The sequence below is a fragment of the Thalassophryne amazonica genome, chromosome 6 (genome assembly GCF_902500255.1).
Source record: "Thalassophryne amazonica chromosome 6, fThaAma1.1, whole genome shotgun sequence".
In the NCBI taxonomy this organism is placed as follows: Eukaryota; Metazoa; Chordata; class Actinopteri; order Batrachoidiformes; family Batrachoididae; genus Thalassophryne; species Thalassophryne amazonica.
In genome coordinates this window covers 60,801,771-61,090,128 of record NC_047108.1, presented here as the reverse complement: position 1 = coordinate 61,090,128, position 288,358 = coordinate 60,801,771, and the positions used below count along the sequence as shown (strand labels likewise).

Genomic DNA, 288,358 nt, shown 5'->3' with positions numbered 1-288,358 from the left:
TTGAGACATTGACTGGCTTCTTCCTTGTACCTGATAGCAAATAATAAAAAGCAAAGCAGTTAGTGGAGGTAACTGGTGATTATAAACACCTTTTCACTGTTTTATTGCCATTTCAAACAACTCTTTTCAACAGTTTAAATGTTCTTATTTTGAGGGTGACATACTTGGAGCAACAAATCCCGTTTTTATGAAAATTATTGGGAGTATAAAGCTCTGAACGTGTTTCCTTAGAGGAGGCGATGCACACAAAATTGTAGGATTATGTGATTTTGCTGAAGGTCTCTAACAGTCATAATCCCTGAACAATTCCACATGCCAAAGAATGTGGCTTTTTAATTTTAGAAACAGGGTTTCTCTTGTTAAAATAAACACGAGCTAGAAGGAGACTTTCGGGCCTGTGATAGTAATCAATGCATATGAAATTATAAAATAGTTTCAAAAAACAGACCTGATAATTGGTGAACATGTGTGCTATTACAGTTTTATTGCGCTGAAATCTACTGAGACTAGGAGCCAGAAACCCGCTAATGACAGTTCATGCTCCTCACATGACTCAAGTCTGGAATAATGGGCCAGTCTGTTAAATAAATTGTATTACAGTTTTTCAATTATACCACTGGAATGGAGTGGAATATTGATATACTTCACTCACTGAAATGCTACATGCTTGGTTTTCATTCTTCAAATATTTTTTTTGCATCCTTGCAAGTATTTTTGCTAGTCTCACCTGCCAACACCTTTGTGTTGTATATTTGACTGCAATTTATTCCAAAAGGTTGAATGGTAAATATACTAAGAGCATTTCCTCATCCAAACCCTGTTACTTTTTGAGATAAATTACTTAAAGTAATGACCTAATTACAGAGCAAACCTCAACAGACAAGAGGAGTACTAGTAAAGCTTTTCTGATTATGTTACAATGAACAAATTGTTTTCTGACTTTCTCTGTAAATTTAATTCAAAGTTATTTTGAGTGATCCGATTTTCCTAAAATAAAATATTTCTCTTCGGATGATTGTGGGCTCCTCCACGATGATGACGCATCCTCCACAGGGCATGAAAGGTTCTGAAGGGCTTGAGGGCAGGGCCGCTGATAAGGTTTTGGAGGCCCTAAGCATAACTGGTCCAGGGAGGCCCCCCCCACCCCCAACAGAGAACTCCCCCCCCACACACACACACACACACACACACACACAAAAGTTTCTACTCAAAACCGTTACTATTTATTAAAGCGTTAAGTTTATGGTTTAAAGCTACATCAAATCAGCAAAGCCAACGCAACCTAGCTTAAGGCAGCACCACTGAACATAAGTAATCAAAAACAATTTAAACCTTTAACTACGTACTTACCAGCAAGGGATGCACGGGGCATCATCTTTTTGTTCTTTTTCCCTCCGTTTTTCAGCTCCAGACTCCTGCTGTCGCTTCATTGTTTAATTGTGGCAATAGTGGCAACTTGTCGTCTCGTGTCAGAATCAAATGTGGGCTAGCAGTGCTACTTCAGTTAGGCGCAGGGTTGCCAGATTGGGTGTTTTTCCCATCCAATTGGTTTGTTAGGGTAAAAATATGGCACTGGACAAGTTTTTTGTATAGAATTGCCACACACACATTTTAAAAATCAGTTCAAATTGTGCAGGATTTAGTGCCTCCATGCATTTTTGAGTATTTATTGGACTGGAAATTGTCACATCTGGCAACCCTGGTTAGGCGACACAGCGAACAGAGAAAGACGCAAACAGGGCTGTATCATTTCAGGGAATCGGGGCGGGGGTGGATGGGGGCTTATATTAGGCAAAAAAAACTGTTAATTTGCCCCAATTAAAGTAATGGGGTAGGGGCCTACACAATGTTAAAGACAAAACGATAGGCCTATTCATAAATAATTCATATTGATTTTGAAATGTAATAATCAGTGATGCCACAGTTACTTTGATAAAGTAATCCAATTACTGATTACTGATTACTCCTTAAAAAGTAACTTAGTTACTTTACTGATTACTCAATTGGTAAAAGTAACATAAGTTAGATTCCTAGTTACTTTTTTAGTTACTTTCCCCAGCTGCCGACAACAACCCTCGTGCCACTCAGACATGGACAATAACCTGTTTTGCCAAAACTCACTTTATAGTCACCCTTTCTTGACTTCAATGAAAATAATACTTGTTTTATAAAAAGTAAATAATTAATCTTCTTGACCTCATATTTAACTGTTGACAGCACTGTAACAGTAAAACTTGCAATTTCATAACCTACATTGTTTATAAATGTAACTATTAAATTCTAACATTTTTCTAACTTTAAATTCTCTATAAACATTTTACTTGTCAAAATGATTATTATTTTAAGTAGTATTAGTAGTTGTGTAAAAAAAAACAGCTTCAAAACTGGACCTTTAATGTAGAGGTGTTGTGGGGGAGGGTGGGCACATCCCTGCCCATGCCCCCCATTCCATCTGGTTTCGCCCCTGCTTTGGCGTTTTGAGCACAAAGAATGGATAACATTTATTTATGCAGAAAACAGGACCAGATTTACAGGTAGAAAGGTTTGATTGCGTTTTCCACATCATGTGGTCCTCAGAAAGAGAGTTTTAGGGTGCATTTGAGTGGAAAATAGTGTTTAGTTGTTGATGCGGTCGCGGAGGATCAGCCTGTTTTTAACTTGAGGATACGGAGCTGCTCAGCTCAGAATTCTAAATAAAGGAGAAAAATAAAGCATAAAATGACTTTGTAAAGCTCAGTGCAGGTGTGCTGTTTTCACCCTCGCTTTAAGAGGTGAGGACGAGTCGTAGCTGATGAAAAGCTCACAGCTCGCTTAAAGTGGGCAGTTCAGTCGAGCCCCGACCCCCTGCCACGACCAAGTTTAATGCTGGCTGTTGACCCACAATGCAAAAATAATAGTAACGCACAGTGACATGGAGAAGTAACTTTAATCTGATTACTCATTTGGAAAGATTAACAGCGTTGAGATTACTCGTTACAAAAAAAGTGGTTAATTAGAGGAACGCGTATACCGGGGCATCACTGGTAATGTCATAATTTCAACACATTTTCAGTCAATTGGAGGCCCTGCAAACTAGTGCAACATGGTTGGTTCCCCACGCAGGCTGCGTAGTCTGCTTATGCCGAACTGCGGCGCTGACTGAGGGGTGTGGCTCGTTCCTTTACAATACGTCTACAGTGATATACGAGGTCTGTCCAAAGTATCAGACCTTTTAATTTTTTTCAAAAACCCTTATGGATTGAATAACTTGTGCTTGCATGAGCCAACCTTGAACCTTCATTGTGCATGCGTGAGTTTTTTCACAGCCTGTCGGTTGCGTCATTCGCCTGTGAGTAGGCTTTGATGTGAGCACTGGTCCTCCCCCCTCGTTGGATTTCATTGCGAGGAAAATGTCTGAACATTGGAGCAGCGCTGAATCAAATTTTCCAGAAACTGTGAGAGACAGCAGGTAGAAACCATTCGGAAGATTCAAACGGCTTTCGGTGGCTTTTCAGTCGAGTGAGTATCTGAGGAATGTGTAGAGCTGGACATGTCACAACATGTCCTGTGAGACTTCCACCTTCCGCACGTCTTTCATTACAAAATCTCCTGTAACAGTGGAATGTGCCAAAAAGTGCTGATGTCCACCTCTTCTGCAATTTCTCTGGTAGTCAGAAGACGTCCTGGATCAACACAGCGTTCACTTTGGAAAGATCTGGTCGTTTCAGCCTGTCGATGGCCGCTCGGAGCACGGCGCAACCCTCCGCCATTGTGCGCCGTCTTTAAACCGGGTTGTAACACTCCTTAATCTGTGTGAGTGCCCATAGGATCGTGCACCGAAAGCCGTCTGAATCTTCCGAATGTTTCCACCTGGCTGTCTCTCACAGTTTCTGGAAAAATTTGCTGCAGCAAAGCTCCAAATCGTTCCACCTCGCAATGAAAATCCAACGAGAGGGGAGGACCAGTGCTCACAAAAGCCTGCTCACAGGCGAATGATGCAACCGAGCGGGCGTGAAAAAAATCACGCATGGCGCATGAAGGTTCAAGGTTGGCTCATGCAAGCACACATGATTCAAATCCATATTGTTTTTGAAAAAAATAAAAAGGTCTGATACTTTTTGGACAGACCTCGTACACAGTATGATACAGGCATGAATGCATTTATTATGGAATGATTTAGTGTGATACCATGCAATGCAGCTTGAATATTTTTTGTTATTTATAGCAAGAAAAACATGGAAGGTCCTAATATATCATGTTCAGAATTACTATGTCTGTCAATTAAATGAGCGACAGGCCTACAGACTGCTTTTAGCCTGGGCAGGCTTCATCGTGCTCTATAGAACTGCAGTTTCATGAGGTGAACTGCTATTTGGCAGAGCTTACAAACTTTTGATTTTAGGGCCGTCCCACTGGCGTTTAGGAAGATTTGCGCATGAATTGCACACAAAATTGGTGTGTATATTGCGCTAAACATCCGCAATATTCAGTCGGCCCGACAATCCCGCACGGTCCGCAATTATGAATTATCCGCAGGAGATATGTTTTTGCCATTTGCCAGGATTTTTGAGCTGCACAAAAATTTTGGTTGCAGATGACATCCGCCTTACATATGCATACAAACTCAATACATACTCAATCTATGCACTGTATATCCGCCATTATCCTCTGATATCCGAAACTGACGGGGTATTGCGGCGTGGCAGCGGACTGGACAGTGTGTAAAACGGATATATAGCGTGCCTTTCACATCCACATCACAAACTAAAATATTTTTAGCGAATTGCATACAGAGTGGCCACGAAAAAACTCGTTTGTATTACATCTGATTTGCGGACAATTTGCGAATGATAACAACACTTCACGCAATCCCAAAATGAATGAATGAAATGAATGAATGAATGAAGGAACTGTTTATTTCGAACATTTGATACAACAACAATACAAGATAGATCAGTAAAGACAACAACAAAAAAGTTTCCTACTGTGTACCCAACATGTCCGAAAAGGGGTAGGGTGAAGCATAAGCTTATTTTATCCCTACCCCTTCTTCCCCACAACCAGTAATACCCTTTGCACATATACCATAGATTCCTACACACCTAAACCGATATCAATATATATATATATATATATATATATATATATATATATATATATATATATATATATATATATATATATATATATATATATATATACACACACACACATATACACACATATATACATATATATATACACAAACATAAATATTCACCTACACATACCTACTTACATACAAAATACTATATATTTACAAGCCGAAGCAAAAAACAAAAACACCCTAACCCTCATTAACCCTTCCTCCTCCCTATACCTAGAAAAATAAACATATTTTTGTACCACTGTTTGAACTGGTTCATGCTTGGACATTGCTTGAGCCCCACTCCCAATCTGTTCCACATCGCTCACCCACAGACAGAAATACAGAAACCTTTTAATGTTTGTTCGTGCCCACTGATGCTTAAATTAAATTTCCCCCTCAGACTGGCAATCCCCCTGATCTGTTAAAAACATATTTTAATATTTGCTGGAAAGTAAATTGTTTATTGCTTTATACACGATTTGTACGGTTTTAAAATGAACCAAGTCTGTGAATTTTAAGAATTTGGATTGTAAAAATAGTGGATTTGTATGATCTCTATAGCCAGTATTATGAATAATTTCTTATAGCTCTTTTCTGCATTACTGATAGTGATTGTGTTGTACCTTTATAAGTATTACCCCATATACCTCTGCACAGTACTGTAAATATGGTAAAACCAGTGAGCAGTAAAGAATGCGGAGTGAGTTGTGGTCCAGAATATGGTTTCGCTTTGTTTAGAACTGAAATGCTTCTTGACAGTTTACTTTGTATATGTTTTATATGAGTCTTCCAGTTTATCTTATCAACTATTATCACCCCCAGAAACTTATTTCATGTACCCTTTCAATATCTACCCCCGTCGACTTGTAACTGAACCTGTATGTCTGTATTACAATAGCCAAATAACATATATTTTGTTTTACTTATAAATATAATTATAAATATATACTTATAAAATACTATTAAATGTGGCAGAAATTGACATACTTGCCAGTCATTGCCAGTCCAGCTGTGGTGAAGTACAGATGTAGTTATGGATCGCCAAAGACATTGTGTGAGAGTTGCTGCCATCCAACAACATACCAATCACTTGTCCAAGTCCAGGAACAACGTCCAGGACCTCATCGACAACAGCAACATCAGGGGGTGGGGTGGGAGACCTGGCCCTATCTGTTGCTGGAGGAGGTGGGGTGGGAGATGGAGCCCTCTCTTCTGCATCAGCAGCAGCCTTCTGCCTCTTCCTCCCCTGCTTCTTAGACGTCGGTCGTGTAGACATGTCTCTGTGGTGTTGGTATGAATGGTGGCCCGAGTGCACTTCTTTTATGACCGCAATGCAGATGCCGCGCATGCAACTGCTGTTCCCGCAGCACGTGCGCAATACATTCTAATACTTAGCAATGCATCCGTAACACAGTTCGTCACTACATCTACAAGTGCAAGTTAAAAGTTGTACTTGTAGATGTAGCACTTGGTCCTCCCGACACATGCACGCATTGACAGCAAATCAAATCAAATCAAATTTATTAATTTATATAGCACCAATTCACGATGAAATTGTCTCAAGGCGCTTCACACAACATAAAAAAAAACAATTAAAAATTTAAAACACAATAAAAAAATGACCATAAAAGAAAGACAACCATAAAAAATAAGAAGAATAAAAACACATCATAACACTAATGATAAAACAGGGAAAACAAATGAGTCTTGAAACGTGACTTAAAAGTCTCCACAGTATCCGACTGCCGAATGTGTGCCGGGAGATCGTTCCACAGAGCTGGGGTGTGGTAGGAGAAAGCTCTGTGACCGGCAGACTTTTTATTCACCCTGGGAACACACAGAAGTCCTGCACCCTGAGAACGCAGGGCCCGAGCCGGTACATAGGGGCTTACCAGGTCAGCCAGATAGGGAGGTGCAAGTCCATGAACAATTTTATAAACTAATAACAGTACTTTAAAATCCGATCTTGCAGGAACAGGAAGCCAGTGCAGGGACACCAAAACGGGCATAATGTGGTCAAACTTTCTGTTTTGTGTCAAAAGTCTGGTAGCAGTGTTTTGAACCAGTTGAAGACCCCTAATCCTGGACTACAGTAAGCCAGAAAATAGAGCATTACAATCTAGAAGAGACAAATACATGAATCAAAGTCTCAGCATCAGCCAAAGACAGGATGGGACGAATCTTCGCTATATTTCGCAAATGGAAGAAAGCAGTCCTCGTAATGTCTCTAATGTGGAGATCAAGGGACAACGTAGGATCAAAAATTACTCCAAGGTTCCTCACTTTATCCATATGATGTATAACACACGAACCTAAGCTAAGTGCTAGCTGATCAAATTGATGCCAATACCTCGCTGGACCAAGAACCATAACTTCAGTCTTATCAGAATTTAAAAGTAGGAAGTTACTAGACATCCAACTTCTTACTGATGCAAGGCAATCTTCCAAAGATTTATGTGAATGACATTACCAGCAGTTATTGGCATGTACAATTGAGTGTCATCAGCATAGCAATGAAAGGGAATCCCAAAGCACGCAGTAGATTCCATACATAAAGGGAAAAAAGCAGGGGGCCTAAAACAGATCCCTGCGGAACCCCAAACTTCATGTCCCTATGATCAGAGGTGGTGCCATTACACAATACACAGTAAGAACGACTGGACAGGTATGACGTCAACCATGCAAGAGCAATTCCAGTAATCCCAAAGTGATTCTCCAGCCTATTGAGTAAAATATGATGATCCACAGTATCAAACGCAGCACTAAGATCCAGCAGCACCAAGATCCAGCAAAGCGAAAGCCATACATCAACAACATCCTGAGCTCATTTGAAATGGACAGATGCAAAGTGAAAAAGTGTGCTGTGGTCTGATGAGTCCACATGTCAAATTGTTTTTGGAAATCATGGACGTCATGTCCTCTGGACAAAAGAGGAAAATGACCATCCAGATTGTTACCAGCGCAAAGTTCAAAAGCCAGCATCTGTGATAGTATGGGGGTGTGTTAGTGCCCATGGCATGGGCAACTTACACATCTGTGATGGCACCATCAATGCTGAAAGGTACATCCAGGTTTTGGAGCAACACATGCTGCCATCCAAGCAATGTCTTTTTCAGGGACGTCCCTGCTTATTTCAGCAAGACAATGCCAAGTCACATTCTGCACGTGTTACAACAGCGTGGCTTCATAGTAAAAGAGTGCGGGTACTAGACTGGCCTGCCTGCAGTCCAGACCTGTCGCCCAGTGAAAATGTGTGGCGCATTATGAAGCCCAAAATACAACAACAGAGACCCCGGACTGTTGAACAACTGAAGTCATACATCAAGCAAGAATGGGAACAAATTCCACCTACAAAGCTTCAACAATTAGTGTCCTCAGTTCCCAAACGCTTATTGAGTGTTGTTAGAAGGAAAGGTCATGTAACACAGTGGTAAACATACCACTGTCCCAGCTTTTTTGAAACGTGTTGCAGGCATCCATTTCAAAATAAGCAAATTTGCACAAAAACAATGTTTATCAGTTTGAACATTAAATATCTTGTCTTTGTGGTGTATTCAGTTGAATATAGGTTGAAGAGGATTTTCAAATCATTGTATTCTGTTTTTATTTACATTTTACACAACATCCCAACTTCATTGGAATTGGGGTTGTTTTTGGTTTTTCATTTTAATGGTATTTTCCCCCTCTCTGAAAAATGTCTGAGGGTATTTGTAAGGTCGAGTGTCCTTTGGATGTGATCTATTCCAGTATTGATTCCAGTTCTCAACAAGTCTCAAAATAAAGTGTTTGAGTAATCCAGCAAACAAACCATCAGATACGGAATGTAAAAATATTAAGCACTGGATTAAAATTTTAGTGACGTGTCTATTTCTTTCTGTCTTGAACATTTGTTTTCTCAGGCTGAAGAAAAAGCACAGCGTGATTACTGTGGTCCATCTCTAAGCCTCCTTTGGATCTCCCACCTACTCCTGTCCTCTTTGTTTCCATCACGTTCGCCTCTCTGTGGAGCTCCTCTCTCACAGCCATGCCAAAGAACACCAAGGTGACCCAGCGGGAGCACAGCAGCGAGCCCGTCACCGAGTCGGTGGCTGACCTGCTGTCTCTGGAGCATCCCATGGACTATAAGAGCAGTCAGATGAGCATGGGTTGAGTCCTGGATCTACTGCTCCAGGAAAGGCTCTGCTACCTTCCCCCGAGCCAGGCGCAGAGGATGGACGGCCTGCCTGGAACAACAAGCTGGAGTACATTCTGGCCCAGGTGGGCTTCTCTGTGGGTCTGGGTAACGTCTGGAGGTTCCCTTACCTGTGCCAGAAGAATGGAGGAGGTCAGTGTCATGTGTGGATGACTGTGACACATTTAACATCTCAGCATGTTTCTGTGTGATTCCTACAGCACAGTGTCACAGTAACATGTTTGCGTTTAAAAGATGATTTGTAATTTGGCCACCCAAAAAGGAACATGCACCCTCAGGGTGCTCAGTAATTGGAATGTCAAGCTGAGTCAAGCCTGTTAATGGGACTTTTTTCTTATTAGCTTGGTAAAATTTTCAGTGAAATACGTGTCCAGATGGATTGAGTTAATGTACCAGCATAGACACATCTATGTGCATTTACGCCATAGTTTGGGCGCAGGATTTTCCTTTTCCATTACGGAATAATACTTTGTGCCTGCAGATATTTGCTGGAATTGAAAATACCCAGTGGTGTTAATGATTGGCATAAAATATGATGCTGAACTGCTCAATATCACAACATCTTCAATTACATCGCATTACAGAAAGATATACTTCAGCAATTTCAAATAATCTGGCTCTCATTTCCTCAGTGCAAGACAAAGTCAGTATGCACCGATGTGTGTTTTGTGTCTGGAGTTACTCATGAAACAAAGGACACAAATCCTTACACATTTTCTCAGTGTGCAAACGTTTTGCTGAAGGACAAACCAGGGTGACACCTAAAATTTCACACCCATCAATATATTCACAACATCTCTGCACAGCTTAATTTCTCCATTATCTCAAACATTATTATAGAATCAGAGCATTAAATGTCATGAAAGAAAATTCTTAGATGCTGCATAATAGCTTTGACACAACTGGAAAAGCACTCATTAGAGGCTAAAAACCCCCAAACACCACCACCACCACACAACACTCCACGACAGTCAAATCTGGGAGCATGCACTGGGGCCATGCTTTGGCATACCCACAACAAAGTAACCACATTGGGTCCTGGATGCCAACCACCAAGGTAAACAACCAGACCATCATCACATTTCTAAAATAACCATCTATGTGCTGCAGTCAGGTGAATCGTGGGTGTCCTCTTGGGTGTCTCCAGCTACTGGGGTCCTCAGCACTCAGATGCCTGTGTGCTGGATCATGCACAGAGGAATGTGCCACATGGCCAACATATTGAGGCTGATGCTCCTTCACAATGCAAGTGATGGTCCTCATCTTATGCTGCGTTTGCACATAATGACGACAAGTCACGAATGCCATGAAGTATACATTCTTGGCTGCTGATCACGAATGTGATGATTTGAGGCAGAGTTGTCATGTGTCCTCAGGAACTGCTGCAACCTGTTACCACGTGTTACGATTAATGGCACGTGTTGCTGGAGAATTAACAGGAACCATTACGCAAGGTGAAGAATAAGTTTCCGCATTGTTGCGCACTGTTGCGCGCTATCGTGTGTAACAGCGCATTAAGTTCTGTCACATTGTGAATGAGGCGAATTGTCTTCACACACACACACACACACACACACATATTTATCCAACCGTCAGTTGCTGAACAATCCAGATCACTCCAGTTTGTTCCTCAAAATCCACAGCAGAAGAACTTTGTGACTGCATGCTTCATTGGGCTCTGTGGAATGAAGTGGCGCAGAAAGGAGGAGGAGACGGAGAGAGTCAGATGTGTGGCTCCATGCAGGTCTCACCTCTCTCGTTTTCCCAAACATCAGGCACAGCAGCAGCAGCAGGTGGAACACTTGCAGGAGCGCGCTGATAATCACTGGAATGAAACTTTTAGCCGACTTGGCATCATTGTCCTCCTTCAGCATACTGCAGCAATGAAACTGAATGCGGTGCAGCATGGTTTAATTGTGCCCACGTCAGAGAACGCTGTCATGCTCTATTAAGGATCACCACTAATCAAGACAGATCAACACGCTCAGTTGCGACCTCCACGACAGGAGACGAAATGAGGGTGGTGTGTGACATTTGTGGAAGATTTTTTGACAGCCAAAAACATGCTCCATGAAAGTCACAAATATCACGCACCAACACACACTATTAAACCTATTCAGATGCGTTAAATCACATTAAGAATGTCAGGAATGTGCCAAGAATGATGCAAATATGACATTCATAACACATCTTGCCTATGTGTAAACAGAGCATTAGTCTCCTGAAGTAACCACTCATTTGATACAGTCATTCCAGCAGTACCCCCAGTGGCTTCTCCAAAAAGCCAGCGTACCAAGGACACCCAGTCACCCCTTGAGGTTGCTGCTTAGGCTAGTATCTTACTGATGTGCGACTGATGGAGAGGAAGCGAAGACACAAAGTCGCACGAAAACAGGTGAAAAGGCAATAACGTCTCATGTGGAATCTCACTGAAGTGGTCCTCCCGACACGTGCACACATTGACAGCTGACTGTCATCTGAATGCCTATCAAGCTGAGTGGATAAGGGGGCACAGACAGAAGCTGGACACAAAATGCAGACTCACAAGCAGGACGTATGAGCAAAGGTACCAGGCATGGGCGAGACAGAGGACGTGGTCGTAACAAGCAGGGTTCAGTACACGAGCAAACAAGGTCATCAGAGCTGAGGCTAAAGGCGGGATCCGGTAAACAGAGCAGAGTCAAAACCCGGCTTGGCAAAAACACGACGGAGATGGAGTGCTGGTAAGTGATAACAATCAACAAACGAGCAACGAGGGAGTGAATAGACACAGTTTAAATAAGGAAGGCGGTGACAGGAAAACAAGACGCACGTGAGGATCAAGGATCTGGAAAGGGGGCGTGGCTGACAGATGAGGAACAGGTGCAAGGGAGGGAAGGAAAACGCAATGCAGACAGAACCAAGATAACTAAGTGAATGGAAAAACTAATGGTGGAAAATGTGACGTGTTAAAAGCAAACAATAACTAATGTGACCAAAACAAAAGAGGCCAAAAAAATTCAAAAAGAAAAAAATAATATAGCACCTTCTACTGCACCACAGACTAAAACAGTTAATGTGGTCTATTAACATTAGGTCTCTCTCTTCTAAGTCCCTGTTGGTAAATGAATAATAATGATCAACATATTGATTATTCTGCCTTACAGAAACCTGGTTACAGCAGGATGAATAGTTTTAAATGAGTCAACACCCCCGAGTCACACTACTGTCAGAATGCTCGTAGCACGGGCCGGGGCGGTGGATTAGCAGCAATCTTCCATTCCAGCTTATTAATTAATCAAAAACCCAGACAGAGCTTTAATATTTGAAAGCTTGATCTTAGTCTTGTCCATCCAAATTGGAAGTCCCAAAAAACCAGTTTTATTTGTTATTATCTATCGTCCACCTGGTCGTTACTGTGAGTTTCTCTGTGAATTTTCAGACCTTTTGTCTGACTTAGTGCTTAGCTCAGATAAGATAATATAGTGGGCGATTTTAACATCCACACAGATGCTGAGAATGACAGCCTCAACACTGCATTTAATCTATATTAGACTCTATTGGCTTTGCTCAAAAAGTAAATGAGTCCACCACCACTTAATCATATCTTAGATCTTGTTCTGACTTATGGTATGGAAATAGAAGACTTAACAGTATTCCCTGAAAACTCCCTTCTGTCTGATCATTTTTTAATAACATTTACATTTACTCTGATGGACTACCCAGCAGTAGGAATAAGTTTCATTACACTAGAAGTCTTTCAGAAAGCGCTGTAACTAGGTTTAAGGATATGATTCCTTCTTTATGTTCTCTAATGCCATATAACAACACAGTGCAGAGTAGCTACCTAAACTCTGTAAGGGAGATAGAGTATCTCGTCAATAGTTTTACATCCTCATTGAAGACAACTTTGGATGCTGTAGCTCCCTGAAAAAGAGAGCTTTAAATCAGAAGTGTCTGACTCCATGGTATAACTCTCAAACTCGTAGCTTAAAGCAGATAACCCTAAGTTGGAGAGGAATGGCGTCTCACTATTTAGAAGATCTTCACTTAGCCTGGAAAAAGAGTCTGTTGCTCTATAAAAAAGCCCTCCGTAAAGCTAGGACATCTTTCTACTCATCACTAATTGAAGAAAATAACAACCCCAGGTTTCTTTCAGCACTGTAGCCAGGCTGACAAAGAGTCAGAGCTCTATTGAGCTGAGTATTCCATTATCTTTAACTAGTAATGAGTCATGACTTTCTTTGCTAACAAAATTTTAACTATTAGAGAAAAAATTACTCATAACCATCCCAAAGACGTATCGTTATCTTTGGCTGCTTTCAGTGATGCCGGTATTTGGTTAGACTCTTTCTCCCAATTGTTCTGTCTGAGTTATTTTCATAGTTACTTCATCCAAACCATCAACATGTTTATTAGACCCCATTCCTACCAGGCTGCTCAAGGAAGCCCTACCATTATTTAATGCTTCGATCTTAAATATGATCAATCTATCTTTGTTAGTTGGCTATGTACCACAGGCTTTTAAGGTGGCAGTAATTAAACCATTACTTAAAAAGCCATCACTTGACCCAGCTATCTTAGCTAATTATAGGCCAATCTCCAACCTTCCTTTTCTCTCAAAAATTCTTGAAAGGGTAGTTGTAAAACAGCTAACTGATCATCTGCAGAGGAATGGTCTATTTGAAGAGTTTCAGTCAGGTTTTAGAATTCATCATAGAAACAGCATTAGTGAAGGTTACAAATGATCTTCTTATGGCCTCGGACAGTGGACTCATCTCGTGCTTGTTCTGTTAGACCTCAGTGCTGCTTTTGATACTGTTGACCATAAAATTTTATTACAGAGATTAGCATGCCATAGGTATTAAAGGCACTGCGCTGCGGTGGTTTGAATCATTTGTCTAATAGATTACAATTTGTTCATGTAAATGGGGAATCTTCTTCACAGACTAAAGTTAATTATGGAGTTCCACAAGGTTCTGTGCTAGGACCAATTTTATTCACTTTATATATGCTTCCCTTAGGCAGTATTATTAGACGGTATTGCTTAAATTTTCATTGTTACGCAGATGATACCCAGCTTTATCTATCCATGAAGCCAGAGGACACACACACAATTAGCTAAACTGCAGGATTGTCTTACAGACATAAAGACATGGATGACCTCTAATTTCCTGCTTTTAAACTCAGATAAAACTGAAGTTATTGTTCTTGGCCCCACAAATCTTAGAAACATGGTGTCTAACCAGATCCTTACTCTGGATGGCATTACCCTGACCTCTAGTAATACTGTGAGAAATCTTGGAGTCATTTTTGATCAGGATATGTCATTCAACGCATATTAAACATATGTAGGACTGCTTTTTGCATTTACGCAATATCTCTAAAATCAGAAAGATCTTGTCTCAGAGTGATGCTGAAAACTAATTCATGCATTTATTCCTCTAGGCTGGACTATTGTAATTCATTATTATCAGGTTGTCCTAAAAGTTCCCTAAAAAGCCTTCAGTTAATTCAAAATGCTGCAGCTAGAGTGCTGACGGGGACTAGAAGGAGAGAGCATATCTCACCCATATGGCCTCTCTTCATTGGCTTCCTGTTTTCTAGAATAGAATTTAAAATTCTTCTTCTTACTTATAAGGTTTTGAATAATCAGGTCCCATCTTATCTTAGGGACCTCGTAGTACCATATCACCCCAATAGAGCGCTTCGCTCTCAGACTGCAGGCTTACTTGTAGTTCCTAGGGTTTGTAAGAGTAGAATGGGAGGCAGAGCCTTCCATTCTGGCTCCTCTCCTGTGGAACCAGCTCCCAATTCAGATCAGGAGACACACCCTCTACTTTTAAGATTAGGCTTAAACTTTCCTTTTTGCTAAAGCTTATAGTTAGGGCTGGATCAGGTGACCCTGAACCATCCCTTAGTTATGCTGCTATAGACGTAGACTGCTGGGGGGTTCCCATGATGCACTGTTTCTTTCTCTTTTTGCTCTGTATGCACCACTCTGCATTTAATCATTAGTGATCGATCTCTGCTCCCCTCCACAGCATGTCTTTTTTTCTCTCCCTCCTCCTCAGCCCCAACCAGTCCCAGCAGAAGACTGCCCCTCCCTGAGCCTGGTTCTGCTGGAGGTTTCTTCCTGTTAAAAGGGAGTTTTTCCTTCCCACTGTAGCCAAGTGCTTGCTCACAGGGGGTCGTTTTGACCGTTGGGGTTTTACATCATTATTGTATGGCCTTGCCTTACAATATAAGCGCCTTGGGGCAACTGTTTGTTGTGATTTGGCGCTATATAAAAAAAAATTGATTGAATTGATTGAAAACACTGATTTTAGGGTGCTACAGTGCATAGCTACACATCAGGAGCAATGGACCTTGTTCAAGGGCCCTTAGTGATTTTACAACTGACGGGGATTTGAACTGAACATCCTCTTGTCACAAGCCCACCACTACTGGTTTTGGTTCATACGGGTGCTTTTGAGGCATATCATGAAATCAACCAGCCAAAGTGTCTCCTGTCAAACAGGAGTGCAAGGCACACACAACACAACTAAACAGTGCTGTGGTATTGAATGGATGCAGGTGAAAGGTGTGGAGAGTCAGATGGGGTAAACATGACATAACCCTGTCAAAACATGGCACACACCTCTCTACATATAAGGTCCCACAGTTGACAGTGCTTGTCAGAGGACAAACCAAGCATGAAGTCAAAGGAATTGTCTGTAGACCTCTGAGACAGTATTGTCTCAAGGCGCAAATCTGGGGAAGGGTACAGAAACATTTCTGCTGCTTTGTAGGTCCTAATGAGCACAGTGGCCTCCATCATCCATAATAAAAAGTTTGGATTCGCCACCTGGACTCTTCCTAGAGCTGGCCACCTGTCTAAACTTAGCAATTGGGGGAGGGCCTTAGTCAAGGAGGGGACCAAGAACCAAATGGTTACTCTGTCAGAGCTGCTTCACTCTAAGAAATAAAGCATTGGATTTAATTGATAAAGTTAAGGTAACGTTTTCCACATAACATTGTCAATTAAGTGCAAAACAATATTGTAGTTGAAATTAATTAAATCAAATGAAGCATTATTACTTAAATCCCTAAAATTACCAATTACAAGTATATTGAAAATAATAGTATTAATTACATTTTAGTCAAAGTTCTAGCAGCAGCATTTTGAACCTACTGGATAGAGCTTAATGTGCCCTATAGCAGGATGATGGTGACATTTAGGGGACAGTGACCCCACCCATGACCTTTCTTAGAAGAGACTCTGTTTGAGACTATTTTGGCCAAGTTTGCTTGACAATCCTCAACTTTGTTTTTTGGCATCTTTAGTAAAACCATCATTATGCACCAAAAACAAACATAAATCTGCACCTAATTTTACCTTGAAATACTGACCCTTTCTGTCAGTAGTTGTGTTTGACGTTTTGATTCTATGTGTTTTGCATTGTGTCACTGCCTTATGTAAGACAGAGGAACAAGGTTTTATTAATGAGACCTTCGTCACGTGAATAGTGAAAAGAAAAAGGTACAGGGCAAACTTACATGGATTATTAACTTTATGTGAACAAATCTGGAGTAGAAGTGTTTCAGTTATAGCACCATTAGTATTTCCGAACCACCACGTCTCAATAGAGGATCATTTGCATTGTGTCTGAACGGACAGGGTTCCATTTGCTTTATTCTCTTCTTGGACTGAAAAGCAGCATTTTGTCAGGGGGCTGGCTGAATTACCCCGCCTTCCTCCTTTGTTGATCTCTTTCCTACAGCTGCATCACACCCAGAAGGGAGCAAGCTAAGGTGTCAGCGTGCTGACGAAGGTGGGACTGCTCCACTTTAGCCAGCAAGAGGGGGACCACAGTGAGAAAGACGACTCATCAGCAGCAGTAGGGCTCAGCTGTGCACAACCACCCCCTGAGACACTGACAAGGTTTTACCTGCTCCAGTTCACCAGCATGCTCAGACTGTGACCTGGCAACTATCTGTGCTGAGGGTAAAGATCAGGCGTGGAGGCACTGCTGGTGGTAAATGGCAGTTGTCACAGTACTTCCCAATATAAGCACGTCAGCACCATTTATAAACTGCTCTGAACCTCCCTTTTCAGCAAAGTGTGAAATCTCACCTGTTTTAGTACAATTTTCAATTTTAGAATAACCTGGGGCATAACAGCGGAACAGGAGTATAGAAATTTATGCTTATATTTATATAAATGTGTTTATTCGTGGTAGAAAAATTGGATTACCAACATGCAGGCTGGGGGTTAATTCCAGGTGTATGCCTCAGGCTACCTGTCCTGTGTCCTTGGACAAAACACTTCATTTGCGTCCACCAGCTGTAATTGGGTATGCTTGGATGGGGGCTCAGGAAATGGTTGCAGTGGGCTGTTGTCCTGTCCCAAGGGGAGTTGTAGACCAGTGGTGGCTGCTGGTCTTTCAAAGATGGGAAGCTCATTGTCGGTTTACATCATAAAACTTGTCAAATATATGTAAATTCAAATATGTAAAATTATAACAGTGCCTAGTTACACAAGCATTTCACAGTTTATATCTCTATTACATCCAGTATTTTATGATGCACAATCACATTAGATCGGTTTAGATAGAACCTTATTTAGAACTTTATTAATTCCTTGGGAAGACTCCTTCAGAGATTATAACACAAGTTAATGTTTTATATCAAATCAAATCAAATCAACTTTATTTATAAAGCACTTAAAAAAAAAACAGCTGCAGCTGAAACAAAGTGCTGTACACAAGGGACATATAAAAGGTAACAAACCACAAAGTACAAATAAAAAACAAGCCCCCCCCCAAAAAAAAAATTAACTAAAACAAGTAAAATCAGTTAAAACAACCAAAACAGATCAAGATCTCATTCGGGTTAAAAGCCAGTGCATAAAAGTGGGTTTTAAGATTAGTTTTAAAAACAAAAAGTGAAGAGACCTGCCTGATGTGGAAAGGTAACTCGTTCCACATCTTTGGAGCCACAACAGAAAAGCTTGGTCCCCTCTGAGCATACGCTTGAACCTCGGCACCTCCAGGAGGAGCTGATCAGCTGACCGGAGTGGCGAGCACGGGCGTAACAATGAAGCAGCTCAGAGAGGTAGGGCGGGGCAAGGCCATTTAAAGATTTAAAAATAAATAAATCTTAAAATGAATTCTAAAATGCACAGGCAGCCAGTGGAGGGAGGCCAGGATAGGTGTAATGTGCTCCCTCTTACGTGCACCAATTAGCAGACGGGCAGCAGCATTCTGAACTAGCTGGAGCTGGCTAATTCCATAATAAAGTGCATTACAGTAATACAGCCGGGAGGTAATAAAAGCATGGATTGCTGTTTCAAAGTGCTGATGTGCAAGAAAAGGCTTAACCTTAGCAAGCTGCCTTAAGTGAAAGAAACTTGATCTCAGACTACTGCACTGATTTGGTGGTCCAGTTTAAAATCGTTGTCCATCTTAAAACCCAAGTTTGTGACAGTAGATTTCGAAAAGGCTGACCAAAGGGCCCAGATCAACAATTGAGGAAGAACAGGAGCTGCTAGGGCCAAAAAATACCCTGCCTTAATATAAATATATTATATGAAATACCATCAAAAATTTCAAGAAACACATAGAAACTTTTATTATTAAACATACATAAGACAGCCTGGACTGTTTGATGACATCTTGCCCTTTATTGTTTATTGATTTCAGTGTTCAAAAATGCTTCGGCTTGTCCATCACTAATTTCTATCAGTAAAGTATATCAGCGACCACAATTATTCAATTCAATTGATTTCATTTATATACTAATCAAACAAGTTGCCTCAAGGTGCTTCACACAAGTAAGGTCTAACCTACCAACGGATGGAGCCCGGATAGACTTACAATCATGATAGTTTGATGTTGTTCTGCGGAACACTTACTGAAGAACAAAGCAGTGAGTAACTCACCTGGATCTCACATAACATCTAATCCTGTATCTGATGTCTATGATCTGTGAATGTTCCTGCATCAAAATTAGCGTTTCGTCCAATTCTATTGTCTTTCATTTTAACTCATTTTGTTTGGGCTGCAATACAAAGTTTTTTTTTGTTGTTTTTTTTTTGTTGTTGTTTGTTTTTTTTAGTTTGGTAGCACTGTATAAACATGATATCTCACGTGCACCTTTAAAACAGACTAATTTATAGCTCATGCAAAACACTTTGGAATAAATTTTAAAATATATAAAAATGCAAAAATGTGACATGGGACAATTTGGGACATGCCTATCTCGGCTTTCAATGCTTACCAGACCATTAAGTATCAGAGAAATGTGGGAGCTGGGCTTGTCATAACTTGTCCTCTGACATGCCGAAACGGAGGTGTTCCTTTGTCTCGCTCAAACAGCGAATCGGTCGTTACGCACGAAGCCTCCGCGCGGCTTTCCATGACAAAATCTCTTGTTAAAAGTGAAATTCTGCCGGAAAATGGTTGATGTCCTGCTCTTGTGATAACGAGAGAAGTGCACACGACGGTCTCGTATCCACAGAGCCATCAGCTTAGAAATGATCTGGCGTTTTCTGCCTCATCATCGCAGCTCAGAGCGCAGCGCGCCGAGCGTGCCTAAAGCCGTCCTTACAGCTGTAGTAACACTCCTTATTCTCTGTGAAGCCTGTAAAAGTTTCACCGAAGCCAGATACATTTTTCAAATGGTTTCCAGGTGCCAGTCTCTAACAGGTTTCTGAAAAAATTCTGACGGAAAAAAAGTCCAAATCATTCCGCCATTTCCAGACAATGAAAATCCGAGTGGGCGGGACCACTCCTTCCACAAGGTGTGCTCACAGGCGAATGACGTCACCGACAGGCGTGGAAAAACTCATGCATCGCACGAGGTTCAAGCTTGTCTGACTTAAAAAAATGAATCAAATCCATATAGTTTAAAAAAAAAATAAAAAGGTCCGTTACTTTATTGACCCTCGTATTTCTCAAGAAATTACTGTAATCATAAAAAGTAAGATGCATGCAAAAAATAAGAACAACCCAGGTTTCTTTTCAGCACTGTAGCCAGGCTGACAAAGTCAGAGCTCTATTGAGCCGAGTATTCCTTTAACTTTAACTAGTAATGACTTCATGACTTTCTTTGCTAATAAAATTTTAACTATTAGAGAAAAATTACTCATAACCATCCCAAAGAAATATCGTTATCTTTGGCTGCTTTCAGTGATGCCGGTATTTGGTTAGACTCTTTCTCCCGATTGTTCTGTCTGAGTTATTTTCATTAGTTACTTCCTCCAAACCATCAACATGTCTATTAGACCCCATTCCTACCAGGCTGCTCAAGGAAGCCCTACCATTAATTAATGCTTCGATCTTAAATATGATCAGTCTTTCTTTATTAGTTGGCTATGTACCACAGGGCTTTTAAGGTGGCAGTAATTAAACCATTACTTAAAAAGCCATCACTTGACCCAGCTATCTTAGCTAATTATAATGCAATCTCCAACCTTCCTTTTCTCTCAAAATTCTTGAAAGGGTAGTTGTAAAACAGCTAATTGATCATCTGCAGAGGAATGGTCTATTTGAAGAGTTTTCAGTCAGGTTTTAGAATTCATCATAGTACAGAAACAGCATTAGTGAAGGTTACAAATGATCTTCTTATGGCCTCAGACAGGGACTCATCTCTGTGCTTGTTCTGTTAGACCTCAGTGCTGCTTTTGATACTGTTGGACCATAAAAATTTTATTACAGAGATTAGAGCATGCCATAGGTATTAAAGGCACTACGCTGCGGTGGTTTGAATCATATTTATCTAATAGATTACAATTGTTCATGTAAATGGGGAATCTTCTTCACAGCATAAGGTTAATTATGGAGGTTCCACAAGGTTCTGTGCTAGGACCAATTTTATTCACTTTATACATGTTTCCCTTAGGCAGTATTATACAGCATTGCTTAATTTTCATTGTTACGCAGATGAATACCCAGCTTTATCTATCCATGAAGCCAGAGGACACACACCAATTAGCTAAACTGCAGGATTGTCTTACAGACATAAAGACATGGATGACCTCTAATTTCCTGCTTTAAACTCAGATAAAACTGAAGTTATTGTACTTGGCCCGACAAATCTTAGAAACATGGTGTCTAACCAGATCCTTACTCTGGATGGCATTACCCTGACCTCTAGTAATACTGTGAGAAATCTGGAGTCATTTTTGATCAGGATATGTCATTCAATGCGCATATTAAACAAATATGTAGGACTGCTTTTTTGCATTTGCGCAATATCTCTAAAATTAGAACGGTCTTGTCTCAGAGTGATGCTGAAAAACTAATTCATCGCATTTATTTCCTCTAGGCTGGACTATTGTAATTCATTATTATCAGGTTGTCCTAAAAGTTCCCTGAAAAGCCTTCAGTTAATTCAAAATGCTGCAGCTAGAGTACTGACAGGGACTAGAAGGAGAGAGCATATCTCACGCATATTGGCCTCTCTTCATTGGCTTCCTGTTAATTCTAGAATAGAATTTAAAATTCTTCTTCTTACTTATAAGGTTTTGAATAATCAGGTCCCATCTTATCTTAGGGACCTCATAGTACCATATCACCCCAATAGAGCGCTTCACTCTCAGACTGCAGGCTTACTTGTAGTTCCTAGGGTTTGTAAGAGTAGAATGGGAGACAGAGCCTTCAGCTTTCAGGCTCCTCTCCTGTGGAACCAGCTCACAGTTCAGATCAGGGAGACAGACACCCTCTCTACTTTTAAGATTAGGCTTAAAACTTTCCTTTTTGCTAAGCTTATAGTTATGGCTGGATCAGGTGACCCTGAACCATCCCTTAGTTATGCTGCTATAGACTTAGACTGCTGGGGGGTTCCCATGATGCACTGAGTGTTTCTTTCTCTTTTGCTCTATATGCACCACTCTGCATTTAATCATTAGTGATTGATCTCTGCTCCCCTCCACAGCATGTCTTTTTCCTGGTTCTCTCCCTCAGCCCCAATCAGTCCCAGCAGAAGACTGCCCCTCCCTGAGCCTGGTTCTGCTGGAGGTTTTCTTCCTGTTAAAAGGGAGTTTTTCCTTCCCACTGTCACCAAGTGCTTGCTCACAGGGGGTCGTTTGACCGTGGGGTTTTTTCCGTAATTATTGTATGGCCTTGCCTTACAATATAAAGTGCCTTGGGGCAACTGTTTATTATGATTTGGCGCTATATAAATAAAATTGATTTGATTTGAAAAGTAAGAGCTTGACATTTTGAGCAAGATCTGAAATATTATGGATGCAGGCAGGGTTGAGTGCTGTCTCGCGGTCCGTGACTCACTCGAGAGCAGAGTTCCGGTGTCAGGAGCTCAGCACTCACAGTGTAAACAAATGTTGTGAAGTGTGGACAACAAGACAGCAGAAGTCCATCACAGGTGCTACACCTCTTCTAGATAACCCTCTCAACTTGGGAGACGTGTCATCATCATGACTGACCGTGAACTCTCTGAATCGGCGCCAGCGCTGTGAGACGGCGGAACTCTGCTGGCACTGCAGTGCATTCTAGGAAGAGGAGGGGGCCGCCAGGGGGATTATGGGAATGTTACAGTACCGAATGTTATACAGGTTAGAGACGGTGGCACTAACAAAGACAGGAGGCAGAGCTGGAGATGGCACAGCTGAAGAGTTGTGATTCTCTTTGGGAGGATGGACACGGTTAGGAATGAATATATCAGAGGGACAACTCAGGTGGGACAGTTTGGAGACAAAGTAGAGAGGTGAGAGATGGTTTGGACATGTATCAGAGGAGGGATCCAGGGTATATAGGGAGAAGGATGCTGAGGATGAATCCACCAGGCTAACAAGGAAGTTTATGGATGTGCTGAGGGAGGAGATGCAGGTGGTTGGTGTGACAAAGGAAGTTACAGATGGAAACGACTGATCTGCTGTGGCGACCCCTGACAGGAGCAGCTGAAAGTCATTTGCATATTTTACAGACACTTTAGTGCCTGTAAAATATGCAAAAAAAAAAAAAGATTTGATAAAAATAAAATTCGTCACCTCAAGGTCAACATGGCTCAGGTCAGAGCTGTGACACTGATTCTCAGTACTGTTCTGTAAACCCAATAAACAGTATGCAAAATAATATTGTGGCACCAATTACCACCCAATAGCATGTAAAATTTGATTTTTTTTAAAAGCTATTTCAATCTTTGAGTGACTGATTAAGTCTGTTGTTTCGGGAATTACTGTAAAACCCATGCTTTCTAGCTTTATGGTGAATAATAGTGCAGCAGATATCCTCTGACAGAAGGCAGGGGACATTACATCCACTGTTACATAATTTAGGAGTGTGATAAGCTGTGGATTTAGAAGTGGAAATTTACATTGGGGAAAAAAGCAGGCCGTGACAAGCTGCACTGCAGGAGAGGATGTCGTACTACTTCTGTACAGCTCATTCACAGTAGCTCTGCAGAACGCTAGTAGGTGCAAGAATGAGAAGGGGGGAAAAAAATCTCACAGGCTGAGTAACCATCATATGATCTGTGGATTACCATGGCAACTGATCCCAGCAGACAGCCCTTAAAAAGTGAGTCACTTGAGCCAATGGAAGGAGACAGGATGCACACTGTGTGCATGCATGCCATGTATGTGTGTGTACGTGCAGATGCAGTTTGGAGAGCTTGATTTTTGGAAGATTTTTTTTTTTTTTTTGGCGGGGGGGGGGGGGGGTGCAGAGTTATCACTTACATCAGGGTTTTAAAGTTTCCAATATATGTGCACATATTACACCTATCATACATATACTACTGTCATATACAGTGGAGAAAGATTTGTAGAAAAGCATGTTATGAGAAGTTCATCAGTTAAAGTGATTTGACATCAGTTATTTTTAGTTTTGACCACAAATTATAAACGCATCATGTCTGTTATGTTACAAGCAGCAATTTTCTACAGCATAACACAGAGAAGGAGAATTTAAAAAACCTTCTCACTGCTTTTTCTGGCTTTAGTTTGTACAGCATTACAATCAACTTGCTGATAACCGACTTGATCTTGAAATCTAGCAAATGATAGATGTATCTTATTTTTACCCTATGTTTTGTTTGTTTGTTTTAACCAAGCACACCAAAGACTTGCTATGCAGCTGCACAGTAAAAGAGAAAGCAAGACGATGTCCCCCTGCCTTCCAGAAGGGGGACATTAAAAAGGACTGTATCTTTCCATGTGTCCTTTGCACTCCCTATTGCCCGCAGTAACTCATCAGGTACTAATTTCATATTTGATACACATACTCTGTGAACCAAAATCTTGGAAGAGTTTGCACTGGAGCATTGTGTGACCCTTGAGACCTCTATGACCCTTGAAGCCCAGTTGAAAGTCGGTCAGGATCAATACCAACATGCAATTAATTGAGAAACATTATATATATATATATATATATATTATATATATATATATATATATATATATATATATATATATATATATATATATACACACACACACGAGGGTAGGCTGAAAAGTTCTAAGGCTCACCAAGAAGGAGAAATGCCATTTCAATAAAACTTGGCATGCATTAAGGTCAACTCTTCTGATGACTAACTGTTATTTTCCTTCCAGGTTGTGAGGTAGTTTGTGGTTCATAGCCAAGTTTGAAAGTTCGTGGTAGAGGGAAACGGCAAAAATGGACAAAATCTGGCATTGCGGTATGATTAAGTACCTGCATAAGAAGGGGTTAAAGCCCAAGGACATTCATGTGGATATGGTTGCTACATTAGGGGATGAAGCTCCCTCCATATCTACAGTGCAGAAGTGGGCAGCTGAATTTAAGAGGGGCAGAGAGAGGCCTTGAAGACGACCCAAGGTCTGGGCAGCCTGCAACAGCCACAACCCAGAAAAACATTGACCTTGTTCATGAAATGGTGATGGACGACAGACGATCGATACTGTGGGAATATCCCGTGAGAGAATTGAACACATTCTGCATGAAGAACATGGAATGTCAAAGGTGTCAGCTCGGTAGGTGCCACATCTTCTGACACCTGTTAAAGGACAAGTTGGGACATGTCTATCTCGGCTTTCAGTGCTTACCAGTCGAGTGAGTATAAGAGAAATTGTGGAGAGCTGGGCATGTCCTCTGGCACTCTGAAATGGAGGTGTTCCTTTGTCTCGCTTCATCAGCGAATCGTTCGTGACGCGTGAAGCCTCTGTGCGGCTTTCCATGACAAAATCTCTTGTTAAAAGTGAAATCTGACGGAAAATGGCTGATGTCCAGCTCTTGTGATAAGCAGAGAAATTGCACACGATGGTCCCAGCTCCACACAGCCATCCGTTTAGAAATGATGTGGTGGTTTTTTGACTCTCGATGGCAGCTCGGAGCGCGCCATTGTGGCCGTCCTTAAAGCTGTAGTAACACTCCTTATTTTCTGTGAAGCCCGTAAAATTTTCAACCGAAAGCCAGATAAATTTTTCGAATGGTTTCCAGCTGCCAGTCTCTAACAGTTTCTGAAAAAATTCTGATGGAAAAAAAGCCCAAATCATTCCGCCATTTCCTCGCAATGAAACAACGACGAGAGGGGTGGAGCAGTGCTCACTCAAAGCCTGCCCATAGGCGAATGACGCAACCGACAGGCGTGGAAAAACTCACGCATGCGCACGAAGGTTCAAGCTTGGCTGACGTAAAAACATATGAATCAAATCCATATATTTTTTTGCATAAAATAAAAAGGTCGGATACTTTTCTCATAGACTTTGTATATATATATATATATATATATATACATATATATATATATATATATATATATATATATATATATATATATATATATATATATATATATATACACACAACAAAAATGTAAATGCAACACTTTTGGTTTTGCTCCCATTTTGTATGAGATGAACTCAAAGATCTAAGACTTTTTCCACATACACAATATCACCATTTCCCTCAAATAATCTTCACAAACCAGTCTAAATCTGTGATAGTGAGCACTTCTCCTTTGCTGAGATAATCCATCCCACCTCACAGGTGTGCCATATCAAGATGCTGATTAGACACCATGATTAGTGCACAGGTGTGCCTTAGACTGCCCACAATAAAAGGCCACTCTGAAAGGTGCAGTTTTATCACACAGCACAATGCCACAGATGTCGCAAGATTTGAGGGAGCGTGCAATTGGCATGCTGACAGCAGGAATGTCAACCAGAGCTGTTGCTCGTGTATTGAATGTTCATTTCTCTACCATAAGCCATCTCCAAAGGCGTTTCAGAGAATTTGGCAGTACATCCAACCAGCCTCACAACCGCAGACCATGTGTAACCACACCAGCCCAGGACCTCCACATCCTCACTCTTCTCCTTCTTGCACAGTTACTCAGTTTTTGAGAACTGTCTGTTCTCAAAAGACAGTTCTCAAAAAACTGGAAGGAGCCTGAGCTTGTGCAGGAGGTTGAGGGATACCGACTAGAGATAGTCGGGCTCACCTTCGCGCACAGCTTGGGCTCTGGTACCCAACTCCTGGAGAGGGGCTGGACTCTTCATTTTTCTGGCATTGCCCACGGGGAGCGGCGGAAAGCTGGGGTTGCATTGCTTATTGCTCCCCAGCTCAGTCGCCATGTGTTGGAGTTCACTCCGGTGACGAGAGGGTCGCGTCCCTACACCTTCGGGTCGGGGACAGGTCTCTCACCGTTGTCTCAGCCTATGGGCCAAGCGGCAGTGTAGAGTACCCGACCTTCTTGGAGTCCCTGGGAGGGGTACTAGATAGCGCTCCGACTGGGACTCCATTGTTCTCCTGGGGGATTTCAACGCCCACGTGGGCGGCGACAGTGAGACCTGGAGGGTGGTGATCGGGAAGCATGGCCTCCCTGATCTGAACCGGAGTGGTGTTCAGTTGTTGGACTTCTGTGCTAGTCACAGTTTGTCCATCACGAACACCATGTTCGAGCACAAGGGGGTCCATAAGTGCACGTGGCACCAAGGACACCCTGAGCCGGAGGTCGATGATCGACTTTGTAGTCGTATGATCTGACCTTCGGCCAGTGTCTTGGACTCTCGAGTGAAGAGAGGGGCAGAGCTGTCGACCGATCACCACCTGGTGGTGAGTTGGAGCCGCTGGGAGGGGAGGAAGCCGGTCAGACCTGGCAGGCCTAAACGTATCGTGAGGGTCTGCTGGGAATGACTGTGGAACCCTCTGTCAGCAAGGTCTTCAACTCCCATCTCCGGGAGAGCTTCTCCCAGATCCAGGGGGAGGTTGGAGACATGGAGTCCGAGTGGACCATGTTCTCCACCTCCACTGTCGATGCGGCTGCTCGTAGCTGTGGTCGCAAGGTCTCTGGTGCCTGTTGCGGCGGGCAATCCCCGAACCCGGTGGTGGACACCGGACTAAGGGATGCCGTCAAGCTGAAGAAGGAGTCCTACTTATCTTTGTTGGTAGGTGGGACCCCAGAGGCAGGTGACAGGTACGGCAGGCCAAGCGTGCCGCAGCCCATGCAGTTGCAGAGGCAAAAACTCGGGTCTGGGAGGAGTTCGGGGAGACCATGGAGGAGGACTATTGGTCGGCCTCGAAGAGATTCTGGAAAACCGTCCGACGCCTCAGGATGCGGAAACAGCTCTCCACCAGCACTGTTACGGTGGGGGGGGGAGCTGTTGACCCTGACTGCGGATGTTGTTGGACGGTGGAAGGAGTACTTCGAGGATCTCCTCAAATCCCATCGTCACGTCTTCCGAAGAGGAAGCAGAGACTGGGGACTCAGAGGCGGACTCATCGGGCTGAAGTCACCAAGGTGGTTCGAAAGCTCCTCTGTGGCAAGGCTCCTGTGGTGGATGAAATCCATCCTTAGTACCTTAAGTCTCTGGATGTTGTGGGACTGTCTTGGCTGACACGCCTCTGCAACATTGCGTGGCGATCAGGGACAGTGCCTCTGGATTGGCAGACTGGGTGGTGGTCCCTCTGTTTAAGAAGGGGGACCGGAGGGTGTGTTCCAACTATAGGGGGATCACACTCCTCAGCCTCCCCGGTAAGGTCTATTCCAGAGTACTGGAGAGGAGAATTTGACCGATGGTTGAACCTCGGATTCAGGAGGAGCAGTGTGGTTTTCGTCCTGGTCGCGGCACACTGGAGCAGCTCTACACGCTCCATCGGTGTGCTCGAGGGTTCATGGGAGTTCGCCAACCAGTCCACATGTGTTTTGTGGATCTGGAGAAGGCGTTCGACCGTGTCCCTTGGGGCACCCTGTGGGGGTGCTCTGGGAGTACAGGGTCCGGGGTCCTTTGCTAAGGGCTATCCGGTCCCTGTACGACCACAGCAGGAGCTTGGTTCGCATTGCCGGTAGTAAGTCAAACCTGTTTCCAGTGCACGTTGGCCTCCGCCAGGGCTGCCCTTTATCACCGGTTCTGTTCATTATTTTTATGGACAGAATTTCTAGGTGCAGCCAGGGTGTAGAGGGGGGTCTGGTTTGGGAACCACAGAATCTTGTCTCTGCTGTTTGCGGACGATGTGGTTCTGTTGGCTTCATCAAATCAGGACCTTCAAGCGTGCACTGGGGCGGTTTGCAGCCGAGTGGTGAAGCATCCGGGATGAAAATCAGCACCTCCAAATCCGAGGCCATGGTTCTCGACCGGAAAAAGGTGCTTTGCCCTCTTCAGGTCGATGGAGTGTCCTTGCCTCAAGTGGAGGAGTTTAAGTATCTCGGGGTCTTGTTCACGAGTGAGGGGACGGATGGAGCGTGAGATCGATAGACGGATCGGTGCAGCATCTGCAGTGAAGCGGTCACTGTATCGGACCGTCGTGGTGAAGAGAGAGCTGAGTAGGGGGGCAAAGCTCTCGATTTACTGATCGATCTATGTGCCGATCCTCACCTATGGTAATGAGATTTGGCTCATGACTGAAAGAACGAGATCGCGAGTACAAGCGGCCGAGATGACTTTCCTCCGCAGGGTGGCTGGGCGCTCCCTTAGAGATAGGGTGAGGAGCTCGGTCACTCGGGAGGAGCTCGGAGTCGAGCCGCTACTCCTCCACATCGAAAGGAGTCAGTTGAGGTGGCTCGGGCATCTTTTCCGGATGCCCCCTGGACGCCTTGCTGGAGAGGTGTTCCGGGCACGTCCCATTGGGAGGAGGACCTGGGGAAGACCCAGGACACGCTGGAGGGACTACATCTCTCGGCTGGCTTGGGAACGCCTTGGGGTTCCCCCGGAGGAGCTGGGGGAGGGGTGTGTGGATGGGCAGGTCTGGGCAGCTTTGCTTGAGCTGCTGCCCCCGTGACCCGACTCCGGATAAAGCGGAAGAAAATGGATGGATGGATGGATGGATGGGTCTGTTCCATGCAGATTTGCCATAGAGTGTCATACTGTTTGTATTTCTTCATAATTGATGTAAATAAAGTCCAAGACATATTCAGTGGCAGCTTTACCATCAGAGAGCCTTGACCACAAACTACCACAAAAGACTCCAAGCTGTCAGTGATGTTAAAGGGGGCATAATTAAGAATAGGGGTATGTAAACTATTGATCAGGGTCATTTGGGTAGTTTCTGTTGTCACTATGATTTAAAAAGAGTAAACACAATTGTTTGACAATAAATGGCTTCACCCAACCACTAACTATGAAAAGAAACTGTGAGAGAAAATGGGCAAACAACAACAATTCTGCCAGGGTATGTAAACTTTTGAACACAACTGTAGCACTTTCAGGATAAAGCTGCTTTGCAGTGATGTCTCACAGGGTGCTGACACGCACGTTGCTCAACCGAACCCAGGGAGCAACTTGGAGATGAAGTCCACTTCCTGACTTTCTGATCTGGACTGAGCCAACTGCTTCAACCACATGACCGTCACCTTTTTACTGCTGTGAATAACAATTCTGTTTTGGCTCAAAGATTAATACTGTCCTTTACAATCGGTGGTGCTGTTTTGCTTTGAAAGAATGTCACTTTTAATTCTCATGTTTCACCTCAAATGTTAAGTGAAAAAGCAAACTGTGTGACATGTTATCCACTTCTGAGTACTCTTGGCATTGTTATACAACCTTGTCATCACTTGAGCAGACAATTACAATAAAAATGACAAAAATAACAGTAAAAGACTCATAAACCTATTATTATTATTATTATTATTATTATTATTATTATTATTATTATTATTATTACTACTACTACTACTACTATTATTATTAATTTGTTTGACTGTTCAAGCAGAAAAGAAAAAACACCTAATATTCTAGAAAAGGATGTCCAGCACTGGCAGGCAAGAGATAAGAGCAGAATGATGCTGTCATACAGAAAACTGAATCTGACACAGTAGGAAAAACACTTCACTCTGCGCAAAAAGCCGCAGTTTGACGTGTATCTATTGGATAATAGGACGAAAAAAACTATACTAAAATGCAAGAACTACACTAAAATAGGTTAAATTCGGTTTGGGACACGCCAGTCCAAATATTTAAAGTTTATTTTTAGGCTCTTCGTCCTTATCATAACCTAAACAGGGCACTGAATGGACTTGTTTGATGTACCTGCGTGAATCCATAATTATTGCGAACACTGCAGATGTTCTCTGGAGCGGTGCCTGACGTGGGCGCACGCAGGTTGAGTCAAACCTGCGTCAGGCGTCGTCGTGACTCGCCATAGTTAATTTCTCCATCCTATAGGGAGCTGATTATCCACCACAAGCGCCACAACCACGTGGAAATAGGAGGTTGCGCGCAGCGTGCACAGAGCTGCACACATCACAGACAGACGACACAACAAGTTACAGAGGAAAAAAAAACCCACATATATTTCGCGGACACCGAAATTGTGGCAGGCGTCGGGTTCCTGCGTCAGACTTTACGCGCCATCGTGCTCTGCGCGGCTGGAAGAAGCGCACTGAATGAAGATTCCGCTTACAGGCGTTGGATTCACAGTGCACGTTAGGATCCGATCCGCACATATTAAGGTAAGATTAAGATTTTCTTTTATCATCGCGGCAGTTATTTTGCGCAAGGCCCACTGTTTGCCACGGGGGGTTTTTTTCTTTGATATATATTTTTTCGCCTAAACCTGTCAGACATCAGCAGAAATAAAAGTCAGCTTCACCTCATCACCTGACAAACGGTGAATATTTATCACGTTTGCTGCTGCGCCTTGCTGTAAACGGATGATTGACCTTGAGGAGTGTGGAAGGTCGTGCTCCTGTGGGGAGGCCTGGACACACATACACTTGTCTCCCAGTGGGGACACTTCATTCCTGGTTGGACTTTATGCGGTCGTGGTGCCATTTTCCAAAGTGGATTTGATTTGCAGGGTAAAATAAGAAATGTGGCAGGCAACTGACTGATGTCATTCAGATTTTTTTTCACCCCACACAGTCTATGTGCTAACCTTCCTCGCTTCCTGTCCACAGCAGCTCCTTACTATTTGCAGAGCCTCTCTTTCAGGGAATATGGTGTTTGTGCAGCTGAGATGTTGAGTGGAGATGCTGCAAGGATGAGATTTCAGTTTTGCAGGAAGAGCCATTGCTTAGCAACCAGACGAGATAAAAGTGGAGCGTGCATGAGAACCTGTGTGATGTTACATCATCAGCACACAGTGAAGAATTTAAAAATAAATAAACAATAATAAATGCCAGCCTACAGGACACATCTGCCTCCCCGGAGGATTAGCCACATGTTGGTCACGTGGGTCAGTCAGAACCGCTCCTATTTCATTGAGAAGTAACACACAGTTAAAGCACTGCGAGTGATTCTGAGAGTTCAGATCTATATCATTTCTGCTTTAATTATAAGGGAAACTTCATCCAAATGGAGTGAACAAGGACCGTTTGTGCGTCATCCCCATTTTTAAGGGATTGCAAAAGTAATTGATGGCTGTTGAACTGGTCTGTGTTCATGGATGTTTGGGTTGATGTTAAAGGTCAGTGGTTGATTTCAAGTGTTACATATCGTTTGATATTCTTTTAAATCAATAATGAACAAAAAAATTAGAAATACGTCCAAAGTTGGAAGCTGTCCACAAAACTGAGTGATCTTGCACAAAGCAGACAAGTGAGGGAAGTCACAAGATTCTGAAAATGTTACAAGTTTCAGTGGCAGCGATTGGAGAGACTATATAACAACTTTGAGCTTCAACCAGTCACAGCTTCATGATAGAGCAACACAGAGGACAAAACAAAATTAAAACAAGTGCATGTGAAAAATGATACTGAATTTCATGCTCCCGTGACGAAATGAGTCAAATTTTCGTGATGGGGTTTTTGTTAACTCACTATTCCAAACCTTACTCCTACCCCGACCCTAACCTTAACCATAACCTAATCTTACTCTTTCCCCCACCCTAACCATAACCACACACCCCCCACTTCACTTTGATTCGTGCAGCATCACGGAATGATTGTAATGAATTAGAATGAATTTGTTCTGCTGTATCGAAAATGAGGCGCTTTTGTGACATTATCACGAACCAGTAGATTAATGTATATTTCGTGCTGCTGAATCACAACTTGCCGTGAGACCAGGTTGGATTATTCTTCTCGTTTTAATGGAACGAGAATTAAAAATTCAACCACCGCTGTATGTTAGAAAGAGAGAGTCTGAGTCTCTTGAGCACCAAACTGAAAACACACATCTTTTTTGATTGATGATTATTAGCTTTATTTATGACATTTTGTGCTGCCGTAGTTCAGGCTGGTGATGGTATATATATTTTTAAAAATATTCATTTGCTTTGGAAAAGCCTATGTATGCTGTAAAATTCAGTGAGTGAATGAATAGATGGCTTACATTTCTATGGCCAGGCCTGGTATTTTTTCGGCCTGAGCTGGATTTCCAGCTTTTGGATCTGGATATATGCAGCGGAGGCAACAGGTTGCCATGTAATCCCTATGGAAGGACGCTTGTGGATATGTAGTGATGTGGAGATGTCTGTCTGGAGTTTATACTTGACGTGGACATGTCCTGTCCTGTCCCTGGCAATCAGCCTGTGAGCAGGACTTATGTCCCTTTTGTCTTTTATTTAACACAATTATGACAGAGTTTGAGGGGAGAAAGCGAGGAAGTGCAGCAGCAGCCGATGTTTTTTTTTCAAAGTGCTTTACAATAACCTCACATTAACCCATTCACAAGTTGCATGCATCTTGAAATGAGCTTGTTTGCCAGGTTTAATCCAAACCCTACAATGTCTTGAGACCATCATGGCCACCTTGGATTGTTTGTAATTCTATAAACTTTGGATTGTTTTAAATTTGCTGAAACTTTGTTTGTGTTCTATGGTATTATTGTATTACTATTGTGGAATACTTTGTGACAGTTTTGAAGACACTAAACAAATAAAGTTAATTAACAACAACAACAATAAAAGAAGAAGAACAACCACCACCTTGAAATTTGCCCTCTGCATTTAACCCATTCTAATTACAGTTAGACACAATCCAGCCACCAGAAGCAGGGTGAAGCCTGGGGACCAAGTCCAGATGTGGAGACACTCTTGGTCAGAGCCAGAGAAAGGAACATTACTTGAATGTGCATGTTTTATGTTTTAGATAGTCAGATCAAACCAGAGTGCCCGGAGTACCCCCTGTGGAGAACATGCAAACTCCACACAGAAAGGACCTGGACACGGTTGGAATCCAACCCCAGACTTTCTTGCCGTGAGGCAAGATTGCAAACCACTGATCCACCATGCTGAAAATGAACATATTCTTAACACTGAAACATCATTCAGTCATCATCATTCTGATTAAGTCAATTAATGAGATAAAAAAAGCTGTTGGCTTCATTTTTTTTTTATAAATAATGAATACAAACATTATGTATGCTGAATTGAAGGTGTTTTTGTTCTTTTCTTGATGCAGGACAGAGTTGGTAAAGTGACAAGCATACAGTACAATCGATTGACATTAATGTGCTTCCATTTTGCTCTGTGCAAATGTTATCAAGGAAAATGCAGGTACTGAATCAGGAATCGGATTGGCTCAAGGGCTAAAAAACCTTATCGGCACAACCCTAGACTTGAAAAAAGAAAGGTTCTTGTGAATGGCAAGTTCAGCTTCAAAGCCAGATTGGTTTCTCAATAACAGTGAAGTTCTTTGCATGTACTGTCAGTGTGAACTGAGTTACTACCAGAGTTCATTGAGTGTCAAACAACACTTGCTGACCAAACTGATGCAGACCAGCCCTCATCCACCTCACCAAAGGTGGACCATGCTAGAGAGTTTAAAACTGAGACACATGGACAACACGACAAACAGCTAACTTTCATCAAGTCAAGTCTGGGAGCATGCACTGGTGCAGTGCGCCGCTGGAAGCAGGACACCACAGAACCGCCTTGGGTCCTGGATGGCTACCGCCCAGGCAGACAACCAGTCCATTCCCACATGTCTGTCAAATAAACATCTGTCTGTCACAGGCAGGTGAAACATGAGTATTCCCTTGGTCTTGTCCAGCTACTGGGATCCTCAATACTTAAGCACCTGTGTGTACAGAGTAACACACTACATGACCAAAATCTTGAAGCTGGTGTTCCTTCACAATGCAGCTGATGATACTCCTTATCTTAGTCTCTCTTACTGCTCATTTGATACAAACTCATTCCAGCAGTACCCTAGGATCCTCAGAAGACACCAAGTACCAAAGTCATCCCGTCATCCCCTTATGTCACTGGTTAGCATCCAAATCTCATAACAATACAGTAAGTCAGATAGCACCAGGACCCTGAACATTTGGACCTTTGTTCTCCTGCAAAGATATCAACATCATTAAACATCTCTGCTCAGTGACCTCGTGACTCCATAATCTCTTCCCAGGCACCTCTTGATCTCAAAGGCAGAGGACCAAGAGATATAAATGTCACTGCCGAGATAAGTGACTGTCTCTCCAAATGTAACACAGTGCATCAGTTTCCTGCTGAGAACCATGTCCTCAGATTTAGAGGTGCTGATCCTCATCCCAGTCACTCCACACTTGGTTCCAAACTGACCCAGTGAGTGCTGGAGGTTACAGGCTGATGAAGCCAACAGGAGCACATCACTTGCAAAATGAGACCCTGAGCCCAACAAACTGAAGACCCTCCTCTGACTACGCCTCAATATCCTGTCCATGAATATCACAAACAGGACTGGTGACAAGGTGCAGCCCTGGCGGAGGCCAACTCCCACCGCAAAGGATTCCAACTTAATGCCAAGCAGCTGTACACAGCTCTCACTTTGAGTACAGAGATTGGATGGCTCTGAGACAGGACCCCCTCACTCCATACTCCTGCAGCACCTCCCACATTATCTCTTGGGGTACCCGATCATATGCCTTCTCCAAGTCCACAAAACACATGTAGACTGGATGGGCATACTCCCAGGCACCTTCCAGGATCCTTGTGAGAGTGAAGAGCTGGTCGGATGTTTCATGGCCAGGACAGAACCCACAGTGTTCCTCATCAATCTGAGGATCAACTGTCAGCCAAACCCTCCTTTCCAACAACCTGGAGTAGGCTTTACCAGGGAGGCTGAATAGTGTGATGCCCCTGTAGTTGGCACATACTCTTGGGTCACCCTCTTTAAATACCGGGACCACCACCCCAGTTTGCCACTCCTTAGGCACTGTCCCAGACCTCAACACAGTGTTGAAGAGACCTCTCATCCAAGACAGTTCCTCCACACCCAGAGCCTTCAGCACATCTGGGCGGATCTCATCAAACCCCCGGACCTTGCCACGGCGGAGTTGTTTGACTACCTCAGTGACTTCCACCAGGGAAATTGATGATGATTGCCCATTAACTTCTAGCTCTGTCTGAACTACAGAGGGTGCTCCAGTCAGATGCAGGAGTTCCTCAAAGTGTTCCTTCAAGTGCCTGATTACCTTCTCAGTTGAGGTCAACACAGTAAGAGATTAAGTAAGAGAAAAAGCTGCATTCAATCCAGGCTACTCCTTAATGGTTTTAGTTGTTTTCACAAAATAACGGTAAACAAAGATTTTTTTTTTCCAGATTTTATCAAATCCACTTAGTGAAGCAATATATTAGTTCAACTAGAACATTCAGAGTAATATTGACTGAATGACTTTGATGAAAGTCTGATGACTGTTTTAACTATTAAAAATTCATCCTCAAATGTGCGCCTTTTGTAGGTGCAGTGTGTGTGTGGGCAGTGTGTGTGTGGTGGGGGGGGGGCTTTTGACCCCATACCCTTCTGGCTGCAGTTCTGTACTGTGCCTGTTAGCACAAAGAAAATACAGAGAAGATGATGGTAAAACATGTATTCATTTGGAAAGTGACACAAGACCTGAACGGAGACCCCATGGGTCAGCATGGTCTCACGTGCACCCCCCCCCCCCCAACCACACACACACGTATATATATATATATATATATATATATATATATATATATATATATATATATATATATATATATATATATATATATATATGCCTAAGCGCACGTGTGATGACATCACAGCTCTATCCGGTTAGGGAGACTTTCAATAGGTTTCTTTCAATAACAAGAACTGTCAAAAAACTTTCTCGTGTGTGGTTGGAATTGAGTGGCGATAGGAATCGCCTTTTGAATGCTTGAATAACAATGTCAGTTGCACAAAGAAATCAAATAATAGTGAAAACTGGAGAGCTGGTTTCTTCTAGAACCAGCTCTCCTCTGTTTGTAGAGAATAAACTGTGCATCTACTACAAAAAGCTACGTCTGCAAAAATGTTAGCGGTCTAAAATTATTGGAGCAAAACTTCTCGGAAAATAATTGGTCAGATGATGGTTTCAACATTATCTGAAAAGCCAATCTGATAATGAAAACATTATCTTCGATGATTAGCGGAACTGTGCCCACTACTGGTAATGACATACTCTTGACCTACTTCATGTGTGACCTTTTCTGCTACTCACAGGCTAATGGCAGCGTAGTAATCAAATGTTGTCATATGACATAGTGAGTCCCAGTATTTTTAATACCAGTTATTTTTGTAATCCTAAGATTTGTAACGATACCAAATTTATGGGGTTGTGGCGCGCGGGGGGGTGCACACGAAACCATGCTGGCCCAAGGCCTGTAAATGAGAGAAATCAACACTTTAGTCGTTCTCAAAAATGCAAAATTTATTTACAGTGACACTCGGGGTGCTAAAAGTAGGTCAAATCCAAAAATGAGAGACAAAAACCCATAATCCTAGATACAAAAGCAAGGCTCAGATACACTAAAGCACACTAAAACTGCTGTTTAAACAACTCAGATTAAAGGGCTGGGAAGGAAAGTAAGATTACCACCTGTTACAGGGAAGCCGGATTGGATAACTGAAATAGGGAGGGTGTGATGAGGAACAGGTGCAGAGAATGAGAGTACACAAGCATGGCTAATTACTGAGACAAGACAATGTGTGACTGTTTAACCCCAAAGCACAAGACGGTGAGAACAGAAACCACAAGGATGAACCAAAAACCACAACATTATCATTGTGGCAATTCCTTGGTGGTGAGAAAGACAGTTTCGTGATCAGTTCCTGGGCGGGGTGGTGGATGTGTAGAAAATCTACATCCAGGGTCAATCTAGAGATGCCTGTGCGTGGGTTTGATTAAGGTGGGAATGTCATTGCATGCGGACAAACACATGGCCCTTGACAGATCATCAGCCTGGCCCAGTGGCTGGGAAATGCCAGATTATCGGGATCTGAGGACCTGCTGCCACCTTCATCCACCTTCACATCTGTTGGGTCACAAGCCACCACCTCCTCTGCTTGATCTGCCATGGAGGATGTCTTGGGTCACTAGAGCCCCATTAGCCATCTTGTGTTCAGGGTTCCTGTTGGACCTTCATGGTTACCATAGCGGCCACAGGTACACGAGGGCCTTACCGTTATTTACCTCAACAGGAAATCCCCTACTTGATCTGTTACCCAGTTGTCACAACACTGACAAGGGGTTGGATTTTGAAGGCATACTGACTTAACAGACTAAAAGCAAAATGAGTTACTAAGTAAAGTGCATGCAAACATGATAATGAAAAAGGAGGAACAAACAAGTGAAGCAAGAAATACACTGTGCACTAAAGGAGAGGAAACCCTGGGACACCCCAATAGACTTAAAAGACACTCAGGCATGTAACTGGAAGTGCAGGTACTGTGTCATGTAACAGAAACTGCTATTGGTAAGAAACATATCACATGCACCATTCATCAGAAACAGACTTGCTTATATTTGAAGCCAGTTATATTTGAAATGAAGCAGAGCTTAAATATGGTTTTAAGTCATGTATCGTCAAGAGTTGTGTTTAATATATCTGATACTGATCAGTTTGTAAAAAATGCCGCTATCAAGCCTGATTCTGATCACAGCAGTTGGACTGGGACATCTCTCTTTTTTTTTTTACCCGAGGCCAAAATATGGCCATCAGGTATTGCACAGACTTTGCATCCGTCCGTCTGTGCTTAGTATAAGTCCAGTCCTATTACAGCCAGGGGCTTCTAATTTACAGAGAAAATTCTTGGGACACAGACCTTGGACAAGTTCAAAGATGACTAACCTTGACCTATTCTAAGGGGTCAAAAGGTCACATTTTCCTGCACACTCTTTCACTGATTACATGCTCACACGGCTGAGGTATTTTAGCATTGTGTTACATTTGCTTCTGTCAGCATGTGAATTCTTATCATTTAAAGTATGCTGAAGATCCCACTGTCTTTATTGGGTCATTTTGCCGCTGCATTCCTGCTGCACTTATGCTTGAGTGAGAATCACATGATCTACAGTATTTGTATCTACCAGGTCACTGTACACAGTAATCAGTTGATTTGTTACTAACTATAGCAGAGATTATATCCTTTAAAATGTAGGGCAACAAAATTCTGGTTCTTTCTGCAAAGGTTTTAACAAGAAATTGTAACTTGACAGCAAATCCTTGTTTGCCTCACAGGTCATTCAGAGAGCTTTGGCAGTGACTTTGTGTAGTTGTAGGCTGCTGTTTGAGAATCTCGGTGCTGCTGTTTGAGGAGCGTGGCACTGCTGTTTCAGCTGTTCATCTGTGCCAATTTTGAGGAGCTCATTGCCATAGCAGAGGTCTGACTGATCTGATAATCAAACACAGCATGCTGCTGTTCTCTGCAGCTCCCTCAGAGAGAAATCACAAGACGCTCCTCCTCTGCCATGGAATCTGTCTGTTTTTTCAAACAATGTTTAACTAAAATTATCCACATTAGTCAACATTATTCTGACTTTTAGTCAAGCAGCACAGTTTAAACTTCTGCTAAAGAGACTTATTGAATAACTATCAAAGTACAGTTTCTGTGTAGGCTCTCAGTTGTCCAGGTGGTTTCCATAGTAGAGAAGCTTGAATCTTCGACTGACTTGACGACTCTTGTAGAGAAGAATAAACAGTTTATTCTTCTCTTCAAGAGTCAAGACTGAAGTCAGACTACTACACATCAAGCAACCCAGTCCAGTTGAAGATTCAGGCTTCTCTACTATCAAAGTACACCTCAGTCCAAAGAGCATTGTACAAATACAGTAGTGTTCAGAATAATAGTAGTGCCATGTGACTAAAAAGATTAATCCAGGTTTTGAGTATATTTCTTATTGTTCCATGGGAAACAAGGTACCAGTAGATTCAGTAGATTCTCACAAATCCAACAAGACCAAGCATTCATGATATGCACACTCTTAAGGCTATGAAATTGGGCTATTAGTTAAAAAAAAAAAAAAAAAAAGTAGAAAAGGGGGTGTTCACAATAATAGTAGTGTGGCATTCAGTCAGTGAGTTCATCAATTTTGTGGAACAAACAGGTGTAAATCAGGTGTCCCCTATTTAAGGATGAAGCCAGCACCTGTTGAACATGCTTTTCTCTTTGAAAGCCTGAGGAAAATGGGACGTTCAAGACATTGTTCAGAAGAACAGCGTAGTTTGATTAAAATGTTGATTGGAGAGGGGGAAACGTATACGCAGGTGCAAAAAATTATAGGCTGTTCATCTACAGTGATCTCCAATGCTTTAAAATGGACAAAAAAAAAAGACGCGTGGAAGAAAACGGAAAACAACCATCAAAATGGATAGAAGAATAACCAGAATGGCAAAGGCTCACCCTTGATCAGCTCCAGATGATCAAAGACAGTCTGGAGTTACCTGTAAGTGCTGTGACAGTTAGAAGACACCTGTGTGAAGCTAATTTATTTGCAAGAATCCCCCGTAAAGTCCCTCTGTTAAATAAAAGACATGTGCAGAAGAGGTTACAATTTGCCAAAGAACACATCAACTGGCCTAAGAGAAATGGAGGAATATTTTGTGGACTGATGAGAGTAAAATTGTTCTTTTTGGGTCCAAGGGCCGCAGACAGTTTGTGAGATGACCCCCAAACTCTGAATTCAAGCCACAGTTGACAGTGAAGACAGTGAAGCATGGTGGTGCAAGCATCATGATATGGGCATGTTTCTCCTACTATGGTGTTGTGCCTATATATCGCATACCAGGTATCATGGATTAGTTTGGATATGTCAGAATACTTGAAGAGGTTCATGTTGCATTTTGTTGTTCCAAACCAACAAAATTAATGTCTCGCAGATGTGAAGAAATCATGAAAAACTGTGGCTATACAACTAAATACTAACTTAGTGATTCACAGGATTGCTAAAAAAGCAGTTAAACATAATAGTTTTGAGTTTGTAGCATCAACAGCAGATGCTACTATATTGTGAACACCCCCTTTTCTACTTTTTTTTTTTTACTAATAGCCCAATTTCATAGCCTTAAGAGTGTGCATATCATGAATGCTTGGTCTTGTTGGATTTGTGAGAATCTACTGAATCTACTGGTACCTTGTTTCCCATGTAACAATAAGAAATATACTCAAAACCTGGATTAATCTTTTAGTCACATAGCACTACTATTATTCTGAACACTACTGTATAATGTGATGAAGAAGCTCCTAAATATCTAATACACATAAACTAGAGGGTACTCACAGCATGCATACTGCAACAATCAAGAGGACTGTGGGAGCAGTATGCAAGCTGAGAGCATTCCAGAGGCTCCTCGGTTCAAACCCCAGTCTGCCCGGAAAATCACTAAGGTTCTTAATCCCCAAGTTGCTCCTCGTGTGTAGTGAGTACTTTGTATGGCAGCACCCTGACATCGGTGTGTGAGTGTCAATAGGTGAATGTGAAGCATCACTGTAAAGCCCTTTCAGCTTCTGATTCAGATGGAAAACACGCTACATAAATGCAGCCATTTACCATATTGAGACATTGACTGGCTTCTTCCTTGTACATGATAGCAAATAATAAAAGCAAAAGCAGTTAGTGGAGGTAACTGGTGATTATAAACACCTTTTCACTGTTTTATTGCCATTTCAAACAACTCTTTTCAACAGTTAAATGTCTTATTTTGAGGGTGACATACTTGGAGCAACAAATCCCTGTTTTTATGAAAATTATTGGGAGTATAAAGCTCTGAACGTGTTTCCTTAGAGGAGGCGATGCACACAAAATTGTAGGATTATGTGATTTTTGCTGAAGGTCTCTAACAGTCATAATCCTGAACAATTCCACATGCCAACGAATGTGGCTTTTAATTTTAGAAACAGGGTTTCTCTTGTTAAATAAACACGAGCTAGAAGGAGACTTCGGGCCTGTGATAGTAATCAATGCATATGAAATTATAAATATGTTTCAAAAAACAGACTGATAATTGGTGAATGTGTGCTTATTACAGTTTTATTGCGCTGAAATCTACTGAGACCTAGGAGCCAGAAAACCCGCTTAATGCAGTTCATGCTCCTCACATGACTCAAGTCTGGAATAATGGGCCAGTCTGTTAAATAAATTGTATTACAGTTTTTCAATTATACCACTGGAATGGAGTGGAATATTGATATACTTCACTCACTGAAAATGCTACATCTTGGTTTTCATTCTTCAAATATTTTTTTTGCATCCTTGCAAGTATTTTTGCCTAGTCTACCCTGCCAACACCTTTGTGTTGTATATTTGACTGCAATTTATTCCAAAAGGTGAATGGTAAATATTACTAAGAGCATTTCCTCATCCAAACCCTGTTACTTTTTGAGATAAATTACTTAAAGTAATGACTAATTACAGAGCAAACCTCAACAGACAAGAGGAGTAACTAGTAAAGCTTTTCTGATTATGTTACAATGAACAAATTGTTTTCTGACTTTCTCTGTAAATTTAATTCAAGTTATTTTGAGTGATCCTATTTTTCCTAAAAATAAATATTTCTCTTCGGATGATTGTGGGCTCCTCCACGATGATGACGCATCCCTCCACAGGGCATGAAAGGTTCTGAAGGGCTTGAGGGCAGGGCCGCTGCTAAGGTTTTGGAGGCCCTAAGCATAACTGGTCAGGGAGGCCCCCCCACCCCCATACAAGAGAACTCCCCCCCCACACACACACACACACACACACACACACAAAAGTTCTACTCAAACCGTTACTATTTATTAAAGCGTTTTAAGTTTATGTTTAAAGCTACATCAAATCAGCAAAGCCAACGCAACCTAGCTTAAGCAGCACCACTGAACATTAAGTAATCAAAACAATTTAAACCTTTAACACGTACTTACCAGCAAGGGATGCACGGGCATCATCTTTTTGTTTCTTTTTCCTCCGTTTTTCAGCTCCAGACTCCTGCTGTCGCTTCATTGTTTAATTGTGGCATAGTGGCAACTTGTCGTCTCGTGTCAGAATCAAATGTGGGCTAGCAGTGCTACTTCAGTTAGGCGCAGGGTTGCCAGATTGGGTGTTTTCCCATCCAATTGGTTTGTTTAGGGTAAAATATGGCACTGGACAAGTTTTTTGTATAGAATTGCCACACACATTTTAAAAATCAGTTCAAATTGTGCAGGATTTAGTGCCTCCATGCATTTTTGAGTATTTATTGGACTGGAAATTGTCACATCTGGCAACCCTGGTTAGGCGACACAGCGAACAGAGAAAGACGCAAACAGGGCTGTATCATTTCAGGGAATCGGGGCGGGGGTGGATGGGGGCTTTATATTAGGCAAAAAAACTGTTAATTTGCCCCAATTAAGTAATGGGGTAGGGGCCTACACAATGTTTAAAGACAAAAACGATAGGCCTATTCATAAATAATTCATATTGATTTTGAAATGTAATAATCAGTGATGCCACAGTTACTTTGATAAAGTAATCCAATTACTGATTACTGATTACTCCTTTAAAAAGTAACTTAGTTACTTTACTGATTACTCAATTGTAAAAGTAACTAAGTTAGATTCCTAGTTACTTTTTTAGTTACTTTCCCCAGCTGCCGACAACAACCCTCTGCCACCTCAACATGACAATACCTGTTTTGCCAAAACTCACTTTATAGTCACCCTTTCTTGACTTCAATGAAAATAAATACTTGTTTTATAAAAAGTAAAATAATCTTTCTTGACCTCATATTTAACTGTTGACAGCACTGTAACAGTAAAACTTGCAATTTCTAACCTACATTGTTTATAAATGTAACTATTAAATTCTAACATTTTTCTAACATTTAAATTCTCTATAAACATTTTACTTGTCAAAATGATTATTATTTTAAGTAGTATTAGTAGTTGTAGTAAAAAAAAAACAGCTTCAAAACTGGACCTTTAATGTAGAGGTGTTGTGGGGGAGGGGGGCACATCCCTGCCCCATGCCCCCATTCCATCTGGTTTCGCCCCTGCTTTGGCGTTTGAGCACAAAGAATGGATAACATTTATTTATGCAGAAAACAGGACCAGATTTACAGGTAAGAAAGTTTTATTGCGTTTTCACATCATGTGGTCCTCAGAAAGAGAGTTTAGGTGCATTTGAGTGGAAAATAGTGTTAGTTGTTGATGCGTCGCGGAGGATCAGCTGTTTTTAACTTGAGGATACGGAGCTGCTCAGCTCAGAATTCTAAATAAAGGAGAAAAATAAAGCATAAAAATGACTTTGTAAAGCTCAGTGCAGGTGTGCTGTTTTCACCTCGCTTTAAGAGGTGAGGACGAGTCGTAGCTGATGAAAAGCTCACAGCTCGCTTAAAGTGGGCAGTTCAGTCGAGCCCCGACCCCCTGCCCACGGACCAAGTTTAATGCTGCTGTTGACCCCACAATGCAAAAATAATAGTACGCACAGTGACATGGAGAAGTAACTTTAATCTGATTACTCATTTGGAAAGATTAACGCGTTAGATTACTCGTTACAAAAAAAGTGGTTAAATTAGAGTAACGCGTTACCGGCATCACTGGTAATGTCATAATTTCAACACATTTTTCAGTCAATTGGAGGCCCTGCAAACTAGTGCAACATGGTTGGTGCCCCACGCAGGCTGCGTAGTCTGCTTATGCCGAACGGCGGCGCTGACTGAGGGGTGTGGCTCGTTCCCTTTACAATACGTCTACAGTGTATATACGAGGTCTGTCCAAAAAGTATCAGACCTTTTAATTTTTTTCAAAAACCTTATGGATTTGAATAACTTGTGCTTGCATGAGCCAACCTTGAACCTTCATGTGCATGCGTGAGTTTTTTCACGCCTGTCGGTTGCGTCATTCGCCTGTGAGTAGGCTTTGAGTGAGCACTGGTCCTCCCCCCCTCGTTGGATTTTCATTGCGAGGAAAATGTCTGAACGATTGGAGCAGCGCTGAATCAAATTTTTCCAGAAACTGTGAGAGACAGCCAGGTAGAAACCATTCGGAAGATTCAAACGGCTTTCGGTGGCTTTTCAGTCGAGTGAGTATCTGAGGAATTGTGTAAGAGCTGGACATGTCACAACATGTCCTGTGAGACTTCCACCTTCCGCACGTCTTTCATTACAAAATCTCCTGTAACAGTGGAATGTGCCAAAAAGTGCTGATGTCCACCTCTTCTGCAATTTCTCTGGTAGTCAGAAGACGTCCTGGATCAACACAGCGTTCACTTTGGAAATGATCTGGTCGTTTCAGCCTGTCGATGGCCGCTCGGAGCACGGCGCACCCTCCGCCATTGTGCGCCGTCTTTAAACCGGTTGTAACACTCCTTAATCTGTGTGATGCCCATAGGATCGTCACCGAAAGCCGTCTGAATCTTCCGAATGGTTTCCACCTGGCTGTCTCTCACAGTTTCTGGAAAAATTTGCTGCAGCAAAGCTCCAAATCGTTCCACCTCGCAATGAAAATCCAACGAGAGGGGAGGACCAGTGCTCACAAAAAGCCTGCTCACAGGCGAATGATGCAACCGACGGGCGTGAAAAAAATCACGCATGCGCATGAAGGTTCAAGGTTGGCTCATGCAAGCACACATGATTCAAATCCATATGGTTTTTGAAAAAAATAAAAAGGTCTGATACTTTTTGGACAGACCTCGTACACAGTATGATACAGGCATGATCATTTTATTATGGAATGATTTAGTGTGATACCATGCAATGCAGCTGAATATTTTTTGTTATTTATAGCAAGAAAAACATGGAAGGTCCTAATATATCATTTCAGAATTACATGTCTGTCATATTAAATGAGCGACAGGGCCTACAGACTGCTTTTAGCCTGGGCAGGCTTCATCGTGCTCTATAGAACTGCAGTTCATGAGGTGAACTGCTATTTGGCAGAGCTTACAAACTTTTGATTTTAGGGCCCGGTCCCACTGGCGTTTAGGAAGATTTGCGCATGAATTGCACACAAAATTGGTGTATATTCGCTAAACATCCGCAATATTCAGTCGGCCGACATCCGCACGTCCGCAATTATGAATTATCCGCAGAGATATGTTTTTCCATTTGCCAGGATTTTTGAGCTGCACAAAATTTTGGTTGCAGATGACATCCGCCTTACATATGCAATACAAACTCAATACATACTCAATCTATGCACTGTATATCCGCCATTATCCTCTGATATCCGAAACTGACGGGGTATTGCGGCTTGGCAGCGGACTGGACAGTGTGTAAAACGGATATATAGCGTGCCTTTCACATCCACATCACAAACTAAAATAATTTTTAGCGAATGCATACAGAGTGGCCACGAAAAAATCGTTTGTATTACATCTGATTTGCGGACAATTTGCGAATGCATAACAAACACTTCACGCAATCCCAAAATGAATGAATGAATGAATGAATGAATGAATGAAAACTGTTTATTTCGAACATTTGATACAACAACAATTACAAGATAGATCAGTAAAGACAACAACAAAAAAGTTCCTACTGTGTACCCAACATGTCCGAAAAGGGGTAGGGTGAAGCATCAGCTTATTTATCCCTACCCCTTCTTCCCCACAACCAGTAATACCCTTTGCCACATATACACATAGATTCCTACACACCTAAACCGATATCAATATATATATATATATATATATATATATATATATATATATATATATATATATATATATATATATATATATATATATATACACACACACACATATACACACATATATACATATATATATACACAAACATAAATATTCACCTACACATACCTACTTACATACAAAATACTATATATTTACAAGCCGAAGCAAAAAACAAAAACACCCTAACCCTCATTACCCTTCCTCCTCCCTATACCTAGAAAAATAACATATTTTTGTACCACTGTTTGAACTGGTTCATGCTTGGACATTGCTTGAGCCCCACTCCCAATCTGTTCCACATCCTCACCCCACAGACAGAAATACAGAAACCTTTTAATGTTGTTCGTGCCCACTGATGCTTTAAATTAAATTTCCCCCTCAGACTGCAATCCCCTGATCTGTTAAAAAACATATTTTTAATATTTGCTGGAAGTAAATTGTTTATTGCTTTATACACGATTTGTACGGTTTTAAAATGAACCAAGTCTGTGAATTTTAAGAATTTGGATTGTAAAAATAGTGGATTTGTATGATCTCTATAGCCAGTATTATGAATAATTCTTATAGCTCTTTTCTGCATTACTGATAGTGATTGTGTTGTACCTTTATAAGTATTACCCCATACCTCTGCACAGTACTGTAAATATGGTAAAACCAGTGAGCAGTAAAGAATGCGGAGTGAGTTGTGGTCCAGAATATGTTTCGCTTTGTTTAGAACTGAAATGCTTCTTGACAGTTTACTTTGTATATGTTTTATATGAGTCTTCCAGTTTATCTTATCAACTATTATCACCCCCAGAAACTTATTTTCATGTACCCTTTCAATATCTACCCCCTCGACTTGTAACTGAACCTGTATGTCTGTATTACAATAGCCAAATAACATATATTTTGTTTTACTTATAAATATAATTATAAATATATACTTATAAAATACTATATAAATGTGGCAGAAATTGACATACTTGCCAGTCATTGCCAGTCCAGCTGTGGTGAAGTACAGATGTAGTTATGGATCGCCAAAGACATTGTGTGAGAGTTGCTGCCATCCAACAACATACCAATCAACTTGTCCAAGTCCAGGAACAACGTCCAGGACCTCATCGACAACAGCAACATCAGGGGGTGGGGTGGGAGACCTGGCCCTATCTGTTGCTGGAGGAGGTGGGGTGGGAGATGGAGCCCTCTCTTCTGCATCAGCAGCAGCCTTCTGCCTCTTCCTCCCCTGCTTCTTAGACGTCGGTCGTGTAGACATGTCTCTGTGGTGTTGGTATGAATGGTGGCCCGAGTGCACTTCTTTTATGACCGCAATGCAGATGCCGCGCATGCAACTGCTGTTCCCGCAGCACGTGCGCAATACATTCTAATACTTAGCAATGCATCCGTAACACAGTTCGTCACTACATCTACAAGTGCACGTTAAAAGTTGTACTTGTAGATGTAGCACTTGGTCCTCCCGACACATGCACGCATTGACAGCAAATCAAATCAAATCAAATTTATTAATTTATATAGCACCAATTCACGATGAAATTGTCTCAAGGCGCTTCACACAACATAAAAAAAAACAATTAAAAATTTAAAACACAATAAAAAAAATGACCATAAAAGAAAGACAACCATAAAAAATAAGAAGAATAAAAACACATCATAACACTAATGATAAAACAGGGAAAACAAATGAGTCTTGAAACGTGACTTAAAAGTCTCCACAGTATCCGACTGCCGAATGTGTGCCGGGAGATCGTTCCACAGAGCTGGGGTGTGGTAGGAGAAAGCTCTGTGACCGGCAGACTTTTTATTCACCCTGGGAACACACAGAAGTCCTGCACCCTGAGAACGCAGGGCCCGAGCCGGTACATAGGGGCTTACCAGGTCAGCCAGATAGGGAGGTGCAAGTCCATGAACAATTTTATAAACTAATAACAGTACTTTAAAATCCGATCTTGCAGGAACAGGAAGCCAGTGCAGGGACACCAAAACGGGCATAATGTGGTCAAACTTTCTGTTTTGTGTCAAAAGTCTGGTAGCAGTGTTTTGAACCAGTTGAAGACCCCTAATCCTGGACTACAGTAAGCCAGAAAATAGAGCATTACAATCTAGAAGAGACAAATACATGAATCAAAGTCTCAGCATCAGCCAAAGACAGGATGGGACGAATCTTCGCTATATTTCGCAAATGGAAGAAAGCAGTCCTCGTAATGTCTCTAATGTGGAGATCAAGGGACAACGTAGGATCAAAAATTACTCCAAGGTTCCTCACTTTATCCATATGATGTATAACACACGAACCTAAGCTAAGTGCTAGCTGATCAAATTGATGCCAATACCTCGCTGGACCAAGAACCATAACTTCAGTCTTATCAGAATTTAAAAGTAGGAAGTTACTAGACATCCAACTTCTTACTGATGCAAGGCAATCTTCCAAAGATTTTATGTGAATGACATTACCAGCAGTTATTGGCATGTACAATTGAGTGTCATCAGCATAGCAATGAAAGGGAATCCCAAAGCACCGCAGTATATTCCATACATAAAGGGAAAAAAGCAGGGGGCCTAAAACAGATCCCTGCGGAACCCCAAACTTCATGTCCCTATGATCAGAGGTGGTGCCATTACACAATACACAGTAAGAACGACTGGACAGGTATGACGTCAACCATGCAAGAGCAATTCCAGTAATCCCAAAGTGATTCTCCAGCCTATTGAGTAAAATATGATGATCCACAGTATCAAACGCAGCACTAAGATCCAGCAGCACCAAGATCCAGCAAAGCGAAAGCCATACATCAACAACATCCTGAGCTCATTTGAAATGGACAGATGCAAAGTGAAAAAGTGTGCTGTGGTCTGATGAGTCCACATGTCAAATTGTTTTTGGAAATCATGGACGTCATGTCCTCTGGACAAAAGAGGAAAATGACCATCCAGATTGTTACCAGCGCAAAGTTCAAAAGCCAGCATCTGTGATAGTATGGGGGTGTGTTAGTGCCCATGGCATGGGCAACTTACACATCTGTGATGGCACCATCAATGCTGAAAGGTACATCCAGGTTTTGGAGCAACACATGCTGCCATCCAAGCAATGTCTTTTTCAGGGACGTCCCTGCTTATTTCAGCAAGACAATGCCAAGTCACATTCTGCACGTGTTACAACAGCGTGGCTTCATAGTAAAAGAGTGCGGGTACTAGACTGGCCTGCCTGCAGTCCAGACCTGTCGCCCAGTGAAAATGTGTGGCGCATTATGAAGCCCAAAATACAACAACAGAGACCCCGGACTGTTGAACAACTGAAGTCATACATCAAGCAAGAATGGGAACAAATTCCACCTACAAAGCTTCAACAATTAGTGTCCTCAGTTCCCAAACGCTTATTGAGTGTTGTTAGAAGGAAAGGTCATGTAACACAGTGGTAAACATACCACTGTCCCAGCTTTTTTGAAACGTGTTGCAGGCATCCATTTCAAAATAAGCAAATATTTGCACAAAAACAATGTTTATCAGTTTGAACATTAAATATCTTGTCTTTGTGGTGTATTCAGTTGAATATAGGTTGAAGAGGATTTTCAAATCATTGTATTCTGTTTTTATTTACATTTTACACAACATCCCAACTTCATTGGAATTGGGGTTGTTTTTGGTTTTTCATTTTAATGGTATTTTCCCCCTCTCTGAAAAATGTCTGAGGGTATTTGTAAGGTCGAGTGTCCTTTGGATGTGATCTATTCCAGTATTGATTCCAGTTCTCAACAAGTCTCAAAATAAAGTGTTTGAGTAATCCAGCAAACAAACCATCAGATACGGAATGTAAAAATATTAAGCACTGGATTAAAATTTTAGTGACGTGTCTATTTCTTTCTGTCTTGAACATTTGTTTTCTCAGGCTGAAGAAAAAGCACAGCGTGATTACTGTGGTCCATCTCTAAGCCTCCTTTGGATCTCCCACCTACTCCTGTCCTCTTTGTTTCCATCACGTTCGCCTCTCTGTGGAGCTCCTCTCTCACAGCCATGCCAAAGAACACCAAGGTGACCCAGCGGGAGCACAGCAGCGAGCCCGTCACCGAGTCGGTGGCTGACCTGCTGTCTCTGGAGCATCCCATGGACTATAAGAGCAGTCAGATGAGCATGGGGTTGAGTCCTGGATCTACTGCTCCAGGAAAGGCTCTGCTACCTTCCCCCGAGCCAGGCGCAGAGGATGGACGGCCTGCCTGGAACAACAAGCTGGAGTACATTCTGGCCCAGGTGGGCTTCTCTGTGGGTCTGGGTAACGTCTGGAGGTTCCCTTACCTGTGCCAGAAGAATGGAGGAGGTCAGTGTCATGTGTGGATGACTGTGACACATTTAACATCTCAGCATGTTTCTGTGTGATTCCTACAGCACAGTGTCACAGTAACATGTTTGCGTTTAAAAGATGATTTGTAATTTGGCCACCCAAAAAGGAACATGCACCCTCAGGGTGCTCAGTAATTGGAATGTCAAGCTGAGTCAAGCCTGTTAATGGGACTTTTTTCTTATTAGCTTGGTAAAATTTTCAGTGAAATACGTGTCCAGATGGATTGAGTTAATGTACCAGCATAGACACATCTATGTGCATTTACGCCATAGTTTGGGCGCAGGATTTTCCTTTTCCATTACGGAATAATACTTTGTGCCTGCAGATATTTGCTGGAATTGAAAATACCCAGTGGTGTTAATGATTGGCATAAAATATGATGCTGAACTGCTCAATATCACAACATCTTCAATTACATCGCATTACAGAAAGATATACTTCAGCAATTTCAAATAATCTGGCTCTCATTTCCTCAGTGCAAGACAAAGTCAGTATGCACCGATGTGTGTTTTGTGTCTGGAGTTACTCATGAAACAAAGGACACAAATCCTTACACATTTTCTCAGTGTGCAAACGTTTTGCTGAAGGACAAACCAGGGTGACACCTAAAATTTCACACCCATCAATATATTCACAACATCTCTGCACAGCTTAATTTCTCCATTATCTCAAACATTATTATAGAATCAGAGCATTAAATGTCATGAAAGAAAATTCTTAGATGCTGCATAATAGCTTTGACACAACTGGAAAAGCACTCATTAGAGGCTAAAAACCCCCAAACACCACCACCACCACCACAACACTCCACGACAGTCAAATCTGGGAGCATGCACTGGGGCCATGCTTTGGCATACCCACAACAAGAGTAACCACATTGGGTCCTGGATGCCAACCACCAAGGTAAACAACCAGACCATCATCACATTTCTAAAATAACCATCTATGTGCTGCAGTCAGGTGAATCGTGGGTGTCCTCTTGGGTGTCTCCAGCTACTGGGGTCCTCAGCACTCAGATGCCTGTGTGCTGGATCATGCACAGAGGAATGTGCCACATGGCCAACATATTGAGGCTGATGCTCCTTCACAATGCAAGTGATGGTCCTCATCTTATGCTGCGTTTGCACATAATGACGACAAGTCACGAATGCCATGAAGTATACATTCTTGGCTGCTGATCACGAATGTGATGATTTGAGGCAGAGTTGTCATGTGTCCTCAGGAACTGCTGCAACCTGTTACCACGTGTTACGATTAATGGCACGTGTTGCTGGAGAATTAACAGGAACCATTACGCAAGGTGAAGAATAAGTTTCCGCATTGTTGCGCACTGTTGCGCGCTATCGTGTGTAACAGCGCATTAAGTTCTGTCACATTGTGAATGAGGCGAATTGTCTTCACACACACACACACACACACACACATATTTATCCAACCGTCAGTTGCTGAACAATCCAGATCACTCCAGTTTGTTCCTCAAAATCCACAGCAGAAGAACTTTGTGACTGCATGCTTCATTGGGCTCTGTGGAATGAAGTGGCGCAGAAAGGAGGAGGAGACGGAGAGAGTCAGATGTGTGGCTCCATGCAGGTCTCACCTCTCTCGTTTTCCCAAACATCAGGCACAGCAGCAGCAGCAGGTGGAACACTTGCAGGAGCGCGCTGATAATCACTGGAATGAAACTTTTAGCCGACTTGGCATCATTGTCCTCCTTCAGCATACTGCAGCAATGAAACTGAATGCGGTGCAGCATGGTTTAATTGTGCCCACGTCAGAGAACGCTGTCATGCTCTATTAAGGATCACCACTAATCAAGACAGATCAACACGCTCAGTTGCGACCTCCACGACAGGAGACGAAATGAGGGTGGTGTGTGACATTTGTGGAAGATTTTTTGACAGCCAAAAACATGCTCCATGAAAGTCACAAATATCACGCACCAACACACACTATTAAACCTATTCAGATGCGTTAAATCACATTAAGAATGTCAGGAATGTGCCAAGAATGATGCAAATATGACATTCATAACACATCTTGCCTATGTGTAAACAGAGCATTAGTCTCCTGAAGTAACCACTCATTTGATACAGTCATTCCAGCAGTACCCCCAGTGGCTTCTCCAAAAAGCCAGCGTACCAAGGACACCCAGTCACCCCTTGAGGTTGCTGCTTAGGCTAGTATCTTACTGATGTGCGACTGATGGAGAGGAAGCGAAGACACAAAGTCGCACGAAAACAGGTGAAAAGGCAATAACGTCTCATGTGGAATCTCACTGAAGTGGTCCTCCCGACACGTGCACACATTGACAGCTGACTGTCATCTGAATGCCTATCAAGCTGAGTGGATAAGGGGGCACAGACAGAAGCTGGACACAAAATGCAGACTCACAAGCAGGACGTATGAGCAAAGGTACCAGGCATGGGCGAGACAGAGGACGTGGTCGTAACAAGCAGGGTTCAGTACACGAGCAAACAAGGTCATCAGAGCTGAGGCTAAAGGCGGGATCCGGTAAACAGAGCAGAGTCAAAACCCGGCTTGGCAAAAACACGACGGAGATGGAGTGCTGGTAAGTGATAACAATCAACAAACGAGCAACGAGGGAGTGAATAGACACAGTTTAAATAAGGAAGGCGGTGACAGGAAAACAAGACGCACGTGAGGATCAAGGATCTGGAAAGGGGGCGTGGCTGACAGATGAGGAACAGGTGCAAGGGAGGGAAGGAAAACGCAATGCAGACAGAACCAAGATAACTAAGTGAATGGAAAAACTAATGGTGGAAAATGTGACGTGTTAAAAGCAAACAATAACTAATGTGACCAAAACAAAAGAGGCCAAACTAAGAAATAACCTGACTTGACTAAAAAGTGGAAAACAAGAAATCTACTGATCATAACCAAACCATAACGGAATAGATATTAAGTGACACATAACATGAATACAATAAACATGGCAAACAACCTATTAGTTGAACACAGGATAAATGATGCACCGAAACAAATCCGGAGACTACAGAATAATGCAATGAATAACTAAACATAACCAAAAATGCAATACATGAATGAACCAAGAATACAATAAAGAACCAAAACCAGGAACCAAAGAATAATACATAAATGGGAATAATCAAAACCAAACTAGCATGAGAATAATCAAGTGACAAAAATAAAAACAACTATAAAGTCAAGACCGGGGTAAACGGAAGGAAAAGAAAAGGGGACAAATACAAGTGGAACCCAAACAGGACCAAAACATGACAATGCTGTCCAGAGTGGCAGCAAAAATTATGGTGACAAATCTCGAGCAGTCCACACACACACCACGCAAGAGCCACTGACATGGCACACAGTGCACATGCAAAAGTTGAGCAACACTCCCGCGGTCTTTGCAGGCACAAGGATTTGCACGTGAATACCACACTGCACTCTCACGGATGTCGAGCGCCACTGGCGTGGCTGAAATGACCACGTGTTTGCGTACACAAGTTCCATCAACATCCTCACAGAAAATAAAAACAATAAATCCTGATCGCCTCGTCCACATTCTCCACACAGTGAAGTCCACTCTCCTGGCCGGCAGCATTAGACTGCAATCCTCAGTAAAACAAATAAATAAGAAGAGAAAATCCGGTTTGTACACTCCTCTGTGGCCGGGCATGAAACGTCCAGTGTGCGTGCACAGCAAGACTGTGCATTCACAGCCAGGCTATGAATAAAACTGAGTTCCATCAGATGGCATGGCTCCTCGTTGGCCGGGCACGATGCAAGGGCATCATGATCCTTTGGAAGCACACGATAAAAATAAAATAAAACAATGAGTGGTGATATTGTCCATCCAGCACACCATGCACGTGCACAGCGGGTGGCCGCTGGCCAGCAGCATTAAACTTAATTTCCACTACTGTCCTCAGAAAAAATGACAACTGAGGCGAGGGGACGGTGAACAGCTGTGAGCCTCGTGCCGAACTGCACGAATTTCCTTGCAGATGCCGTTCACAGGCTGTCACAGCCTAGTGAGATACTAACCTTAGCGTCCAAGTCTCACAACCATACAGTAAGACAGGTAGCACCAGGACCCTATAGATTATTAATTAATTATTAATTAATTAATTAATTCTCAAAGTATCTATTGATTCTACAATGATCACATCTTCTTCCTGAAGTAAAAGTCAGTAAACCTTTCTTTGTCAACAAAAGCACCTGTCGCTGATCTCCACAAAACTGCTCAATGCTCTGTCCATGCAAGCACTGAACAAGGCTTAGAACCAGTTCGTGGAACGAAAACAAAAACCAGAAACTTTTAGTATTTTACTAGGAATGAAAATCAATCAATCAATCAATCAACTTTTTTCTTGTATAGCGCCAAATCACAACAAACAGTTGCCCCAAGGCGCTCCACATTGCAAGGCAAGGCCATACAATAATTATGAAACACAGTCTACGTCTAAAGCAACATAACCAAGGGATGGTCCAGGGTCACCCGATCCAGCCCTAACTATAAGCCTTAGCGAAAAGGAAAGTTTTAAGCCTAATCTTAAAAGTAGAGAGGGTATCTGTCTCCCTGATCTGAATTGGGAGCTGGTTCCACAGGAGAGGAGCCTGAAAGCTGAAGGCTCTGCCTCCCATTCTACTCTTACAAACCCTAGGAACTACAAGTAAGCAAAAATGAAACTAGAAATTTTTTTTATATTCAGGAACAGAACCGTTTATTTAAAGTAATGGTAGGGTCTCATCACTGCTTTTTGCAGATAATGTGGTCCTGTTGGCATCATCGGCCTGTGACCTCCAGCACTCACTGGGTTGGTCTGCAATCGAGTGTGAAGCGGCTGGGCTGAGGATCAGCACCTGTAAATCTGAGGCCATGGTTCTCAGGAGGAAACCAATGGATTGCCTACTCCGGGTAGCAAATGAGGTCTTGCCTCAAGTGAAAGAGTTTAAGTACCTTGGCGTCTTGTTCACAAGTGAGGGGACAATGGGGCATAAGATTGGCCAAAGAATTGGCGTAGCAGGGGCAGCATTGCATTCGCTCTACTGTACTGTTGTGACAAAAAGGGAGCTGAGCCAAAAGGTGAAGCTCTCGATCTACTGGTCAATCTTCATTCCTACTCTCACCTATGGTCATGGGGGTTGGATCATGACTGAAAGAACTAGATTGTGGGTACAAGTGGCCAAAATGATTCCTCCGGAGGGTGGCTGATTTCTCCCTTAGAGATAAGGTGAGAAGCTCAGTCATTCATGAGGAGCTCGGAGTCGTTGCTCCTTCACGTTGAGAGGAGCCAGCTGAGGTGGTTCAGGCATTTGGTCAGGATGCCTCCTGGTCACCTCCCAAGGGAGATGTTCCAGGCATGTCCAGCTGGAAGGAGACCCCGGGGAAGACCAAGGACTAGGTGGAGAGATTATATCTCCACACTGGCCTGGGAATGGCGCAAGATACACCATTCAGAGGTGGTTAATGTGGCCCAGAAAGGGAAGTTTAGGGTCCTCTGCTGGAGCTGCTGCCCTCGCAAACTGATCCCGGATAAACAGCTGAAGATGTATGAGGTCTGTTAGAAAAGTATCCGACCTTTTTATTTTTTTCAAAAACCTGATGGATTTGAATCACATGTGCTTGCATGAGCCAACCTTGAACCTTCGTGCGCATGCGTGAATTTTTTCACGCCTCTTGATTGCGTCATTTGCTTGTAAGCAGCCTTTGTGTGAGGATGGGTGTAGTCTCTTGTCGGATTTTCTTTGCAAGGAAAATGGCAGAACAACTGGAGCAGTGTGACTGCATCAGATTTTGCCAGAAACTGGGTGACAGCCAGGTGGAAACCATTCGGATTATTCAGATGGCTTTCAGTGACGATGCTATGGGCATCACACAGATTAAGGAGCGGTAAAACCGGTTTAAAGACGTCCGCACAATGGTGGAGAGCGAGCCGCGTTCTGGTTGGCCATCAACATGCTGAAATGACCAGATTATTTCCAAAGTGACCGCTGTGGTGATGTGGGACCATCGTGTGACTATCCCAAAAATTGCAGAAGAGGTGGACATCAGCACTTTTTCGGCACATTCCACTGTGACAGAAGATTTGGCCATGAAAAGAGTTGCAGCAAAATTCATGCCGATGGCTTCGGCACGAAGCTGCTGATGGAGCAAAAGCGCCACCGTGTTGAATTCTCTCAGGACATGCTGGACTCCGAAAAATGATGCCCACCTCTTCCACCATTCGGAAGATTCAGACGGCTTTCGGTGGCTTTTCAGTCGTGTGACTATCCGAGAAATTGTGGAAGAGGTGAGCATGTCACAGCATGTCCTGTGAGGCTTCAACACGGTGGCGCTTTTGCTCCGTCAGCTTCGTGCCGAAGCCATCGGCATGAATTTCGCTGCAACTCTTTTCATGGCCAAATCTTCTGTCACAGTGGAATGTGCCGAAAAAGTGCTGATGTCCACCTCTTCCGCAATTTTTCAGATAGTCACACGACGGTCCCACATCACCACAGCATTCACTTTGGACCATTGTGCAAACGTCTTTAAACCGGTTGTACCGTTCCTTAATCTGTGTGATGCCCATAGCATCATCACCGAAAGCCGTCTGAATAATCCAAATGGTTTCCACCTGGCTGTCGCCCAGTTTCTGGCAAAATTTGATGCAGTCGCACTGCTCCAGTCGTTCTGTCTTTTTCCTTGGAATGAAAAAATGCCAAGCGCACAGCACACGTCTCACACAAAGGCTGCTTACCAGGAAATGATGCAATCGACAGGCGTGAAAAAATTCACACATGCGCACGAAGGTTCAAGGTTGGCTCATGCAAGCACACGTGATTCAATCCATCAGGTTTTTGCAAAAAATAAAAAAGGTCCGATACTTTTCTAACAGACCTCATATGTATGTATATGAAGAGTTCAGATGCAAAATGCAGTAAGTGTTCTTCTCTTTAAATGGAGAAAAATGCAGTTGAAAATGGAGATTTAAAGGAAACCCTATTCGGAAATGCACAGACTTTCATCAATAAAATGAAAACAATTTGTTCAAATTCCTTCATATTTTGCACACTGATGGTCCCCTTGACAGCCAAGTACAATGTTGGCCTCAACTAAAAATTTATGGTTTTGGAGATACTGGGTTTTGCATCTGAACTCTTCATATGTAACCAGTTCATTCTGTTATTTATTTTGTTACTGAAAATGATAATGCATCATGTCGGTTTGCAAACCGCCAATAAACTCAATAGAAGAAGACCCAATGAGGTTCACTTCCAGCGCCGCATCCTGTGTTTCATGCTGAGAAACGCACCCGGAGCAGACAAACATCAAGTAACTTTTTAAAAAAAAACACTGCCTTTATTCTGGTCATTATTATGTTTTTTTTTTTGTTTGTTTTGTCTTGGTGGATCAAATGGGATTTGTTTTCATCACAAGTAGAACACTGAAGATACGTCAGATGGCTGAATGTTGGCTGGAATATATTCAGCTGTTTTAAAATAACTTATTTTTCTTGTTGATGACGGGACAAAGCACTGGAGTTCGCTGGTTCAGGCTGAGAAAGCATCCAGAGCAGACAAACACTAAGGGCCCCTTCACACATAGTGCGAAGTTTGGACAAAGTGCACACTGACGCAGGAATCGTATGCAAACTGTGTAATGTCATCCCTGCCTCCAACGCCTCGTGCACCTGTTCCTACAACTATTTGCGCACACAAGCACCCGAAAGACAAAGTGTGCTCTGTGCGAACCCATTGCACACTCTCGTGGCAGGTGCCGGCCAAATTCCAGGTGACATGCACGAACACCTAAGACAGCTCGCATGGCACTTAAAAAATGTGTGGCCAGTCGCACTCTTGGCACGACAACAGACTGCAGACAATCACTGTCATACTGCTGTGAAATTTGTTTACGTTCCCCACAAGTGTGACTTTGCAAACACACACACTGACACGTGGGTGTGTGCGCTCCACTCACGAGAGGCGTGGCTTCCGACAGAAGCAGCTGTGGTGATCTATCATTCTGGACATTCCAGCTACACAACACCTACTGTGTTTGGACAGTCATGGACTAACAACTGTCCACTGTGAGGCGCGTTTGTCTGATTGCTGTATTTAAGTGGACATAAATAAAAGCATATATCACCGTGGTGGTGACAAGCTGCAGCAAGCGAGCATGCACACGGAGCAGACACTGACAGCCCCCCAGATTAAAACAGACCGTCAGATCAGAACACACTGCGGGCGATCTGTATGTCACATCACCCACATGAGCTCTGTTCCACATGACGCGGTGTCTGTGCTGAGGCACACCATCCACAAAACACGTATGTCGGGCAGAACACACGCGCGGCTGACTGGACGCACCTGACCAGGAGATGTGAACATCAGAGCACACTGCTTCTCATTCATGTCATTTCATGACTGTATGTCTGTGACCATGGGTCATCACCAGAGGAACAGCCGGATCATATTTTTTTTGCTCGCTTGATAAATGCTGTGTTTTTATATGGTGTGTGATTTAATTTTTTTTGTAATACTTCCATGTCCTTCCTGATATGAGGCAGCTTCCCGCACGGAGCAGACACTAACAGCTCCCCAGGTTGAAACGGACCGTCAGAACACGCAGCGGGGGATCTGATCATCATGTCACCCACGTGAGCTCTGTTCCACATGACGTGTTGTCTGTGCTGTGGCACGCCGGCCACAAGACGTGTGGAAACATGGTGCATGTTCTGCAGCTCTGATGTCCAGGACCAGCTATGTCAATAACTGCCACGCTCCCATCCGTTCAGAGCACAGACCAAAGTGTCACTCTCTTATCAGACGAGATGCGTCTCGTCTGCGGGGGGCGTGAACCACACATGCACACGTGTTGGTGAGGGCGGGTGGTGGGGGAGCGTGCGACACACACACACGTTGTGGGAGGGAGCCAACGGCACACCACATCTTGGCAACTCCACAGTCATGGGCAACTTAAAGGCCCTGCGCCAGAAAAGAAACATTAAGGGGGCGATGAGTTTATCACAGGGGGCAGGGTCGCCCCCCCCCAAAAAAAAGTGCGCACCGGAGGGGACGTGCCTCTGAGCGTGCGTAATGAATTGGGTGCGCTCCTGGAAAGCTTGTGTATTTAGGCTACACCGTTGTATGAGACTGACTAAGAGTAAAGAGTGATGACAGTATTTTTTTAATTATTACGTATTTGAACGTATAGACCCTCGGTCAAGTGATCTCCTGCATACCACAAAACCAAACCAACAACTGATCTGAGAAACGACACGAGACAGTAGACTAACCCCACATACAGCCCTCCATCACAAGCGCAAACACAGCGCAACTGGGCATGACAGTCACACAACGGGTCAAAGCTAAACCTTTCATATAGATATATTTACAACAATACATAACTTTTATCTTACCATAAAAGTCCATATCTTAACATAAAATTCTGTGTGGAAACTGGATGCTAGCCTACCTCAGAAGAGTTGAAGCCTTCGGTTGGATGCCGCGTTGAATCTTCTGAGAAGGACATCTCGCCACTCTCCGTTGAATTTCCTGGTTAGGTCATTCTCAGATGCCAGCCTTATTAACGGCCGTCGTGGCTCGTGAGGGTTCCGCACTGCTGAAGCAGCTACAAGCGTCTACGCGCTGATTACTTCGTGCACTGTCGATGAGCAAACACCAGAGAGAGCAAACAGTGATCTCATGTAAAGTCTTATGTTTTTTTGTGTGTGTTCCCTCGCAATAACCTAATATCATATTAAAGTTCATGCCAATCAGCGCACACAGTGAGTGGAATCAGGCGAGACTGAATGTATATGCGCGCGCAAACACACAGCAGACAACAGCAGGATTTATGACAGATGAGGGAGTAAGTTGCTGCACCTTGCACAGCTGTATGACTCCGTATGAAATATAGTTTATTATTTATACAACAGTGTACGTAGCAACACCTGTTATGAATGTTTATGTTTTCTTTTTTTTACCGTCCTCTCATGGATCATGTTGCTGTCTGCTGTGTGCGCGCGCGCACATATACGTTCAGTCTCCCACACCTGATTTCACTCACTGTGCGCGCTGATAGACATGAAATAAATTTTTTAAAGAAAAACAAGCTTCCGACGTGTGGTTTTTGAACGTACAATGTGAGCAGTCAGATCGCATCAGAGCATCGGGCCTTACAGTGTGAGAACATGAATCGTGCGCTCTGAACTTTTAAACCCTGCGGTTTTGTCGCATAGTTTGAGCTGGAACCAAGTACAATGATTGAAAATATCGTACAGTGTATGCCCAGCCTAAGTTCGTCTTCGTTCATGCAGCATGCTGCGTCTGTGATCACTGAGCACTCTTTTTAATGTTGAGAAAGAGTTCTTGCACTAACTGGACTTGACGAATCCCAGGAACTCCAGCTCTGACACTGCTTGAATAAATCGAGCATGCTTTAATTCGTCCACCTTGCCATAACTGCTGGACTCAGGATCCTTGCCCTCTGCCGCACTGACGAGCGCAACCCTCAACCTATCAAATCACTTGAACACAGACACACGCCATATCCGTTTGTTTTAAAATTAATTACTTTAGTTAATTAATTTGGTTTATTTGTTAAATACGTGATATTATTGAATAACTAATATTTTGCTATATTTTCCAGTATTTCTTTTTCTTTCTTTTTTATTTTTATTTTTTGATAACTCTCACATCCGAGGGGGTGGGGTTGATGACATGAGAGGGCGTCGCCCCAAACGCCCCCTCGTGGCGCAGGGTCCGGGAACTTAGATGAATTTCACAGTGAGTACGACAGTGATTGTCTGCATTCTGTTGTCGTGCCAACAGTGCGACTGGCCACACATTTTCTATGTGCCGTGCGAGCGGTGTTAGATGTTTGTGCGTGACACCTGTAATTTGGCTGACACCTGCTGCGAGAGGGTGCGATGGGTTCATACAGCGCACACTCTGTCATTGAGTTGCTGGTGTGCGTAAATTGTTGTAGCAACAGGTGTACCAGGAATATGAGGCAGGGACGATTTCACAAGGTTTGCTCATGATTACACACGATTCCTGCATCATGTGCACTAAGTGTGCACTTTTTCCAAACTTCACACTATGTATATATTATATTATAAACCTCCAGGGAAGGTTTCTGGGAATACTGACAGTTAAGTTTTAAAATTTCTTTCGTAAGGTTTTTTGTCTCGCTCTCCTGGACCTGAAATAATTTGGCTTCCAAGATAAAACTTTAGAGTTTCCCATAATAAAGTATTCAAGATGGCATCAGATTTATTAGTAATTAAAAAGTAGAAGATGAAATATACTCTAAGAAGGTAGAGTCAGTGAATAGTAAGGGGTTTAACCTTCAAGGAGGTCGAGCTGTATGGTGAGGTGACAAGGCAATATCAAGAGCCAAAGGAGCATGATTTAGCAGGAATTAATCTTTTTTTTTTATTAAAGATCCATTAATAATAATAATAATAATAATAATAAAATCTATATGAGAATATGTGCAGTGAACACGTGGCTTGTAGATTATGAAATCTCCAAGGATTATTTTGGGTCATAAAATCTGAAAAAGATTTGGACATAGCAGAGGGGTTTTTTATGCTGGAGGCAGAGCTATCAAGTACAGGATTAATAACACAATTTAGATCACCACCAAAAATTAAAAGGCATGTATTTGAGTCAGGGATCAACTCCAAAAGGTTATCAGCAAACTGGGCATTATCAACATTTGGAGCATAGACATTCACCAGAACAAAGGGGTTGTTCAGGATCATCCCTAAAATAATTAAATAGCTTCCATTTGTTTCAGTCATTATTTTAGAAAATGAGAAATGGCCTATCCACAGCATTTTAAGCCTGTTGTAATCTTTAATATGTAAATGAGTTTCCAGGAGAAAAATCACATCTGTTGTAAGATGTTTCAAATGGGTGAAAACTCTAGAGTTTACAGGACCATTTATGCACTTCACATTCCAGGATAAAGTTTTTTTTTTTTTTTTTGTATCATCCCCCTTGCAGTTGTCCTGAATGGGGGGAAATTAGCTGCTGAGACCAGCACTGTTTTTTGTACCAGGCTGTAAACATGTTTGTTTCTCCTCTGAAGTTGGGCATTTTAACATGGCTGTCTATGGGTAATGACTTGTTTTGGAGCCAGCCTCAAGCAGCCACTTAAGGAACTGCAAGATCTGTCACTTCCACATTGGCTTCATTTTTAGGACAGGAGGCTGGGGTGTGCATTTGACTCTTTGTCTAGTTTATTTGTGTGGTATCACATTTGTGTTATGATGACTTCTCATGTAGGAAGTGGTAGATTAAACAATGATATCCTGGGTTTTCAGACACTTGTGAGTCTTATTTTGTATGGGAGGTGTGTGTATCTTGAGATTATTAAACAATAAAATAAAAGTGAGTGTGTCTGTGTGTATGTTTGTCGTACTGAGTGTGTATGTGTGTTGCCTCAGTGCTCTGTGCTGCATTCTCGTCTGGCCTTGCCTCATTGATGGAGACGAACTGCTCTCTGTCAGGGTGAAACAATTTCGTTTTGCGCTGAAGAAGAATCAGACTTGCTTGTTTTAGCAGCAGTTTAATGAATCATAAATTAATCTATCTGACGATTCAAACTGTTCAATTTAAAGCTTCCAAAAAGTAGATTTATTACAGATATATTCACCAATAATAACTAAAATTATATGACCTGAAGGGAATCTAATACGGAACAGAATGCCACTTGTTTTCCTGGCGTATAAAATGAGCACAGTCTCTGATTGGACAGTATCTTCAAAGTTGTAGCTGGTCCTGTTGCACTGCAGAACAGACATCAAATACGCCTGCTGCATATTTCAGCAGTGCATTACTTTACACCTTCAGATGAACAGAACATATTTTCCTCTCTAATCCTGCAGCAATGCTGCAGTTATACTTAGGAGCTTTAATGCTTTGGAGCAGGCTGGCAACGTCTCATTCCTCTTTGTGTTCTGTGTCAGTATAATGCCGCCTGCTACCTTCATGTTTGTTGTGTTCCTACAAGTATAACTGAATTCTACTGTATATATCATATTTTCCACAGTGTATATATTACTAGTTTTGGGAGGTCCTGCAGCTTGTTCTCTGGTGCAACTTACATACTGACAAAATCTTGTACTCATAAATAATTCTGATAATTATAATAATTATTATAATAATTATTTATATAGGGCTTTCCCAGAAATCAAAGCACTAAACAAAACAAACTCAAATAAGAAAGAATAAATGTCAATAATAAAAGTACACTACAACCATGGGCGCAATTTGGTGGGGGATAGGAGGGACATGCCCCCCCCCACCTTTTCAACAAAGGGGGGACAGAATATGGTATGTCCCCCCACCTTCTAACATATATGTGTGTACTTGAAACATGCTATGTCAGTCTCATGTGCAAACCATGTCAGAATAGTATCTTTGTTTCTGTAAGTTTGTATTTTTAGCAGCATTGACTTGTTTACAACACCTGTTTCTTGTTTGTCACATTCGGAATTTTCTGGGACTGCATTTGCCCAGATTTGAAACCAAAAATAGTTGCCTCTAGGGACTAGTGTCTACACATAAGTATCAATGGATCATATGCTAATTTACTAAATTCTGAAAGTTAGAAAAGGAAATTAGAAAAGCTCTCTGGGACCTCAGAAAGCCCATCTGCAATTATTGCTTGAGCCCCAAAATCAGTCTATGCAAGCGAAATTATGTTCAGTATGAGTGTTGTCATTAGTGCCACTTCGAAAATTAAATTTATGATAACTAGTTTATCCTAAACTTATGATCTGTTGTTTTTTCAAACTTATGCAAAAACAAATCTTGGGGAAAAAAAAATACAGTATGCGATAGTTAATAATTATTAAGAGCCTGTTCTTTCATATTTATGAATACATTTTACCACATTGCAGTTGTTTTTTTTAATGAAAACTCAACCTATCATTCTTTTTGAGTTCTACACATGTGGTGATACGTTATTTACACCAGAATGTTAATAAAATCAATGCTGGCTATTCTCAGAATAAAGTACTTATATCCACAGTTTCAAATTGTATAAGTCAAATGGTGTCTACTTTATGGTCTTCTCAAAACATTAAAATTACTGTTCTGGATGCTCAGAATGCATCTGAGCCTATCTAGAAACCTGCGGGCCTCACACTTTGTCCCCCCCAATTTCTAGTTCTAAATTGCGCCCTTGACTACAACAGTGCTCAAAAATCCTAAATTGAAAAAATGACAATACAGAAAAAGGTACACATTCCACTCAGGTGCAACTTATATGTTTTTATATCTTTAACTGGCATTTTTTCAAGAGATGCTATATTTATGCTGTGGCAGGACTCATACTCTAGAAAATAGTTTTTGGAATATGCAGCAAGCAATAAAGGGATGTTTATAATACTGACACCCTAAACTGTTTCTGCACACTAAAGTGTATACTTTCTCAGATGGCAATGTTGTTAGTTTCAGGATTTTGAGTTTTCATCTTTGTTATCACTGTAATTTTCAGCCTTGATTGCTTGATTTAGATAGGTAGTTAGAGCTTGCTGGTACTGTTGTAGAGACAAACCCACTCACTGACCCACTCATCTAGTCATCCACATTTTTGCTGTACAAGTATTACACCATGAATGGTTGCCACACTGCAGTGAATGACAGTTGCGTCACTTTTAAATTATATAGACACTATCATGAAAACCGGTATGATATGTCAAAAAAAAAAAAAATGAGACTGCGTCCAACACCTGTGTTTTTCCACTGTGCTTGTATCTGGTGTGTGCAACTCAGAAGAGACATCAGGTCTGTGGGAGTGAACCACAACGCAGGAGTCAGTAATAACAGTGCAGATGATAAAGCCACTGTGTGTTCTGTTCTCTTTCCTTTGTCTATTCTAATAGCACTCACAATTTTATGGCAACTTTGATCCAACAAAACATTACAATCATTTATTTATTTTTTCAGATGCAGGCTGCTTTTTTCAGCCTGCCCCTCCAGCTTTGGCTGATCTTGCCACTGGTGTGACTTGTTACTGACTTCCTGCTGCTCTCTGTTCTTCCCTCTAAACAGTCATGAATAAAAGCTCGATGTGGCAGAGGGAAGAGCTGAGACTCGAGCCCAAAAACAGAAACTGACAAAGACAATCTGAATGCTTCCTTTCTGCATTGATTGTATCTTTCACCCATATCACTATCGATAGATCATTATATCAGTATGGATGTCTCAATTTACAGCAAACAAGCATGTAATCATTCAGAAAAACACAGTTTGTATTTTTGCATTCTGCAGTCCCGTGTAGCAAATCAGGGCCCCCATGGGTGGTACAGGGCTGCTGAAGTTGGTGCGTGAGCTGAGATGATACTATTCTGGGTCCCACTGTACTGCAGGGTGTACTGGAAGATTATAATGATTCTTTGTTTTCTCCCACCTGCAGGTGCATATTTAGTGCCGTACTTCATTCTGCTCCTCATCATTGGCATCCCGTTGTTCTTCTTGGAGCTGGCGGTGGGCCAACGGATCAGGCGTGGCAGCATTGGCGTGTGGAACTATGTATATCCACAGCTGGGAGGCATCGGAGTATCAAGTCTGATGGTGAGCACATTAAGTCTTTTCAATCATTTGGCACAAAGCAACACAAAGTAGTTGTGATTTTTGCACCTAGCATATTGATATTGTCACCAGAAGGCATCCGAATCTTTGACCAACGAAAACCTCATCTGAAGTTTACCACCGTGAAAGAGTGCAATCATCAGAAGTGCCTTATATAGGTGCCTTCACAATGTGTGTACAATCTGCCTACCTGCATGTCATCACCGGTCACCTGCAGGGGTGTGATATTAACATGATGGCATATTATGCTCACTGCTGGGAATGTGAAGGAAAGAGGGGAAGGAGGGAGTAAATAAACTCATATTTTATGAGAGAGCTGCCCCCCCCAGCTCAGACAGGGGAAGTGTAAAATACATGAAAGTGAACTGAAAACAACCATTAAGAAAATAAGAGTAAACACACATATCAAGAAAACCTTCACTTTGCTGCTGCAATGTTTCACCTCAGCTAGCTTAGGTGGCTACTGTGTGCTTTGACAGTTTGTGCTAATCCTTTAACAAGCCACCCATTTATAGTCTGCTTATAATACTGTCAAGCATGGCTGGGACCCCATCACCCTTTGGTCGCATTAGCTACAAGAAACAGAAGCAAAGGGACTCGCTGCTATTCATTTTCAATCAGAGTGGGTATTTTACAGTGACAAAAGACAAGTGATTGCAGTTTTGCCAGCTAGGCAGCGCCAAAACAGATGAGGTGCCTATGACATGTAAATGATGAGTGATGCAACACAGTGGCTTGTCAGTCCAACTGTGACATACATTGGTTAGTTGTTGGTTATATTTGTAGTTATTACAATAAAGTTCATGTTTAAACTCTAAAATAATATGTATGTGTCACAGACATGAACGAGCAAAGCTCTTCAGCATCTCACCATGTCATTGAGGTCCTTCAGACTGTTTTTGAGCAAATGCTTCAGGGGAGCATTAGCATGGCTAAAACCAAAGACCCCACATTTTTAAACTTTTTTCTTTTTTTGCCTTTTAGCTTCTGTGACACCCCCCCCCCCCCCCCCCCCAGACCCCTTGCATTTTTCTTTTTTGCCTTTCAGCTTCTGGGGGGGCTCCACCCTACAGACGCCCCTAATTACAGCCCTGTTAATCCCCTTCCACTTTAAGCATTTTTTTTAATGTAGATGTAAATTAATATTCAAAGTTTTCAGCTAGTTGACAACAGGGCTGTACAATATGACTAAATTGCCATATCTCAATATTGTCATATCAATATAATATACGATATGACTATGATTTGACACAAAGTGCAGCAACAGTGAAAATTAAACATTCTTTAACAAAACAGGAATAATACCACACTCATTTTACACTCATCATAAGGTTAGGATACTGTGCCCTCCAAAAGTATTGGAACACTTGGAATTTCACACATTTTAATTTGTTTATGCCATTTCAAATACAAGAAATACAAAAAAATATAAAGAATAAAATGTTCTAAAATTATCTTCCTCAAACTCAAACTGAAAGCAAATCTCTAAAACTTGATAAAACCTGTAAAAAATAATCAGTTGTATTGCCAGTTTTCTTCAGATGTCAGGGGATGGAAACATGAACATTTCCAAGTCACGGAATATGTCTTGGACTTTATTTACATCAATTATGAAGAAATACAAAAGTTTCTTTCACCAAAACATCAAGTCGAGGCTTTCATCTCAAATCTACTTTCTGGCAAATTGTAGCTGAACTATCAGGTCTTCTTTGTAAGAAAATTCTCCTCTACACCACTTCATCAGGAAGCTGGATTTTATATTTTTAATTTATATCAAGTTGTAGAGATTTGTTTTCAGTTTGAGTTTAAGGAAGATAACTTTAGATTTATTTATCTAAACTTGTGCCACTCAGACAGTAAAATTAAGAGGTTATTTAATCAACAGTTGCCTGCTCGTTTAAAAATCACTGAAAAAATTTGTATATATAAAACAACCCGAATTAAAGGAGAAATGCCACTTTTCTCCCACTGGGGAGAAGATTAATTGTGCATGAATTGAGTATACACATTACGGGCATTCATTGTCATCCGCAACAAAATTGGCCAAAAATATATGACGAACAATCACGGATATATAACGCATGTAATTGAGAATGCATGGTGCACTGGGGCAGCAACAGCGCTTTTAATGCGCGTGTGCAGCATCTGCATTGCAGTCATAACAGAAGCGCACTTGGGCCTGTCGGCATCACTGTTCACACCAACACCACAGCCTCTGGACCAATTGCTGGACTTGGACACGTTGATTGATATGTTGTTGGATGGCAGCATCTATCACACTACGTCTTTGGGGATCCATAGCTACATCTGTACGTCCCCACAGCTGGACTGGCAATGAATGGCAAGTATGTCGATTTCTGTTTGTTATGCATTTGCAAATTGTCCGCAAATCAGATGCAAAGCAGACGTAATACAAACACTATATTCGTGGCCAGTCTGTATGCATTCACCACAACTTATTTTAGTTCATGATGTGGATGTGATAGGCACGCTATATATCCATTTTACACACTGTCCCAGTCCGCTGCCAAGCCGCAATACCCAATCAGTTGCGGATATCAGCGGATAACAACGGCTATACAGCATATAGATTGTGTATGTATTGAGTATGTAAGGCGGATGTCATCCACAATCAAAACTTTGTGCAGGTTAAAAATCCTGGCAACGGATAAACATGTCTCTGCGAATACTTGCGGACGTGTGTGGATGTCAGTCAACTCATACAAGCATGTTTCACGGATATTGTGGATGTTTAGCGAATATGAACCAATTCTTTGCGCAATTCATACGCAAATCTTCCTAAAACCCAGCGGGACCGGGCCCTAAGGTGGATTAGAACGTTTTGTGGTACACAGCACAAACTACTGGACAGGAGGAACCTAGCAGTCAAATACGACTCACTGATTTCAAAAACCAGTTCTTTTCAACCAAACGTGAGGTGCCACGACATGTCAATCATCTGTGTCCAATCAGATTTCAGGGGAGTCCAGTGTAACCCTGGCCTCTGCTCTAGCTCCACCCATGCCAGGAAGTGTTCAACATTTGACATTTCCTGTTTCACTGTGGACTCAAAATTTGGCACTTCCTGTTTCAGTGTGAACTTGTCAGTGAGTTCCCGCGAGATTCCGTGAGATCTTGTCTGTCAATCCAGGAAGTGTTTGACATTTCCTGTTTCACTGTAGACTCAAAATTTGGCACTTCCTGTTTGGGACTCCCTGTACCACGAGCGAGTTTTGTGCCGCTGCACATCACTTCGCTCGTATCAAGCCACAATTACATTTCTTTGTCATGAGGAGTTGGTAGTGAAATGTGAGAAGTCATTGCCATTTTTTATGTACATGATCAGATATATCAGTATTGTATTTTTTTTGCTGCCTAATCTCGGCATTCTATCAGTCCCTCAAAAATCCATATCAGTCAGCCTTTACTGAAAGCCACACCTGCTCCTAATCCATCATTAAGTCATCGTCCACTCACCATCTGGCAGCTGGTTGACATGTCTATGGGACATTACATATGCAAAAAAAAAAGAAAAAAGTTGCCTTTTCGATTCAACAGATGCTTCAAAGGGGGTTTCCTCATTAAATGCCTGTTTAATTTGGTGAGGTACAAAATGATAATGTTTAGTATTTTTGAGTTATCGTGTCAACAATCCGACAGGAATGAACTTGTTTATTTGTATATCTATCTGACTTCAGCTTTCCGTGAGACTTAAAGATGACACTATTTTGCAGACACATGGACACAATTGGTGGTCCGAATGGAATATGAGCTCCTGAAAGTTGCTGGTACTCTGGATATCATCCAGCGGAGTTAGAGAGCACGGCTTGATGTAAATTCCAGGCTGCGGTTAAGGAGCTTAGAAAGCTGGCTGTGATGCCCTGTAAGAGGGCAAGGACACATTTATTACAGGAATCTATGGTCTAGCAACCCTTGGCCTGCTTACACCTCATCCCACCACAGTCATGCCAGGTGAAGACTGTCTTAACAGATGTCTTGACTGTACAGTCATTGGACTGCCTACTTTGAGACCCATTATAAGGCTGATCCTCCTGCTGGTATGCTAGACATCTTCAGTGCCAGACTTCTGGCGACCCAACCTAAGGTGAGAACTGGATGTCTTTAGGACTAAGTCCATCTTCTGTACCGCAGGGATGAGTTTGTGTCAAAAGCCTCAGGTGAGGCATTATTACTTGTGCAGTGAGGGAACATCAGCAACAATATTTTGGCCATGTGGCAGACTTTTCAGTATATCATCCAGCAAGAGGTTTCCTCACTTTTGAGGACCTCAGCAACTTGAACAGCCAAGGGGGCACCCGTGTTTCACCGGGCTGCAGAAGATAGATGGTTACTTTCGAGAGGTGGAGATGGACCTGTTGTCTGCCTAGGTAGTTGGCAACCAGGACGCAAGCATCTATCTATCTATCTATCTATCTATCTATCTATCTATCTATCTATCTATCTATCTATCTATCTATCTATCTATCTATCTATCTATCTATCTATCTAGTCACTCAATGCATTGAGAATACTTTTAAGGGTAAGGTTACTTAAGGGTGCTTTTCCAAAGGCTATGAATAAACCAACGCAGAAGACTTACAGCAATCAAAGGGACATTTTTAGATAACACAAAGTCTTTGCCTCATTGTCTATTACATCCGCCAAGGATGTAATACAATCATTGGCGTTTATTTAGGTATTTGTTACCAGGATTGCGTCAAAACTACTGCACTGATTTTGACATTTTCACCACAGATAGACATTAGACCAAGGAAGGCTCCACTAAATTTTGGAGGTGATCCAGATCCAGATTCTGGATCAAGATTTCACTTTATATAGGCTTTGAAGGATCATGTCAAAACTACTTCCCGGATTCTCACCAAATTTGCACGACAGACAGATATTAGGGCATGGGAGACTCCACTGTATTTTGGAGGTGATCTGGATCTGGACTGGTGGACATCAGAAATCTCGGATTGCTCTTGTTGATGTTAAATTGTAAAATAGTTATTTATGGAAAAAACAATCATAAAGATTTTAATTATACAACCTTTACAAGATCTAGAATGTCACACTGCATTATCAGAACTACTTTATCCTGATTAGTTTGGAAGAAGTTCAGTTTTACATGACTGGTGCTGGTGCAGTGACGCCTGCTCGTACTGTATTTTTCTTGGTTTTATAGAGAGCGACATGCAGCTACCAGCTGTCACTCTCCTAATGTGTCTCTATGATCTGCAACAGAGGTGACCTACTGTGGCCCCATCCCATCAGCATCATTGGCCTAAAATCTTGTCAGGCAGTGGCCGAGTTAGGCAATCAGTGATCTCCCATCAGTCATTCTGTTAGTGATTTCATCAATCTGCCATAAAAAGAGATGCTGTTAGAGGCCTGGCCTGTATGTGGTATTGGGAAATTCAGGAACTATAAATATCACCTCCTCAATTGAGGAGCCAGCCTCTCCTGCTGAGAGGAAACAACTCAATAATTCATATGCACTCAGACGTAAGCTGTGTGCTCAGTGCCTGCACCCTGATGAGAAATTCATCTTAACAAATTTAACACCGCTTCTGTGCTGCTTTGTGTTTGTATATCAATTTGTGTGGTGCGATGGGGACTGTTTTCCGCAGCACTAATAATATTGATGTCTCCCTGCAGGTGTGCGGATTCGTGGGCCTCTATTATAATGTGATTATCGGTTGGAGCATCTTTTATTTCTTCCAGTCTTTTCAGTATCCACTGCCTTGGGCTGAATGTCCCATCTTGAGAAATGGAAGCCAAGCCAGTAAGTTCACAATGAAATACTCTGCAATGTGACAGAAAGGTTAAAAATTAAAATCAAATCTTCCATTTTCTTTAATGCTGGTATAACAAAGGCAAGCCCATGTTTCCATCAATTAGCTATACAGCTGCATACTTACATAGAGCAGGTAGCTGAGTGGATAAGGAGCTGGCCTGGCAATAGACGTGGCTTTAATTCCTGCCCATGCCACCTGTCTGTGTCCTTGGACAAGACACTTAATCTATATTGTCTCAGTCCACCCAGCTGTCAATTAGCCTCGGCTGGGTAAGTAACCTGAGCCAGATTGGTATCCTGTCCAGGGGGAGCTGTAGACTCTTGTCACCTTGATGCTACGGAATCTTGAGATGACCATCGGACCTGAGGGCCAATATAGTAGTTACTGCTTGTATTGCAGAGGTGGGAGTAAGTCACTGTCAAGTCATTCTCAAGTCATCAATCTGCAAGTCCCAAGTCAAGTCTCAAGTCAGCGGCCAAACACTTGGTTGTCATGACTTGAGACTTGCTGATTCATGACTTGAAAGTGACTTGATGGTGACTTATGGCCAGATTTTGGGGAATGGAGTAACTCGCTGTTTACTCCAATTGTTGTCACACTACATCAACATGGCGACTTTGTCTACTAAAGGCCATATTTAAGAAATGCTAACCATGCTTGATATATGCAGCTACGTTAATGCTAATAGTAAGCATTAACCAGGGTTAGCCTCAAACATGGAAATCTAGTCATTTCTGGATAGTTTTCTTCATTATTTGCAACTCTTCAGTAATTCCTTTTTTAACATGTTCCTCTGACTTTTTGGTGTATGTGTTATTTGATGGGTATCCCCATTTGATCATTCTTCTAGTGTTTTGGTGTAAAGCTTGCTCTTTCTCACCATGCCCTCAAACTCTTCAGTGAAACTTAGGCTAAACCCAAATTCTAAACATTACACCAGTAAACACACTTCTACTTTTTCATTGCAGTTTCTCCAGATTCTGAGTGGCTCTATATTGTCAGGTCGTTGCTTCTCCACACTGAAGTCGAAAAATGCATGCCCTCTCTCGGTGCCCACCTTATTTTCAGAAGGCCCATTAGTCAGAAGGCCGGTTTCGCTGACCGAACGCTCCCCTCTAAAAATCGGTCTGCCCTGCCTTCACTGCGCATGCGTCTGAGAATGAGAGTCTGAGTCCGAGTCTCTACACCCAAAGCGATCAAAGGGAATAATGTGATTATTAACCATCAGATGACAAAGTAAAACCTCTTTAATCATTCTAAAGTCAGTTAAGCAGAAACGAGGTGAGAATCAGTGACTACGTTTACATGCAGCCAATAACCCTTTCATAACCCTTTCATAACCGGAATATTAGCAATAACCCGGTTGTGCACGGCCATGTAAACACCCGCAAAAACCCGAATATGCTCATATTCCGGTTTTTAAAAATCCAAATAAGACTCCTGGGTTACTCCTTTTCTAACCAGAATATCAGGTCATATGAGGTCTATTAGAAAAGTATCCGACCTTATTATTTTTTTTCAAAAACCATATGGATTTGAATCATGTGTGATTACATCAGACATGCTTGAACCCTCGTGGGCATGCAAGAGTTTTTTCACGCCTCTCGGTTACGTCATTCGCCTGTGGACAGTCTTTGAGTGAGGAGTCGCCCACCCTCTCGTCGATTTTTTTCATGGTTTAGGAATGGCTCAGAGACTGCTGCTTTGTTTGATCAAACTTTTTTCAAAACTGTAAGGCACAACTGAGTGGACACCATTCGATAAATTCAGTTGGTTTTCGGTAAAAATTTTAACGGCTGATGAGAGATTTTGGTCTGGTAGTGTCACCGTAAGGACGGCCCACGGTGCCTGACGGCGATCTGCGCTTCGAGGCGGCAGCGTCTCGCCATTTCAAGTTGAAAACTTTCACATTTCAGGCTCTGTTGACCCAGTAAGTCGTCAGAGAACAGAGAACTTTCAGAAGAAGTCGGCATGAGGAGTTTATTCGGACATTCCATTGTTAACGGACATTTTGTAATGAAAGAACGTGCGGGCAGAGTCGCATGTCGGGCCGGACCCGACCGCTGGGGGTCGCGACAGGAAAAACACCTCCATTGGAAACCTTAATGGGCAAGTTGGAACATGCCCAAGCTGTTAAACAATTTCTCAGTTACTCACTTGTTGAAAGCCATCAAAAGTCGCACAACCCACCGGACACCACAGAAGCAGATGTAAACAGCGCATTGTGTTCTGCGTCCTTATCAGGCGGGCCAGTCGCTGGCACCGGTCGGCATATCACCGCGATTGCTCTCACTGCCTCCAATGCGCTTACCGTGTCTGCGGGCTCGGTAAACGCCGCAGCGGGCCACTCACACCGCCCCCCTCTCTGCTGTGCGGACCTGTGCCAAATCTGGCAACAGGTCCAGAAACTGCACTCGCTGCTTTGATGCGGCGGCAGCCCGCAGGAGAGAAAAGTGAGAAAAATGTTAATGCCTGTTTGAGAAAAGTGTGTAGTGAGGGGTTTTACATGAAGCAGGATTTGCACGACCGCCAGACCAAATCAAGCACCGGTGGAAGACGTGCGTCGCTGTTTAGATGGGGATATTCCAAATGATACCAATGACCATGTATACAGGAGTAACTCTGTCTGCTTAAGCATGTAAACAGGTTATTCCTAATGATTCAGAAACCGGAATATTGACCTTAACCCGAATATTAACGGCATGTAAACGTAGTCAGTGAATCGCTACTGACTCTCTGAAATGACGTATGTGCATCAGCACGTCAGAGTCAGACGTGCTGCCGTGGTGGTCTGATCGCTTCCCCATCTTTTATTATGAAATAATGCTGAATTTATGTGGAAAATGTTGTACAAAAGCTTCAGATATCTGTCGCTGAGACAGATGGCAGGAGTAAAGTTTTAAGCAGAAACAAGGTGATAATCAGTGAATTGCTGGTGACGCTCAGAAATTATGCTGCTGTGGTCCAAAATGATGCTTGCGCAGTGAAGGCAGGGCGGACCGATTTCTAGGGGGGACTATTCAGTCGGGATCACCGGTAGTTAGAAAATCATTTAGGTTTCAGTAGAAAAACCTTTGAACAATAACAGTGAATAGCAGAAAATGTCTTCAGCTTTATTTAAAATATAATTCAAAAATAAAATAAAAGCCAGCGCAAAAGAATACTATGCATATGAACATTTTTAAAGATTTTCAACCTACCATCCCTGGTTCTCATGACCAGGCACCTAAGTGGCTCTACTCTACTCTTTTCTACTCTCCTATTTTACTCTTCCTTTTTAGATATTTAGATATACCTTTATATACTAGCATAGTTCCACCTTAGAATTTGAATATAATATATAAGATATACCTTACTGGGCAGCACGGTGGCTTAGTGGTTAGCACTGTTGCCTCACAGCGAGAAGGTCGTGGGTTCAATTCCTGTGGCCTTTCTGTGTGGAGTTTGCATGTTCTCCCCGTGTTTGCGTGGGTTTCCTCCGGGTGCTCTGGTTTTCTTCCACATTCAAAAGACATGCAGGTTAGGTGGACTGGACTCTATAAATTGTCCGTCTGTGTGTGTGTGGGTGTGCCTGTGTTTGTTTGTCTGTTTGTGGCCCTGCGACAGACTGGCGTCCTGTCCTGGGTGTACCCCGCCTCGCGCTCTGTGGCTGCTGGGATAGGCTCCAGCCCCCCGCAACCCTTAATTGGACTAAGCGGTAGAAGATGAATGAATGAATGAATATACCTTACTGAATTTTTAGGTAATTATCTCAACATTGCAAGCAGAGGAACTGTACAGAAGTCTGCAAACAAACCATGCACAACAGCTACAGAGTTTTAGGATTTTGGAACAAAACACATTTTCTAAGTACCGGGCCTTCTGAAAACAGGACAGACCCCCCCCCCCCCCCCCCCCCATTTTTATTTTTGTCAAAACTGTGCAAAGCAGGTTAAAATTGCTGAAGGATGTTTGTGCTTTGGTGGAAATGCCCAAACAGAGATTGTGCCGTAAGAGCCTTAAAGAAGGGCTTTGTATTATGGGAAGACTATGTTCTTCCACATTCCAGCAGAAGGAGAAACACTCAGAGTAAAGCTGCAGAATACGCCTTTGCATTGAAGGATCTTGCTAGCTGTGACTGTGGAGTCTAGCAGCAGTGCATTTCCAGTCTTAAAATGAATGCTTGTGCTGCCATCATAACTGGGACAACCCTCATTTAGTTCATTTCCCTCATAGAACTAGGCATATTCATTGGGGGAGAAAAATATGCACAACATGCGGCAAAGATTTTATATTTCCCCACAAGATGTTACCTTGTAGGATTTTTGTATTAGGGCAGCACACTGGCTTAGTGGTTTGCACTGTTGCCTCACAGCGAGGCAGCCCCAGATTCACTCACCACCTGGTCATTTCTGTGTGTAGTTTGAATGTTCTTACTGTGTTTATACAGTTGTATGTAAATGTTTGGGCACCCCTTTATAAATCATTGGTTGTTTGGATCAGCAATTTCAGTTAAATATATCATATAGCAGACAAACATACTGATATTTGAGAAGTTAAATGAAGTTTATAGGATTTACAGAAAGTGTGCAATAATTCTTTAAACAAAATTAGGCAGGTGGATAAATTTGGGCACCCCAACAGAAAAAATACATTAGTATTTAGTAGATCCTCCTTTTGCAGCAATAACGGCCTCTAAACACTTCCTAAAGCTTCCAGTGAGAGTCTGGATTCTGGTTGAAGGTATTTTGGACCATTCTTCTTTACAAAACATCCCCAGGTCAGTCAGGTTTGTTGGTTTCTGAGCATGGACAGCCCACTTAAAATCACACCACAGATTCTCAATAATATTCAGGTCTGGGAACTGAGATGGTCATTCCAGAACATTGTACTTGTTCCTCTGCATGAATGCCTTAGCAGATTTTGAGCAGTGTTTAGGGTCGTTGTCTTGTTGAAAGATCCAGCCCCGGCGCAATTTCAACTTTGTCACTGATCCCTGAACATTGTTCTCAAGAATCTGCTGATATTGGCTGGAATCCATGTGACCCTCAGCTTTAACAAGATTCCTAGTACCTGCACTGGCCACACAGCCATACAGCATGATGGAACCACTTCCAAATTTTACTGTAGGTAGCAAGAGTTTTTCTTGGAATCCTGTGTTCTTTTTCAGCCATGCATACCGCCCCTTATTATGTCCAAATAACTCAGTTTTAGTTTCATCAGTCCACAGCACCTTATTCCAAAATTAAGCTGGCTTGTCCAAATGTGCTTTAACATACCTCAAGCAACTCTGTTTGTGGCGTGTATGCAGAAAATGCTTCCTTTGCATTACAGCATCACTGTTCCAGTCCTTAATTTCTCTAGTGGAGACCTTCTCCCTCTTAAGCAGAGACTTATAGTAGGGCAGCAGGTGCACAAAATAGTGATCCCCAGATCCAAGAGGAGGCAAGGACACAGACTTATAAGCCTCCTTAACAGACCTGTAACAAAGATCGATAGTTTTATCCCGCCTGGTAGGGCAGGTAACATACTGGTACATATTGGGGAGAGTCTTATCCAAGGACACATGATTGAAGTCACCAAGCAAGAAGATTGGAGTGTCAGGTGAGTGAGACATTAGTTTCTGCACCACATCAAAGATGGCAGAACAGGCAGAGTTGGCATTAGCTCTCGGATGTATGTAAACCACAGTGATGAAGAGCTGTGGAAATTCACGGGGCAGATAATAGGGGCGAAGTGACACTGAAAGAAGTTCTATGTCTAGCGTGCAGACGCGCTCTCTAACAGTTACAGACTTAGGGTTACAGTATCGCTCATTGATGTACAGACACACGCAACCCCCCTGAGATTTCCCCGTCACCTCTGCATCTCGGTCCAACCGGAGAGGAGCTCCAAAGCCGTCAATCCTCAGGTCAGCATTCCTGTCCCGATCCGTAAGCCACGTCTCAGTCAGTGCGATGATGCCACAGTTGCTGTAATCCTTTATATAGCGAGCACTGCTCTGTAATTCGTTCACTTTGTTCCGTATAGACTGCGAATTACCCAAAATAATAGGAGGCAGCGGAACTCGGCCAAGCCCTCATTTCTTCAGACACACGCCTCCTCTTTTTCCTCGCTTTTGTTTCCCAGCTTTGCTTCCCACCGCACCAGGTTTTACAGAGCCAGGTCGTAGTACCATCCTGGGAGTGTGCTCATTTCAAAATGAGCAAATATTTGCACAAAAACAATAAAGTTTATCAGTTTGAACATTAAATATCTTTTCTTTGTGGTGTATTCAATTGAATATAGGTTGAAGAGGATTTGCAAATCATTGTGTTCTGTTTTTATTTACATTTTACACAATGTCCCAACTTCACTGGAATTGGGGTTGTATATATATATATATATATATATATATATATATATGTGTGTGTGTGTGTGTGTGTGTATGTGTGTTTATGCCCCATAACTGTTTATGCCCCAAAATGCACTGCTTTCAGTGCAAATGCAAATGAGGCTTTACACAGAGCCGTCCTATCAGTGAGGTTGAGTAGATGTATGACTCTGTCAATAGCATCAGTACACTGAATGCCTGGCTGCTGTTGTGACAAGTGGCAGACATTCACACGTTTGAGGCAGCGTGAAGGGCATGAGCTCTCATTTTCATTACAAATCAGGAGGTCGTGTTATAATTAGCAGCTCTCAAGGAATGAGATAAACCCCAGAAATCCAGGTCAGCCAGACTCAAAGGTAAGTTCCAAAAATATGCATAAGTTTAATGTCCAAACGTGAACCAAAAATACTAGTACAGGGAGAATAACAAAGATACAATTACAAACCCGAATGAGGTGTTATGTGACAACGCAGGTTGAGGAGCGGACCTGCGTCTGACTGAACCCAGCGCTAAATAACCAGAAAGCGGTTCCAAAAACAAAACATTTATTTCTCTTTCTGTGCAATAATTGTGTACAACATAAGATATGGTTTGTCTGGCGGAGTGAAGGACGGCGCGCTCTCCAGCGCCCAAAGGGATCGAAGCCCGGCGCTTCTGGACTCAAATTCACCGCCAAACACCCCCCAGGTGGACACGACAAACTGACTCTGTGAAGGATAGAAGAGGTGAGGTAAGTCAGCAGCTACAACTAATATCCTTCAAAGGCACACACTATCAGCAACACATTCAGGTCTGAATTTAAGCTTTATGTAAATGAGCAGCTTCTCACAACAGGTGGAGGATCATCAGTCCGCACGCCACGGCCGTGAGAAGCGAGCTGCACAATTCTCATCAATGTTCAAATATACTGCGTAACAAAATACCAAATTACTATTAACACTTATTCAGAAAATCAATCACCTCTGATGTGTGCTGACAGCATGTGTCCCTCACCCGTCCTCCTTCACAGGCACGATGTGTCAAACCCAGGCGCGGTCCTCAGCGTCTCACAAAAAAACGTCACAAGGTCGAGTTCCCGGCAATTCTGCTTGAACCACTCATGGCTTAAATGCAGAACGCCATCTAATTATCTGCTTCAGCTGAAAGTCCTTAAGTCCGCACGTGAGCATCATCCACAGGTGCTGCGAGTCATTAGGCCTGCACGTGGACATCCTCCACAAGTGCAGCCAATAATGTTGATGAGGGTGAAGGATTCTTCTGCCAGCACCGTGTCCACAGACAAAAACCAGTTTGCATACCACCTGGAGAGCAAAGAAAAGAAAACAACACAAAAACATCCAGCCAAACCCCCCAACACACAACATGAGGGAGTGGGGAAATAAAGTTCTAACAAAATATAAGAAATCAATGTCCAAGTGTACTCCAAAAACCAGAGAGGCTTGTATGGGGATAAAGAACAAAATACAATTTCAAACCCTACAAAGGGAGTGGGGAATTAAGTACCAAGAAATACAGAAACTAATGTCAAAGCGTAAAACCAACATTCAGAGAGGCTAGTGCAGGATAAAGAACAAAAATACACTTTCAACCCTTCACAAGGGATGGGGAAAAATCAGTAAGGTCGAAGATACAAAGTCCAACAAAATCCAAACTGAGATACTCAACGGCATAGCACCAAATTTTGGGCTCTAGGTACTAGCCATATTGAAGACACTTCCCCCCACACACACACACATACACACACACACACTGTTATGTTCTTTTTTATTAATGCAAACACCAAATTTCTAATGCGTAGTCAAACCAGGTCTAAATCATGTATACCTTAGATCACACCTGGGAGTCAGAACCCTTTTTAAAGTTGGGGGAGCAATATTGAGTTGGGGGGTCTGGGGGACCAAATGGTGCAATTTGGTGCATTCCCATCTGTTAAAATGCACAGGAATGCACCAAATTGCACCATTTTGTGTTTATTACATGGAAAACAATAAAAAAAACTTTGGGGACTTTTTTTGTCTGATGACTGCGAATATCCAGTTTATATGATGACGGTTTTGGTGCATTTTATTGTACATGGGACTGAGCAATAAATTTACCTCTCAAAGCTTTGATGATGAAGTCGCTTCCATCCCACACAGCTGACTTTATTTTCCCAAATTTTTCTTTTGTTCAGATCTGAAGGGAATCTGTACATCTTGAAGCCCTTGTTGTGTCTAATTTGTGCATCCAAATGCACAAAAACCTGTAATTTTCAGCAAATAAATAAATAAAATAGCTGGATTTACATACAGATAGATTAACAGCAAACGCTGTTTTGGAACCGAGATGGCACCATGAGTCACGTTTCCAATTTTTTTTTTTTTTCGGCTCTTCATGCCGCCACTCTCTCAATTTAGGCACACTACCTGAGAGCTCCATTTCCTAATAAAATTAATTTAAAAGTGTAAAAAGCATAGTAACATACTATGTCAGGGAAAATAAGTGCATCTTAAGTCTGGACTTGAAAGTCTCCACAGAATCTGACTGTTTTATTGATGCAGGGAGATCATTCCACAGAACAGGGGCACGATAAGAGAAAGCTCTGTGACCCACAGACTTTTTATTCACCCTAGGGACACAAAATAGTCCTGCACCCTGAGAACACAAAGCCCGGGTCAGTTCGTAGGGTTTAATTAGGTCAGCTAAGTAGGAAGGTGCCAGTCTGTGAACAGTTTTATAGGTTAGTAGCAGAACCTTAAAATCTGGTCTCACTGGGACAGGAAGCCAGTGAAGAGACGCCAAAATGGGTGTAATGTGGTCAAACTTTCTGCTTCCTGTCAAAAGTCTGGCTGCAGCATTTTGAACCAATTCAACACCTAATGCTGGACTGTGGTAAACCAGAAAATAGAACTTTGCAGATGTCCAATCTAGAAGAACCAAACACATGAATCAGGGTATCAGGCATAGGCAGGATGGGACGAATCTTCGCTACATTTCGCAGTTGGAAGAAAACAGTCCTTGTAATATCTCTAATGTGGAGGTCAAAGGACAATGTAGGAACAAAAATTACCCCAAGGTTCCTCACTTTGTCAGTGAGGAACCTTGGGTGAATCACACAGATCAGTCTGACCTTCACATAAACACCATGCTGACTGAGATATCAGCCACCACCCAGTCTGTGCTTGCTGCTAGTTCATGAGCAGCTCCATGATGCATGCTTTAAAAGCGCTTCACTTCAAACACACACCACGTCTGTTTTTACCAGATGGTGCAGTCTACTTTTGACATTTGAAAGGCATGTAATAGTAATAATAATAATAAGAGGAGGATAAATGTGTTTTACACAAGTGAAACAACCACCATGCTTTCATCAATGTCATTCAATCAATATTTAATCAATCAATCAATTTTTTTATATAGCGCCAAATCACAACAAACAGTTGCCCCAAGGCACTTTATATTGTAAGGCAAGGCCATACAATAATTATGTAAAACCCCAACGGTCAAAACGACCCCCTGTGAGCAAGCACTTGGCTACAGTGGGAAGGAAAAACTCCCTTTTAACAGGAAGAAACCTCCAGCAGAACCAGGCTCAGGGAGGGGCAGTCTTCTGCTGGGACTGGTTGGGGCTGAGGGAGAGAACCAGGAAAAAGACATGCTGTGGAGGGGAGCAGAGATCGATCACTAATGATTAAATGCAGAGTGGTGCATACAGAGCAAAAAGAGAAAGAAACAGTGCATCATGGGAACCCCCCAGCAGTCTACGTCTATAGCAGCATAACTAAGGGATGGTTCAGGGTCACCTGATCCAGCCCTAACTATAAGCTTTAGCAAAAAGGAAAGTTTTAAGCCTAATCTTAAAAGTAGAGAGGGTGTCTGTCTCCCTGATCTGAATTGGGAGCTGGTTCCACAGGAGAGGAGCCTGAAAGCTGAAGGCTCTGCCTCCCATTCTACTCTTACAAACCCTAGGAACTACAAGTAAGCCTGCAGTCTGAGAGCGAAGCGCTCTATTGGGGTGATATGGTACTACGAGGTCCCTAAGATAAGATGGGACCTGATTATTCAAAACCTTATAAGTAAGAAGAAGAATTTTAAATTCTATTCTAGAATTAACAGGAAGCCAATGAAGAGAGGCCAATATGGGTGAGATATGCTCTCCTAGTCCCCGTCAGTACTCTAGCTGCAGCATTTTGAATTAACTGAAGGCTTTTTAGGGAACTTTTAGGACAACCTGATAATAATGAATTACAATAGTCCAGCCTAGAGGAAATAAATGCATGAATTAGTTTTTCAGCATCACTCTGAGACAAGACCTTTCTGATTTTAGAGATATTGCGTAAATGCAAAAAAGCAGTCCTACATATTTGTTTAATATGCGCTTTGAATGACATATCCTGATCAAAAATGACTCCAAGATTTCTCACAGTATTACTAGAGGTCAGGGTAATGCCATCCAGAGTAAGGATCTGGTTAGACACCATGTTTCTAAGATTTGTGGGGCCAAGTACAATAACTTCAGTTTTATCTGAGTTTAAAAGCAGGAAATTAGAGGTCATCCATGTCTTTATGTCTGTAAGACAATCCTGCAGTTTAGCTAATTGGTGTGTGTCCTCTGGCTTCATGGATAGATAAAGCTGGGTATCATCTGCGTAACAATGAAAATTTAAGCAATACCGTCTAATAATACTGCCTAAGGGAAGCATGTATAAAGTGAATAAAATTGGTCCTAGCACAGAACCTTGTGGAACTCCATAATTAACTTTAGTCTGTGAAGAAGATTCCCCATTTACATGAACAAATTGTAATCTATTAGACAAATATGATTCAAACCACCGCAGCGCAGTGCCTTTAATACCTATGGCATGCTCTAATCTCTGTAATAAAATTTTATGGTCAACAGTATCAAAAGCAGCACTGAGGTCTAACAGAACAAGCACAGAGATGAGTCCACTGTCCGAGGCCATAAGAAGATCATTTGTAACCTTCACTAATGCTGTTTCTGTACTATGATGAATTCTAAAACCTGACTGAAACTCTTCAAATAGACCATTCCTCTGCAGATGATCAGTTAGCTGTTTTACAACTACCCTTTCAAGAATTTTTGAGAGAAAAGGAAGGTTGGAGATTGGCCTATAATTAGCTAAGATAGCTGGGTCAAGTGATGGCTTTTTAAGTAATGGTTTAATTACTGCCACCTTAAAAGCCTGTGGTACATAGCCAACTAATAAAGATAGACTGATCATATTTAAGATCGAAGCATTAAATAATGGTAGGGCTTCCTTGAGCAGCCTGGTAGGAATGGGGTCTAATATTCTTCTGACTGACCTAGTTTTGTGCCTACGATCATCTTATTTTATTACTTAAATGAATGACTGAATGAATGAATTAATACATGAATGGGCACTTTGGTTTAAAGTTTTTTTTTTCTTAATGCATTCCAGAGTTGTTTGTTACTCATCCAATAGATTGACTTTAATTTGCTTGTAACGTGAAGAGCTGATTAGGAGTTCTACTAATGTTCAATTAATTTGTGCAACAATAGAAAATTATTTTATGCACCACACACTCTTAAGATTGCCAATAAAATCTATGAGACATCATTTGTTTGTGATCAGATCCCGCTGTTGCTGCGCCCTTCACACTACTTCTCTGTTTTTTGTTGTTGTAGTCGTGGAGCCGGAATGTGAGAAGAGCTCAGCCACCACTTATTTCTGGTACCGACAGGCTCTCAACATCACCAGTAGCATTGATGACACCGGCGGTCTGAACTGGAAGATGACCCTGTCCCTGCTGGTGGCTTGGATCATGGTCTGTCTGGCTGTCATCAAGGGCATCCAGTCCTCTGGGAAGGTACAGGTTCTGCTTGGTTCCAAAACAGCGATTGGGCCTGCACACTTTCTCCTTTTCATATGTTTTAAATTAAGCTTTACTTTTGATAATTGTGTTTTATTCACTTTGCAAAGCTTTTCAGTCAACGGTATGACGCTAAAGCTCTCATCAGCACTCCAGTCTATTTTTGGATCTCATCTATGTTATGGAAGAGAGAAACATGAAATATTAATAAGCTTAAACTGAACCAAGCACAGACCGCTTCATAATGTTCACAGAGAAATCTCTCTTTGGCAACAACATCCTCTAATCTCCGTCCAGAGAGTGAATCATATGCCACAGAACAACATCCAGCAGCCATTTTCAAACAGAAAATACACAACCGAGACAGGATGGACAAGATCTGAAACAGCTGAAACTCTAAGAGCCCCTTCACACATAGTGTGAAGTTTGGACAAAGTGCACACTTAGTGCACATAACGCAGGAATTGTGTGCAGACTGTGTCATGTCGTCCCTGTCGCCAATGCCTCGTACATCTGTTGCTACAACTATTTGCGCACACAAGCACCTGAAAGACAAAGTGTTCGCTGTGCAAACCCATCGCACCCTCTCGCGGCAGGTGCCAGCCAAATTCCAGGTGACATGCACGAACACTTAACACTGCTCACATGGCACTTAGAAAATGTGTGGCCAGTTGCACTCTTGGCACGACAACAGACTGCAGACAACCACTGTCGTACTGCTGTGAAATTTGTCTAAGTTCCTCATGAGTGTGACTTTGCAATCACACACACTGACACGTGGGTGTGTGCGCTCCAGTCACAGGAGGTGTGGCTTCCGACAGAAGCAGCTGTGGTGATCTGTCATTCTGGACATTCCAGCTACACAACACCTACTGTGTTTGGACAGTCATGGACTAACAACTGTCCACTGTGAGGCGCATGTGTCTGATTGCTGTATTTCCGTGGATATAAATAAAAGCACATCACCTACTGACTGTCACATCACCTACATGAGCTCTGTTCCACATGACGCGGTGTCTGTGCTGTGGCACACCGTCCACAAGACACATATGTCGGGCAGAACACATGCACGGCTGACTGGACGCACCTGACCAGGAGATGTGGACATCAGAGCACACTGCTTCTCATTCATGTCATTTCATGACTGTATGTCTGTGACCATGGGTCATCACCAGAGGAACAGCCGGATCATATTTTTTTGCTCGCTTTATAAATGCTGTGTTTTTATATGGTGTGTGATTTCAATTTTTTTTTTTTGTAATACTTCCATGTCCTTCCTGATATGAGGCAGCTTCCCGCAGCTCTCAAAGAACAGCTCTGTAGCTCAGTGGTAAAGTCTGACTGGGGGTTTTGAAAGGTGTGAGTTCACGTCCCAGGTGGTGTGTTTTTTCTTTTTTATTTCCTCCACATAAGTGGTGCCATGTGGTGAACCTGGCACTGTTCCTGCTCAACGGACACCGGCACGTGCACGAGCTCTTGCACCAGGTTCGCGCACACCTGCCCGACGGCGCGATGTTTCGTGCACAAAGTTTTGTGCTGTTTTGCCGTTTTTGTCCAAACTTCGCACTATGTGTGAAGGGGCCATAAAGTTGGTCATTTAATTATCAGAACCAACGGGGCAGCAATTCCCTAAAACAACGCAGGAAGGATTCTTCACTTCTTCTCGATAATGCCTCAAAAATTCTCATTCATTTATTGTGTGTTTGTAGTGTCACTGTGTAAGCATCAGGAAGGTGTGTCCATGGCAACAACACAGTGTAACATCTCTCTCTCTCTCTCTCGTAGGTGATGTACTTCAGCTCTTTGTTCCCGTACGTGGTGCTCTTCTGTTTTCTGGTTCGAGGGTTGCTGTTGAAAGGAGCAATTGACGGCATTGCGCACATGTTCACCCCAAAGGTGAGAGGAAGCAGCTTTTGATTTTGACAAGCTAAAATGAAAGGCAAATCTTCCATAACAAAGGATTGTGTTTGCAGCCTGGACCAGGTTGGATTTTTTTTTTTTTTTTTTTTAATAAAACAGCTGCACTTTAGTTCTCCAAATTCAAATTGGGAGCATTGAAGGTGTATGAGAGCATGTGTACCGTAATTCTCTACAGACCAAATTTGTGTGTCTGTTAGTATGTATGTCAGTCAGTTCATTAGTAGGTCTGTCTGGCAAAACACTCAAAAACAACAAATTCACACACACACACACACACACACACACACACACACACACACACACACACACACACACACACACACACACACTCATCTTCCACCTCTTAAGGGTCACAGGGGGCTGGAGCATATGTTTTTTTCTGGCAACATGTAAAACCACCTGAAGATGTGCAGGTGTGTGTGTGTGTGTGTGTGTGTGTGTGTGTGTGTGTGTGTGTGTGTGTGTGTGTGTGTGTGTGTGTGTGTGTGTGTGTGTGTGTGTGTGTGCGGCACGCCACATTACGCAACTCTACATTGTCCCAGTGTGAAAGGGGCTTTTGGAGATTCATTAAATTCATTTAATAAATTACTAAAATCTTGAAGTGGAACCGCTTCTTTTCTACATTAGAAAGAATGAGTTGAGGTGGTTCCGATATGTGGTGATGATGCCCCCTGTTCGTCTCCCTAGAGAGGTCTTCCAGGCACATAGAACTGGGCAGAAGCCCCAGGGAACATCCATGACAAAATGAAGGGATTACATATCCCAAGTGGCTTGGGAACATCTCAGAATTCACCCAGGAAGAGTTAGAGGACTTGACTGAGGATGGGGAAGTAAGGGATGAGCTGCTTGGTCTACTGTCACCGCAAGCCGGGTGCAGATAAGTGGCAGAAAATGAATGAATGGATGAAAAATTAATAAAAGAAATTACTAAAATATATATTTTGGGGAATTTCTACTACATTCAAATGGATTTATCCATAGGGATTATGCTAGTAGTAGTAGAACTGTAGTTGTAATAGTCATAATAATAATGATAATTCCTTGTGTTAAAATGTCTCTTTCTGCTGGTGTGACTCAACCGTAGATTTGGATATGGACTCAACACATATTTAACCTGAGTGTCATTTTGCTCACAGAACTCATTCCTGAGGGATTGATGGTTTTTGCTGCTTTACCACAAACTCTATTCACATTATCAGTCACAGAAAAATTCCATCAACAGCCATACTGCCAGTGTCGGACTGATGCCTCCCTCTTGTGTTTATTCTATGTAATTACATGAAAAAAATGAAACGTTATGAGATTTTCAGCCACTTGCTTATTTGCTGTTCGAATTATTTTTTATGCTAGCATATCTATAGATATAAATTTTGCAGAAGAAGAATGTTACACAATGCAGAAGGATGTCTTTATCGCACATTGCAAGAGTGTAGGTTTTAATCTCAGATGAGCTGAGGTCAGGTGACAGCAACTGAGTTCAATGATGAACTCTTTCTTCTCATTCGGTGTTTCGCAGTTGTGAATCTCGCACCGTCTTTGGTCCGTAGCTCACGTGAGAGTTCGGTTTCAGCAGAGTTCCAGTGTCAGGAGCTCAGCACTCACAGTGTAACCACATCTCGTGAAGTATGGACAATAAGACAACATCAGGGCACAGCAGAAGTCCATCACAGGTGCTACACCTCCTCTAGATAACCCTCTCAATTTGGGAGAGTGTATAATCATCATAACTGCCCGTGAGCTCACTAAATTAAAGCCATCCTCACATGCGCTGTGAGACAGCGGAACTCTGCTGGCACCGCGATGCATTCTGAGAAGCGCAGGCGGCCACCAGGGGCATTATGGGAAACACTGAAACACTGAATTTAGTCACTCTGGAGCTAATCAGTAAAAATCGGCTGATACAGTAAACATCACCAAGCTTCTGGTGAAATTTTGGTTGAATATTTGACCAGTCTTCTATTTGACCAGTCTTCTTGTCAGAATTTGTAAAATTCAATTAAATTAGCTGTGTTCCTGGGACAGGTTTTGCATTTCACCATAGTCCACATATTTTTCTGTAAGGTTGAGATCAGGACTTTGGGAAGGCCTTTCCAAAAGAATGTCAGCCTGCTGTATTTATTCCACAACCAGTCCTGCTGGAATACCCAGTTGTCTCCAAGTTTCAACCAGCTGGCTTGAGGTTTTTCTGAAGAATTCTGATGTGGTCTTTCTTCAATATTCTATCCACTGGTCCAAAAACTGCCCCGTGTTCACAATGAGTGTAGATAAACATCTGACCACAACTGTAGCACCCATGGGTTATAGGTCCGAGGTCAACCCATACAGCATGTTTGGTGACCTCTAAGCTTTCAGTTGCTGTTAACAGATGCTCTCATAATTGTGACAATTAAGATTAAGATTTTGACTGACTCTGTTCCTAGCTTCAGAGAGAGCATTCTGGTCTAGACTGGAGCTGGAGTGGTTCTTTGTAATGGGGGCTCCTGGACAAGTTCCAAAAATAATCAGGCTGAGATGACTGTTTATGGGTTTGAAAAGATGAAGACACTTAATCCAGCTTTGACTGAAGAAGAACAAAGCCAATATCTATCTATCTATCTATCTATCTATCTATCTATCTATCTATCTATCTATCTGTAGCTATATCCATGACGCCACACAAAATTAAAAAAAAAAATGTGTGGGAAAACAAGTCTAACTTCAGAACCCAATTACCAAAGATTTTAACAGGCTTGACTCCTGGAATCTTTTGTGGAAAACTTAAAATGGAAATAGAGCTTTTTCTTCTGTGATCATGAACGCAAACCAAATCAGAGCCTCTCTCATGCAAATACACGGGAAATAATGAAGAGCTCCAGGTGTTTGAAGGCTGTTCTTGTGCTGACTGTTGCTAGTGATGATTGGCAAATTAGGGATTTGATTGGAGCCTACTGTTGACTTTACAGGTTGACTTTCAACGGTTGAGGGAAAGTGGGCGGACAGGATGCTGCGCCAGACTGGAAACATCATGAAGGATAATTCTATGCACCACCATGTGGCTGCTGAAGGAAGTGAACAGCCCTCAGACTTTGTGGTTGTGGCAAATGTCACCAGAAATGAAAAATTCTGAGCACATGTCCTTTGTGAATCTCCCAGTAGGCTAGACAGGGACAGAACTTGAAACCTTTTACCATTTAACCCAATGGCAATGTTGTATGGCTGGGGGGCCTGGCTGCCTTTTTGTTTCTGTCTTTTGTTTTTCCTTCCAGGTGGCTTGCATTTGGGACTGAGTGGCTGTGTTGCTGAGGTTATCAGGACCTCACCCTGATCACCTGCGGCTCGTCAGGACTCACAGCTGAGGTGCATCTATATGGATTGGAACATGGTGGCATTTAAGACTGGAGTATACAGTGTGTATTTGCCAGAGACTCGACCTTGTGACCAGACGGGTGAGATCGTCGTCTCGGGAGCCATCTCATCATCAGTGGATACAGAGAACGTCCAGGGTTTGATGCACGGTCTGTGAAAGAGGAGGGGGTGAGGTCTCACGCTCGTCAGCACACTTCCTGAGGTACGTTAGATTTTGTGACTAACATTTATACAGTCAGTAAATGTGGTGTCCCTCACACCTTTCTTATATTGAGCTGTATGTTAGTCATGTATCGGCTTCCACTGCAGTGGAGTTTTGTGAACTGGATGTTCCATGCCTGCAGGTTGGGAAGCTGATTAGTAATCAAGCCAGGAAGTGTTTGCTGTTTGTACACCTTTAAGTGTTCTCTCTGTGTGTAGAGTGTGGACTCACATAATGGTTCCTTCTTTCACAGACTCGGTTTGTTGCGGCCACCTGGGGGGTGTCGGCGGGGTCCTTGGGTCCGAACAGCTTCTGGCTCCGGACCGTTAGCGCTGCTGGGAGCGCACCACGCCAGACCGCACTTTCTTTTGTTGTATTTTGTATCACTGTTATGTATTAAATTCAGTTAGCCTTTGTACCGTGCTCTGCTTATTTCATACTGGGTCCTTCAAACGCTGGTCGGTTCTCCGAGCTGCGTCCGACACATAACAGGCAATGCTTCTGTAGACACTGTCTAGTACTTTACCTGTGATATGTTTGGTGGTTAAACTTATAGGTGCTTTTACTTCTTTGTGCAAACAAACATCCAAAAACACCCTGAAAAGTCCAACTCACATTTTATCTTCTGAATTACAGAGGAATATGTATCAATAATTAAGAAATTAATTTTTGCTGCTTTAAGTATTCTATATGTGGAACCCTTGCCCTACAAGCCACTTGACCAAAACAAATCTGGCATGTAGCATCATAAATGCACACTTCTCTTCAATTTCTGTCAGTGTAATTCATTTCAACGAGGTGGAAACTGGTATTTATTGTGTTTTCACTGGGGTTCAGACACTTCTATATCAACCAATCCTGCACTTGTCTTTATTTTTCTAAACGACTTTCTGTTTTTCTCTTCAGCTAGAAAAGATGTTGGAACCACAGGTGTGGAGAGAAGCTGCCACCCAGGTCTTCTTTGCACTCGGTTTAGGCTTTGGAGGCGTCATTGCGTTCTCCAGCTACAACAAGCGAGACAACAACTGCCACTTTGATGCTGCACTGGTCTCCATCATCAACTTTGTTACCTCCATCTTGGCCACTTTAGTCGTGTTCGCTGTGTTGGGGTTCAAGGCAAATGTCATGAATGAGAAGTGTATTGTCGAGTAAGTGTGCCACACCATACAGGCTGACCGGTCAGTCCTTTCACTGAATGAAATCACAGATATTTAAGCTCATTCTCTAATCTTCTGAGTGCAGGAATGCAGAGAAGATTCTGGGCTACCTGAACACAGGTGTACTGAGCAGAGAGCTCATCCCTCCTCACATCAACTTTTCCCACCTGAGTGCTCAGAACTACGCAGAGATGTACGGTGTCATCAAGACTGTGAAAGAGGACAACTTCAACCAGCTGGGCCTGGACGCCTGCATCTTGGAAGACGAACTCAACAAGGTCAGTGGGACAGACTTCATTTAATGAAAGTCTGATTCTTGAGAATGACTATATGTTTAGAAAAATGTGAATAATTGCATAATTGGCAGAACCGGAATGATAATACAATTGATGAAATGATTGACAGAACAGCACCTTACTATGCCCTCTACACTCAAGATATTGATAACCAATCTCAAGATAATGCTCCCCACCCCCATCATGTTGAATGCACAAACTTATCTCTCTTCTGTCCCAATTAGCACAAATCGCCGGAATAGCAGATTGCCATATTGGAAAATTTACCCTCACTAACACTAGATGTCACTGCACAAGCTCCCGTTCTGCCATTCCATCGCTGTTCTGTCAAGAGTTTGGGCTTCTAATGCTGACCTATAGCTTTATATAGTGGCTAAATAACTTGATTATTTTAATGGAGTGACCTGATCATCTCATCAGTACGTGTTTTGGGTGTAATATACGCAAAATGACCCATTCTGACAATTACCAGTTGTTCGGTTCCATTCCGCCTATAGTTCCAGCGATTAGTAGTTCCCCGAATGCCGGTCAGTTTAATGGCCCAGTGAAAAACAATGAAAACCAGGACATCGTCATCACTGTCTAAAAAACCCAGGATGGGCAGGACAGGATGTGAAAACAGGACATGTCCTGGGAAAACAGGACGTTTGGTCCCCCTAAGCTAGCAAACATTAACAATGTGGCTAGCAGCATGGTGGTTCAGTGGATAGTATAGACTACTTGCCAGACCTTCTTACTGTAAGGCTAACAGTAAGAAGATCCAGGGTTTGATTCCACTCAAACCCAGGTCCTTTCTGTGTGGAGATTGCGTGCCGACCCTGTGTCTGCATAGCTTTTTCCAGGGACTCTGATTTAGTCCCATCATCAATAAAACGGCCATTTGGGTCATACTCCTTTCTCTACTGACAGAGGCTGCCTGTTGCTCCAAGTTGTTGGATTGTGTTTAACTGTAACTTGGATGGGTAAAAATGCAGAAGACAAATTTTGATGTATGTGCAATAACAATAAAGGTCCTTTTTCTTCTGTAAGTTAGGGCACGCACTATGAGGGAACTCACAAATTGAGACATTTTAAACACAATCTATTTCCTTTGTTTGTTGTCATATGAACTTCAACTGGAAAACCCATTTCTGGATCTTCACCTATCATTTATCCCAATACACCTTCCTCAGTTATTAAACAAAAAAATGTGTGTATCTCTTTAGTGTTGGTGACGGTTCATTTTGCCTTCATATAAGAATTCATTATCCACCCACATTTGTTGGTCCTCCAGGCAGTTCAGGGCACCGGACTGGCATTCATTGCCTTCACAGAAGCTATGACCCATTTCCCTGCTAGTCCCTTCTGGTCAGTCATGTTCTTCTTCATGCTGATCAACTTGGGTCTGGGAAGCATGATCGGCACCATGACGGGGATCACCACACCCATACTGGATGCATTCAAGATACGCAAGGAGATCCTGTGTGGTGAGTGGCTTTTTACACAACTCAGGCTCAGAAAATGGCTTGATATTGTTGCAAATATTGCAGATTCTGAAGATTCATAATAAAAATGCAGTCAATTAACATAAATAAGCAGCAGTGGCCACTAGACCTAGACAGTTTGGAAATGAAAGAAACTGACAACTAAGTGTAGTGGCTGGTACTCTCTCTCTCTGCGTTGTGTTGTGTATTTGACTTCTCATTGCTCATTAAAAGCCTGCTAACGAGTCTTTCATTGGATTCAGGTGTATTGGAGCAGGGAGACAACTAAGAGTATCAGGAAGGTGGCTCTCAAGGACCGAACTTGAGCACCCCTGGTCTACTCAATGCAGATTTACCATAAAGTGCCATACTGTTTGTATTTCTTTGGAATTAATGTAAATAAAGTCCAAGACATATTCAGAGCCTCGTCCACAACTACCACAAAAGACTCCAAGCTGTCGTTGATGTTAAAGGGGCAATGCACAGTATTAAGAACAGGGGTATGTAAACTTTTGATCAGGGTCATTTGGGTAGTTCTCTTGTCATTTTGATTTAAAAAGAGAAAACACAGTTGTTTGACAATAAATGGCTTCACCCAACCACTAACCATGAGTGAAAAAAAAGTTTTTGTGTTGTCATTCATATTAAAAATGGCTAAAAAAGCAAAAATTCAGCCAGGGTATGTAAACCTTTGAGCACAACTGTACACAAAGTCTTTTTTTTTTTTTTTTTTTTTGGAAATACGTGAAGTCGGTGCACAGCATCACAGACTACATCGTCAGAATTATTTTTGAACTATCTTACTGTTTTTCCAAGTTGACTGAGAACAATTTTGGACTCCTATTTAAAGTTTACATTGGACTGTTTGGAACCTCTTGAGCTCAAAGGACCAGTGACACACACTAAAAATTAAGTCCCTTTTCTGTTGTTTATAAATTAATATCAAATGACAAGGATCTATTTTAGCCATCATATAAAACAAATAATGAATGTGTTTACATTCTTTCAATGGAACAAACATTTAACTTGGTGAAAAAATTGTACGTACCATTTTTCACCTCATGAAATATTCGTACCATTGAACTCATAAACATTCAATATTTGTATATTATATAATGGCTGAGTGGATCCTTGTCATTTGATTGGTGCTTTGTATGTCACGTGACATGGATTATTCATCCCATTTGTGTTGCATTTAGAGTGCAAATTTGGTTTCATACATTTGGTACCATTGCACTCTGCACACACATGCACCTACACACACACGCACACAGGGCCGGCCCAAGCCTTTATGGGGCCTTAAGCAGAATTTCATTTGGGGGCCCCCCTACCATCACCTCAGCACCAGATGCCTCATTATTCCATAGGCTACACTGTTATGTGTGTAACGTACCCACAATCATTAGCATTATTTGTAATTATCTTACATCATACAGGTGTCATTCTTGTTTTTAACCTTAAAGGGGTAGCAAACTCATAAATATGTTTTAATTAACTTCTACATACAGAGTGATGTATAAGTATGGCTCATTAATTTAACTATTTGAAAATAACATCAGCAGGCAGGAGACTTTCAGATGTGCAATGGTGTGCAAAATGTTCAATATCCAAATACAAAATAGAATCAAATGACATTCACATTATCTTACAGAAAAATTAAGTTGTAATCAAAATTAAATACTTAAATAATAAATACAATACTTAATCTCCAAAATGAAATCCACAACATAACAACGTGTGTGCATAGCAATGTACAAACATTGCACTGGGGGCTATTGCTTTAACTTTGGCCTGCAAACCATTGAGAGCTGAGCTACTTTTCCCCACCTTTTGCACCAAATTAATCTGAGGAGTTGATCGGTCCTGCTGTTTAACTGTTTTTCTTCGTAAGGAAGACTATCAAATGGCTTCGCCAAAATCCAGTCCACAACATTCAAATTGTCTGCCATTATGTGCAGCTTGCTAGCTGGGACTGGCGCGAGGCTAGTGTGAAGTTTGTCCGCCTGTGAGTGCTTTGTGATGTTGGAGGAGCTCAGCAGCACCCGCTGCTCGGTAGGGACAAAAACTACGATAGAAGTCAGAAAGAGTGATAGAAGTCAGTCTCCAAACACAAGCAGCTACAAAAAAAAAAACACCAGAAATAGAAGCCCGATTTGTCGCTAGTCGTTTTTAACAAAGAAAATGCTGCTAAGAGGATTAGGAAAGTCTCCGGTTCAACTCAGAACAGAAAAAATGCTCCCATGTTTACACCAAAAGATCGCTGATTCGCTCATTTCGCTGTCAATCAAAAAGGGATTCAGCCTCAGACAGATCATCCAATCATCATGCAGAAGCTGAGCGTCCGGGCCAGCCGAGGCCAGCCCACTGCCCCATAGACCCCCAGACACGCTGAGCGTCCGATGGGCGGGACAAAGCCCAGCATTTATCCAATGACTCGTCTCGTTTCGCAGCATGCTTTGTGTCGCTCAGCGTCCACACTGTTTAAAGCACTGTGAAGCTGCGGGTTTGAGTGAGAGGAAAGCTGCGTCGTTACTAGTGATAAGAAGCTGATTCTGAACAAAAGTTGAGCGCGTTGTAGCGCATATTTAGTCAATGACATGTACACACAACAGTATATATTTGATCACTTATTTTTTGACATTTTAGGGGAAGCTGAGCTTCCCTTGCAGTCTTAGAGCAATCGCCTCTGGCTTTAAGACACCTAAAGCACTTTACACTAAACGAACGGAGCATTTAGCAAATAATGACAACAAAAATTGTAATATTGGACATGCAAACCTACCTTTGTCTTGTTGTTTTTTCTCGTCTTCCAACTTCTTTTTTCTTTTCTCCGCTCCAGAGGGATAATTTATTTTCTGAGACATGACTTGCACTCACTTTGTTCCTCACGATTAGTCATCGACCACCTGATCCAAGCGGTGCATCTAAATTTGCCCAACGGTGGCAGCAGCCAACAGGAGGCATCAATTAACGTAGTATTGGTATTTTGTCAAAATGAATTAATTTTTTTCGGGTGTAATACCATTTCGTTTAAATTATTCAATATTATTTTAATTTCATGTATACATTTACTTTTTTATCACAACGTGTCGGTGCTCTCGGGGCCCCCTGGTGGCGTGGAGGCCCTAAGCGACCACGTAGTTGGCGTATGCCTTGGGCCGGCTCTGCACGCACACACCTACACACGCATACACGTGCACGCACACAACACACATACACAAGCACACACACATGCATACACACACACACACACACACAAAACAAATCCACTGCGCTGTAAGCTGCATGGCGTCTTTTTTTTTTTTTTTTTTTTTGCTGTACTGAGGAAATGCACAGCTTTTTTTTTTTTTCTTGGTAATACACACGCCACAAGCGCCTTCCCACTTGTGTGAGCACGCACCACTTACATTCTTTCAATGGAACATATATTTAATTTGGTGACAGCTGGAACATACCATTCAACGAGGCAAAGCCTCGTTGAATGGTATGTTCACATGGGATGAATTTTTTATTTTGGGTGAGAGGATTTTAACCACAGGCTGCGGTCCTGGCTCCACGTCCACACTGCGCTCCTGGACTGCCGTTGGAGGTGAGATTCATGTTTATTAATGATGTCACAGCCTGGCACAACAGTTCCACATCATATCTCCTACAGAGTTAGAAGTTGATCATATATTACAGTGGTGAGATCCATTCAGCTCTGAGTCTGACACGTGCAATGATGTGTTACTGCGCACCCCTGAGAAGTGCAGCTGCCCATGGTATATACAGTTATGATGGAGACATTAGTTCACATTATTTACGTCACCCATGTGAAGGAATGGATAAATATCTGTACTGTAAAGTCTGTTTTGGATATAACAGCTTGTTCAGATTTGCGGTGGTGTGCGCACAGTCGCGCACAGTGCTTTCGGTTTGCTGTTCACATTCACTGTACATTACAATAATTCAGAATTATTGCCATGAGGAAGCATGCCACATACACAGTGGTGGGCACAGCTAACCAAAAAGTTAGCTTAGATAACTGGTAATCAGCTAACTGAAAAGTTAACTTTTTTTAATGCTAAACCGATAAACTGCCTAAAAACTTATCGGGAAATGCAGATAACCGATAACTTTAAATTTTGCCTCAAATACACTCTCAGCTACTAAGAAGCTGATTCTGAGTTTAAACGCTTCCAAAGCTTCTAACAAAACCAATGGCGATCACAAACCCAAACAGCCAATGAGCCAGCGCTTCTGTCTTTGTGCGCTCTGCCCCATGCTATAGAAAAGTATCATTTACCCTTACCCTGACAGGATACAGTGGTCCAGCGATGAGGCAGAGGTTTGAATTATGGTTTTGCTTTATAAATAAAATTATTCCAGATAGAATAACTACATTAATGTAAACGCTTAAAATGTACAAAGTGATATATAACACATATCTGTTCATTTTAAAATAATGCACTAATTCTGAAGATTTGAACATTAACACACAGGTGCCCAGAGGGAATTATGGGTAAACTAAGCCTCCGCTAATACTGAATGGTTGATTGATTCATTCTCTGATTCTATGTAAAAACCAACACAAGTGAATCAGTGTAACGTGTTGGTGTTTACAAATAAATGTACTATCAAAAAACTTTCTCGTGTGTGGTTCGAATTGTGTGGCGGTAGGAATCACCTTTTGAATGCTTGAATAATGATGTCAGTCACACAAAGAAATCAAATAATAGTGAAAACATGTTCGGTGCGGTGTCATAAAGCATCAATCAGTCGCTCCGTGAGGAGTAATAACATCCAATCAGTTAGCTGCTTGGTGCAGTGTTATAACAGATCAATCAGTCGCTCCGTGAGACTTCATAACATCAAGCCGGGTTCACATGGCAAGATAATTAGGCCGATATCAGACCCGATCTTCCCCTTCCAACAATCTTAAGGAGGCCCAGACAATCGTGATGATGGTAAATATAATCTTATCAGCTATTCCTGCCCTGTGTGGTGTGTTAAGAAGGATGCAAGGAGTTAAATGTGACATGCAGCCAATCAGAAAGCGAGATGTTTGACCTGGGAATGTTCGTGTGTGAAATCTGTTCATGTGCATTGTTTTTACCGTGTGGCTGACACCACACACTGCACAACTAAACCTGTCAGATCTATGATTTTTTTATCTCCACGTATGTGGTCTCTCAGGTTTTGGAAACCTACAGATAATTTTTAAATCCTGCGGTCGACAGATAATAACCGGTCGCCAGTAGATGGCAGTGTTCTATGCATTTTGATGCCGGTTATATCACACGGCCTGAATCACAACAAACTTTTCGGCTTTTGGAGAAGCAACCTGGGCTTCTTCTGGCATTTTTACATCAACAAATACAATAACAACGTCTATAAACCCAGAGAATATATTCACGAGAGTTTTAGGCACAATATACAAAGAGTTTAATGCTTAATCCTTGTGGAGCCTGATCAGAGCGTCTCAAATGCATTTCTCCTGTCGTGAACTTTTACCCAGAATGCACTGCGCACACACCATGTCCACACTAAAACCTTTAAAACTGGTTCAGTACTTTAAAACTAAAACATATATCTGATATTTTCACTTTATAAAACTTCAGACGTGACGTTAATTTAAATAACTTGTCCGAAATTAGTTTGGTTAAAATTCTAACCATAAGTTAAAACCGTATGCCTTTGGCTGACTTAGATTATATTGCCATTGTATCATTATGGGTCAAAAGAAGTGAGCTTTTTTTCTTTTCTATGACTAGTTCTCCTAGTTCTCAGTTTCTTCTAGAACTAGCTCTTCTCTTCTCTAGAGGACAGAACTATGCATCTGCTACAAAAAGCTACGTCTGCAAAAAATGTTAGCGGACTAAAAATGATCAGACCAAAGCTTATCGGAAGATAATTGATCTGATGATGGTTTTCAAAGTTATCTGAAAAGCTAATGAAAACATGATGATGATAATGATAATGAAAACATTATCTTCGATAATTAGCGGTTAGCGAATTAGCAGAACTGTGCCCACCACTGCACATACATATAGACAGTCCCTTTGCACTCCGGGGGGGAATTACTATATGTGGCATGTGCAGGTCATACCAGCAGGTTTTGCCATGCTAGATCCATCTCGAGGTTCCCTCGTATGCACTCAAATCATTTCAGATCCTGTTTTTCTGCCATCAGAATATGTAAATTGCAGTCAGATGGTCCTCAGATTGCACATGGACCACTGTCGGATAGGTGTCCTATCTCGATGGTGCCCGGAGGGTTTTGAAAATGTGCATCACACTCGGGGCCGCCGGCCAATTTTGACCAACTATGTGGACTCTCGCAGATGGCTGTCAAAGTGTTTTGGAACTGAAATCTGACACATTTTGGATGTGCACCGATTCATCATTTTGACGCCATTCGGCTATGTGTGACGGGGGTATAATGCTTGACTGGTTCTGACTGGCTGCCTATTTGTCTTCTTTCCAACAGTTGTTTGCTGTATCATAGCGTTCTTATTGGGCCTGCTGTTTGTGCAGCGCTCAGGGAACTACTTTGTTACCATGTTTGATGACTACTCCGCTGGTTTGCCTCTGACCATCGTGGTGATCTTGGAGAACATCAGCGTAGCCTGGATCTACGGTGCTAAAAGGTAACAAAGCAGAGTGGACTTGGCAGGGGTCACTGACCATGCTATTTCAAAATGTCATTAGTCGATTTCAAAACATGTAATTTTTGGATGAAGCTGACCTTCTGACATTCATGATGCTGAATCTGTGGTCTGTCAAAAAGACAGCATTCTGCACCCGGTGTTCAGCTGTATGAATATAAGGTGGGAGGCAAACAATGGATGTGCCAACAAAAATACATAATTTGTGTCACGTGACCGCTGAAGGTTGCTGAAGGCCTCCACAGGCAGTGTCTCAATGTGACTGCAGTCTGCCATCCAGCACTTAGTCAGTGTGGTGAAAACAAGCATCTCATAACCTACACAGCAAAATCACCAGTGTTAAATTAACACTAGAAAGATTTGTGTCCAATGATTCCAGTGTGAAATTTACAGTTTAGAAAGTATTGATTCAACTCAATCAGTATTAAATCAGCAGTGTCCATGTCAAATTAATACCAACAGTGTTAAAGTTAACACTAGAAAAGCATTCATTTAACACAAAATAGCGCGGACACACATAGGACACACATGATTTAACAATTTCTAGTGTTAATTTTTTTTTCAATATTTATTTCATTTATTTAAAAGAAAAACAGAAAAGCAGAAATGAATATATTACAAGACATTGAATGAAAAGGAGCAGAGGGAAGAACAAGTCTTATATTTTCTGCCCCTTTTTACAATACAATCTTTCAATTTTAAGCATCATTATTCAACATTATTTAACAGATTACATTTTTTTTACTTTGTCACATACCACTGACTTATTTCATAATTTTAGCCATTATTTAAAAGATTACATTTTTAACAGGTTACATTTTAGACTTAAACATTTTAGACATTATTAACAGATTACATTTTAGACTTTGTCACAACCCACTGACTTAATTCATAGTTTCATACTTACTTAATACATCTAGTTTAATACGTTTTTTAAATAATTTAAGCGACCTTGATTCTTTGATTTCTTTGTTGAGGTTGTTCCATAATTTTACACCATTAACTGCAATACTCCGTTTGTTTACTTTGGTTCTGAATCTTGGTTTTTTAAAGACTTCTATTCCTTTCAAATTATAACTACTTACTCTTTTTTTCAAACATATTTTGAATGTTTACTGGTAAGGTATTTTTATTAGCTTGGTGCATTGTTTGTAATATTTTCAAATCAACTAAATCATGAAATTTAAGTACCCTATACTTAATGAATAATGGATAAGATGGATCTCTAAAACGACTATTGCTAATCATTTTTAAAGCTCTTTTCTGCAGAATAAATAATGGTTGTGTACGAATAAGTTTTACATGTTGATCCCCAGATTTCTACACAATAAGTTAAATATGGGACAATCAATGAATTGTACAATGTTAATAAACCATAACTATTCAACGAAAATTTTACTTTATGCAAAACAGCAATGGCTTTCGCTATTTTTCCTTTTGTGTAATTTATGTGTGACTTCCATGTAAGATCTTCATCAATCATGACTCCTAGAAATTTCATTTCTTTTACCCTTTGTATGTCCATTCCATCTATTTTTAATGACACATCATTTTTTTTCCACTCTGTCATTAAACAATATGAAATTTGTCTTATTAAGATTTAGTGACAATCTGTTTATATCAAACCAATGTTTAACTTTTTCCAACTCTGTATTTATCACTTGTACTACTTCCTGTATATCTGATCCAGAGTAAAATAATGTTGTATCATCAGCAAATAATATGCTGCCAAGTACTTTAGATACATTCACAAGTCACTGATATACAAAATAAACAGTTTGGGTCCAAGTACCAACCCTTGTGGTACTCCATAAATAATGTTACACAATTCTGATTTAGTATTATTTATCTGAACAAAATGTTTTCTATTTTCTAAGTAGCTTTTTACCCACTGATGTGCAATACCTCTAATTCCATATTGTTGTAACTTGTGAAGCAATCTTGAGTGGTCGATAACATCAAAAGCTTTTTTCAGGTTGATAAAAATACTTACAAAATAATCCTTATTATCTATTGTTGTTGATATTTTCTCTGTTAATTCCATAATTGCCATAGCTGTCAAATGTTTTGTTCTGAATCTATACTGAGCATTATTTAAAATATGATGTTTCTCAATGAATTTGTCCAACCTTGTCACAAAAACTTTTTCCATAATTTTAGAAAACTGTGGAAGCAATGACACTGGCCTGTAATTTGAAAAATTATGTTTGTCTCCATTTTTATATAATGGGACTACCTTGGCAATTTTAATTTCGTCTGGAAAAATTCCTGTTGACAGATTACAAATGTAAGTGAATGGTTCAGTAACAGTTTCTATTATACTTTTTACAGTCATCATGTCTAAATCTTCATAGTCAGTTGATCTTTTGCTTACACAGTTTTTTTACAATATTTCTTATTTCATCTTTTTCCACATTGTCAAGGAAAATACTATTGACCGTATTTACAAGTGTATTTAATTTATCTTCTACTATTAGTTTATTTCCCACCACACTTGATCCAACATTTGAAAAATAATAATTAAACTCATTTGCAACTTCTTTTATGTCATATATCTCTTTATTTTCCTTGACAAAGTAATTTGGAAAAGTTGATTTCGCTCCATCACTTTTAATCACACTATTTATAATTCCCCATGTTGCCTTTATATTATCTTTACTCTTATTTAATTGTTCACTATATTTTTTTTGTTTCCTAATTATTGTCAATAGTTTATTTTTATTTTTGTTTTGTATCTGTGTTCTGTTTACTTTGTTTGCATTTTTAAAAAGCACCTATATAAATAGTTTTTCTTTACACAAGCATTTTTTATTCCCTTAGTCAGCCATGGTTTATTTACTCTTTTCTTACTAATTTTTTTTATTAATTTACAGTTTTTATTATATGATTTCATCAGTATTTTCATAAATGAATTATATGCTACATTAACGTCGCCGACATAAACTTCTTCCCAATTTTGATTTTTAAGGTCATAATTTAATGCCTCTAAGGCTTTTACTGACTTATCTCTTTTAAAATTTATAACAGTTTTTTTCTTGTACCAATTTTTGTATTTAAATATTGAAAAAAATCTGGTAAATGATCACTAAGATCTGTCATCAAGATCCCATTCTTAATAATTTCATCTGTTCTATTTGTGAATATATTGTCAATTACAGTTGCACTTTGCGATGTAATTCTGGTTGGTTTTGTTATCAAGGGGAATAAACCCAAACTATACATTGAATTCACAAAATCACTTGTTCTTTGGCAACTGGACCTTTCTATATTAATGTTAAAGTCTCCACACATAAAAAGTGTTTTGTTTTTGATTTGATGGAATAATTCTATTATTTTATCTGTAAATTTCACAACGCAAGAGTCTGGTGCTCTGTATACACAACTGATTAGAATATTCTTAGATGTTTCATGTACAATTTCCACTGTTACAATTTCTATGACATCATCTATAATTGTCATTTCTTCTACAATTGTACATGTCAGATCTGTTTTTGTGTACAAAGCAATACCTCCGCCTTTTTATCTCTTCTGTTTACAAAATACAGCTCATATCCCTCCATTTGAACATCAGCCATGAGGTCATTTTTAAGCCAAGATTCTGTGATTGCAACAATGCTGAATCTATTTTTAAACTGATTTAAATAATCTTTTATTTTTTACATTTTACAATACAAGCTTCGGCTGTTTATATGTATGAGTGACAGGGTATCTTCTGTAATTTCTTCTTTAATTTTTTCACTATTTAGCTGTTCTTCCATATAATACTCACAACCAATTGTTTTTAAGTCAGATATACTTTCATCAATGTTGGTGTCTATATCATATATTTTATCATCTGTTTCCATGTTTGATCTGATTTTTGTTGGTCAAATTACCAACTGACGTCATACTTACATAATTGTCTATTCAGGTCTGTATTTTGTAAGGTCATCCTTGTTTTTTATTTGTATGACATTTGTTCCTTCTTTCACTCTAATCCACACCCTACAGTTCCAGACCCATGTAGCAACAATGTGTTTCTGTTTTTTTAGTAGTCTTGCTTCCCTAGCAATATCTGCATTTTTTTTTCATTAGATGCTCATTTATATAGACACTTGTTCCTTTCAGATTCTTTGCCTGTCTTAATAAGTCATTTTTGTATTTTCTGCTTATAAATCGTATAATAATGGTAGATAGTTTATTTTTACTATCTTTGGATGGAATAGTATGACAGTCTGATATAATGTCTTGATGGATGACAACACCTTTTTGATAGAAAAAATTTGTAACTTGTTCCAATGTTTGAAGTTCTTCAGGTGGTGCATCCTCCCCATTGGCTCCACTTGAATCCACTACCCTTGCATAAGACCGATGTTTTTTTTTCTAAACCAGATATTATAACATCATCTTTTCTAGAGTATTGTTCAAGTTCATCCACACGTTGTTCAAGCTTCTTAATAATCTTGTCCTTCTCTTTAACAAGATTTTTGAGCTCTTTAATCTCCTCCGTCAACTTGTCTAGATTAGACATGTCTTTTGATATACAATTTAATGAGGTCTTTATCTCCTCTATGTCTTCCTCAAGTTTATCCGTTTTCTTAGGTGGTGCCATGTTGACTATTGTGATTTAGTACTGGCCACTATTAATTGTGAAACAATTCTCACTTATAGTCTCCACCACCACAGGTCCGGTCGCAGCACACCGACCCGCCCCGATGTTAACCTCGGATATAGCCGCCACCAGCCTCAGTCGTAGCCTCCGTTAGCCTCGGATGTAGCCGCCGGTAGCCTCAGATGTAGCCGCCGCCAGCCTCGGATGTAGCCGTCGCCAGCCTCGGATGTAGCTGCCGCCAGCCTCGGTTGTAGCAGCCATTAGCCTCGGATGTAGCCGCCGCTAACCTCGGTTGTAGCGGCCGTTAGCCTCGGCTGTAGCCGCTGCCAGCCTCGGCTGTAGCCGCTGCCAGCCTCGGATGTAGCCGCCGCCAGCCTCGGATGTAGCCGCCGCAAGCCTCGGATGTAGCCGCCGCTAGCCTCGGATGTAGCCGCCGCCAGCCTCAGATGTAGCCGCTGTTAACCTCGGTTGTAGCGGCCGTCGCTAGCCTCGGATGTAGCCGCTGTTAACCTCGGTTGTAGCGGCCGTTAGCCTCGGATGTAGCCGCCGCCAGCCTCGGATGTAGCCGCTGTTAACCTCGGTTGTAGCGGCCGTCGCTAGCCTCGGATGTAGCCGCTGTTAACCTCGGTTGTAGCGGCCGTCACTAGCCTCGGATGTAGCCGCCGTTAGCCTCTGTCAGCTCCTCTTTTGCCTCTCCGCCTGGGCACCGGGTCCGCCACACCAGTTTGTCGTAGAGATTGACACTGTCAATTTTGCTGTGTGCCTTCCTCTATCTGGATATATGTTTAGCACAGTTTAATTTTTCTCTCACGATATGTTACACACAGATTTATGCTAAAAGTGAATTTTGGAACATCATCAATTACATCTGGCAGTTCAGATGACAAAGTGGAGCACTGAGTGCAATTGAGGTTTACTATGATGCAAATTCAAATCCAGCTCAGAAATAGACTTTGTTGAAATTGAAATTTCATTTTTGTATTTTTAAAATGATCTGTTTGACACATAGAAAAGCGGTAGAGAATGGACAGTCTTGCATTTCATCATGAGATAAAATTGACATCTAAGTATCATAGTTGTTGCTCAAAAACATTATTACTATTAGTTCATCAACAAGGGTAAAATGTTTCATGTTTGTGGTGTGCAGGCCCTGCTCCAAAATGATCCATAAACGACATATACATGGCAGAGCCTCCATCATGACTCTCTCCACTGTATGGTGATACGTTAGCCTCTGATTTACACATGACAAGCCAAAATTGTTAAGAATGGTTGAAAATAACAGTTTGTCACCAGTTATGTATGATAGTATAAAAGTCATCTGCGCCTTCATCTCACAGCACACTCCTAACACAGGAGTCAAGCTAATCGTTAACACACACCACACAACATAATAACGGTTGCTCAGCAGGGATTGCTTGGTCACCGTGTCACTTCAGGCTTTGCAAAACAGTCAAATATTTTCAGTATTGTCTGAGCAGTTCTTGAACACATCACTGTCATCTGTGACTTGTTTACTCTTCATATGTGTTGTGCTTTTCTACATTCATACATCATTATACAAATAACAAGAGCAATCAGAGGTTTGTGATGTCTCCCAATCCGGATCACCTCCAAAATTCAGTGGAGTCTTCCATGCCCTAATATCTATGTGTGGTTCAAATTTGGTAATCGCAGTGAAACAGTTTTGAAGTAATCCTGCAAAGCGTTTATAAAGGGAAAACTCGATCCAGAATCTGGATGCAGATCCGGATCACTTCCCAAATTTAATGGAGTCTTCCATGGCCTAATATGTATCCGTGGAGAAAATTTGGTGAGAATCCGTGGAGTACTTTCAAGATTAGGCTTAAAACTTTCCTTTTTGCTAAAGCTTATAGTTAGGGCTGGATCAGGTGACCCTGAACCATCCCTTAGTTATGCTGCTATAGACGTAGACTGCTGGGGGGTTCCCATGATGCACTGTTTCTTTCTCTTTTTGCTCTGTATGCACCACTCTGCATTTAATCATTAGTGATCGATCTCTGCTCCCCTCCACAGCATGTCTTTTTCCTGGTTCTCTCCCTCAGCCCCAACCAGTCCCAGCAGAAGACTGCCCTTCCCTGAGCCTGGTTCTGCTGGAGGTTTCTTCCTGTTAAAAGGGAGTTTTTCCTTCCCACTGTAGCCAAGTGCTTGCTCACAGGGGGTCGTTTTGACCGTTGGGGTTTTACATAATTATTGTATGGCCTTGCCTTACAATATAAAGCGCCTTGGGGCAACTGTTTGTTGTGATTTGGCGCTATATAAAAAAAAATTGATTGATTGATTGATAGTTTTGACGTACTCCTTCAAAGTCTATATTAAGTGAAACATGATTCAGAATCCAGATCTGCATCCAGATCACTTCCAAAATTTAATGGAGTCTTCCTTCGCTTGAGCAAGAAACATCTCCTGGATGCACTGGGACACTTCATCAGTGATGTATCCTGGGGTCATTGAGTGTTTCAGGTCTCACAACATCAGACACCATCACCCAGGTGACCCAGCCAGGGTTGATCAGGTCTTGGCTAGTGTCACAGCAGCAGCCCATGGATCAGCCCTCTTCAATCATAGCCACCTGGTGGCTTTCTCTGCAGCCTCGCTTGTGGCCTTCTTCTTGGCTGCTCCTGTGATGCCCAGCCAACTGAGAACCTTGCAGAGCAAGCATTCTGCAATCCCTCCACAGCCAACTTCTACGGGTTCGTAGTAAGTCCTCCAGCCTTGGTTCCTGCACTGGTCCACCAGCTCTTGATACTTGGCCCGTTTCCTCTCGTTTGCTTCTTCTATGCGCTCCTCCCACGGCACTGTGAGTTCCAGATATTTTGAAGCTTTGGAGGTGACGATCAAGTCTGGTCGTAGCGATGTTATGGCAATGTGCTGTGGGAACTTCAACTGCTTTCCAAGATCAGCTGGAATCGGACGCAGAAGAAGTCTGCCTGCATGATGCTTGCCCAGGTGATCCTGCGCTGCAGTGAACTCTCCCACTTTGTCCATGCTCCTTGCTGCCGGAGTCCTACCGTTCCTCCTTCACCCATGCATGGACCTCCTCCTGGAGGAGGTCTAATATCTACAGTGAGGCAAAAAAGTATTTAGTCAGTCCCTGATTGTGCATGTTCTCCTCCTTAGAAAGATGAGAGAGGTCTGTAATTTTCATCATAGGTACACATCAATTATGAGAGACAAAATGAGAAAAAGAATCCAGAAAATCACATTGTAGGATTTTTAAATCCTACAATGGTGGAAAATAAGTATTTGGTCACCCACAAACAAGCAAGATTTCTGGCTCTCACAGACCTGTAACTTCTTCTTTAAGAAGCTCTTCTGTTCTCCACCTGTTATCTGTATTAATGGCACCTGTTGGAACTCATTATCTGTATAAAAGACACCTGCCCACAGCCTCAAACAGTCAGACTCCAAACTCAACCATGGCCAAGACCAAAGAGTTGTTGAAGGACACCAGGAAGAAAATTGTAGATGTGCACCAGGCTGGGAAGAGTGAATCTACAATAGTCAAGCAGGTTGGTGTGAATAAATCAACTGTGGGAGCAATTGTAAGAAAATGGAAGACATAAAAGACCATCCCTTGATCTGGGGCTCCACGCAAGATGTCATCCCGCGGGGTCAAAATGATCATGAGAACGGTGAACTACATGGAGGGACATGAAGAATCACCTGCAGAGAGCTGGGACCATAGTAACAAAGGCTACACACTACGCAGAGAGGGACTCAAATCCTGCAGTGCCAGGCATGTCCCCCTGCTTAAGACAGTACATGTCAGGCCCATCTGAAGTTTGCCAGAGAGTATATGAATGATCCAGAAGAGGATTGGGAGAATATCATGTGGTCAGATGAAACCAAAATAGAACATTTTGGTAAAAACTCAACTTGTCGTGTTTGGATGAAGACGAATGCTGAGTTGCATTCCAGGAACACCATACCTACTGTGAAGCATGGGGGTGGAAACATCATGCTTTGGGGCTTTTTTCCTGCAAAGGGGACAAGCCGACTGATCTGTGTTAAGGGAAGAATAAACGGGGCCATGTATTGTGAGATTTTAAGCCAAAACCTCCTTCCATCAGTGAGAGCACTGAAGATGCAACGTGGCTGGGTTTTCCACAATGACAATGATCCCAAACACACCGCTCAGGCAACAAAGTGGTGGCTCCGCAAAAAGCATTTCAAGTCTCCAGACATCAACCCCATAGAAAATTTGTTGAGGGAGTTGAAAATCCATGTTGCCCAGCGTCAGCCCCAAAACATTACTGCTCTAGAGGAGATCTGCATGGAGGAATGGGCCAAAATACCAGCTACAGTGTCTGCAAACCTGGTGAAGACTTACAGAAAACATTTGACCTCTGTCATTGCCAAGAAAGATTATGTTACAAAGTATTGAGTTTAACTTTTGTTATTGACCAAATACTTATTTTCCACTATAATTTACAAATAAATTCTAAAAATCCTACAATGTGATTTCCTAGATTTTTTTTTCTCATTTTGTCTCTCATATTTGAAGTGTACCTATGATGAAAATTACAGACCTCTCTCATCTTTCTAAGTAGGAGAACTTGCACAATCAGGGACTGACTAAATATTTTTTTGCCCCACTGTATCTGTGGTGAAAATTTGGTAAGAATCCGTGCAGTAGTTTTTGTTTTAGTGCAGTAGTTTTTGACGTAAACAGACTGACAGACAAATAAATAACCACTGATGATATTATTATGTCCTTGGCAGACGTAATGAATGTTTATTCAACGAGGCCTCATTGAATGTACATTCCATCTTTCATCTCATAAAATATTCTTACCATGGCATGAATGAAAACACATTCATTATTTGTTTAATGTAACACCTAAAATAGATCCTTGTCATTTGATATTTTATTAATTTATAAACAATAGAAGAGGGACTTACGTTTTGGTGTGCGTCACTGGTCCTTTGAGGTCAAGTGGTTCCAAACAGTCCAACATGAACTTTAAATAGCAGTCCAATCCAAAATTGTTCTCAGTATATATTTGTATAGAGTGACTATTATGAAACGCCTAAATAGATCTTTGTCATTTGATTGGTGGTTTGTATGTCACGTGATATGGATTATTCGTCCCATTTGCCATTTTGTTCCATTTACCATGCAATTTTGGTTCCATACGTTTTGCACCATTGCATGCCGCGAACACCTTGACAATGGGAACGACGCTTAGTTGAAAAACAAACATGGCGGGGTTTGTTTTTGTGACAGACGATGATTTGTATTGCTATTAAAAGTTCATGTTGGACTGTTTGGAACCTCCACACACCAAATTGTAAGTCCCTTTTCTCTTGTATATAAATTAAAAAATATCAAATGACAAGGATTTATTTTAGGTGTTATATAAAACAAATAATGAATGGTTTTTCATTTGTGCAATGCAAAGAACGTTCTTACCATTGCACTCACAAACATTCATTATTTGTATATTAACATGTAGTGCACTCTGTTTTTATTTATGTGTTGTATGCATATGTTTGTTTCCTCACAGACTGCATATCTGATCAAACAGATTTTTTTCTTCTCCCAGGTTCATGCAGGACCTGGAGGACATGCTTGGTTTTAGGCCATACACATTCTATTTCTACATGTGGAAGTACGTGTCGCCAGCTGTCCTGGTGGTGCTCATCTCTGCCACCATCATTGAGATGGTCGTCGTTCCAGCAGGATATAACGTCTGGGTGGAGGAGGAGGTCAGTGCTTCCATCTGATTGTTTATAAGATACAGAAACAAAAAAAAGGCAAAGAAAGAAGGACAATAATGTTAATAACTGGCTGTTCTTGATTATTCCATAAATGATTCCTGCAAAGCATCTTGTCAGTATTTATTCAGAAATAAGGTTGGGTATTGATAAGATTTTATTGATATCGATGCCATTATCGATTCCGCTTATCAATCCGATTCCTTATTGATTCCCTTATCAATACTTCTTGTGAATTTTCTGTGTACTAAAAGCAGGCTTTACAGGTTTTCTGTGTCAACAACATTTTATTAAGTCTTAAACTAAATAAATATGAAATTGGTCACTGGCTCCTTGATCTCTGGACATAAGTAGAAATACAAGCCCAGTTCCAATGAAGTTGGGACCTTGTGTAAAATGTAAATAAAAGCAGAATGCAATGATTTGCAAATCCTCTTCAACTTATATTCAGTTGAATACACCACAAAGACAAGATATTTAATGTTCAAACTGATAAACTTTATTGTTTTTGTGCAAATATTTGCTCATTTTGAAATGGATGCCTGGAACACGTTTCAAAAAAGCTGGGACAGTGGTATGTTTACCACTGTGTTAACTCACCTTTCCTTCTAACAACACTCAATAAGCGTGTGGCAACTGAGGACACTAGTTGTTGAAGCTTTGTAGGTGGAATTCTTTCCCATTCTTGCTTGATGTACGACTTCAGTTGTTCAACAGTCCGGAGTCTCCGTTGTCATATTTTGCGCTTCATAATGCGTCACATTTTCAATGGGCAAAAGGTCTGGACTGCAGGCAGGCCAGTCTAGTACCCGCACTCTTTTACTACGAAGCCACGCTGTTGTAACACATGCAGATTGTGGCTTGGCATTGTCTGGCTGAAATAAGCAGGGACGTCCCTGAAAAAGACGTTGCTTGGATGGCACCATGTGTTGCTCCAAAACCTGGATGTACCTTTCAGCATTGATGGTGCCATCACAGATGTATAAGTTGCCCATGCTATGGGCACTAACACACCCCCATACCATCACAGATGCTGGCTTTTGAACTTTGCACTGGTAACAATCTGGATGGTCTTTTTCCTCTTTTGTCCAGAGGACACAAAAACAATTTGAAATGTGGACTCATCAGACCACAGCACACTTTTCCACTTTGTCTGTCCATTTCAAATGAGCTCGGGCCCAGAGAAGGTGGCAGCGTTTCTGGATGTTGTTGATGTATGGCTTTTGTTTTGCATGGTAGAGTTTTAATTTGCACTTGTAGATGTAGCTACGAACTGTGTTAACTGACAATGGTTTTCTGAAGTGTTCCTGAGCCCATGTGGTAAGATCCTTTACACAATGATGTTGGTTTTTAATGCAGTGCCGCCTGAGGGATCAAAAGTCACGGGAATTCAATGTTGGTTTTCGACCTTGCCGCTTAAATGTAGAAAGTTCTCCAGATTCTCTGAATCTTCTGATTACATTATGGACTGTCGATGATAGAATCCCTAAATTCCTTGCAATTGAGCTTTGAGAAATATTGTTCTTAAACTGTTGGACTATTTTTTTTCACGCAATTGTTCACAAAGTGGTGATCCTCGCCCCATCTTTGCTTATGAACGTCTGAGCCTTTTGGGGATGCGCCTTTTATACCCAATCATGACACTCACAGTTAGTGTCCTCAGTTCCCAAACGCTTATTGAGTGTTGTTAGAAGGAAAGGTGATGTAACACAGTGGAAAACATATCACTGTCCCACCTTTTCTGAAACGTGTTGCAGGCATCCATTTCAAAATGAGCAAATATTTGCATAAAAACAATAAAGTTTATCAGTTTGAACATTAAATATCTTGTCATTGTGGTGTATTCAATTGATTATAGGTTGAAGAGGATTTACAAATCATTGTATTCTGTTTTTATTTATATTTTACACAATGTCCCAACTTCTTTGGAATTGCGGTTGTAAACAAAATCTGTAGTTTTTGTCAAAAGTATTTCCTTTCAGACATTATTGGCACAAATTTAACTCCATACCTCTGAGCTCAGCCGGCTGTGCTGCACGTCAGGATGTAATTCATAAAGAATGCAGGACGTCTCATTTGGGGAGGGAAAAAACTTTTCTATTACAACATTTGAAAAGAGGTGTCATTTGATTTAAAACGGCGATTCGCTTTGAAGTTATTAATTCCGACTAGACTCTAACTTGACTCAGTAGAGAGCGGCGCAGCGTTTGGAGCTGTACAAACGGAATGGAGGATGATTCTCGTTTCTTGCCTGCAATTGCTACTGGTGGTTGGCTCTCACTGCGGTATTGTATCACTTCCTGTTCCGGAGCACAGCGGTGTTTTGCTGTATCTGTTAGCTGTTTAATCTGCGCAGTTAGATTGATCTAGTTACCTAGATAACGATTTGTTTCACAGTGTAATCTTCACGTGCCTTAACTAAAGCACTCCCTCTGCTGAATCACCTCTAAATTATTTACACATTATTCACTTTGTGTGTTTTTAGGAATCCGCTAGCTTAGCGCAGCTACTAGCTCTTAGCCGGTTTAGCATGGCGGCTTCTCCTGTCTCTCCTGCACTTTTTTGCTCTGGGTGTGAAATGTTTAGTTATTCCTCGGCCTCCTTTAGCAGTAATGGTACTTGTAATAAGTGTAGCTTATTCGTAGCTTTGGAGGCCAGGCTGGGCGAATTGGAGACTCGGCTCCGCACTGTGGAAAATTCTACAGCTAGCCAGGCCCCTGTAGTCGGTGCGGACCAAGGTAGCTTAGCCGCCGTTAGTTTCCCTCTGGCAGATCCCGAGCAGCCAGGAAAGAAAAAACTGGGTGACTGTGAGGAGGAAGCGTAGTCCTAAACAGAAGCCCCGTGTACACCGCCAACCCGTTCACATTTCTAACCGTTTTTCCCCACTCGACGACACACCCGCCAAGGATCAAACTCTGGTTATTGGCGACTCTGTTTTGCGAAATGTGAAGTTAGCGACACCAGCAACCATAGTCAATTGTCTTTCGGGGGCCAGAGCAGGCGACATTGAAGGAAATTTGAAACTGCTGGCTAAGGCTAAGCGTAAATTTGGTAAGATTGTAATTCACGTCGGCAGTAATGACACCCGGTTACGCCAATCGGAGGTCACTAAAATTAACATTGAATCGGTGTGTAACTTTGCAAAAACAATGTCGGACTCTGTAGTTTTCTCTGGGCCCCTCACCAATCGGACCGGGAGTGACATGTTTAGCCGCATGTTCTCCTTGAATTGCTGGCTGTCTGAGTGGTGTCCAAAAAATGAGGTGGGCTTTATAGATAATTGGCAAAGCTTCTGGGGAAAACCTGGTCTTGTTAGGAGAGACGGCATCCATCCCACTTTGGATGGAGCAGCTCTCATTTCTAGAAATCTGGCCAATTTTCTTAAATCCTCCAAACCGTGACTATCCAGGGTTGGGACCAGGAAGCAGAGTTGTAGTCTTACACACCTCTCTGCAGCTTCTCTCCCCCTGACATCCCCTCATTACCCCATCCCCATAGAGACGGTGCCTGCTCCCAGACAACCAATAACCAGCAAAAATCTATTTAAGCATAAAAATTCAAAAAGAAAAAATAATATAGCACCTTCAACTGCACCACAGACTAAAACAGTTAAATGTGGTCTATTAAACATTAGGTCTCTCTGTTCTAAGTCCCTGTTAGTAAATGATATAATAATTGATCAACATGTTGATTTATTCTGCCTTACAGAAACCTGGTTACAGCAGGATGAATATGTTAGTTTAAATGAGTCAACACCCCCGAGTCACACTAACTGCCAAAATGCTTGTAGCATGGGCCGAGGCGGAGAATTAGCAGCAATCTTCCATTCCAGCTTATTAATTAATCAAAAACCCAGACAGAGCTTTAATTCATTTGAAAGCTTGACTCTTAGTCTTGTCCATCCAAATTGGAAGTCCCAAAAAATAGTTTTATTTGTTATTATCTATCGTCCTCCTGGTCGTTACTGTGAGTTTATCTGTGAATTTTCAGACCTTTTGTCTGACTTAGTGCTTAGCTCAGATAAGATAATTATAGTGGGTGATTTTAACATCCACACAGATGCTGAGAATGACAGCCTCAACACTGCATTTAATCTATTATTAGACTCAATTGGCTTTGCTCAAAATGTAAATGAGTCCACCCACCACTTTAATCATATCTTAGATCTTGTTCTGACTTATGGTATGGAAATTGAAGACTTAACAGTATTCCCTGCAAACTCCCTTCTGTCTGATCATTTCTTAATAACATTTACATTTACTCTGATGGACTACCCAGCAGTGGGGAATACGTTTCATTACACTAGAAGTCTTTCAGAAAGCGCTGTAACTAGGTTTACGGATATGATTCCTTCTTTATGTTCTCTAATGCCATATATCAACACAGTGCAGAGTAGCTGCCTAAACTCTGTAAGTGAGATAGAGTATCTCGTCAATAGTTTTACATCCTCATTGAAGACAACTTTGGATGCTGTAGCTCCTCTGAAAAAGAGAGCTTTAAATCAGAAGTGCCTGACTCCGTGGTATAACTCACAAACTCGCAGCTTAAAGCAGATAACCCGTAAGTTGGAGAGGAAATGGCGTCTCACTAATTTAGAAGATCTTCACTTAGCCTGGAAAAAGAGTCTGTTGCTGTATAAAAAAAGCCCTCTGTAAAGCTAGAACATCTTACTACTCATCACTAATTGAAGAAAATAAGAACAACCCCAGGTTTCTTTTCAGCACTGTAACCAGGCTGACAAAGAGTCAGAGCTCTATTGAGCCGAGTATTCCTTTAACTTTAACTAGTAATGACTTCATGACTTTCTTTGCTAATAAAATTTTAACTATTAGAGAAAAAATTACTCATAACCATCCCAAAGACGTATCATTATCTTTGCTGCTTTCAGTGATGCCGGTATTTGGTTAGACTCTTTCTCTCAGATTGTTCTGTCTGAGTTATTTTCATTAGTTACTTCATCCAAACCATCAACATGTCTATTAGACCCCATTCCTACCAGGCTGCTCAAGGAAGCCCTACCATTATTAATGCTTTGATCTTAAATATATCAATCTATCGTTATTAGTTGGCTATGTACCACAGGCTTTAAGGCGGCAGTAATTAAACCATTACTTAAAAAGCCATCACTTGACCCAGCTATCTTAGCTAATTATAGGCCAATCTCCAACCTTTCTTTTCTCTACAAAATTCTTGAAAGGGTAGTTGTAAAACAGCTACCTGATCATCTGCAGAGGAATGGTCTATTTGAAGAGTTTCAGTCAGGTTTTAGAATTCATCATAGTACAGAAACAGCATTAGTGAAGGTTACAAATGATCTTCTTATGGCCTCAGACAGTGGACTCATCTCTGTGCTTGTTCTGTTAGACCTCAGTGCTGCTTTGATACTGTTGACCATAAAATTTTATTACAGAGATTAGAGCATGCCATAGGTATTAAAGGCACTGCGCTGCGGTGGTTTGAATCATATTTATCTAATAGATTACAATTTGTTCATGTAAATGGGGAATCTTCTTCACAGACTAAGGTTAATTATGGAGTTCCACAAGGTTCTGTGCTAGGACCAATTTTATTCACTTTATACATGCTTCCCTTAGGCAGTATTATTAGACGGCATTGCTTAAATTTTCATTGTTACGCAGATGATACCCAGCTTTATCTATCCATGAAGCCAGAGGACACACACCAATTAGCTAAACTGCAGGATTGTCTTACCGACATAAAGACATGGATGACCTCTAATTTCCTGCTTTTAAAGTCAGATAAAACTGAAGTTATTGTACTTGGCCCCACAAATCTTAGAAACATGGTGTCTAACCAGATCCTTACTCTGGATGGCATTACCCTGACCTCTAGTAATACTGTGAGAAATCTTGGAGTCATTTTTGATCAGGATATGTCATTCCAAGCGCATATTAAACAAATATGTAGGACTGCTTTTTTGCATTTACGCAATATCTCTAAAATTAGAAAGGTCTTGTCTCAGAGTAATGCTGAAAAACTAATTCATGCATTTATTTCCTCTAGGCTGGACTATTGTAATTCATTATTATCAGGTTGTCCTAAAAGTTCCCTGAAAAGCCTTCAGTTAATTCAAAATGCTGCAGCTAGAGTACTAGCGGGGACTAGAAGGAGAGAGCATATCTCACCCATATTGGCCTCTCTTCATTGGCTTCCTGTTAATTCTAGAATAGAATTTAAAATTCTTCTTCTTACTTATAAGGTTTTGAATAATCAGGTCCCATCTTATCTTAGGGGCCTCATAGTACCATATCACCCCAATAGAGCGCTTCGCTCTCAGACTGCAGGCTTACTTGTAGTTCCTAGGGTTTGTAAGAGTAGAATGGGAGGCAGAGCCTTCAGCTTTCAGGCTCCTCTCCTGTGGAACCAGCTCCCAATTCAGATCAGGGAGACAGACACCCTCTCTACTTTTAAGATTAGGCTTAAAACTTTCCTTTTTGCTAAAGCTTATAGTTAGGGCTGGATCAGGTGACCCTGAACCATCCCTTAGTTATGCTGCTATAGACTTAGACTGCTGGGGGGGGTTCCCATGATGCACTGAGTGTTTCTTTCTCTTTTTGCTCTGTATGCACCACTCTGCATTTAATCATTAGTGATTGATCTCTGCTCCCCTCCACAGCATGTCTTTTTCCCGGTTCTCTCCCTCAGCCCCAACCAGTCCCAGCAGAAAACTGCCCCTCCCTGAGCCTGGTTCTGCTGGAGGTTTCTTCCTGTTAAAAGGGAGTTTTTCCTTCCCACTGTCGCCAAGTGCTTGCTCACAGGGGGTCGTTTGACCGTTGGGTTTTTACGTAATTATTGTATGGCCTTGCCTTACAATATAAAGCACGTTGGGGCAACTGTTTGTTGTGATTTGGCACTATACTATAAATAAAATTGATTGATTGATTGAACAAGACAAGAGTCCCAGTTCGTGACTTTAATCTGTCAAAAAGTAACTCACGATTGACCTATTTTAATGGCTTTGAGAAGGGATAAGAAGCGGACTTGCCGCTTCTGAAAAGCAGTGAAGCAGAGAACCAACAAAGCAGCGGGTTGGAGCACTGCTTTGGTGATTCAAGCTTCAAGCAAAGCCACGCTGCAGAAGCAGTTGATTAGAGACCCGCTGCAGGGTCTGCAATCAACATAAAGAAATGATCATTTTTCTGATAAATCGTCAAAAACAGCAGCCACTCTGGAGGACCGATAAAGGACTCGTTAAGCAAAAAGGCTATTGATGTCAGTGGATCGAATCATTTCTTAATGATTCTCAAAAAGAATTGGCTCTCGATACCCATTCCTATTCAGGAATCTGCTTGACTTTCCAAACGTAGCTCTGCTCCAACTCACTTCCTCTTCCCTGTTCTTGTCTTCCTTCCAACCACTTCTGCCAATTTGTTTTCCCATTTCTTCAGGGCTCTGAGTGCTTCCAGAGCTACCCACCCTGGGCTTTGGCCATGGCCTACGGTCTTGTCATCGTGGCAATGCTGCCTTTACCTATCATCTTCATTGCACGTCAATTTAACCTGATCTCAGACGGCTCCAACAAGCTGTCTGTCTCCTACCGTAAAGGCATGATGAAGGACATCTCCAACCTTGAAGAGCATGATGAGCAGCGCTTCATCCTCAGCAAAAATGCAAGTGAGGCTCCTTCTCCCATGCCTGCCCACCGTGCTTACTTGGGGCCTGGCGGCACCCACGAGATGACTAACACCAACTATGGCACCAGCACCAAGACTGGCTACCAGAACATCGGTTCACCTGAGTCTGAGCTATGATCCACTGAGGTTGCCAATCTTGTCATTTACAAATCCCCAACTCTGCTTAGAGAGAACGCGTGTTGACTGCCAGCCGTTACAGCGTTCGTCACACCTTAACCCACAAAGCTAAATCTCTCATTTGGCTTGATTTCTCATTGTCTTCTTGCTCGTTGGGGGATTGATGCTGCTTAACCCTTGCCAATCCCAGCAGGAATGAAGAGATCACAACCAATTCTGATGACCTTCATCATGTTGAAATTACAACACGATGACAAATCAAGGAACACAGCTCTCTGCACAGATCCTTCATTTGTACAAAGCTCCGGCTCAGGTTAAGGTGTGTGGAACGCAACAATGCTGCATCTTTTACAGATCCCTAAGTACCAGGGTTATTTCTGAGACAGTGGGATGTTTCTAGTCGTCAGTCTTTATCTTATCTTGGTTCAGTTGTTGAGGTTTTAGTTTTTAGTGCAGTGTAAAACCTAAGAAATGAGTTCAATTCAAGCATTTGGAGGAAACAGATTACCTCAAACCATTTCATTTTAGTTAACTCACAGGATTCAACCATCACAACCTAGCTTCATGAAGTAAAATAATCCTATTTAATAACTTAAATGTAAAGTGATTTCTTTTGGCTTCTCCCTTTTTCACCACAGCAGATCCATTAGGAATCTGCATGTTGATTTGGCACAAATTTTACACCAGGAAAACTTGAACCAGGAAACTTCTGCTCTGAAAAACAAGCACATTAACTGCTTGGCCACTACACTTAATCAAGATTAAATCTTTGTGTTTTATACTCTGACACACAGTAGCAGTGGGGACTCAATCCAGTGATCCTCTGATTTGTGGACAACCTGCATTAGCTCTGTGTGATAGGAGTTGGACTACCAACATGTAGACTTTGGTTTGATTCCAGATGTGTATTTCAGACTGTGTTCTTGGACAAGAGACTTCATCTATATTGTTTTAGTCCACCCAGCTGCACATGGGTACCATCCTTGGCCGGGGAAGTAACCTGTGATGGACTCACATCCATCACGCTCAGATACTCAGTTGGTGTATGCACTGAAATTAAAAACAACAACAACAAAAAGAACATGGCATGGGTTAGAAGCATCCATGTTTGGGAATAATGGTGGTTTAATTCTTCTGTACTCATGGATGTTAAAATGTGCTTAAAAATTATTCAAGTCCCCAAAATATTAAAAGGACATTAGTGTGTAGAATGGGCACTTCAACATCAGCCCACATTCTGTATTAGATGCAGAATTTTATGAATGAGTGCAGTGTAGCTGAAACTATTGTTTCACAAAATAACCATCCTTACAATCAATTTTTATTTATTCACTTAAATAATTATTGATGTTTGAATGATTTTTACTGGTTTGGTTTAATCAGTTTCCTCAAAATGTTTGAGTTCCAATAAACTGGGCTTAAAGGTATGGGGATGGAACGGTGGCCAGTAAGGGTCACAAGACTTAAAAGTTTAGAAAGCACTAGCAAATGCAGAAAGCAGTTACAAATGCAAACAAAAAACATCTGCATCAATTCAATAACATTTAACTACATCAAACATCTTGCAAATTTTAAGAAAAGAACTGATACCATGTCTGCTGCAAATGTCTGCTGCAACACACACAAACACAGAAATGCTTTGCAATGGAGATTTCTGCCTGGTGGAGTTGAACTAACTGCTACTTTTTAATGCATTGCAAATAAAATCATAAAATGTGAAAATATCAGTAACATAAGAGTAAAATCATGAAATAAATCAATTGGGCAGCGCAGTCTCATTTGAGGGCTGAAGGGGTAAAATATGATACATATTTCTCTACTTCCGGGGACAGACACACGGCACTTTCTCTGAGTTTTTGGGCAAATTACACGCAAACAAAGTGAAAATGCAAAGAAGAAGTGACGATTCGGTGGAAAGTGGACATGTGTTGTGGTTTGTTTATGACCCAGAGCTCAAAATATCAAGGCAATTTTGCAGGCGAGAGAACAGAGCTACTCTGGTTTGCTGTGTAGGCTAACACTTTGCTAACACCTCTGCCATTTGCCTCATCTTCCCTTCTCCACTGGGAACCGAAAAAAAAACTGCACTTTTCGCGACTGCTTCAGTGACTGCAGCCGAAAACAAAACAGTACACCATTTTCCCGTTAAAATTGATGCTGTTTGTGGGAAGAGACTAATCCCCAGGTGGAGTGTGGGACTGTCAGCACAAACCATTCGGAGGATGGGGGTTTCAGCGGAAACCATTTTAAACCGGCAATGTCCGCTAGGTGACAGTGAGTATGCTTTTAAGTTTACCGAGCCGGGCTGAATGGTTTGCGCTGTAACTCCCACACTCCACCCGGGGATTCTCTGCCATGTTCATGCCTGCTGTCCCCAGATGTGGTCAAATCCCGTGATATCACGTGTTCAAACGAAACTGTACTGCCCTATACATTTATGCAGTTGTGCCAACAAAGCCCAAATAAAGAGTGTAGGGTTGCAGTTCACTGAAGTCCATCAGCTGAAGTCCTCCAGACACTGTTTGTGTTGTTCGCAATTCTGTTTTGTTGTTACTTTTTTGTTGTGTTGTGAAGCTTTGCAGAGCATTTCTGTGTTGGCTGTGTTGTCTGAATTTGCAGCAGGCGCGTTATCAAATTAAATTGTTGCATTTGCTGCAGGTTATATTTATTTGTGTCCTCTGGATCTTTCAAGATATCTTATTTTTCAATTTGGAGGATTTTTCTTGATGCAGTCACCTGTTGCTGAAGTGATGCTGTTGTTGTTTTTGCATTTGCCTTTCTACTTTTGCTGGTGTTGTGGCCCATAACGGCCACCATAGAAAGATAGGGTTGAAAAGCATTGCATTCTTTTTTGGTAAAAAATAATAATTTAAAAAGTCTGTATCTAATAGTGACAATGTCTGTATCATCATAAGGGCACATTTCTCACGTAGTAAATGCGACATCTATGACAGTATAATGTAATCGATACTGATAGTGTTTATGTGCACGCTATAGCCTAAGGTTTAGGTATCAGACATCAGCAATAATAACCAGACATAGTAGGGTCCTCTTTCTATCCTGACCTCCCCACATGTGTAGAATATTTTACATATGTGTGTTGTGCAGTAATCTGAGATATCTACTAATTTCTTCACACCCCAGCAGTATGAAATGGAGGCACAACTTTGCCTTCTCATGCAGTCACAACACTGAAGCACAACACCGTCACGAGAGCATTTCTGAGCCTTAACACAGAGCACCACGATTCATTTCACCATTACCCTTCTCCACAAATGAGGCCCTGCAACAGCACTGCAACCAGTGTTTTTTCTCTCTGTGTGCGGTTCCAGCAGCAGCTGGCAGAGATGAAGCTTTTCTGTTTGAATGGAGCGTTTCCATTTTAATCAACACCTCAGATGCCAAAGGCAGTCATGCACTTGTAAAGATAGGCAGAGAAACCAGTGTTTGAGCGGCAGGAATCTTCGCATTTGTCTGTCTGTGGGAGGGAGGAGTGTGTGTTCCAGAAAGACAGAATCGCATCTTTGTGTCTGCGGCTGAGTGAGAGGTCCCTGTGACACAGCCTGTTTTAAAAATAGAGCCATCTTGCCCAAGGGAAGCCGTGGCAACGTGCCATGGATACAGATCCTTTTGTGAGCTTTGTCTGATCCACCTGCACAGCTGCTCTTTCAGTAGCACCAGGCGCTGGTTAACATACAGAAAAAACCCTCATATTGTTTCAGTGCACTGAGGAAATGATTCACTGCCGATTAATCATTCCTCATCCCTCATCCCTCAGAGGAAATCCAAGTTTAATTACTGTACATTTGTAAAGTTACAACCACTTTCATTTACACTTTGACCCTGCCGTCTACATTTTGTGTTTTTGTGAACTAAAGTATGAAAACTAAAGGTTTATGTTTTGTTTTGTTTTGTTTTTTGTTTTTAAGTGTATGATCATTTTGGACAATATATGTTTTGGGGTTTTAATGTACCATGATCTAAATGTTTCAAATAAGTGATAATACACAGTCTTCACCACTTGGTGTCTCTGCTGGCCAGCGGAGGAGTCGAACAGGCTCCTAGTGTGTTTTGTCACTTTGTCGAGACAACACTAATACTTGAGATTAAACAGATGTAGTGTGAAGCACAGTCACGCACATTGTTTGGTGCCTGAACAGCATCTCTGTCGTCTGTTTGCCTTATGCTTTTGTCTTCTTGTTTGACCTTGTCAATCACAGGGCTCTCGTTATTGGCCCTCAGGCCTCCCGACAGTGTATTTTCCATCCCTGTTTGCTCTATATGGATTCCTTGAATTTGGCACTTTCAGCCAAACCTTGATGAGTTGAACCTTGGGTGGGTAGAGCATGTGGAGGTGGAACGTATGCAGGGGAGGGATGCCCAAGTTTGGAAAGCTTTTGAGTAACATTATGGTAAGACCAATGGTGAACCCTGTTAATTTCGCGTATGTGTAATTCGCGTTTCGGTTTTACTCACGGTCGATTTGTGGATCCCGAAAATTTAGACTACCGTACTCTGTGTTTTTGGTCAACCTCATTAACTTGCGGTTTCAGATAACTAGCGGTTCGATTTTGTGGACCCCAACTTTCTTGAGTTAATGAGGTTCACCTGTATTTTGTCTCATTCACTTGAGCACTTTAATTAGTTAGACACTAAGGGTGTAACAGTACGTCACAGCACAAAGCTGAAAAATGTAACACAATACAAAGTAAATTCAATTAAAACATCTCTATAATGACTGCATTATATAGACTGCATAACCCAGGGGTGGGCAATTAATTTTTACAAGGGGCCACATAGGGAACCTGAATTATGTCCGAAGGCCACACCATCGATAACTCAGCTGTCTCCCATTACAAACTTTACAAATTTACCTATTTAATAGCTTTTATATGTAATTTTTATTATTGTAATAATATGTAAATATACCTAAATAAACCTCTCTAATGATTTGCAACACACAAGCTTGACATTTTTAATATATGTAATAATAATCACAGACCTCATGAGGGCCGGCCAGAGACATGCAAAGGGCCGCATGTGGCCCCTGGGCCACAGTTTACCCAGGTCTGGCATAACCTAAAAGCTAGCTTATAACTGCTAACTGAAAACTGTGGTAAAACAATGAACCATTAAAACCTTTCAGCTGAAGCTAGGGCCTAGATGTTCAAGATGTACAAAATAATTAAATGAACAAATTAAATTTTACCATACATAAAGTATTACATGAAAAACAAATATTAACACATAAAATATACATGGAACATAATTTTCACAATCTAAATGCATTTAGTCTAGCTTGACCTCAAGATGATGCTTGTTGCCTTCACACTTTATGTCAATTTTGCTTATTGAATTAGTGGATAAGCCCCAAGAGGAATAAAACTATGATTTTAGGGTTTATAAATGTATTTGACTGTTAAACATTATTTTGTTTTATTTTATTTGTTTGCTAACTAGCACTACCAAATTTAGTAATTGGGCTGCTAATGGTTTTCAAAATTAGCTGAAAACTTAATCTGCTCATGAAAACGATAGCTGCGCTAGCTGGTTAGCTTAACTGTGCCCACCACACGACTCTGTCCTTCCCTACAGACAATAACCTGGAGGATTAACAACACTTTAGCAGAAACTGCTACAACACCGGATGTCAGAATACAAATGAAGAACCCCCACGTCCAAATCTGAACTATCATATGTGCATCCAAACCATGAGTCATGTTACTGTGTTTTGAACTGTAGCAGGTGCTGACCGTATCGTTACACCCTTAGCAGAGGCCCTGGAGTTTGACAAATTTGATAAAAGCTTCATAAACACTGTATTCGTAGTAATTTGTTTTAACTCAGGTGAAAGCACTCAGCTGTGTAAAGTTTGTTTTAGATTTTAAGTACATTTAGGAGAAGCACAGAAAAATGAGCTCAAAGGAATTGCACGTCTCAGTGAGTGAGGGTCTTATTAGCCAGCAAGCTAAAAATACAGCAGGTCTGCTTTGATTAAATGGATGATAAAACTCATAGCTCATGTTAGCAATGGTCTGATTTGTGCATTTTTGCAGGGTTCAGTGAAGGAAAAAAGCCACACAGTGGCATGCACTGCCATCTTCACAGAAAGCCAAATTACTCAAACCTGCACAAAAAATAAGATTTAAAAATTATAATTCTGAACTAGATTGCCACTCTCATAGAGCACAAACTTCCACCAACACTATTTTCCAATTCTACAAAATTTTATCTTGGAAAACATTTTCAAGATCAAAGTCCTGTTAGAAATGGCTCTTCATAAGCTAAATTAGATGTGATCAAATGTCAGGAGTATGTATTTAGTTCTGTGGTATTGTCAGGTTTATTTTTGTTTATTGTTTTTTTTGTTTTTCATCTTTTTCAGTTTCTGAATTCTTTTTCAGATCATTTCTGCTATGCACAATTTGTCGTTGCTTTTTGGCACTTGGTTACTGACTTATAACTGGAAGATAGACAAACAGGCATAAAATTGGAACATCCATCCAATTTTGGTGCTGTAGTTAAATCCATAACAGAACCATGACAGTGATTGAGGCACTTTTGATTGAGATATAATGCAAAATGTACACCAAATTGGCTTTTCAATATTCAAATGTCCACAAAATCAACAATCTGGATAGAATCCGGGTCAACCTTTGTCAGTCGATATGGAATACTATCTGACATAACACTCAAATATGAAAAAAAATTGATCTTTTTTGAAGGTTAGGGTTAGTTAGTTAGTTAGTTTGACAGTTAGGGTTTTGAAAATTCATCCAGTGTTAAAGATAGGGATTTTTCCAAGATTTTTCCCGACTTTGATGTTTGACCTTGAAAATTTAATCAGTCCTTCCCTATCAGGATATGAATCTTGAGAAGAAAAAAAAATTCATAACGATTTATGAAAAATTGTGTACTCCAGGCTGTTCACAAACAGACAAACAAACGGGCTAAAACACAACCTCCAGCTTTGTTGGCGGAAGTAACTATTGAACAAGCAATAGACTCTGCACAAAGAACACACAGCCACAATATTGCAGTGAACATTGCTAGTTTATTTTGATGCACATCCAATGGAAGCACATCTTTTCAAGGGCAAATTATTCCCAATAATTTGCAAATAACAATCAATATTGATATACATATGTATTATTAAAAACAAAGACTCCAACTCCAGGGCCTCTTACTTTTTCCCCACGTGTGTCAGCCATGTTGCATTTTATTGCAAAGCAGCTTCTTATTGAGATGAACGTAATTCAAAGTGTATTTATTTAACTGTGCAAAAAAAAAAAAAGCCTTTGTGTGACCAAACCATAGTTATATTTATAGTATTTAAGGTTGTGTATTTAATCTGTATATATTGATGTACATTCTAAATTCACAATGAGTAACCATAGTAAGCGTGACAGGGTGTATAGTTGAGATGTAAATAGTAATTATATATTTTGAAATATCTTTTTGATTTTTGTACTGTAGGTAATGTCACTTTAGTGTCTGTTGATTTCTGGTGTTAGTGAGTGGTTGTCAAATGCAATATCTGAGTGACTGTGTGTGTGTGTGTGTGTGTGTGTGTGTGTGTGTGTGTGTGTGTGTGTGTGTGTGTGTGTGTGTGTGTGTGTGTGTGTGTGTGTGTGTAAAGTAACTGTACTTGTATTTTTGGTGTTTAAAGTTGTGGGATCTTTTTTCCTCCTCTCGGTGTTGTGTGCTGCTGATTTGATCCTGTATATAAAATCCTGTTACAGTGAATCTGGACCACTAATGTAAACAATCTCGCCTCTGTGTTTTTCACTGAAACTAAAGTAGCCTCCATCATCAACCTGGCAACACCATCAAACAGACTTATGGACAGAAAGTTTTTTTTGTTGTTGAGGAGCATCATGCACTGTACAAACACAAATGGAAATTAAAATATCCACTTTTAATAAACAACCCTGTGTCATTTGCATCTTTTATTCAGATGAAGGTTCTGTATGATGAAATATGAGGACCACATTGAGGAAAACATTCTGAGATATCAAGAATAAAATCATTTTAATGCAAGTCTTGTCTGAAGACCCACTTTTATTCTCTGGTTTTTAACACCAGGTGAGTTGTGTGGTCTTCTGTTTTATTGTTTGGTTTTTACTGTTTTTTATCCAGGTTGATTTTATTGGTTTTATCTTTTGTATGGTGTATTTATTTACGTATTTCTGTTGATTTTATTATTTTTTAAACTTTGTATGTTTTATTTATTTTTGTGGCAGGAGTGTTGGCCAAGTGATTAATGCGCTTGGTTTCAGTGCAGAAGGTTCCGGGTTCAAATCCCACCCCTGCCACATTTCTCCATGTAATGTGGAGTTGCGTCAGGAAGGACATCCAGCGTAAAACCTGTGCCAATTCAACATGCAGATCCACCTTGGATTTGCTGTGGCGACCCCAAGTGCAAAACACGGGAGCAGCCGAAGGGACTTACTTACTATGTTTTATTTATTTTTATTGTTATTTTACTTATTTTTAATTTATTTCATGAGGGGTTTTTATCTATGTTGATTCTATGTGCAGCACTGTCTTCGTTGTTAAATGTGCTATATAAATAAAGTGGATTGGATTGGATAATATTAGAACAATAAAGTCACAATTTTATGTTTTATGTTTATACAATTGTTTTGAAATAATTGTAATTGTATGACTTTGTTCTGGAAACCTTTTTAAAAAATTCACTCAGTGTGGCCCTCATACTCCATTGTGAGTATGACATACCTAAATGCACTGCGTGATGTGTGGAAGAAAAAAAAATCCTGATTGTTAAACTGTAGAAACAAACAGACATCTAAGTTAAGACCGTTCATATTTGCCTTTGAGAAAATCTCATAATGTTCGAAGCTGTTTGACAAGTTTGTTTTAGTGCTGATTCCACTTTTTCAAACTCTCATAGAAATTTAAAGGTCTGAGTGTCAGGCTTGGCGGAGGCATGGCTCAAACAGGGTAGGACAAAAATGTCAGTTCTCACATGCAGATGGAGTAAGAAAAAAGGTTTAATTTGGCACAACAAGCAGAGATTCGGTACACGGGTAGTCAAACAGCGAGACAGAGGTAGCAGACAGATGAGAGGCTGAGGCGTGGTCCAAGAAACAGGCAGAGGTCAAAAGTACATGGCGTGGTGGAGTTCAGTGGTAAAGACAAAATCATAGATGAAACCAAAGCAGGGTCAAAATACAGGCAGGCGGTAAACAAGGCAAAACAGGACTGAGGTAATCAGCTGGAATGTGACTGAAATTCAACAAACTGGCAGTGAGGAGATGAACATAAAGGGCTTAAATAGAACCAGAAGTAAGGAAGCCAGACAGGTGGGAGACAACAATCTGGGAGGGGGGTGTGGCAAACAGAAGGGACAGGACACACCCACACCAAACCCAGACACCAGACAAGAGCGTGCAGTAAGACAAAAACAAAGTGGCCATGACCCAACTCAAAAATGTACCAAAAACCACAGTGGAAAAAAAAAACCCAAGCTCTAATGAACCAGAAATAAATTAAAGGAGACCCAACATAAAATAACTAAGAATTAACCAGAAAATAAATGTAAGTACTGAAAGAGAACAACAAAAATAATGGCTAATACTAAACTATAATGGAACTCACAAGTGGCAACAGTAAAATAAACCAATAATACAGCATGAGACAAAACAAAAACAAACAGATAATACAGCTAATAATTACACGATGGAGAAAAAAAAGGCTGGACAGAAACTAGGATGGAACTAGGTACATGGCCAAAGTATGATACACAGAAGAAAAATGATAAAACCAGAGACTACAAAATCACAAACAGAAAATCAAAGACAGAAGACCACAGATGGAGGGCATGGAGGCAAAACCATAACAAGGACCCCACCACTGCTGCATTTCTCCATGTAATGTGCAGCTGCATCAGGAAGGTCATCCAGTGTAAAACTTGTGCCATGTCACCATAGCACACCCACGGTGAATTAAAACAAGAGTCATAGAGAGATGACATACAGTTGTATGCAAACGTTTGGGCACCCCTGATAATTTTCATGATTTTCCTTTATAAATTATTGGTTGTCTGGATCAGAAATTTCAGTGAAATACAGTGAGGAAAATAAATATTTGAACACCCTGCGATTTTGCAAGTTCTCCCACTTAGAAATCATGGAGGGGTCTGAAATTTTCATCTTAGGTGCATGTCCACTGTGAGAGACATAATCTAAAAAAAAAATCTAGAAATCACAATGTATGATTTTTTTAGTAATTTATTTGTACATTACTGCTGCAAATGAGTATTTGAACACCTGTGAAAATCACTGTTAATATTTGGTACAGTACTGAGAAAGCTCAGAAAGCTCAGAACTACACGGGAGGACCTGGTCAATGACCTGAAGAGAGCTGGGACCACAGTCACAAAGATTACATTAGTAACACATGATGCTGTCATGGTTTAAAATCCTGCAGGGCAGCAAGGTGCCCCTGCTCAAGCCAGCACATGTCCAGGCCCGTTTGAAGTTCACCAGTGACCATCTAGATGATCCAGAGGAGGCATGGGAGAAGGTCATGTGGTCAGATGAGACCAGAATAGAGCTTTTTGGAAGCAATTCCACTTACCATGTTTAGAGGATGAGAACAATCCCAAGAAAACCATCCCAACCATGAAGCATGGGAGTGGAAACATCATACTCTGGGGGTGCTCTTCTGCAAAGGGGACAGGACGACTGCACCGTATTGAAGGAAGGATGGATGGGGTCATGTATTGCGAGATTTTGGCAAACGACCTCCTTCCCTCAGTAAGAGCATTGAAGATGGGTCATGGCTGGGTCTTCCAGCATGACAATGACCCCAAACACACAGCCAGGGCAACTAAGGAGGGGCTCCGTAAGAAGCATTTCAAGGTCTTGGAGTGGCCTGGCCAGTCTCCAGACCTGAACTCAATAGAAAATCCTTGGAGGGAGCTGAAACTCCAAACCTGAAAGATTTGGAGAAGATCTGTATGGAGGAGTGGACCAAAATCCCTGCTGCAGTGTGTGCAAACCTGGTGAAAAACTACAGGAAACGTTTGACCTCTGTAATTGCAAACAAAGACTACTGTACCAAATATTAACATTGATTTTCACAGATGTTCAAATACTTATTTGCAGCAGTAACATACAAAGTGTAAGTGTTGTACTGTCTGCCAAAGGTTTTGATTTGATCAGCCACTTGACAAATGGGACATGCAAACATAAATACATTTGGTTGACAGATTATGGAATCAAACTGGTTTTTCACACAGTTGATGGTTATTACCAACCACAGCTAAAAAAAACAAAGAATTGTCATATATTGGTCAATTTAAGGAGTAAGGTTTGGATGGTCCAGAGCAGAAGGTTCCTGGTTCAAGACCACCTCTGCCCATTCTCCAAGTAATGTGGAGTTGCATCAGGAAGGGCATCCAGTGTAAAACCTGCTAAATCAACATGCAGGGATCCCAAGTAGGATAAAGGTGCTTATCACCCTTAATGTGCAACTTTACGTTTCGGTATCAACATGTGACTGTAGTCCCTTACTTTCATTGAGTGAGTGTATTTATCAAATGCAGAACCAAACAAAGTGAAGCAGCATTTCCTTAATAAGCTCCTCATCAGTGGAGAAAACGTCCTAAACACCTCAGGTCTGCTCAAAGTGTCAACTCATTTACATCAAGCCTGGAAACATTACTGTTTACTGTATTAATTTTTTAATGATTTCAGTGAACTATAGCATCATCATTCTACTCAAACTGCCCTCACAAAAGTGAACGATCTATTGATGACTGTGAATGCAGATTCTGCATCACAGTTGCTGTTGCTGGACTTGAGCACAGCGTTTGATACAGCTGACCATAATATTATGTTGGAGAGAATTAAAAAATTATTTTGGTATTTCTGGAAGGGTGCTTGCGTAGCTGAGATCTTATTTGTCATGTAGAATGCAATGAGTTCATTATAATGGCACATTTGATTTCTCACCTATGAAATTTGGGGTACCTCAGGGTTATGTTTTTGTTCCACTGTAGTTTTCCCTGTATGTTGCACCTCTGGGTGAGGTTATTCAGCATCACTGAATCAATTTCCACTGTTATGCTTATGACCTCCAGATGTATACATTGGCCTTTGTAGACAAAGTCTCTCAGATTGTAAGTCTTGCATGATTGCAGTGAAAAACTAAATGTCTGCAAATTTCCTGCATTTGAATGCAGAGAAAAGTGAAATAATTGTTGTTGGCACTTCCAGACTAAGACATTGTTCTGACCAATTAACATTGTCACATTGTCATCAAAGTGAAAAATTTTTAAACCTCTGTGTGTCTTGATCCATCATTGTCTTTTGATTTGCACATTAGGGAGGTTTTTAGGATGGGCCATTTTCATTTCCATAATATTGCAATGATCAGACCTATCCCTTCTCTGGCAAATGTGGAAACTTTGATGCATATCTTTGTTCACCTAGAACTGATTATTGTACAGTTTTATTTTCTGGATTGCCACATAAGAGTATGAGATGTCTACAGATGGCACAGAATACTGCTGCTGCTAGAATTTTGATTTGACCAGTCACACTAGTTCTGGCTTCGCTTCATTGGCTCCCTGTGACTGTAAGAGTGGATTTCAAGGTTTTGTTACTAACATATAACACCCTAAATGGTCATGCTCCCATCTATCTTGCTGAACTTATTAAGCCTGTGCCTCCTCGTGCCCTGCAGTTGCTGGACGCTGACTTGCTCTGTGTCCCAAGGATTTAAAAAAAAGTTAGCAGGCTTTAGAGCCTTTTCTGCCAGGCTTCTACCTTACCTTACCTTTCTACCTTCTACCTTACCTTCTACCTACCTTACCTTACCTTTCACCTTCTACCGTGAATTAGCCTGCCTGTTGAAATTCAAAAGGCAACTTGCACTGACTCTTTTAAGACTAGCCATAAAACCTCTTTATCATTAGTTCTATGGTTTTATCTTCTTTTGATTATTTTGCTTGTACAAAATTCTTTTATTGTTTTAAATGTTTTTAACTCTGTGACCTGTGATCTTTGTTTGTTCTGTATTTATGTTTAGCACTTTATGTTTAGCAATTTTGTTCATCATTTATATTGATTTATTCTGCCTAACAGAAACCTGGTTACAGCAGGATGAATATGTTAGTTTAAATGAGTCAACACCCCCGAGTCACACTAACTGTCAGAACGCTCGTAGCACGGGCCGGGGCGATGGATTAGCAGCAATCTTCCATTCCAGCTTATTAATTAATCAAAAACCCAGACAGAGCTTTAATTAATTTGAAAGCTTGTCTCTTAGTCTTGTCCATCCAAATTGGAAGTCCCAAAAACCAGTTTTATTTGTTATTATCTATCGTCCACCTGGTCGTTACTGTGAGTTTCTCTGTGAATTTTCAGACCTTTTGTCTGACTTAGTGCTTAGCTCAGATAAGATAATTATAGTGGGCGATTTTAGTATCCACACAGATGCTGAGAATGACAGCCTCAACACTGCATTTAATCTATTATTAGACTCTATTGGCTTTGCTCAAAAAGTAAATGAGTCCACCCACCACTTTAATCATATCTTAGATCTTGTTCTGACTTATGGTATGGAAATAGAAGACTTAACAGTATTCCCTGAAAACTCCCTTCTGTCTGATCATTTCTTAATAACATTTACATTTACTCTGATGGACTACCCAGCAGTAGGGAATAAGTTTCATTACACTAGAAGTCTTTCAGAAAGCGCTGTAACTAGGTTTAAGGATATGATTCCTTCTTTATGTTCTCTAATGCCATATAACAACACAGTGCAGAGTAGCTACCTAAACTCTGTAAGGGAGATAGAGTATCTCGTCAATAGTTTTACATCCTCATTGAAGACAACTTTGGATGCTGTAGCTCCTCTGAAAAAGAGAGCTTTAAATCAGAAGTGTCTGACTCCGTGGTATAACTCACAAACTCGTAGCTTAAAGCAGATAACCCGTAAGTTGGAGAGGAAATGGCGTCTCACTAATTTAGAAGATCTTCACTTAGCCTGGAAAAAGAGTCTGTTGCTCTATAAAAAAAGCCCTCCGTAAAGCTAGGACATCTTTCTACTCATCACTAATTGAAGAAAATAAGAACAACACCAGGTTTCTTTTCAGCACTGTAGCCAGGCTGACAAAGAGTCAGAGCTCTATTGAGCTGAGTATTCCATTAACTTTAACTAGTAATGACTTCATGACTTTCTTTGCTAACAAAATTTTAACTATTAGAGAAAAAATTACTCATAACCATCCCAAAGACGTATCGTTATCTTTGGCTGCTTTCAGTGATGCCGGTATTTGGTTAGACTCTTTCTCTCCGATTGTTCTGTCTGAGTTATTTTCATTAGTTACTTCATCCAAACCATCAACATGTTTATTAGACCCCATTCCTACCAGGCTGCTCAAGGAAGCCCTACCATTATTTAATGCTTCGATCTTAAATATGATCAATCTATCTTTGTTAGTTGGCTATGTACCACAGGCTTTTAAGGTGGCAGTAATTAAACCATTACTTAAAAAGCCATCACTTGACCCAGCTATCTTAGCTAATTATAGGCCAATCTCCAACCTTCCTTTTCTCTCAAAAATTCTTGAAAGGGTAGTTGTAAAACAGCTAACTGATCATCTGCAGAGGAATGGTCTATTTGAAGAGTTTCAGTCAGGTTTTAGAATTCATCATAGTACAGAAACAGCATTAGTGAAGGTTACAAATGATCTTCTTATGGCCTCGGACAGTGGACTCATCTCTGTGCTTGTTCTGTTAGACCTCAGTGCTGCTTTTGATACTGTTGACCATAAAATTTTATTACAGACATTAGAGCATGCCATAGGTATTAAAGGCACTGCGCTGCGGTGGTTTGAATCATATTTGTCTAATAGATTACAATTTGTTCATGTAAATGGGGAATCTTCTTCACAGACTAAAGTTAATTATGGAGTTCCACAAGGTTCTGTGCTAGGACCAATTTTATTCACTTTATATATGCTTCCCTTAGGCAGTATTATTAGACGGTATTGCTTAAATTTTCATTGTTACGCAGATGATACCCAGCTTTATCTATCCATGAAGCCAGAGGACACACACCAATTAGCTAAACTGCAGGATTGTCTTACAGACATAAAGACATGGATGACCTCTAATTTCCTGCTTTTAAACTCAGATAAAACTGAAGTTATTGTACTTGGCCCCACAAATCTTAGAAACATGGTGTCTAACCAGATCCTTACTCTGGATGGCATTACCCTGACCTCTAGTAATACTGTGAGAAATCTTGGAGTCATTTTTGATCAGGATATGTCATTCAAAGCGCATATTAAACAAATATGTATGACTGCTTTTTTGCATTTACGCAATATCTCTAAAATCAGAAAGGTCTTGTCTCAGAGTGATGCTGAAAAACTAACTCATGCATTTATTTCCTCTAGGCTGGACTATTGTAATTCATTATTATCAGGTTGTCCTAAAAGTTCCCTAAAAAGTCTTCAGTTAATTCAAAATGCTGCAGCTAGAGTGCTGACGGGGACTAGAAGGAGAGAGCATATCTCACCCATATTGGCCTCTCTTCATTGGCTTCCTGTTAATTCTAGAATAGAATTTAAAATTCTTCTTCTTACTTATAAGGTTTTGAATAATCAGGTCCCATCTTATCTTAGGGACCTCGTAGTACCATATCACCCCAATAGAGCGCTTCGCTCTCAAACTGCAGGCTTGCTTGTAGTTCCTAGGGTTTGTAAGAGTAGAATGGGAGGCAGAGCCTTCAGCTTTCAGGCTCCTCTCCTGTGGAACCAGCTCCCAATTCAGATCAGGGAGACAGACACCCTCTCTACTTTTAAGATTAGGCTTAAAACTTTCCTTTTTGCTAAAGCTTATAGTTAGGGCTGGATCAGGTGACCCTGAACCATCCCTTAGTTATGCTGCTATAGACGTAGACTGCTGGGGGGTTCCCATGATGCACTGTTTCTTTCTCTTTTTGCTCTGTATGCACCACTCTGCATTTAATCATTAGTGATCGATCTCTGCTCCCCTCCACAGCATGTCTTTTTCCTGGTTCTCTCCCTCAGCCCCAACCAGTCCCAGCAGAAGATTGCCCCTCCCTGAGCCTGGTTCTGCTGGAGGTTTCTTCCTGTTAAAAGGGAGTTTTTCCTTCCCACTGTAGCCAAGTGCTTGCTCACAGGGGGTCGTTTTGACCGTTGGGGTTTTATATCATTATTGTATGGCCTTGCCTTACAATATAAAGCGCCTTGGGGCAACTGTTTGTTGTGATTTGGCGCTATATAAAAAAAAATTGATTGATTGATTGATTGATTTAAAGTGCTTCATCAATAAATGTACCATTATTATTATTATTATTATTATTATTATTATTAGTTGATTTATTTTATCCTTATAGCTTGTGCCCCACATATAAATGTTGCTATATAAATAAATTTGACTTGCCTTACAGGTCCATGGTGAATTCTTGTGGCTGTTTTAATGATAGTAGCGGAAACATCATTTCCAAATTGTCCATAGGGGCTGAGATCTGGTCATTCCAGAGCCCACAGATTCACATATTTTTTATACTCAACCCATTCAGCGATACCTCGTGTCCTATGGACAGAGGTCATTTGTTTGCCCACTCATTTGTTCCAGTTTTTCCCTTAAAATTTTGACCCATTTGTATATTAGCGAACTAATCTTATCTTGAAGATGATGGTAACACCACCACGGGTCATAATTAAAAATCAGTGATTAGAGCACCAGCCTTCTACGCAGAAGGTCACCAGTTCAAGTCCCAGCTGTGACTGGCACTCTATGCTCCCCTGCTGCCCACCCAGCAGTAAAAGGGGTACCTGACTGGTAGTTGGGGAAGATATAAGGTGGTGGGGAAATGAAATGACCACCCTACCTCATTATGCTCTGGCCCCACACATATGCAACTCAAACTACCACATTCTTAAAGTTCAATAAAAAAAAATATGAATAATAACAATAATGTTAAAAAAAAAAAACAGAGTATGGGACTCACCTTTTACCTTTTCACAGATGGCAACACTAAACTGTTTGTCTAAAAATATTAGGCCCCATAAACATAAACACACACATTAGTTTATCACCCTTGACATCAGAAAAAAAGTGATTAAGGTGGGCAATTTTTTTTTTTCTATTAGACAGGTACATACAACATAATTTCAAACCAGAAAAACGAAACCAACAGCACCTGCATACCAAGTGAGGAACTGAAATTATCAGATATTTTTAAAATAAATCTTGTTTCCATGTTGAATATAGTCAGTGTGCTGCACGCTAGTTGCATGGTAAACATGCATACTGTGTGTGAGTGAGACAGACTGTGGTTGTCAATGACCGTCTTCGGCCAACACACACATCACCGAGCGGACGTGCCAATTCTTGCACCAGCTGTACCGCCGTCAATGAAATTCACCAAAATAAAAAATAAACTGATGCAGGCCGAATTCGGCATGTGGGCAGGGATGATAAACTAATGTTTTTTTGTTTAGTTTTTTTATGGGGCCTTGCTTATACATCTAAAAACTCACCTCATTACTGTTGCCATGTATTTGACCTTGAAAAACAATTAGCATGAGTACTCCGGTTAAAGCGTTTGTTAATGCTAAGCAGTAAATATGGGGAGGAAAAGATGCTGCCCCCCTTTACAGATAAACTGGGAATCTGTGGAATAATGTAATTTTAAGTGATACTGGATTACATTAGTGTCACAAAAGTGGAGTTGGCTGCTGTTGTGTTGCTTTTGGGCAGACAGGTTGTGTGTGTAAATGTTATCCTATTTTTCCTCCCAGGCTGCATCACACGTCCTCTGTTCCCTTGGCTGTACAGTGTATTTTGAAGATCATCTCACTATTCAGTATCCTGTAAACAGTTTTATTTTCTATCATAGTGTAACACACAAGATACACAAATACACTGCATGTGCAAGCATGTTAATGGGAATCCCACCTGCACAAAATCCGGTCCTCTTGTAGATGTTTATCTAAAAACAGCGCATGCGACCAAGAGGTCACTTTGCATTTTCACACTGTTTCACCACCTAAACTAGGAAAAGGCTTAAAGTGAGTGCACATTTTCCACACTTTGAACAGCCCTTTCCTGGTAGAAGTGACTGCGTAGGAGTTGTTTCCAGTGCCATGTTTTTCAACTACTGTCAGCGTGCACACCAGCAACCGAATGTTCCTCTATGATGTAACCGCAGAAGACAGACCAGACCAGGTCACTAATCTTCAACCAGATCATCTTAAAGCTGAGTTTTAGGAGTGATCTGAAGTGCAGACGGGGCTTGGTCAGAAGACAGATGCTTGAGCTCTAATTTCAGGCATTTACTCTCACTGGGCCAACATGTAAATCAAGTAGAGCTGTTAGTGAGTGCTGAAGCTGAATTTGCCTGCAGATTGTAAGGTTGTGTTCTGGAAAAGTTGCTTTTTTGAATCCATGGAATTATCAGGTTCGGTGGTCAGAGACATATGGACACAAATGCAGGATTCAAAAATGCAGCTCTTGTTTTTAAGATTGTTTACTGAGTGACTCAGCAGGGTTCAGTACACAAAAAGGCAGTCCAGTAACAGCAAACAAATCAGAAACATCAGGTGATAAGGCATGGTCGAAAAAAAACAGGTAGGTGGTCAAAAAACACATAGCAAACAGGACTAGAAAAACACATGAACCGAGCTGGAAACGAAGGCACAAGGTGGAACAATCTGGCGAAGAACCAGTGCAACCAGTGAAGCTTATATACCCCCTGGTGATGAGCTACAGATTAGAAACAGGTGGGTGGAGCTCCAGAATAGGGTGTGGCCCAAACAGTGTGCACCACCTACCACCAAGCACAAAGAGAGACAGACAAGAGAAATAGGGAAAGACAAAGCCCAAGCAGGAAAAACCCAGCAAGAGAAATCACACACTGCAAAACAACCAAACCTAAGCTAAACAGAACAATACAAACAAAACATGATACAAAAGTATAGATTCTGACAGGAATGTCTTTGAAAATGACAAAAAGTTGATGTTGTTATTGCACTGACAGCTCCACACTATGAATGTGCAACACGTAGATGTGAAGGAAAAAGTTTCTGAAAAAGAGCATAAAGACACCGTACAGTGGAAAGTCTATGTTTACGTATGGTTAGGGTTTGATGTTAAACACACCTAAAGTTCTACAGTTTAATTCTTCTGTAGTCATACTAGAAGAAACATTTAGCCCTGAAAACCTTTACTTTCTGTGACACATAACAAACGTCTACAGCAGGGGTGCCCAACTTTTTTTGAGCTGAGATCTACTTTTAAAGTTGACAGTGTATCGAGATCTACTAAGCCAGATGGAATGCCATATCATAGCCACAATTGACTGTGCACCAATATAATAACACAATTTTCTAGCACTAAGATAAAGTTGTAATAATAATAATGCATTATTGAAGTAAATGTGCATGGTGAAAAGAATAAGTATAGGTATAGGACTGGCCTCAAGGTAGAAAAGTTGTTCCCTACCTTAGTGGGACTTCTGTCATTGAGAGGAGGAAGCTAGTCTCTCATAGTCCGGACAGTAGGAGCTGAGTACCAGCTGTAAGCAGGCACTCAGGCACTATCTTTCTGCATTAGCTGAGTACCAGCTGTAAGCAGGCACTCAGGCACTATCTTTCTGCATTAGATTCCAGAATTGGACATTCATGTCAGGTGTTGCTCTGGATTTGAGCCCAATGTCTTTTTTCAGTGTGAGGATCTCATTCTCAATAGCACAGCTATCCAGGCTGAAGAGTGATGCCACGTTGGGTGTTATGCAATCCACATCTATGTTTCCCCAAAATGGAAAACAGAAAATTGACAACAGGCTAAATAGTTGTAAAGTCAGTAAAGTGCCTGTCAAATTCTGACAAGATGCTCTGCACATGATCATTATAACATGCACTCTCAAGCTCCACAGTCTTTGTCCTGGTGCTTAAGTTCTGTGTCCATGTGTGGAAAGTTCTGCAGGTCACACTGTTGTAACCTGCTTGGTAGGTGTAACTTGATTTTAAACTTGCTTTATAATCCAAAAGCTGAGCATATTCATCATGGATTGAACATTTCAGAATTTCTTTAATTTTGGGCAACAATTTAGAAAACTGTTCCACAAATTTATCTCTGCAGAGCCACCTAACGCCTGAGTGTAGCAGATGTGCGTGTTCTGCACATCTCCTCCAGCTGTGCACAAAATAAATGCATCCTCAGACTTTTTTTTTTTCATGTGATTGACGGGAACTCAGCCTGCAATCGACTGGTTGGGCACGCCAGGTCTAGGGTATATCTGGAATTACAACCCCAATTCCAGTGAAGTTGGGACAATAAAAACAGAATACAATGATTTGCAAATCCTCTTTAACCTATATTCAGTTGAATACACCACAAAGACAAGATATTTAATGTTCAAACTGATAAACTTTATTGTTTTTGTGCAAATATTTCCTCATTTTGAAATGGATGCCTGCAACAGGTTTCAAAAAAGCTGGGACAGTGGTATGTTTACCACTGTGTTACATCACCTTTCCTTCTAACAACACTCAGTAAGCATTTGGGGACTGAGGACACTATTTGTTCAAGCTTTGCAGGTGGAATTCTTTCCCATTCTTGCTTGATGTACAACTTCAGTTTTTCAGCAGTCTGGGGTCTCCGTTGTATTTTGTGCTTCATAATGCGCCACACATTTTCAATGGGCAACAGGTCTGGACTGCAGGCAGGCCAGTCTAGTACCCGCACTCTTTTACTATGAAGCCATGCTATTGTAACACGTGCAGAATGTGACTTGGCATTGTCTTGCTGAAATAAGCAGGGACATCCCTGATAAAGACGTTGCTTGGATGGCAGCATGTGTTTCTCCAAAACCTGGATGTACTTTTCAGCATTGATGTTGCCATCACAGATGTGCAAGTTGCCCATGCTATGGGCACCAACATAGCATACCATACTATCACAGATGCTGGCTTTTGAACTTTGCGCAGGTAACAATCTGGATGGTCTTTTTCCTCTTTTGTCTGAAGGACACGACGTCCATAATTTCCAAAAACATCATCAGACCACAGCACACTTTTCCACTTTGTTTCTGTCCATTTCAAATGAGCTCAGGCCCAGAGAAAGCGGCGGCGTTTCTGGATGTTGTTGATGTATGGCTTTCGCTTTGCATGGTAGAGTTTTAACTTGCACTTGTAGATGGATTGATGAACTGTGTTAACTGACAATGGTTTTCTGAAGTGTTCCTGAGTCCACGCGATAAGATCCTTTACACAATGATGTTGGTTTTTAATGCAGTGCCGCCTGAGGGATCAAAGGTCACGGGCATTCAATGTTGGCTTTCAGCCTTGCCACTTACGTGTAGAAAGTTCTCCAGATTCTCTGAATCTGATTATATTATGGACTGTAGATGATGGAATCCCTAAATTCCTTGCAATTACTTGAACACTGAGAAACATTGTTCTTAAACTGTTGGACTATTTTTTTTCATGTTGTTCACAAAGTGGTGATCCTCGCCTCATCTTTTCTTGTGAATGGCTGATCCTTTTGGGGATGCTCCTTTTTTACCCAGTCATGGCACTCACCTGTTTCCAGTTAACCTGTTCACCTGTGGAATGTTCCAAACAGGTGTTCTTTGCGCATTCATCAACGTTCCCAGTCTTTTGTTGCCCCTGTCCCAGCTTTTTTGAAATGTGTTGCAGGCATCCATTTCAAAATGAGCAAATATTTGCACAAAAAAAGTCTATCTGTTTGAACATTAAATATCTTGTCTTTGTGGTGTATTCAATTGAATACAGGTTGAAGACGATTTGCAAATCATTGTATTCTGTTTGTATTTACATTTCACACAACGTCCCAACTTCATTGGAATTGGGGTTGTATGCTTGTTTTATATTTCTCTCAACTAAACAGTCGTGAGCAATGTTGTGTGACTTAGAGGCCATGATACTGACAATAAGAAAGAATTGGAAGTGGTAGAGTTGAAGATGTGATTATTCTTGGAGTAATAAGGATGGAGAGGATGAGCAAATCAGAGAGACAGTACGTGTGGTACAGATAATGTGTGAGAGGCAAGATTAAGCACTTGCAGATGGGGTAAGTACAGTATACTGATGATTTAACCCTCTGGGGCCGATGCCATCGTATACGACGGCTAAGACCAAGCTTTGCTAAATTATAAATAACTTTTTAATGATATGAGATAGAAACTTACTTTTTTTTTTTTTGCTGAAAAGTTAACTCCGCTGACTTTTGAGCCAGCCATCGGCCATCTTTGTACTCCTCATAGAAGCTGTGTGATGACGTGTGCAATGTGAGTGTCCAATCGTAATTAGTTCACTGTCACACGGTTTTCCAAAATCCAATCGTAGGACAGATTTACCTCACGTGAAAAGCCAAAGATCATTTTCAGGAGTGATATGTTACTAGTTGGCCCATTTGAATAGCCCCCTGGGTGCTCCAATGAGTACATACTGTTAGTACATACTGAGTGCGCCCTGCGCCATTACGCACAGCAAAACTGAAAGCAGACTTTGCAGATGGAGAGCCTCTGATGACAATCTCACATGCTCAAACAAAGACTGTGTAACCATCAGGATTGCATGTGAATGTTACTGGATAACTCTGTTGCTTTCTCTGCATAAAGCACTGTTTACCATATCAATGGACAACAAAACGCATAGACCACTTTGTATATATTGTTCAAAATGTGCATTTGTGTTTATTGTTTGAACCTTTTTGTTGTACAGTCTTTCACATAAGACCTCAAATTACCTTTATAAAGTGTCAAAACAGTTGTTTATTATAGTTTACTGTGTGTTTTGAATAAATGTGTGTGGAAAATTATTTTTCACTTTATTTTTTCCTTGCCTATTTTTGATTGTAAACCTTTATTACACTTATAAAACACAACAAAAACATATATATTCTGAAAGCACAGGTTGCCCTGAAAAAAGAGACATAAAACTTGATTGTGGGATGCAGGGAGAGCTGTTAACAGCAATAATAAAACATTTATGCCAGGCGAGTGAACTGCCCAAAAAATGCCCTCAGACCCCAGAGGGTTACTGGGATATTAAATCAGAGGATAATAGGTAGGACAAAGAGGTGGCTTATGCATGTCATGTGGGAGAACATGAAAAGGATTGGTATGAAAGAAAAATCTGACGATGACAGAGTGAGATGGTGACGGATGACTTCATGACACATGACAGGAACAACCGAAAGAAGAAGTACTCATGTCAGCCATCAAGAGCATGCCAATGAACTTAATCCTCAACTACACTCACTGAAAATGTTCAGAAGAGGCACACAGAGAGCAGTTTTTATGCACCTAGTGCGTCGGGATACCATTTAGACGGTGGTGACTGCAGTGCCGGACACCCACGACACTGTTGCTGTAAACAAGAAAGAGCAGAACTTTTAGTGTTTTCCTTTCACTGGCGCCATTAAAGTAGGGCCAGAAATATGTGTGTGCAGCCAGCCTCATGCTTTCAGCAGCAGCATTTGCTGTGTACATAACCGGACTCCTCATTTGCCCTGTAAAAGCAATTTGATGGACAGACGAAAAATGATTTGCTTTTTGAAGGAAGTTAAAAACAGCACTCCAGTGAAGATAAAATACTTTCTTTACTAAGCGAATATGTGTGTGTATACACAGACACACACACACACACACACACACACAGTCAGCCATACGAAGTACTTCTGTTCATCCTTACGTTAAATCAATTAGTATTTGACAGATTGAGGGGTTCCGGGTAAACAGGAAGAAGCTGCATTGCACCAGGAAAAGATGAACGAGAAAGAGGTGGGGTTATAAGGTCATAAGATCCATTCACAGTAAACAACCCCACTAACAGTGTATTCTCACAATAGTATTTTAGTATAGTATCTGCAAGTATTTAGTAGACTTCAAGAGTAGTGTTGTTGTGAGTAGAATTTTGAGAGGAAAAACTAATTTACGCCATTTTGGAATAAGGCTGTAAAATAACAAAATGTGCAAAAAGTGAAGTGCTGTGAATACTTTCTGGATGCACTGTACATCCTATCAGATCATCTAAGACATCTCTGTTGCAATATACACACTGGCTTCTCATCTTATTTAATGTTGAATGCTAACAGCATTAGTAATTTTAGCAGCTGTCGGTAGCCTGATCCATTTGGTGCCTTTAATGCAGGATTACTGAGAAAATACGTGGCTCATAACTTTTACTGTCAAAATCTGAATCTGATCCAGAATCAAATTTATTGGCAAGTAAGTTCACACATACAAGGAATTCGATCTGGTGTTATTGGTGCATAAAAACAAACAAGAAAAACACTTATATAAGAAGTCAAATAGAGTCATACATGAATAGTAAGTGCAAAAATAGAGATACAAAAGTGGGCTATGTATTTACAAAGTCATATAAAATAGTCGTACAAAGTAAAATCAAAATACAAGAATACAAGTACAAGGTTATATTTGCTGTTAAATAAACCGTAATGGAATGGGACAGTGTGCAAAAACAGGTGATTGGAGTATACAGATGTACAGTACAGTTCAGTGCGGGGATGACCAAATCTCTGTTTTATGGTAGTGGGGGAGGGAGGCAGAGTAAGTGGGGGTCTCTGGGATTATTTATGAGACCAACTGCAGATGGAAAGAAGCTGTTTTTGTGTCTTGAGTTTTTGGTCTTGATGGACCTCAGCCTCCTGCCAGAGGGAAGGGCGACAAAAAGTTTGCTTCCTGGGTGTAAGGGATCAGCAACAATCTTCCCTGCTTGCCTCAGTGCTCTGGAGGCATACGGGTCCTGTAGGGATGGCAGACTGTAGTCAATCACCTTTTACTCTGCATGGATGATATGCTGCATTCTGCTCCTGTTCTTGGCGGTGGCAGCAGCATACTAGACAGTGATGGAAGCGGTGATGATGGACTCAACAATGGCACTGTGGAAGTTCACCATCATTGTTATTTCCTCAGCTGCTACAGAAAGTACATCACATGTTGTGCTCAGTGGTCTAGTCTATGTGATACGCAGGTATACACCGCATAACCACTAAGAAAGCCTTGGAATTTCCGTATAACCACTACAAATTGCCCTGTGATACGTAACAGACCGGTGTAAATAAAATGAGCGCTCAGCAGTCCAGCCTTCCAGATCAGATTGAACCTGTTTTGATTGGGTCACAGTAGAAAGTGAGAGGGGGCAAGACAGCAAGCAACCTCCAAGCTGCATACAGGAGAGAGTGACGAGAAGCATGCCTCAGGACAAGACTGTGATTTATAGTTCTGAAAATGAAAAGAAAACAAACCGCACTTTTGACTGTTTTCAAAAGTGTCCTTCTCCTTCGAAGGCCACCGATGAAGTTTCTATATCAAGCGAAGAAGTTGAGTCTGACGCTGCCAATGTTTCTGGTAAGAAACACCTATCACTGCTCACTTGGCATTTGAAAATGTGTGGCTGTTCGCGCTGTTGGCACGAAAACCTGCAGCAGACGATCACTTTCGAGCTGGCGGTGAAATGTGTCTAAGTCCCCCCACGAGTGTGAAGTTTCAAAGTATACATGTGGCGTGCCAAAGTGTCGGCTCCACCCACAACACGTGTGTGTGGTTCGGTTTCATTCAGGATCCAGTCACCAGGCTCCAATCAAAACTGGGACACTGCCTTGGCCTCCCTTGAGAAACAACATCAGGAGACATGAGACATGCAGGGCTCATGAAATTGCTCGAGCTCAGCGCAAAGGGTGGGAGAGATGTGAACGGCAGCCTTACAAGAACTGCATCACAACTGAGTGACAAGTGAAGTGAAGCACCTTTGCCAGGGATTCAACATTTGTGAAGCTCAAGCTATAATTGGTATGAGAGATGTTCTTGAGAACCCTAAAGCTGGACAGACACTGTACGATATTTTCAATCGTTGTACTCGACTCCAGCTCAAACTGTGTGACAAAACCACAGGGTGTAAAAGTTCAGAGTGCACAATTTATGTTCTCACACTATACGACGGACTATATACGGAATTGGAACATGTTGTCTTTATAATATACAGATTGAGAAGTCTTTAAAACCACCAAATATTTTCCCTCTTACTTGAATAAATGTGTGCTACCTTTTAAGTCGACTATAATCAGCTACACTGCAGTGTTGAGCATCCACTTGGCATTAAATGTCTGTTTGCTATAAATTGTAATAAATACAATGCTTTAGAATCTCTGTACGTATGAGGTCTGTTAGAAAAGTATCCGACCTTTTTATTTTTTTCAAAAACCTGATGGATTTGAATCACGTGTGCTTGCATGAGCCAACCTTGAACCTTCGTGCGCATGCATGATTTTTTTCATGCCTGTCGGTTGCGTCATTTGCTTGTAAGCAGCCTTTGTGTGAGGATGGGTGTAGTCTCTCGTCGTTTTTTTCTTGCAGGACCGTCGTGTGATTATCCGAGAAATTGCGGAAGAGGTGGACATCAGCACTTTTTCGGCACATTCCACTGTGAAAGAAGATTTTGCCATGAAAAGAGTGGCGGCGAAATTCATCGGCACGAAACTGATGGTGCAGCAACAGCGCCTCCATGTTGAAGTCTCACAGGACATGTTGTGACATGCACAGCTCGTCAACCATTCAGAAGATTCAGATGGCTTTCGGTGGCTTTTCAGTCGTGTGACTATCTGAGAAATTGTGGACAAGCTGGACATGTCAGGACATGTCCTGTGAGGCTTCATCACGGAGGTGCTGTTGATGCGCCATCAGCTTCGTGCCGATGAATTTTGCCGCCACTCTTTTCATGGCAAAATCTTCTTTCACAGTGGAATGTGCCGAAAAAGTGCTGATGTCCACCTCTTCCGCAATTTCTCGGATAATCACATGACGGTCCCGCATCACCACAGAGTTCACTTTGGAAATGATCCGGTCATTTCAGCGTGTTGATGCCAATCGGAGCATGGCTCACTCTCCACCGTTGTGCGGACGTCTTTAAACCGGTTGTACCGCTCCTTAATCTGTGTGATGCCCAGAGGATCATCACCAAAAGCCATCTGAATAATCCGAATGGTTTCCACCTGGCTATTGCCCAGTTTGTGGCAAAATTTGATGCAGTCGCGCTGCTCCAGTCGTTCCGCCATTTCCTTGCAAAGAAAAAACGGCGAGAGACTACACCCATCCTCACACAAAGGCTGCTTACAAGCAAATAACGCAACCGACAGGCATGAAAAAAATCACGCATACGCACGAAGGTTCAAGGTTGGCTCATGCAAGCACACGTGATTCAAATCCATCAGGTTTTTGAAAAAAATAAAAAGGTCGGATACTTTTCTAACAGACCTCGTATATTTATGTTGTCAGGGGTGGACAGTAACAAAGTGCATTTACTTGAGTAGTGTACTTAAGTACAATTCTGGCACATTTGTACTTCACTTGAGTTGATTTTTTAAAGGATACTTATGACTTTCACTTCACTACATCTGAATGGCAAGTATCATACTTTTCACTTCACTACATTTCTGTTAAGGCGCTTGTTACTCGTTACTTTCAATATCTGATGCCAATATTGAAAGTCTGTCCCCTCTCCCCTCCCCATGATGTCACCACGGTTTCCAGGTGCAGCTTAATGAGATTCAGGGTTGCGTCACATTTGTGCACTGGGGGCTGAAAACCAAGTGAACTAACATAATTTGTTGTTTTTTGAAATCAGCAGCAAAGATGGACGAAGACAGCAAGGGCGTAGGTTTCGTCTCAGCTTTGGTAGGGACAATACCACCCACCCCCCACCCCCACCCGGCCCCCCTGCTCACCACCATCACCCCCTAACCCACTCATACCATTAGACGCACAAGTACAGCATAATACATAACATATGACGACATAATGCTGAATAATTTAACACTTTATTTACAATATTAAGTGTGTAGGCAAACAAACAAATAGCTTAAATAACAAAATTGCACCCAAAATCACGAATCTATTCTATAGGCCTACACCCGAGAGAACAAGACAACAAAAAAAAATACTTGTGGAGCTAACAAAAAAAAAAAAAAGTTTTTGCAAACAAGATGTATAATCTATTCTCTTCATCAATAATGCAGTTGTAGGTATCTGGCAACCTAATTTGCCAAAAAAAAAAAGGGATTTCCAATGATATATATGGTGTATTACGGTAAACGTAAGCCTGTGATGTCATAACGCAGAGGAAAAACACGGAAGTTTCACACTAGTGCGCCGCTGATTCTCATTACCGTAAGTTCTCATGTAAGCCCTCACTCTGAAAAATGTCAACACTGACAGCAAGCCAAGAACCCATGCTTTCCAACAGTATGCTATATGTTGCATATATTACAGTAAAGTGCGTTCGGTGACTTTTGAAATGAGGGAAAAGTATGAAAAAGAGCGCAAAAGTGACAGAAAAGTACATAGACAGCAAACATAAATGTATTTTTTAAGGAAAAGGCAGGATGTTAGTGTCATTTGTGAAGGTGTGTGTGCGTGTTTGTGTGGGTGTGCAGTTTATTTTAAGTGTGGCGCACAGTATTGTTCGCAACGCCTCCCCCCCGCCCTTCTTGTTTTTCTGCACCGGAGCAGTGTTGCCAGATATGAAATATGAAACTATCGTACCAAAACCTCAAAATTATCGTATTTTGGGAGAAATTATCGTACACAAACAAAATGCATACAACGTAGCTATTTTAGCGTTTTTTTTAAATTTACAAAGAATTTTATGTCACATTTTTAAACAGTAATTATATTAATGGGGAAACTATGGCACAAAAAGAACGCAAATGCACAAGCAAATGCACTACCAGACTGTGAAGTAACACAAACATGTGTTAATTACCAGACTAGAAAGAGTCGAATTCAACCTCGAGGTCGCTGTCGTCATCCGATGCCATGGCCACTTGTGCAGATTTTGTTGAACACAGAAAAATGTTAACACCTCCATAAGGAACTTGAACTTTTTTTTATTTTTCTTGTATATCTCTTTGCTCTTGTGTTTTGTTCATTTGTTATTGCATTTGTTGAAATACAGTTTCGAAAAAAAAAAGATGTTTGTTGGGGAATCTTCCTGTCCTGTCCTGCAGAGATTGGATGGGAACTCATTACTTTGTATGGGGAGGGGGCGGGCTTTCAAATGACTGTCCCGGCAGCCCAAAGCCAGCAGCAGCCCTGTGTGTGGTGTGTCTTTGATGCCGCCTGAGTGCAACGCCTGCAAAATGATTCTTGGGTGTCAGAGAGAGATGCGTGTTTGGGCAACCAACTGAAATTATCGTACATATTTGGGTTTTTTCCCATTATAGATCGTACATCGTACAGATGGCAAAACTATCGTACAAATACGATAATTATCGTACATCTGGCAACACTGCACCGGAGCCACCCATCCTCTGTGCTCCGGGACCTCCCACTTTACAAATTAAGCACTGCCTGCCACGAGATGCACTTTGTTTACATCCATGTGAGAAGAACGTGAGCCAATGAAATTGCAACATGGGTAACCCTGTCATTCTGGCACATCGAAAACACAAAACGTGACGACTAAAATTATAGTATCGAGTTCGCAAAAAAATAGTGAATGATTTTGTTATATAAACAAAAATGCTAAATATTGGTAGGGACTATTTTGCCATCCCAAAATATTGGTTGTGACTTGTCCCTATGGTCCATATGCAAACCTACGCCCCTGGAAGACAGAGAGGAAGGAGCAATGTCAGGATCCCACGTCGAGCAGTCGTCGCACCCATGGCCATACCTCGAACAGATGTTTCAGTTTTCCCAACGTGTTACTGATTAATTTTGTTTTAAATGCGTACTTTGTCTACCTAAAGAAAATTTCATAACTGCATACAAAAATTCGCTGTCCAATCTGCGGAAGCATATTCAGGTATGTAACCCATCATACTCTTTTTGGTTAATATAAGTGAAAGTTTGCAGTGTAGGCTGGTGGTCAAGAGATTAGCATATGGCTAGTGAAATTAGCTACTTGTTATGCCTGGGCTCTACTATCTTTAAACGGTTATACCGGCAGACAAACCTAAAATTTCAGCAACATGAATAGGGTAACTGAAGTATTTCTATTTCAACATGTCTTAATTGAATCATGCCAAATTTCCAACGTAACATCATTTATAGGTGTTAAGATTTTGCTAGCATGTTGGGTGTTGCTGCGGTGTAGGCTAGGTCCTATTTGGCGGGCAGTCATTTAGCCAGTCCTTTAGGTTCGACTGCCAAGATGACTAGGCTTATTGCGGAGTTAATGAATTCATATGTGTTTGCTAATTGTAGTAATTCAGTGTGATATTGCATGAGTCACATCTGACAACTTTTCACACTTATGCCGCGTTCACACCGGGCGCGATGAGACGCTACAAATTCACGGGGGTCGCATGGCGACCGACGCGTCTCCTTCGCCCAGTGTGTCGCTCTGCTTGATGGACTTTCGCTGCGAAAATTCGCCCCGGTGCGTCATCAAATAGGGGGAGCTTCCATTCTGCTCGGCGTCAAGTCATCATGACAGACCTTGATCACATGGAGCGAGCTGTTGTGAAAAACTCCCAATACAGAGAGTATCATTATTTGCTGCAGGAGCTGCGTCTGGATGACAGCCGCTTTCAGCGGTCCTTCCGCCTCTGCAGGACTCAGTTTGAGGACCAACTGTCCCGTTCACGCGCGCACATGTAAACAATTAAAAAAAAGAAACTCCGCTGCTTGCTGCAGCCTGCTCTTCCCCCAAAAAACTCTGTCATAATTGTGTTTAGAAAACAGTCACCATTTGCTTTATTATACATCTGTGTAGTTTATTAATAAAATATTCTCCATGGACGATTCCCTCGCGCACGCGTAAAATAAAAAGAAAAAGAAACTCCACTCCCCCTGCTGTGGTGCTGCTGCTCGCTCCAAAAACTCTCTCATAATTGTGAAATAAAGGACAAAAGAGACATAAGTCCTGCTCACAGGCTGCTACCACATACAGGGCATGTTCACATCTTCAGTCAACCTCCAGACATCTCCATGTCACTACATATTCAGTCCCTGATTGGTCATCGCGGAGCGAAGAGAAGAAAAAGTTCAGATTTTTCAACTAGGGGAGGAGGGCAGCAGGATGTGACGTGACGCAATATCGCGCTACAAACAAGCAAACGCTCAAAATCGTTTCACTCGCGTCCATCACGTCGCGCTGCGCGGTTTGGCGCCAAAACGCGTCATTACATAGGAATTACATGGCAACCTGTGGCTGCAGTCGCTCGTGGCGCGCCCGGTGTGAACGAAGAGTTTTTCTGTATGATTTCAGTATTGATGGGGAAACAAAATAACATTTTCCTTAAGTTGGGTTGCTTCATTCTGTAACATGTCCTTATTCTGCAGCCTTTACAAGCCAGAGGTATTCATGTTCTTAGAAATAGTATAAGAAATGCAAATTGAAATTGTACTTTAATACTTAAGTATTTTTGAAAGCAAGTACTTCAGTACTTTCACTCAAGTATAAATTTAAACATACAACTTTCACTTGTATCGGAGTAACATTTGACCAGTAGTATCTGTACTTTCGCTTAAGTACTGAAGTTGAGTGCTTCATCCACCCCTGTATGTTGTGAGTATATAGGGGTGTAGGCACATGCGCGGGGAGGGGCGATGGCAGGCAAAAAACACAGTATACCCACTAGAAAAATGAAGACTACACCACTGGTTGTGCTCTCTTGATGAGACAGCAGACATTCAGCTCCCATTTGAGGTCTTGGGTGATGGTGATCCCCAGGTAGCAGAAGGACTCCAAAATGGAGACTAAGGTGTTACACAAGGTGATGGGGCAGGCAGGGCTGGGTTCTTTCTGAAGTCAACAACCATCTCCACTGTCTTGAGGGCGTTGAGCTCCAGATTGTTCTGTCTGCACCAGCACACCAGCTGGTCAATATCCCACCTGTAGGCAGACTCGTCCCCATCAGAGATTAGTCCAGTGAGGGTCATACAGCCCGTGAACTTCAGGAGCTCCACAGACTGGTGACTGGAGGTGCAGCTGTTGGAATACAGAGAGAAGAGTAGAGGAGAAAGAACGCAGCCTTGGGGGGATCCTGTGCTGATGGACTGTGTGTCAGAGACGTGTCCTCCCACCTTCATATGCTTGATCCTGTTGGACATGAAGTCAGTGATCCACCTACAGGTTGGAGTCAGGCACACCAAGCTGAACGAGCTTGTCACATAGCAGGGCCGGGATAATGGTATTGAAAGCAGAGCTGAAGTCCAGAAACAGAATCCTGGTGTATGTTACTGGGGAGTTCAGATGCTGGAGGATGAAGTACAGGGCCATGTTGACAGCATCATCTACAGACCTTTTGGCTCTGAAGGCAAACTGCAGGAGTTCCAAAAGTGGGTCAGAGATGGCCTTGAGGTGTAACAAGACAAGGCACTCGAAGGTCTTCATCACCATTTACGTCAGGGAGACGGGTCTGTAGTCATTAAGTCCTGTAGTTCTTTGTCTTTTGAGGATGGGAATGTGGAAACTAAAATGATAAATATTGCTTTTTTATTAAAGTAAATGTTCCTTCTGCTATTAAATGTTTGACCAAATGTGTGTTTGACCGACTGTAACCCTTCTGTTACTTAAATGCTAAAGACTCGCTTGGTGTGAAACTTACTGATCAACAGCCTTTTGTGACACACTTGATAAAAACCATTCCTTAGGCTTCCTCCTCAGCCAAATGGCTCCGTGTTACCCTGCTAAAACCCTGATCAATCACAATGCAAGAAGAAGCACTGTAGACAGTCTCACAGTGGGACATGGCTTTGGGACCCCCAAGAACTCCTGATCCACATAGACAGTCTCACAGTGGGACGTGACTCCGAGACCACCAAGGACTTGTAAATGAAAAGGACGCTTTGATCATCTTTTTCATCATCACAGCCCTGTCATAGATAGGAGAACAACCACTTCTTCCTTTTCCTCTAACTCTGTGTTTATGTGTGAACAAATGTATTGTGTTAACACTGTATGCATAATTTCTTCCTGCCCTGATGTGGATAAAAGCTGTGCTCAGAAATCCACACTTTACACTGTTCCAATCAGAGCACACTCTCTGGTTGAAATAGCGTCCAAAGCTTTGTATTAAAGCCTGTTATTTGACAAACAGTCAATTTCCTGACTCTTCCTTCTTCCACAGACAAGCCTGAAAATCCTTCGGCCTCAACAGGGATGATGGTGGAGGTCTTGAAGCATGCTGCTACCTGTCTCCAGTGAGGTGTTGAAGATGTCTATGAACACTGGAGACAGTTGGTCTACACAATTCTTCAGTATGGCTGGGGAGATAGAGTCAGATCTGCTTTGCGTTTGGTACTGTCTCTTGACGAGCCTGTTGACATCCCTCTCATGAATGGAGAGAGATCCTTGTTGTGGCAATTGTAGGGGGGAAGGGGAGCAGACCCCAGTTGTGGTGGGGGAGGAGGAACTGATGGGTTGGAGCTGATGATCATGCGGGACGGTATTAGGATTGTTTCAATGACTTATAAATCTGCAGTAAAACTCTTTCAGCTTGTTGGCCAGATGAGGGTCATTGCAGCTCTTTCCTGTCATTTAGTAAATTCATGTTTGAAGGGGTAAGAGCCTTGACCATTATGTCTAAAGACAGGGGGAAATAACAGCCATTAGTGTGTTCATTTGCCTTTTCACTGAACCCTCTCAAGCGTCTGACATGCTGGGCCCATTTAGATACATTCCCATGCAGTCACTTCCTGACACTGTGAAGGAAATCATTAATAAAGACGGGGATAATGAGTGGTTGAAGTGAAAAGTAAGAGCTTGTGAATATTAATCTCTTCCCTCAATGCGTACTGTAATGGCATTTTTAGTGCATAACCAACCATATCTACTGTTTACAGTAAAGCTGTGCAAAGCTGAGTTTCGATCAGCATGTCATTACTAATGCACGTCTTTACATCCATCAGAAATCAGTGAGGTGTTATGCTGCGTTTACACATAACGACGACAAATCACGAATGCCACGAAGTACACATTCTTGGCCGCTGATCACGAATGTGATTATTCGGGGCAGAGGCATCAGGTGTCCTCAGGAACTGCCGCAACCTGTTACCACACATTACAATTAATGGCACGTGTTGCTGGAGAATTATCAGGAACCATTACGCACCGTCAAGAATAGTGTTCTGTGTTGTTGCGCGCTGTTGCGCGTAACAGCGCATCGTTAAGTTCTGTCACGTTGTGAATGAGGTGAATTGTGTCCACACACACACCCATATTCATCCAACCGAATTCAGATCGCTCCAGTTTTTCAGAAGAACTTTGTGACTGCATGCGTAGTTGGGCTCTGTGCCATCAAGTGGTGCAGAGAGGAGGAGGAGGACAGAGCCAGGTGTGTGGCTTCATGTGGCTCTCGTCTCGTGCATTTTCCCAAACATCAGGCACATGCAGCAGGTGGAACACCTGCAGGAGCGCGCTGAAGAGCACTGAAATTAGACTTTTAGCCAACTTGGTGTCAGCAATCAAACTGAATGCGATGCAGCAGGGTTTAATTGTGCGCGCGCTTCTTCCTCCGCCGGACTGGAGGAGGTGCAGAGATGTCTGGTTGCACGTGAGTCTCCTCTCGCTCCTCTGGTTGCTCAGACTCGTTCTCCCGCTCATCAGTTACAACATCAGGTGGAACACCCGCAGGAGCGTCCTGAGGAGCTTCAGCAGGAACTGTGGAACGACATTTGGAGCCGAGTTTAATTGTGCGCACGTGACAGAAAACTGATTCGTCATGGCGCGCAGTGAAATGTGACGCCGCGTTACAAGTCGTGTCAAAACTTGACAGTGTCCGTGTCACTTCGTAATAACGCATGACAGTTTGGGCTCCAAGAACCATCACAGGAACCACTACGAACGTTGTCACGTTCTATTAAGGATCAATACTCATCAAGACGGATCAATACGCTCAGTTGGGACCTCCACGACGTGAGACGAAATGAGGGTGGTGTGTGACATTCGTGGAAGATTTTTTGACAGGCAAAAACATGCTACACAAATATCAAGAATATCACGCACCAACACGCACTATTAAGAATTGAGATGCGTTAAGTCACATTAAGAATGTTAGGAATGTGTCACGAATGACAGAAAAATAACATTCGTAACGCGTCTTGGTTATGTGTAAACGCACCTTTAGATGCTGAGAACACTGGTTCTTTCTGTGCAATCAGTGACCACTGCTCCTCAGATGTCATTACAATGGGTCTGTGCACGCTAAATGCCTAATGCATTAATGATGATGGATGGCTCCCCCAGTGTAGGTGGGGAAACACTAAAGCCCCTTTCACACCAGGCCCACTTCGAGTTGCATTGTGTGGTGTCATAACAACGCCACGTGGATGCAACCCAGTGCCAAGATGATATAGCTCAATGCCACAACACCATGAGGGAGACAAAGGATGAAGCGAATCGGACGCCAAAAATTAAATGTTCAATTTTTTCTGCGTCAAGCACAGGACGCAGAAAGGAAGTAGTTTCAACGCAGGTCAGGGCAAAGCAACGATACTCAGCGTGACTGGAAGCCACACGCTCATAATACAACGTTACGCAATGCCAGTTTATGATTCCTGTTGTGTCCTATTGTTCTCAAGCTATAAATCACGCAGGATTCTTGGCACAAACCTTTTATACATGTACACAATGCAGTAAAACTACACCGCACATGTGAACAATTAAAAGAAAAATGCTCAGATTGCAGCCTGACTGCAGCTCATTGCGCTCACCTTGTCAAATTCTCTCTGATTGTATTAATGTCCATAAATAAGTCCTGCTCACAGACTGACTGCCAGAGACAGGACATGTCCACATGCAGTATAAACTCCAGACTTCTCCATGTCCACTCATGGACGATTCGCGGGCACACGCGCGCAAACACACGAAAGCTGGCTGCAGCTCCTGGTCCCAGGACGGAAGATAACAGAACTCAAGAGCGCAGACCTGCAGCTCAGCACACGACATAGAAACTAGAAGAGAAATCAGAGCGCACACAGACTGGCTGCAGCAGAGTCTTTGTGCCCTCACCTCATCTCTGCCCCCCATGCTGCGCGCACCTGACACAGACATTCCTGCATCGTCACGACGCCACACGAAGCAACTCGAAGCGGGTCCGGTGTGAAAGGGGCTTAAAGGTGCCCTGACACTTGAACTTGTACGCACTTCGTTGTGACAATCCCACCACTGTGTTCCCAGCTGGATGTCATGCTTTGTTCCACTGGACGCTGCATATATGAAATAATTATTTCGTAGCAGTGTAAATATATTATGTTTTCCTACTCCAATTTATATTATATGTTTTGGTGTTCCATCTTATATTTCTTTACAAAATAAATGCCAGCTTGCTGTTCATCATAACCTGAAATGACATTGTGCCTGTGTGTGTGCTAAAAAGTGCTGACAACCCATTATTGAAACGGATGTGAAATCATGTTTTTTTATATTTTGATTCATGTAACTAACTGCTGTGAGTAGATGCAGGAAGGCAGGAATTTACAAAGCCAAGTTTGTGTTGTGAAGGTGTAGGAACACAGACCCACAACAGGGGGCGTTAAATGAACGGGCAATGGATAAGCCAAACAGTAACAATTTAATGTTGTAGTGCACAACGAAATACAGACAATCACAGTTTAGGTACCACCGAATTACAGATTTGAGTGACGTGTGGGCAGGCTTGAGGATAGGAGACATCCGTCCTGAGCCGAGCCGGATCCCACACGGCCTTCACTGCCAACGGATCTGAAGAACACCGGAGCCGCCAAGTCCTGGGTCCCCAGGTGGTCACCGTCTCCAGCTGTCAGACCTGGTACTGCTGGCAGAGAACAGAAAAACTATTGATGAGTGTGAGTTCGCACACTCAGTAATTCCACAGTCTGTATTCTTTTGGGAGGGAGCACCTCCACCTCCAGTCACACACTCGTGCAGCTCCTGTCTAATCACTTATCTGGTTGGGGTGTGAAGCGAAGCCGTCGCTGTTCACACCAAACGCCAATCCCACGGATAAGGCAACACCACAGGAAAATGGCTGCAAAAAGGTATCAGACTATAAGTCAGAGTTAAGTACAGCAGAGAAAATACCTCTTCTGATAGCTGATTTCTCGACGGGGAGGTGGAGTTGCAGTCTGGCCTTTATGGTGGTGGTGATGTGGATGAGTGACAGCTGGTGCTGATAACGAGTGACAGCTGTCACTCCCGGTTGCTATGACGCCCTCTCATGCTTGAAGCCCGCACTTCAAGCAGGGCGCCATCTGGTGGTGGTGGGCCAGCAGTACCTCCTGGTCCTCCTGGAGGTAGATGAGGTTCCTGCTCAGGGCCTGATTGCTGGGGAAAACTAAGCGTGAACCCAGACAGACTCTGTTATTGTTACTTTGGCTCATTCTCTGTATTAGAGGCGAGGTCAATCTGAGAACTGGACGGAGTCCTGGTCATCTTTCCCTCTCTCTTTAATGGATGCGTGGGGTGTGACTGAGGTAAATTGTTAAACAATTTCATGTTGATGTTTTGTTTACAGTTCTGTGATACTGTTGTAAAAGGTCCATTCCAACAGCGGATTAATCATTTTCTCTCAGATGAATCATCATCTGCAGCTTTTCTTTTCTCTCTCTCTCTCGTGCGCTTAATGAGTTGGAGAACACAATTGGAACAGTCTGAAAGGGGATTAAGGACCTTGCCCAAGGGCCCTTAGTGATTTTTTGGTCAGGCTGGGATTTGAACCAAGGATCCTCTGGTCTCAAGCCCAGTGCTTAACCACTAGACCATCACCTTCCCTTTAACCAATAATAAGGAAAGGCGATGGATTTCAAATCATCCAAGCAAAGGAACAAGATTGTTTTCCTTATTTTAGACAGAGGCTAATCTTAAAATAAGAATTCTGGCTAGTTTTAGGCACATTTTGGTTGTTCAGTGCCTAGACATTTTGTTAGAGAGAATTCTAACCAAGCAAATTTTTCTTACCCCATTGTCAGATTTTTTTTTTTTTTTTTGCTTAATGCAAGATAATTTCAGATTATTTGTCTTATTTTGAGAGGGGCAGTTCTTGCACTGCTGTTGTTCAGCCGCATCAACAGACAGATCTGGTGTTGAACATAAGCCTGGCAACCACTTAGTAACTCAATCAATGTGGCTTCAATCAATGCATTGATCAATGAAACAAATCACCCACCTCGACCTGCTGAAGACTTGCAAATAGAAACAGCAAACCCACCAATCCTCACTCCCACCGTGAATCACCATCTAGCCCTGATTATTACATAAGGACATAAGAGTGATGAAGAGGAGAATTAATCCCACTGCCTGGTTTGACGCAAGACACATTCGAATGTCTAACTCAACAACAGGATGCGTCATAGAATGAGAATAAGAAAGTCCGGTTTGAATATGCCCAAAGCACCTCATTATTCACCTGCAGTGTTTATCTCTGTGTATTTCAATGCACATTTGATTATGCAAACATAAACCCATTTCATACCGTAAAAGGCAAGTTCCTGTATTTTTGGAGAGCTCAGTCCAGTGGGAAATGGACTTCTCTTGAAAATTGTTACGAGTCGTATCAGTCAAATCATTTGGCAGAATGCTCTTCCTACTTGATTAAGTCAGATCAATATCTGAAAGTTGACCTGCAGTATTGCTGACAAACACGACTGAGGTAGAATCTGAAAGAATGAACTGATTTCCAGACACTGTTGCCAATTCTGTCTGTGCGTGCATCCTGAGGAGCTGCGTCAATATTTCCATCTGTCCAATATTTCCATCGAGAGTCTGGATTTGCTTTGCTTTGGATGAGTAATGTTTTGTTTTAGGTGGCACTCTTTTATACTTTCTGTCCCAACAATATTCACATTTGTGATCATTTCTGATTAAACATTAATGATACACTGGTTATTATTGGCAACAAGAGTGGGCAGTCCCTTGGAGTTTTCCTGCTGGTTGGTCATAGGAAACAATTTTCTATATGTTAATCTACTGAAGATTGTGTGTTGTACCTCTGTTCCTCATCCCGAGCAGACAGCAGATATTACTGTTGACAGAAAAATACATCAATCTGCTTGAGCAAGGAAGTACAGTAGTGTTCAGAATAATAGTAGTGCTATGTGACTAAAAAAGTTAATCCAGGTTTTGAGTATATTTCTTATGTTACATTGGAAACAAGGTACCAGTAGAATCCAACAAGACCAAGCATTCATGATATGCACACTCTTAAGGCTATGAAATTGGCTATTAGTTAAAAAAAAGTAGAAAAGGGGGGTTCACAATAATAGTAGTGTAGCATTCAGTCAGTGAGTTCGTCAATTTTGTGGAACAAACAGGTGTGAATCAGGTGTCCCAGATTTAAGGATGAAGCCAGCACACTGTTGAACATGCTTTTCTCTTTGAAAGCCTGAGGAAAATGGGACGTTCAAGACATTGTTCAGAAGAACAGTGTAGTATGATTAAAAAGTTGATTGGAGAGGAGAAAACTTATACGCAGGTGCAAAAATTATAGGCTGTTCATCTACAATGATTTCCAGTGCTTTAAAATGGACAAAAAAAAAACAGAGACGCGTGGAAGAAAACAGAAAACACCATCAAAATGGACAGAAGAATAACCAGAATGCAAAGGCTCACCCCACTGATCAGCTCCAGGATGATCAAAGACAGTCTGGGAGTTACCTGTAAGTGCTGTGACAGTTAGAAGACGCCTGTGTGAAGCTAATTATTGGCAAGAATCCCCCGCAAAGTCCCTCTTTTAATAAAAGACGTGCAGAACGGTTACAATTTGCCAAAGAACACATCAGCTGGCCTAAAGAAATGGAGGAATATTTTGTGGGACTGATGAGAGTAAATTGTTCTTTTTGGGTCCAAGGGCCGCAGACAGTTTGTGAGACGACCCCCAAACTCTGAATTCAAGCCACAGTTCACAGTGAAGACAGTGAAGCATGGTGGTGCAAGCATCATGATATGGGCATGTTTCTCATACTATGGTGTTGGGCCTATATATCACATACCAGGTATCATGGATCAGTTTGGATATGTCAAAATACTTGAAGAGGTCATGTTGCCTTATGCTGAAGAGGACATGCCCTTGAAATGGGTGTTTCAACAAGACAATGACCCCAAGCACACTAGTAAACGAGCAAAATCTTGGTTCCAAACCAACAAAATTAATGCCTCGCAGATGTGAAGAAATCATGAAAAACTGCAGTTATACAACTAAATACTACTTTAGTGATTCACAGGATTGCTAAAAAAGCAGTTTGAACATAATAGTTTTGAGTTTGTAGCGTCAACAGCAGATGCTATTATTTTTGTGAACACCCCCTTTTCTACTTTTTTCTACTAATAGCCCAATTTCATAGCCTTAAGAGTGTGCATATCATGAATGCTTGGTCTTGTTGGATTTGTGAGAATCTACTGAATCTACTGGTACCTTGTTTCCCATGTAACAATAAGAAATATACTCAAAACCTGGATTAATCTTTTTAGTCACATAGCACTACTATTATTCTGAACACTACCGTAAATATTGCAGATAACACTGCAAATAAGTAAGTTACCCATAAGGGCAAGACTCATTTTTGGCTGTCAGCCCATATTATTTTCATCACAATTTAACTTCTCACATAAATAAACAGTGGAGACCTTGCCGCACATTTGAACAGCTTTTGTCGCCATCTAGTGGGCGATGCGAGTATTTCAGGGCTTCTGGTACATTTCTTACTTGAAAATTCAGTAAAAATTAAAAAAGATAAAGAGGCCTTTATAAATGTCAGAAATGCATGATTTTTATTATTATTTATTTATTTTTGCTGGCAAAGCTCTGACCTCCCAGTATCAATATCTAAAAATTTCGATTTTGAGTGTTTTATATGGTTCTTGAGTTTTAAGTCTTGAACGTTTGCCAGAAGGATGTACAGAAGAACAGAATTTCCTCTGACAAGCACAACTTCCATCCATCCATCCATCCCGATCCACACACACCTCCCCCAGCTCCTCCGGGGGAACCCCAAGGCGTTCCCAAGCCAGCTGAGAGATGTCGTCCCTCCAGTGTGTTCTGGGTCTTCCCCGGGGCCTCCTCCCAGTGGGACGTGCCCGGAACACCTCTCCAGCGAGACGTCCAGCGGGCATCCAGAAAAGATGCCCGAGCCACCTCAACTGACTCCTTTCAACGTGGAGGAGCAGCGGCTTGACTCCGAGCTCCTCCCAAGTGACCAAGCTCCTCACCCTATCTCTAAGGGAGCGCCCAGCCACCCTGCGGAGGAAACTCATCTCGGCTGCTTGTACTCGCAATCTCGTTCTTTCGGTCATGAGCCAAATCTCATGAGCATAGGTGAGGATCGGAACGTAGATCGATCGGTAAATCGAGAGCTTTGCCCCCCTACTCAGCTCTCTCTTCACCACGACGGTCTGATACAGCGACCGTATCACTGCAGATGCTGCACCAATCCGTCTGTCGATCTCACGCTCCATCTGTCCCTCACTTGTGAACAAGACCCTGAGATACTTAATCTCCTCCACTTGAGGCAAGGACACTCCACCGACCTGAAGAGGGCAAAGCACCTTTTTCCGGTCGAGAACCATGGCCTCGGATATGGAGGTGCTGATTTTCATCCCGGACGCTTCACATTCAGCTGCAAACCGCCCCAGTGCACGCTGAAGGTCCTGATTTGACAAAGCAAACAGAACCACATCGACCGCAAACAGCAGAGATGAGATTCTGTGGTTCCCAAACCAGACCCCCTCTACACCCTAGCTGCGCCTAGAAATTCTGTCCATAAAAATAATGAACAGAACCGGTGACAAAGGGCAGCCCTGGCAGAGGCCAACGTGCACTGGAAACAGGTTTGACTTACTACCGGCAATGCGAACCAAGCTCCTGCTGCGGTTGTACAGGGACCGGATAGCCCTTAGCAAAGGACCCCATACTCCCGGAGCACTCCCCACAGGGTGCCCCGAGGGACACGGTCGAATGCCTTCTCCAGATCCACAAAACACATGTGGACTGGTTGGGCAAACTCCCATGAACCCTCGAGCACCCAGTGGAGTGTGTAGAGCTGGTCCAGTGTGCCGCGACCAGGACGAAAACCACGCTGCTCCTCCTGAATCCGAGGTTCGACCATCGGTCGAATTCTCCTCTCCAGTACTCTGGAATAGACCTTACTGGGGAGGCTGAGTAAGCACAACTTACAATTGTGAAAAATTATCAGAATACATTGGAAGACCTGAGTTTAGGGCTGCAGCTATCAAATATTTTTGGAATTGAGCATTCTATCGATTATTTTATCGATTAATTGGATAAAAAGTACTTTTGTGTTTTTAAACAGCATCAATAGTGGCAGGGCTCTCCTTAAGCAGTGGCACAATGTTGCTGTGTCATCATGCAGATTTTTAAGTTTAGGGTGTTCCCTCTCTATCTGTTTTCCCAGATAATTATTTTTTCAAATTGTTAAGACTTTTGGAGCTTTGTTGAACCATAAGCCCAGGCAGTCTGTGAAATCTTCAGTCTGTGGACAGGACATTCTTTTCTCTCTCTCTCTCTTATTGCACATTTCATTTGCACTTTTTATTACTGTGATTTATTCAGTGATTAGTGTATATTTCTACATGCCGTACAGCGTGCAGCTCAAACTGAAGTCAAATTCCTTGTTTTCTGTGGATGCCTGGCGAATAACACAGCCTTTGAAAAATGGCTGTGGAGTGCAGAGTTTCCTTTTTTCTTTCGGAGTGGCTATACGTCCAATCGTTGGTTCAATAAAGTAAATACGCGAGCATATACGCCCAACCATAACTGACCAATGAGCGCGCTTCTAAGTTCACTTCCAGTTTTAACGCAAGGAAAAAGTGCGGCTATTTTATTGCATGAGCCAACCTTGAACCTTCGTGCGCATGCGTGAATTTTTTCACGCCTGTTGATTGCATCATTTTCTGGTAAGCAGCCTTTGTGTGAGGACATGTGTAGTGCGCTCGGCGGATTTTCATTACAAGGAAAAAGATGGAACGACTGGAGCAGCGCCTAATCAAATTTAGCCAGAAACTGGGCGACAACCAGGTGGAAACCATTCGGATGATTCAGACGGCTTTCGGTGACTTTTTAGTCGTGTGACAATCCGAGAAATTGTGGAAGAGGTGGGCATGTCACAGCATGTCCTGTGAGGCTTCAACACGGAGGCGCTTTTGCTCCACCGTCAGCAGCAGCATGAATTTCGCTGCAACTCTTTTCATGGCCAAATCTTCTGTCACAGTGGAATGTACCGAAAAAGTGCTGATGTCCACCTCTTCCACAATTTCTTGGATAGTCACCCGACGGTCCCGCATCACCACAGCGTTCACTTTGGAAATGATCTGGTCGTTTCAGCATGTTGATGGCTGACGGGAGCGTGGCTCGCTCTCCACCATTGTGCGGCCGTCTTTAAACCGGTTGTACCGCTCCTTAATCTGTGTGATGCCCAGAGGATCATCACCGAAAGCCGTCTGACTCTTCCGAATGGTTTCTACCTGGCTGTCGCCCAGTTTCTGGCAAAATTTGATGCAGTAGCGCTGCTCCAGTCATTCCGTCTTTTTCCTTGAAATGAAAATCCGCCGAGCGCGCTGCACATGTCCTCACACAAAGGCTGCTTCCCAGAAAATGACGCAATCGACAGGCGTGAAAAAATTCATGCATGCGCACGAAGGTTCAAGGTTTGCTCATGCAAGCACATGTGATTCAAATCCATCAGGTTTTGCAAAAAATAAAAAGGTCCGATACTTTTCTAACAGACCTCGTATAATCATTATGCTATCAAATGGTCTGTCAAGGACGTAATAAAATCACATGCGTTTATTTGTCTGTCTGTCTGTTAGCAGGATTACATCAAAACTACTGCACAAATTTTGATGAAAGTTTCTCCACAGACAGATATTAGGCCATGGAAGAATCCATTAAATTTTGGAGTTGAACTGGATCCGAATCCGGATTCTGGATCAGGATTTCACTTTATATACACTTCAAAGGATTATGTCAAAACTGCTTCACATATTCTCATCAAATTTGCACCACAGATAGATATTAGGACATGGAAGATTCCACTGAATTTTGGAGGTGATCTGGATCTGGATTCTGGATGAAGATTCACTTTATATAGGCCTTGAAGGATTACGTCAAATGGTAAATAGACTGCATTTATATAGCGCTTTTCCATCTGCATCAGACGCTCAAAGCACTTTACAATTATGCCTCACATTCACCCATTCACACACTCACACACCGATGTCAGGTCAGGGTGCTGCCATGCAAGGTGCTCACGACACATGGGGAACAACTGGAGATTAAGAACCTTGCCCAAGGGCCCTTAGTGATTTTCCGGTCAGGGTTGGGTTTGAACCAAGGATTCTCTCGTCTCACACACATGCTGTCTGCCATCTGCACTGGACAGTGTGAACCGGGATTCATCCGTGAAGAGAACATCTCTCCAACGTGCCAAACACCAGCGAATGTGAGCATTTGCCCACTCAAGTTGGTTACGACGACGAACTGGAGTCAGGTCGAGACCCCGATGAGGATGACGAGCATGCAGATGAGCTTCCCTAAGACGGTTTCTGACAGTTTGTGCAGAAATTCTTTGGTTATGCAAACCGATTGTTTCAGCAGCTGTCCGAGTGGCTGGTCTCAGACGATCTTGGAGGTGAACATGCTGGATGTGGAGGTCCTGGGCTGGTGTGGTACACATGATCTGCAGTTGTGAGGCTGGTTGGATGTACTGCCAAATTCTCTGAAACGCCTTTGGAGACGGCTTATGGTAGAGAAATGAACATTCAATACACGAGCAACAGCTCTGGTTGACATTCCTGCTGTCAGCATGCCAATTGCACGCTCCCTCAAATCTTGCGACATCTGTGGCATTGTGCTGTGATAAAACTGCACCTTTCAGAGTGGCTTTTTATTGTGGGCAGTCTAAGGCACACATGTGCACTAATCATGGTGTCTAATCAGCATCTTGATATGGCACACATGTGAGGTGGGATGGATTATCTCAGCAAAGGAGAAGTGCTCACTATCACAGATTTAGACTGGTTTGTGAACAATATTTGAGGGAAATGGTGATATTGTGTATGTGGAAAAAGTTTTTAGATCTTTGAGTTCATCTCATACAAAATGGGAGGAAAACCAAAAGTGTTGCGTTTATATTTTTGTTGAGTGTATATATATATATATATATATATATATATATATATATATATATATATATATCTTCTTGAAAGCCTGGTGGAGCTGGGGGGAGAGAGTTCAATAATCTCACAGCCTGGTGGATGAAGCTCTTTGTGAGTCTGGTGGTGCGGGACCGGAGGCTCCTGTATCTCTTCCTGGAGGGCAGAGTGCTAAAACAGGTTGTGTGCGGGATGGCTTGCATTGCTCATAATTGTGGTTGCTTTGCTGGTGAGGTGGGTGGTGTATATGTCTTGCGGAGAGGGGAGTGAGGCACCAATGATCCTTCCACCTGCATTCACTATGCACTGCAGGGCTTTCCTGTTGTAGTCAGTGCAGCTTCCGCCCCACACAGTGATGCAGCTGGAAAGGATGCTCTCAATGGTGCCACGGTAGAAAGATGGTTGGTGGAGCACTTGCCCACTTGAGTTTGCGCAGGAAGTAGAGACGCCGCTGGGCCTTCTTTGCCAGTGATACAGTGTTGGTGGTCCAGGACAGGTCCTCACTGATGTGCACCCCCAGGAATTTCATGCTGCTCACTCTCTCCACAGCAGCACCCTCGATGGTCAGTGGCAGGTGTTGGGTGTGGCCTTTCCGGAAGTCAACAACAATCTCTTTGGTCTTGCTGACATTCAGCAGGAGGTTATTGTTTCTGCACCATGTAGTCAGAAGGTTGACCTCTTCCCTGTAGTAAGTCTCATCGCCCTTGGTGATGAGCCCCACCAGAGTTGTGTCATCCACAAACTTCACTATGTGGTTTGTGCTGTGGGTTGTTGTACAGTCATGTGTCAGTAATGTGAAGAGCAGTGGACTGAGCACACAGCCTTGGGGAGCCCCTGTGTTCAATCAGTGTCAAACAGTGATTGGTCACGCGTGTCCAGCACAGCTATAAAATGTGAAAGAGATCACACAACTACTATGGCAACAATGGCAGATTTTGTGCTTCTGGAGGACGCAAATGCTGTCTTAGAAGGGAGAGAGTATTTCGCGACAGAGCAGACCTATTCCACGAGTCTGACAAATGGCTCGTCAGCAGATTCAGGCCACCACGACATCCTGATGGAGTTATGTGACAACCTAGAGCCAAGGCTGAGATGCGAGACCCGCCGGTCTCGTGCCATTCCAGTGTCACTCCAGGTGCTGTCAATGCTGGGTGTCCTGGCCACAGGGTCATTCCAAAGGGAAATAGCTGACAGGTCTGTGCTGGCTGCAGTCAGACACCTGATTCCAGCATATATCAGATTCCCATATGACAATGACCAACATGCAATGATTAAGAGAGAATTTTAGGAGATTGCCAGCCTCCCAAACGTCATAGGGGCAATTGATTGCGCTCATGTGCGTCTGAAACCACTATCGGTTAATGATTACACCTATATTAATAGGTAAAATTACCACTCCATTAATGTGCAGCTCATCAGCGATGCCAAGCTTCAGCTCCTGAATGTAGTAGCCCGGTGGCCTGGTAGCATGCATGATGCCTTCATCTTTCAGGATAGCAGTGTGAGCAGAAGATTGCAAGAGGGAGCTCTGAGGGGACAAAGTTATCTCCTAGGTGGGTCTAAAGTGAGTGGCTGCACTTTAATTGAATAGGTTCCTATGAATAATTATGTTACAGGTGACAAAGGCTATCCTGTCTTGGATTTCCTTATAACCCCTCTGGCGGATGCACGCATGCTACAGGACCAGCGTTTTCACCAAGCGCACATGCGGACACGGGCCACGATGGAGCGCTGCGTGGGTCCCCTCAAGGGAAGGTGGCTCTGCCTGGGACACACTGGGGGAACGCTCCTGTACTCCCCGGCAAAGGTGTGCCACACTATCTTGGCGTGCTCTGTTCTGCACAACATCATACAGTCCCACAGTGTGCCATTTAACGCACAAGCGGAGCAGGCGATGCCGAGGGAACCGTGGCCAGGACCTCCTGCACCTCAGGCCATACAAGTGAGACAGGAGCTCATTCAACGATTTTAATGTAAGCATAATGCAAATAACAATCACAGCAATGTTTGGAACATCTTTATTTTTCCAGAAGGTCGTTTATTTTGTTTAAAGTTTCATTAATTGACAGCAACGCTTTGTTAATATTTACAATCTGCCAACAGATCTCGTCCTGTCTTCTAGGACCTCTTCTGTCAGGTCCCATGGTGACATGTAGGATCTTGCTGGGATTGATTCCGCGCACTCCGTGGTGTCAAGCTCTGTGCTTGTTCCAGCCTGTGAGCTGTGGCCTGGAGTTGGCTCGTCTTCGTCGCGACATCTACAAGTGCAAGTTAAAACTCCACCATGTAAAGTGAAAGCCATACATCAACAACATCCAGAAAGGCCGCCGCCTTCTCTGGGCCCGAGCTCATTTGAAATGGACAGACACAAAATGGAAAAGTGTGTTGTGGTCTGATGAGTCCCAGTGGTGGGCACAGTTCCAATAATCCGATAAGTAAGTAAGTCAAACCTGTTTCCAGTGCACGTTGGCCTCTGCCAGGGCTGCCCTTTGTCACCGGTTCTGTTCATTATTTTATGGACAGAATTTCTAGGCACAGCCAGGGTGTAGAGGGGGTCTGGTTTGGGAACCACAGAATCTCGTCTCTGCTGTTTGCGGACGATGTGGTTCTGTTGGCTTCATCAAATCAGGACCTTCAGCGTGCACTGGGGCAATTTGCAGCCGAGTGTGAAGCGTCCGGGATGAGAATCAGCACCTCCAAATCCGAGGCCATGGTTCTCGACCGGAAAAAGGTGCTTTGCCCTCTTCAGGTCAGTGGAGTGTCCTTGCCTCAAGTGGAGGAGTTTAAGTATCTCGGGGTCTTGTTCACAAGTGAGGGACGGATGGAGCATGAGATCGATAGACGGATCGGTGCAGCATCTGCAGCGATGCAGTCAATCAATCAATCAATCAATTTTTTTATATAGCGCCAAATCACAACAAACAGTTGCCCCAAGGCGCTTTATATTGTAAGGCAAGGCCATACAATAATTATGTAAAACCCCAACGGTCAAAACGACCCCCTGTGAGCAAGCACTTGGCTACAGTGGGAAGGAAAAACTCCCTTTTAACAGGAAGAAACCTCCAGCAGAACCAGGCTCAGGGAGGGGCAGTCTTCTGCTGGGACTGGTTGGGGCTGAGGGAGAAAACCAGGAAAAAGACATGCTGTGGAGGGGAGCAGAGATCGATCACTAATGATTAAATGCAGAGTGGTGCATACAGAGCAAAAAGAGAAAAAAACAGTGCATCATGGGAACACCCCAGCAGTCTACGTCTATAGCAGCATAACTAAGGGATGGTTCAGGGTCACCTGATCCAGCCCTAACTATAAGCTTTAGCAAAAAGGAAAGTTTTAAGCCTAATCTTAAAAGTAGAGAGGGTGTCTGTCTCCCTGATCTGAATTGGGAGCTGGTTCCACAGGAGAGGAGCCTGAAAGCTGAAGGCTCTGCCTCCCATTCTACTCTTACAAACCCTAGGAACTACAAGTAAGCCTGCAGTCTGAGAGCGAAGCGCTCTATTGGGGTGATATGGTACTACGAGGTCCCTAAGATAAGATGACCTGATTATTCAAAACCTTATAAGTAAGAAGAAGAATTTTAAATTCTATTCTAGAATTAACAGGAAGCCAATGAAGAGAGGCCAATATGGGTGAGATATGCTCTCTCCTTCTAGTCCCCGTCAGTACTCTAGCTGCAGCATTTTGAATTAACTGAAGGCTTTTTAGGGAACTTTTAGGACAACCTGATAATAATGAATTACAATAGTCCAGCCTAGAGGAAATAAATGCATGAATTAGTTTTTCAGCATCACTCTGAGACAAGACCTTTCTGATTTTAGAGATATTGCGTAAATGCAAAAAAGCAGTCCTACATATTTGTTTAATATGCGCTTTGAATGACATATCCTGATCAAAAATGACTCCAAGATTTCTCACAGTATTACTAGAGGTCAGGGTAATGCCATCCAGAGTAAGGATCTGGTTAGACACCATGTTTCTAAGATTTGTGGGGCCAAGTACAATAACTTCAGTTTTATCTGAGTTTAAAAGCAGGAAATTAGAGGTCATCCATGTCTTTATGTCTGTAAGACAATCCTGCAGCGACTGATCCTGCAGTCGCTGTATCAGACCGTCGTGGTGAAGAGAGAGCTGAGTAGGGGGGCAAAGCTCTCGATTTACCTATCGATCTACGTTCTGATCCTCACCTATGGTCATGAGATTTGGCTCATGACCGAAAGAACGAGATCGCGTGTACAAGCGGTCGAGATGAGTTTCCTCCGCAGGGTGACTGGGCGCTCCCTTAGAGATAGGGTGAGGAGCTCAGTCACTCAGAAGGAGCTCGGAGTCGAGCTGCTGCTCCTCCACATCAAAAGGAGTCAGTTGAGGTGGCTCGGGCATCTTTTTCGGATGCCCCCTGGACGCCTCGCTGGAGAGGCGTTCCGGGCATGTCCCATTGGGAGGAGGCCCTGGGGAAGACCCAGGACACACTGGAGGAACTACATCTCTCGGCTGGCTTGGGAACGCCTTCGGGTTCCCCCGGAGGAGCTGGGGGAGGTGTGTGTGGATCGGGAGGTCTGGGCGGCTTTGCTTGAGCTGCTGCCCACGCGACCCGACTCCGGATAAAGCGGAAGAAAATGGATGGATGGATGGATGGAATTTTTAGACCGTGAATGTGGTAAACAAAGCTGAACAGCTGCAAACACTCGTAACATTTAAAATCAGTTGAGCACCTACCTGTTAAATGTTTTGTAGCAGATGTGTAGTTTTACCCTCTGCAAAAAGAGGAGAGCTGTTTCTAGAAGAAACCACTCTATCCTCTGGAGGCAAAGAAGAACTGGTCACACAAAAAAAAAAACTAATTTCTTTTAACCCCATACTGATAGGATGGCAATATCACCTAAGTCATCCAGCGGCATCCATTTTTAACTTATGGTTCAAATTTTAATCAAACTAATGCCTAAGTTATTTAAATTAACGTCACGTCTAAAGTTTTATAAAGTGAAAATATCAGTTGATTTCAAAAAGCTCTATTCTGGTCTCATCTGACCACATGACCTTCTCCCATGCCTCCTTTGGATCATCCAGATGGTCACTGGTGAACTTTAAACGGGCCTGGACATGTGCTGGCTTGAGCAGGGGGACCTTGCTGCCCTGCATGATTTTAAGCCATGACAGCATCATATGTTACTAATGTAATCTTTGTGACTGTGGTCCCAGCTCTCTTCAGGTCATTGACCAGGTCCTCCTGTGTAGTTCTGAGCTTTCTCAGAATCATCCTTACCCCACAAAGTGAGATCTTGCATGGAATCTCAGACCGAGGGAGATTGACAGTCATCTTGTGTTTCTTCCACTTTGTAATAAATAATTGACAGGGTTTTCTCTATATTGTCAATATATGTATTATCAAATATTAATGTCTTCACTTTGATGTACTCTCTGTAATCATGTCTTTGATTCTGTTCTCTATTTTTCATATATACGTATATGCATGTGTTAAAGTTCATGTACCATTATTCCTTTAAATAATTACTTAGTGTCAAAGCAATCATATACACTGAATGGTTCAAGTGATCATTAAGACGGTCAAACAAGAAAAGTGAGCAGATGATCTTTGACCATTCAATGTGCAGATTGTTTTGCCAGAATGTCAGACTGGTTGGCTAGGGTCATGTTTGGCTAATCGCAGATGTGTACTTTTGATTAATGGTTCAGCCTTGAAGAAGAGCATTGTAACTGGAACACGGTTCAAGGGCTGAACATTGTTATGGAAAGCTTAGGAGACTGAGAGCTCAAAAGCCATAACAGTTTTCATATCAGTGAGACCAGACTTTGTGTCTTTCCATTGTTTTGTGATATTGTCACTCCTATATGCTGTATGTAATGATATTCAATAAAAGGAGAGGCAAATGGGCGGGACCTTTAGGACGGACGACAGTTCTTTCTGAAGGAGCTTCTCGTTGGTCCTCTCCTGTACAGGACAAAGAAATTCAATGTCTCTTGTGTGATCATTTCTGTGTGTAAACAGTTGTTCTTTTCAACTCCAACTCTGAACAACTCTGACAATAATCATAACAGTTGTCTTCTACCAAGCTGCTTGCCTGTTGTCCTGTAGTCCATCCTAGTCTTGTGCAGGACTACAATTTTGTCCCTGGTGTCCTTAGAAAGCTCTTTGGTCTTGGCTATGGTGGACAGGTTGGAGTGTGATTGATTGAGTGTGTGAACAGGTGTCTTTTATACAGGTAACAAGTTCAAACAGGTGCAATTAATACAGGTAAAGAATGCAGAATAAGAGGGCTTAAAGAAAATTTGACAGGTCTGTGTGAGCCAGAATTCTTGCTGGTTGGTAGGTGTTCAAATACTTATTTGCAGCAGTAACATAGAAATAAATTATTAAAAATCATACATTGTGATTTCCGGATTTTTTTTTTTTTTTTTTTTTAGATTATGTCTCTCATAGTGGACATGCACCTAAGATGAAAATTTCAGAACCCTCCATGATTTCTAAGTGGGAGAACTTGCAAAACCGCAGGGTGTTCAAATACTTATTTTCCTCACTGTAGTCAATTCAATTCAATCAATTTTTTTTTTATATAGCGCCAAATCACAACAAACAGTTGCCCCAAGGCGCTTTATATTGTAAGGCAAGGCCATACAATAATTATGTAAAATCCCAACGGTCAAAACGACCCCCTGTGAGCAAGCACTTGGCTACAGTGGGAAGGAAAAACTCCCTTTTAACAGGAAGAAATCTCCAGCAGAACCAGGCTCAGGGAGGGGCAGTCTTCTGCTGGGACTGGTTGGGGCTGAGGGAGAGAACCAGGAAAAAGACATGATGTGGAGGGGAGCAGAGATCGATCACTAATGATTAAATGCAGAGTGGTACATACAGAGCAAAAAGAGAAAAAAACAGTGCATCATGGGAACCCCCCAGCAGTCTACGTCTATAGCAGCATAACTAAGGGATGGTTCAGGGTCACCTGATCCAGCCCTAACTATAAGCTTTAGCAAAAAGGAACGTTTTAAGCCTAATCTTAAAAGTAGAGAGGGTGTCTGTCTCTCTGATCTGAATTGGGAGCTGGTTCCACAGGAGAGGAGCCTGAAAGCTGAAGGCTCTGCCTCCCATTCTACTCTTACAAACCCTAGGAACTACAAGTAAGCCTGCAGTCTGAGAGTGAAGCGCTCTATTGGGGTGATATGGTACTATGAGGTCCCTAAGATAAGATGGGACCTGATTATTCAAAACGTTATAAGTAAGAAGAAGAATTTTAAATTCTATTCTAGAATTAACAGGAAGCCAATGAAGAGAGGCCAATATGGGTGAGATATGCTCTCTCCTTCTAGTCCCGTTAGTACTCTAGCTGCAGCATTTTGAATTAACTGAAGGCTTTTTAGGGAACTTTTAGGACAACCTGATAATAATGAATTACAATAGTCCAGCCTAGAGGAAATAAATGCATGAATTAGTTTTTCAGCATCACTCTGAGACAAGACCTTTCTAATTTTAGAGATATTGCGTAAATGCAAAAAAGCAGTCCTACATATTTGTTTAATATGCACTTTGAATGACATATCCTGATCAAAAATGACTCCAAGATTTCTCACAGTATTACTAGAGGTCAGGGTAATGCCATCCAGAGTAAGGATCTGGTTAGACACCATGTTTCTAAGATTTGTGGGGCCAAGTACAATAACTTCAGTTTTATCTGAGTTTAAAAGCAGGAAATTAGAGGTCATCCATGTCTTTATGTCGGTAAGACAATCCTGCAGTTTAGCTAATTGGTGTGTGTCCTCTGGCTTCATGGATAGATAAAGCTGGGTATCATCTGCGTAACAATGAAAATTTAAGCAATACCGTCTAATAATACTGCCTAAGGGAAGCATGTATAAAGTGAATAAAATTGGTCCTAGCACAGAACCTTGTGGAACTCCATAATTAACTTTAGTCTGTGAAGAAGATTCCCCATTTACATGAACAAATTGTAATCTATTAGACAAATATGATTCAAACCACCGCAGCGCAGTGCCTTTAATACCTATGGCATGCTCTAATCTCTGTAATAAAATTTTATGGTCAACAGTATCAAAAGCAGCACTGAGGTCTAACAGAACAAGCACAGAGATGAGTCCACTATCCGAGGCCATAAGAAGATCATTTGTAACCTTCACTAATGCTGTTTCTGTACTATGATGAATTCTAAAACATGACTGAAACTCTTCAAATAGACCATTCCTCTGCAGATGATCAGTTAGCTGTTTTACAACTACCCTTTCAAGAATTTTTGAGAGAAAAGGAAGGTTGGAGATTGGCCTATAATTAGCTAAGATAGCTGGGTCAAGTGATGGCTTTTTAAGTAATGGTTTAATTACTGCCACCTTAAAAGCCTGTGGTACATAGCCAACTAACAAAGATAGATTGATCATATTTAAGATCGAAGCATTAAATAATGGTAGGGTTTCCTTGAGCAGCCTAGTAGGAATGGGGTCTAATAAACATGTTGATGGTTTGGAGGAAGTAACTAATGAAAATAACTCAGACAGGACAATCGGAGAGAAAGAGTCTAACCAAATACCGGCATCACTGAAAGCAGCCAAAGATAACGATACGTCTTTGGGATGGTTATGAGTAATTTTTTCTCTAATAGTTAAAATTTTGTTAGCAAAGAAAGTCATGAAGTCATTACTAGTTAAAGTTAATGGAATACTCAGCTCAATAGAGCTCTGACTCTCTGTCAGCCTGGCTACAGTGCTGAAAAGAAACCTGGGGTTGTTCTTATTTTCTTCAATTAGTGATGAGTAGAAAGATGTCCTAGCTTTACGGAGGGCTTTTTTATAGAGCAACAGACTCTTTTTCCAGGCTAAGTGAAGATCTTCTAAATTAGTGAGACGCCATTTCCTCTCCAGCTTACGGGTTATCTGCTTTAAGCTGCGAGTTTGTGAGTTATACCACAGAGTCAGGCACTTCTGATTTAAAGCTCTCTTTTTCAGAGGAGCTACAGCATCCAAAGTTGTCTTCAATGAGGATGTAAAACTATTGACGAGATACTCTATCTCACTTACAGAGTTTAGGTAGCTACTCTGCACTGTGTTGGTATATGGCATTAGAGAACATAAAGAAGGAATCATATCCTTAAACCTAGTTATAGCGCTTTCTGAAAGACTTCTAGTGTAATGAAACTTATTCCCCACTGCTGGGTAGTCCATCAGAGTAAATGTAAATGTTATTAAGAAATGATCAGACAGAAGGGAGTTTTCAGGGAATACTGTTAAGTCTTCTATTTCCATACCATAAGTCAGAACAAGATCTAAGATATGATTAAAGTGGTGGGTGGACTCATTTACATTTTGAGCAAAGCCAATAGAGTCTAATAATAGATTAAATGCAGTGTTGAGGCTGTCATTCTCAGCATCTGTGTGGATGTTAAAATCGCCCACTATAATTATCTTATCTGAGCTAAGCACTAAGTCAGACAAAAGGTCTGAAAATTCACAGAGAATCTCACAGTAACGACCAGGTGGACGATAGATAATAACAAATAAAACTGGTTTTTGGGACTTCCAATTTGGATGGACAAGACTAAGAGTCTGTAGTGTCCTCAGTTCCCAAATACTCATTGAGTGTTGTTAGAAGGAAAGGTGATGCAACACAGTGGTAAACATACCACTGTCCCAACTTTTTTGAAACGCGTTGCAGGCATCCATTTCAAAATGAGCAAATATTTGCACAAAAACAATAAAGTTTATCAGTTTGAACATTAAATATCTTGTCTTTGTGGTGTATTCCATTGAATATAGGTTGAAGAGGATTTGCAAATCACTGCATTCTGTTTTTATTTACATTTCACACAACGTCCCAACTTCATTGGAATTGGGGTTGTAGTTATTCTGGTTTCTGGTCTCTGTCTTGTTCACAGTCCGGGGTCTGAGCTCCTTAAAGGGGTGACCAACAGTCATACTGTTGGAGTAGTTTTGTCTGGTCTGAGGTTGTCACAGACACAAAATGCATGTTGCATAAAAGTTATAGGTCAATTTTCTCTGCATTTTCACTTTGTCATCATCATCATCTTCAACCGCTTTTCCAGGTTCAGGTCGCGGGGGCAACAGTTCCAGCGGAGGACCCCACACTTCCCTTTTCCATGCCACATTGACCACTTCTGACTGGGGGATCCCAAGGCGTTCCCAGGCCAGTGTGGAGATATAATCTCTCCAACTAGTCCTGGGTCTTCCCTGGGGTCTCTTCCCAGATGGACGTGCCTGGAACACCTCCCTTGGGAGGCGCCCAGGAGGCATCCTTACCAGATGCCTGATCCACCTCAGCTGACTCCTTTCAACGCGAAGGAGCAGCGACTCTACTCCGAGCTTGCCACGGATGACCGAACTTCTCACCCTATCTCTAAGGGAGACACCAGCCACCCTCCTAAGGAAGCCCATTTTGGCCGCTTGTACCCGCGACCTAGTTCTTTCGGTCATGACCCAACACTCATGACCATAGGTGAGAGTAGGAAAGAAGATTGACCAGTAGATCGAGAGCGTCGCCTTTTGGGTCAGCTCCCTTTTCGTCACAACAGTATGGCAGAGCGAATGCAATACCGCCCCTGCTGCACCAATTCTCCAGCCAATCTCATGCTCCATCGTCCCCTCACTCGTGAACAAGACCCCGAGGTACTTGAACTCCTTCACTTGGGGCAAGGCCATATTCCCTACCCGGAGTAGGCAATCCATCGGTTTCCTGCTGAGAACCATGGCCTCAGATTTAGAGGTGCTGATCCTCAGCCGCTCTGACTGTTTGTGCGTATGCACCTAACAGTATTTCTGAGTATTTGGTCTTCTTGGAGTCCCTGAATGGAGTCCTGTATGGGGCTCCGGTGGGGGGCTCCATTGTTCTGCTGGGGGACTTCAATGCACACGTGGGCAATGACAGAGACACCTGGAAAGGTGTGATTGGGAGGAATGGCCTCCCTGATCTAAACTTGAATGTTCGTTTGTTATTAGACTTTGCTAGTTGTGCTAGTTGACTTGTCCTAGTTACGGACTGGCCATAACAAACACCATGTTCGAACATAAGGATGCTCCAAAGTGTACATGGTACCAGAGCACCCTAGTCCGAAGATCGATGATCAATTTTGTGATCGTATCATCTGATTTGAGGCCACATGTTCTGGACACTCGGGTGACACTCTGGCAGAGCTTCTCTAGTATTCCTGTGGAGGATGGGGGCATTGAACCAGAATGGGCAATGTTCAAAGCTTCCATTGCTGAAGCTGCAGCGGGGAGCTGTGGCCTGAAGGTTTTAGGTGCCTCAAGGGGCAGCAACGCTCGAACACCATGGTGGACACCGATGGTCAGGGAAGCCATCCGACTGAAGAATGAGTCCTTCCGGGATATGTTATCTAGGACTCCAGAGGCAGTTGCAAGGTACCAACAGCCCCGAAGGGCAGCAGCCTCTGCTGTGGGGGAGGCAAAGCAGCGGGTGTGGGAGGAGTTCGGGGCAACCATGGAGAAGGACTTTCGGTTGGCACCAAGGTGCTTCTGGCGGACTGTGAGGCACCTCAGGAGGGAAAAACGGGGAACCATCCAAGCTGTCTACAGTAAGGATGGGACTCTGTTGACCTCAACTGAGGATGTAATCCAGCGCTGGAAGGAACGCTTTGAGGATCTCCTGCATCAGACCGGAGCGCCATCTATAGTAGGGGCAGAACTGGAAGCTGATGGAGGATTGTCATCATTTTCCCTGGTGGAAGTCACTGAAGTAGTCAAACAACTCCGCAGTGGCAAGGCCCCCGGGGTTGATGAGATCTGTCCAGAAATGGAGTGGAGGGATGGTCTTGGATGAGACATCTCTTCAACATTGCGTTGAGGTCTGGGACAGTGCCTAAGGAGTGGCAAACTGGGGTGGTGGTACCACCAACTGCAGGGGCATCACACTACTCAGCCTCCCTGGTAAAGTCTACTCCAGGGTGCTGGAAAGGAGGGTTCGGCCGATAGTCGAACCTCTGGTTGAAAAAGAACAATGTGGGTTCCGTCCTGGTCGTGGAACAACTGACCAGCTCTTTACAAGGATCCTGGAGGGTGCCTGGGAGTATGCCCACCCCTTGTACGTGTTTTGTGTACTTGGAGAAGGCAGTTTCACTTTGTTTGCTGTATAATTTGCTCAAAAACTCAGAAAGTACGAGGGCTGTCCCTGGATGCAGGATTATTGTGTCATATTTTACCACTTTAATGTCCACCCTCACACGGGACTGCGCTGCCCAATTAAGTACCATCCCCCTCACAAATACTTGTACTTAGGTCACGTCACCATTTCTGTGTACATACATGCTTTGAGCTTGCATTAATGTGCTTATAATCATTGCTACTTTGATTACTTTGAGCACAGTACTTTTGAGAAAATCTCACTTTAATAAACAATGGATAAAAAATGGTTGAATTACTAGATTTAATTAAATATGAAATTTTTACAAACATGCTCAATGTTTAAAAATGTCCCATTTTAATGTCCAGTGAACACTGTGATGAGTACCTAAACTGTCAATGCCAAAGCAGCTGAATCTCATGTGAAAACAGTTATTTAGGAGACAGGAGTCAGTCTGCTTCCATCTTTACTCAGTCTGCTTTCATACCAACACACAGTGTGTGCTCTGATAGTCAAGCAGCGCTGATGACTCAGGCTCACGATGACATTTTGTCTCCCCCCATGTTGCACGGCACAATACATCAGAACACTGCCGTGCAGCAGCAACGCTGATAATCACGGTGAGCTCAGGTGTGTGTCTGCAGATTAGTGCGTGCAGCATCTCTTTGCATGTAACAAACATAAGGGGGAGATGGAGTACTAATAGAAGGGTCTGTCATCCCATATCTCCATGGAGACGTGTTCTGGGCTCCTTCTACACCTTGAGCTCATAACCATGAAGGGGAGACAGCTGTGGCCGCCAGGACAAAGATTTTACATCAACCTGGCTGCACGCGTGTCACCAAATCAAAGTAGATAAACAGCTGCAGCGTGACACGGCTACACACTGTGCTGGCAATAGGAAAAAAAAAAAAAAATGCCTTCCAAATCTGCAAATCAAATCAAAAACAGAAATCACACACACAAACAACAGCAGCAGGGGATGGAGAAATGGATTTTATTTGTAGAAACACATGCTTCTTTTATACAACAACTCCCCCACACACATACATCTGGCAGTGTGAGCTCAAGTCCAACATCATAACCTATACACAAAATATGAAAATATCAAAGTGATGTGCTTCTACACATTCAAATATAGACAAGAAAATGGAGAACAAAGGCTAAAAAGTTAAATAAGAACTATCAAAAAATAATCTTTCTGAGCTGCTTCACACATGGCGCCGCTTGTGTGGAATAAATAAAAAAAATAAAAACCAGCCGGTACCTGTGGAATCACATCGTGCTGCTTATGTGGAATAATAAAAAAAAAGAAAAGAAAAAGAGAAAAACACACCACCCGGGACGCAAACTCACACCTCTCAATATCTCTGATTCCCAGTCTTTACCACTGAGCTATAGAGCTATTCTTTGAAAGCTGCGGGAAGCTGCGTCATATCAGGGAGGACATGGAAGTATTACAAAAAAAATTTTTAAATCCCACATCATATAAAAAAAACTGCATTTATCAAGCGAGCAAGACAAATATGATCCGTCTGTTCCTCTGGTGATGACCCATGGTCACAGACATAGTCATGAAATGACAAATGAGAAGGAGTGTGCTCTGATGTCCACATCTACTGGTCAGGTGGATCCAGTCGGCCACACGCGTGTTATGCCCGACACACATCAGACGCCGCGTCATGTGGAACAGAGGTCACATGGGTGACATGACGGTCAGATCGGCCGCTGCGTGTTCTGATCTGATGGTCTGTTTCAACCTGAGGCGCTGTCAGTGTCTGCTCCGTGCGCGCGCTTGCTTGCTGCAGCTTGTCGCCACCACGGCGATATGTTTTTATGTCCACGTAAATACAGCAATCAGACACATGTGCCTCACAGTGGAAAGCTGTTAGTCCATCTGTCCAAACACAGTAGGTGTTGTCCAGCTAGAATATCCAGAATGACATATCACCACAGCTGCTTCTGTCGGAAGCCATGCCTCCCGTGAGTGGAGCGCACACACCCACATGTCAAGTGTGTGTGTTTGCAAAGTCACACTTGTGGGAAACTTAGACAAATTTCACAGCAGTACGACAGTGGTCGTCTGCAGTCTGTTGTCGTGTGAAGAGTGTGACTGGCCACACATTTTCTAAGTGCCATGCTAGTGGTGTTAGATGTTCGTGTGTCACCTAGAATTTGGCCAGCACCTGCCGCGAGAGGGTGCTATGGGTTCGCACACTTTGTCTTTCAGGCGTTTGTGTGCACAAATAGCTGTAGTAACAGGTGTACGAGGCGTTGGAGGAAGGGACAACATTACGCGGTTTGCACACAATTCCTGCATCATGCGCATTGCACTTCGTCCCTTAGGTTAGCACTGTTGCCTCACAAAAAAGAAGGTTGTAGGATTGATTCCAACCTGTGGTCTCTGTGTGGAGTTTGCATGTTCTCCCTGTATCTGCCTGGGTTCTCTCCGGATGCTCCGGCTTCCTCCCACATCCAAAGACATGCGGGTTTGGTGGACTGGAAACTGTAAAATTGTCTGTAGGTGTGCGTTTGGGTGCGAATGTATTTGTTTGTCTATATGTGACAGACTGGCATCCTGTCCAAGGTGTACCCCACCTCATGCCCTATGACTGATGGGACAGGCAAACAAGAAAGAATGAGTCTATAATGCCCACAATGGCATAACCTTTTTTCCCTAAAGGGAATCCTTCACCAAAATGTCCATAGCTAATTGCTTCAGACAGAACCTTTTCACATTTCTGGTACTTGTTTTTTCAGAACTTTAACAGGAATATAATCAAAAATGAGTGCAATGAAATGTCACAACTTTTGCAACATCTCAGTGTGCTTCCCTCTGAAACATTAATAGGCATCTCTGCCACTCTTACTTCCTCTTTTCCCACAGCAGATGCGGCTGACAGTGTCATTCTCACTTCATCTTCCCCATAATCAGAGAGGTGACACTGAGCAAAAACAGGATTCAGCTGTTTTCAGTTGAGCATGTAGAACATCGTGACCTCACATGAAGTTCAACAGTTAAACACTTTGTTCAAACAATCACTTATTTAAAAAACAAAAAGTCACTCTAACGACAACTTCAATTATAAACTTTATCGCTTGCTGTATGTCTCTTATTAGTTTTGGGATTCTTCAGCAAAAGTCATTCTGGGCCAGTGCAGAATCAGCCACACTCAACCCAGGTTACCGTCTCAGTCTCCAAGACATCCAGAAGGTCACAACTGGGTGACATTATGCAACGCTTTTTTTCTTCCACCTGGCAGGTATTGGCGGAAGCAGCCCCTAATTATATCAGCCGACTCTGTATTTGTCTCACTCTGGTGGCGATTCCTTGTCGCTTCATCTTTGGGCTGCATATCACAGCGACGTATGGGCTTCTTGTGGGGTGAGGGACTCAGGTACAACCCCAATAAAGTTGGGACATTGTGTAAAATGTAAATAAAAACAGAATACAATGATTTGGATGGACCAGAAAAAGGTGTTTTGCCCTCTTCAGGTCGGTGGAGTGTCCTTGCCTCAAGTGGAGGAGTTTAAGTATCTCGGGGTCTTGTTCACGAGTGAGGGATGGATGGAGCGTGAGATCGATAGACGGATCGGTGCAGCGTCTGCAGTGATGCGGTCGTTGTATCGGACTGTCGTGGTGAAGAGAGAGCTGAGTAGAGGGGCAAGGCTCTCGATTTACCGATCAATCTACGTTCCGATCCTCACATATGGTCATGAGATTTGGCTCATGACCGAAAGAACGAGATCGACTCCGAGCTCCTCCCGAGTGACCAAGCTCCTCACCCTATCTCTAAGGGAGCGCCCAGCCACCCTACGTTCCGATCCTCACCTATGGTCATGAGATTTGGCTCATGACTGAAAGAACGAGATCGCAAGTACAAGCGGCCGAGATGAGTTTCCTCCGTAGGGTGGCTGGGCGCTCCCTTAGAGATAGGGTGAGGAGCTCGGTCACTCGGGAGGAGCTCGGAGTCGAGCCGCTGCTCCTCCACGTCGAAAGGAGTCAGTTGAAGTGGCTCAGGCATCTTTTCTGGATGCCCCCGGACGCCTCGCTGGAGAGGTGTTCCGGGCACGTCCCATTGGGAGGAGGCCCCGTGGAAGACCCAGGACACGCTGGAGGGACTACATCTCTCGGCTGGCTTGGGAACGCCTTGGGGTCCCCCCGGAGGAACTGGGGGAGGTGTGTGTGGATTGGGAGATCTGGGCGGCTTTGCTTGAGCTGCTGCCCCCGCGACCCGACTCCAGATAAAGCAGAAGAAAATGGATGGATAGATGGATGGATGATTTGGAAATCCTCCAACCTATATTCAACTGAATACACCACAAATACAAGATATTTAATGTTCAAACTGATAAACTTTATTGTTTTTGTGCAAATATTTGCTCATTTTGAAATGGATGCCTGCTACACATTTCGAAAGAGCTGGGACAGTGGCATGTTTACTACTGTGTTACATCACCTTTCCTTCTAACAACACTCAATAAGCATTTAGGAACTGAGGACAATTGACTGAGGATTGTTGAAGCTTTGTAGGGTGAATTCTTTCCCATTCTTGCTTGATGTATGACTTCAGTTGTTCAACAGTCCGGGGTCTCCGTTGTCATATTTTGTGTTTCATAACGCGCCACACATTTTCAGTGGGCGACAGGTCTGGACTGCAGGCAGGCCAGTCTAGTACCCGCACTCTTTTACAACGAAGCCACACTGTTCTAACACGTGCAGAATGTGGCTTGGCATTGTCTTGCTGAAAAAAAGCAGGTACGTCCCTGAAAAAGTCATTGCTTGAATGGCAGCATGTGTTGCTCCAAAACCTGGATGTACCTTTCAGCACTAATGGTGCCATCACAGATGTGTAAGTTGCCCATGCCATGGGCACTAACACACCTCCATACCATCACAGATGCTGGCTTTTTAACAACAACGTGGATGGTCTTTTTCCTTTTTCATGGCCTTTTTGTCCGGAGGACACAACGTCCATGATTTCCAAAAACGATTTGAAACGTCGACTCAGACCACAGCACACTTTTCCACTTTGCGTCTGTCCATTTCAAATGAGCTCAGGCCCAGAGAAGGCGGTGGCGTTTCTGGATGTTGTTGATGTATGACTTTCGCTTTGCATGGTAGAGTTTTAACTTGCATTTGTAGATGTAGCAACAAACTGTGTTAACTGACAATGGTTTTCTGAAGTGTTCCTGAGCCCACACAGTAAGATCCTTTACACAATGATGTCAGTTTTTAATACAGTGCTGCCTGAGGGATCGAAGGTCACGGGCATTCAATGTTGGTTTTTGGCCTTGCCGCTTACGTGTAGAAAGTTCTCCAGATTCTCTGAATTTTCTGATTATATTATGTACTGTAAATGATGGAATCCCTAAATTCCTTGCAATTGAACATTGAGAAACATTGTTCTTAAAATGTTGGACTATTTTTTCACGCAGTTCACAAAGTGGTGATCCTCGCCCCATCCAACAGCTGAGCCTTTTGGGGATGCTCCTTTTATACCCAATCATGACACTCACCGGTTTCCAATCAGGTGTCCTTTGAGCATTCATCAACTTTCCCAGTCTTTTGTTGCCCCGTCCCAACTTTTTTGAAATGTGTTGCAGGCATCCATTTCAAAATGAGCAAATATTTGCACAAAAACAACAAAGTCTATCAGTTTGAACATTAAATATCTTGTCTTTGTGGTGTATTCAATTGAATATAGGTTGAAGAGGATTTGCAAATCATTGTATTCTTTTTATTTACATTTTACACAAAGTCCCAACTTTATTGGAATTGGGGTTGTATGTAGGTCTTGTCACTTCTTCCTTCTCCTGACGTCGCTTTCTTTTGGCCTCTGCTCTATTTTATTCCCACCGTCACTCCTGACGTGGGATTTGAGTCATGGACCTCCGTTAGAAAGTCATCTGTCCCTGGTTTTGACATTATCCTAGTGGACCTGGAACTGTCCTCTCAGACTGGATGACGTACGAAGAATTCTGGGCATTTTTGTTAACAGCTGAACAATTTTAAGTGTTTGTCTAATCCTAGTTCACAGTCATAGTTTTGCTGTAGAAACCAATATTTACATGTGCCACTATCGTTGCTGTGTTCTTACATTGCAGAAAACAGCATGTATGAGAGTGAAGCTTCCAGAGTTCAAAAGCAACTCATGTGAACCATATCTGTACACATTTCTGGGTGATTCTTAGACTACAGGCACTTATGTTCTTTGATCATATTGTATGAAAAACAGAAAAAAGGGGAAATTTCACACTTTTATAGGTTATCTTTACAATGAAAGTGTGTTAAGAAATTTGTTCTAGTAGTCTATGATGACTTTTTCACCTTTATTATATGCAAATACTGCCGTTTTGTGCTTGTCCCACACCCAGACTTTTGATCTTCAATGATAAAAATGAATGGTAAAGAAACGTTTTTTTCTAATGTTTTAAAATATCAGTAAAATAATCAATAATAATTGGGGTATTCAATGTCATACAACTGTTGTGATTTTTTTTAAACAAAATGTAGTTGTCCCACACTATTGCCGTAATTTCCACCACAACACTGTAATGTCCCTAAACAGTTTGTATGAAAGATTGTTTGGGTAGTTTCTATGGAGATAAACAGTGACATCAGAGCACATGTATATAGCACCAAATCACAACAAACAGTTGCCCCAAGGCGCTTTATATTGTAAAGCAATGGTGTGGTGGAAATTACATTTACAAGGCCAATACTGCCCGTAGTTAAAGAATCACCCTTCTACACAAGTCACATTTGCAAATACTCATGAGCCAAATTGTTCGTTAAAACAGTCATGTCAGATGCAAAAAAAAGCTAAAATACGTCCACTAAAATGTCCAGTTTTTAAAATACATACATTGCTAGTTCATGCAATACATGCAAAATATTTTGTAAAGGCTAAGTGATGTGATAAAATTTCAGATGTACAACAAAAAACAAAGACCTTGTGTGGAATTAAAAACAAAATGTTGTGCACTTCACTCAGGAGAAGGAACACGTGCTGCAGCCCTGTGCAGCACACAGTAGACTTCAAGCTCCTTCTCTTATTTTGCAGCCAATCAGCATCAGGTCAGAGTGGTGAACTCTTAGTGTATTTTCCAGAAGTCAGAATTTCTTTACAGCTCTGTTAGAAAACACAAGAGGACACAAAGACAGTCTTTTTTTTTTCCACTAATAAAACCAGAAGGAACAGACTTTGACACAACATCTCAGCTGGAAAAACTACTTTAAAAGGACCAAATGAACCTGCAGCCTGCTGTACTTTAAATATGTATTTTGTATTCTCCTAAACAGTTGGGCCCCAAGCATCTTGGATCTTATTCTACCTAAGGGTTGGATAAGTAAAAATACCAGCTGACCAATGGCCACGGGGGTGGAGGGTGACAGTACACTCTTGTTCTGACATAAAATCCTGTCAGCATCCTTCTGCTCAGAAGACTCCTTGACTCACTTAAGCCCCTTTCACACCGCTCCTGCTTCGAGTTACGTCATGACGACGGCAAGCTGATGCAACCTAGTGCCGAGCTGATGCAGCCTTACGTGAGGGACACAAAAGGCAACATGAAATGGACACAAAAAATTAAACATGTTTAATTTTCTCTGTGTTGAGCATGGTACGCAGAAAGGAAGTAGTTTTCTTGCAAGCTGAAGCAACTTAGCGTGACTGGATGCCACACCCACACAATATAACACTACCCGATGCCAATTTATGATTCCTGCTGTGCTCCATTGTTGCCGAGCTATAAATCCTGCAGGATTGTTGTTGAACTTCTTATACCATGTACACAATGCAGTAAAACTATACCACTCAAAAAGCACATGTGAACAATTAAAAGATTGCAGCCTGGCTGCAGCTCCTCATGTTCACCTCAAGTTTTTCACGACTGTTAAAGTCCACTGAGTCCTGTTCACAGACTGATTGTCAGTGACAGGACATGTCCACATCCAACTCCTCACGGATGACAGCTGCAGATCGGTGGTCACAGGAAGAATGATAAACTTAACAGAAATCAGAGCGCACACCTGCAGTGCTGCACAAGAAGAAATACACGAGGTCTGTTAAAGTATCGGACCTTTTTATTTTTTGCAATAACCTTATGGATTTGAATGACGTGTGATTGCATCAGCCAAGCTTGAACCTTCGTGCGCATGCATGAGTTTTTTCACGCCTGTCGGTTGCGTCATTCGCCTGTGAGCACGCTTTGTGGGAGGAGTGGTCCAGCCCCTCCGCGGATTTTCATTGTCAGGAAAATGGCCGAGCGACTGCCGCTTTGTTGCATCAAATTTTTTCAGAAACTGAGAGACAGCCAGGTGGAAACCATTCAGAAACTTCAGATGGCTTTCGGTGAAGATCTTATGGGCATCACACAGATTAAGGAGCATTACAACCAGATTAAAGACGGCCCACAGTGGCTGAGGGTGCACCGCACTTCGAGCGGCCATCGACAGGCTGAAAAATGTCCTTTAACAGTGGAATGTGCCGGAAAAGTGCTGATGTCCACCTTTTCTGCCATTTCTCTGGTAGTCAGACGACGTCCCGGATCAACACAGCATTCAGTTTGGAAATGATCTGGTCGTTTCAGCCTGTCGATCGCCGCTCGGAGCGCGGCGCAGCCTGCGCCATTGTGTGCCGTCTAAACCGGCTGTACCACTCTTTAATCTGTGTGATGCCCATAAAATCGTCCCTGAAAGCCATCTGAATTTTCCGAATGGTTTCCACCTGGCTGTGTCTCAGTTTCTGGAAAAATTTGATGCAGCGCTGCTCCAGCCGTTCAGACATTTTCCTCACAATGAAAATCCGACGAGGGGGGTGGACTCAAAGCCTGCTCACAGGCGAATGATGCAACCAACGGGCGTGAAAAAACTCACGCATGCGCACGAAGATTCAAGCTTGGCTGATGCAAGCGCAAGTGATTCAAATCCATAAGGTTATTGCAAAAAAATAAAAAGGTCCGATACTTTTCTAACAGACCTAGTAAACTGGAAGAGAAAGCAAAGCACACACCTGCTCATTTTACAGGCTGCCTGCAGCTGAGCTCCTCTGCGCTCTCACCCCCTCAAGCTTCACCCCCCCCCCCACCCCACCTGATGCAGACATTCCTGCGTTATTAGTATCTAATAACGCATAACATTCCTGCGTTATTAGATACTAATAACGCAGGAATGTCTGCATCAGTTGCATGCAGCATACGCAACCTGAAGCATATGCAACATGAAGCAGGCCTAGTGTGAAAGGGGCTTTAAGTGCCTGTTTGAGCCGCTACTGATGGCCTGACAGCCACTCCAGTCCATCTACTGGAAGACGGGGCTCCACCCAAAACAGCAGAAAATAGGGAGAGTATCCTGTAGTAGAATGAGGCGTGGCATTATAGGCATAGAGTAACTCGGGAAGATACTTGGGCCATTGCTTTTTCTTCTTGGGGTAAAATGTCCTGAATAAATCGTGAAGCGTTCGGTTGTATGTCACACTGAGCATTTCCTTGTGGTCTGTAAAGAGTTGTACTCGTTTTCCTAACACCATACAGCTTACACAGCTCCATCACAACTTCACTCTCAGTTTTGACCTTGGTCCGAGTGCAATCTCTCGGGCACTCCATACTTCATGAACCACTCTCAATATGAGCCAACACCCCCAGCCCAGGCCTCGGTTTCAACCAGATATGTTCATCCAACAGGTTCATGACTTGGCCACGGAAAAAGTGATGCTCAGATGACAACAACAAACCCCCAGGTAAAGGGGCACTTACAGGCTCCAACAGCAGCAAGGGGCCATTATCCTCCACAGTCTCCGGGCACCTTGCCATGACTGTACTAGCTGCCAAGATCCTTCCCAGCTACCCTAGCAAATGAGAGTCTATCTGCTACATTCGCAATCTGAACTTGCTCGAAAGCCTCTCCCCAACTTGAATAAAGTTCACCTTTCAAAGTGGTGTCAAACTCAGTGTGTACTAATTCTCTACATCAGTGGTTTTCAAACTGTGAGGCGCACCCCGGGGAGGAATGGGTATCACGAACTGGTTCTTTTCGATAATCATTAAGAAATGATTCGATCCACCGACACCAATCGCCTTTTTGCTCAATGATTCCCTTATCAGTCCTTCAGAGCGGCCGTTATTTTTGAGGGTCTTTTCTCAAGAAAATGATCATTTCTTTTCGTTGATTATAGACCCTGCAGCAGGTCTGTAATCAACCACTTCTGTAACAGCTCCACTTTGAAGCTTGAAACAACGAGGCAGTGCTCTGATCCACTGCTTCGTTGGTTCATTACTTCGCTGCTTTTCAGAAGCAATAAGTCCACTTCTTAACCCCTATCAAAGCCATTTAAAAATGTCATTTGTGAGTCAGCTTTTTTGCAGATTAAAGTCACTAACTGGGACTCTTGTGTTGTTGCAGGCAAGAAACGAGAATCGTCCTCTGTTCCATTTGCATAGCTCCAAACGCTGCACTGCTCTGCCGAGCCAAGTTAGAGTCTGGCTGGAATGAATAATTTCAAAGTGAATCACCGTTTAAATCAAATGACACCTCTTTCCAAACATTGTAACACAGACAATAGATTAAAACATTTATTCCTCCAAAAATGAGCTGTCCTGTGTTCTTTATGAATTACCTTGATGTTGACGTGCAGTACAGCCGGCTGTTAGAGCTCAGCTCAGAAGTATGGAGTGACATTCATGCCATTAATGTCTGAAAGGAAATGCTTTTGACAAAAACTACAGATTTTGTATATGTCCAGAGTTTAAGGATTCAGTGACCAATTTCATATTTATTTACTTTAAGACTCAATAAAATGTTACTGACATAGAAAACCTGTAAAGCCTACTTTTAGTACACAGAAAATTCACAGGAGGTATTGATAAGCAGGGCTGTGAAATGAAAATTGTGAAATCCGAGGAAAATTCGCAGGGGGTCTGCCCCCCCAAGGAGCCAGGGTCTTGGGCCTTGTGGAGCCCCAGAAACCAAATTAAATTTTCATCTACTGATACATTTTCAACATCTCCTGGAAGAACAAATCTCAAAATTAGTGCATATTTAAATGATCCTCGATTCAACCTTTCATAACAGAATATGACATGGAAGTAGGACCTGGAATGATTTTCCTTTTAATTGTAAACCAAATTATGCATTAACTCAGAACAATTAAACTACATGAAATTCATGAAGACTGAAAAGACTGTTAAACCATGTCTAAAACCACAGCTAAAGCTTGTAGAATATTAAAAAATCTGGGTAAAATATCAATAACATACCTAACAATAAAAAGCCACACATTCTTGTGTAAATTCCTGTAAATCCACTCAAAGCCACGTCTTTTTTCCCATGAAAAAAGTCTACATTAATAAAAACTAATTTACATTGTTGTGTAAATTCATGTAGCCTAAATTCATTCAAAGCCACAATGTCTTTTTTTCAATCAAAGAAAGTCTAGATTAATGAAAGAAAAAAAGGCACATAATCTTTTCTGAAATCCTGTTTGAACAGCACAATGTTTATTTTCCAGAGAGAGATAAAAATTCTTACCAGTTCGCTTTTCCCGTTTATCTTTCAGGTGTGTTCATGAAGCCAGCAACAATTCCACGGATTCTTGTCCTTATCAGACTTTTTCAAACAGTCTTTCTCGCCATCTTCGCTCTGTCTGATGTCGCTCCGTGACACAGACATGCTGCAAAATTCTTCTTTTAAAACTTGAAAGTTCTAAAAGTTTGCGATGTCCACATGCTACGTTCAGCTAGCTTCGCACAGGAGCCACACAGCGTCACCGCAGCAACCAACCAGTCCCACTTTACGACAACTGTTGTAACAGCCAGGCTTTGAGTGGCATTTATTTTCCTCGAAACTCCGCGGATCCGAGGAAATTGATTTGTATCTGTAACACACAGATCAGTGTCCGCGGACTTATAAAACGTGCATGATGTCATAAAAAAAGAGAATGCTTTGCGATAAACATTTTAAAAACTCAGTAACGATCACAATTAAAGAGTACAACACTGACACTCCCGCACCCCTCCCCATGATGAAATCTGCGGAATTCCGCGGAGTTTTCACAGCCCTGATAAGGGATTCGAATCGATAGATAAAATCTTTATCAATATCCATCCCTTATTATTTATGTTAAAATGTGTTAGTTATGCCAAAGATGTTTAAAAGTAAAAAAAAAAAAAAGATGTCTGAAGAGGGCATAAAATGTGAAAGAACAGAAAGTTCTTTAAAAACATGTTTACAAAGGCTGTAATATGTGTAAATGCACAGACAGTTCCTTAAAAACACACAAATACTTTTAAAATGTGTTTAAGATGCGTAAAAGAATAATTGTGTGTATCTGTGTTGGTGGGGGGGGGGGGGGGGCAGCTATACATTTGTTCTGGGGGGGAGCTCACTCTCCCACACTTTGAAAACCCCTGCTCGACATCATTTGATCACATTCATGCCTATAAGGCCTGGAACAGAAGAAGAGTGCACTGAATCTTTAACAATAAGAAAACCCCGCATGCAGACAGCTAAACCCATGACCTCCACCTCAAGCTCTACATAGTCCAAATAGGGTATATTTGACACATTAACTGCGGCCATATTTAACTACTCAAAGGCGGGCTGAATGCTCTGATCTTCCAATGACCAGTGCTTTCTAAAGAAGCTCAGATTGTAATGACCTGACGGCCAGTATCAAGCAAGCAGGTAACAGCAACCCCCTGGAATTTCACCTCAACAGTTTTACAGTCTTCTACTGCACGCTCCAAGATTGTACTGCTGTCCAGCACTGCATTTGTTGAACCAGCTACCTCCCCTCAAGTTGTTTGACTCATAACTAGGTATCGAGAACCAGTTCTTTTCAAGACTCGTTAAGAAATGATTCGAGCCACTGACATCAATAGCCTTTTTGATTAACAATTCCCTTATTGGTCCTTCAGAGCGGCCGTTGTTTTTGAGGGTGTTTGTTGGGAAAATGATCATTTCTTTACATTGATTGCAGACCCTGCAGTGGGTCTGTAATCAATCACTTCTGTCCCTGCTTCAACTTTGAAGCTTGAACCCATGAAGCAGTGCTCCGACCCGCTGCTTCGTTAGTTTTCTGCTTTGCTGCTTTTCAGAAGTGGAAAGTCCACTTCTTAACCCCTCTCAAAGCCATTTAAAGATGTCATCCTGAGTCGTTGCGTGGATTAAAGTCACTAACTAGGACTCATCTTGTTGCAGTCAAGAAACAAGAATTGTCCTCCGTTTCGTTCGCATAGCTCCCAACGCTGCACTGCTCTCTGAAGTTATTAATTTCGACTGGACTCTAACTTGACTTGGCAAAGTGAATCACCGCTTGACACCTCTTTCCAAACAAACTAGAATCGACTAAAACGTTTTTTTCTTCCCAAAATGAGAAGTCCTGTGTTCTTCATGAATTACATTGATGTTAACTGTAAGAGCTCAGAGGTATGGAAAGACATTTATGTCAATGTCTGAAAGAAAATGCTTTTGACAAAAACTACAGATTTTGTTTATTCCTATTTATGTCCAAAGATCAAGGATCCAGTGACCAATTTTATATTTATTTACTTTAAGACTCAATAAAATGTTGTTGACATAGAAAACCTGTAAAGCCTACTTTTAGTACACAGAAAATTCACAAGATGTATTGATAAGGGAATTGGATTGATAAAATCTTATCAATACCGATCCCTAATAATAACCGAGGGTGGCAGTTTTCCCTTTCCTTCGCCAGCTGGATTTTGGACCTGTTTGGTCTGTGGACACTTCCCTGCTATATGCCCACTTCCACCACACTTGAAACAAATGGGTTGACCATCAGACGTGACCGTAACCCAGCCGGAGATTTTGGCCTCCTGATGGGTCTGTAAGGTTCTACACATCTCACTTACAGTGCTAGCTAGTTCAGCCAAGGTTTTACTGAGTTCCACTAACCATGCCTCTTGATCTGCAACAGCTTTTTGAAACCTTATCTAATATGACACATTGCTCATTATGCACTTTAATCACTGAACATTGTGATTCTATATTGTCAGACTGAGCCGGGTGATTCCTTTCAACTCTGGAAGGATAAGACTTGCCGTCTTCTATCTCCCAAAGGAGGGCTGCATTCCTCACCTCTAGTAAATGAAAGTCAGGTTTATCCCCAACCATTTTCCTGAGGTCACGTCTGAGAGCTGCATCCCTCAAACCCTCAATAAACTGGTCTCAAAGGACAGTTTTCTCATCAGCTACTACATTTACAGACTATTACACTATGGAGTCCAAGCTCTGTGACAACGCATGGAAGTAATCACAGAGGTCTCCTGTCTGTTTGCAGTTGTATAAGGACTGCAAAATCTGTGCAGTGCTATATTTTCCCCCAATATAATTTACAATAACTTTACTAATTTAAGAATTTCATTTAAAAAAAAACCAAATTGGCAGTAATCTTTAGAATTTGAAAATACAAAAACCCCTTGGTAAAATAAAATTCACAAAAGGCAGTACACACAATATGATAAAAGAAAATATGGCAAATGTTCCAGCGATTTCTCAACCGCCACACTGGGCACACTGAAGGCGACACGTGTAGCATATTGACCTTGTTACCCAGCTGAGGACATGGCAGCCCTGGCATGCCCAAGGAAAGGCCACACCCATCAACAGCTTCAACAAAATACCATCTCATTAAAAACATTAATAAACCACCTCTAAAATGACCTACATCTTCCAACCAACTTCAGGCATATTTACCTTCACCTGTAACACCAAAGCCAACCATTACCGTCCACCACATGTCCCCAGCTTCTCCCAGACATGAACTAAATGCCAAGCCTGAACACACCTGAATAAATCAGGATGGCATTAGGATGCACCTGGCAAGGTCTGGGCAGAGTCATCAGCTCACGCAAGCACAACACTGCCACCTCCTGGCCGCCATTTGTAGCACCAGGCTACTGACTGCACCCCTTCGTAAACACCATTAAAGATATAAAACTACAACTTTGCTACATTAAAAAATTAAATGAAGCTAACCACATAAAACATGACATATCTTGTGTTCATGCTGTCTGCAATGACACAAAAGTCAAAATAAACATGCAGACCACTGCACTTGGATTTTTTGTGTGTGTGTGTGTGTGTGTGTGTGTGTGTGTGTGTGTGTGTGTGTGTGTGTGTGTGTGTGTGTGTGTGTGTGTGTGTGTGTGTGTGTGTGTGTGTGTGTGTGTGTTTGCATGTTAAATTTGCATTTTCCATATCATTGCAACTTTATCTGATTTGGGGTGGTACACAAAAAACAAGAGCAATCAGATTTTTCTGACGTCCATCAATCCGGATCACGTCTAAAATTCAGTGAAACGTCCATGCCTTAATATCTATCTGTGGTGAAAATTTAGTGAGAATCCGTGAAGCAGTTTTGACATAATCCTTCAAATCTATTAAAGTGAAATCTTGATCCAGAATCCGGATCACCTCCAAAATGTAATGGAGTCTTCCATGGCCCAATATGTATCCATGGTGAAAATGTGGTGAGAATCCGTGAAGTGGTTTTGACATAATCCTTCAAAGCCTGTACAAAGTGAAATCCTGAGCCAGAATCTGGATCCGCAAGACCCCCAAAATTCAGTGGAGTCTTCCATACCCTAACATCTATCTGTGGTGCAAATTTGTTGAGAATCCATGAAGTAGTTTTGAATATGGCCCAATATGTATCCATGGTGAAAATGTGGTGAGAATCCATGAAGCAGTTTTGATGTAATCCTTCAAAGCCTATATAAAGCGAATCTTGATCCAAAATCCGGATCACCTCCAAAATGAAGTGGAGTCTTCCATGCCATAATATCTAACTCTATTCTTAAGCTGCGCTAACACTTGCGTGACTTCCGCTGTGTTCTCAGCTGGATGCTGTGCTTTGTTCCACCGCCTGCCATGCGCTCTGCACTGGACGCCGCTTATATAAAATAATTATTTTGTAGCGAATTAATTATTTTCTCTGCGAGTTGTCTGTTGAAAATGGCTCTAATCGCTTCCTGAATCACAGAGGACTGCTCCAGCAGCGCCGTTCATGCGCACTGAATGAGCTGGAAAAAACATTTGGAGCCATCTATAAAGGTAGTTGTCATGTTTACATTGTCATGGCTTGGTAAAACAGTTGCATGTTCTTTCCTTCTTGTCTGAAGCTGTTAAAGTATGTTTATGACAGATTTAACATCTCGTTATAATCCTTCAGACGAGCTGCACTCTGATGCGATCCACTAATGCAACCACCAACCAACCTCTGTTCACTTCATCTTTACTCCACTTGACAAGCTGCATGTCGTTTGATGAGCAGATTGCGCCACATAGCACGACATGTATGCGTGAAAGATTTTTGAACATTTCAAAATTCTCTTTGCGCAACTGCACTTTTAAGGTGCACTGACACTTGCATGACTTTGATTCATGCACTTGCATGACCTGTGTCATGCAGGAGAGTAAACAAATTAATAAGTAATTTTATGTAATGTAATAAGGGGCGTTGTCTTCTTAACTGCACAGTGATTAAACACAAATGCGGTTTGGTACACTTTGGCTTTTTGGTCCTTAGTTTGAAAGAAAAAAGTTAACCAATTCCATTTATTCCAAGTTTCTGGACAGAGGGGTGCAGGCTGGTGTCCAGTCCAGTGGCCTTAACAGATCTATGTTCAAACACAGTAGGCTGACCCCACCTCCTACAGAAAGGAGACACAGGAGCTGACAGCAGAAAACAAAACGGAGATGTTTAAAAAAAAATGACATTTGAATGCATAGTGCATCCCTCCAGGGACGCATACTTTTGTGCACTGTAGGAGTGATGAGCATTCTGCAGCATTCTACATGCAAATGATGGTATTTCGTACACATCTTTACCACCAATTAATTTCATCTTCATCTCGTATTGTGACTGTGGTTCACGGCTTTATCCATCTCTATATCTAATGGCTGTCTCAAAAGTTTTGCAACGCTTTTGTGAAATTTCGCTGTCTGAGCATGTAGAACGTGTGCTTCCGCGATCTCTTTTTTACTTACTAATGCCTCTGAGTTGAAGCTGGAGAAAAAATGAACAAAAAGGCAAGTCAAAAGTACTGAGGACTATGCAGGGTGAACACAGGGAGCAGGTACTTAGAAATGGAGAAAACACAGGAGCAAAGGTGAGGCGCAAACACAGGTTGGCATAATCAATGAACTGGCACTGACTGACAAACAAGGAAGTGCTTAAATAACAGGTGGAATTAACAACAGGTGGATAAACGAGAGGGCGGAGCTTAAGGTTGACATGAAAGGAACAGAGTGCAGAGATACAAACTAACTGAACAGACAAAATCTGGTGTAAGGATAATCATAACAATAAAACAACAGGAGAGAAATAAATAAAATACAATAACTGAAGAAGAGGAGAAATCATAAAACCACAAACCAACATAGAACTCACGAGATGAAGTGCAAGAGTGAAAGAACAACATAAGATAAGGAAGTAAACAGAACACAAAGACTAAAAATAACGAACACAGAAAAGCAATGTGTAAACTCAAACGTGTGAAGGGAGTGCAAATGGAAGACACAACACTACTCAGGTGAGGGTGCAGGGGTGGAACATGAGGGACCAGCCCACCAGGAAACTGAATCTATACAGAAAACTAGACTAAATGAACACATATACAAAATAATAACACTTAAAGAATTCACCAACATCCGAATACATACAAAACAAATAACATCAAGACAATGAAAACCCAAAGAAATGACAAACCCAAACACCCCAGTCAGGAGGGCCACTGGGCAGAACCACAACAGCATGACCTGATTAAGAGGTAAGAAGGTTTTATCAGCACTTTTTATGTCATGTATCATCAGAAAGAGACTTAATTTGCATTTGGTATTTGTTGTTAACGTGGCGTGGGTTTTTAGCTGTTTTTAGTTTAACCACAGCGAGGACACTCACAGAGAGGCACAGGGTTTTAAAGAAAAGTGTAAAAATGTCTTTGAAAAGATCACTGCAGGTGTGCTGTCATCACCACAGTTTGAGGCACAGAGGACGAGGACAACTGTTTTTTTTTTTTCCAACTTGGCTGAAAAAAAATCTGCTGCACAAAACAGTGGATGAACAGCTTGTAGCATCAAATACTAAAAGTGACCGAAGTGGGCTGGCTATCCACTCTATTTTTTCAATTGACCTTGATCAACGTATTGGGCACCCCTGCACTAGACAGTCAACACAGAACCAAAGCATACTGCTGCACATCTTCACTTGGCTAAATACAACATATTTATCTGGTCCAAACATTTTATCTGAATTTTAGGCTACATTTTTATGTACAATGTAGTGCCAAAAGTCTGCTAACACAAATATTTCTCCATACCCTAATTTCCTTTTTCCATACTTATCCAAACCTGGAAATTACTAAAATCAAATTCCATACTTTTCTATACTGCATAGGAACCCTGCATGATTGTTTATCCATAGGTGTACTTTGCTCCAGACAAAAATGCAGTGGCCTAAGGACTAAAATTTTATTTGGATCATACCATTTTTGGCCACATTTTTGTGGGCATGATCCAGCACTGTACTGATGAGCCCAGCAACAGGAAAAGGCCAATAGGATGCCCATATATCACCTGACTGTGGCAAACAGACGTATAATTTTGAAAGGTGAAAATGGACCGGTTGACCCCCTGGGCAATTGCCATCTAGGACCCGAGGTGGATTTTTTTTTTTTTCTGAATAAAGAGAGAGAACTGACAGTGATGAATATAAAAATTACATAAAAAAATTCTACAGGTACTAATGGCAAAAGCTATAATTCCTGTCCTTTGTTAGTGAGTGCCAAAGGCCTGTTTGTGCTGTACTCTGAATTCCATTATGTTCAAAAGCGTTATGCACCACAGGCTGCAGCTTTCCCTGTGGAGCTATTTCACAGCACTTGTGTTTTTCCCCATCAACCCCTGTGAGCTGGCAAATTGGAGACACTCACCTTGGTAAACAAAGAACAGAGCACACTAAACTCTATATTATTGTGAGTAGCCCTCTCCTACCCAGGCCAAACAACCCAACAATTGTACTTCTTTCTCAGGATCACCTAGAACTAACAGAAAGCTCAAGATGTTTGTTTTTGAAATGACAGAGGCAGATAGCAAGATTCTTTCCTTCAAAATTCTGGTGTAAAGCCAGAGGTGGGACAAAGTCACCATCAAGTCACTCTCAAGTCATGAATCGGCAAGTCTCAAGTCAGCTTGCAAACAACTGGTGGTCATTATGACTTGAGACTTGTGACTTGCCGATTCATGACTTGAGAAAGACTTGACAGTGACTTTGTCCCACCTCTGTTTAAAACTGCCAGCCACATTCAGTGTTGATCTGCACACAATTTCTCCTGTGCTTTTCAGTAATGATGCCTCTCCACCTGTCCATCATCCACGGATCTACTCTTGCAATCTTCCACATGACAATAACTACTGCTTACTTTTGGCATTCTACTATTAGTGGTCAATTAATTATTTTTTGTCTTGCGTATGCTCTTTGTTGTGATGCAGTAGGTGTCTTCAATACGGCATAATGGAAGTCTCATGAAGTCACGTACAAAGCCTCTACAAAAAGAAGGTTAACTTCAGATGAGGCTTAACTTCAGTCATTGTAAACGTCGGCCGTATTCAATGAATTCATTTACTTTATGCTCTTTTGATTTAGAAAGATAAAATGTCTCCACGTATAACAGGTGAACCGCAGGATCTTTACTTTTTGTGCAGAGCACAAAGTTTTCTTTTTTTTAGACAAATACTGATCACTACTGTCATTGTCATTTATGTCAAAGTTATTTTCACATAAAGGCAGAAATAACTTTTTTTGGGGGGGGAGACCAAAATGTTTGTCGTGGAAAGGCTGCATGGAAGCAGAAAAGACAGTGCACATCACGTCACACTTAATCCACAATAAAAACCCACAGAAACACATGCACATCTCATGGTGATGGCATCGCTTAAGTATTGACAGAACAATAAATAACTGCAAATGCAGAAATATATTTATTTATTTATTTTTAATAAAATCATATAAATGTGTTCAGATGGTTTGTGCATAATAGAGCACGTGGGCATGTGGACACTGTGCAGCTTGTGAAATTCAGGAAATAAGGTTCCGTGCATCCAGAAAGTATTCACAGCGCTTCACTTTTTCCACATTTTGTTAGGTTAGAGCCTTATTCCAGAATGGAGTAAATTCATTTTTACTTCAAAATTCTACTCACAACACCCCATAATAACAACATGAAGAAAGCATTTTTTATTTTTTTGCAAATGTATTAAAAATAAAAAACAAAGAAATCACATGTACATAAGTATTCACAGCCTTTGCTCAATACTTTGTTGATGCCTCAGGACTTCTTGAATATGATGCCACAAACTTGCTGCACCTATCTTTGGGCAGTTTTGTCCATTCCTCTTTGCAGTACCTCTCAAGCTCCATCAGGTTGGATGGGGCGTGTCGGTGCACAGCCATTTTCAGATCTCTCCAGAGATGTTCAGTCAGAATCAGGTCTGGGCTCTGGCTGGGTCACTCAAGGACATTCACAGAGTTGTCCTGAAGCCACTCCTTTGATATCTTGGCTGTGTGCTTAGGGTCATTGTCCTACTGAAAGATGAACTGTCACCCCAGGCTGAGGTCAAGAGCACTCTGGAGCAGGTTTTCAAACATGATGTTTATATACATTGCTACATTCATCTTTCCTTCAATCCTGACTAGTCTCCCAGTTCCTGCCACTGAAAAACATCCCCACAGCATGATGCTGCCACCACCATGCTTTACTGTAGAGATGGTGCCTGGTTTCCTCTAAACACGACACCTGGCGTTCACGCCAAAGACTTCTATCTTTGTCTTATCAGACCAGAGAATGTTGTTTCTCATGGTCTGAGAGTCTTTCAGGTGCCTTTTGGCAAACTCCAGGTGGGCCGCCATGTGCCTTTTACCAAGGAGTGGCTTCTGTCTGTCCACTCATACAGGCCTGATTGGTGGATTGTTGCAGAGATGATTGTCCTTCTAGAAGGTTCTCCTCTCCTCCACAGAGGAATGCTGGAGTGCTGACAGAGTGACCATCGGGTTCTTGGTCACCTCCCTGAGTAAGGCCATTCTTCCCCAATTGCTCAGTTTAGACGGCGGCCATTTGTAGGAGGAGTCTTGGTGGAGCCAAACTTCTTGAATTTATGGATGATGGAGGCCACTGTGCTCATTGGGACCTTCAAAGCAGCAGAAATGTTTCTGTACCGTTCCTCAGATTTGTGCCTCGAGACAATCCTGTCTCAGAGGTCTACAGGCAATTCCTTTGACTTCATGCTTGGTTTGTACTCTGACATGCACTGTCAAATGTGGGACCTTATATGTGGACAAGTGTGTGCTTTTCAAAATCATGTCCAATCAAATGAATTTACCCCAGGTGGACTCCAGCTGGGCACCGTAGTCTCGTTTCAGGGTGGGTGATAAAGTGGTTAAATGAAAGAAGATATGATGCAAAAATTGTTCTTCCAGGGACAGACCCATTATCATTGTTCACACTAAATCTCACGAAATCTTACCGGCACAACCTCTCCCATTTGCCTTGTCTTCCCTTTCTCATTGGGAACCAAAAAAAAAAAAAAACTGTACTTTTCGATACTGCTTCGACAGCCAAAAACAAAACAGTACACCATCTTTTCGTATGAAATGATGCTGTGTTTATGTTGCCCACTGGTAGGCTGTCCCTGGAAGTGGTCAAATCCTGCGATATCATGCAGCGACTGTGCTGCCCCATTAAGCTGTAGAAACATCTTGATGATCAGTGGAAACAGAATGCACATGAGCTCAATTTTTAGCTTTATGGCAAAGGCTCTGAACACTTACATGTGATATCTTTGTTTTATTTTTAATAAATTTGCAAAAATCTAAAAAAAAGAAAAAAATTGTAGAATTTTGAGGGAAAAAAATTAATTTCATCCATTTTGGAATAAGGTTGTAACATAACAAAATGTGAAAAAAGTGAAGCGCTGTGAATACTTTCTGGCGGTACTGTAGTCCAGTTAATTCACACATGTGAATAAATTATAATACAAAACAGATCCGGGATGTATTATTGCACTGGCTTGGCTCAGTTAAAGACACCAACCCAAGTCACTTGGAGCCTCACATTACTGTCCACTAAAGATTGTTCATCTGCAGCAAGAGGATCAAGGTTGGGCTCCTGAACCAGCTGAGCACTGCTAGCTTAGACCGCCTTATCAGTCTCAGCTAAGTTAAGACAGCAGTGGAGGACTTCCCATTTGGGGAAGCAGCTAAATGTTTTCTGCACCCTCACCAGAGGCATATCTGAGTCTGAGATCCTGACTTTAGTTGACTGTCTGATTAGTTTTTCAAAAACTCACAGCAAAAATAAATAAATAAATAAAAAAAAAAAAATAAAAACCATAAAGCTTATTTTAAGACCTTCTCTCAACTGCATTTTCACTCCAGGACTATACCAGAGGGCCCCAAATTTGCTTCAATAATTGTTTAAATTTTTATACTTTCCCCTAGCAGGCACCCCATCATAGTGTTCTATAACACTACGATTACAGGCAATGAAACCATTTTACAATGTTTCTTTAAATGGCTGAGGCGCAGATTTAGGAAATATTGCAAAACCCATGTGTTTAATAATCAACTGTTTTGCATTAAACTGGGAAACAGACCTGTTTGGGCCTACCACAAATAACATAAAACACCTGAAGAGGTTTTTAACATTGAATAATCTTGAGACTAGATAGATCTGATCTACAGAGACTAATGCCTGGTTCACACAGCAAGATAATTAGGCCGATATCGGACCCAATCTTCCCCTTTCAACAATCTTAAGGATGCCCCGATTATCGTGATGACGCTAAAAGATAATCTGATCAAATATTCCTGCCATGTGTGTTGTGTTAAGCACACTCTAATCTGCTCGGAAGGACGTCGGGACCACTCAGACTGCAAATCAGGGATATTCAACATGTTGGATTGTCTTGGCCCAATATCCCGACAAGTGTGGTGTCCCCCAGCCACAAACGAGCACGCAGCCTGCTGAATGTGACATGTAGCCAATCAGAAAGCAAGGTGACAGACCCACGGAGCAGAATCCAAAATCATAACTGCTGTTGTGGCTTACCGTTCGGTCACATGGCATTGGATGATTCTGAACGAAGGGAAAAAAGAAAAAAAGTCACAAATTGTTGAGAAAAGGTGGACAAATGAGCTTTTGACTTTTCCCATCACCAAATAGCCTGCGAATCAAGAGAGCAAAAGGAACAAAACGAAACCAAAGCTAACGTTGATCTTGACGCTTTAAACAAAATGCGCCTGGAGCCACTGCTGGAGCAGTGTGTGTCTGCTTCCTCCTCTGCATTCCAGGACTCAGCACCAGGATGGAGCTCTGTAGCGCCTGAGTCCTGGAGAAGCTGCAAAGAGAAGTGTACGATCTGACCCACTGTGGAGATCTGTGCGCACGTTGGTGGATCCACCTGCTGTGGTTTCTTGTCCAAAACAAAACAGGGATCATCTCCTTCATTATCAGAATCCTCACTGTCTGGGTCGGACTGATGATGCGCTGTGCACACCGTCTTGCTCCACAAAACAAAACCAAAACTTTACAAAACCCACCACCACACTAACCACACACTCTAAATACTCCACCAAAATAATACACACTCCAAACATGCCAAATATTTCTCAAATATCAAAACGCTAATCGTTGTCTGTACACTCAAAATGCGCGCGTACTCAGCGTTTTTTGCTTGTCGTTACGTTCGTAGATTTGCTTGCAGTTGCATATGTTTGCTGTTAATGTATGCGTACTGTCATGTGTAGCCCTTGCTGCACTCCTGCCTTCGTTGTTATTTTTGTTTTGGTTTTTTTTACGTTGTAGAAATGCACTCTGTTCTCAAAACAGTAAAGCAAACGGTACTCAGGTTTCCCGATGTACAGCAGGACGCACTGCTTCCCTGTCGGGGCTGGGAACATCAGATCGCAAAGTTCAGAGTCCTTCTGTGTCCCCCCATAAAAAAGTAGAAACTATTGCCATTTAAAGTCACAAGCAAACTTAAAACTTCCCATCTCTTGTTTCAGCATTGAGAGTGGGGGGGGGGGGGGGGGGTAACGCCCTCTCTGTCTCTCTGCTTTTTTTTCAAACCCTGGTGTTTCTGATCACCGGGCTGCGGCTGTGTGATCAAGCAGTCAGTCACACACATATGCGCGTGGGATCGATTACCAGTTCTGATAACACATGCACAGGTGCTGCATACACGGATCAGACACACACACACACACACACACACACACACACACACACACACACACACACACACACACACACACACACACACACACTCACACACACACACACTCACTCACTCACTCACTCACTCACTCCACCTTCTCTCCAGCTGATTCACTCTATATGAATGCATTCAGTGTTCACTCTGAAAGATCACCGCAGATGACACAAAATATTATTACGTCGTGACAGCCCTCAGCAGCTCTATGGCAACGTGGCTGATCGTGCTCCTGCAAAGCCCCCCTGCTGTGAACAAGTATGCAGCGATCAAGGATCACCTCCTCAAAATCCTCCTCAAGATCACCTTCTCTCTGCACGGGCTGGCAGACACCAAGCCCTTCAGAGTTCAGGGACAGAATGCTGCAGCTCCTGACAGGACACCGGCTGGACGTTTTGTGCAGCAACTCTCTCCTCAGGTGCATGCAGCGTTGGAACAACAGCATGATCACAGACTGCCGTGCGCTGGCAGAGGATGCCGACAAATTCTTCCTGGACTGCACCATCAATTTCAATTTCAATTTATTTTCATTTATATAGCGCCAAATCACAACAGAGTTGCCTCAAAGCGCTTCACACAGGTAAGGTCTAATCTTACCAACTCCCAGAGCAACAGTGGTAAGGAAAAACTCCCTTTGAGGAAGAAACCTCAAGCAGACCAGACTCAAAGGGGTGACCCTCTGCTTGGGCAATGCTACAAACATAAATTACAGAACAATTCACAGAACAATTCACGAACGAATATACAAAAAATGCTATTGGCGCACAGGACAGGAGGATCGCCAACACAAATACAACTCCCATCTCTGGATGGAGCTGCACCTTAAACAGAGAGAAAAAACAGAATCAGGCATCAGAAAGACAAAAAATACTGTATAATTTGCCAACATTAAACAACAAGAAAAACAGAGAAATACTACGGTGATCGCCGGCCATTAGCCCTAAACTTCACTAAAAGACCCAGAATTTAGGTAAAGCTGAGGCTGCGGCCCGCTCCAATTACTAATAAATGAATTAAAAGAGTAAAAAGCGTAAAACAAAACTGTACCAGTATGCTAGCCATATGAAAGGGAAAATAAGTGCGTCTTAAGTCTGGACTTGAAAGTCTCCACAGAATCTGACTGTTTTATTGACACAGGGAGATCATTCCACAGAACAGGGGCATGATAAGAGAAAGCTCCATGACCCGCAGACTTCTTATTCACCTTAGGGACATAAAGTAGTCCTGCACCCTGAGAACGTAAAGCCCGGGCCGGTACGTAAGGTTCAATTAGGACAGCTAGGTAGGGAGGTGCCAGTCCATGAATAATTTTATAGGTTAGTAGCAGAAACTTAAAATCTGATCTCACTGGCACAGCAAGCCAGTGAAGGGATGCCAGAATGGGTGTAATGTGGTCTAACTTTCTGCTTCGTGTCAAAAGTCTGGCTGCAGCATTTTGAACCAACTGGAGACCCCTAATGCTAGACTGCGATAAACCAGAAAATAGAACATTGCAGTAGTCCAATCTAGAAGAGATTAACGCATGGATCAGGGTCTCAGCATCAGCCATAGACAGGATGGGATGAATCTTCGCTATATTTCACAGGTGGAAGAAAGGAGTCCTAGTAATATTTCTAATGTGGAGGCCAAAGGACAACGAAGTCAGGACAACAAAGTCACAACTTTGTCAGTGTGATGTATGACACACGAGCCGAGGCTGAGCGTTAACTGGTCAAATTGATGCCGATGTCTCACTGGACCAAGAACCATCATTTCAGTCTTATCAGAGTTTAAAAGTAGGAAGTTTCTAGACATCCAACTTCTCATTGCTGCAAGGCAATCTTCTAAGGATTTTATGTGAACGAGATTACCAGCAGTTATCGGCATGTATAACTGAGTATCATCTGCATAGCAGTGAAAGGTAATCCCAAAACGCCGCAATATGTGCCCAAGGGGTGCTATATAAAAGGTAGAAAAGCAGGGAGCCTAAGACAGACCCCTGTGGAACCCCAAATTTCATGTCTCTAAGGTTAGAGGTAGTGTTACTGTACAAAACACAGTGAGAAGAACTGGTCAAGTATGACGTCAGCCATGCAAGGGCACTCCCAGTAATCCCAAAATGATTTTCTAGCCTATCAAGTAGAATATGATGATCCACTGTATCAAATGCAGCACTGAGATCTAACAGCACCAGAACCGTAGTGGTGTCCGAATCCACTGTAAGCAGAAGATCATTCACCACTTTAGTGAGAGCCGTCTCTATGGAATGATATTGTGGCATGATATTTTCTAAAAGCAGACTGCAGTGGCTCAAAGAGATTATTCTCAGTAAGATAGTCTACGAGCTGCCGTGACACCAGTTTCCAGAATTTTAGAAAAAAATTATAGATTTGATATCGGCCGATAGTTTGTCAATACACTAGGGTCAAGATTAGGTTTCTTAAGTAATGGTTTAATCACTGCAGATTTGAAACATTTAGGAACAGATCCAGAAGTTAAAGAAAGATTAATCATTTCCAGCACAGTCGGCCCAAGAGTGGGCCACAGGTCCTTAAACAGTTTTGTTGGTATAGGATCAAATAAACAGGTTGTGCTTTTTGTTGACATTACGAGTTTTGTCAGCATGCCTAGTGAGATACTGTCAAGTAACCCCCAACAGCTAATAAGCTAACCTTAGATTTATAAATAAGAGCAACATCCCCGCCTTGCTTCGCATCACAAGGGATGTGACTAAATGTATATGCTGGTGGGCAGGCTGTTGTGTGGGCTGCCCGAAGAGGAGGTACTGCTGGCCAACACCAGAGGGCGCTCTGCCTGTAGACGGGCTTCAGGCACCAGAGGGCGCAGTTCGCTGCCAGGGACCCTGACAGCTGTCATTCATCATCTCATCTAGCCATCCATAAAAGCCTGGAGAAGACACCACACCCCTGCCGAGAAATCATCTGAGGTACTCAGGTAAAACTCTCAGCCGTCTTTGTCTTGTTCAGCTAAGCTTATTGTTGCAACATACTTTGCTGCTAAGCTCGAAAAGCTGTAATTTATATCCTGAGTTTGCAGACGTTTCAGTACACTTGCAGCTGGTCAGGAGGAGTTGGTGTTTCCGCTCCTCAGCTGTTAAGTGAGATTAGGATCCGCACGACTGTGGATATTGTGGGAAGTGGGAGGTGGTGTTTTTCTCCCTTCATTATCAGAACTCTGCTGACTGTTTGCTGGGTGTGTGCACACAGCCACCCTTGACTGTTTCTGCTTCCCGTCAGCAGTACCCGATCTGACAGCTGGAGACGGTGGCCACCTGGTGACTCAGGACTTGGCGGCTCCGGTGTGTTCCAGATCCGTTGGCGATGGAAATCGTGTGGGTCCCGACTCTTATCTGGACAGGCGTCTCCTATCCTTGAGCCTGCCCACACGACACCAACTGTATAAATTGACTGTAGTATTGAATGGTATCTGTATCCGTTGTGCACATTTCACAACATTAAAAGTGTTACTCTTTATTTCCATTGACCGTTCATTTACGCCCCCTGTTGTGGGTCCGTGTCATTACACTTTCACACAACACAGGCCTCATTTAAGGGGAGGACAGCTGTAGGTTTAAGCCAGGTTTCACATAGCCCAATCATATCGAAGTGATGATCAATAATTAGATCATTGATCAACAATGATTTTGAGGACAGTGATCTTATGTTAATGAGACCCAGTCTAAGGACCTCAGTGGGGTTGACAGTTGAATTGTTTGGGTTTAGGGGTGGTTCCAGAGTAGCATATATAAGATGCAGTAGGTTTAGGTTTAAGACATTCCACGTCCGTTGTAGGTAGCAGACACGAAATCTTTGCTATTGCTGGAACAACCACTGGGCCATCCTCAGTTTCAACATCATCCAATATAGTAATGGGTATTATGTTTGGAAAGCATATCCCTCTATGATTTTTATGGACATGACTACGGAAGCAGGCCACAGTCTCAACTTGTTGAAATTCCCTCCCTGGCAAATAAACTGCACTATCACCATAGTGGATTTTCTGCACTAAATTCCCCGCTAAGCTAATGGATTCCACACCCACATTTGTCATAAGCCTTGCAGGGTCTCTACCATCATCTGTGATGCTCAACAGCAGGATGACCTTCTTCCCATGTTTGTCAAAAGCAAGCAGTTTTGATCTTACACCAAATCCAGTCAACTGTTGGAACAGTGAAAATCCTCTTCAGTCCACTTTGCAGAGAAGATGGAGTAAAATGTGCTGTGCCTGTGTGTGATATTCTGCTGTAATAGAGAAGGATGTCATTATCCACATATTCTGCAGACAGAGCTCAGTATTGAATATTGAATTACCCCCACTCCCCATCACATTCAGTCTCACACATTAGCTTTGAGGTGTTCTGGATTCGCTCAGCTTTCATGTTTTTATTTTTTCCTGGCAATCAAAAGAACGCACAGTGGTGAGTCCACAAAAAGATTTATGGTAAATGGATTGAATTTAGAAAGCACTTTCTAGGGCTGGGTCTTATCGCGGGTCTTAATTATCTTATCGCGATAGGTTTTTTCACATCAGTCGATATGGATATATATCACATTATAATCAAATCACTATTTCTGTAAAGGTTTCTTTGAGATGTGAAGATATAAGGTTCATTTTTGTCTAAATTTTTTGCCAGAAGTCAAACATAACAAATGCACTGTAGATCAAGATACAAGTGAAGTGTATAAACATATACCTCGATTATACAGCAGGCAAAAACTCTTAATTCAAAAGCTTCAGGTGTTACAGGAGAACATAAAATGGACAATTAAATTATTTGGTGAGTAAAATAAAGCCCTTTAAGTGAAAGAAGGTCCGCACTGATCGTGTGAAACAGACTCATTGCGTATTTAAAGTGAAACAGTGAGTTCATGTATTTTTAAGAAACACAGTGTGTTTTAGTTCACTGGCTGATCTGCACCTTGCAGACCAAGCAAAAGGACGCACACTTAGTGAATCAAGTTTACTATTCAAAAAAGGCCTTTATTCGGATTCGATCAGCTTTCATCCGATTGTCATCAGGGTGCACAGCGGATTTATCATGCAGCTTTTGGGGAAAAACTGCACTCCACAGCCCAGATTTTCACAGGCTGCAATCTTATCTGAGGATTTTGCCGACCGCCGGCGGTTACAGTCCGAGAAAGGTCCAAAACTTGTTACAACGTGAAAAAACAAATAATTACTCGGGAAAATGGAGAGGGAACACCCAAAATATGAAAATTTGCATCAAAACATGGGCGGAATCTATATATTAAAAGCCAAGTGGCCTCTGTGTAGGTGTGTGCGTGTGTGTGTATAACTTTGATCGTGGAATAAGTGGGGAGAGCTGGCATTTGTCGTTTGGTATATTTATGTATTTTAGCTCAAGGATGAATGCCGCCAAAAACAGAAAGTTGATAGGACTAATATTTTTGGAGAAATTAGGGATATTAGGTAACAACAGTGAACAATGGACATTGACATCACCATTAATCAGTGTCTGGTAACCAGACAAGCTCTGAACAAAGGAAATATCTGAAACTTGCAAATTGTAAAACGACATCAACTAAAAATGCCAAGTACAACCCCTGGCAAAAATTATGGAATCACCGGCCTCAGAGGATGTTCATTCAGTTGTTTAATTTTGTAGAAAAAAAGCAGATCACAGACATGACACAAAACTAAAGTCATTTCAAATGGCAACTTTCTGGCTTTAAGAAACACTATAAGAAATCAAGAAAAAAGATTGTGGCAGTCAGTAACGGTTACTTTTTTAGACCAAGCAGAGCAAAAAAATATGGAATCACTCAATTCTGAGGAAAAAATTATGGAATCACCCTGTAAATTTTCATCCCCCAAATTAACACCTGCATCAAATCAGATCTGCTCATTGACATTGACCCTATGCCATGACATTGACCCTATGTGTCTTTTTGCAAGGAATGTTTTTGCAGTTTTTGCTCTATGGCAAGATGCATTATCATCTTGAAAAATGATTTCATCATCCCCAAACATCCTTTCAATTGTCCAAAATATCAACGTAAACTTGTGCATTTATTGATGATGTAATGACAGCCATCTCCCCAGTGCCTTTACCTGACATGCAGCCCCATATCATCAATGACTGTGGATTTTACATGTTCTCTTCAGGCAGTCATCTTTATAAATCTCATTGGAAAGGCACCAAACAAAAGTTCCAGCATCATCACCTTGCCCAATGCAGATTCGAGATTCATCACTGAATATGACTTTCATCCAGTCATCCACAGTCCACAATTGCTTTTCCTTAGCCCATTGTAACCTTGTTGTTTTCTGTTTAGGTGTTAATGATGGCTTTCGTTTAGCTTTTCTGTATGTAAATCCCATTTCCTTTAGGCGGTTTCTTACAGTTTGGTCACAGACGTTGACTCCAGTTTCCTCCCATTCGTTCCTCATTTGTTTTGTTGTACATTTTTCGATTTTTGAGACATATTGCTGTAAGTTTTCTGTCTTGACGCTTTGATGTCTTCCTTGGTCTACCAGTATGTTTGCTTTTAACAACCTTCCCATGTTGTTTGTATTTGGTCCAGAGTTTAGACACAGCTGACTGTGAACAACCAACATCTTTTGCAACATTGCGTGATGATTTACTCTCTTTTAAGAGTTTGATAATCCTCTCCTTTGTTTCAATTGACATCTCTCGTGTTGGAGCCATGATTCATGTCAGTCCACTTGGTGCAACAACTCTCCAAGGTGTGTTCACTCCTTTTTAGATGCAGACTAACGAGCAGATCTGATATGATGCAGGTGTTAGTTTTGGGGATGAAACTTTACAGGGTGATTCCATAATTTATTCCTCAGACTTGAGTGAGTCCATATTTTTTTTCTCTGCTTGGTCTAAAAAAGTAACCGTTACTGACTGCCACAATCTTTTTTTCTTGATTTCTTATAGTGTTTCTTAAAGCCAGAAAGTTGCCATTTGAAATGACTTTAGTTTTGTGTCATGTCTGTGATCTGCTTTTTTTCTACAAAATTAAACAACTGAATGAACATCCTCCGAGGCCGGTGATTCCATAATTTTTGCCAGGGATTGTAATAAATACAATTATTCACAAAATTTTCTCATTTTAATTTCCTGCAATTTCAGTTAAAATCATTATAGAAACTTTACATAATTTATTACCACCCCTGAACAATGTCAGCTACCTGCTTTATAAACACTACCCGATCTAGAGCCCGTGGATCCCCACGAGCAACGCACTACTTATGTTCTGTCAACCATTTCATCTGTCTCTATAGAGGAAAAATAATTTTGTAATAATTATCGCAATTGTATTATCATTCAGCCCTTTCATGGGTAGAGCACTTTATTGTGATGCCTCACATTCAGCACTAACCCCCCCCCCCCCCCACCCCACCCCCCCCTCCACACACACACACACACACGTGTGAGGGTGCTGCAATGCAAGGCGCTCAAATGCATACCGAGAGAAACTTGGGGATTTAGGACCTTGCCCAAGAGCCCTTTATGATTTTCCAATCTGATGGGGATTTGAACATAGGATCCTCTGGTTACAAGCCTACTTTTTAACTGCTTGACCATTACCTTTTATTTGTACTTCATTATTAGGGATGATATAGTGAAAGTAAACTTCTGTTCTCTCCCTGTTTGGGTATCAGGATCCCAAATTGTACCCACCAATTATTTCTGCCATGAGTATCACATGCTGCACTATGGTGAGTTGTCCAATATGTGTTTATGTCATGCCAGTCTCCACCATCAACACCTTCAGGACTTTCAGGCAGTGTGATAAAAAACAATTTCCTTTTAATGGACTGTAAAAACAAAAAGGGAGTAGATGCTAATCAGTGCACAGCTACAGTAAGTGCCCCATTTGTCTGTTGTTTTTCTGAGACAGTGATGGACTCAAAGTCTTTGGGAGAAAAATGCCCCTTGAGGTGCAGTTTTCCAGGAAAACACCTTCAATGTTTTTACGCCCCATTCAGGTGAGAGTCAGGATGCCAGAATCCTTCACTTCCAAATATAAATTCTGGTGTCACAAGGTGCTTTGGGTATTTTGATGAGATTTGTGACATTCATTCAAGCAGAAAACTATGGTGCACTGACAGCCAAAGTCAAGAGCATTCTGTCTGTGTTACAGCTTCTAATAAATTTAAATAGATAACCTTTAATAATATCAGTGATACAAGGTGAATCGTCCAGTGATCAAAGTTTTCAGGAACTTCCCGGAAATCTGGGTTTTTACTCACATGGTGAACATTTCCGGTTATTTTTGACAGCGTATGTCGGAATGCATTAATGCTCCACACCTAAACAGTAGGTGGCGGCATTGCACATTGTTGGTTTGCAAACCGCCAATATTAATTAATTTAACCTTTACTTAACCAGGTTAGTCCCACTGAGATCGAGACCTCTGTTGTAAGGGAGACCTGGACAATTATAAAGTTTCCAGTTCACCTAACCTGCATGTCTTTAAATGTGGGGGGAAACCGGAGCACCCAGAGGAAACCCACACAAACATGGGAGAACATGCAAACTCCATACAGAAAAGCCACAGGTGGGAATCGAACCCATGCCCTTTTGTGGTGAGGCAACAGTGCTAACCACAAAGCCGCCGTGCAATAAACTTGAAAGAAAAAGGATTTTTTTTTTCCCGTCAGTGAGATTTTTTTTGTTCACAGGATACTTCTGCCATTATGTAGAGTCGTAGAACGCACACGTCCTAACGGATCAGATGCCTCTGTTGCAGGAGACACGTTGAGTGTCTCACCTGGTTTAATGTAGTATTGTAACGTATTTTAACAGCGTTAGCACTTTTAGCAGTTGTCGGTAGTTTCATCCATTAGTTCTACTTAATGTAGGATTAATGAAAAAAAAAAAAAACGCAGCTCATAACTTTTAATGTTCCGCAACAAAATAAACCGTAAGTAAACACCTGAACCCAGGTTAGGTTGTTCGGACTTCACAGACGTGTTCGGGTGTCTTTCATCACACGTAGAGCCACATGCTTCACCCCTTTATGCATTAATATCAACGTATTGTCGCATGCACAACAGGAACAAACATGCTCTCAAAGTGGATGGGATAAGCATATGACAGCCTCTGGTGACAATCCCATTGTATTCTGACAGTTCTCTTTTAATAGGTAACATTATCTGATGGCAATAGGTACATGTCCTACATACTCTGGCCATCCAGACTTAATGTACTGCAGTATCATCTGTAGGTTACTATCAGCTGCAGTAGCCTCTCTTATGGCCTCCAGCTTCTGTGATGTAGCTGGCATGCTGCTGATAATGGCTGCAATGTAACACTCTACATCTGAATGACTGTCACTCACCTCTGTCATGATATGTATTGGGCTGCGCAAGAGTGTCAGCCACAGTGAGGGTCTTGCCTGGTGCATATTAAGCAGTAGGATTAAACCTCATACTGTAAGTCTCATCAAGAGTCTCTGACATCGTATTGGAACATTATCCAGATCCTTTTTATTTATCAGTGGCACTAAAGGCTTGTGATCAGTGACCAATTTAAAGTTCTCTAGGTGAGTTGTGCCAGACCCTGTTCCTGGAGGCCCCCTGCCCTGCATGTTTTCTAACTCTCCTTGTTCCACTCCCAGGCAATTAACTCTATCAGGTGTACTCAGCCAATCAAGAGAAGGAAGACACCACTTAAAAAAAACAGGTGTGACTTGAGTAGGTAGATGTGGAAAACTTCCAGGGCAGGGGCTCTCCAGGAACAGGGTTGGTGACCCCTGTACCAGGAGCAGGGGTACTGAAAAGGGGAGAATAAGGAGAAGCATTCTAGGGGCCCATGATTGACAGGGGCCCAGAGAGGCCTTTAATACAATTATAATACTGACAAAATTATATGGGGCGTGGCTCAATAAGATTTCGTTTCATGGGCCCCAAAATCCCTGTGGGCACCCCTGGCCAGGAGAATCCGAATTATATTTAAAGTACAGCAGTACACCTCTGTAAAAAATAGACCTCACTCTGATATTTTTCCATACAGACCTCGCACCCGGTTAATAATCCTGTAATATTCCTTTTTATATTTCCTCATAATACTGGTTAATGTATTTTACTACTTTTTGTGTTTCTCTTGTGCGTCAACAGCTTTTTGTTTTATAAATTTTCTATACAGTGTATTTTACTTTTTGCAGGCATTTTGTCACCCCTTAGTTATCCATGTACTCCCCCAATTTTGTTGTAATTACGTCCGCCAAGAAAATCATCTGTGTTTATTTATTTATTTGCCTGTCTGTTAGCAGGATTGCGTCAAAACTACTGCACGGATTCTCAACAAATTTGCACCACAGATAGATGTTAGGGTATAGAAGACTCCACTGAATTTTGGGGGTCTTGCGGATCCAGATTCTGGCTGAGGATTTCACTTTATACAGGCTTTGAAGGATTATGTCAAAACCACTTCATGGATTCTCACCAAATTTGCACCACAGATAGACATTAGGGTATGAAAGACTCCACTGAATTTTGGAGGTGATCCGGATCTAGATTCTGGATCAAAATTCTGGATCAAGATTTCATTTTATATAGACTTTGAAGGATTACATCAAAACTACTTCACAGATTCTCACCAAATTTGCACCACAGATAGATATTAGGGCATGGAAGATTCTACTGAATTTTCGGGGTCTTGCGGATCCGGATTTACGGACGTCAGAAATCTCTGATTGCTCTTGTTTACAACTGTGTTTATTTTCTAGACAATTTTTATCATACAGTGACTTAAATCTGTTTAGGAATGTTTTCTGTGTTCACATCGTCTTCATATGTTGTGCCTCATATTTAAGTGTCTAGTCCATCGATCCCTCTATTTTTATCCGTATATATTTTGAGTGATTTGTATCCTTGACTTTTTTTTTCTTTTTTTTTACACTTCACATCATAAGTTACAAAAACCGGCAAGTGATCACTGAAGTCACTTACTAGCAGACCACTCTGTCATTTTCTATAATATTTGTGAATGTTACTGGTCTGGTGATTTTTGGCTATGAAGTCACACTGTACATTAAATTTATGAACACCTCAGTTGTTTTATCTTGCTTTGCCTTAAGTAGGTCTATACTGAAGTCACCACAGATAAAAATATTTTTTTCCACTCTTATTTGTAAATGTTTTCTCAGTCCACTCCTGAAATATGTCCATATTAGATCCAGGTGATCTATACACACAACTCACAATGATGTTTTTCTGTTAACCCCCAGGTGACTTCTTTGATAAGCTTTCAATCAATCAATCAATCAATTTTTTTATATAGCGCCAAATCCGAGGCCATGGTTCTCGACCGGAAAAAGGTGCTTTGCCCTCTTCAGGTCAGTGGAGTGTCCTTGCCTCAAGTGGAGGAGTTTAAGTATCTCGGGGTCTTGTTCACAAGTGAGGGACGGATGGAGCATGAGATCGATAGACGGATCGGTGCAGCATCTGCAGCGATGCAGTCAATCAATCAATCAATCAATTTTTTTATATAGCGCCAAATCACAACAAACAGTTGCCCCAAGGCGCTTTATATTGTAAGGCAAGGCCATACAATAATTATGTAAAACCCCAACGGTCAAAACGACCCCCTGTGAGCAAGCACTTGGCTACAGTGGGAAGGAAAAACTCCCTTTTAACAGGAAGAAACCTCCAGCAGAACCAGGCTCAGGGAGGGGCAGTCTTCTGCTGGGACTGGTTGGGGCTGAGGGAGAGAACCAGGAAAAAGACATGCTGTGGAAGGGAGCAGAGATCGATCACTAATGATTAAATGCAGAGTGGTGCATACAGAGCAAAAAGAGAAAGAAACAGTGCATCATGGGAACCCCCCAGCAGTCTACATCTATAGCAGCATAACTAAGGGATGGTTCAGGGTCACCTGATCCAGCCCTAACTATAAGCTTTAGCAAAAAGGAAAGTTTTAAGCCTAATCTTAAAAGTAGAGAGGGTGTCTGTCTCCCTGATCTGAATTGGGAGCTGGTTCCACAGGAGAGGAGCCTAAAAGCTGAAGGCTCTGCCTCCCATTCTACTCTTACAAACCCTAGGAACTACAAGTAAGCCTGCAGTCTGAGAGCGAAGCGCTCTATTGGGGTGATATGGTACTACGAGGTCCCTAAGATAAGATGGGACCTGATTATTCAAAACCTTATAAGTAAGAAGAAGAATTTTAAATTCTATTCTAGAATTAACAGGAAGCCAATGAAGAGAGGCCAATATGGGTGAGATATGCTCTCTCCTTCTAGTCCCCGTCAGTACTCTAGCTGCAGTATTTTGAATTAACTGAAGGCTTTTTAGGGAACTTTTAGGACAACCTGATAATAATGAATTACAATAGTCCAGCCTAGAGGAAATAAATGCATGAATTAGTTTTTCAGCATCACTCTGAGACAAGACCTTTCTGATTTTAGAGATATTGCGTAAATGCAAAAAAGCAGTCCTACATATTTGTTTAATATGCGCTTTGAATGACATATCCTGATCAAAAATGACTCCAAGATTTCTCACAGTATTACTAGAGGTCAGGGTAATGCCATCCACAGTAAGGATCTGGTTAGACACCATGTTTCTAAGATTTGTGGGGCCAAGTACAATAACTTCAGTTTTATCTGAGTTTAAAAGCAGGAAATTAGAGGTCATCCATGTCTTTGTCTGTAAGACAATCCTGCAGTTTAGCTAATTGGTGTGTGTCCTCTGGCTTCATGGATAGATAAAGCTGGGTATCATCTGCGTAACAATGAAAATTTAAGCAATACCGTCTAATACTGCCTAAGGGAAGCATGTATAAAGTGAATAAAATTGGTCCTAGCACAGAACCTTGTGGAACTCCATAATTAACTTTAGTCTGTGAAGAAGATTCCCCATTTACATGAACAAATTGTAATCTATTAGACAAATATGATTCAAACCACCGCAGCGCAGTGCCTTTAATACCTATGGCATGCTCTAATCTCTGTAATAAAATTTTATGGTCAACAGTATCAAAAGCAGCACTGAGGTCTAACAGAACAAGCACAGAGATGAGTCCACTGTCCGAGGCCATAAGAAGATCATTTGTAACCTTCACTAATGCTGTTTCTGTACTATGATGAATTCTAAAACCTGACTGAAACTCTTCAAATAGACCATTCCTCTGCAGATGATCAGTTAGCTGTTTTACAACTACCCTTTCAAGAATTTTTGAGAGAAAAGGAAGGTTGGAGATTGGCCTATAATTAGCTAAGATAGCTGGGGCAAGTGATGGCTTTTTAAGTAATGGTTTAATTACTGCCACCTTAAAAGCCTGTGGTACATAGCCAACTAACAAAGATAGATTGATCATATTTAAGATCGAAGCATTAAATAATGGTAGGGCTTCCTTGAGCAGCCTGGTAGGAATGGGGCCTAATAAACATGTTGATGGTTTGGATGAAGTAACTAATGAAAATAACTCAGACAGAACAATCGGAGAGAAAGAGTCTAACCAAATACCGGCATCACTGAAAGCAGCCAAAGATAACGATACGTCTTTGGGATGGTTATGAGTAATTTTTTCTCTAATAGTTAAAATTTTGTTAGCAAAGAAAGTCATGAAGTCATTACTAGTTAAAGTTAATGGAATACTCAGCTCAATAGAGCTCTGACTCTTTGTCAGCCTGGCTACAGTGCTGAAAAGAAACCTGGGGTTGTTCTTATTTTCTTAAATTAGTGATGAGTAGAAAGATGTCCTAGCTTTACGGAGGGCTTTTTTATAGAGCAACAGACTCTTTTTCCAGGCTAAGTGAAGATCTTCTAAATTAGTGAGACGCCATTTCCTCTCCAACTTACGGGTTATCTGCTTTAAGCTACGAGTTTGTGAGTTATACCACAGAGTCAGGCACTTCTGATTTAAAGCTCTCTTTTTCAGAGGAGCTACAGCATCCAAAGTTGTCTTCAATGAGGATGTAAAACTATTGACGAGATACTCTATCTCACTTACAGAGTTTAGGTAGCTACTCTGCACTGTGTTGGTATATGGCATTAGAGAACATAAAGAAGGAATTATCTCCTTAAACCTAGTTACAGCACTTTCTGAAAGACTTCTAGTGTAATGAAACTTATTCCCCACTGCTGGGTAGTCCATCAGAGTAAATGTAAATGTTATTAAGAAATGATCAGACAGAAGGGAGTTTTCAGGGAATACTGTTAAGTCTTCTATTTCCATACCATAAGTCAGAACAAGATCTAAGATATGATTAAAGTGGTGGGTGGACTCATTTACTTTTTGAGCAAAGCCAATAGAGTCTAATAATAGATTAAATGCAGTGTTGAGGCTGTCATTCTCAGCATCTGTGTGGATGTTAAAATCGCCCACTATAATTATCTTATCTGAGCTAAGCACTAAGTCAGACAAAAGGTCTGAAAATTCACAGAGAAACTCACAGTAACGACCAGGTGGACGATAGATAATAACAAATAAAACTGGTTTTTGGGACTTCCAATTTGGATGGACAAGACTAAGAGTCAAGCTTTCAAATGAATTAAAGCTCTGTCTGGGTTTTTGATTAATTAATAAGCTGGAATGGAAGATTGCTGCTAATCCTCCGCCCCGGCCCGTGCTACGAGCATTCTGACAGTTAGTGTGACTCGGGGGTGTTGACTCATTTAAACTAACATATTCATCCTGCTGTAACCAGGTTTCTGTAAGGCAGAATAAATCAATATGTTGATCAATTATTATATCATTTACCAACAGGGACTTAGAAGAGAGAGACCTAATGTTTAATAGACCACATTTAACTGTTTTAGTCTGTGGTGCAGTTGAAGGTGCTATATTATTTTTTCTTTTTGAATTTTTATGCTTAAATAGATTTTTGCTGGTTATTGGTAGTCTGGGAGCAGGCACCGTCTCTATGGGGATGGGGTAATGAGGGGATGGCAGGGGGAGAGAAGCTGCAGAGAGGTGTGTAAGACTACAACTCTGCTTCCTGGTCCCAACCCTGGATAGTCACGGTTTGGAGGATTTAAGAAAATTGGCCAGATTTCTAGAAATGAGAGCTGCTCCATCCAAAGTGGGATGGATGCCGTCTCTCCTAACAAGACCAGGTTTTCCCCAGAAGCTTTGCCAATTATCTATGAAGCCCACCTCATTTTTTGGACACCACTCAGACAGCCAGCAATTCAAGGAGAACATGCGGCTAAACATGTCACTCCCGGTCTGATTGGGGAGGGGCCCAGAGAAAACTACAGAGTCCGACATTGTTTTTGCAAAGTTACACACCGATTTAATGTTAATTTTAGTGACCTCCGATTGGCGTAACCGGGTGTCATTACTGCCGACGTGAATTACAATCTTACCAAATTTACGCTTAGCCTTAGCCAGCAGTTTCAAATTTCCTTCAATGTCGCCTGCTCTGGCCCCCGGAAGACAATTAACTATGGTTGCTGGTGTCACTAACTTCACATTTCGCAAAACAGAGTCGCCAATAACCAGAGTTTGATCCTCGGCGGGTGTGTCGTCGAGTGGGGAAAAACGGTTAGAGATGTGAACGGGTTGGCGGTGTACACAGGGCTTCTGTTTAGGGCTACGCTTCCTCCTCACAGTCACCCAGTCGGCCTGCTTTCCCGGCTGCTCGGGATCTGCCAGGGGGTAACTAACGGCGGCTAAGCTACCTTGGTCCGCACCGACTACAGGGGCCTGGCTAGCTGTAGAATTTTCCACGGTGCGGAGCCGAGTCTCCAATTCGCCCAGCCTGGCCTCCAAAGCTACGAATAAGCTACACTTATTACAAGTACCCTTACTGCTAAAGGAGGCCGAGGAATAACTAAACATTTCACACCCAGAGCAGAAAAGTGCGGGAGAGACAGGAGAAGCCGCCATGCTAAATCGGCTAAGAGCTAGTAGCTACGCTGAGCTAGCGGATTCCTAAAAACACGCAAAGTGAATAATGTGTAAATAATTTAGAGGTGATTCAGCAGAAGGAGTGCTTTAGTTAAGGCACGTAAAGATTACACTGGGAAACAAATCGTAATCTAGATAACTAGATCAATCTAACTGCGCAGATTAAACAGCTAACAGATACAGAAAAACACCGCTGTGCTCCGGAACAGGAAGTGATACAATACCGCAGTGAGAGCCAACCACCAGTAGAGGCAAGCAAGGCAATTTCCTTTACTGGTCACTGGTCAATCAGTCACTGGTTGTGCACATCATAAAGTTGATTATGCAAAGATTAACAGGGCACTCAGCATCTCATCTTGTCCATGCATATTTTCCTTTTAATTGCACTTTGGGGTCATGATTTTGCATATACATGTAGCCAGTGTGCCCGGTTGTCGCAGTGAGGTGCAAGGTCTTAACTTCATTTTGCTGCAGTGGTATTAATCCCAAATACCTGAGCCAGTCACATACATGACAGGCTGCGTAAGCAGGGAGGTTGGAGGGGTTCAGAATGTCCAATCAGTGAATAAGAGCAGCACAGGTGCAAATATGGCTTAGCTGTGAAAGAATGTATCGGAAAGAACTTTATTAGCAATATACCAAGTAGTCAAAAAACTAAAAACATACAGAAAAATGGGGGGGGGGGGGGGGGGGGGGGGGCGGCAAAGATGCATCACAATGCATGGATAATAGTTTTATAATCAAATCATCATCAAATTTAATCATGAGTGCCTAGAGATTCATACACTGTCCTCACTCAACCTACCAGTGCGGACTTTCGAGTCTCCAGACAATGAGAAGTCACTGGATGCCAGAAGTAAGCAGGTGGCTTCTTTTTTCACCTTGTCGCGCCCCAGGGGACATTTCAGGGACCACTTGTCACTAGGGGACAACGGCTGAGTCAGGCTGCATCCTTCCTCCATGTTTGCATCTACGTTCTCTTTGGAGTCTAAGAAAATGACAAAAACAGAGCAACGCAAATGCCAAAGCTTTTACTGAGGCTCCCCTGAGTGCACAAACAAAGGCAGAGGTATATTGCATAAACAAATATTTTTCTTTGAGGAAATCCAATTTTGTTTTGATTTCATGAGAAGTAATTTGATCCCAGTGCGTAGCTGTCTTCATGAGTGAATGTTGTCCTGCATCAGAGAAACACTGGACTGCCCCGGGAAGATTTGAAATCCAGTAGCTGTCTATGTCAGACCACTTAGACATTTATCATGATAATGAATGCTTCCATTCAATAAACAGTTTTATTTTTTTGAAAAAAAAAAAAAAAAACCCACATACTTAAAGAGTTAAAGAGGAACATTATGGTCTTACCTGAGCGGTTCCTGCTGATGGTCTCGTCAGCAGCCAGAGGACACGTGTCACTTAGAGTGCTGTCTCCATGCGTGTTCGTGTCTGACTTTGCAAATGAGGAACAGTCAATCGGAGTGTCTGGTTTGGGGTTGTGCTTGTTCTTCTTTTTTGGCAGCTTCTGTTTGGCCATAGCTAGTGAGTAGTACATCCCAAAATTATTGACAATGACAGGGACGGGCATGGCGATTGTCAGCACCCCGGCCACCGCACACAGCGCACCCACAATCATGCCCAGCCATGTTTCAGGATACATGTCTCCGTAGCCCAACGTTGTCATGGTGACCACTGCCCACCAAAAACTGATGGGGATGTTCTTAAACTGTGTATGGCGGGAGCCAGTAGGGTCACTGGGGTGTGCACAGATGCGTTCAGCATAGTAAACCATGGTGGCAAAGATGAGCACACCCAGAGCCAAAAATATGACAAGCAAGAGGAACTCATTAACACTGGCCTTCAGTGTGTGACCCAACACACGAAGGCCGACAAAGTGTCGTGTCAACTTGAAGATCCGGAAGATCCGAACAAACCGCACCACGCGGAGGAAGCCTAGCACGCTGTGGGCAGCTTTGGATGTCAGTCCGCTCAAGGCCACTTCCAGGTAGAACGGCAAAATGGCTACAAAGTCAATGATGTTGAGTGTACTCTTAATGAAGGCCACCTTATCCGGGCAGCAGATGATGCGAACCAGGAATTCAAAGGTGAACCAGATCACACAGATGCCCTCCACCAACATGAGCACAGGGCTGGTCACCATCTCCCATTGCTCATCCTCCTCTGTGACATTGCCCACGACCACGTGCTCTGTCCGGTTCTGAAGGTCACTGAAGGCTTCATGGGTCTCCAGGCAGAAGGAGGTGATAGACACCAGGATGAAAAAAAGAGAGGCAAAGGCCACTCCCTGTGGAGGCAGATTAAAAAAAACAGTCCACATTTAATTAGAATTATTTTATCGAAGCCTAGACCTGACAATGCCATTACATTTTGTTTTAAATTATATTTTCTGTGGTGTAGTTAATGGGTATCTTCTGTTAACTCTTCATCAAGCAATGTTGTAATTATTAGATGACATTTCCTGTGAATAAATACCAAAAGCAGGGTATGAGAACACCAATGTGGGTATTTTTAGAGTAGAAAAGTAACCATTAGGGGTGTCACGCTACACAAATATCAAGGTTCAGTTCACACGGCAGTTTGGAGGTTTGGTACATGTTCAGTTTTTGAAAATTCTTCAAATCTTTATATAGTATCTTTAATCTGTGAGCAGCAGAGAGCTGCCGTCAGCCACTTGAGACAAAGTGCAAATGTCAACTTTCTTCCTTAAATGTTTATGAATTAGATTACATCTCTTGTCATTCATGTTGGATAAATTTACTGTGCAGTGCGGTAAGTGGTTTGTTTTGGGGTTTTTTTTTTTATTTCTGTGTTGAGCCAGACTGCCTTCAATATTTTGTCCGTTTTTAGTTTGATTTTTTTTTTTTGCTCAAATGATGGCATCTCATAAAACTTCACTCAACACAGATCTGAAATCATTATACACAATTCATATAAAATATGAAAATCAATTCATATAAAACATCAACTTTTGTCATAAGTTGGTGGTGTTGTCTGTCTAAACTTGAGTGAATGAACTGATCTCATGTAGGGACAGTGACTCAACACAAGTGCAGATCAGTACTCTTTCACTTTTAGGTTCATATTTCAGGAGAAAAGGGCAAATTAAACCAATTCCATTTATGGTTCCAAAGTTAGAGTGGAATAATGCAGTTGCTTGGTTCAACTGGCTGGTTCTCTGTTCCCTCTGTTCAACTCAGACAGAGAGCAGGATGACCCCGCCTCCCTGCAATGAGGGAACTGACCACATCTCCTGCATAGAGCATGAGACTCGAGTAGAAGGACAGTCTGTGGACATAAGCACAAAACTTTTCAGTAGCGTGGCTTGCTGAAATGTTGGTGACATGTAAACACATACGCACGTTGTGTATAATCATACTGTGTAGAGTTGCACCGTGTATTCTGCATACAGTTCTCTGTATCATACAGTTCAATATAAATACATGTATTGTGACACCCCTAGTAATCACACTGTTTACTTTTCTCCATGCGACTGCCGTAATCAATTAGGGTGTACTCACACTAGGCTTAAGTGCTTTGGCCTGTGCCCAAGCATGACTTTACTCCTAGTGGTAAACTTCGATGGCCTCAAATGAAGGCGTTCCGGAAGAAGAAAAAGTTGCAGTTCCTTGACTGGCTGCTTGAGGCTGGCTCCATAAGAGAACACATTCCCATAGGAGTCCGTGTTAAAATGTCCAACTTTAGAGCAGAAATAAATATGTTTACAGATGGTTCCCTACTCCACGACAACTGTACAAGGGGGTGAATTTTTTTTTATTTCTAAATGGGCAATTCCACAGAATGCTGTTCTGATCCATCTTTGTCAAGTTTGAGGAAATGTGGCATACCTAGTAGTTACAGCCATCATCAGCACCAGATTTGAAAACTGTATCCAATTTTTGAACCACAGTTTGCATTTGTCATTTTGGTCACTGAGTCCTGGGACACACTAGGTATCGAAATTGTGAGTCCCAACGCCCACACAAATGACAGAGAGAGAGAGAGAGAGGAGAGAGAGGAGAGAGAGAGCGAGAGAGAGAGAGAGAGAGCGAGAGAGAGAGAGAGAGGAGAGAGAGAGAGCGAGAGAGCGAGAGAGAGAGAGAGAGAGAGAGAGAGAGAGAGAGAGAGAGAGATTTTATTATCATTGTCATTACAACAACGATATGTCCGCACTCACATTCCACATACAACAGCAATTGATCTACAATTATTACTTGTTTACCGTAATAATGGCACACATCAGAATTAGGACAACACATATACATTTGACATTGTTTATGTGCACTAAACTTGAAACAGTCCGTATCCCAATTGGGGCAATGTGAGTGTGTTTGTAGCCGCTGCAACTGTCAAGTCGTGCCGCCAGGCCAGCTTGAAAGGACGAGGCCTGCCGCAGGGAGGGAGGGGCAGGAAGAGTGATAAGAGGAGAGGCTGGAGCATGCTTCGGTCCATGTGTAAGTCTGTCAGTTTATTGTCCTTGTGGGTTGAGATAAGAACGGAGCCAAATAATCTCACCAGAGCCAGGATAAATTCCTCTGAAGGAAAAACAGTGGGCAATTGACCTTGATGCCTGTAGTGTTGCAGCCGAGCAGTGAAAAACACTTTTTACAGTTCCACTCACTCAGCCAAATCCCAATTATGAATTAAGAATATTCCTAATTTAAATTAAGAATATTCACCGGCCTCCGAAACCTTCAGCTTCAACTGCAAGGCACGCATCAGCTCCAAGGTGTCATCCAATTTGTGACTGAGTTCAAGAGTCAACGCAGTCTGAGAATGCACTGCCTTGCCGACCTCGTTAATCATGACGGACAAGCGAGGGCCCGTGGTTCTTGATGCCGCCGTCTTGCCAATTTTCCGGTAGATCAGGGCAGCACATAAGCCAAAAAGTACCAGCCCTACTACCATAAGACCAAAAATGAATAGGTCCTCGACATCCTCCACAGAGAAAGGCGCCAAGCATGCCACACGCCAGGAACTCTAGGAGTCGAGGACATAGCCCGCAGGATACATTCCATCTGGGTAGGCAGGATCCCCGGTCCTGACCTTCTTATAGAAAAAAATGGTGTCAATAGCATTCAGAGACCAGCTGGTCAATTCCATGGTTAATCCAATAGTAGTCCAATAGATCCAGAATCCAATATAGTTTTGAGGAATTCACAAGTCTGGTGAAGTAGGGACTTGAAGGTTAAAAGCAGAGAGATAAGGGAGAGTGGAGGAGATGCGACCGCCCTCGTCAGAGTCCCGAGCTGAAAAGTGTGTCTAAGATTATGTAGTTTTATATTTGAAAAAGGCAACAACAACAACAACAAAAAAAGTAAATCCAGTAGTGGCACAGGTGTTTTGAAATTAAACAGGAGTTGGATCTAGTTATTTTTTTTTGCATATTCAGAATTAGCTGGAAATTTGTTAAAGTGGTGCAAAATAAAATAAAAAAATTCAAGTTTTGTAATGTGATTCTTTTATCTATTGCAAGAGACACAATTTGAGCCAATTTAAAATTAAATATGATGCACACTTTATATTTCAGTATTTTGTTATATTTCATCTCACTTCTTATATATTAGTTATAAATAATGTTAGAAACGCATTAATACTGGCTGGATATAGCGTTTCCGGCTGTTTTCAATCCGAGCAGCCGAGAGCTGCATCAGACTGTAAAACAGAGAGTAAATGTAAACTCTTTTGTTCCCCATTAATGTGTTTAAATGTCATTTGTGTGGACTGAATTTACTCTGCAGTACGCTTATTATTTATCTTTTTGTCTAGTCATGCGACATGTAGTGTAATAAATGCTGTTGTCTTAAATGCGTTCCTGGTTTGTAAGAAAATGTAAGAGCCCCTTCACAGATAACACGATTGAAGAAGACTAGCGCACGAAAGAAGAATTGCATGCCATTCGTGAAAAATCGGAGCCGCCTCTAACACCTCGTACACCTTTTGCTACTACCATTTGCGCACAACAGCGGCCGAAAGACAGAGTGCCCTGTGAGTGCCCATTTGATCCCTCTCTCGGGATGGCCTGGTTAACACGGCAAGATAATTAGGCCAATATCGGACCCAATCTTCCCCTTCCAGCAATCTTAAGGATGCCCCAACAATCATGATGAGATAATCTTGATAAAGATGATAATCATGATAAATATAATCTTATCAGATATTCCTGCCGTGTGTGGTGTGAGCGCTCTGATCTGCTCAGAAGGACATCAGGAGCACTTTGATCGCAAATCTGGGATATTCAACTTGTTGGATTGTCTTGGCCGGATATCGCAGCGTGTTGTGTCCTCTAACCACAAACAAGCACGCAGCCTGCTGAATGTGATGTGTAGCCAATCAGAAAGCAAGCTGATGGACATACGGAGTGGAAAATAAAATCAAAACAGCTGTTATGGCTTACCAGATAGTCTGGTGGTGGTCGCGCTGTCTCCACTCCTTTAAAGAATGCATTTTCTTTTGTTTTTGTATCATTTTTTTCCCTCTGTTTTAAATGGTCCACAAAGTATCTCTGTCTGTTTGTTTACTCTGAAGTGACGTTTAATCTCGAGATATTTTGCAAGATTTCCTGTCTGACCTGGGAATGTTCGTGTGTGAAATCTGTTCGTGTGTGGTGTGTTGACTTCACCGTGTGGCTGAACACCACACACTGTACAAACAACACTGTTAGATCTATGATTTTTTTATCTCCACGTGTGTGGCCTCTCAGGTTTTGGAAACCTAAAGATAGTTTTAAAATCCTGCTGTGTGAACCAGGCTTTAGGAAATGTGGTGCCATCACGCAGTCAGCATGAAAACAAAGAGCAGACGACCACGTTCGAGCTGGCTGTGAAATTTGTCTTAAGTGCCCCACAAGTGTGGCGTTGGCAAGCCATACACATGTGGTGTGCCAGAGTGTTGGCTCCCCCCTCAGCACATGTGGTGTGTATGTGTATCGCACGTGTGCGTGTGTGTTGCCCCCCCCCCCCCAACACATGTAGCGTGCATGTGTTTCGCACACTTGCATGAAATGCTGATATGTACGTACAGACATGATCACATGAAGGCAGCCAGCCACGTCTGAGTGCACAGAGCACAGCAAGGCACCTCTCAGCTGATTGCCACACACTGACAGCAGGAAATGACAGCTCAGTGCATGCGACGTGTAACATTACAAACACAGAGACCACAGCCAGGACAGGTATATAAACAATTACTACAATAACTACAAACAGAATTCCATAACAAATAACACAGAAAAGGAGAGTAACACTTTGTTCTGTGGGATGATCGAAAAAAGTAGGTTTGTCCGCGCGAACCGCTGCTGTTGGAATCTCTGGACCTGGAGCTCACAGCTGGAGAACATGTACCTTGTTTTGAAGGACATGACATAACAACTCTATGCCATGAGGCGTGCGCTTGCTGTACTCACATAGAAATACATAAAACATATCGCCTTTGCCACGGGCTGGAGTGGCTGCTCAGCACGAACATCAGCAGGCTGCTCCATGTGAAAAGGACAGTCTGATCATGGGAACTCAGCATTTGATCTGAAAGTCACGTCACCCACATGAGCTCTGGTCCACATTACGTAGTGTCTGTCCTCCAGTGCGCCTCTCACAGGACACGCGCACCACTCCCTGGACACGCCCATGGGCTGACTGAACACACAGGGCCAACAGATGTGGACATGATAAGTGCTTTATTCTTCATTCTTTCGGCAACTGTGTCTATTAAAGCTCAAACCTTCAGAATTTAGCATATTCCTTTAAAAGATATGTCATATGTGTGATATTTTCTCTCTGTAAAAATGACAGTTACCGTTAATATCGACAAACTGTCCGGAATTAGTTGCTTATGAGTAAAACCATAAGTGAAAATGTGTTGCGCTTCATGTCCCTTCCACACTGTCTGTCTTTTTGCATGTTGAAAGTAAATAACTTTTTTTTCCTTTTGGGCAACAGCATCCGGCCCGCTCCACTCTCTTCTGCTGAGGGAGGACTGAGCTCACAGCCGTCTGACTACGTAAGACAAAAGCTCGGGCTCGTTGTTCGTTTTCGGGTTTGTGATCGCTTTTGATTTTACTCAGAAGCCTCGGCAGTGCGTAAACTCAAAACTGGGTTATCAGTAGCTGACAGTACTAAAAGGTAGTGGTTAGCTGTAACTTCTGCTAAAATGTTTTGCGGTTTATAGGTTTAGCATTATAAAAGTTAACTTTTCAGTTAGCAGATTAGCGGTTATCGAAGCTAACTTTTTGGTTAGCTGTGCCCACCACTGCTGATAACTCTTGTACAACCCCTTGCAATAATTATGGAATCACCGGCCTCGGAGGATGTTCATTCAGTTGTTTAATTTTGTAAAAAAAGAAAAAGCAGTTCACAGACATGACACAAAACTAAAGTCATTTCAAATGGCAACTTTCTGGCTTTAAGAAACACTATAAGAAATCAGGAAAAAAAAATTGTGGCAGTCAGTAACGGTTACTTTTTTAGACCAAGCAGAGGGAAAAAAAATATGGAATCACTCAATTCTGAGGAAAAAATTATGGAATCACCCTGTACATTTTCATCTGCAAAACTAACACCTGCATCAAATCAGATCTGCTTGTTAGTCTGCATCTAAAAAGGAGTGATCACACCTTGGAGAGCTGTTGCACCAAGTGGACTGACATGAATCATGGCTCCAACAAGAGAGATGTCAACTGAAACAAAGGAGAGGATTATCAAACTCTTAAAAGAGGGTAAATCATCACGCAATGTTGCAAAAGATGTTGGTTGTTCACAGTCAGCTGTGTCTAAACTCTGGACCAAATACAAACAACATGGGAAGGTTGTTAAAGGCAAACATACTGGTAGACCAAGGAAGACATCAAAGCGTCAAGACAGAAAACTTAAAGCAATATGTCTCAAAAATCGAAAATGCACAACAAAACAAATGAGGAACGAATGGGAGGAAACTGGAGTCAACGTCTGTGACCGAACTGTAAGAAACCGCCTAAAGGAAATGGGATTTACATACAGAAAAGCTAAACGAAAGCCATCATTAACACCTAAACAGAAAAAAACAAGGTTACAATGGGCTAAGGAAAAGCAATCGTGGACTGTGGATGACTGGATGAAAGTCATATTCACTGATGAATCTCGAATCTGCATTGGGCAAGGTGATGATGCTGGAACTTTTGTTTGGTGCCGTTCCAATGAGATTTATAAAGATGACTACCTGAAGAGAACATGTAAATTTCCACAGTCATTGATGATATGGGGCTGCATGTCAGGTAAAGGCACTGGGGAGATGGCTGTCATTACATCATCAATAAATGCACAAGTTTACGTTGATATTTTGGACACTTTTCTTATCCCATCAATTGAAAGGATGTTTGGGGATGATGAAATCATTTTTCAAGATGATAATGCATCTTGCCATAGAGCGAAAACTGTGAAAACATTCCTTGCAAAAAGACACATAGGGTCAGTGTCATGGCCTGCAAATAGTCCGGATCTTATTCCAATTGAAAATCTTTGGTGGAAGTTGAAGAAAATGGTCCATGACAAGGCTCCAACCTGCAAAGCTGATCTGGCAACAGCAATCAGAGAAAGTTGGAGCCAGACTGATGAAGAGTATTGTTTGTCACTCATTAAGTCCATGCCTCAGAGACTGCAAGCTGTTATAAAAGCCAGAGGTGGTGCAACAAAATACGAGTGCTGTGTTGGAGCGTTCTTTTGTTTTTCATGATTCCATAATTTTTTCCTCAGAATTGAGTGATTCCATATTTTTTTCCCTCTGCTTGGTCTAAAAAAGTAACCGTTACTGACTGCCACAATTTTTTTTCCTGATTTCTTATAGTGTTTCTTAAAGCCAGAAAGTTGCCATTTGAAATGACTTTAGTTTTGTGTCATGTCTGTGATCTGCTTTTTTTCTACAAAATTAAACAACTGAATGAACATCCTCCGAGGCCGGTGATTCCATAATTTTTGCCAGGGGTTGTATATCTTGCGTCCAGCCTTGGTGATTTTGCATCAGGATGATGTCAGTGACAATTCTGTGAACTGTTCAAAAACTTTCTCCAGATTCCCGAAGTCGTTGATAGCACGTGGTAACTTTCAGGTATTATTGCAATGTTCCCAGTCTTCTTCAGGGCTTCAATCTTTAAACGGAGTATTCTTAGTGACTACGGGGTAAAAAGTTGAAGCCAAAGCAGCTTTTGTTGTGGTTTTTGTTCAAAGTTGAAAAGCTTGCTCGTGTCTGGCTGAGGGTGCGGCTCCTTTTTTTCATTTTCAGGTGGGTTGCCAGGTTTGCCCTTTATAAGATATCCAGTTTCCAAGTCTACACTTCATAAGCCAGCCAGTTGCCAGGTCTGCACTTTACAAGACAGCCTGTTAGGAGGTAAGGCGGATTAAGCAGTTTCATCCTGTTTTTGCACTTTTCTTGGAACGTGAGCAATCACAGGAGAACACAGAGACAGCTCTCACTAAAGTGGTAAATGATCTTCTGCTTGCAATGGATTCAGACTAAGGCTGAAATGATTGGTCGAGTAACTCGAATAATTCGATTACAAAAAATGTTTGAGGCAAATTCTGTGCCTTGAAGCTTCGTTTAACGTTGTAGTAGATATGCCAGGCCTGTGTGTGGCGCTGCAACGTCCGCAGGAAAAAAAAACAGAAGAAGACTGGAGCATAACAGCTAATCAAATTAGCAAAGATAGCTACCACTTTCCAACGTGACACATACGAGGTAGGCTGAAAAGTTCTAAGGCTCCTCATGAAGGAGTAATGCATTAACTGCATTATAGTGAGCCTTAGAATTTTTCAGCCTACCCTCGTAGAGTAAAATAAAGTCTTTTAAGAGAAAGATGGTCCACGATGATCATCTGAAATAGACTTACTGTGCATTTAAAGGGAAGCAGTGTGTTTGTCTATTTTTTTTTAAAAAACACAGTCTGCTCTACGTGGGGAGGGACTATTGACCCGGTGGTCGGCTGCTGTCTCTCTCTGCCCAGTGTGAGGTGCTCTCAGACCAGGTGAGTCACAGCTCTGTCCCCGGCTACAGCAAACAGCAGATGTCCACTCTTTCTTCTGTGTTTCCCTCAGACTCACACTAAGTGTTTGACTTTTTAAGGTAAGCAGTCCTTGTAATATCTTTAATGTGTAGGTCAAAGGACAATGCAGGATCAAAAATTACCCTAAGGTTCCACACTTTGTTACCTGTGAAATATAGCAAAGATTCGTCCCATCCTGTCTATGGCTGATGCTGAGACCCTGATTCATGCATTTGTCTCTTCTAGATTGGACTACTGCAATGTTCTATTTTCTGGTTTACCACAGTCCAGCATTAAGGGTCTCCAAATGGAATATTTTGTAAAAGCAGACTGCAGTAGCTCAAAAGTTATTCTCAGTAAGGTGGCCCACAGCTGCTGTGAAACCACCTTTTCCAGAATTTTAGAGCAAAATGATAGATTTGATATCGGCCTACAGTCTTTCAATATACTTAGGTCAAGATTAGATTTCTTAAGTAATGATTTGATCACTGCAGATGTGAAACATTCAGGAATATTTTTTTTTTTAACTATATGGATTTGATTCATATGTTTTCACGTCAGACAAGCTTGAACCCTTGTGCACATGCGTGAGTTTTTCCACGCCTGTCGGTGACATCATTCGCCTGTGAGCACGCCTTGTGGAAGGAGTGGTCCCGCCCCGTCGTCGGATTTTCATTGTCTGGAAATGGCGGAATGATTTGGGGTTTTTTTCCAATCAGAATTTTTTCAGAAGCTGTTAGAGACTGGCACCTGGAAACTATTCGAAAAATTTATCTGACTTTCGGTGAAAATTTTACGGGCTTCACAGAGAATAAGGTCTGGTAGTACAGCTTTAAGGACCCTTTAAGGACGCTCAGCGCGCCGCGCTCCGAGCTGCGACAACACGGCACAAGCCACCGGACCATTTCTAAACGGATGGCTCTGTGGATACGAGACCGTCGTGTGCCCTTTCTCTGGTTATCACAAGAGCTGGACATCAGCCATTTTCCAGCAGATTTCACTTTTAACAAGAGATTTTGTCATGGAAAGCCGCACGGAGGCTTCGCGCGTCATGACCGATTCGCTTTGGAAGCGAGACAAAGGAACACCTCCGTTTCGGCGTGTCAGAGGACAAGTTTGGACATGTCCAGCTCTCCACATTTTCACTGATACTTACTGGACTGGTAAGCATTGAAAGCCGAGATAGACATGTCTGTGTTTTGTTATTGTAGTAGTTAGTTACCCCTATGTAATGTAGTCTGTTGTTGTATTGTATGCTCCCGTGACGTTTGTATGTTTTTACTGTATAACCACAAATCCAATGAAGTTGGGACATTGTGTAAAATGTAAATTAAAATCAGAATACAATGATTAGCAAATCCTCTTCAACTTATATTCAATTGAATACACCACAAACACAAGATATTTAATGTTCAAACTGATAAACTTTATTGTTTTGTGCAAATATTTGCTCATTTTAAAATGGATGCCTGCAACAGGTTTGAAAAAAGCTGGGACAGTGGTATGTTTACTACTGTGTTACATCACCTTTCCTTCTAACAACACTCAATAAGCATTTGGGAACTGAGGACACTAATTGTTGAAGCTTTGCAGGTGGAATTCTTTCCCATTCTTGCTTGATGTACAACTTCAGTTGTTCAACAGTCCGGGGTCTCCATTGTCATATTTTGCGCTTCATAATGCGCCACACATTTTCAATGGGCGACAGGTCTGGACTGCAGGCAGGCCAGTCTAGTAACAGCACTCTTTTACTACAAAGCCACACTGTTACAACACGTGCAGAATGTGGCTTGGCATTGTCTTGCTGAAATAAGCAGGGACGTCCCTGAAAAAGACATTGCTTGGATGGCAGCATGTGTTGCTCCAAAACCTGGATCTACCTTTCAGCATTGATGATGCCATCACAGATATGTAAGTTGCCCATGCCGTGGGCACTAACACACCCCCATACCATCACAGATGTTGGCTTTTGAACTTTGCGCTGGTAACAATCTGGATGGCCTTTTTCCTCTTTTGTCTGGAGGACATGACGTCCATGATTTCCAAAAACAATTTGAAATGTGGATTCATCAGACCACAGCACACTTTTCCACGATGCGTCTGTCCATTTCAAATGAGCTCGGGCCCACAGAAGGCGGCATCATTTCTGGATGTGTTGATGTATGTCTGAGCATGTATGTAAGTATGAGCATTCATCAACTTTCCCAGTGTTTTGTTGCCCCGTCCCAACTTTTTTGAAACGTGTTGCAGGCATCCATTTCAAAATGAGCAAATATTTGCACAAAAACAAAAAAGTCTATCACTTTGAACATTAAATATCTTGTCTTTGTGGTGTATTCAGTTGAATATAGGTTGAAGAGGATTTGCAAATCATTGTATTCTGTTTTTATTTACATTTTACACAACATTCCAACTTCATTGGAATTGGGGTTGTAAATTGTTTGTTAATTTTTGCAGTCTGTCAGGGACTACAGATGAAAATTAGCCCACAGCTATAATATGAAATATTTACATTTCATGGGTTCATCAATATGCATTGTCCCTTTTAAATAAATGAAATGAAGCTGACATTGCCACCGACCCAATCAAATGCTCTGCTGGTCTGCTGTCAAATTACAGAGGAGGATTTTAAATTTTAAACTTGTCTTGAAAATTATGTCATTGAGAAGCAAGAAAGTGCCCTTGTGCCATCTTGTGCTTTTGGGGGATGTTTTTTGGCTTTGCATTATCACAAAATGTTGTGCTGGGGCTCATTTTGTTCAACAGAAGGTAATCTTTCTGCAAATATTCATATGTTGCTATTTTCTTGAGAAATTCTTATTCTAAAATGTTCTATAATACCATAAGGGCAGGTCCAGTTTTCAGCGGTTAAGGTGCCTTGACACTTGCACACATTTGATCCGTGCACTGGTACGCAATCTGCTGTGCCAGAGAGTTAACTCACTGTAAACTTGATGTAAGCCGTTGTAAACTGTGCGCAACTTCGTGCAAGTGTGCAAAGAAAATTTTGAAATGCATTAATTGTGTGAACTTCAAGTGAACATAGTGCAAACAATTCAAAAACTGTGAGTGTCAGTGTGAGTCGTGTCAGCACAACAAACCACAGCGCAGAACAATTATGATAAGATGTTAAATCTATCATAAACATAATTTTACAGATATTAATAATAAGGAATTAAAATGCACCAAGCCATTACAATATAAACATCACAAATAATGACCTTTTAGACAATTCTAAATGTGTTCATCACGTCATGAAGCGCATGAGAAAGAGAGAAAAAAGCTACAGCTTTAGAAAATTCCTCTGTTATTCCGGAAGTGATTAGGAGTGGCTTCATCAGTCAAACTTTGAGAGCAAATGATTAAGCCGTGACAAAATAATTACATTATATAATGCAGCACCCAGTGGGACAAAGCGCAGCATCCACCAGAACACAGCACCTTGCACTGGTACAACGAATGGCGCAGCAGTGCAGAGGTTAAATGCGTGCACATGTCAAAGTGCCTTGCGGAAGCACTTTGTGCGCTGGACAGCCGAGGCAGTGCTCTTGGAAGAAACAGAGCCATTTCAAACTAATTGCTCTCATGCATACAGAAAAAAAGCAAATCATACTGAGAGAAAGAGGAACTCCATTACCATGTGCTCTGCGAGTCATGCACAGCAAGGGGTGCTCAAACGGAGCCTGCACTGATTCTTTCAAAGTAGCTATCCTCGCAGCCAGTGAATCATGAAGGAAATCATCTGATGATTCATGTTTGTTTTCAGCTAATAAAAGACATCCTACAACAGCAGAGGAGACTAAATGACTTTTGCAGTCACTTGTCCTTTTGTTGGTTTTATTAGACATGTTTGAGTACAATAAACATCTTTCCTGCAGTCAATAATTCCCTCTCTGTCATATAGCTCTACCCAAACAAAAAGGATCTGGGTTAAGAATTCAATATGACGAGTGTGTAAAACCACTTTTACAAATCCTGGTTGATGAACTGAAAGATGAGGGTGGCATTCACCTCATCGTTCACCTGATCCTGCACAATGGTGTGGCCCGTTTGTTTTTGTGTGTTTACATTGTGTGCAAACTCGAATACATTCTGTGCTCACTAAAGCCTGGACAAATTATGATGACTCTCCAGGCTTTTTAGCCTTACAGCTGGTCAAACATCAACCTTTGCCTTGCATGCACTTAGTTATTTTCTCTGCCAGGCTTTGAGTATATCAGGAACCTCTGGAGAATTTGGGTCTGTGATTAGGTAAAACAAATAAAATGTGTAATCTCTCCTGGGAAGACTCATGCACTGTGGATCAAATAAATTAGAGCTGAGTAGAACTTGGGTTTTAATGTTTAGGGAATGAAACTGGCTTTGTTTTCAAAAATCAGAGATACGTGTACATGTAAATATTGTTTTATATCATCGTGTAGGTAGGACATAACGCAAGACCTTCTACTGTGACAACATTCTTGACCTCAGTCCCTGCAAAGATCTAAGGTGCTCAGTCTGCTCATCTTCGGAGAACATGTGGCTTGAGCCATGGGACGAGAGGGGAAAGCCTCGAAAAACCCCCGAGGAGCTCACAGTCCCCCTGTTGCACAGTTACCCTCATCAACATCTTTGCAGACACTGTGTGATTGAACAACACACACACACACAACACACCTGAGACATGAAGGCAGTCAAAAAAACAAGCCCACAGCAAAGTTGAAATGAAAGCATTTGGATGTTTTGGTGGATAATAGGGCTCAGTATGGGTTCTCAAAACTCAACACAATACAATAAGATAGACTAGACAATGTCCAATACTCAATACATATCACAGTATTGATACATTTATGTGCTTAATACTGCCTAAATGAATTTTATTTAAATGCATTCATAAACAAGAGAAATCAGAGATTTCTGACATCTGCCAATCCCGATCCGGATCACCTAAAAAATTCAGTGGAGTCTTCCATGCCCTAATATCTATCTGTGGTGCAAATATGGTGAGAATCCGTGAAGTAGTTTTGATGTAATCCTTCAAAGCTTATATAAAGTGAAATCTTGATCCAGAATCTGGCTCCAGATCACCTACAAAATTCACTGGAGTCTCCCATGCCCTAATCTTTATCTGTGCTGCAAATTTTGTAAGAATCTGTGAAGTAGTTTTTGACATAATCCTGCTGACAGACAAATAAATAAATAAATGAACGCCAATGTTTTTATTATGTCCTTGGTGGACATAATTATAGTGTATGGTGTTTTGTGGAACCTACCTTTGTAATACTCTAGTTATACTGCTTATTGTGTGTTGTATCTGAATTTTGTTTTGCACATTTTCACCTTTTCTCGATCCCAAATTAGCATAACAACATACATGTTTGTTTGATCAGATTTTTCATATTCATGTCTTCCTAACCTGAACTGACCTGATTTTAGATAAGAGATAAAAAAAAAAGTCTTTATTCATCCCTCAATGGGGAAATTTCAGTGTCACATTGCAGCATAGAACAGTAGGAATAGACAGAAGGGCATAGAATAAAACAAACAAGAATCTCTTAAAAAACAAGAACTAAAAAACCACCGAGTGCCGGGTAACGCTAAGGCTAACATTGTTCAGTTCAATGCTGCACTGCCGGGATGATATAAACTGTCGGGATGTGAAAGTGATCAGATAAAGTGACTTCAGCGTGAAACGTACGATAAGTTACTCTGATATTTACAATATGGACAGGTTAAAATATAGTAGGTAAAGTGACTTAATTTTGCACCATAAGTTAAATTATTGCACCTAATAAATACAGCAGGTAATGACATGATTATTGTCCTGATTGCTATGGTTACCACAGTATTAGCATTGTTCACTGTACAGTCTGACAGCAGCCGGGAGAAACGATCTGCAGAATCTCTCCCTCACACAGCGAGGGTGGATGAGTCTGTCACTGAAACTGCTCTCAAGAGCAGACAGAACGTCCAGCAGGGGGTGACACTCGTGGTCCAGCATAGATTTAAGTTTAGCCAGGACCCTCCTGTCCCCCACCTCCTGCACAGAGTCCAGAGGACAGCCCAGAACAGAGCAGGATTTCCTGATGATCTTATCCAGTCTTTTCCTGTCCCTCTCTGTGATGCTGCTGCTCCAGCAGACCACACCGTACAGGATGGCTGAAGCCACCACAGAGTCATAGAAGGTCCTCAGGAGTGGCCCCCTCACTCCAAAAGACCTCAGCCTCCTCAGGAGGTAGAGGCGGCTCTGACCCTTCCTGTAAAGTGCATCCGTGTTGTGAGTCCAGTCCAGTTTGTTGTTCAGATGAACACCCAGGCACTTATAAGAGTCCACTCTCTCAATGTCCCTTCCCTGGATGTTCACTGGGGGGAGTGTAGTGGGGCGGCATCTGAAGTCCACCACCGTCTCCTTGGTCTTCCCCGCGTTGATGAGGAGGTGGTTCCTCTGACACCATTCCACAAAGTCCTGCGTTAGTCCTCTGTACTCTGCGTCATCTTCGTCTATAATGAGTCCTATGAGGGCGGAGTCATCGGAGAACTTCTGCAGGACACAGCTGTCCGTGTTGTGTCTGAAGTCTGCAGTGTAAAGAGTGAAGAGGAAGGGTGCGAGGACCGTCCCCTGGGGGGGCCCCCACACTGCAGGTCAGGAGGTCAGACACGCAGTTCTTGGTCCTCACAAACTGGGGCCGGTTTGTGAGGTAGTCCGGGACCCACTCAGCCAGATCCTCGTCCACTCCCGCAATCACCAGCTTGTCCCTCAGGAGCCGCGGCTGGATGGTGTTGAAAGCAAAAGCATTGGAGAAGTCAAAGAAAAGAATCCTCACAGCGCTGCCGGGCCTCTCCAGGTGGGACAGCGAGTGGTGCAGCAGGGAGATGATGGTGTCCTCCACTCCGATGCCGGACCGGTAAGCAAACTGCTGTGGGTCCATAGCAGAGCTCACCGTGGAGCGGAGGTGACACAGGACGAGGCGCTCTAGGGTCTTCATCAGGTGGGATGTAAGTGCCACTGGCGTGTCCAAAAATGAGGTGGGCTTCATTGATAATTGGCAAAGCTTCTGGGGAAAACCTGGTCTTGTTAGGAGAGACGGCATCCATCCCACTTTAGAGGGAACAGCTCTCATTTCTAGAAATCTGGCCAATTTTTTGGGATCCTCCAAACTGTGACTGTCTAGCGTTGGGACCAGGAGGCAGAGCTGTGGTCTTATACACCTCTCTGCAGCTTCTCTCCCCCTGCCATCCCCTTATTACCCCATCCCCGTAGAGACGGTGCCTGCTCCCAGACCACCAATAACTAGCAAAAATCTATTTAAGCATAAAAATTCAAAAAGAAAAAATAATATAGCACCTTCAACTGCACCACAGACTAAAACAGTTAAATGTGGTCTATTAAACATTAGGTCTCTTTCTTCTAAGTCCCTGTTGGTAAATGATATAATAATTGATCAACGTATTGATTTATTCTGCCTAACAGAAACTTGGTTACAGCAGGATGAATATGTTAGTTTAAATGAGTCAACACCCCCGAGTCACACTAACTGTCAGAATGCTCGTAGCACGGGCCGGGGCGGAGGATTAGCAGCAATCTTCCATTCCAGCTTATTAATTAATCAAAAACCTAGACAGAGCTTTAATTCATTTGAAAGCTTGTCTCTTAGTCTTGTCCATCCAAATTGGAAGTCCCAAAAACCAGTTTTATTTGTTATTATCCATCGTCCACCTGGTCGTTACTGTGAGTTTCTCTGTGAATTTTCAGACCTTTTGTCTGACTTAGTGCTTAGCTCAGATAAGATAATTATAGTGGGCGATTTTAACATCCACACAGATGCTGAGAATGACAGCCTCAACACTGCATTTAATCTATTATTAGACTCTATCGGCTTTGCTCAAAAAGTAAATGAGTCCACCCACCACTTTAATCATATTTTAGATCTTGTTCTGACTTATGGTATGGAAATAGAAGACTTAACAGTATTCCCTGAAAACTCCCTTTTGTCTGATCATTTTTTAATAACATTTACATTTACCCTGATGGACTACCCTGCAGTGGGGAATAAGTTTCATTACACTAGAAGTCTTTCAGAAAGCGCTGTAACTAGGTTTAAGGATATGATTCCTTCTTTATGTTCTCTAATGTCATATACCAACACAGAGCAGAGTAGCTACCTAAACTCTGTAAGGGAGTTAGAGTATCTTGTCAATAGTTTTACATCCTCATTGAAGACAACTTTGGATGCTGTAGCTCCTCTGAAAAAGAGAGCTTTAAATCAGAAGTGTCTGACTCCGTGGTATAACTCACAAACTCGTAGCTTAAAGCAGATAACCCGTAAGTTGGAGAGGAAATGGCGTCTCACTAATTTAGAAGATCTTCACTTAGCCTGGAAAAAGAGTTTGTTGCTCTATAAGAAAGCCCTTCGTGAAGCTAGGACATCTTTCTACTCATCACTAATTGAAGAAAATAAGAACAACCCCAGGTTTCTTTTCAGCACTGTAGCCAGGCTGACAAAGAGTCAGAGCTCTGTTGAGCTGAGTATTCCATTAACTTTAACTAGTAATGACTTCATGACTTTCTTTGCTAACAAAATTTTGACTATTAGAGAAAAAATTACTCATAACCATCCCAAAGATGTATCGTTATCTTTGGCTGCTTTCAGTGATGCCGGTATTTGGTTGGACTCTTTCTCTCCGATTGTTCTGTCTGAGTTATTTTCATTAGTTACTTCATCCAAACCATCAACATGCTTATTAGACCCCATTCCTGGCAGGCTGCTCAAGGAAGTCCTACCATTATTTAATGCTTCAATCTTAAATATGATCAATCTATCTTTGTTAGTTGGTTATGTACCACAGGCCTTTAAGGTGGCAGTAATTAAACCATTACTTAAAAAGCCATCACTTGACCCAGCTATCTTAGCTAATTATAGGCCAATCTCCAACCTTCCTTTTCTCTCAAAGATTCTTGAGAGGGTAGTTGTAAAACAGCTAACTGATCACCTGCAGAGGAATGGTCTATTTGAAGAGTTTCAGTCAGGTTTTAGAATTCATCATAGTACAGAAACAGCATTAGTGAAGGTTACAAATGATCTTCTTATGGCTTCGGACAGTGGACTTATCTCTGTGCTTGTTCTGTTGGACCTCAGTGCTGCTTTTGATACTGTTGACCATAAAATTTTATTACAGAGATTAGAGCATGTCATAGGTATTAAAGGCATTGCGCTGCGGTGGTTTGAATCATATTTGTCTAATAGATTACAGTTTGTTCATGTAAATGGGGAATCTTCTTCACAGACTAAAGTTAATTATGGAGTTCTACAAGGTTCTGTGCTAGGACCAATTTTATTCACTTTATACATGCTTCCCTTGGGCAGTATTATTAGACGGTATTGCTTAAATTTTCATTGTTACGCAGATGATACCCAGCTTTATCTATCCATGAAGCCAGAGGATACACACCAATTAGCTAAACTGCAGGATTGTCTTACAGACATAAAGACATGGATGACCTCTAATTTCCTGCTTTTAAACTCAGATAAAACTGAAGTTATTGTACTTGGCCCCACAAATCTTAGAAGCATGGTGTCTAACCAGATCATTACTCTGGATGGCATTTCCCTGATCTCTAGTAATACTGTGAGAAATCTTGGAGTTATTTTTGATCAGGATATGTCATTCAAAGCGCATATTAAACAAATATGTAGGACTGCCTTTTTGCATTTACGCAATATCTCTAAAATCAGAAAGGTCTTGTCTCAGAGTGATGCTGAAAAATTAATTCATGCATTTATTTCCTCTAGGCTGGACTATTGTAATTCATTATTATCAGGTTGTCCTAAAAGTTCCCTAAGAAGCCTTCAGTTGGTTCAGAATGCTGCAGCTAGAGTACTGACGGGGACTAGCAGGAGAGAGCATATCTCACCCGTGTTGGCCTCCCTTCATTGGCTTCCTGTTAATGCTAGAATAGAATTTAAAATTCTTCTTCTTACTTATAAGGTTTTGAATAATCAGGTCCCATCTTATCTTAGGGACCTCGTAGTACCATATTACCCCATTAGAGCGCTTCGCTCTCAGACTGCGGGCTTACTTGTAGTTCCTAGGGTTTGTAAGAGTAGAATGGGAGGCAGAGCCTTCAGCTTTCAGGCTCCTCTCCTGTGGAACCAGCTCCCAATTCAGATCAGGGAGACAGATACCCTCTCTACTTTTAAGATTAGGCTTAAAACTTTCCTTTTCGCTAAGGCTTATAGTTAGGGCTGGATCGGGTGACCCTGGACCATCCCTTGGTTATGTTGCTTTAGATGTAGACTGTGGGGGGGTTCCCATGATGCACTGTTTCTTTCTCTTTTTGCTCCGTATGCATCACTCTGCATTTAATCATTAGTGATCGATCTCTTTTTCCTGGTTCTTTCCCTCAGCCCCAACCAGTCTCAGCAGAAGACTGCCCCTCCCTGAGCCTGGTTCTGCTGGAGGTTTCTTCCTGTTAAAAGGGAGTTTTTCCTTCCCACTGTGGCCAAGTGCTTGCTCATAGGGGGTCGTTTTGACCGTTGGGGTTTTTCATAATTATTGTATGGCCTTGCCTTGCAATGTGGAGCGCCTTGGGGCAACTGTTTGTTGTGATTTGGCGCTATATAAGAAAAAAGTTGATTGATTGATTGACTGGCCTGAAGCTGTTGAGGTCCTTGGCGTGCGGTGTTTTGGGCACTGGGACCACACATGACGTTTTCCAGAGGTGTGGCACCGTCCTCAGCTTCAGGCTCAGGTTGAAGACCTGCTCCATGACCCCACACAGCTCATCTGCGCAGGATTTGAGGAGCCTCGGGCTAATCTTGTCTGGGCCTGCTGCCTTTTTGCTCTTTATTCTCTTCAGCTGACTCCTGACCTGATCTGCCGTGAAGAGTAGAGAGCAGGTGGGGGGAAGGTAGGGGTGGAGGAGGGGGAGGAGGTCTGGCTGGTGCCAGACCTAAAACTAAAACCAAACACAGACCCACTTATTGCTTTAAAAAAAGATGGCGCTTCACATCCCACTTTAGTTCTTCAGAAAAGTTAAAGTAATTAAACATTTTTATATGGCTCATCGATTCCACTTAGTGCAGAACTGCAGCAAAACATAGGCACATAGTCATACTGATAAACAGTTGTTAAAAATGTTATTATTATTAGTCATAGCAGTAGTAGTAGTAGTAGTAGTAATATGAAAAAAATGTCTTCAAAAGTCAACCTTTACTCTAAGGGTGTTGTGGGGGGCTGTTTCATCCTCTTTAAGTCTAGATAAGACCCTGTCTTGCAGGCTGTGAGCAGGAAGAATGAAGGACTTGTGTATTCATGTGGAAAGCGTGGCCTGATTGACAGGTAAGAAGGTTTCATCAGAGCTTTTATCTCATGCCATCTTCAGAAAGAATTTGAGCGTATTTGACAAAAGCAAGAGTCGGTATTTGTTTTTTTTTGTTTTTACTTTCTGCACGTATGCTGCTTTGTTTTTCGCTGCTGCTGTTTCAGCCACACTAGAGGACGAACACAGACTTTGAAAGAAAAACAAAATGTAAATATGCTTGTAAAACTCAGTGTGGATGTGATGTGCGACACAGCGAGACAATGCGAAAAATGTTTTTTCAACTTGGAGCTTCTCCATAAAACAGTGGACTAACAGCAGATAACATCCAATGCTGACATATCAAAAATATAATACCAGCATGCATACTGAAGTCTTGTACTGGTACTTCAAAAATACTATGATCTGGAGGAGACCCCTAGTGGATAACAGATTTAACATGTTTCTATACAGTCGATAAGAGACATTATAATTTTTTGTTATTACAAAGTTTTTGCTGTTGTAATCAACTATCAATACAATAAATACTTAGAACTATATGACTATTTTCATGCCTGTGTTCCCCCACTACTAAAACACAGTCTAAAGAAGACAAATATCATAGCACAAGTTACCACCACTCTCACTTCCATCACCATCAACACCATCCTTGAAAATGTGGAGAACTTTACCTTCCTGGGGTCAATTACCAGCGACACCCTCTCATTCAATGCAGAACCTAACCGATGGTTCAGGAAGTTAAACATCATCACGGCAGACAGACTGACAAAGAATATCTGGGAAATCAATTAGTTGACAAATCACACCAAGGTCCTCGTGTACCTAGTCTGCATTCTCAGCAGTTTATTCAATGGAAGAGAACCTGGACCACGTACATGAGAAAATAACATCATCTCAACTTGTTCCATATATGGTACCTCAAACACAGATTTGGAATCATCTGGCAGGATTACACCAAGACATCCTGGAGAAGCGCCAAGATCCACAACCTGTCCTCTCTTCTGAGCCAACACCACCTACAATCATTTGGGTATGTCTGTCGCATGGAGGAGGGGAGGCTGCCAAAAGATATTTTGAATGGTCATCAGAAGAGTCACCACTCCCCTTGCAGGGATGCCTGCAAAAAGTGCCTGGAGGCATGCAACATCTCCACAGACAGATGGGATCCAGGCCATGGATCATGACATCTGGCATCACATATTCAACAAGGGCAACAGTTTAAACTTTAATACTGGAATTTAATGATAATCTGCAGTGAAACTGTTAACTCCTCAACAGATGATATTCATATTTAAAATAATGGATAACAACCGTAATCATTTGTTGCAGCCAAAAACACTTGTTCAGCTATGACTAATTTATGTTTTCTTATACGGATGCTCTTGGTAAATTGTTGAAATTCTGACGTCCGAGCTTAAATAGAATGCAGCCAGAAATAACTGAATCACCTACCTGAAAGTACTCTGGTTGTACAGATCTTGAAATGAGTTACACTGCAACTTAAGCAGAAAATTAAAGCTACTAATTTAGTTAATTCCCATGTCCATCTGTTGGGGACATTAATGTTAAAATCAGATAGGTGCCAGAACTACCAGCCTTTTCTCACTACGCCTTTTTCTACCAGAGGGTGCCAAATGGCAGCACTGGGGTAATTTACAACTCATTAGGCCGCCTTTTCTTATATGAATGCAGCCATTAGATCGGAATGTGCCAGTACCAGAGTCACCAGCAGTTAAGGGTAGTGTTGGTAGTGTTGATTCTTGTTCTTTGCCTTCAAATGATCATTTGTTGCTCTCTGTTCCATTTGCCTGCACAGAACTGGGAAAAAGGGCTTTTGTTTACTCGGCTCTGTCTACATGGATCATGTTGCAAAAAGACTGGAAATTAACTAAACTTATTTCATTGAGCACGTTTAAGTCCAGACTTGAGATGACGTCTTTAAATTGTAACTGTTTTTGTTAATCTTTTTTATTTTGTGTGAATTTAATTCGAATTGTAGTGAAACTTTTTCTGCCTCTTGGCCAGGACTCCCTTGCAAAAGAAATTTTTAATCTCAGTGAGACTTTCCTGGTTAAATAAATGTAAACAATAATAATAATAATTTACTTTGATGTCCACGAATGTATGAAGCTAACTGCTTTTTAATATATACAAGTGGATCTCACAAAATTAGAATATTGTGAAAAAGTTCAATACTTTTTCTTTTATTTTAGAAAGTGACATAAAGTTACATATAAACTAAAATGTTTCTGTAAGGGTTGTGAGAGGGACCCCAAAGCAGGAACAAGGTTGGTGGTGAAAAAAACAGCAAGAAAAAAAAAAAAAAAAACACCGGTTTATTGTGCAAAACACACCAGGAATAAAAAAGAATCCAAAAAACAGTCAACAAAAGCACAAACAAAACAAAATGGCAGGTTGGATCAAGGTCAAGAGCAAAAGCAAATGTAAGGTCAATACACTTGAGAGCAGTCCATAGAGCAACAGTCTTTTTGGAGGGGAAAGCAAAAGGGTGATCCAAATAACAAACACAGGTCAAACACAAAAAACAGTAGTCGTGCCATGCAACAATTATACAACAAAAACTCAGGAAAAACGTGGATCTCAAAAAGCAGCATAAAGTTCACCGACAAGGATGCAGTATCCAGATCAGACAGGAAATAATATACCTCTGGAAATATAATTTTCTGGCTTGCTAAAAATGAAATTCAACTGTCTGGACAAATAATAAAATTCTGTTCTGCTTCTGACCAAACAGAGCTTGGCTGTAGGTTGCTTATTCACAACAAAATTTATGTAGTACAAGGTCTGTGAGAAAAGAAGCGGACCTTTTTATTTTTTCAAAAACTATATGGATTTGAATCACATGCGATTACATCAGCCAACCTTGAACCCTCATGCACATGCGTGAGTTTTTTCACGCCTGTCGGTTACGTCATTCGCCTGTGGGCAGGCTTTGAGTGAGGAGTGGTCCACCCCTCCCATCGGAATCCCTTTGTCTGACAACTTCCTGAGAGACTGACGCTTTGCTTTATCAAAGTTTTTTCAGAACCTGTGAGGCACATCGACGTGGACACCATTCGAGAAATTCATCTGGTTTTCGGTGAAAATTTTAACGGCTGATGAGAGATTATGGAGTGTTACTGTCGCTTTAAGGACTTCCCACGGAGCGGGATGTCGCGCCGCGCTCCGAGGCGCCGTCGTCAGCCTGTTTCGAGCTGAAAACCTCCAAATTTAAGCCTCTGTTGACCCAGGACGTCGTGAGAGAACAGAGAACTTTCACAAGAGGTCGGGATCAGCAGTTTATCCGGATATTCCACTGTTAAAGGAGATTTTGTAATGAAAGACGTGCGGACGGATTCGCACGTCGGCAAGCAGAGGGCGCAGCGCACCGCCACAGGAAAAACACCTCCGTGTTGATAACCATTTGTGAAAAAACAGGCGGCTTTTGATGGCTTTCAGTTGAGTGAGTATCTGACAAATTGTTTAACAGCTGGACATGTTCCAACTTGTTCTTAAGGCTTCCAACGGAGGTGTTTTTCCTGTGGCGGCGCGCCACGCCAGCTGCCTGCCAACGCGCCAATCCGTCCGCACGTCTTTCATTACAAAATCTCCTTTAACAGTGGAATGTCTGGATAATCTGCTGATCCCGACCTCTTCTGAAAGTTCTCTGTTCTCTCACGACGTCCTGGGTCAACAGAGGCTTAAATTTGGAGGTTTTCAGCTTGAAACAGACTGGCAACGGCAGCTAGGAGTGCGGCGCGATGTCCTGCTCCGTGGGAAGTCCTTAAAGCGACAGTAACACTCCATAATCTCTCATCAGTCGTTAAAATTTTCACCGAAAACCAGATGAATTTCTCGAATGGTGTCCACGTCGATGTGCATCACAGGTTCTGAAAAAACTTTGATAAAGCAAAGCGTCAGTCTCTCAGGAAGTTGTCAGACAAAGGGATTCCGACGGGAGGGGTGGACCACTCCTCACTCAAAGCCTGCCCACAGGCGAATGACGTAACCGACAGGCGTGAAAAAACTCACGCATGTGCACGAGGGTTCAAGGTTGGCTGATGTAATCGCATGTGATTCAAATCCATATAGTTTTTGAAAAAATAAAAAGGTCCGCTTCTTTTCTCACAGACCTTGTACTACATAAATTTTGTTGTGAATAAGCAACCTACAGCCAAGCTCTGTTTGGTCAGAAGCAGAACAGAAAAAAAAAGTAACCGTTACTGACTGCCACAATCTTTTTTCCTGATTTCTTATAGTATTTCTTAAAGGCAGAAAGTTGCCATTTGAAATGACTTTAGTTTTGTGTCATGTCTGTGATCTGCTTTTTTCTACAAAATTAAACAACTGAATGAACATCCTCCGAGGCCGGTGATTCCATAATTTTTGCCAGGGGTTGTATTATCTGGCATTCCTCATCCATGTTAACTAGTTTTCCTGTTTATTATTTCACTCATCACTCACTCATCTTCAACCGCTTACTCCAAATAAGGGTCGTGGGTCGTGTGAAAGTACACTGTACGTTCAGGAACACGCCGTTGGCCAGTCGCTGTGTTTTACAACCTAAGTGACATTGCAGCACTGAATGCACATCTGTTTTTTACATACTTGGGTTTTGTCTTTAGAGTTACTTCATGCAAATGTAAATGAAACTATTTATTAACTTTTTTATGTAAAAAAAAACAATAATAATCTTGACCAAACAATTACCAAAAAATACAAAAACATTTATTCTCAACATGGCTCAGACTATCTGGTCCTGTTGAGGAGTGGGTCTTTTCCACTGTAAAGCACTTTGGCATTCCTGTCCATCTCCCTAACCCCTGCTGAGTAGTGTCTTTAGAGTTACTTAAATGTAACAGCCTCATTTACATAACACTGGTGACAAGCTGGGCTATTCACAGCTGCCATTTGGCAGCACCTTGGGATTTAAAGGAATAACTGCCATTTGGCAGGACTCGGGTAATTGTGCTGTCATTCCTGTATACTGACTGAAGCAGTGAAGCCTTTGAGAATATGAAACAATATCAGTGACTGGTGCCAAAACAAAAACAGCAGCGCAGGTCAATAGGTGTCAGTCTGCAGAGTACAGGTTCCCAGAGGGGACGGCGGCCCCAGGTGGGATAATCTGACAAAAAGGTTGCCTGACGTACGACAGTCAGCAGCTGTGAATCAGCGGAGAGGAGCTGGGAGTCTCACAACAGCGATCACCTCCAACTGCCTAGTATCACACCGTTACTACCACAAGAGCGCCGCAGCAAGCTTTCTGAGGAGTCTGCAGCTGCTGAGCCAAGAATAGCAGCTGACATTTTTATAGATTTCATGTCACACCGAATTGTGTCTCAGACATACATCTGAATGATGAGAAGTAATGTCCACCGCTCATCCGTTCTGCAGTTTTTCTCCTGGCGGTCTGTCCGCTGAAAGGTCTTTCATTATAGATTCATGTATATTTCATGACATGTCAGCTAAAAAAAGAGTCCCCAAATGAGGAAAAAGATCTAAATGTAAGTAAGTCTACAGTGTTTCACCTTTTAGTCAGAGTTAAAAGGGATATGTAACTGAGGGCTGAGTTAAAGATGTTAGAACACAAAGGCCTTTATGTTCCATTTCCTCTAAATGCATTGAGGTGCTTCTACAATCTAGGGTTCCAATCTACAGTAGCATTTACATTCATTGATGAATATTCTCATTTTATTTTTTGCAATACATTGATCATTGTTATAATATGCATATGTCGCGGACATGAACGAGCAAAACTCGTCAGCATCTCACCATGTCATTTAGGTTCTTCAGACTTTATTTTGAGTAAATGCTTCAGTGAAGCATTAGCATGGCAAAAACCTTTCTACCATCCTTCAAGGAATTAAAATATTTTCATTGCATAAATAGAAAAAAACTCACTGTGTGTTTGATATGATACCTAAATAGACCCGCTTATTTTACTTAAAATTAGACAAGGGTTTCATTTCAGCGAGAGCTGCTGATGAGCTTAGTGAGCTGTATGGAAACACACGTCTGGCTTCTACATTCTAAGGAAAATTCACATTAAGAGTTTGTCCAATTCATCTAAGATGCGTGTCAACAAGTGTCTGCCCAAACACTGCAGTTACTTACCGTATTTTCCGGACTATAAGTCGCACCGGAGTATAAGTCGCACCAGCCACTTTATCCATTATAAAGAAAAATAAACCATAAATAAGTCGCACCGGAGTATAAGTCGCACCAGCCACTTTATCATTATAAAGAAAAATAAACCATAAATAAGTTGCACTGGACTATAAGTCCCATGGACATACAGGTATGTTAACTTAACATGAAAAGTTCAGATGATAATATTGTGACGGCTACCGTTTTCAGATGCATATTTCACCAGTCGTAACTTACAATCTGCAGAGTATGATTTTCTTTTTGGTGGCATTTTTTCGGGCCTTCTCCGTTGTCTTGTTAAGTTATCAGTAACGTTGAAATTTTTATTTTTCTATTTTTTATTTTTCTATGGTAGTCAGAAGTCGCAGGAACAGTCACACAAGCCTTGAGTGCCCTCTCGTGAGCTGCATTTTACCTACAGATATGTTTGTATTTTGCGGACCACATTGCGAGCCGAACCATGCAGCACCTACCTGCGCAGCTCATGACCACCCAGCGTTGTCGATCCAGCTCCTTCCAAGTGCAGACGCTAATCCTCCGCCGTCGCTCAGTGCTCCCATGCAGCTCTCAGCGTCAACTCTGCTCACACTGATATCCAAGGGTTGAAGCTGTTTTGTTAGCCGTCCCGGAATAAACACCATGTTCGTCTGCTTCAAACGCTATTCACAATCTTCGACGCCAGCTCCTTCCAAGTGCACACACTAATCCTCCGCCTTCGCTCACCCGGTGCTCCCACGCAGCTCTCAGCGTCAACTTAAACACTCTGCTCACACTGATATCCAAGGGTTGAAGCTGTTTTGTTCGCCATGCCGGAATAACAGCAAGCACCGTTTTCGTCAGCTTCACACGCTGTGGGTGAGGTGAGGAATACGCGTCCAACGTTCTGTTCTCTGATTGGTTATCGCGACCAGCGTGACTTATAGGACGGCCGCCATACTACAGTGTCCATGATGCATTGCATTTCCTTTTCTGGTGGCCATTTTAAAACATAGATCGACTCTGTCACGTAAAATTGTTTTGTTACAGTAAATTAATTGAGATCCTACCGGTATATTTTTCATTTATAAGTCGCACCGGAGTATAGGTCGCACCCCCGGCCAAAACATGTAAAAAAGTGCGACTTATAGTCCGGAAAATACGGTAATTTAGTTCCCTCTAATCATGGTAGCATTTCTACAGAAAGCTAATGAAGGCATGCAATACACCAGAAAGTTGTTGTTCATTCGGCTGCTCCCGGTTTTTGTTTGGGGTCGCCACAGCGGATACAACCAGATCCGCATTGGTAATCGGCACAAGTTTTACGCCGGATGCCGTTCCTGACGCAACTCCACTTTTACCTGGAGAAACACACACAGCCACTGATATTCCAAAGAGGTCTCCCATCCAAGTACTAACCACATCCTGCTCTGCTTAGCTTCTGAGATCTGATGGGATCAGGCTGACACAGAGCAGACCGGCTGCGCAATACACCAGAACGTATAGGACCAAAATGTACTGCACATGAATGTCACTCTTGCAGTGAGACAAACAGTGAATGTCACATGACATACAATCTACCAATCAAATAACAAATATATGTTTAGATGTCATATAAAATGTCATAATGAGAAATTTTGGCCACCACTATTTCCGACAATTGGTTTTTATGGCCGTCTGCTCAAATGTAGTCTGCCATCTGTAACTACAATGGGGTTTTAGTATGGAGCCACATCAGTGACAAATAACTTTGAGATTAGCAAGGTTCCATTTTCAGAAAAGAAGCTTGTATAGTGCCCAAGGCATTTCTGTTAAAAGCAGACAACAGACTGATTCCTATGCATTTTGACCTGCTGAATTCAAACGTTGTTGGCAAGCTGTATCTTTACCCCTTCGCCCCTAATTTGCATAAAACAAAACGGACACTCATTACATCAAAATTTCCACAATTTTGGATGTATATGTACTATAAACGCAAACTAACATTTCTATGTATTTTGACCTGCTGAATTCAATTATTGTTGTTGGAAAGCTGTATCTTTATTCATTCACTCCATAATTGGCAAAAAAAAAAATTAAAAATGAATTTAGTGAATGCCTGGTATTGTTACCGGTAAAAAAAAAAAAAACAAGTAAGTCATCTTTGATTTGGCCAAGGCAAGCAAATGAGCACAATGAAGTAAAAAAGAATGATATGCATTTCTGTAAAAGGTCAAATGTGGGTAAAACTGTTCTAATATTTTGCTTCTGCTGCAATGAGATCGCCACAACCAGCAACAGCAATGTGCAGATCACGATCAAACTCTGCAGCCTTCAGTATCTGTTCATTCTAGAAAATTTGAACGGAGCTACTCTCCGGTGAGATTCAAACCCGTTGTTCCAACCTGTCTATCAACTTTCAAATGCCGTTTATTTTATTTTATAAACTAGCTGCTTTGAATTGGGGTTGTAGCTGCTTGCATCATTCACTGGAGTTCTGGTTCTGCTCTGCTGCATCCTAAGTGTACTTCAGCCAGAGTGGAGACACCGTGATGGCGGAGCAGCGGAGAACAGTGAGCACGATGGTCAGTCCGGAACCGCGGACCAGAGCGCGCAGGCCGAGGAGGAGCGCACCTGTCAGCGGTTACACAGGAGACAAACCGCCAAACCTCTGTCACTAGTTCTGTTCTGTGCACGTCAGCATGCAGGGGCGCCTGCTTGCAGCTGCGGGGTGTCAATTTACCAATTTCTCACACAGTGTTATAACTTCTTTGCGACACACAATGATTTTTTTAAGTGCTTGTTGTGCACTTGTGCTTGTTTTAAGTGCTATATGTGTCATGAAACAATGCACCCCAGGCGACTGCTCACCTCGCCCGTACCAAAAACAGCATCTGTGTGTCACTGCAAGTCAGTGCGTCAGCACAGTGCATCACAGCGCAGCTAATCTCAATGATTATGACGGAATGTTAAATCTATAATAAACATCATTTTACAGATACTCATAAGAAGGAATGAAAATACAAATGTTTTACCAAGCCATTACAATATAAACATTCCAAATAATGACCATTTATATTATTACAAATGCGTTCTCCACGTCACTGACGCACGAGAGAGAGAGAAAAAAAAAAGCTGCAGCTTTAGAAAATTCCTCTGTGATTCCACGAGCGATTAGCCCTCAACCAATTTCTGACAGCAAATGATTAATCCACTACGAAATAATTATTTTATATTACACAGCGTCGATCGCCACAAAGTGTGGCATCCAGTGGGACAAAGTGGGTTAAATGCATGCAAGTCTCAAGGTGCCTTTACTGCCCTGATTTTAATGCTAGAACCACAGGCGTAGTTTGTGGTTCTAAATTTTTATTCTAAATAAAAAATAAATTTTATTCTAATTAAAAAAAAATTGAATAAAAAATATATTTGGCTTCACATCCTACTTTGGTCATGCAGAAAAGTTAACTAAATATAGTCTTATATGGCTCATCACTTCCACTTAGTGCGAACTGTAGTAAAACGTAGGCAAAGAGTAATACTGATTAAACATTTTAATTGTTAAAAATATGATTGTTATTGTTATTAGCTGTAGTAGCAGTATATGCAAAAAATGTCTTCAAAAGCAGACCTCTACTCTAAGGGTGTGTGTGTGGGGGGGGGGGTGTTATGGGGGAGTTTGAACAATGAGCAGAAGAATGGAGAGCTTGTGTATTTATGTGGAAAAGACAACCTGACTGACACATAAAAATGTTTCATTAGTGCTTTTGTCTTGTACGGTCCTCAGAAAGAGATTGTACTTATTTAAAAAAGCAAATCATTAGTTGTTTTTTTTTTTACTCACCACAGGTGTGCTACTGTTTTTATCTGCTGTTGGCTTTGTGCAAACAGCCACAGGAAATGCACAGACTTTGAAAGAAAACGTAAATTTGTTTCTAAAAAGCACCGCAGAGGTGCTGCTCTTGTTTGTTACATTGCCACCACACTGTTAGATAAAGCAAACTTTTTTAATTGCACGTGGAGTTACTGCACAAGGCATCCAGTGCTGATATAACAAAAATATGGGGACAGGATTACCGATACATAGATCAAATATCTTATACAAGTGCTTAGATCAGGGGTGCTCAAGTTCGGTCCTCGAGAGCTACCTTCCTGATACTCTTAGTTGTCTCCCTGCTCCAACACACCTGAAATCCAATGAAAGACTTGTTAGCAGGCTTTTAATGAGCCTTTCATTGGATTCAGGTCTGTTGGAGCAGGGAGACAACTAAGAATATTAGGAAGGTAGCTCTCAAGGACCGAACTACAGCACCCCTGGCTTAGATAATACTGTGACCTAGAGGTGCACTGTATTTACGGCTCATGGTTGTTGATGCTTGTTGATGACGTCATCGTTATCTTCCTCAGCACAGAGACCACGGAGTAGAAGGATCGGGTTAAGTAATGCTCGCATCAAACTGAGTAGACTCTGAGTCTCCGTTGCAATGCATTTTGAAAGTGCACACTTCAAGCTCTATACCAGTTTTTAAAATCTGTTAATAGGCCTACTATAACATGAATTATGATTAATAATTTCTGCAATTTTTAGTTAATTTTATGGTCATATTGGTAGCTGCAGTAAACAGTCTCACTTCCTCATTCAGCTCTGTCTCAGGTCAGGAGAATCAAAGAGGAAAAAAAAAACAGGCCTTCTCCTTCATTATTGGTGGAAACGCACAACCTACGGCAATCAGGTTCACCAACTCACGTGGGGTGGTCTCTGAGGACTTTCTGGACAAGACGCGACCAAACACTGCCTCCAGCTATACAGAAGCAGGAATGACAAAATGTGAGGTCATTCCAAAATTACATGTCCAACACAAGTCAGAGTCAGGTGCTCCAAATTACATTATATCTGATTTTGTTTTTTTGTTGTTGTTGTTTTTAATCAATTTAGCTTTGCTAAGGGACTATATAACCCAATCAGAAACATTTCCATTATCATTTTTACACTTACGTTTAGGTATATTGCAATACACACAGTTACTGTGAAGGGACTCAATTTATACTGCAATATGAATTTTAGGTCATATCGCCCAGCCCTACTGTAACCCACTACAGAATAGATACTGAAAATTTAATTTGGTATTGAAAGAAAGCTTTGACTGAAAAAGAAACCACTTGCACTGAAACCTGTGTTTAAAACAAGAAGCAAAAGTCATGTTGGCAGGAGGAAAACAGTAAAGTTGTATTGAAAGGCGCAGGTGGGCAGAGTATCAACCACAGACTGCCTGATGTCGTCCATTGGTTTTCTATAGGCCTGAACAGCCAAAATGACCCTCTTTCCTTGGCGTTGCCATGTTGAGAGCCTCAAACGCACTGATTCATAATGATCTCATTAATGCATGAAGGGGCGGAGCGCAGGTGCCTCTGTGTGTGACCAAAAAAAAAAGCCTGAACATACCCTTCCCTCTGAGTCCAAACCACGTGGTTTGGGTGTTTATTAATTCATATTTTTGGAGACTGCATGGTGGTTCTCATAAGGGTTCACTTTGTTGTGGTGGACAGTAAATGTTATCCGACATATATTTCCACATTAATCATGCATTAAGTGGACCTACTGACAGCTGCTAAATGTGCTAACACCTGTTAGCATACAATAAATAAGACGAGAGTTTCACTCACCATCAATACTGCACCAGGGACGTGTTAGTGAATTTAACCGCACAACAATCTGTATTATTCCAGGTGTTTGTAATAATTACTCCAAACAGACACAAAAATGAGTGGCCCCGTTTTGGTTGGAGATTACGAGGGGAGGAGTCAACAGACAACTGCTGTCAGTCAAAGCAACCACGGCCAAATTATATCGAACTTAGTAATTAAAACATCTTAAACTAAGAACTTCACTCCCTGTACAGCTGTCATGGAAAAGAAAACTATCCAAGAGACCAAAACTGTACCAAGCTGGAAACATGTTTATTTCTGCTCTGAACTTGGACATATTAAAATGGGCTTCTATTTTGCTCTGTTTTGGAGCCTCAAGTGGCCAGTCAAAGGACTTCAAGTAAAATGACTTCCGCAGTAGGGTCAAAATGCGAGCTCAAGTGTTGCCACTTGTTATCAACAAGCACACATCATGGCCAGTGTTAACTAGGTGGCACATAAGCTATATGTTTTAAATTTTCCATAATACATCCAGCATCTACTATCAATCCAGCAGGTACACGAGCAGTCAAAACTTTGGACACACTTTCCCATTCATTATGATCTACAGTACACTGCACAAACAAAAAGTTGCTTTCTCAACTGATCCAGCGCATCAGAATTCACAGTATTTGGAGAAGCTTGTCCTCACTATATGCCCCTTTAATGTGGTGAGTTATAAGATGATACCCTTTACTAGATTTGACTTATTCTACTCATAACGTGGAGGTAATGTATTCATTATTTTATTTACTCACACACTGCTTTTTGGAAAGCACATGCTTAAATGCTTCCAAAGCCTTCTAAAAACTAAATCACTGACATTAATTCATTATACATCCAGTCAAATACCAGCAGTTGTGGTTAAGTGCTCTTTCATTTCTCAGAAAATAAGTACGTTATATTTCCTGTATTTTCATATTTTTCTGATAAAATGATCTTTTTGCAAAGCCTGTGCAGAATTTCTGGAGCATCCACTAATTCTGTAGCACAACGGAAAATCTATTTTCAGCTAACAGAACCAGGCAGAATAAACAAACAACATAATAAAGCAGGATTAGAGCTCTCTTTCACCGAGCGGTCTGTTATAAATGTCTCATTAAGAAGGCTGAACTGATTGAAAAGCGTGAAAAATCCAATTGTGTGCTCCATTCACAGAGCAGCAGAGAGGTGTCAGCCCTGTGACAGCTGGCCCGCACAACGGCTGCCTGGAGGAATAACATGTTTTATTTATCATCTTAATGGAATGGAAAGAAAAAAATTAATTTAAAAAAGAATAAAACAAAATGTCAAAGCCCTCACACAAAATTTATTTTTCACCTATGAGCAAAACCAGACAGTATGTTTTGTATGTGTGTATATATATATATATATATATATATATATATATATATATATATATATATATATATATATATATATATAAACGCAGTGTGAGACCTGGTTAGTACTTCGATGGGAGACCTCTATGGAACACCAGCAGCTGCCTGTGTTTCTCCAGGTTACACTGGAGTTGCGTCGGGAAGGGCATCCAGTGTAAAACGGATCTGACCAATGCGGATCTGGCTGTATCCGCTGTAGCGACCCCAAACAAAAACAGGAGCAGACGAATGGACAACAGACTGAAATTTGACACACCGACATCATTTTACAATATTTATTCAACAAAATACAATATTTTCTAAAGATACAAGACGGTCATGCTTCTGGCAAAATGCTCGTGTTTAGTTGTTAGTAAGGACAAATATATTACATCATACTGTTAAAAAAATCTAACTAGTATGAGTAAATCACATCCAGGAAGGACCCAAGATTAGCCATAGAGAGAATCTACGTAGTGGTGAGTGTTTTTTTTTTATTGCAGAGTCAGACTAATTTTTTTGCTCTGTATGTAGAGAAAGAAGTTTTAATTGCCAACAAGTTGTAGTATCGTACCAGAGTAGTGATTAATGACCAATTATAGCCAGTCTTACAGACTAATCACATGTTTCCCAAGGGAAATTTGTGCAATCTAATCTTTGTTTTAAATGGGACATAAAAAAGTCTGTCAGTACCGTATGCATGCAGTCATTCTTGGGGGTGGGGGAGTAAATCCACAATGGAAATGTATATAAGTGCAGGAACATTTCAAAAATCTACAATCTAAAATTCATGTTGGAGCAGCTGAAAAGCGGCTGTGATAATTGATTGTGGTTCAGAATGAGCTAGAGTGCAAAAGTTAAACTGGCTTATTATACTGTTTAAAAAAGGGATCTTCAGCCTTTGACATAAAAGACTTCACGAAATTGGTAAACTGGCAAAATATTGAGTTTTGTAAAAAAAACATCAAATGAGATGGGCAGGCTTATGCATTGATGAAAACGAGCTGCTATTATAGACGGGAAATGGGCCTATTTGAAGGGGCATACAAAAAGGAGAAGTGCAGAGGGTGCAAGACCATTTGGGGCACATCCTAGAGGAAGCACTTTACTACTTAAGTGGTAGGAAATACCAGCACAAAGCTAGGCGCAATGTCCAAAAGGCCTGGGTTTACTGTGTCCATTATTTATGGGCTTTTTGTATTCCGAATATGACATCAACCAGAGTGGCACTGGTCCTGTCAGGCACATAACATTGTAGTATCAAGACATCCAATTCTTTGTGTGAGTGCGAAACCTTGGAGTTAACTGACTGCGCTTGGCAGACTGCTGTTCCAGAATGCCATTCTAAAACTATTATTACTGTTCCAACTATATATATATATATATATATATATATATATATATATATATACATACATACATACATACATACATACGAGGGATGTCCATAAAGTATAGGTCCTTTTTATTTTTTTCAAAAACTATATGGATTTCATTCATATGTTATTACGTCAGACATGCATGAACCCTCGTGCGCATGCGTGAGTTTTTCCACGCCTGTCGGTGACGTCATTCGCCTGTGAGCACTCCTTGTGGGAGGAGTCGTCCAGCCCCTCGTCGGAATTCCTTTGTCTGAGAAGTTGCTGAGAGACTGGCGCTTTGTTTGATCAAAATTTTTTCTAAACCTGTGAGACACATCGAAGTGGACATGGTTTGAAAAATTAAGCTGGTTTTCAGTGAAAATTTTAACGGCTGATGAGAGATTTTGAGGTGACACTGTCGCTTTAAGGACTTCCCATGGTGCGAGACGTCGCGCTGCGCTCTCAGGCGGCGTCATCAGCCTGTTTCAAGCTGAAAACCTCCACATTTCAGGCTCTATTGATCCAGGACGTCGTGAGAGAACAGAGAAGTTTCAGAAGAAGTCGGTTTCAGCATTTTATCCGGATATTCCACTGTTAAAGGAGATTTTTTTAATGAAAGACGTGCGGACGGGTCCGCGCGTCGGGACGCAGCCGGCGCGGAGCGGCGGCACAGGAAAAACACCTCTGTGTTGATAGCCATTTGTAAAATCCAGGCGGGTTTTGATGGCTTTCAGTGGAGTGAGTATATGAGAAATTGTTTAACAGCTGGACATGTTCCAACTTGTCCTTAAGGCTTCCAACGGAGGTGTTTTTCCTGTGGCGCGTCAGCTCGCAGCCGCCGCGCGGACCCGTCCGCACGTCTTTCATTAAAAAAATCTCCATTAACAGTGGAATATCCGGATAAAATGCTGAAACCAACTTCTTCTGAAACTTCTCTGTTCTCTCACGACGTCCTGGATCAATAGAGCCTGAAATGTGGAGGTTTTCAGCTTGAAACAGGCTGATGACGCCGCCTGAGAGCGCTGCACGACGTCTCGCACTGTGGGAAGTCCTTAAAGCGACAGTGTCACCTCAAAATCTCTCATCAGCCGTTAAAATTTTCACTGAAAACCAGCTTAATTTTTCGAACCATGTCCACTTCGATGTGTCTCACAGGTTTAGAAAAAATTTTGATCAAACAAAGCGCCAGTCTCTCAGCAACTTCTCAGACAAAGGAATTCCGACGAGGGGCTGGACGACTCCTCCCACAAGGAGTGCTCACAGGCGAATGACGTCACCGACAGGCGTGGAAAAACTCACGCATGCGCACGAGGGTTCAAGCATGTCTGACGTAAAAACATATGAATGAAATCCATATAGTTTTTGAAAAAAATAAAAAGGACCTATACTTTATGGACAGACCTCGTATATATATATATATATATATATATATATATATATATATATATATATATATATATATATATATATATATATATATATATATATATATGTATGAATGATAGGGCTGCAACTATCGATTATTTTAGTAATTGTACTTTTGCTTTTTAAACAACATCAATAGTCCAGGACTCACCCAAAGCAATGACACAATGTTGCTGCTCCATCGTGCAGATTGTCAAATTTAGTGTATCCCTTTCTGTTTTCCTGGGTAATTATTTATTTTTTCACATCTTTACAAATTTTGGGTCTTTCCCGGGGCCAGGGGCTCAGCACTCTCCTGTTGATGCTCACAAATGAAGCATGTGCAGTGAAGGTGCAGTGAAGGCAGGGAGAGTGCTGAGACCGGGGAGGGCTGAGCTCCTGACATTGGACCATAAGCGCAGGCGGTCGGTGTGATCCTCAGTCAGTCAGGCTGCATGTGAACGTGAGCACAGCCTGTGAAAACCTGGGCTCTGGAGCGCAACTTTTCCACAAAAGCCACACTGATAAATCTGCTCTGCACCTGGTCGACGAAAACTTGACTCAAAGTGCACGTAGAGCAGAGCGCAGCCAGCGGACCAAACCGTGTGTTTTTTAAAAATAGACAGACACACTGCTTCACTATAAATGTACAGTCAGTCCATTTTAAATGATCCATTAAGAGGCTTTATTTTACTGTGTGTCCTGTTGGAAAGCTGTAGCTTTTGGTGCTAGACTGATGAGCTCTTACACGGCTTATGTGCATGCGTCTTCTTCTGTTTTTCTGGGGATGTTACAGCATCTCACACACACACACACAGGCCTACCATATGTACTACAACGTTAAACGGAGCTTGGAGGCACAGAATTTGCCTCAAATATTTTTTGTAATCGATTTATTTGAGTTACTTCACTAATCGTTTCAGCCGTTATATAATATATATATATATATATATATATATATATATATATATATATATATATATATATATATATATATAAGCGGAAAAACAGGATCCGAAACGATTTGAGCCCGTATGAAGGAACCTCAAGATCTGGAACGGCAAAGCCTGCCGGTATGACCTGCACGTGCCATATAATAATGTACAACTCCAATGCTCTGCTCTGCTCTACGCACACACCCACACACACGTGAGGTCACTAGTGCTGGGAAGTGGAGTACGAGCGCAGATATGATTGCATGAGTGAGTGAGTGAGTGACTGCACCATGCCGGCTTTGACGCATAGGGCGAGTCCGGTCTATACATTGGTTGTACTCCGATGTTCAGTACCGGCAGAGACTGTGCAAAGGAAGACACACAGCACTCCCGCCCACTCCGGTCCCGTGTCTGCCATCCAGACGTTTGGACATCGGGGAGTCTGCAGCGCTTTTTATGGCCGTCTGAGTCCTCTACCTGTTGTCTACATGCACTTTGGACACACCACTATCGTGCAGGTGTAGACGAGGTAATCTGGATGCATTCTCACACAGCTGACCACGCCTCTTTTCCTCCCGACTGTGTCCGATTATGCTGTGTCGGCTGCTTCCTGCACATTCTTGCTATGTGTGATGGGGGCTTTAAGGATTACGTCAAAACTACTTCATGGTTTCTCACCAAATGTGCACCACAGATACATATTAGACATGGAAGACTCCACAGAATTTTGGAGGTGATCCGGATCCAAATTGGCGGACGGCAGAAAGCTTGTTTCTCTGTAATTCTGGGAGCGATGAGAGAATGGTTTCATCAGCTACATTCTGAGGGCAAATATGTCATCGGGTACAAAATGATTATTTGATATAGCGTGGTGTCAAGCGGGACACAGTGGGACCCACTGGCATTACAAATTGCGCAGTAATGCGGGAATTAAATTCATGGAAAAGTCAAGATGCCTTATCTCACAAAGTTAAAAGAACATGCAGGTACCATCCAAACATTTAGACACACTTTCCAATTCAATTGAAAGGGAAAGTGTGTCCAAACTTTTGACTGATACTGTATAACGGGGACAACCCCTTTCACATAAGGTGAACATTGATCCAGCAGATCAATCCACAAAAAGCATCTTCATTTTGTCTCTGTAATATCCCACAGATGTGTCTGCTGCCTGTTGGATGCTGAGTGGATGCTGAATCACTGGTGGATTAGTTGCATCTGTGCTTGTCAATCAGAGAGACAGACACTTTCTACACAAAAATCAACTAAATAGGAGAAATAAATTACATATTTTCTGATTGTTTAACAGTGGTTTTGTTTTAAAGCTCAAGTAACAGTCATGCCTCCACACAAGCCTACAGAATCGATTTTCTATTAAATTAGCAGCAACTGAAGAAAAAAAGCAAGTGAGATGGTCGAGCAAGATACACAGTGAATGTGGTGAGAGAGAGAGCTTCAACTTACAAACTCACATCTAAGAATTAAACCATTATAATTATTATTATAATCATCACCATTGTTTTATTGTTTAATGACTGGTTACACTCTAAGCCTGAAATAAACTACCTAATATACAAACCATGTTTGGTGACAATCGGCGAGTACAACTGAAGTAATCTTGCTCAAAAGTGAAATGTCACATGACTGAGTGACTTCCCACACTTTCCAACTCTCCCTGCTCTGCCTCAAGCTAATTAGCTCATGCTTCACGTGCCGGCTGGTACAGAACTGCACCCCTCTAACATTGTTGATCCTATAGATGCTGTGGCTCAACCAAAGGACAAATTAACTTCCAGTCCAGCTTTCAAGAATCACATTACCTGAGATGAGCTCAGAACCTCTTTGAGACCATAAAGGTAATGTGAGTCCCTCAAAATGCACTCTGCATCCTTTCAGAATGCACATGGCGTAAACATAATGTATAGTATAGACATGAATCGGGCAAAGAGGAAATGGACAGAGAACATTACGACTGGGTCAATATAGATGCATCTTCACTCATTCCTGCTGTACATTTCCAGAAAGCTTTGCATGCATGCTCACAGTGTACAATTCCTTCATTTCCAAATACCCAGGAGGGACAGTCAGCCATGATTAACTGTCAGGCAACGCGTGGGTCATCGATACGTGACACCAACGCAGTGGCAGCAGTGACTCAGTGATGTCTGCCGTCCTTCAGCCTGCGAGTGCCACCTGGACGAGAAGCTAAAATAAACACTGCTCATCGAGTGACTGGCACTAGACTTCTGCAGCACTGAAAAAGTCTTGCTCCATCGACCACTCCAGCTTCACACTCAGAAATTAAACTCTTCATCAGCTTCATGCTTTTTGGACTAATGTGTATTTATTTTTGAGAAATGTAACAATGCAGCTGCCATTCACCTGCGTGATAAATCCTGCTACAGTGCCACGTGATATTTGCTGTTACATTTAGCACTTCAATGAGCACTCCTCTCCCTGAGCTGTTGCTCAGCCATTAGTTATTTTACATGATGGCTTACTGCAGTATATCCTCCATAGGAAGTAATAACAGTTGAATGATTTTAATGCACATACACACCTCTGCAATAAGCTGAAAGCATCAAATGCATTCTGATACAACGAGCAACTGGGATAATTACAAAAATTTGTGCACAGAAAGAAAGGGCTGGGCAATATGACAAAAAAATAAAGTATTTTTTCCAGTATTGATCAATTTTGATATTTTTCATGATCTATAATTTGATAATGCCAGTTTGAGGAGTGTAATGATTGAAGCCCAAAGAGACCACAGGGTTTGTTAAAGGAACTTTAACTACAACATACAGTGCCCTTCAAAAGTATTGGAACACTTGGTATTTCACACATTTTAATTAGTTTATGCCAATTCACAAACAAAAAAATAAACATTTCTAAAATTATCTTCCTTAAACTCAAACTTAAAGCAAATCTATACAACTTGATATATTCTGTTTTGCTCCTGTCACAATGCAGACTTCATCCTCACCCTTGCACTGCATAAAATGTCAATGTATTTCTCAAATAGTGCAAAACCGAAGAGAGAGTTCCTCTTCTATAGTATATCAAATCAAATCAATTTTATTTATATAGCGCCAAATCACAACAACAGTTGCCCCAAGGCACTTTATATTGCAAGGCAAAAGCCATACAATAATCACAGAAAACCCCAACGGTCAAAACGACCCCCTGTGAGCAAGCACTTGGTGACAGTGGGAAGGAAAAACTCCCTTTTAACAGGAAGAAACCTCCAGCAGAACCAGGCTCAGGGAGGGGCAGTCTTCTCCTGGGACTGGTTGGAGCTGAGGGAAGCGAATCAGGAAAAAGACATGCTGTGGAAGACAGCAGAGATCATTCACTAATGATTAAATGCAGAGTGGTGCATACAGAGCAAAAAGAGAAAGAAACACTCAGTATATGGAGGAGAATAAGGAATTCAGAGCTTCACTGGTAGTGATCACCCCAATATCCACAACATAAGGAGAAGACTGTGCCATGATGATGACCAGTCTCCCCTTTGACCAGGAATCACTGACTGTGTTCGTGTGTGAAACCAAACCAGGCTGTCCAGTGAATTGCCTTCCAGATGGGAAAAAATGCTGGATGGCAGTCACTGTCTTCTTCATCCATGGACATCCAACTGTCTAAGGCCAGCCTCACACTGCCAATTTTCAGCACCAATTGATGTCCCAAATCCAAATGCAAGGTAATTGGGGACAACTGTCCACAACAGCCATCAAATGTTGTGTCACACATTTATTATACAAATAACGAATGTTTTTAAGTTCAATGGTACAAATATTTCATGAGGTGAAAGCTGGAACATACCATTCAACTCAGCTTCGCCTCATTGAATGGTATGTTCCAGCTTTCACCGAATTAAATATTCATTCCATTGAAAGAACGTAAAAAACATTCATTATTTGTTTTATATAATGGCTATAATAGATTCTTGTCATTTGATATTTTATTAATTTATAAACAACAGAAAAGGGACTTACATTTTTGTGTTCCACTGCTGCAAAAGTCCAAATTGTAGCTTGTAGTCCAGTGATACTGTGCATTGACTTTGGACTTCCATAAAAAAAAGACTTTGTGTAGTTCCTCAGTCCAGCCAAAAATCACATCAGTGTTTCATGTGAACAGTTCTTCATGCATCCAGACAGCTTACAGCGAAGTGGATTTTGTGTGTGTGTATGTTACAAGCAGCGTCAGTTAGCTCAATCAAATCATCATGTCGTTGTCCCCCACGCGCGCACACACAACCGGGTCGGTCGACTGTGTACGTCCTCAGTGCAGCGAAAAAAATAATCATGTCAGAAATGAGTCCAGCTTTTCATTCTTTCTTCCTGCTAACAGCCTCCAGACAGCACAGTGGATTTGTTTTGTGTGTGCGTGTGTGTGTGAGAGAGAGAGAGAATTAGCAACGTCAGTTAGCTCAATCAAATTATGTCTCCAGAGAGTCATTGTCCCCCGCGTGCGCACACACGGAACCTGGTCAGCGCTTGTGCGTGCATGTACTACCAAAAAAAGACTGTGTACGTCCTCAGTGCAGCAAAAAAAAAAAAAAAAAAAAAAATCACATCAGAAATGAGTCCAGCTTTTCTTTCTCCCTGCTAACAGCCTCCAGACAGCACAGCGGATTTGTTTTCTGTGTGCGTGCATGCGCGCGTTGTGTGGGAGCACGCATGCGCGATCATGTGTGCTCCCCATTGTGACTGTTCCTAGTGTTGATATTGTTTGGGCTCCCTGTGGGTTTTCATGTCTGTGTGCTGTCTTTATCTTTATGTCTTTGGTGTTTATTTAAATGTTCTGCAGTTTAATTCCTGAGTTATTGTAGTCTGGTTTTATTCTGTATTTCATTCCTGTGTTTATCAAGGTTTGGTTTCTGTATTTACTGTAGTTAGTTCTTCCTGTTTTATTTTGGTGGTCATGGTTTCCTTGTGTGTTTTGTTAACTTTCTTCCTGTTTCTCCCCAGCTGTTGTCAATTAGTGTTTACCCTCACCTGTGTCTCCTGTGTGTGATTACCCTCAGTGTGTATTCATACCCCTGTGTTCTTCCCGTGCGTGGCCTGAATGTTCTGTGCTTTTTGCCCTCTTTGTTGCCCTCGTTTCTAGTGTATGACTTCTTGTTGCTGAACTTTGTTTTCCTGTGATTGTTTAGATTTTGCCTGCCATTTTGGACCCTTTTGCCTGTTTCCCTGACTTCTTCCTTGCTTATTCCCTCACTGACACTTTTGCCTGTTTAGGACTCCTCTCCCGTGTGCTGACCTTTGACCTCTGCCTGAGTGAGTCATTAAAACCTGCGTTTCTGAACTTGCTGGTGTTATGTCTGCCTTGGGGTCTGAACCCACCCCCCATTCATGCCAGACATTTTATATGAATTTGTGTAAGATCACGGAATGTATGTGTGGCGAATAGCAATGCTGCCTATGATGATTTTAAATCAGTACAGAGTGGTGCTTTATGACATGGCATGCCATAATTTGACACCCCCCCCCCCCCCCACACACACCCAAAAAAAAGAAACTGTTTAAACAATTTTCCAGTCAATTCTGAACATGCAAAAAGAATAGGCCGAGACTCTGTAGTCATTTAATGGCTAAGGAAAGCAACACTCCCTGTAGCCAGCAATCAAGTCACCCTATTGAGGTTTCAAATTCTGCAAAAATCACAGAAATGTGGCTTTCACTGCGAGATGTATATAATATTATTATAATGGTTTCACAGCTTAGGATTAGGCATGATGATATCAAGTGGGCGCATGCTCGTGCAGCGACCAGCAGCAAATGGGAACGTCTCTGCCTCGTTTTTGATATATGAGACTGTTTGAGTATCAAGGTGTGTAACAAGTTTCTGACTTGTGCATTAAGAAGAAGGACCTGTTTTAATTGCCCATTGAACATTGTGTTGGGAATGGAGCTTGTTGCTCTGTTTCTGCTGTGGACGCTGTGTCATGCCGTCAACAGCCTCAGCCCTCCCGCTGGAGAGTTTACGTGGATCCAGTATAGCAGGGATCATCTTCTGCAGTGGGAATATACATTGCCTGCGGACCCTACTTTGGACCTCCTTTTACCGAGAGTTGATCTATCGGATTATTTTAAAAACTCTCAATATTTTCTCCTCGCAAAACCAGGAAGCGAGGGAAAAGGGGCAGCGCGCGTCAGCGGCTGCGGAGACAAGCCATGAATCGGATCCCCCTGCCGTCTATGATTCTCATGAATGTTCAGTCACTCAGAAACAAAGTTGACGAGCTACAGGCACAAATACGTTTCCAACATGAATTCAGGGAGGCGTGCCTGATGGCGATAACGGAATCCTGGCTTATGGCTAATGACGCTGATGCAAATTTGGCACTGGATAACTTCGGGGAACCCCTTCGTCTCGATCGTGACTGGCAAATCACAGGGGGGAGGAGTGTGTCTTTACGTCAATGAGCGCTGGTGTAAGAATGTCATTGTGAGAGACAAACTCTGCACTGAAGATGTAGAGCTTTTAGCGGTGTCCTTACGGCCACCATATTTACCCCGAGAATTTCCACAAATATTTGTTATTGTGGCGTATGTGCATCCCAAAGCAAAAGTCGACAGAGCGTCTGAGACTATTTTTAATGTGACTCAAAAACTGCAATCTAGATGTCCAGATGCACCCATCTTTGTTCTTGGTGATTTTAACCAATGCTCTCTGAAGCATGTTCTGAGGAACTTTTATCAGTATGTCACATGCACAACTAGGCGAAATAAAATCCTTGACATGTGTTATGGTTCGGTTAAAGGAGCATATAGGTCCTACTCTCTCCCACCTTTGGGAAGTTCTGACCACAACTGCGTGCAGCTCATCCCAACGTATCGCTCTGTTTTGAGGAAGGGCAGAGCTTTGACCAGGCAGTCCAAGCTGTGGACAGAGGATGCTCTTATGGGCCTTCAAGGCTGCTTTGAAAGCACTGACTGGGATATTTTTAAAGAAAGCTCATCTGATATTGATGAGCTGACTGATGTTATCAGCAGCTATGTAACCTTCTGTGAAGATCTTTTGATTCCTAAAAAGACTGTTAAAATATATCCGAACAGTAAACCTTGGTTTTCAAGATCTGTAAGGATTTTAATTAACAGGAAAATGAAAGCCTTTCGTGAGGGAAATCGGGAAGAGGTGCTAAAGCTTCAAAGGGAGATTAAAACTGAGATCAGGAAGGCTAAATTGGGTTATAAGACCAAACTAGAAAAAACTATTTAGCCAAAACCAAATGGGCTCCGTTTGGGATGGTTTAAATTTGATTTTAGGATCAAATAGGAAGAAAAATAATAATCACAAGATAACTCTTAATGACACTAAATCTGGAAAAGAATTGGCCCAAGATTTTAATAATTTTTATTTGAGATTTGAGTCTCTGGATTTTAATCATGAAATCTGTAAATGGAAAAATGACTTGTTATGCCCAGGTTCTCCTCCTTTTAATGAACAGGCTGTGGTTACCTGTTTCAGAAGAATCAAGGCCAAAAAAAGTCCAGGGCCAGACCATATCTGCGGCCGTTTATTATCCTCTTGTGCAGAACAACTAGACCCAGTCTTTTTTGATATATTTCAAAGGTCAGTCAATGAACAGAGGGTTCCTAATGTTTGGAAACAAAGCACAATAATCTCTGTGGCCAAAACCAAATCCCCTAAGGTCTTCAATGATTTTAGACCTGTGGCTCTTACTTCATTAGTAATGAAGTCTTTTGAAAAATTGATGAAGAATGAACTTCTTTCACAGGTGGAGCATTTACTCGATCCTCTTCAGTTTGCTTATAGGGCTGGTCGAGGTGTGGAGGATGCTACTGCCACCCTCTTAAATTTGGTCCTGAAGCATTTAGAAAGTTCTAAGGCACATGCACGTCTTCTTTTTTTAGACTTTTCTTCTGCTTTTAACACTATCCAACCACATATTTTAATAAATAAGCTTGTTAAGGATTTTAAACTGGATTTTACTATGGCAGGTTGGATTTTGAACTTTTTAACAGGGAGATCTCAGCGAGTGAGGGTAAATGGTTGCCTTTCTGATGTTTTATATTCCTCAACAGGCTCACCACAGGGTTGTGTGCTGTCCCCTCTCTTGTATATTTTGTATACAAATGACTGTTGCAGCCACTATAAGAATCGCCATATATTAAAATTTGCAGATGATTCTGTTATAATCAGTCTCCTGCATGGTGATGAAAGGGAACATGGCCCTGTCGTGGCAGATATGGTTCAGTGGTGTGACGACTCCTTCTTGCAGCTGAATGTTGACAAGACATGACCCTATTTTATAAATCTTGTATTGAATCGGTTTTAACTTTTTCGATGATGTGCTGGTACGGAAATCTTAGCATTAAAGCAAGGAAGCCACTTCACAACATTGTAGAATTGTGCAGCAAGCTTTTGGGGGCCAGGCAGACCTCACTGTCTGACTTGTTTTCCAGACAGGTGAGGAGGAAGGCTCAGAGAATTTTATCTGATCTGGCCCACCCTCTCCATGGTGAATTTTGTTATTTGCCATCTGGAGCGAGGCTTAGGTTTCCTACAGTGAGGAGTAATAGATATAAGCATTCCTTTGTACCTGTGGCTATCTCTGTTCTGAATGCTGACCGGAGGAGAGAAGCAGATACATAGGGTTGATGGCAAATCGTGTTAGGTAACTCGGTTCCTTTTCCATCGATCCAGGTCTGTACTGTGTCCCCCTTGTGTACTGAATGTTTGGTGTGTTTTTTCTTTTCTTTTCTTTTCTTTTTATTCTGTGCTTTTCTGTATACCCATTGCTGTACAGCTCGTTGCTCCTTTGGAGATACTGAATAAATAAAGTGAAAGTGAAAGCTACAGAATCAGTTCCAAAACAATAACTAGATCCACCGCCTGTTTCATTTCAAAAGACCTGCACCCCTCCAGCATCATGAAAAACAAATACCTTTATTCTTGGATTTACTTTAGTTCGCATTGCTTCTTTCAAATATAAAACTACATAACCTTAGATGCACTTTGCTTTCATGGCATCCTTTGTCACACTGCCCCTTTTTTAGCACACTGCAGCACACTTGAGTATGAAATTAGCAGCTCTACAGACTGAATTCAGTGCTCACTCAATATACCACGACTGAGTGGCCAAAAATTCTAATGCAAACCCTGGAGGAATTATACACAAATTAAATTCAGCCTTAACATTAAACAAAGCTGTTTCACTGTATGTGCAAATTTTAATGTATGAAACATGTCATTTTTAATGGTTTTGCCTTTTTCGGAGTGAGCACACACGCAGCCCCGCCCCCCATCCCTTTAATTGTACTTATGCCCATGTCTCATTATGCATTCTACATTTAAAAAAAAAAAAAAAAGACAGCACAAATTGAATTTGAAGCTGCTGCAGGCTCAACTCCTTTTATTTATATAACTACAAATCTCCTGTGTAAAGTCTGACCTTAACCAACCGTACCAGTGTTGTACAAAATTCAGTTCCCTGAAATAATTTGTTTCCCCAGTGTCGGGAGCGCGCACAGCAGCTGTAGAGGCAGTTTTCACAGTCTGCATATAATTTCTGATTGGTAAAAGGATAACACGTAATCATTTATTGTGTCAACATTCTTATTTCATCTTTGAACCTACTGTTTCCAGTATAAAAATAAAACGTGTTCTTGTTTTTGACGCGTTTCATGTTTTGGGTCTCTTTTTTTCTGTTCCGACTTGAGTCACGTTCAGTTGAACAATAGTTTAACCGACAGATAAAGTCACACAAACACTGTCCACTCTAATAAGTAATTCAGTGGCTTTGCATTTTAAGAAACAGCAATAATAAAATCTTAATAAAATTAATAAAATCTCTAAAACACATTCATTTGACTGAGCTGGATAAAATTAGGAGGATTTGGTTAACAAATTACATTTTTGAAATATCCTTAATTTGTCTGGTAAATTACATTCTCAGTATTTGGAAAGGACTAATAAAACTGACATATTTACTGAGATCAGCTATATGTAAATTATTTCACAGCTTTTTCATTAACTCAATATTTGTAAGTGTTAAAATGTTTCACCAAAAACACTGGGTAGAGCACAGTTACAGTTTTTAGAGTGTATACAAACACATGGTTTTTATTTATTTTTTATTACTAATAGAAATGGCTAGAAGCTCTGTGTGTTGGACACAAAAAAAAAAAAAAAAAAAAAAAAAAAATCAAGGTTCCTCAAAAGATCAGTTTTAATCACTTGAATGATCATTTATGTGCTTTGTATCTTTAAATTATCTGCTGTAGCAGATGTATTATTTAAGGAACTAAATTTCTTCTGCTCATCATACACTACTGTTCCTGTGAGTTTGAAGACATTTGCTCTTTCTTTACCAAAGTTACCTGGAGGAATAGAATATTTCAGCCTGACTTTCTCACTCTGAAATCTTCTGTTGCCCCTGTATCTAGAGCAGACAGTAATCAATGAAAAATGCTTCATTTATTCTCCCGTCTCCAGATCCAGTGTGAGATGTGCCTGAGGTGGTTTCATCAGTCATGTGTGGCAAGCCCACCAACTAGGGATGGGTATTGTTAAGATTTGATCTATCGATACCATTATCGATTCCACTTATCGATCCGATTCCTTATCAATTCCCTTGTCGATACCTGTGAATTTTCTGTGTACTAAAAGTAGGGCTGCAGCTATCGATTATTTTACTAATCGAGTATTCTATCGATTATTCTGGCGATTAATCGAGTAATCGGATAAAAAGTACTTCTGGGTTTTTAAACATCAATAGTCCAGGGCTCTCCCTAAGCAATGGCACAATGCCACTGCGCCAAAGTCTTGACATTTTGCTGAAATGGCGATGGGATGTGGCTTTCTGTTTTGTTTTCTCCAACTTGTAAAATGTAACCATTTTTAAGTTCTTTTTTTAATAAAGGTTGATGGACTGGTCCCTGATTTTTTTTATCCCTCTTTCTCTGCAATTCAGCAGATGCATTTCAGCTGGAGGTTGAACATGCAAGACCCAGTCTTTTTTTTTTTACTATTATTTTATTTAGGTTACCATGTTTGTGAAGTGTTGTGTGTTGCCCAAAAAAGCAAAAATTAAAAAGTCAAACACTCAGTGTGAGTCTGAGGGAAACAGAAGAAAGAGTGAACTTCTGCTGTTTGTCAATGTAGCCGGGGACAGAGCTGTGACTCGCCTGGTCTGAGAGCCCCTCACACTGGGTAGAGAGACAGCAGCTGGCCACCGGGTCTGTGTGTTTTTTAAAAATACACAAACACACTGCTTCGCTTTAAATGCACATTAAGTCTATTTCAGATGATCAGCGTGGACCATCTTTCTCTTAAAAGGCTTTATTTTACTCTATGTGTCACGTTGGAAAGCGGTAGCTATCGTTGCTAATTTGATTAGCTGTTACGCTCCAGTCTTCTTCAGTTTTTTTTTCCTGCGGCCGTTGCAGCGCCACACACAGGCCTGGCATATGTACTACAACGTTAAACGAAGCTTCGAGGCACAGAATTTGCCTCTAACATTTTTTGTAATCGAATTATTCGAGTTACTCGATTAATCGTTTCAGCCCTAACTAAAAGTAGGATTTACCGGTTTTCTAAGTCAACAACATTTTACTGAATCTTAAAGTAAATAAATGTGATATTGGTCACTGTATCCTTAAACTCTGGACATAATAAACTCTACATGGTGGATCCTTGATCTCTGGACATAAACAAAAATAAACAAAATCTGTAGTTTTTGTCAAAAGCATTTCCTTTCAGACATTACTGGCATGAATGTCTTTCCATACATCTGAGCTGTGCTGCAAGTCAGGATGTAATTCATAAAGAATGCAGGACGTCTCATTTTGGGAGGAAAAAAACATTTTATTTGATTATAGTTTATTGTCTATATTACAGCGTTTGGAAAGTGGTGTCATTTCATTTAATGTTATTAATTCCGACCCGACTCTGTCTCGGCAGAGAGCGGCGCAGCGCTTGGAGCTGTGCCAATGGAACGGAGGGCGATTCTCGTTTCTTGACTGCCAGAAGAGTCCCAGTTAGTGACTTTAATCCACACAAAAGTGACTCACGATTCACATATTTTATGGCTTTGAGAGGGGTTAAGAAGCGGACTTGCCACTTCTGAAGAGCGGTGAATCAAAGAACCAACAAGCCGTCGGATCGAAGCACTGCTTCACTGGTTCAAGCTTCAAAGTGGAGTCGCGCTGCAGACATGGTTAATTACAGAGCCGCTGCAGGGTCTCCAATCAATGTAGAGAAATTAACATTTTCCCTACAAACACCCTCAAAAACAACAGCCGCTCTGAAGGAGCGATAAGGGAATCATTAAGCAAAAAGGCTACTGATGTCGGTGGATTGAATCAATTATTAACGATAATCAAAAAGAACCAGTTGTTGATACGCGACGCTAGTGTCAACAGAAACATTAGTGTTGTGTGGGCCGCTGAAGAGGAGGTACTGCTGGCCCACCACCACCAGAGGGCGCCCTGCCTGGAGTGCGGGCTCCAGGCACCGGAGGGCGCTGCCGCCTCACAGGAGCAGCCAGGGTGACAGCTGTCACCCATCACCTGAGACAGCTGATATCAATCAACAGGGAGGTATATCAGCAGGACGGCATCTCCACCTCATTGCTGAGATATCGCTCTACTAAGGAGGTAACGTACTCAGCCGATTGTGTTCTTGACGATAATACTTTGTTGCTTGTGTGTTGGATAGCAGATAGTGAGTAGTACAGCGGGAGATTGTATTGGACTTCTTGGATAAGTACTCACACTCCTGCACTCACCAGTATTTTCCTGACAAGAGGTGGAGGTGGTGTTTCCACCCTGTGTGTTGCTGGGTGCAGCCGCACCCACACCTGACTGTTTCTGTTCCTTGCCAGCAGTACCGGATCCGACGAGCGGAGGCAGTGGCCACCTGGGGTTCGGGACTTGGCGGCTCCAGTATCCCCGGGGTTCGGTGGCAGAGGAAATCGGGTGGTTCCGGTTCGACTCGGACAGACATCTCCTATCGTCGAGCCTGCCCACACGACACCATTGGAATTCGGTTACTGCTGTATTTGTAATCTGTTGTGTTTGTTGTGTGAATTCACAACAGTAAAACTTTGTGATTTGACTTTCTCCATTGTCCGTTCATTTGCGCCCCCTGTTGTGGGTCCGTGTTCCTACACTTTCCCAACACATTAGTGTGCTTTGCATGTTCTCTTTAGGTTTATTTGCTTAAAATGTATGAACTTGATTAAAATAACTACTTTTTTGAAAGTTTTGCTGTATACGTATAGTTGATGAAAACTGTTTTGAAAGTCTTGCTGTAATTTTTCTTTCAAATACTTGGATAGAAAGTAAACTTTGGTAGGACAGAGCAAATGTCTTCAAACTCACAGAAGTGGTTGTCCTGAGTAGGAAAGATGACCCAAAGCATGAGATGATTGGTTACTGTCTGTTCTGGACAGAGGGGTGAACAGATCATTTCAGAGCAAGAAAGTCAGGCTGAAATATTCTGTTCCCCAGGTAACTTTTGTAGGAAAGAGCAAATGTCTTCAAACTCACAGGAGTGATTTAATGGAGCAGATGACTAACAATTGTTCATTTCTGGAAACAAGCACCAAAATTGGCAGACATAATCCTTAGACATTAGTCTTCTGAAAAAAACTGAGTATCCACTTGAATTTTCAATAGGCGGCCAGGTGGGGGTCAATTAAAGATTTGCACAGGGGTCAAAATTTAAAAATGTTCCAATCATATTGATAGTTATACCATGTTGTGTCTGATCACAAAGATTCCAGAAAGGTATAGTTTTTCTTGATCTATGATTGAATGTGATTCGGGTAAAAACATTAGGGCCCCTTCACACATAGTGTGAAGTTTGGTTGAAATGCGCATGAAGCAGGAATCGTGTGCAATACATGTAAAATCATCCCTGCCTGGAACGCCTCGTACACCTGTTGCTACAACTATGTGCACACACTAGCAGCTGAAAGACAGAGCATGCGCTGTGCAAGCCCATCAATCCCTCTCGCAGCAGGTGTTGGCCAAATTTCAGGTGACATGCACAAACATCTAAAATCATTCGCATGGCACTTAGAAAATGTGTGGCCATTCCCAGCATTAACACGACAACAGTCTGCAGACAATCATTGTTGTGCTGGCAGTGAAATTTGATCCCCAAGAGTGTGGCTTTGGTGTGTGCTCTAAACTGACAGGAGGTGTGGCCGCGGACAGAAACAGCTGTGGAGATCCGTGGATCTTGACATCCCAGCTGGACAACAGGTACTGTGTTTGGACAGACATGCACTAACAACTGCCCACTGTGACGCACGTGTCTGCTTGGTGCCCTTGCGTGGACAAAAATAAAAACATATAGTGCTGTGGCGAAGGGCTGCAGCGAGAATACGCACGCACGGCGTGGACACTGACAGGCTGCTCCCAGGTTGAAACGGACTGTCAGATCAGAACACGCAGCATGAGATCTGACTGTCACATGACCCACATGAGCTCTGTTCCACATGACGCAGTGTTTGTGCTGCAGTGTGGCGTCCACAAAACACGCATGTCAGGCAGGACATGCACGCGGAGCAACTGGACACACCGGACCAGCAGATGTGGACATGATCAGAGCACACTGCTTCTGCATTTCTGACTGTATGTCTGTGACCATGGGTCATCTACAGAGGAACAGACGGATCATATTTGTATTGCCCGCTTGATAAATGCAGTGTTTTTATATGGTGTGTGATTTTAATTTTTTTTGTAATACTTCCATGTCCTTCCTGATATGACACAGATTCCTGTAGCTTTCAAAGCTCAGTGGTAAAGTTTCTGACTGGCAATCAGAGGTTTTGGAAGCCGCAGGTTTGAGTCCAGTGGGGTTTTTTTATTATTATTATTGTTTTCCACATTATCAGCGCGATGTGGTCCCACAGGTACCAGCTGGTTTTTATTTTTTTTATTTATTCCAAATAAGCGGCGCGATGTGGTTCCACAGGTACCAGCTGGTTTTTATTTTTTATTTATTCTACATAAGCGGTGCAATGTGGTGTACCTCGCACTGTGTTCCTGCTTGAAAGACACTCTCGCACCGGGATCGTGCACACGTGTGCATTGGCACGATGTTTCGTGGTGCGCTAATTCGAACTGTTTCGCGTTGTTTCGCCGTATTCGACCAAACTTTGCCCTATGTGTGAAGGGGCCCTTAAGGATGGTGAAAAAGGTCAATTTCAGTTTGTACAGGGGTCAGAAGTAAAAACTGCTCCTGTTTTGGTAAAAAGTTGTGCAAATTATTGGTTGAACTAAAAGGATTAATAAATGAAATAGTTTAGGCTGATAACTGCTTGGTCTGCAAGGTAAAGGTTTAGCAAAGTAACAATGTTGACGTCCATTGGATTCTATGGCATGTGACATATGCTACACTGTAGTGTGATAACTAAGCATGACATATGGTAGAAACTTCTTTTTTAAATCCCTATTAACTCAACCAGTTTGCATCACGTTTTACAATATTTGGAGCAACTTTAACTTCTGACCCCTGTACAAACTAAAGCTGACCGTTGTTACCATTCTTGCCGTTTTTACCCCATAACATTCAGTGATAGATGGTCCAAACTACACCCTGATGGAATATTTATTCAGACAAATATGGTATAGCTTTCAATATGATTGGAATTTGGAACATTTTTCAATTTTGACCCCTGTGTAATTCTTCAATTGACCCCTACCTGGCTGCCTATTGAAAATTCAAGTGGATGCTCAGTTTTTTCAGAAGAGTAATGTTTAAGGAGTATTTGCCAACTTTGGTGCTTGTATCCCCATTTGAAGGATTCCTGTTATGATACCGTTATCTGTTGCACATTCATAAGGAAAGAGCAAATGTCTTCAAACTCACAGGAGTGATTGTCCATCATGAGTGGGAAAGATGACCCAAAATGTGAGATGATTGCCCCTTCACACATAGTGCAAATACGTACAACTCAGGCCGACTCACGGCGGTAGAGCTCGTATGAGTGCACCACAAAACACCGCGCCGACGGGCAGGTGTGCACGATGCCAGTGCGACGGTTCGTGCACGCAATGGTGTCTTTCAAGCAGGAACACAGTGCGAGCTGCTGCAGCTCCTCACATTGTGTTCCATGGGACGAGGAGCACCACATTGTGCCGCTGATGTGGAGGAAAATAAAATAAAAACCAGCTGTAAGATTAGTGAATATCACTGGGTTGATATAAATATATATAAAAGAGGCCACAACACAGAACCCCGTGATTAAATAACCCTGGTTAAATAAAAAATAATGCCATGCATGGGATTTGAACCTGTGCTAACCACACGTACACGTGTTGGGGGAGTGCGCGAAACACATGCACACGTGTTGTGGGGGGTGCGACACTCTGGCACGCCACATGCGCACTCGACAACTTCACAGTCATGAGGCACTTAGACAAATTTCACTGCCAGTCCGACAGTGATCGTCTGCTGAATGTTGTCATGTTAATGGTGCGAATGGCCACACATTTTCTAAGTGCCAAACGAGCGGTGTTAGATGTTCGTGCATGTCACCTGGAATTTAGCTGACACCTGCCACGAGAGGGTTCGACTGGCTCGCACAGCGCACACTCTGTCTTTCAGCGGCTGGTGTGTGCAAATTAATGCAGCAACAGGTGTAGGAGGTGTTACGATTTTACACGTTTTGCACACGATTCCTGCTCCATGCGTACTCTATGCGCTAATCGACCAAATTCGCACGTGTGAAAGGGCCCTAAGGAAAGAGCAAATGTCTTCAAACTCACAGGAACAGTAGTGTATGATGAGCAGAAGAACTTTAGTTCCTTAAATAATACATCTGCTACAGCAGATGATTTTAAGATACAAAGCACATAATGATTAAATGATCATTCAAGTGATTAAAACTGATCGTTTGAGGAACCTTGATTTTTTTTGTGTCCAGCACACAGAGCTTCCAGCCATTTCTATCAGTAATAAAAAATGAATAACAACCATGTGTTTGTATACACTCTAAAAACTGTCACTGTGCTCTCCTCAACATTTTTGGTGAAACATTTTTACACTTACAAATATTGAGTAAATGAAAAAGCTGTGAAATCATTTAAATATAGCTGATCTTGGTAAATATATCAGTTTAATTAGTCCTTTCCAAATATTCTGAATGTAATTTATCAAACAAATTAAGGATATTTCAAAACTGTAATTTGTTAACCAAATCCTAATTGATTTCAATGACAAACTTACTAACAATTAACAGCCATTTCATTTGGTGTATCCAGCACAATCACATGAATGTGTTTAATGATTTTATTAAGGCAGGGTTGCTGTTTCTTAAAACGCAAAGCCACTGAATTACTTATTAGAGTGGACAGTGTTTGTGTGATTTTAGCTGACGGTTAAACTATCATTCAACTGAACGTGACAAGTCGGAACAGAACAAAAAAAGACCTAAAACACGAAACACGTCAAAAACAAGAACACGTTTTATTTTTATAGGAGCAAAGCGATGAGCAGCGATGCGAAGCTCGCTCATGGTACACTGTGGCCCAAACAGGAAGTGCCAACTTCTTAATCCACAGTGAAACAGGAAGTGTCAAATGTCAAACACTCCCTGGATCGACACTTCCTGGATTGACAGACGAGATCCCATGGGATCGAGCGGGAACTCATTGGCAAGCTCACACTCAAACAGGAAGTGCCAAATTTTCAGTTACAGTGAAATTGGAAATGTCAAATGTTGAACACTTCCTGGCATGGGTGGAGCTAGAGCGTAGGCCAGGGTTTCACTGGACTCCCCTAAAATCTGATTGGACACATATGATTGACAGGTCACAGCACCGCACATCTGGTTGAAAGACCTGCATTTTCAAATCAGTGAGTCACATTGACTGCTAGGTTCCTCCTGTCCAGTAGTTAGTGCTGTGTACCACAAAAGGTTCTAATCCACCTTAGTAGAAGAAGAAAAATATTTGCCTCAGCTTTGAACTGAACACGTCATTTGAACTATGGACTTCTAATTACACCAGACTTATATTGGTGAGTAAACGACCGTATTTTATGCCAGAAATGAGGTCCAGGTTGTTAAAAGCAGCATTTCTCCTTTAATTCGAATTGCTTTCTATACACATGTTTAAGCTAACAGACAGCAGCTGGTTCATGCTCTGTTGGCTTATTAGTGGTGGTGATACAAGCATCAAATTCAGCACAAATACAGCTTAGACATTACACCTTAAAAAACAACAACTGGCCACTTGAATTTTCAATAGGAGGCCAGGTAGGGGTCAATTGAAAAATTACACAGGGGTCAAAATTTAAAAAATTGAAGTTTTCATCAAATTGAAAACTACATCATGTTACTTGTCTGATTATAAATATTCCAAAAAGGTATAGTTTGGACTATCTATGGCTGAATGTTATGGAGTTTTGGGGTAAAAACGGCAAGAATGGTGACAAAGGTCAATTTCAGTTTGTTCAGGGGTCAAAAGTTAGAGTTGCTCTAATTTTGGTAAAAAGTTATGCAAATTATTGGTTGAGTTAACAGGATTAATAAATGGAATAGTTTTGACATTGCTGAATGCTTGGTCTCAAAAGTAAAGGTCAAACAAGGTCAGTGTCCATTGGATTCTATGACATGTGACATATGTTACCCTGTAACGTGAACTAAGCATGACACATGATGCAAACTGTTACTTTTTAAAACCTGATTAACACAACCAATAATTTGCATAATTTTTACCAAAACTGGAGCAACTTTAACTTTTGACCCCTGTACAAACTGAAACTGACCTTTGTCACCATTCTTGCTGCTTTTACCGCATAACTCCATAACATTCAGTCACAGATTGTCCAAACTATACCTTTTTGGAGTCTTTATGATCAGGCAAATAATGTGGTGTGATTTTCTATATGATTGGAGCATCTTTTAATTTTGACCCCTGTGTAATTCTTCAATTGACCCCTACCTGGCTGCCTACTGAAAATTCAAGTGGCCAATCAGTTTTTTTTTCCCCAAAAGAGTTCATGTCTATGGATTATTTGTGCCAAATTTGATGTTTATATCACCATTTGCAGAATTCCACTAAATATTATCTTATCTGCTGCACTATGAGATGTAAGATGCTGCTCCTCAGTGTTTCTCAATTGCCCTCAAAAGTATTGGAACACTTGGTATTTCACACATTTTAATTTGTTTATTCTATTTCAAATACATTTTTTTCTAAAATTATCTTCCTTAACTCAAACTGAAAGCAAATCACTACAACTTGATATAAATGAATTAAAAATATAAAATCCAGTTTCCTGATGAAGTGGTGTAGAGGAGGATTTTCTTAAAAAGAAGACCTGAAAATTCAGCTACAATTTGACAGAAAGTACATTTGAGATGAAAGCCTAGATTTGATGTTTTGAAGAAAGAAACTTTTGTATTTCTTCATAACTGATGAAAATAAAGTCCAAGACATGTTTCCATCCCCTGATTTGTCTAAAGAAAACTGGCAATAAAACTGATTATCATTTACAGGTTTTAACAAGTTTTAGAGATTTGCTTTCAGTTTGAGTTTGAGGAAGATAATTTTAGAAATTTGAATTCTTTATTTTTTGTATTTAAAATGGCATAAACAAATTAAAATGTGTAAAATTCCAAGTGTTCCAATACTTGTGAAGGGCACAGTATCCTAACCTTATGATGAGTGTAAAATGAGTGTGGTATTATTACTGTTTTGTTTAAGAATGTTTAATTTTCACTGTTGCTGCACTTTGTGTCAAATCATAGTCATATCATATATCATATTGATTTGACAATATTGAGATACGATAATTTGGCCATATTGTACAGCCCTACTGTCAACTAGCTGAAAACTTTGAATATTAATTTACATCTACATTTAAAAAAATGCTTAAAGTGGCGGGGGTTTAAGAGGGCTGTAATTAGAGGGGTCAGCTAAAAGCCAAAATAAGGAAAATGCTTCAAAAGGTGGGGGGGTCTGGGGGGAGCTCTGCCCCCCAGAAGCTGAAAGGTTTTAGTCATGCTGATGCTCCCAAGAACCATTTTACTGAAAAAAGTCTGAAGGACGTAAAGGACATGGTTAAATTATGATGAGTTTCCAGGCATGTGAGAGGCAAATAAAGAAAAATGCTTAAAAAAGGTCGGGGGTCTGAAAGGTTTTAGCCATGCTAATGCTCCCCTGAAGCATTTACTCAAAAAAGTCTCAAGGACCTAAAAGACATGGTGAGATGCTGAAGAGCTTTGCTCGTTCCTGTCCTTGACATATACATTACTGGAAACATTCGGTTTAAAGATGAAATAAGAACATGGACACAATAAATGATTACATGTTATGGTTTTACCAATCAGAAATGATATGCAGACTGTGGAAACCGCCTCTGGGGCTGCTGTGCGCGCTCCCGACACTGGGGAAACAGATTAATACAGGGGAAATGAATTTCGTACAAGCCGGCGGGGACACCTGTTCAATGGGACTTTTTTTTTTTTTTTGTCCTAAAACCTAAAAGGTGACCTTGTCTCCTCTCAGTCGGAGGACAGCACTTCACTTACCCTTGCCGCCTTGGATGAGTAGGGGTCATCGAACAGGGCCCAGATCTTTGGCTGCCAAACTTGGAAGCATCCTCTCGATCTGTCCGGACAGTCCTCGAAACCGAACCGCCTCGGCGTCTCTCCGTCATCGTCGTCCGGCTCCGGCGGCTCAAAGCTCTCCAGGGCCTCTTCGGCGTCCCGGTGCTGGCGGTAATTCATCCAGCAGCACGGCTCCACGTCCGTCTCATCGATCCCCCAGAAGGCCAGCTCGTCCTCGAAGAGCGGCCCGCAGACGTCGGCGGGGCAGTGCAGCTTCCCGGTGCGGTAATAGTTCAGCACGTAGGCGAAGATTCCCGGGTGTCTGTCGAAGAAAATCTCGGCGGGCGGAGCGGAGTCCGAGCTGACCGGAGGCTCCGGGTCAGCCAGCCAGGCCAGGCGGGTCCCCGGTAAGGTCCTCAGGGTGCTCTTGTAGGTTTCATGCCGAGTGCCGCCGACGTTGATGATGACTTTGTCGGCGTCCTCCCCTCTGACCAGGTCCTCCTTCAGACATGACTTGGAGGGGGGTTTGTTGACAGATTTGCGCCCCCGGTAAGACGAAACACACACCGAGCTGATCATCTAGACGCCGGCTTTTCGCCACCTTTACAAACTGATACCAAAAAAACAACACCATAAAATTAGGAGGAGAACGACACAAAATAGGTGATCTTTTTAGCAGCCTTGTATCTGGAGAAAGAAGAAGAAAAAACAGTGACAGCGCTAAAGTGAGAAACCACCTGTTAGCGCGCAGCTTCTCAGGAACACAGCAGGAGGAGGAGGACGGACTCAACGAACGCTTTAAAAGGACTTCTTCTTATATATCACACCATTTTACCAAACATATCCCCCCCCCCCAAAAAAAAACAACAAACAAAAAAAAAACCCGATGTGTCTCCAGATGCTCCACTTGATTTCCCGCTGGATAACAGTCCAAAGGAAGGAATAGTGAGCAGAGGTCTCACTCCTGTCCTCTCTTGCAACGCTTGGAAAAAAAAAATCCAGGCAATTATTCCTCAACTTTTCTGCTCTCCACACGAAGGAAAGATCCACATCAAAAGCCGATATTCCATCGTTTATGGCCGTGTTACACCTGTATACTTATGAAAAATTTGGCAAAAGCGCTGGATGCGTCGACTAATTCCTCGCAGAGAAAGAAAAAAAAAAACTGCGTTTGTCGTACCAGATGTGGCCTTTGTATTCCAGCTGAGAGAATCTGTTGCTTAAACATAAGTAGTGACACATCGTCGCCTGCGAAGGCAGCACGCGGGGCTGGGTGGTGCGTTCACTGACAGTCAGACAGTTAACGCTTTGTCTGCCACTCCCTCTAATTACAGCGACGGGAGGGTGGATGATGTGGGTCAATCACAATGTTCATGTGTCAATGTTCAATGTTCACAATGTTCAATGTTCAATGTTCAATCACAATAACGACACTGTAATATTGCCATGCTTTTAATTTTAAAGGCATACAGACTAAAAGCAAAGTGCAAACAGTGTGCGTGTGTTTAAGCAGTAAGTTTTATTGCATGGCTTAAGTTTTAAGCCAGTGGCAGATCAGTGTGGTGGTGGGGGGGGGGCGGGGGGGCGGTTGTCATTGTACTTATACATACATATAACAAAATTTGTTCTCTGCATTTAACCCATCCTAGTTACAGTTATGCTGCGTTCACACCGGGCGCGACCAGACGCCACAAATTCACGTCCGTCGCCTGGTGACAGACAGGCCACCATCGCCCGGTGTGTCGCTCTGCTTTCCCTGCGAAAATTTGCCCCAGTGCGTCATCAAATAGGAGGAGCTTCCATTCCGCTCACCGGCTCCGGTCGTCAGTCAAGTTAACATGATGGACCTTGATTACACGGAGCGAGTTGTTGTGGAAAGCTGACAAACGTCATGAGACGTTCCCAATTCGGGGAGTATCATTATTTGCTGCAGGAGCTGCGTCTGGATGACGGCCACTTTCTGCGGTCCTTCCGCCTCTGCAGGACCCAGTTTGAGGACCTCCTGTCCCGTTCACACACGCACATGTAAACAACAAAAAAAACTCAGCTCCCCCTGCTGTGGGGCTGCTTCTTGCTCCAAAAACTCTGTCAAAATTGTGTTTAGAAAGCAGTCACCATTTACTGTATTATACATCTGTGTAGTTAATTAATAAAATAATCTTCACGGACGATTCGCTCACGCGCACACGTAAAATAGAAAAAACTCCGCTGCCCCTGCTGCGGGGCTGCTGCTCGCTCTTCCCCCAAACTCTGTCATAATTGTGAAATAAAGGACAAAAGAGACATAAGTCCTGCTCACAGGCTGCTACCAGAAACGGGACATGTTCACATCCTCAGTCAAACTCCAGACATCTCCACATCACTACATATTCAGTCCCTGATTGGTCATCGTGGCGCGACAAGATGAAAAAGTTCAGATTTTTCAACTTGGGGAGGAGGGCAACGCAACGTGACGCGACGCATTATCGCGCCACAAATGCGGCAATTGCTCAAAATCGCTGCTTCATTCGTGTCCATCGCGCCGGGAGTACATGGCAACCTGTCGCTGCTGTCGCTCGCATCGCGCCCGGTGTGAACGCGGCATTAGATACAATCGAACCACTAGGAGCAGTGAGCAGCCACAGTCCGGCGCCCGGGGAAAGGGAAAGGCGTTCCACAAGTTAGTGCACATTTTTCTTGCAACCAATCACCTCAGCAGGTGATTTGAGATGATCAGGACCATCAGTTGAAGGGAAGAATTCATCAGTAAAATAACCAGTTGCAAGGAAAACTTGCACAGTGTTGCCTTAAGTGAAACGAGTGCTTCAAAATTAACTATTTTGAAGTGCTTTTAAAAAAGCAGTTGCTTCAGAAAATGATTCACCTCTTCAAGATGTTGGCAATGCCTGAGGTGAAAGTAAGCAGGAACGCAGTGATGCGCCGTACTGAGAAGAGATGTACAGTCCTTTACAGCCGGTGTCACAGACCAAACAGTCCCCCCCCCCCCCAAAAAAAAAAAAATTGGTCCGCCCTGTCTTCACTGCGCATACATCATCAGCTGCGATTCACGGATTATCACCTTGTTTCTGCTTAAAACTGCACTTCAGTCATCATCTGTCTCAGGAACAGATATATGAATCATTTCTACATAAATTCAGCATTATTCCATCATAAAAGACAGAGGAAGCTATCAGAGCGCTGCAGCAGCACGAGCTGCTAGCTGTTGTGTTCACTGCACCTCCATCATTTGTTTCTGCTTAAAACAGCCTCATTTCTGCTTAAAACTGACTTTAGAATGATTTAAGAGGTTTTAATCTGATGGTTAATAGTTCCATTAATCCAATTGATCACTTTGGGTAAAGAGAGTCCATCTCAGATGAGCAACTGAGCTCCGAAATGACGCATGCGCAGTGAAGGCAGGCGGACCAATTTTTAGGGGGGACCGTTCAGTCTGCGACACCAGTACACAGGGGTACACCTCACAGAGCAGCTTAAACCTCTGCAGCATCAAGTGCTGTGTTTGACAGAAACCAAGCTTAAAAGATAAAAAATAAAAAATGACAGGTTGAATCAGTGCCCCCTCTGAGGAAGAGGAAACTGTGGAGGGTAAAAACGGGGGGCATCTGCACTCCAGACCTGTAAACACCGATCGCCTCCCGCTGGAGCCAGCGTACGAATGGTGTTAACACACACTTAAAGGGAAAACTTAAGTCCTGACAAAACTGGCCGGCATGGCTGTTTAGTTTAATTTATTTTTATTTGAAATTTTCACGGAGAAGCGCTGCGTAAAAGCGACGCCATGTTTTGAATTTGAGCACCAAGAGCAGCTTTAATTGCTTTGCAGTGATTGATGGTGGTGATGCTTGCTAAGTTGTGTTTGTTGTGTTTAACAGAGATGTGTGGGTCAGGAAAAAAGGCTGCATCTTAGAAAAGAACGGCAACTTTAGTACAGTCCTGTATATACAGCACATCCACCTGCTGCTCATCCCTAATCACCAGCACCAACAGTGTCTGCTCCACCCGATGGGATTTCACTGTCACATCTATGGAGTTTCAGCATCCAAAAGGAGCTGCAGAATTAAACCAGAACCAGCAGGGCTCCTAATTTGAAACTTAACGTTGCAACACTGCCACCAAGTGGATCTGTTGGTCAACAACCCATGAAAGTGACCTTAAGTTTGACAGCTTCATCACAGGCTTATTAAAAAATATATATATATACTCTGGAGCCTGTCCCAGCATGCTTTAGGCATCAGGGTTTGTCTGTCTGAGATTTGTCACATTTTTTTGGTTTGGACACTGCAGTCACATGCATGTCACTTGTTAAACCACGTAATCCTTTCCATAGGGCGTTTGATTCTGTAACCTGGATTATTGCAGTGGCGGTTCTACACTGAATTACAAATCAACAGCTTAGTTTGTGTTCACAGGTACATTTTCTCTTCTTCTTCTTTGTCTTTCGGCTGCTCCCGTTAGGGGTCGCCACAGCAGATCAATCGTTTCCATCTCACCCTGTCCTCTGTATCTTCCTCTGTCACACCAACCACCTGCATGTCCTTCCTCATCACATCCATAAACCTCTTCTTTGGTCTCCCTCTTCTCCTATTGCCTGGTGGCTCCATCCTCAGCATCCTTCTCCCTATATACCCTGGGTCCCTCCTCTGCACATGTCCAAACCATCTCTCTGACTTTGTCTCCAAACCGTCCCACCTGAGCTGTCCTTCTGACATGTTCATTCCTAATCTTGTCCATTCTTGTCACTCCCAAAGAGAATCTCAACATCTTCAGCTCTGCCACCTCCAGCTCCGCCTCCTGTCTTTTTGTTAGTGCCACTGTCTCTAAGCCGTACAACATAGCTGGTCTCACTACTGTTTTGTAAATTTTCCCCTTCACTCTTGCTGATATTCTTCAGTCACAAATCACTCCTGCCACCTTTCTCCACCCACTCCACCCTGCCTGCACTCTCTTCTCACCTCTCTACCACATTCTCCATTACTTTGAACAGTTGACCCCAAATATTTAAACTCATCTACTTTCACCACTTCTACTCCTTGTAACTGCACTTATTCCACTGGGCTCCCTCCCATTCACACACATGTACTCAGTCTTGCTCCTACTGACTTTCATTCCCCTGCTCTCCAGAGCAGATTTCCACATCTCCAGACTAGACTCAACCTGCTCTCTACTCTCACTACAGATCACAATGTCATTGCAAGCATCATAGTCCATGGAGACTCCTGTCTGATCTCATCAGTTAACCTGTCCTTCCCCATCATACAACCCCTGGCAAAAATTATGGAATCACTGGCCTCGGATGATGTTCATTCAGTTGTTTAATTTTGTAGAAAAAAAGCAGATCACAGACATGACACAAAACTAAAGTCATTTCAAATGGCAACTTTCTGGCTTTAAGAAACACTATACGAAATCAAGAAAAAAAGATTGTGACAGTCAGTAACGGTTACTTTTTTAGACCAAGCAAAGGAAAAAAATATGGAATCACTCAATTCTGAGGAATAAATTATGGAATCACCCTGTAAATTTTCATCCCCCAAACTAACACCTGCATCAAATCAGATCTGCTCGTTGACATTGACCCTATGCCATGACATTGACTCTATGTGTCTTTTTGCAAGGAATGTTTTCACAGTTTTTGCTCTATGGCAAGATGCATTATCATCTTGAAAAATGATTTAATCATCCCCAAACATCCTTTCAATTGTCCAAAATATCAACGTAAACTTGTGCATTTATTGATGATGTAATGACAGCCATCTCCTCAGTGCCTTTACCTGACATGCAGCCCCATATCATCAATGACTGTGGAAATTTACATGTTCTCTGTCTCCCTTTACCAGTCATACTACCAACATTCAAAGTCCCCACTCTCATTTCCACCCTTCTAGTTTTCTTCTTCTCCCGTTGTTTGTGGAAATGTTCTCCTCCTCCTTACTCGTCGTCTTCGCCCAGCATTAGCCCAATTTCCACCGGGACCCTGTTGGGCAACAGCACCGGTGGCGGACGTTGTTAACCCAGGCCTTGACCGATCCGGTATGGAAATTTGATTCTTAGTCTGCATAGTTGGGTTGGCTTGTTTTACGCCGGATGCCCTTCCTGACGCAACCCTCCTCATTTATCCGGGCTTGGGACACCCCATGTGGCTGAGTTTTCTGTTTTTTGTTGTTGTTGTTTTTTTTTTCAGAAAAAATAACAGATTGTTGCCTTGTTTAATGATGTTGAAGTTGTTCTGTTTTTCTGATGTTATTTCCCAAAAATTATGTTTGTACTTTAGCTGAAAATAAATGTTTTGCCATAAATTCTGTTGTGTCTTACGTCACACATCATCCACTCAAGGATGTGCACAGACTTTAAGACTCTCAAAGTCTGAAAATAGCAGTCTTTAATATCTTTAATGAGAGCGTGTGAAGTGAAGTGCATGAGCAAAAAACAAAAAAAAGAAAAAATGGGTAGCACAGTTCCTGCAAGAATCTAATCTTACCTTCACTCCTGGAAAATGCTCAATGAATTCACTGTTTTAGAAAATGATTGCTCATTATGAAATGATCAAAACCATTGAATGCAATAAAGGGTGTTAGACATTAAAGGGTTCTGAAAAATTATTTTGGAATTATTTACATTTTACAGTTTTTCTGAACTGATAAAACACTAAACTTCATTCCCTGAACCAAATTCACAGCGGCCTGAACTCATTTCTTGAATCTAGCAACCCTTTAGGCAAACTCTTAAGCAGTTTTATACCTAGTTAGACACAATTTGCAGAGTTTATGCACACTTTTTTTTGGAAAATTCTAAAACACATTCTCATTTACTAAACACATTACACTTGTGTTGCAAAATTCTAAACACAGGCAGCAAAATGTGAACACAACTCAAACACAGCTGTCAGCTTTTACACACAACAACTCAACTCAACCCACACGGGTTTCTAATGATGTGGTCAGACAAACTGGACAGGATAAAAGATCAGAGTGCACAGGTGGGACACGTGCATCCATCTACCGTGGATACAAACATACAGAGAGACAGAGGAGGAAGAGTTCACATGAGAGCGGGTGGATGAGGAGAAAGGGGATGAGGAAGACCAAGAACAATCAGGGCAACTTTATTGGAGGCAGCAGAACCGGCCTGTGATGATGTGACTGGAGTCTTGTCGAGGCTGGGTTCAGCACACTAGAGCGGTTTTCCCTCTTTGCTTGGCAAGGGAACATATTCCCTGTAATGTGGATGAAGTCCTCTGGCCAGACCACACATAAAGACATGATGTTGGAGAATAAATCTCAGTGACTTTGTGCATAATGTGCTTTTTATTTTGTTTTATTATTTTTTGTTGTGACATTGTTGAATGTAGATATCACATTGACTACGATAATTTTTGCTAAACACATTTACAATCAGCATTTCCAGTTACCTACATGCCGTGGATGCTGTGTCCTAAGTTATTTTATGTTTGTGGGTGATTCCTAGACTACGGGCACTTATTATGTCCTTTGATCATATTGTATGAAAAACAGAAAAAAGGGGAAATTTCACACTTTTATAGTTATCTTTACAATGAAAGTGTGTTAAGAAATTTGTTGTAGTACTCTATGATGACTTTTTCACCTTTTTTCAGCATCATTATATGCAAATATTGCCGTTTTGTGCTTGTCCCACACCCAGACTTTTGATCTTCAATGTAAAAAATGAATGATAAAGAAACGTTTTTTCTAATGTTTTAAAATATCTCTGAATAAAATATCAGTAAAATAATCAAAACATAATTGGGGTATTCAATGTCATACAACTGTTGTGATTTTTTTAAACAAAATGTAGCTGTCCCGCACTATTGCCGTAATTTCCACCACAACACTGTAATGTCCTTTGAAACAGTTTGTATGAAAGATTGTTTGGGTAGTTTCTATGGAGATAAACAGTGACATCAGAGCACATGTACACTCAACAAAAATATAAACACAACACTTTTGGTTTTGCTCCCATTTTGTATGAGATGAACTCAAAGATCTAAAACCTTTTCCACATACACAATATCACCATTTCCCTCAAATATTGTTCACAAACCAGTCTAAATCTGTGATAGTGAGCACTTCTCCTTTGCTGAGATAATCCATCCCACCTCACAGGTGTGCCATATCAAGATGCTGATTAGACACCATGATTAGTGCACAGGTGTGCCTTAGACTGCCCACAACAGGGTTCCACCACAACACTGTAATGTCCTTTGAAACAGTTTGTATGAAAGATTGTTTGGGTAGTTTCTATGGCGATAAACAGTGACATCAGAGCACATGTATATAGCACCAAATCACAACAAACAGTTGCTCCAAGGCGCTTTATATTGTAAGGCAGTGGTGTGGTGGAAATTACATTTACAAGGCCAATAGTGCCCGTAGTTAAAGAATCACCCTTGTATGTATATTTAGTTTTGATCACAGGATAAATAGTTTTGAGGTGATAGTTTGATTTTGACAGAAGAGTCTGGGGTTTTGTGACTGTAGTTTGGATTTGTGTTCAAGGTTTTGAGAAAATTGGTGGAGGTTTCAAGAATTGGGTTTTAGCAATTGGGGAAAAACTGTAAAATACTCAATGAAGTCACTTCAGATTGAAACTGAAATTCAAAAACTGAAACAATTGCGTCAAAAATAAGTTGTTTTGAAATGCAAAAAAAACTAAAAATTGTTTCAGAAAATTAATCACCGCTTTCAAATGGTGACAATGCTGAATTAATTTATTGCTCCAGAAAATGGTTAATTGGTTTGAAATGTTAAAGTGAAACAACTGCTTCCAGAGTAATTTGCTATTTTAATTTTTTTTTTAATTAGATGAAGCAGTTGTTTCAGAAAATGATTCACTGTTTGACATGCTAAATGAAATCATTGCTTCAAAAATGCTTCCTAGTTATAAAAAGGTCAAAACACTAACTGAACAATTGCTTTAAGAATTATGTATTTGTACATGTTTAAAGCCTGACATGCTGCAGTTTTGAAAATCCTGTAAATGTTGACATCTAGTGGACTACTGGCCTCCTCTGGTGAGAAATGATTCAGTCAGAAACTAAAAAAAATGTTTAATAGTAATTAATTCATTTTCTGTACCCAGCCAATTGGTGAAAGGTGGATTACACCCTGGACAGGATGCCAGTCTATTGCAGGCATTTAACAATTACTTAAAAAAAAAAAAATCACAATTTTGAAGTGCTTAAACATAAAATGACGGTCATTGCAGAAAATGATTCTCTGATTCAAAACACTAAATTGAACAATTCTTTCAGAATTTTAATAACTTGGCTGTAATTTAACACTATATGTGCAATAATTTCACACAACGTTCACACAGGCTTTTTAATTCTTTGAATCAAATTAAATAATTGCAACAGTAAATGATTGTCTCTTGAAAAATGCTTGGTGGGGGGAAGAACTACACAATTGCTTCATGAAAAAAAAAAGATTTCAAAAGACAAAACATTGGAGTTTCAAAATCCAACAGCTTTTCATAATAAAATATTAAATAAAACAATTGCTTCAGAAAATTTATACCTGTTGCTAAACTGTTGAAAGAGTGAATGAAGCAACTGCTTCAGAAAACACTGTTTAGAGAATCCCAACACCATGATCTATTCAGTCAGTGGGGGCCTCTTAAATAGGGGGTGGGCATGAAGGGCCAAGATGGTGCAAGTTTTCCTCACATCTGATCGCCTCAGCAGGTGGTTTGATTGATGAGCGCCTCCTCAACTGGCAGTCATCATCTGTCCAATCCACTGCTGAGTTGATCAGAACAAGGAAAACCTGCAGTATCTTGTCCCTTCATATTGCCCACCCCTGCTCTAAAATGAAGACCTGACTCAGGCCCTGATGTATTTGATGTCAGTATGATGTTATGTAGATTTGCTGATCCTTGGAGAATCAGTGGTTTTGATTACAACACTTGAGAAGCTGAGTGAAGAATCAAGTGTCTGGGTTTGGAGTCTCCACTGCCATGATAGAGTCCATCATCTCCTCCTCCATCACCGTCTGGTACGCTGCTGCCACCGCTAAGGAAAGGAGCAGACTGCAGTGTGTCATCCACGCAGCAGAGAAGGTGATCAACTGCAATCTGCCATCCCTACAGGACCTGTACACCTCCAGGGCCCTGAGGCATGCAAAGAAGATAGTGGCCGATCCCTCCCACCCAGGTCACAAGCTTTTTGTTACCCTCCCCTCTGGCAGACGGCTGAGGTCCATCAGGACTAAATCCACAAGACATAAAAATAGCTTCTTTTTGTCCGCAGCTAGACTTATAAATAATGCCAGAAACCTCCACTTGCCCTGCCTTCCCCTACTTCCACAATGTACAGACAGAAAGGTACTGTACATCTGCATGCCTGCACAGCCTCATTCCACTGTATTTATTTGACAGTAAACATAGTTTTAGTCATAAATTTGATATGATTCTGAGTAGTCCTCTGTCAAGACCACGATCCGGGTTTTCATTGACTTCCTGGGCCCCTCCCATCACAGGTATATCAGCATGCGGTGAAAGTGTTGAACTTGTACAGAGGTTCATTTATCTTCGCAGTAACATTCATGCCTCTGAGTCCTCGGCCTTTGAAATCAAGAGATGCTTGGGAAGAGGTTATGGATTCCTGAGGTTTCTGGACAAAGGTTTTTGGCCAATGTCACTTTGAGTCTTTCAGGTTCTGTGCTGCCTCTCATACTGGGTAGTTGTAAGACTTGGATACTAACCAGTGACCTAAGGTGACGATTAGACGTCTTACATCTTCAAGGCCAGACCATCTGAAAACTGTCTCACAAAAGTGCTTGTTCTCTGTTAAGACTTTTTTTTTTTCCAGAGGTCTACTGATAGACGCTGAAGGGATTCTACTGTCATATCTACGGAGTTTCAGGATCCAAAAGAAGCTGCAGCAGGTCTCCAGTTAGTTTGGAAGATTAACGATGCAACACTGCCACCTAGTGAATCTATTTCTCAACAACCCATGAAAGTGGACCTGAATGGGCCATTCTGTGTGACAGTTTCATCACAGGCTTATTTAAAAAAATAAAAATAAAAATAAATAAAAAAAACAAAGTATTTTGGAGCCTGTCCCAGCATGCATCAGGGTTTTTCTGTCAGATATTTGCCACATTTGTTTTGGTTTGAACACTGCAGTTACAACTTACATGTATGTCAGTTGTAAACCCACGTAATGCTTTCCATAGGACATTTGATTCTCTAACCTGGATTACTGTAACCACTTTTATGTGCAAGATAATCCTGTCTAAAATTCAGCCCCTGCACGCACCCGCCTTCACTGGCTAGTTTGTAACCAGTGATGCCGGTACCCCATTACCAGCATCACTACCAGCAACCTGCAATCAGACCTCACTCGTACGGCAATGTAAGTGCATTCATCATATTCTCACTACATTCTGACAGTGTGTTCCAGCTATGGGTGATTCTTTAACTACGGGCACTATTGGAATGTAATTTCCACCACACCACTGCCTTACAATATAAAGCGCCTTGGGGCAACTGTTTGTTGTGATTTGGTGCTATATACATGTGCTCTGATGTCACTGTTTATCGCCATAGAAACTACCCAAACAATCTTTCATACAAACTGTTTCAAAGGACATTACAGTGTTGTGGTGGAACCCTGTTGTGGGCAGTCTAAGGCACACCTGTGCACTAATCATGGTGTCTAATCAGCATCTTGATATGGCACACCTGTGAGGTGGGATGGATTATCTCAGCAAAGGAGAAGTGCTCACTATCACAGATTTAGACTGGTTTGTGAACAATATTTGAGGGAAATGGTGATATTGTGTATGTGGAAAAAGATTTAGATCTTTGAGTTCATCTCATACAAAATGGGAGCAAAACCAAAAGTGTTGTGTTTATATTTTTGTTGAGTGTACATGTGCTCTGATGTCACTGTTTATCTCCATAGAAACTACCCAAACAATCTTTCATACAAACTGTTTCAACGGACATTACAGTGTTGTGGTGGAAATTACAGCAATACTGTGGGACAACTACATTTTGTTTAAAAAAATCACAACAGTTGTATGACATTGAATACCCCAATTATGTTTTGATTATTTTACTGATATTTTATTTTAAAACATTAGAAAAAACGTTTCTTTACCATTCATTTTTATCATTGAAGATCAAAAGTCTGGGTGTGGGACAAGCACAAAACGGCAATATTTGCATATAATGATGCTGAAAGGTGAAAAAGTCATCATAGACTACTAGAACAAATTTCTTAACACACTTTCATTGTAAAGATAACTATAAAAGTGTGAAATTTCCCTTTTTCTGTTTTTCATACAATATGATCAAAGGACATAATAAGTGCCCGTAGTCTAAGAATCACCCATGTATATATATATAAACATGATTGGGATTGAAAAAGATAGGAGCATCTTATTTACAGTATGTGAGATGGAGTTTAGGTGTGATAAGGTGACATTAGTGAAGGGATTTGTAAACGAGTTGTTATTGCACGTGATTTGTGGACATATTATTGCCTGTGGTTATTTCACAGTGTTATTGTACAGTCTGACAGCAGCAGGGAGGAACGACCGGTGGTATCGTTCCTTTTTGCACTGAGGGTGCCTCAGCCTGTCACTGAACGAGCTGGTCAGTTCCACTACAGTCCGGTGCAGAGGGTGAGAGGAGTTGTTCATGATGGATTTGAGCTTGGTTAACACCCTCCTCTCAGCCACCTCCTCCAGAGAGTCCAGAGGACAGCCCAGGACAGAGCTGGACTTCCTGACCAGCTTGTTCAGTCTCTTTCTCTCCCGCTCTGTGCTGCCCGAGGCCCAAAAGACGACAACATAGAGGAGAGCTGAGGTTACGAGTCATAGAAGGTCTTAAGCAGACGCCTGCTCACACCATAGGATCTCAGTCTCCTCAGGAGGTGGAGGCGACTCTGACCTTTTTTGAACAGGGCGTCGGTGTTGTGAGTCCAGTCCAGTTTGCTGTTGAGGTGAACACCCAGGTATTTGAAACTGTCCACAGTCTTTATGTCCTCCCTCCGGATGTTCACCGGTGGGTGAGGTGGTGGTTTCCTCCTGAAGTCGATCACCATCTCCTGCAGTGGGTCCAGGATGTCACTCACCACGGTGCGGAGGTGAGACAGGACGAGCCGTTCCATGGTCTTCATGAGGTACGAGGTCAGGGCAACTGGTCTGTAGTGGGCTGGTTCCTTGGCGTGCAGTGTTTTGGGAACCGGGACCACACAGGACGTCTTCCACAGGGTGGGGACCACCCCCAGGCTGAGGCTCATGTTGAAGATGTGGCTGAGGACCTCATAGAGCTCATCTGCACAGGTCCTCACCAGCCTCGGGGAGATCCCATCAGGTCCTGCTGCTTTCCTCTGCTTCAGCCGCAGGAGCTGACCTTTCACCTTGGTTGGAGTTACAGTGAGGGGGGAAGGAGGGGGGAGCTGAGATGTGAGTTGAGGTGGGCTGGTGCTGAATACAGTCCCGGGGAGGCGGGACAAGGTCTGGGGTGCAGTGGGGTGACCGGGGGGTAGAAGGTGAGGGGTTGGAGGGACTGGAGGGCTGGCTGCTGGAGACATGTGGAGGGCCGGGAGCAGGCAGGGGAGCAGGCGTGGAGGAGCCAAAACAGTTAAAGTACCTGTTTAGCTCCTCTCCGAACCGAGAATCCCCATCTGCAGTCCTGCTGGTACTCTGCCCAAATCCGGAGGCGGTCTTGAGGCATCTCCACATGTCTCTGACATTGTTCCTGGCCAGCTGCTCCTC

General features: G+C 41.9%; 2 protein-coding genes across 3 annotated transcripts; one reads left to right on the top strand and one right to left on the bottom strand.

Annotated features, from left to right (window-relative positions):
* The first annotated feature begins 50,377 nt into the window (after positions 1-50,377).
* On the top strand, positions 50,378-117,890 carry slc6a17 (solute carrier family 6 member 17). Its single transcript, XM_034172270.1, has 11 exons — positions 50,378-50,803; positions 66,228-66,385; positions 72,062-72,188; positions 84,201-84,382; positions 86,171-86,281; positions 90,759-91,000; positions 91,095-91,287; positions 92,579-92,771; positions 99,238-99,397; positions 109,577-109,739; positions 117,158-117,890. The coding sequence occupies exons 1-11, from the start codon at positions 50,503-50,505 to the stop codon at positions 117,518-117,520; spliced, it is 2,193 nt and encodes a 730-aa protein (XP_034028161.1). The 5' UTR covers positions 50,378-50,502; the 3' UTR covers positions 117,521-117,890.
* Positions 117,891-181,839: 63,949 nt separating this feature from the next.
* Positions 181,840-275,466, bottom strand: kcnc4 (potassium voltage-gated channel, Shaw-related subfamily, member 4). 2 transcript variants are annotated; one of them, XM_034172268.1, is made up of 5 exons: positions 275,351-275,466; positions 274,596-275,223; positions 216,261-217,197; positions 215,704-215,886; positions 181,840-181,910 (listed from the first exon to the last, which is right to left on the bottom strand). In XM_034172268.1, the coding sequence occupies exons 2-5, from the start codon at positions 275,190-275,192 to the stop codon at positions 181,903-181,905; spliced, it is 1,725 nt and encodes a 574-aa protein (XP_034028159.1). In that variant the 5' UTR covers positions 275,193-275,223; positions 275,351-275,466; the 3' UTR covers positions 181,840-181,902. The 2 variants fall into 2 exon arrangements, with proteins under 2 accessions (XP_034028159.1, XP_034028160.1); XM_034172269.1 differs by lacking the exon at positions 275,351-275,466 and having other exon boundaries at positions 274,596-275,231.
* Between the last annotated feature and the right edge of the window lie 12,892 nt (positions 275,467-288,358).

Excerpts from the sequence above, each read along its gene's own strand:
- slc6a17 (XM_034172270.1), top strand. The coding sequence starts at position 50,503 with ATGCCAAAGAACACCAAGGTGACCCAGCGGGAGCACAGCAGCGAGCCC. Across the intron at positions 50,804-66,227 it reads GTGCCAGAAGAATGGAGGAG|GTGCATATTTAGTGCCGTAC; the intron begins GTCAGTGTCATG and ends TCCCACCTGCAG. Across the intron at positions 66,386-72,061 it reads TCGGAGTATCAAGTCTGATG|GTGTGCGGATTCGTGGGCCT; the intron begins GTGAGCACATTA and ends GTCTCCCTGCAG.
- kcnc4 (XM_034172268.1), bottom strand. The coding sequence starts at position 275,192 with ATGATCAGCTCGGTGTGTGTTTCGTCTTACCGGGGGCGCAAATCTGTC. Across the intron at positions 217,198-274,595 it reads ACTCATCCAAGGCGGCAAGG|GGAGTGGCCTTTGCCTCTCT; the intron begins GTAAGTGAAGTG and ends CTGCCTCCACAG. Across the intron at positions 215,887-216,260 it reads CATCAGCAGGAACCGCTCAG|ACTCCAAAGAGAACGTAGAT; the intron begins GTAAGACCATAA and ends TCATTTTCTTAG.